General features: G+C 40.3%; 6 protein-coding genes across 7 annotated transcripts; 4 read left to right on the top strand and 2 right to left on the bottom strand.

The window, feature by feature from the left end:
* Window positions 1-22,103: 22,103 nt before the first annotated feature.
* On the top strand, window positions 22,104-80,235 carry CABLES1 (Cdk5 and Abl enzyme substrate 1). The gene is made up of 10 exons (XM_060775167.2): window positions 22,104-24,366; window positions 53,572-53,643; window positions 61,748-61,840; window positions 64,935-65,012; window positions 67,676-67,778; window positions 68,415-68,568; window positions 69,000-69,103; window positions 77,157-77,263; window positions 77,964-78,171; window positions 78,656-80,235. Exons 1-10 carry the CDS (start codon window positions 23,672-23,674, stop codon window positions 78,794-78,796), a joined length of 1,755 nt encoding a protein of 584 aa, XP_060631150.2. The 5' UTR covers window positions 22,104-23,671; the 3' UTR covers window positions 78,797-80,235.
* Window positions 80,236-84,473: 4,238 nt separating this feature from the next.
* LOC137096928 (uncharacterized) lies at window positions 84,474-89,151 on the top strand. The gene has a single exon (XM_067467448.1). The coding sequence runs from the start codon at window positions 85,796-85,798 to the stop codon at window positions 87,293-87,295; it is 1,500 nt and encodes a 499-aa protein (XP_067323549.1). The 5' UTR covers window positions 84,474-85,795; the 3' UTR covers window positions 87,296-89,151.
* A 2,216-nt stretch (window positions 89,152-91,367) lies between these two features.
* TMEM241 (transmembrane protein 241) lies at window positions 91,368-151,487 on the bottom strand. 2 transcript variants are annotated; one of them, XM_060775168.2, is made up of 15 exons: window positions 151,243-151,487; window positions 149,168-149,214; window positions 145,581-145,658; window positions 137,713-137,794; window positions 133,569-133,646; window positions 132,631-132,656; window positions 131,348-131,399; window positions 130,407-130,455; window positions 128,490-128,535; window positions 125,681-125,716; window positions 121,403-121,437; window positions 118,147-118,216; window positions 115,007-115,100; window positions 98,621-98,685; window positions 91,368-93,124 (listed from the first exon to the last, which is right to left on the bottom strand). In XM_060775168.2, the coding sequence occupies exons 1-15, from the start codon at window positions 151,312-151,314 to the stop codon at window positions 93,064-93,066; spliced, it is 891 nt and encodes a 296-aa protein (XP_060631151.2). In that variant the 5' UTR covers window positions 151,315-151,487; the 3' UTR covers window positions 91,368-93,063. The 2 variants fall into 2 exon arrangements, with proteins under 2 accessions (XP_060631151.2, XP_060631152.2); XM_060775169.2 differs by having other exon boundaries at window positions 132,631-132,653.
* Window positions 151,488-159,675: 8,188 nt separating this feature from the next.
* RIOK3 (RIO kinase 3) lies at window positions 159,676-177,980 on the top strand. Its single transcript, XM_060775170.2, has 13 exons — window positions 159,676-159,898; window positions 165,118-165,239; window positions 167,026-167,171; window positions 167,350-167,457; window positions 168,451-168,560; window positions 169,224-169,367; window positions 169,572-169,699; window positions 170,080-170,268; window positions 170,968-171,127; window positions 172,511-172,591; window positions 172,690-172,779; window positions 174,596-174,703; window positions 176,155-177,980. The coding sequence occupies exons 1-13, from the start codon at window positions 159,833-159,835 to the stop codon at window positions 176,260-176,262; spliced, it is 1,560 nt and encodes a 519-aa protein (XP_060631153.2). The 5' UTR covers window positions 159,676-159,832; the 3' UTR covers window positions 176,263-177,980.
* Window positions 177,981-181,465: 3,485 nt separating this feature from the next.
* On the top strand, window positions 181,466-208,097 carry RMC1 (regulator of MON1-CCZ1). Its single transcript, XM_067467446.1, has 20 exons — window positions 181,466-181,702; window positions 187,635-187,711; window positions 188,657-188,741; window positions 189,647-189,703; window positions 190,983-191,069; window positions 192,830-192,970; window positions 193,102-193,205; window positions 194,865-194,954; window positions 195,066-195,171; window positions 196,220-196,331; window positions 197,277-197,321; window positions 198,672-198,725; window positions 199,243-199,371; window positions 199,687-199,793; window positions 200,517-200,636; window positions 200,908-200,985; window positions 202,522-202,626; window positions 203,087-203,155; window positions 204,767-204,992; window positions 207,866-208,097. Exons 1-20 carry the CDS (start codon window positions 181,583-181,585, stop codon window positions 207,943-207,945), a joined length of 1,992 nt encoding a protein of 663 aa, XP_067323547.1. The 5' UTR covers window positions 181,466-181,582; the 3' UTR covers window positions 207,946-208,097.
* On the bottom strand, window positions 207,978-254,514 carry NPC1 (NPC intracellular cholesterol transporter 1). Its single transcript, XM_060775171.2, has 25 exons — window positions 254,340-254,514; window positions 235,743-235,865; window positions 235,128-235,234; window positions 232,641-232,816; window positions 230,156-230,323; window positions 229,032-229,281; window positions 227,746-227,822; window positions 226,912-227,282; window positions 224,457-224,683; window positions 223,748-223,848; window positions 222,322-222,424; window positions 221,461-221,650; window positions 220,598-220,780; window positions 218,959-219,073; window positions 217,974-218,101; window positions 217,599-217,739; window positions 216,545-216,634; window positions 216,181-216,371; window positions 215,010-215,125; window positions 213,967-214,096; window positions 211,979-212,179; window positions 210,783-211,014; window positions 209,658-209,771; window positions 209,306-209,468; window positions 207,978-208,580 (listed from the first exon to the last, which is right to left on the bottom strand). Exons 1-25 carry the CDS (start codon window positions 254,409-254,411, stop codon window positions 208,498-208,500), a joined length of 3,852 nt encoding a protein of 1,283 aa, XP_060631154.2. The 5' UTR covers window positions 254,412-254,514; the 3' UTR covers window positions 207,978-208,497.
* Window positions 254,515-255,393: the final 879 nt, after the last annotated feature.

Genomic DNA, 255,393 nt, shown 5'->3' with positions numbered 1-255,393 from the left:
TTTGAAATTATTTCTGATACAATAAAAGACCAAGATAAAGGAGAAACTGAAATCTATGCATAAATAAGTGACTTTAACATAATAAAAAGCATTGATAATAAATTTAACTCAGTTAGTAGAAGAAAGAATCCGAGCATTTTATAGTGTTCAGAAATATGGAACGCGCTACTTCCATTCTTCTAATGGAAAATTAGAATACTAATAGACAATTCTTGAATCATCACCATTGTTCCTAAAAACTACTCCCTGTCATATTTCCCATTGTATTCCCAAAGGCCATGGGTACTGTAGAATTCAAATTTCAGTCCATACTAGCCAATTATTCTGTATAACTTTGATTCAAGACCTCAGTTCACCTAATTAAAGGCTGTTATAACTTGTATGAAATTGGGTACTTTTGCTGGAATGATAATAAAAAATAACCTCTCAAAATATATTATACTATAGTTAAATGCTTTCACCTAATTGGGTTCCTTAGTTCTGTTGCATGCCTTCAGGTATTTCCTTTCTTCCCTCCCCCCCCCTTTTTTTTTTTTTTTTTTTTGCTTGAGGCTGTTTTCCACCAAGTTTCTTTAAACTCTCCTATTCAGAACTAACACCTGTTATTCCTATTCGCATTACTTGAAGCATTTGGTTAAGATATCTTATCTTTAGGGGGGACATGAGAGAAGCCTTCCCACAGGATTGCAAGACATCTGGGCGTCCCCTGGGCAACGACGCCTTCATAGATGGCTGATTATCTAACTCCAGAAGCAGCCAGAAGCAACAGCTTTGAGATGGTTGAACAGAAGCTCTCCGAAGCTCTATCTTACTGCCTATTACAGGGAAAACCAGCTGATTCCTAATCCATCTATAACATAGATGTGCATTTCATCTTAAGAACAGACAAGCATCTCGAGCTCTGAGGATTACCTGGGAAGAAACCCCATTGGAGCATTGCAACACACCCAGATACCTGGGAGTTACCCTGGACTGTTCTCTGACCTACAAGAAGCACTGCCTGAATATCAAGCAAAAAGTGGGCACTAGAAACAATATCATACAAAAGCTGACTGGCACAAACTTGGGATTCACAACCAGATACAGTGAAGACATCTGCCCTTGCGCTTTGCTACTCTGCTGCGGGGTATGCATGCCCAGTGTGGAACACATCTCATCATGCTGAAACAGTGGATGTGGCTCCACCACCTGACATCTGCCGGGAAGTAGCAACTAATAGTGAAAGGGCCAGAGCAGTGACATCTTGGGCCCACCCCCTGTTCGGATATCAGCCAGCAAGCCAACAACTTAAATCAAGAAATAGTTTTCTAAGATCTACAGAAACACTCACTGGAACACCTCAGCAAGCAAGAGTCCAAAAGTGGCAGGCTAAAACCCAGAACCTTAATCCGTGAGTGATATCAAATGAGAGACTGTCGCTGGGCATGCAGAAAACTGGGCAACTTGGCACTGAACAGACCGCACTCTGGCACTACAAGATGCAGAGCCAGTCTTAAGAAATGGGGCTATAAAGTGGAGTCCACTACATGCGAGTGCGGAGAAGAGCAAACCACCGACCACCTACTACAATGCAACCTGAGCCCTGCCACATGCACTATGGAGGACCTTCTTATAGCAACACCAGAGGCACTCCAAGTGTTCAGCTTGGCATTTTATTAAAGGACATTTAATAGAATGCCAAGTTTTCAAACTTTTTTAAAAAATACAACTGTTTGTTTCGCTCCTGACATGATAAATAAATAAATTTTTAGGTGGGCAACTACATAGAGATACCCCAGATTCTAGAAATGTAATGGAAATAATTTATTTTATAAAAATTATTTTATAAAAATTGTATATAACATCTCATTCATATATATATATATATATATGAATATAACATATATAATAATAATAATAACAACAACAGCTATCAAATACATGTTGGGTGTCTACTTTTGATAGGCTGAGAATTTTGCAGTATAGTCTTTGTGCAGTTAAGTGTAAGACTTTAGCATACTTTTTATTGGAATATTTAATAAAAAGACAAAAATACTTAAACATAGCTAAACATATACATACCCAAGCAAAATGTCCTAACATTATATACCTAAACGAATTATCACACAAACATACATGACTATCATGACTAAACATAAATCGAAAAACAAAAACATACATAACGGTAAGTAAGGAGTTGAAAAAGAAATAATTTCCTGCTTTCCTTTCCTATATTACTGCATGAGGCATTTGTGCATGTCATATAGGGCCAAGATGCCATATATGCTTTAGAATGATGCACTGGGATAATTGTGAAAATGCACGGTATACTTTGGAAATTGTCATTTGGATTTTCCCCTATAATTAATTACTCTTCATTAGTTCTTTCTGAGAAACTAATCCACTCACTCAGCTCTAGCAGGTGCTATAAAAGGTCTTTGCATAGATACAAACCCACAAGTGTGAATGCATTAGTGACTGCTCAGTGGTAAGCAGTGGCAAACCTCCTCTGAAGTCTTGTCAAGGAACCCTAAAGTAAAGTTGCCATTAGCACACAACAACAACAACAAATGAAATAATGCAATAGAATTTATTTGCAGTGGGAAATTAGGAGAAGCATGACAGCATGGGTCAATGCAAAGTAGTGGGGTGGTAAATAAAGCTCTAGATGACCCATGTATTTTGGAAATAGGGGAAAGTATTTCCTGCAACTAATACAGGTGAAAAGTTGCTGAATTGTAACCCCAACGTTCATTGCCATTAGTTTCCCTGCGTGGTCACTGCAATTTACACATATATGGTAATATCCGGCGCTCGCGCCGGCAGCAACGGAAAGTTCACGAGACTAAGAAATCAGTTGGAGCAGCCCCTCCCGCCCCCCTCTCCTCTATAAATAGCCCTCCGAAAGAGGTGAAGTGGCTCCAAATTCTCAAGCAAGGAAGCCTCAAAACCCCTCTAAGGAGGGAGAAATGGCCATGCTAAACCACCAGCCGAATAAAATGGCGACTGTGACGCACAGTGAGGAGAAAAATGAAGGGGCGACCCTTCAATTACCTTCCGAAGCATGTCCAAAACTCCTGACGCCATTGGGTGCTTCGGCATCGGCATCAGCTTTAGCCCAAGGCCCCAGCGATACCGTGGCTTCGGTATCGGAGGCCCTCTCTTCCCCAGCCAGAAGGCTGCAGACGCCTCCTCGACGCGCTCGGGACCGAGCGCCGTCGCGCAGCATGGCGAAAAGCGGAGGACGCCGGCGTCGAAGCCGCTCGGCGCCGAGAGAAGCAAGCTCCTCCTCTGACTCCTCCTCTGGCTCCTCCCCTTTAAGGAAACAGGGCAAGAAAGGGAGGGCTCAGGAAGGCCCAGGAAGTAACTCCCATTCATCCAGATGGATGGATGGGCATTGTCAACCTTCGTCCTCTGCTGTGAACCAGGGAAGTCAAGGCTGGAAGAATAGTATTCCTTGTAGCCAAGGCCAGCCACTGCCTCCATTTATGCCCTATGGAGGTTTTAACCAAGGGGGTCAACCCCAGCCTCTTCTTCCCTTTGTGAGTCAAGGAGGCATGATTCAGGGAAATCAGTGTCAGCCCTCCCAAATGTTTATACAAGGAGGGCAGTTTCAACCCCCACCTCCCTTTATGAATCAAGGAGGTGTTTGGCAGATGGCGCCAAATGGACAAATGTTTTACTGTGGGGCTCCTATGATCACGCAATGGCCCTCATTAAATACCAATGGGACTACTGTGCCCTCTATTGATCAGGCTCGAAAGAGAAAGACGCATTCTACTAGGGCTAAAAAGACTCACGCTTTAGCCTCCGAGCCAGTAGTTCTACAGGACCAGTTGTCACCTCTCACACATGTTCAGGAACCACAAGTAGATGAATGTCCATCCTCTGAGGAGGAGGATACCATTCAAGATAATTATGGTGAAATGGAGCAGGATGCTCTCAATGAGGAATACACAAAATTCACTTCATTGATAAATAGAATGGTCCGTGCACTTGATCTTCCAACTCCAAAGCAACCGGAGTCAGTGGAAGACCCAATGTTCCCTGCAGAACAACAGGAGTCTGTTACTACGACCGCTCTTCCAGCACTACCTTACTTATTAAAACTTACTAAAACAGTTGAAGGTTCTCCTTCATTAACCCCTGCAATCCCAAGGAAAGTGGACAACCTTTATAGGATTGATTTACCATCATCAAGCTGGATAGCTAGACCGCCTATCCCTAATACGGTTATAGCCGAGGTAGTGAATGGTCAAAAGGGCAAGAAGTTAAATCCTACCCCTTCTGATAAAGAAGGAAGAAAGGTGGATGCTATGGGCAAAAAGGCCCACATGGCCGCTGGACTCTTTACTAGGATGGCTCATTATGCCACTTATATGAGCGCCTATCAGACTCATTTATGGAATAAAGTGATCCCATACATAGACCTCATTCCAGAAAACGAACAACGTTTTCCACGAGCATTCCACTCAGAGGCTCTACTTTTGGCGAAGTTCCAAAAGGATTTCGCCAAACATATGGCTGAAACTGCTGGGAAGATCTTCAGTAACGCTACTTCAATAAGAAGGCATGCTTGGCTACGTGCGTCAGCTTTGTCAGAAGAAGGACGTACTCTGGCAGAACACTTACCTTTACATGAAGACGGGCTCTTTCATCCTACGACAGATGACAAATTGAAACATAATCAAGAAATGAAAAAGACGATGCAGATATATGGCTTTCCAAGACAAGGATACTTCCAACAAAAACCTCGATGGCAGTCGTCTACATCATACTTTAGAAGAAATTCTGGTAATTTTTATGGAGGCCAGCAGCGACAACGTGCGCCTCTGAATACTAAGCCTTATGTTCCGCGAAAGCAAACCTTCGGGCAAAGAAACAGATTCCAGCCTTACCAGAATAAGCCCAACCGCCAAGGGGGAAACAAGCAGCGTTTTTGACATTCTCCCCATAGGCAATGGGGAATCCAGTTTGCCTACTTTGAATCCTTCTGTTTCAATGCAGAGTTATAACTTTACTGTTTGTAAAAATCTGAACACTGTTAGTTCAGAGTTACCTTATTTTGGGGCACGTTTAGCCCCTTTTTATGATGCATGGTCAAGTATCACTACTGACTCTTGGGTGCTTCAAATTGTTAAAATTGGCTATTTGATTGAGTTTGAGAGTTTGCCGCCTGTCGGTCTAATTAAGACCACGCCTCCTTCTCCCGCACTTTTAGAAGAGATTAAGATCTTACTATCTAAGGGAGCAATAAGTCCAGTATCACCATCAGCGTATGGACAGTGTTTTTTCTCCCGTTATTTCTTAATATCTAAGAAAGGAGGTGGCTTACGCCCGATATTGGATTTGAGAGGGGTGAATAATTTTATAAATTCTAGAAAGTTTCGTATGGTTTCACTTAAGACAATTCTTCCATTATTAAATAAAGATATTTGGTTTGCATCGATAGACTTAAAAGATGCTTATTTTCATGTTTCCATTGATCAGCAACACCGTAGATACCTAGCCTTTAAGGTCGGTAATCAGGCCTTCCATTTTAACGTTTTGCCTTTCGGATTGGCTACTGCACCAAGGGTGTTTACAAAATGTATGGCCACAGTGGCGGCGTACCTCCGCACATCTGGAATAACGATTTTTCCATACATTGATGATTGGCTGATTGTATCGAATTCGAGAGAGAGACTCCTATCGCATATCGACAAAACGTTGTTTCTCCTCCAGTCCTTAGGTCTAATAGTGAACTGGGAGAAATCCAACCTCGTCCCATCAAGACGAATGCAGTTCATCGGAGCACTCTTGGATTCGGAGACTCAAAAGGCATACTTACCCGACGACCGCTTCAAAAAACTGCAGGGTCTAATATTTCAAATTGTAAAAAGAAACGTCGTGAGGGCCAAACAGATTCAAGTAATATTAGGGCATATGGCGTCGACGACTGCGGTGACTCCACATGCAAGACTACATTTCAGACCTCTTCAGTCCTGGTTCCTGTCGGTTTTCAACCCGTTGTTACACAGTTCCAGTATGCGCCTCTCTTTGCCTGTGCAACAACGCGAACACCTTTTATGGTGGACGGAACGCCACAATGTTTGTGTTGGCCTTCCCTTTCATCAACCCAAACCTTCCAAAATCCTAACAACAGACTCCTCACTCACAGGATGGGGGGCGCATGTAGATGGGTTAACAACCCAGGGGACATGGACTTCTGTAGAAACCTCATGCCACATAAATCTGTTAGAATTATTAGCAGTAGAGAAGGCGCTGAAGGCATTCGAACCAATTCTGAGGCATCAAGTAGTCCAACTGGTAACAGACAATACTACAGTAATGTATTATGTGAACAAACAGGGAGGAACCCATTCAAGGAGTTTACTAGAGATAACACTCAGGGTGTGGAACTGGTGTATAGACAGGGACATTCATCTCTTGGCAATACATCTGCCAGGGGAACAGAATGTGTTAGCGGACTTTTTAAGCAGAAACCCCCTCGCTTGTCACGAGTGGACTCTGAACAAACAGGTTGCAGCTCTACTATTTCGGGCGTGGGGCGAACCGGAGTTAGATCTCTTTGCTTCGGCCCAGAACACACAATGTCATCTGTTTTGCGCCAGGAACTACCGACATTCGATGCCCAATTGCCTGGGCGACGCATTTCTACTGCACTGGGGGGAGTGGAAGGTTTATGCTTTCCCTCCATTTCCCCTCTTACATCGGGTGGTGTCGAAACTAGCCCAAGACCGGGCTCAAGGGATCCTAGTCACCCCATGGTGGCCCAGACAACCTTGGTTCTCCCTAGTAATGGAAATGTCCCAAAGGATTTTCAAACCTCTTCCTCAGAGGGAAGACTTGCTGACAGAGAAGGACGGCCAGGTGCTATACCCGGATGTCCAGAATTTGAAGCTAACAGCTTGGCGTATATTTCCAGCCCAGTAAAATTAATTATGGAAGCAGCCCAAAGACAATCCACGAGAAGGTCATACATCTATAAGTGGTCAAGATTTTCGAAGTTTGCTCAAAATAAAGGGGTAGATCCTGTTAAGGCTCCAACATCGTTGATATTAGATTTTTTAGCCCACTTGGTTGAATTGGGTTTATCCTGGTCATCTTTAAAATGCTATTTAGCAGCATTAGCTTGGTTTAGGAGGAAGGCAGGCTTGCCATCTTGTTTTAGTGACCCGATGGTGTCCCAATTCATGAAGGGCTTAAAGAATCTGAGGCCTCCAGTAGCACCGATTGCTCCTTCATGGAGTTTGGAGATAGTGCTTTCGGCTTTGGTCAAAGCCCCATTTGAACCATTGGCGACAATTAGTATGACATATTTGACATGGAAAACAGCATTTTTAGTTGCCGTAACGTCGGCACGTAGGGCGGGAGAATTGTGTGCCCTTAGGTGCGATGAACCCTATATGAGAATACATAGAGATAAGGTGGTTTTAAGACCTGATATATCCTTTCTACCGAAGGCTACAAGCAGGTTCCATATGTCACAGGAAATTATATTACCAGCCTTCTTTCAAGACCCAACCTCTTCTTTAGAGAAGAATTTGCATATGTTGGATGTACGTAGGGCTCTTGTGTATTATATAGATAGAACCAAAGGTTGCAGAAAGACGACTAGGTTATTTTTGAAGTACAGGGAGGATTCTGTGGGACTTCCCGTTTCCTCACAGAGGTTTTCATCTTGGATTGTCTCGACCATTAAACTTGCTTACCAGTTGTGTAGGAAAGACTTACCTTTACAGGTTAAGGCGCATTCTACAAGGGCGATGGCCACTTCGACAGCGTTTTTGAAGGGCGTTCCACTCGATACCATCTGTAGAGCAGCCACTTGGTCCAGACCAACGACCTTTGTGAAACATTACAAGTTGGATGTGCAGTCGAAAGCGGATGCAGCATTTGGTAGAGCGGTGCTTTTCTCGGCTGTGGCATGACGCCCTCCGTCCGGGTTGCAGGTTAGCAGCTCGCTAGTCTACCATATATGTGTAAATTGCAGTGACCACGCAGGGAAAATATGGGTTGCTTACCTGTAAACATAGTTTCCCTAGTGGTCACCTGCAAATTTACACAACCCGCCCTTCCTCCCCTCCTGTTTGTTTGTCATGCCCCAGCTCTTCTGTGTGCGTTTTTAGCGACGGAAGAACTGACCGCAGCCTCTCAGGAGGGCTATTTATAGAGGAGAGGGGGGCGGGAGGGGCTGCTCCAACTGATTTCTTAGTCTCGTGAACTTTCCGTTGCTGCCGGCGCGAGCGCCGGATATTACCATATATGTGTAAATTTGCAGGTGACCACTAGGGAAACTATGTTTACAGGTAAGCAACCCATATTTATTCTGGTTAGATCTGATGGGGTTGCACTTCAACAATATCTGGAGTCACATTTCCCCCCCACCCCCAATACTTCTCAAGGTAGAATCAGTTTGACATGAACATCATCAATTGCACTTTGGAAAATGGCAGGCTGTTTACTACATGATGCTTTTAAACAATAAAAATTTGGACATATTGTCATAAACACTGAAGTGGCTATAGTTAAAAGATACTTTGTAATCTAAGAACAAGCTGACTGGGAAGTCAGCATGGTCTTATTTGTGCAAATATTGTACTCATGTAATTCTTACGAGTTCATCAGATAGAGTCTGCCGATACCGTGTACTCATCTATAGGAAACTTCTTACTCTCCTGTTGAAGAGCAAGACGTCTGTAACAAAAGCAGCTCAGAGTATTATGTGACCCTCTGTCACAATCCAGCCAACCTACTAAATGATTTACAGAACTGTACAGGTAATCTGAACTAGAGAACTGACACAGAGGATTATATTAGGGTTCTAAGTAAGATGATTGTGGAAAGAAAGGCACAAAAGGAATTCAAGCAACTTTATCTGATCTTGAAGGACTATATTCCAAGAAAACAGTTGATTTGAATGTTTGACTCAGGATATAATGGAGAAAGTGCTGGTGCTTATTAACCATCCCTTTCCTAATGCACCTCTGTATGTAAGGATTCATCGCTATGATACTTGTTGATGGGAAGCTTCCCACCAGAGTGGGAATCATCTAACGGAAGATAGCAACCTATTTAATCTCAGCAGACTGAAAGCCAAAACCAAGATCACAACAATATCTGTTATAGAACTCCGGTATGCCATTGATGTAGTCTGTGCACATTCAAAAGAAGACCTACAAGCCACTCTAAACATCTTTGCAGAAGCATACGAGAAGCTCGACCTCTCATTGAACATCGAGAAAACCAAAGTGCTCTTTCAGCAGCCACCAGCCAATCCTTCTGCAGTGCCAGAAATACAGCTTAATAGTGTAACGTTAGAAAATGTTGACCATTTCTTCTAATTTGGCAGCCAGCTCTCCACAAAAGTCAACATTGACACTGAAATACAACACCACTTGAGCTCTGCAAGTGCAGCATTTTTCCAAATGAAGCAGAAAGTATTTGAGGCCCAGGAAATCTGTAGGGAGACCAAGGTGCTTGTCCTCCCAACTCTGCTATATGCCTGTGAAACTTGGACCATCTTGTCCTCCCAACTCTGCTATATGCCTGTGAAACTTGGACCACTTGGGCAAACCTATCATGGGGACTTTCCTGGCAATATTTGTTTTGGAGGGGTTGCCTTTGCCCTCTTCTGAGGCTGAGGGTTTTCATGGCTGATTAAGGGTTTGAACTCTGGCTCTTTTAGGGCTGTAGTCCAGTGCTCAAACCACTGCAATGGGTTAAACCCTTGTGCCTGCAGGATTGAAAACCAACAGGTCAGAGGTTCGAATCTGAGGAGAGCATGGATGAGCTCCCCCTCTCAGCTCCAGCTCCTCATGCGGGGACATGAGAGAAGCCTCCCACAAGGATGGTAAAACATCAAAACATCCCAGCGTCCCCTCGGCAATGTCCTTGCAGAAGGCCAATTCTCTCATGCCAGAAGCAACTTGCAGTTTCACAAGTTGCTCTTGACACAGAAAAAAAAAGAAACACTGCACAATGCAACCCCACAAAATTGTGCATATATTTTAATAGTTCTGTTTTGATAATAAAATAACTATAATTGCCTCGCACAGAGGAACAAATAGCTCCTTTGGTAATTCAGATGTATACATCGCTATTTATGATGGAGACAGCCATAGGTTTTAATTTGCAGAAAAGTGTTTCACTTTGTGAAATCTGTCTTTGCTGAAGTATAATTGAAATCCAATAGGAAAATTTAAAATGGACTGAAAAAATCGCAACGTCCCAAACCTAAAACTGACAATTAATCCTCAGTGGTCCATTCTAACAAAGAATATGTTACTTTTCTTTCCTCGTTGTAAACTAGCCCTAATATGCAATATAAAAGTGGGGGAAAGTATATCCCAGCTGTTCTGAGATGATGTAGTTAAGGCCATGAGCTAGATAATCCCTTACTCAGATCTCACCTCAGCCATAAATTTGCTAGGTGAAGTTTCACAGGTCACTGTATTTTAGCCTCAAGCTCTTAGATATAACAGAAGATGACAACCATGGCCTGACGTAACAAAGTTGTCAGCATCAGTGAAATAAATTGGCTGAAAGGCTCAGAATGCTTGTGATCCAGCTACAGTAGGGCTAATGCCATTACAATATCTCTGGAACTGTAAACAATTTCAAAGGACTAAGCAATATAATGCTGGCAGAAACAAAAGGGATTGCAAACCAACCATGGATAGACAGTCCCACAACACTGCCAATAGCTGACCAACACTGGTTTTATTACAGTAAGTTCTCTGTCTCCCACAAGTTCTGCCAACATAAGCCTTAGGATTCTATTACTTACAAAAAATGATATCTGTTATGCTTAACACCATGAAACTTCATATTCACAATCTACTGGATGTGATGTACAAAATGTGTTGAATTTCAAACCACTGCAAGGTATCACAGATACAGTGGGTTTTTTTTTTTACTCTTGTGTTTCACCCACCCACTCCCACACACAGATTAGTGAAAAGTAATAATGTTTTTGTTTTTTCATGTCCGGAGCGACTTGGAAAATGCAAGTTGCTTCTGGTATGAGAAAATTGGCTGTCTGCAAGGATGTTGTCCCGGGGATGACCGGATGTTTTTGATATTTTACCATCCTTGTGGGAGGTTTCTGTCATGTCCCCACATGGGGAGCCGGAGCTGACAGCGGAGCTAAACCTGATCTCCCCGGATTCAAACCACTGACCTGTTGGGCAGCAATCCTACCTGCACAAGGGTTTAACCCATTGTGTCGCTGGGGGTTCCTCTAGTTTGGTGAAGCTATAAGAACTATTCATTATAATGCTTAGCTTTTCCATGAAACAAATCACAATCAGAACAATACAAGAAGGCGAGCTCTAACATTAGACAGAGTAAGGCAGCCACATCAGACAGCAGAAATGGGTGTTATAACAAGCGACTAAATGTTAGTGATTCAACTTATTCACACAGGCCTTCCCCATTTATCCAACAGATTAGGGACTAGGGCACTGTCAAAATCTGAAAAAGTGTGAAAAACATAACCCAGCCTTTGTGCAAGACTCAACACTAGATGGCACTGAGCATTAGTAAAGTGTGATGAGACAAAGGGTGGTTGGAAGAGTGGACCAGGGGTTGAAAGTGCAATTCATGGCTATAATTTAGATTTGTTGAAAGAGATGTCAAAATGTGAGATAAGCCTATGCTGTATGTTTACTTCTAAAAGCAGGAACAGATAACTAAGGCACTTGCAGACAGGGGTAAAACCCACAGCGAAACAGGTTTCAAAAGCCCGCTTCGGCGTGCATTTTTGTCCCCACAAGCTGCCAAACCCCAGGCTTTCCTAGTCAGGGTGGCTAGAAATTACATGCCAGGAGACAGGGGGAAGGGGAGGAAAATTGCTCCTCCCCCTCCCCTCGCTTCACCAGGAGGACTCAAGAAATATCTTAATGGTGGCTGGGTATGTTTTCCAAAATGTTAATGGTAGTTTTGGGGGCTTGGGGGGTAGGGAGGGCACCATCTCACACCTTGGGCTCCACCCGCGCATAGTTCTGGGTAGTCCTAGAACTACCCGCAGGTGAGTCCCCACATGCCCAATACCCCATTAGGCCTTTCAGGAAGGCCCTGATCTAATGGGCTATCTAACTAATTCAGAGCAGGTAAATCCTGCTATGTTCTGATTTAATTTGTTCAAAACTCAAAACAGGACCCAGAATATGGGCCTATCTGGATGGGCCCTAAGAGATTTTATGTCACCTGGGACAAAATAACTTGGCTGGCCTGGGATATTGTTCACCTTGACTTGGACAAATGTTAGGTCCACTGTTTTGCTTCAGGAAGCAAAATAAATGGAACATCTTTGGTAATCTCAGAAATTCCATTCTCCCTGACAGGACTGGGGTCTTAATGATCAAGAGTGCATCCTGTGTTATGCTGTTGTTGCCTATCTTCAGGTCCCCATCACAGGGTTTACTGAGGCTGGAAGAGTGTGACTTGCCCAGTGAATTTTTGTGGCTGAAACCCTGGCCTCCAGAGTCATCGTCCAACAATCAAAGCACTATACCATGTTGTGGTGCTGTGGCACATTCATAATCATTGGGCACCAAGCGTATCCTTAATTTTAAACCAGATTTTTAAAAATCCCAGATTATATTTCAGATACTGAATAACAAATCTCTTTTTAAAATCTTGATATTTTCTTTGTTTTCTCCAAAATAGACAAGATGTGAACAGAAACCTTTGTCTAGATACCACATTACCTCAAGTTCAAATTGTGGTATTGTATTATGCAGAGAGCAAATATTTTTGTTCAGGAGATCATCAATTATTTATGTAATATTTGGATGATGTAACTGGGTGTGTGCCTGCATGGCTGCAAGCTTTGAAAGGGTGAGAGCCAACCACCAGGAAATCACTATTTCAGGTTATGTAGGCTATCATTATGTCATTCCTAATTGTGTACTGAAAGTGAGACACCAGCTTACTTAAACAATGTCCACCCATGTATATAGGTTAGATATCCTTGTATAACTCAGAAAAGCACCTCTCCATTAAATTTTACATACATTTTTATAAAAATAAGTTGGCAAAACTTAAAGAGTGGTAGGTTTGTCTCAGTCCCCTTCCACACTTCCCCTATATCTTGGAATCTGATCCCAGATTATCTGCTTATCCCAGATTTTCTGGCAGTGGAGACTCATATAATCCAATTTAAATTTGGTAATCTGGGATCAGATCCTGGGATACAGGGCAGTGTAGAATAGGCCTTAGTTTCAGGCATGCCATTGAAAGTCTTTTCTCACTACATATTAGGCTTGGGCCCAGATCAGTTTGACTAAAAGTGATTTGTAACATTTGGTGGTCCATTTCATGTAATTCCCCAAAAACAGGATGGGGAGGAGGGAACCGAAAAGCTGTGTAAAATGGATCAAGAGAGCTGGATTTATTGAAGAGGATGGAGTTAATCTCCAATATACCTGAGGCAGGGGTTTGCCAAGGGACTCCTGGAGAAGATCCTACAGTATCTTTTCTCCCTCTCCAGCAGCAGAATGTCATTTTTTTTAAAAAGTTCCCTAGGCTCCTCCTCCAGAGTTGGTCCTGCTGGGAACTCCCTTTCCCAAAAGCACTTACATGGGGTGGGAACTGAAAAGTCTCTGAGTTCCTCTTGGAGCATGATAGGAGCTGAATTTTCTCTCTCTCAATTTCTCAGCCAATAAAAGACCTGGTTGTGTCCATGCTCTCATCGGCCGAGAATGGACACAACCGGCAGCTAAATTTCCAGAACTCTCTCTTGCGATTTTTCTTATTTTAAATAATGTTATGGAAAAAACTTAAAATATTTTTTTAAATCAGTAATTGGTGAATTGTTCTGAAACCTGGCAGGCCTACAGTTGTAAATGAAGTCTAAAACTGAGGTAGGTTTCATGCAGATAGGCCTTAAAATGACTGAGGACTGAGGTTTTAAAATTTCCCATTGTAGCCAATGGGCTGAATCTTTGCCGAATTAAAATGGCAACACTCCTCCCGATTCAAGTAACTTCCCAGTAAACAGAATGAGGGGTTAGCTGAAAATGGATCTCTTGGCATGCCTTTTGGCTGAATTGCACAAGCCTAATATCTATAATGCTGATTCAACTTTAACTTAGAACTTAAGATATTTTGGGAGGGCACGACTGGTGGTGGCAAGAGACAGGGCCTTCTCAGTGGTAGCCCCTCGGCTGTGGAATTCCCTCCGTGGGGATATTAGATCACCCCCCCCCTCCTGACCTTCCATAAGAAAGGGAAAATGTGGCTTTTAGATCAAGCCTTTGGAGATCTTGTGCAATAAATCTATTGCAATGACAATTATGTGCAATGACTATTGGAATGGCCCAGATTTAGTGGGGCACCAGAGTTCCCCAAATGTCCTTCCACAAACTGGAAATCCCAGAATTCCATAGAATGGAACCAGAACAATTAAAGTGGAATCATAATACTATAACTGCATAGTTTGAAAGGGCCACCAATGTTTGCTAATTGCTGAGACTGGAAAAGAGAGAGCTAAACATCATTAAATTGGACGTTGATCTGATGCAGCAAAATACTTCTAATGGTTTTTTGTTTTCATCATAAGAAAGGACGCACAATCCGGAGCACTTACCATGAATCCATTATGTCACTGATGATCCTGGAATTTTCCATACACACACACAAAAAAAAAATTATTATTAGGCAATGTATGTCTAATCAGACGTAAAGCCACTTTCTCCCATGTAAGATAGTTTAGCAGGGATGGGAACCTCTGGTCTCTGGGTGCTGTTGTTCCCTCATCCCCATAAGCTTCTTATACTATAATCTCCAATCAGAGATAAGAGGGTATTTAAAAGACTATACATTTAAAATAACCTGCACATTGCTGAAGTATGATTTTCAGGTAGGAACATTGCTGCATAGTCCAAAGATTTTGTTGGCATGAAATCTGTAACAAGGAACTCAGCTGTGTTTCTGAAGGCAAGAAAACTGCTGCCCTCCTGAGTAGGTGTGCAAAAAATCAGGCTGTGATTGGTATGCTTGCTGCATAAATATGCAAATTGGTTGAGAATGACATCTGCCCCTGCCCACTTTGTCCTTTGCCCACTGCTGGAACATGGTCTCAAAGTTCCTTCCAAAGTTGAATTTTGGCTCCTGGGCCAACAAAGGTTACCTTGTATATGAGACTGTAACCTAAAGCAAGTCCCTTCTTGCTCTGTTTCAACAGCAGTTGATCTAACAGTGATCGTTCATCATCAAACTGATTTTTTCCTTTTATTTTTTCACTTTATGTCAGGTTAAAGAATCTTTTCACCTCCTGATAAGACAAATTAGAGAATCCTAGACTTTATTTTATTATTACCCACTTCATTATGCAAAACAGTTGGATGATATGACATATTTTTCTCATTCTCTGGTTATGATTGTAAGTATCACATAATAAATGTGTGTGTGTGTGTGTGTACCATTCTGTTACATATAGCTGCTTAAACTTCAGGATTATAGATTGTTGGTACAAGTGGAATATTTTACAAACATAATTCAGCTCTTTCTAATCATACAGGAAAGTTACATGTCATGCCATCACCAACCATCTGGTCATTTCATTTGAGTGAATCGTCTGTCTCTGCAGAATAGTTACTCAATAAGAAAATGAGTTCCTGCACCTACTTTTTGCAGGCCACATTTGAAAATATTATGTGCAGCTTACTAGTCCATGTAGCAGATAAATTTGAGCAAATTCCTGTGCTGGAACACTGAACTACAGCCACCAAATTCCGGCATCTATGGAGTTATTCCTGTGGTCAGCAGTTTCCATTTAAAGTTAAGCTGTTCTTTACCAATCCCATTCAATCCCATTTGTAATCAAACTGCAGGCCTTCTTGTATGCTAAGATTTTAGAAGCCAGCTCACTGGGTTTCTTTTATTTGGATTCTGATGTTAAATTTTAATCAACTTTCTTTTAAGCTTCTTAGACATTCATGTAATCAAACGATTTTAAGCATGTCAGCTGGCCCAGGGAAAATAATTTGCTTGCTGCTAAAACTATGGGTATAGTAAGGCTACAGTAGATTAAAAACACTAACATCCATATGAGAGCCAGGTTATGACAAGTACTGCACTGCCGGTTGGCTTTCAAATAAATGAGTGTGCCACAGCATCTGACTGTCCTCTTGCATACTCTGGACAAGAGACCACAATCAAGACACATTATAGAAGAACAGATTGTTTCTTACTGGCAAGCAGGTTTGACAAGACTGCATTTTATCACTGAATCTCTTTCATTTATATGCAGAATGCATCACAAAGAAAGCAGGATTAGACTGAGAGGGAAAAGTGGGGTAAGGAACAACAATTTAAGATATGTCGATGACCCCATACCACTTGTATAAAATAGCAAACACTTGGGACACTATTGATGAAAATTAAGGAAGGAAGTGCAACAGCATGGTTTACTGGAATATTTTTTTAAAAATTATCACAGATGAAATTTAAATCAGGTAGTGAACACATATTTAAAAGAGTTTCTAGACCTTAGTTCAGTCAATAATCAAAATGGAGATTGGAGTGAAGAAATCAGAAGACTGAGACCTAGCTTGCGTAGTGCAGTGCAGTGCAGTGTAGTCATTTGGCCATTAGGCAATTAATCCGGAGACCAAGATTTGAATCCTTACTTGGTCATGGAAACCCACTGGGTGATCTTGAGCAAGTAAGACTCTTTCAGCCTCAGAAAAAGACAAAGTCCCCTCTGAACCATCTTGCTAAGAAAACCCAGTGATGGGGTTGCCTTAGGAATTGACTTGAAGGCACACAGCAACAACAAAACTTGGAAGAGAAGCAATGGAGTAACTACGTATGTTCTTCAAGTGTAAGGACATATTGTTAAAGACCGAATCATTCATGCAATTGTGTTCTGAATTTCTATGTATATCTGAGAAAGCTGAGCAGTGAATAAAGCTGATATGAAACAAAGCTCATTTGAAATGAAGTGCTGAAGGAGCATGTTTTAAAAATAAAAGGATTTTAGAGCAAATCACTAGAAAACAAGAACTGTCACTAGAAAACAAGATCACTAAAGTTAGCCTGTCATATTTTGTGCACACCATGAGATGATATGACCCATTGCAAAATATAATGATTACGACTGAGAAAGCAGGAAGCAGTAGGAAAATGGGAGACTACACAAAAAGTGGACTGACTCAAATAAGGAAAGCATAGATGGCCTGCGTCTGCAAGACCTGAGCAGGGCAGATTATGATTAAGGATCTTCAAGGTCACTTGTTCATAAGGTTGCCATAAGTTGAAGTCAACTTGATGGCAAATAACAGCAAGGAATGCTGAATTAACTGACTTAATTTAAAACAGAGCACAATAGTACCATTAAAAGGCTTGAAGTTGCAATAAAAGGGGAGTTTGGAAACGGACTCTTTGGAAACAACTTTCAGAATCTTCCCATGCTATATGAGGGTTGTAGTTCAAAAGTTATATTTTCCAAACTCTGGACTGGAAAGATTTAGCTGTGTAGTCATAAGGTGCCACAATTTCACATTGATAAGTAACTGAATCAACATGTACACCAGTGAATTGTGATGGCAACAAAAAAAGGTTGGAGAAGTGAATAGCTGGTGATCACTGGGTCTGGAGAATGTGGTAATGGTGGCAATTGTTTCAAGCTGCAATTGTTAAGCAGATGGAATAAGGATGAGATAAAGTGCCAATGCCAAAACCTATTAGAGCAAACCACAGAATATTTTTAAGCATCTTTCTTTCCCCTCATGTACTGACATAACTATAGATAGAAAATAGGATTGGAAGTCAATGCAGTGTATTGACCAGTTAAGCTTCAAAACTCGTTTAGCAACCTCAATAGGTGTTTTCATATCTGAATGTTTGTTATCATAGATACCTGGAATATATGATAATAGCACAGTATTATCTTTTGAAAATTGAAGTTAATCCATTAAAATGTATAGTTTTTTTAAAAAGCTATCTGTTGGAGGATGTGGGAGGCTACACAGAAACAGGGAGGAATGTTGGAAATGCGCACTAAGTTACCACACACATGGCAGTTTGCCTGGAGTGCTCAGCAACCTCCCTCATACCGCATTGAACATGGCTGGTTTCAATGTGAGAAGTGTGTGTGTATTTTTGCAGTACTGTAAGGAGCCCAATTTAATTCTTAAAATATTTATTCTCCCACATTACAGCAAAAAATCTCTGGACATGATGCATCAAATCAAACAGCCTGAAAACAATGTATACAATACACATTTCAGTGCAAACAAAATTTGTCTCACAATCCAGTGGATCAATTCTAAGGAAATAAATAGGCATTGCATCATTTATCATTGCTGAGGAATATGTTGCACATATTCCGCAGCAGAATATGTCAACAAGTTTTATAGGTAAGGGACACACATTAAACTAATACCCCCATGCTACTAACAATTTGTCAAGACTTTCCTGTGAGATAGATCATTAGGCCATATAGTTTGCTACATGTTAACACATGTGATGCATTACTCTACTACTACCGAGATCTAGGAAATATTCAACTTATTTTAAGGAGAAATGCCTCTAGAACATGGCCATATAGCCCGAAAAAACCCACAAGAACTGAGTGATTCCGGCCATGAAAGCCTTCGACAATACAACTTATTTTAACTTAGTTTTGTAAGTACGAGGGTTATCCGGAAAGTAACGTTACAATTTTTTTTAAAATACAAAGAATGAATATATTTTAATAAAACTTACAAGGATTGTAGAATAGGTATTACATTATTTTTCCACATCATCATCATTCAGTTCAATACATTTTGTCATCAGTGGGACGAGTTTTTGATGCCTGTGTCATAGTTTTTCCTCCGCCTTTTTCTGCCAATTTGTCACTTTGATTTTCACCTTGTCATCGTTGGAAAAGTGTTTTCCACCAAGGCGTTCCTTCAATTTAGTGAACAGATGATAGTCACAGGGTGCGAGATCAGGGCTGTGAGAGGAGTGGCTTAAAACATCCCAACCAAATGAAGCCAACAACTCTTGTATCGCATGAGAGGCGTGCGGATACGCATTGTCATGAAGAAGACTGACTCCCACCATCAGCATCTCACAAAGTTTGTTTTGGATGGCTCTGCGAAGTTCCTTCATGGTCTCACAATATATTCCATACCCATTTTGTCATATGTTGTCTTGACATAGCATCCTCTCCATAAACTGAAATGATTTTGTGATGAATTGCAGCGGTGTTCATCCCTTAGAATTTAGCAAACTTCACTATGCCAGACGATGCGCTGCTGACAACGGGCACTGCTCGTTCCCCGCTACACGGCAGTGATACCAACTTCTCCAGTAAAAATTCCCCATGAGAGCTACGTGCCTTGTGACCTTATTTTCTGGATAACCCTCGTATTTGCCAAAACTTGCTGTTTTTTTTAATATTCCAGCTGGAAAGAATGTGAGTTTTAAAAGATTGAATGTGGTAGAAACTGAAATTAAGGTATACCCACATGAGCTCTGCCAAGTCTAAGATACTCCTTCTTTCAGATGGCTAGAAAACTTTTTCCTTATATAAACTGAAGAAGACACCTAAATCCCACATTATATGGAAGTGATGAGAGAAACAGATTTATGTAAATCAATCCAATTTTGAGATTATTCAGGTTACTCTGAATATTAATGAGAAGTGTCAATTTATATAAAAGCAGTCCCCAAGTTACTAACAAGATAGGTTCTGTAGGTTGGTTCTTAAGTTGAATTTGTATGTAAGTCAGAACAAATACATTTTAAGTATAACTTCAGCCAGAGAGAGAGACAGAGAGAGAGAGAAAGAGCAAGCAAGCAAGCTTTGAGTGGCATAGGGAAAGGTTAACACCCCTGTGGTGTTTGTTTTGCTGTCTGGGTTTCTGTTCAGTAGATTTCACCTAACTTTCTGTTCTTTATATAATTGAATTTTGAAAAAAATGGCTTGTTGTAGAAACAAGGATTTGTGCTAAAGCTTCTATGGAGAAACATTTTCCCCATGATATCTCTTTCAGCAATGAATTCCCCTTCCAATGGGTAAATTTCTCTCATTTTCTGTTGTCTCAGCCCTGTCTGCAACTATGAGTCATTTGTAAGTCAGATGTTTGTAACTTGGGGACTACCTGTATATCAAACTACAGTGACTATACAATGCACGCCAATACCAAAGGGTGTTGCAGCATGTGTTAAAGAGGTTAAAATGTATTAAGCAAAGTTGAGGGTAAGTCCAAACTAATTCCCTGAATGCACTGCAGCATGAGCGCAATGCAAACTACAATGCATGGCAAAATCGGCTCTGTAGAATGCCAAGCTTCTTGTAGACACCCAACTCGCTGGTGAGCATTGTAGCACTCAACAGAAGGGAACTGACAAAAATGCCCAAAGGGCATAGCTGGGCAGCAAGAGAACAATCATCCCTTTGGGATAAGTAATTGAATACCTTCACTACTGTCACTTTCTGCTTGTTTTTTTCCCCATTTTGTAAGACTCTGGAGCACATGTACATGTACACATTTTGTGTGGAACTTAAATGTGTGTGTGTGTGAGAGAGGGGTGTATTCTCTGGTGACTGTCAAGCAAAGGCTACTGTGCATTATGGAATCAGTTTGAGGCTGCCTTCCACAATTACCATCCTGGTCTCAAACCTGTTCCAGAAATGTCAATCTAATCATCTGCAGTTTCTTCCAAACTGGTGTCACTATGAGCTAAGTGGTCAGTGTAGATGAGCACCAAGACTCTGAAGACCAGGTTCTGATTCCCCACTTGGCCACAGAAGCCCACTGGGTAACCTTAGGTGAGTCACATAATTTCAGCCCCAGAAAACTGTGGGATAGGTTTGCTTTAAGGTAACCATATATTAGAAATGACTTGAAGGCACACAAGAAGTCAGAGTCACTTAGATGCACATAACAAACACATTTCTTCAGAAATGGGGCAGAGAGTTCCACTGCTGAACAGCTCTCACAGTTCGTACACAGAGATGCATGACCACATTTCTGTGTACGAACCCACACGATCCCTTCGATCATCTGGAGAGGCCCTGCTCATGCTCCCACCTCCATCGCAGGTGCGATTGGTGGGGACGAGGGAGAGGGCTTTCTCGGTGGTGGCCCCTCAACTCTGAAACTCACTCCCCAAGGACATCAGGCATTCCCCAACCCTGGCAGTCTTTAGGAGGAGCCTGAAAACATGGTTGCTCCAGTGTGCCTTCCCAGATTAAGGAAACTCCCAGCAATATGTCCTCAACATGCACTTTACTATTGACCTAGGAATGTCTGCACGCCCCATCCCTCTCTGAAAACTCTATCCTAGTTCATATTTCATCTGTCCTTGCTCAGCATTATTCTTAAATTTTATTATTACATTTGGCCCTGCCATAGGTTTTAAACGTCGTTGTGTTATTGCTATTGTTTATTGTTTGTTATGAGTTTTATTTTATTGTCTGTATTGTTGTTTTGCTTTTATCATTGATGTATTGTGAGCTCCGCCGCACCGAGTCGAGTCCCTGAGTCCCTTGGGAGATGGTAGCGGGGTATAAATAAAGTTTTTTATGATTATTATTAGGAACTTCTTCCTCATGTTCAGGTGGAATCTCTTTTCCTGTAGTCCACCAGTCTCCCCTAAAGATTAATTGCCACTCTCCCGCAAAGCCTTTAGTGGAGCTATATACTCTCCAAAACAAAAGGAACTGAATAGCCACCAAGTTCTAGATAGGAGAGGGGATTAACTGCTACCCCAAACTGTAGGATTGTTTTGGTGCAACCTTAACTTGAGCTGAACTTGAGTCCTGAGACCACAAACAGGAAAATCTGCGTGGCAAAGAAGGAGAGGAAAAGGAGGAAGTAGAAGAAGAGGAAGGAGAGGAAGTAGTGGAAAGAAGAACCCTTTCTTAGCACATTGTTGTGGTGAAGGGATCCAAAAACACTCTGAGGCTTCTAGCAATCCTAGTGTTTCTTTTCCTTTTTAAAAACATATATAACCTCCTCAAGAAAACCATGTGCTGTGAGGAGAAGCTCCCCACAGACTCCACCTTCCTCGGCTCCCCTCCCATTGAAACCCATAGGAGGAGAAGGAGGAAGGAGGGAAAAGAAGAAGAAGAAGCGCATGTTTGTGTGTGTGACAAAAAAAGGCGGAACGGGCTTCTTTAAAAACCAAGCTTCCTCCTCTTTCTCCTTCCTCCTCCTCCTCCTCTTCTTGCTGACTGGCTTTGGGAGCTTTTGTTTTTTTTTCTCCCACGTGACCGTGGTGTTGTTGTGGCTGCTGCTGCTGCTGCTACTGCTGCCCCTCGGCGCGAGGGCACCTCTTGAGGAGGAGGAGGAGGAAGAAAAGAAAAAAGAGAGAGGAAGGAAGGAGGGAAGGAAGGAGGAGGAGAAGAAGGAAGAGGAGGAGAAGGAGAAGAGGAAGGGATTGCTGAGGGCGCTGCAGAGAAGCAGCTCTGGGGGAGAGAAAAGGCAGGCAGCTCTGAGGAAGGCAGGCAGGCTGCTCTGAGGGAAAAAGGAGACAATTCTGAGAGGGAGAAGCAGATAGTTTTGAGGTGAAAGGGAGACAAATCTGAAGGGGGAAAGCATAGTTGTGAGGTAAAAAAGGAGGCAGTTCTGGGGAGGGGGGGAAGCGGACAGTTTTGAGGGGGAAAGGAGACAATTCTGAGGGGGAAAGCTTAGTCTTGAGATAAAAAGGAGGCAATTCTGGGGGGGGGACACATAGTTTTGAGGTAAAAAAGAGACAATTCTGAGGGCGAGGGAAAAGCAGATAGTTGTGAGGTTAAAAAAAGACAATTCTGAGGGGGGGAAAGCATAGCTTTAAGGTAAAAAGAAGACAGTTCTGAGAGGAGAAAGCATAGTTTTGAGGTAAAAAAAAGGAGACAATTCTGAGCGGGAGAAAGCAGATAGTTGAGAGGTAAAAAAGGAGACAATTCTGAGGGGGGGGGAAGCTTAGTTTTGATGGAAAAGGAGACAATTCTAAGGGGGGAAAGGCAGGCAGCTCTGATGGGAAAAGGAGACAATTCTGAGGGAGAAAAAGCAGATAGTTTTGAGGGGAAAAGAAGACAATTCTGAGGGGGGGAAACAACGTTTTGAGGTGAAAAGAAGGAAATTCTGAGGGAGGAAGCGTCGCTTTGAGGTAAAAGGCAATTCTGAGGGGGGGGGCAGATACTTTTGAGGAAGAATGAGGCAATTCTGAGGGGAGAAAGCGGATAGTTTTGAGGTGGAAAGGAGACAATTCTGAGGGGAAAACATAGTTCTGAGGGGAAAAGATAGATAGTTTGGAGGTAAAAAAGGAGACAATTCTGAGGCGGGAAAGCAAATCGTTCTGAGGGGAAAAGGTAGATAGTTTGGAGGTTTAAAAGCCAGGCAGTTATGAGAGAAAATGCAGACAGATCTGAGGGGAAAGGTGGACAGTTCTGAGGAGGAAAGGCAGGCACTTCTTCTGAGGGAGAAGGGAAACCATTCTGAGGGGAAAGGTAAACAGTTCTGAGGGAGAAAGGGAGACATTTCTGAGGGGGAAAGGGAGACAGTTATGAGGGGGAAAGGTAGATAATTCTGAGGGAGAAAGGCAACCCTTCTGAAGAGAAAGGCAACCAGCTCTGAGGGGAAAGGCAGCCAGTTTTGGGGGAACCATGTGGCCTGAGCCCCGAGCCCGGTCGACGCTTCGGGGCTTCCAGGCGGGGTTTTAGCATTCCCGGCGCATTCCTTCCTTCCTCCTCCTCAGGACCATGGCAATGGCGGCGGCTCCTCCGGCCTTGGCTCCCCGCAGCAGCCCCGGGAGCAGAAGCAGCGGGAGCGGGAGCAGCCCCGGGACGCTGGGCGCCTCTTGCCCGAGGAGGAAGGCTCCTCCTCCTCCGCCGCCGCCGCGCATGGACCCCCGCCGCAGGCAAGCCGCGCTCTCCTTCCTCACCAACATCTCCCTGGATGGGCGGCCCGCGCTGCAGGACGACGACGAGGGCGGCGGGGAAGGAGGCAGCGGGGACGGCTCCGTGTTGTTGGCCAGCAGGGCCCCCCTGGGCTCCGCCACCAGGACGCGGCTCGGCTCCGGCGCTTTCCAGTCGCCTCAGCAGCATCACGGGGCTCCCAACGCCCCCTCCTCCGCCTGCCTCCGGTTCGCGATGAGTCCCTTCGGGGCCTCCCGGAGCGAGGAAGGCGACGACGAGGAGGAGGAGGACGAGGAGGAGGAAGGCGAGGAAGACGCCTTCGCCAGCCCGCAGGGGGCCTCGGGCAGCAGCAGCACCGGCGTCGTCGGAGGGGCCCCGCGGGGCCGGCTCGGCTCCTTCACTCAGGGAATCCTGCCCCTCTCCGCCTTCGCCCGCGCCGCCGCCCCGCCGCAGGGCTTCCACGCCTGCTGCGCCCTCGAGCAAGCCGGGCCCGTCGCACCCGCCGCCGCCGCCGCCGCCTTCGAGCTGCAGAGGTCCCGGTAAGAAGGCCCTCGCTTCCTCCCCCCTCAGCCAGGCCTGCGCTTCCAGGGGGGCCGTGCCCAGAATCACTCTGCACATGCTCAGGGGGATCGAGGGAAGTGGGAGAGGGTCTGAGGTTTGTACAAGGCAACACTCCTTGTCTTCATATCCCCTGCACTGGCCCAGAATCACTCTGCACATGCTCAGGGGGATTGAGGGAAGTTGAAGAGGGTCTGAGGTTTATACAAGGCAACACCTCTTGCCTTCATAACCCCTGCACTGGCCCAGAACCACTCTGCACATGCTCAGGAGGCTTGAGGGAAGTGGGAGAGGGTCTGAGATTTATACAAGGCAGCACTCCTTATCTTCATAATCCCTGCAAGGTAACACCCCTTGCCTCCATAATTTCTACAGTGGCCCAGAATCATTCTGCACATGCTCAGGAGGCTTGAGGGAACTGGGAGAGGGTCTGAGGTTTATACAAGGCAACACCCATACCTTCATAATTCCTCTACTGGCCCAGAATCACTCTGCACAGGCTCAGGGGGATTGAGGGAAGTTGAAGAGGGTCTGAGGTTTATGCAAGGCAACACCCCTTGCCTTCATAATCCCTGCACTAGCCCAGAATCACTCTGCACATGCTCAGGGGGCTTGAGGGAAGAGGGAGAGGGCCTGGGATTTATACAAGGCAAGACCCCCTTGCCCATAATCACTCCACACATGATCAGGGGACGTGAAGGAAGCACCTGGGTTTTATGCAGGACTTCTCAGGCAGAGACCCCTTGCCACCCGAACCCCTTCACTGGTCCAGAATCACTCTGCACATGCTCAGAGGGCTTGAGCAAAGTGGGAGAGGGTCAAAGGTTTATACAAAGTAACACCCATTGCCTTCATAATCCCTTCACTTGCCCAGAATCACTCTGCACATGCTCAAGGGGATTGAGGGTAGTGGGAGATGGTCTGTGGTTTATACAATAAGCCTTTTGCCTTCATATTCCATACACTAGCCCAGAATCACTCTGCACATGCTCAGGGGATGTGAAGGAAGTGCCCGGGGTTTATGCAGAACTTCTCAGGCAGAGACCCCTTGCCTTCATAATCCCTGCACTGGTCCAGAATCACTCTGCCCATGCACAGGGGCCTTTAGGGAGTGGGGAGGGTCTGGGGTTTTATGCAGGACTTTTCAGGTAGAGACCCCTTGTCTTCCAAATCCTTGCACTGGTCCAGAATAATTCTGCACGTGCTCAGGAAGTCTGAGGCATAGAATAATAGATTCATAAAGTTGGGAGAGACCTCCTGGGCCATCCAGTCCAACCCCCAGCCAAGAGGCAGTGGTAGAGGGTTCAGGACCTTGCACTGGATGGCTGTTGTGATCTCCTCCACTGCTGTGATTTTATGGGGTTTATGCAGACCCTCATAGGCAAAGGGCAATTGCCTTCATTATCCCTGCTCTTGTCTAGAATCACTCTGCATGTGCTCAGGGACCTTTAGGGAGTGGGGGAGGGTCTGGGGTTTATGCAGGACTTCTCAGGCAGAGACCCCTTGCACTCGTCCAGAATCGCTCTGCGCAGACTCAGGGGACTTGAGGAAAGTGGGAGAGCATTTTGAGTTTATACAAGGCAAGATGTCTTGCCTTCATAATCCCTGCACTGGCCCAGAATCACTCTGCACCTGCTCAGGGGACTTGAAAGAAGTGGGAGGAGATCTGGGGTTTATACAAGGCAAGAGCCCCTGAGTCTCTGCACAGACTCAGGGGATTTGAGGGAAGTGGGAGAGGGTTTGGAGTTTGTACAAGGCAAGACCTCTTGCCTTCATAATCCCTGCACTGGTCCAGAATCACTCTGTCCATGCTCAGGGGCCTGTAGGGGAATGGGGAGGGTCTGGGGTTTATGCAGGACTTCTCAGGCAGAGACCCCATGCCTTCCGAATCCTTGCACTGGTCTAGAATCACTCTACCCATGCTCAAGGGCCTTCAGGGAGTGGGGAGGGTCCTGGGGGTTTATGCAGGACTTTGCAGGTAGAGACCCCTTGCCTTCCAAATCCCTGCACCAGTCCAGAATCGCCAGGGGACTTAAGTGAAGTGAGAGAGGGCCTGGGGTTTATACAAGGCAAGAGCCCTTGCCTTCATAATCCCTGCACTGTCTAGAATCATTCTACACAGAGGAAGTGGGGGAAGTTCTGGGGTTTATGCAGGACTTCTCAGACAGAGACCCCCCCTGCCTTCCAATCTCGTTTGTGGCCTAGAATCACTCTGCACATGCTCAAGGGGCTTGGGGAAGTGGGGAAATGTCTGTTGTTTAAGCAGTGGCCCTTTCCTTCAGAATTCCTGCAAGTGGTCCAGATCACTCTGCCTATGAAGACTAGCGGAAGTTGTGTATGTTTAACTTGGAGAAAAGAAGGCTGAGATATTTAGATGAGATAGCTACATTTAAACATCTGAAAGGTTGCAACTTGCTTTGTAGTGTGACAGAGTCTCCTTCTCTTATGGTCTTTAAACACAGGCTGGAGATCCATTTCTCAAGAGTGCTTTGGACTGGATGGCCCCTGTGGCCTCTCCCAACTCTGTGGTTCTGTACACACCCTCAGAAGCGTTTGGGGTCTATTGGGAAGACTCACAGGCCTAGCACCTTTTTCTGTGAGATCTAAATATCTTTTTTTTAAAAAAATTAAGGATGTATGGGCAACTGCATATATCCAGCTGCATGGGTTACCTGAATTCTAAGGCTGGATCTGCACTGCCTTATAATGCAGATTAACTGTATTAAACTGGATTGTATGGCAGTGTAGATCCAGCCTTAGTGTTATAGTCCAATAAGGTAAAGTACTGTACTCCTTTTGTGTCTAATTCCAACATGGGCAGAATCCAACATCCATCATGGGCAGTTTCACCAGTCATACTGGTTAGCCAAGCCTAAACGTTGTGGTTCATTCAGTAAAGTAACTTATTCTACTTTCTGAAGAGAAGACAGAGAGAACAGAATCTGATTTCTTGCAATGTAGATATTATGGCGGTTCCAGCAACTAATACACAATCTGTACTTTGTATATGTCAGGAAAACAATAATCATATCTCAAAATAATCAATAATCATATCTCAAAAAACCAGTTGGAATTTGTTCCTGAGATCTATGTACCTTTCTCTTAATTCAGTAAGAAATAAGTTAGCAGCCTGATGCTATGTAGATATAGGTGTGTCAAATCTATGGACAAAGATATGTACTGACTGAGAGGAGGGGACAGAATAATCACCTCACCAACTGTACAGGATCGGAGATGAGAAACAAATGAGCGCAGGTTGATTCTGTGCCAACACAATGTATTGGTTGTGAAATTATAACAGGATTCAAGACTACATGTGGAAGTTTACAACTCAGCTCAAAGGTGAATGTGTGTTGGGGGGGGGCAAGGGGAGGTCACACTGTACATTTCTTTATGTTACTTAAGAATCAGCAGGGTTTAGCAGAGAGTTACAAATCTAAATTGTACTCAGAAATGATGGATAAAGAGATTAGGAGAGCAAATGCTCAAAATAACAGAGCAGAGGCTAGTAATTATTTATTAACACCATTTAATGAAAAGGCTGTATTTACAGTACAGTTGGTGAGGTGATTTTCTGTCCCCGCCTCTCAGTCACTGCATATCTTTGCCCACAGGTTTGGCACTGAATTAAGAGAAATATACTTCAATCTCAGGGACTCGGCAATGCAAATCTGAACTCGTTTCGTGAGATATTGTTTCCTGGCATGTACAATGTGTAGTACATCAAGTACTACTTGCTGGAAGCTCTATAACATACTGGTATACATTTATTTCTTTTGTTTATAGTTGTCCTTCCTCCCCAAATACAAATAACAATGGAAATAACCAGGTTTTTTTTTTAAAAAAAACTAAATTGTGCTATCTGTATTGAAATGTAACACAAAAGCAAGCAAATTTAAAATGTTAGTAAGCAAAGACAATGAGCACCCAGCCAGTTAGAGTCCTTTCTAGAACTTTATTTCATGAGAACTATCTTCACACAGTGACGTAATAAAGGCTAAGTCATAATATTTCTTTGAACTATAGTACTGTAATGCTTTACACTTTGGGCAAAATTTTGAGGTTGATAGAGACCACTATTTGCATATGTTTGATCTTTTAATCTGCATTTTAATGGGATATATCCAATTTCCATTTTAGTTCTTTGATTATTGTTCTAAATCATTTTCAAATGAATGCTACTTGAATTCTGTACACACTTTGCTGAGAAGAAGTACTCTTGAACACAGCAGTATTTAATTCTGAGGAGGAATAGATTATAGTGCACTGTTAGCCAAATCAAAACTGCTGGAAGGATTGAGGAGGAGATGTAATCATCACTCCTTCAAAGGAAAAAAAGACAGATCTGTTTAGGAAAAGCACCTGGATTTAAATGTTCCTGTTGGAAATATAAAATTTATGATTGGCTTAGTTTTCTTTTTGTTTGGAGGAATAAATATGCACCCACTTTTAAATAAATAATTTGGGAGATATTTTTTCTTCAACCAAGATAGCATCTTTTTGTATGCCTCTATTTTTAAAAAGAACATAGAAGCAGGAAGTAGATGCCCAAGATTACCAGCACCATGTCATAATCTGAATATTAGACTGGGACTCCTGGAAACCAGAGTTTAAATTTCTCCTCACCCATGTAAGCCCATTGGGTGAACAAGGGCAAGTCACACTCTCTCAGTCTCAGAAGGGAGTGGCAAATCTCTGAATAAATCTTGACAGGTAGACCCTAGGATATAACTGCCACAAGTTGGAGTCTCCTCGAAAGCAGGTAACAACAATTGTGAAAGTGCCATCCCATATATCCTACTTCCTGTCAGTTTTTTCTACAATTATTGTACAAAGAAGCAACAAGATGATTCTGTGTCTCAAATGGTCCCTACCTTTCTTTTGTGTTCAAGAATGTGGCTTTTGATGACAGACAGATAACTTTCCATAGGACAAAACAAGAGACCATGCTGTTCAGAATTTGTATGTTCAAAGAGAATCCCAAGATCTTCAGTGTGTTCTCTTCTCTTTGCCATTCTAATATCACTGAACAAACTGTCAGATTGAATTTTAGCATATTAAATCAGCTTCTGTAAATTCCTGTTCTTTCAATGTGCTTCTCATTAAAAAAGATTTTAGAAAAATAATTAGTAGTATCTCTGCCGTGTTCAGGTGGTAAAACTAATAGACTGCCATCCAAAGTAACTTGTATAGTTTTTTGTTTTAATTGTGATCTGCCCCAGAATTCGAGATCTTAATCTCTTAATTTATTATCTGGTGTTGTCATGCATTACTCATGAGCTAAGGCATCACCCCATTGCTCTTGTTCTGCTGTTTTTCTGTGCTGATCTCTGTTTAATGGGAAGCTGCTGCAGCCTGTTTGTTTAAAGTGTGAGCATTGTGTTTACTCATTTAAAAGATCAAAAAATGCTGTCTTGTAGGCAAGGAATTAATGAATAAATAACAACCTTTAAGTGACAATCATCCACAGACAGCTGGTTATTTAAGGGAACTTCTCCCCTGAAATGCTTTGAATGTCATTAGACCCTCACAAATATAATTAACAGAAGAGTGAGCATTTGGCAGCCTCAGGGCCATTTAGCCATTATGGTAGAAATCATATGATTCTTTCTAGGTCTATGATAATTGTCTAGTTGACCAGAGAACCGAGTATTGAAAGGCAAACCAACTTCAGTTGGTTCCAGTTCATTTTGAACTTACACTTACTGATGTAAGGCAGGAGTGAGAATCATCTGGTGCCTAATATATTGTTGGACTGCAACTGCCATCATTCATAACTACATTGACTATGAGAGTTAGGGTTACTGGGACTTACCTTTCAATACTATCTGGAGAGGGGCATATGACTGCAACCCCATATGTGCAGCCAGAGAATGGCAAGTCATTACCTTCTTGCTTTGTAGCATGATGTTCACTGACTCCTGTGAAGGTGAATTAAAAATGCTTTTTTCATACCTGAGAAAACATGTCTCTAGAAATTTCTAGGTCTTCCACCATGACTCTATGGTCAGCTCTTGCTGGAAGCTGAACATAGAATTGCTCTGTAGGACCTGGAGGTTCCTAGAGAAGTGTCCTCTCCAGAAATCTCTAGTTTCTCCAGCATGACCTGGGGAAGTTACTTGAGTCACACTGAAGGACCTAAAGATTCCCAGAGAAACAATTTTAATCATAAGTAACCAAATCCCCAAAAGTCAAAACTGCAAATGTGGAGGGATGACCATAATGTGTTTGTATACAGATACAGTTTTGATGGATTCTGTCATTGACACAGTGGTCATGCTTTTAATTGATTAATCTTTCACAGTAAATGTAAGTCTTCATCATCAAAACAAAAAGTTGTGGCAAACAGCATTGCAATAGGTTCGTCTTTTGTGATAAGAATACGCTTGTCTGTTGCTTGTCTTTTCATGTTCTCAGTGTAGAGTGTGGACTGGGGAACAGGGTAATATGATATGTAGTAGTTCTAATTTCATTAAAATATACAACCTGGTGGCAGGACAAAGCGCCTGCCTGGAAGGGCCCTGAGAAGCTGGATCTACACTGCCCTATATCTCAGGATCTGATCCCAAATTATCTGCTTTGAACTGGATTATATGAGTCTACATTGGCAAATAATCTGGGAGAAGCAGATAATCTGGGATCAGATCCTGAGATATAGGTCAGTGTAGATCCAGCCTGAAATCAGAGAGAATATGTAGTTAACAGTAGCCTTGCAAATGATGTTTGTGAGGTCATACTTCTAAAATGCCTTCCTTAAACTAGCAAACTTGTGGAAATATACATTGCATTGAACAAACTGATTAAGCAGGTTGTTGCTGTGCAATTCCAGACATTCATGGATAATACCAATTATTTCCGCCCCATTTCAAATGTTTCATATCTGGGTTTGGCACTGCTTGTCACCAAATTATTTAGAGAATGCCAGATTAGGGAAGGTTGGATCACATATGATATCAAAGGTGAAAAAGTCTTTATTATTATTTTATTTACTTAATTTCTACCCCGCCTTTCTCGACCCCGGAGGGGACTCAAGGTGGCTTTACAGATCTGGCAAAAAGTTAATGCCACATAAATAAACAATAAAACATATCTCAACAAAATATAAAACAATCTAAACATATAAGCAATTAAAATACATATCAATCAATCAGATTAAAAACCATCTCAAATGCCAAGTCATGATCTATTGTGCCTCCAACCCCAAAGTGTTCACCTATAGGTGCATGCATAAGCAAAATACACACATGCTTCATTTTGGGCCAATCAAATCCTCAAATACAGTTTGACCTTCTGTATCCACAGACTTTTCATGGATTCAACAATATGTGGCTTTAAAATATTCCCTAACTGACGGAAAAAATCAAAAAGCAAACCTTGATTTTGCCATTTTCTATAAGAGACACTATTCATTACACCAGTGTATATAATGAGACTTCAGCAGCCACAGATTTTGATATCCATGGGAGTTCCTAGAAGCAAACTCTAGTGACTACCAAGTCCCACTGTACACCCCAAACACCAAGTAAGTTGTCTTCTATGTACCTTATTTTCTTAATTAAATTGTATTAAGAAAAACAGCATTGGACTTTTTCTATCCCAATCTTGTTGTAAACCAATTTGAGCAGCAGGCCCCACTGTCAATTTACAGAGACAAAAATGTTTAGTCTGTTTATACTATAGTCTCTGATTTACATTAGCTTGTGAAATCCACAGCTTTTCATCTATGTTTTTCAGTAAATTCACAGCCATATTACCTTTCAGTGAGCTGAAAGGAAATAAAAATCACTCTGTTGTGTGCTATACTCGTGCTTGGGAGAACATTTCAGTTTCATGCCAACTTATCTATCATCTCTGTCTGAGATCAGCATGCCATTATTTAGACTTCGAGACATATTCTTGATATAAATGATTTCCTGTTTTGGTGTAGCACTACTATTTTTTCTCTTCACAACAATAATCTTTTCGAATTTTCATTATTGCCACTGGTGTCATTTCATGTCTAAATGTGGTTGAATCAACGTGGATACAGTCTGTTTCTTGGGCCACCATAGAGTCACTGAAGGTGTTTCCAAATGTTGGTAGTAGTAGCATTGGCTGACTGTAGCACCCACTCATTTGTGCACATGAGTCAATGTCACTCCCCTATCTCAATACTACTGAGTCTTCTATCCTTACAGTATGTGTTGCTTTGTTTAGGTTTAACCTCTGCATCCAATCTCGTCTTTATTTCAGTAGTAAAGTAATGATTTATTTAGTTTACTAGTGATTCAGTACCATGGAACCCAATAGGAAAAACTTCTGCTTAAATTTACATAGGATTGCACTATATGTGAGATTTATAAAATCGTTTTTCTACTTTGAAATGCAAAATGAATATTAAAACTAAAATTATCTGCCTTTCTCGTCCTTGTTTTATTATTTATTTATTTATTTACTACATTTGTATCCCGCCTTTCTCAGCCAGAGGCGACTCAAGGCGGTTCACAGTTGGCAGCAATTCAATTCCATAACAAATATCAGGGTACAGTTAAAAACAATTATAAAAACAGTTATAAAAACAGTTCAACATTCAAACTATAAAAAACAATAATATTTATAAAAACAAATCCTCAACGTCTCCTTACAGAAATTGTGATCTAATTGCATCGTCAGACATTCCACGATGACTTAATTATGTTTTGCATTTCAGTTACAAACTAAAGAACAGGATGTAATCTAGGGCAGGGATTGTCTCTTTGAAGCTATGAAATATTTATTTCTTTTAAAGCCATGAGATAAATATAATATAGCAGTATGGAGCAAATGCAGGGCCATTTCACTTTCTGTGAAAAATTATAGTGTATGTATACCACTATCATATAGCTTTTCATATGTTTTTGGACTACAAATTGTATTTATATACATATGAGCTCATAACTCTTGGGAGGGGGGATAGATCTGATGAGAAAAAAAAACATCCATGCCTATTTTATGTTTTTAATTGATTTCAACTGCTTTATTTTAGATCCACCTTTCTCTCAGTATAGGAGTCAAAGTGGTATATATGTTAAGGTAAAACAAAACACAGCATATAATACTGTAATCCAAATAAAATAGAAAAAATATAGCACACTCTATTTAAAAAAGCCATTCTGCCCCACACAATCAAAAAAATGAAGATCTGTTTAAATCAAAATGCTTGCTATGGAAAAGAGATTAGGGGGGGAAATTAGCCTTCCTTCGTAAGGAGTTCAATAATCTGTTGTTGTTCTTCTTGTTGTTGTTATTTATTTATACTCCGCTTTTCTCCCCGTGGGGACAAGGCAGCTAACAAGCGAACACTTTGGCCCCCTTTTAAAACAAAGCAAATACAATTTTTTTTAAAAAAATTGTATTGTGTGGGTTAGCTTAAAATACAATTAAAATATAATAAATTCAATTAAAATGCATTTAAAAACATACAATCCCCCCAAATCCCGCCTGCAACTTCCACAGCAGTGTGTCCCTTATCCTTCTCCAAAGGTCTTTATTGCTTGCAGAAATAAGCAGGAATGGGGCCATCCTGGTTTCTCTTGGGAGGAAACCTAGGAACAGACTGTGTGCACCTATGCTGTAGAATTAACTCAGTGTGACATTGCTTTAATTGCAATTGTTTAATGCTATGGAATCATGGGAATTGTCGTTCTATAAGGTATTTAACCTTCTCTGCCAAATAGTGCTAGTGCATCACCAAACTAAAATCCCAGCATTACATGGCCATGGGCCATGGCAGCTAAAGTGGTATCAAATTGCAGTAATTCTACAACCTAAGATGGCATTTCCCCACTTTTTATTAATCCTTTTATTTATGAATATATTATCCTCATGTATTTTTTTAAAAATAAGGTGCCCAATTAATTGTGGTTTGTGCTAATAGATCCTATTTTCAAACTTATAATTAAATACCAATAGATATTAAACAAAATGAAGTTGCCGCAGAAATAAAAAGAGGTTTCAGCGGAAGGACAGTATATGCGTGTGCACAAATTCAAAATAACTAAATTGCTGCTCCAAAGCAATCTTGGGGAACTTAGGGTAGATCTACACCTTCCTATATCCCAGGATCTGATCCCATTTTATCTGCTTTGAACTGGATTATATGAGTCTACACTGCCAGATATTCTGGGGCCTTTCTACACTGCCATATAATCCAGAATATCAAGGCAGATAATCCACATTATCTGCCTTGAATTTGATTATCTGAGTCTACACTGCCATATAATCCAGTTCAAAGTAGATAATCTGGAGTTTATACAGCTGTGTAGAAGGGGCCCTGGATTAGCAGATGATCTAGGATCAGATACTGGGATATAGGAGAGTGTCGTTGATCCAGCCTTTGTAACCACATAATGTTATTAGCTGGGGAGGAAAAGAAGAAAACGTGGGTGGTTGTTGAATGGAAAATCTATTAAAGCAAGAAATAGTTGAAATTCTGAAAAGGAAGAATCTATTGCTAAAGACACATTGCAGTATTTAGTTGTGCATACTGATTCAAACCAGCAAACTCCTTAGATAAAACAGGATATTTCCAGAAGTTCCCTCTGGTTTCCAAACAGCAGAGATATATATCTCACACAAAGATAATATATATATAATAAGTAACAGAAGATATGGGATATACCTTGTTTTAAAGGAGAATAATACTCCCAAGGGACATAATTCTTTTGAGATGTTCATAGTTCCAGGGGTTTCAAAATGGTATTAAATTATACAATATAATAGTACACCGGTCATTAGACTATTAATTCTGCAAAGTTATTATTGCTGAGGTTTAGTTTTCAGTGTGAGTTAGGTATAAAAAGAATTGGCATATTTTGGACAGAATATTGATTCTGACATTTAGTCCCCTGTTAATGTGGAAGCAGTGACTAAATGCCTTATAGGTAGACATGCCTCATCAATGGGATGAGTAGAAGCAGCACAGGAATTGCTTGATGAAAGACATGAACTCATCCCAAGGGCTCTTATTAGGCGGGCAATATCGAAGAGGAGTCTTGTAAGGATTAGAAGAATTAAAGGAAAAGGGAGATTTTTTTCTTTAGTTATACATTAGTGTTGTGCAGTTTGACTTATAATATTTCTGCAGTTTGAACTGCCAGCTGAAAGAACAACTAGTTTTGGTTAGGTGTGTGCCATTATTATAAATGAAGTTAGACAGTCACTTTCTGTTACAATCTCATACCAGAATACTTCTCATACCAGAATATATCATACTGCATGTTTTCATTTTCACAAAGCTCTCTAAAGCTGCTGTGAACCCATGAGCAATTAGAATTGCTTGGTTTTTCTGTTGTGTTGGCAGTTTTGGTAATTACATATTAGATAATATATAACAAGGTTGTCATTAATATGTTTTTGGTTGTGCATGCATTCGCAAACAAATAAATTGTACAAATTGCAAGCCATGGAACTGCTAGCTCCTTCAATTCTGATGCGTCATTCTGTTTCTTAAGGATAGAGCTATAATTTTTCACCGTGACTTGAGAATGTTTTTAGTCCATGCATAGCCAACACACATCTCTCTTAGTGTTGGACTTTGATGCCTGTCTGTCATCACCACTGGCTGGGCTGATGAGGGTTTGAATGAACAATTTGTAAAGTCACAAGTTGCTCACCTCTGTTTCAGAAGGCGGAAACTGTGCAGATGAGAATTTCACTCCTTTTAATATGTATTTAGGAGTTATAGGTCAGTTCTGGGACTGTGTCCAATTCTGGGAACCTAGCTCTCAGAACTCCAATGTTTGCTCTTAGAATGAAGACAATAGTGCATCAGGCTTTCAACACTGTAGTTTTCCTTTATTACTGAGGACCCATGAGTGTTTGAATTCAAGGGTTTATTAAGAAATGTTTTCAAGGCAATAATTTAATCTTCCATTACATTATTGTGCAGCAATTTACATACACAAACACAAGGTTTTTAAGACTATAAGTTGGAAATTACATGAAGGCTCACAACAACAAGTAATATTTGAATTTAGGCTGAATACTCTTCATAAGTGAAAGACAGGTTGAAAGATTTCTAGAGGTGACTGTTTTCTCTATCATTTAAGATATAAGTTTGATTTTCCCTTCTTTTTTCTTTTCTTACAAGTATATGCAATTAAAATCAAAAGTCAAAGCTTGATTTTCCAGTCTCTTTTTGGGCAAATAACACCCCAGTGCATGGCAAAACCTTAGGTATTATGGGGTTCCTTCTTGAAGTGCTGGGTAGAGCTTATCTTCATACTGCTGGTATTAGGAAACAGGCTTCTTCTCCTTGGTTTTCTTCCACTGAGGGCTGAATGAGCAAAAAGCTATTGATGGGTGCACTTCCAGGAGTGTCTGAAAGCATTTTCTGAGAGCATTGAGTTTTGCTACCCTAATCAACTCAACACATAGGGCAGGAAAATGGTCTGCAGTCATCTGATGTTTATAAGAGATGGCTGTGTCCTGAGATGTGTTAAACTACAATTCCCATCATCCCTTATTGATGTTGGTTTCACTCCTGTACATCTAAGGAATTACACTGAGGAGGGCTGATTGAGTCTGCTAAAACATGCATAGAATTATAGATCATTTAAGTCAGAAAATGTCTCTGAGACTAATCTCACATTATTCATTTCATATTATGTCAGAGTGAAGTTGCCAAATATAGATTTCTTCTGTAGTGGTAATCGTAAGAGTTGATAATACTCTTGAGTCAATGCAATTTGCAATTTGCTGCCAAGGAAAGCAAATTGGCTTGTAGAGAAATTTTTAAAGAAAAATAAAGTATATGAATCTAGGGGCTCCTCTACACTTACTCAAAAATCTGGAAAGAATTCCTCAAAATGAATTCTTATAAACCAATATTGATAACTCAGAGTGCTCTATCATAATATTTATCTCAGTTGATGAGTCAATTCATGGATCCAGAGATATTCACCATTACAAAAATTAAAATAAACAACCCTTAGCAGTCCTTTAGCTAAAGTATGGTATTAAAGAATATCCATATGGGAGTAATATTAATATCAGCCAGCACACCAACGACTTAAATCAAGAAAATAGTTTTCTAAGATCCACAGAGACACTCGCTGGAACACCTCAGCAAGCAAGAGTCCAAAAGTGGCAGGCTAAAACCCAGAACATCAATCCATAGCTGATACCAAATGAGAGACTCCCTCATAGGCACACAAAAAACTGTGCGACTTGAAAGGCGCTGAAAAAGATTGCACTCTGACACCACGAGATGCAGAGCCAACATTAAGAAATTGGGCTACAAAGTGGAGTTCATGAGATGTGAGTGTGAAGAAGAGCAAACCACAGACAGCCTATTACAATGCAGTCTGAGCTCTGCCACATGCACAATAGAGGACCTTCTTATAGCAACACCAGAGTCACTCTAAGTCACCAGCTACTGGTCAAAGGACATTTAATATAATGCCAAGTTTTTAAACTTTGTGTTTCTTTTAAATACAATACAAATGTACCCTTGGTTCGCTCCTGATATGATAAATAAATAAATAATATGGGATAATGCTTTATAATTTAATTTGGCAACTATACACAGACTCTAGATTCTTTATCAGATTTAATTCATATAATACTGAGTGATTTGTTCTAAATAGAGATACAAAAGAAGGATGTCCTGGTTATTCTATTATTTGCTGTTGCACTGGCAGGGAGTATGAGAAGCAATTACAGCATCCTTGAGGTTCACCTTGGAAAAAATAGAACTTTAAATCAACTTGTTTATTGCTGTTTTTTGTTTAAGCCCCAACTGGAAGCGCTGGAAGTGAAAGAAGAATTGAAATCTTAGGGTAAACATTCAAATCTTATACAACTCCTAAATTCATTTGCGGGGTATATTCCTGAACTTCCCATGAAGAAAGTAACCGTGGATAACAACAAACACTATTGAAATGAACAACTTCTGACAGAAGCTATCATAGAGTTGCACTGGAGGATCAAGAAAAGTGTCTTCTCTGAGAATTTGCTAGGTTCTCCAAAGAAACTGTAGTAATTTCCATTAGAAGCATGTCAGCTGGAGGACCTAGAAAATTCCTGGGTATTCATATGGGTATGGGGGCGTTGTACTGTGGGTTCAGTGAGGCACTAGAATTTTAATTACCCCTCTCGAAGCCTGGTTCTGGGCCGTGGTGGTGCAGTGGGTTAAACAGCTGAGCTGCGTAACTTGCTGACTGAAAGAGTCAGTGGTTCGATTCTGTGGAGTGGGATTAGCTCCTGTCATTAGCCCCAACTTTTGCCAAGCTAGCAGTTTGAAAACATGCAGATGTGAATAGATCAGTAGGTACTGCTCCGGCGGGAAGGTAACGGTGCTCCATGCAGTCATGATGGCCACATGACCTAGGAGGTTTCTACGGACAATGCCAACACTTTGTCTTAGAAATGGAGATGAGCACCATCTCCCAGAGTTGGACTCAACTAGACTGAATGTCAAAGGGAAACCTTTACCTTTACTAAGTCTGGTTCTGCATGGCACAAACTGAGGAATGCACCAACATTAAAAATGCTGGTTTGATCCGTATTCTGTGGCCATATGTGTCTGCAAAACCCAGCCTCATTGGTGGGGAAGTGGACATATAGCCCAGATGTTCTGGCAGTGGATCAATACGGCTGGGCGTGGCCATTACCACCCTTCCCTCCCCCCCCCCCCCCACAACTCCATTAAAAGTCTCCTTACTGTTCCTGGAGGGTGTCTGTTTTCTTGTTCCCCACAGTGATGGCATGATGGAGCTTAAAGGAGGAAGCACCCCGTCCCTCTCCAGGTCATCACTGTAGATGAACAAGAAAACAGCTCCAGGAACTGTAAGGAGGCTGTGAGGCACTGTCATCCCAACTCCCAGGCACCATGGGGTGACACTTTGTTAGCCATCCTGAGTCCCTCTGCGGAGGTTGAGAAAGGACGGGATATAAAGCCCTAAATAAATAAATAAATAGGTCGCCACAACAGCGGGGGGGGGGGGGGTGGGGGGTGGGGTGCTGGCTGAATTCAAGGAATTCAGGGTGGCCATGAAAACAGATGCATTTGGTTCTATCTCAGAACCAGCTCAACAGTTAAATAGGCCCAATGTTATAGTTTCCCCCAGCTTCTCAAGAAGAATTTTGAGTAACCTGCTAGTTTGGTTAACATGATTCAAGGCACTGTTCAGCAGCATTCGCCCCCATTAACCCAAATCAGCTCTATGCTTGTTTAGCTGCCACAGAATTGATTTGGCAGCCCTTTTGGCTGATTGGTCAGTGAAGATGTGCTCTTGGGCATATTTGCATATGTAGTGTGCATGCCCTGAAGGTCCATAAGGAATTTGGGAGATTACAAATTAGTTGATACTACTGAACTCCCTAACAGAACGTTTCTAAATATATTTTCAGAATCTCCTAAACTCGAATATCTTAAACCAGAAGCCATTGACCTTCCACTTTCTTGCAGCAAGATTGAAAATTGCTATAATACAGGTGGAGAGTTCTGGTACTCAGCAGCTTAGGTACTCAGCAGCTTAGATGGTTTAAAGAACAAATGGCTACAGACAGTGCTATCAGATGGGTTTAAAGAACAAATGGCTACAGACAGTGCTATCAGATATCTTTTCATTTATTTCACTATTAGCAAGTACAGTGAATAGAGAGAGGCACCTGCTTCATATGGAGATTTGTTTCGTAACCCCTTAGGTTAATGGTTATTTTTCTTGCATATTCTATGTTTATCTGTGGATAATGCTTTGCTTCTTTTTGTACATGAAGTTTAACATGATACTGTATTATAATGACTAGTTGTTCTAATTTGTAGTTTGTATTTTTCCTTTTATAATCATATAAATATAAATAATTTTATATTGGACATTTAAGTGATTAATAATGTTTCAAAAATTCAAAGGTAATGTCAATATTAAAGCTCTTGGTTTCTCCTCCCCTGTTCCAAATATACAAACCCAATATTTAATTAAGACCAGAGACTGTTAATCTCTAGTTAGAGCATGCTTCTATGAAGTTTTAAAAGTTGTATATATTGCTACTGTGTGCTAATGTATTTTTGCTGACTGAATTTAATTCTAGATCTTTTAGTTCTGCCATGCAGCCAGTTCAGTTCTCACATGTGCATAACTGGATGTAGGGTTGTTTTTTAGACGGTCTGTTTCCAATTTAGAAACACAAGCACATCCAGACAATGATGTTCTGTGAGCTCTGTAATTACAATGTCAGTGTAAAAAATTAGGGTGTAATCTTTGGTTCTTCTTCTCTAGGGTTTACTAAAAAGCTGTTTCCACTCTAGCCTTTGAACATATGGCCCAAATCACTACTGTAGTAATGCATGTAAATTAAATTATAATGAGTGGAATTAGTTAGGAGACATGACTATAAGGATTACATCACTCTTATCATGAAATTATATTGCTGTATCTCTTTTCATATCCATTTATATCTATGTTAGGGCCCATAGATAATTGAGAAGAGCAGTTTTGACTTTCCAGCCTCCCTCACAAGCATGTTTGATGGAGATTCATTAGAAGGACTTCTTTTTAGGCCATATAAAATCCAGATTATCTGCTTTTAACTGGATTACATGGCAATGTAGATTTATATAATCCAGTTCAAAACAGATAATCTGGATTATATGGCAGTGTAGATCCAGCTATAGTGGCCGCTCTGTGACTCTGAGGTTCCTTCTACACTTCACTAAAACTGAGGAGGAGGTGGGTTAACATAACCTCCTTATTTCTGGGTTTCAGTCCCCACCCTCAACCCAAACCCTGGGTTTTCCCTCCCTCCAGCCTGCCATTTCCCTCCACCCCCCAAAAGTTAGCCTGCCGGAAACACAGGCTCTTCTGCACAATAACGCTGACACAAGAAAACGAGATCAGATTGTATATTTTTTAAATTGTGAATTTGTTTTTGGGGAAACTGAAAACTTTGAGTTCTGGTCTTGGACAAATACTTGTGTGTGGTATAATTCAAGTGAATGGCTGAATGATTGTGGCTTCTGGGAGCTGAAGTCCAAAATATCTGGGGGCCACTGTTGCAAAGTGAATGCAGGTAGCACTGGCGTTTTGAAGACCACAGATATTTAATAATGTGCTTGTGTATGTATATGTTATAAACAAACAGAAAGTGTAATCATATTTATGCAGTGGATATATAATAAATTATATCAGTGCATAATGGTCCTTGTGCATATACATTATATAAAATTGTTATTTTGAGCTAAGAAACATTAGAAGTAGCTAATGGTACTGTTGCTTCAGAGGACAGAAACGAATTGATAATTCTAAAAGGTGACATTTCCCTCTTTTCTACAGAGATCTCCTTCGAACAGTTCAACTTGCATTCTGGATTATCTTTATTGAAAATTGTTTTGTCTTGACAGGGAAAGTCTTTATAGAATCTTTATAATCTCTTTTAAAACAATGACAAAACATTTTAGAATACATGGTAGGAAAGTTTTTCTTTAGACTTTTAGGATTTAAAGAATGTTGAATTAATTTTATTACATAAGGTCATTACCTTCCTTATAGTAAATACACTATATTTCCCAGAATTTGGAAAATTATTTTTAAAAGCAGTTAGTTCCTACTGTTTCTTGTACTTTTCTAAAGGGTATATTACAGTTTTTGAAAAGGAACCGATTGCATTGCTTATGCCATTACTTTTGTTGATTTTTAAATAGGCTTAGAATTGACAATATAATAATGACTAATTTCTCTTTGAATATCTCTTTAAAATTGTCTTTAATGAATAACTAGAAAACTTTATTTATTTCCAATAAACTAAATATTCTGCACACATTACATTTGAAATTAACTTCATTTTGCCCTTATTTTGCCGTAGATGACATGAATCTGTATCAAAAGTATTACAGGTTGAGCATTTCTCATCTATAATTCCAAAATACTCCAAAATTGTCAACATTGGTGGCTGAGATAACATAATTTAATTTAATGTTTTCATTTGGGTCCCATCTCTATGATACATGCAAATACAGGCTTTCCAAAATTTAAAAAAATCCAAAATATTTCAGTTAAGGAATGCTCAGCCTGTAGATGTCTTTTGTAGTGGGTTTTATGATTATCCTCAGCTAATCCCTGTCAGTTGATTTTTCTGATAATGCATATTATTGGGGCTGAACAGCAGTGATGCAATTCCTTTGCAGTTGTTTAGTGTATTAACTCACACGGTGCAAGGTGGAAGGTTATCTGCAAAACCAGCTGCATCCATTTTTTCTCCCTCTTGATTTTCCCTTTCTCTTCCACCTCTCCTATTCTGTGTTTACCCCCTCTTCCTTCTTTTTACCCAAAGCCTTTTTAATGCAATTAAGATAAGAGAGATACAGAGAAAGAATAGATTTATTTGGTTGTTATTGTTTTCGTTGTGTACCCCCAAGTTGTTTCCAACTTCTGGCAACCCTAAAGCATCCCTATCATGGAATTTTCTTGTCAAGTTTTATTCAGAGGAGTTTACTATTGACACCCTCTGTAGCTGAGACAATATGACCTGACCAAAGTATATGCAGTGCTACTCATCTTTGCAAAGCTTACTTCTTGACAGAGAGTGGTGACACTGAAAGGATGCAGCGATTCAGTTGTGCAGAAAAAATGTTCTGTGTGTGCTCAGGGAAACTTAAAAACTAGGGCTTCTTTACTCTTGACTGTACCTGGGTTAAATCATTGCAATCATAACTGAAAAGCAGTCCTTATTTAAGAGTCAAGGCAGATTTCTTGAGTGGATGAAATATATGTGTTGGTGGGGATGGAAAGAAAAGAGATGCAGAGATGTAAATGGATTTGAATAGGTGATGAGATCCTAAGTGACAGTTCCCAGACATGCTGAACTTTACCATTTCCAGACAAAATTCTGTCAGGTCTTTTTAGTCCATGTGAGGAAGAAAATCCAGGCTTGAGGCAAGCAACTTTAAAGTGAAAAAAAAAGTTAAAGAGTTTATTAAAGGTTAAACAATTTCAATTATTTGTGTTCACTCTACTGAATTATAGTATCTTTCCAATTTCTAATGTTAATTTTTTATACAAGTATTTCCTATACCTAACATTCTAAGCTCCAATCCTATAGCACTGCTTTAGGACAAAGTATAGAAAATCTTGCTCTTTGTATACCAGGATTCAGTTGGCTTCTGTACAACAGGTTATTAAAAACAAAATAAGGATCATTGTTCATATTCTTTCCCCTGTTCTTTCTTTCTTTTATATGTTCCTCCTTCATGTTGCAGCTTGTTTCAGTAATGAACCATAATATGAGCCATATGACAGACTTGAAATAATTTTTCTTTGTTGACATTTCTTGATGCTTAGTTAAGTAAGCTGTCTGAACAAATATGAAACATTTCTTGGATATTGCTGATAGTATTATCGAGAGACTTTTTGAAGAATCAGAACAATGCTTTATAGTCATGCACTTGTCCTGTACAACAAAATAGGGGTATTTTAGTGCTTGAAATAGCTATTGAAGCAAAGTTGAAGCTCAAGGTTTATCGCTTTGTACTTGTCATCATGAATCCTATACAGTGAAGAAGAAGAAAACAACTTTAATTTAGAATTTGAATTGTCTGATTTAACTAAGTCTGTGTTGCCATGTCTGTTGGGACTTATTTAGTTGTCAAAGTATGACAAATAGTTGCAATGATACCTTCTGTGGAACTGGAAGTCTGTCTGTAGGTGACCAAAAATGAACAGTGATGAAAATATTCAGTTATCATTATTCCACAAACATCAATATTACATATTGCTTGATTATTAAGGGGAAATGATAAGATATCATTAGGGCCCATTGGTAGATATCAAGGGCCCTTCTACACATGACTAAATCCTGGGAGGAACTGGGATATTAAATCCCAGATCCAGAATTTATTCCCCACCCCCAACCTAAATCCCATGCTTTTCCAGTGAGGTGTGTGTGTGGCTGCATGTCCTCTCGGGTCAACCAGAGGTTGTCCCAGGAAAACATCCAGCCCCCCAATTTCTCTCCCCCCCCCCAAAAAAAAAATTACCTGAAAGAGAACTTCTGGCATGTGAAAGTGAGGTGTCAGGAGGTATGTGTGGGGGAAGATCTCCCCCACCTCCTATTTATTTACTTTACTCATATACCGCTGTTCTCAGCCCGAAGGCGACTCACAGCGGTTCACAACAAATAAGAACAGCAAAAAATCAATGCTACAGTGTAAAAACAGTTAACAACCTAACATATTACATAATTAATAAACAATTACTACAATAACTATTCACTATCATCTCATCATCCAAAACATGATCCAGATTCGTCATCCATTATTCTGTTCCAATGTTCATTAACCAATCATTGCACTAATTATTCAAGCGCCTGCTGAAACAGCCAGGTCTTCACTTTCCTGCGGAATACCATTAGAGATGGTACTAGTCTAATGTCCGTAAGGAAGGGCGTTCCACAGCCGAGGAGCCACCACCGAGAAGGCCCTATCTCTCGTCCCCGCCAGCTGTGCTTGAGAAGCAGGCAGGATCGAGAGCAGGGCCTCCCCAGAAGATCTCAAAGTCCTGGTGGGTTCATAGGCAGAGATGCGGTCGGATAGGTAGCTTGGGCCGGAACCGTTTAGGGCTTTAAAGGCCAACGCCAGCACTTTGAATTGAGCCCGGTAGCAAATCGGTAGCCAGTGGAGTTGGCGCAACAGGGGTTGTATGCTCCCTGCACTCCACTCCTGTTAAAATCATGGCTGACGAGCGTTGGACTAGTTGGAGCTTCCGAGCCGTCTTCAAAGGCAACCCCACATAGAGAGTGTTGCAGTAGTCTAAACGGGATGTAACCAGAGCGTGGATTACCGTGGCCAAGTCAGACTTCCCAAGGTATGGGCGCAGCTGGCGCACAAGCTTTAGCTGTGCAAATGCTCCCTTGGTCACCGCCGAAACCTGGGGTTCCAGGCTCAGCGATGAGTTCAGGGTCACACCCAAGCTGCGAACCTGCGTCTTCAGGGAGAGTGCGATCCCATCCAACACAGGCTGTAACCCTATGCCCTGTTCGGCCTTGCGACTGACCAGGAGTACCTCCTAATGTGTCATTTTCGCACACCAGGTTAATTCAGTGTGATACATATGTAATTTGGATGTTCTCTGGTAAGACTGATATAGGTCCTACATTTTGGGCCTGTCTGCAAGGGCCCTAAATCACAGTCGGAAACGACTGAACGAATAAACAACAACAACAACTGCAAGGGCCCTAAATCAAATAGATGAATTACTCTGAGAACTTTAGAAAAACATTGGTAGAGAAAACCTTATGTCTTTCATTGTCAGACTGTGTTTTGTTGGCTGATCATGACAAGTTCATGTTACTAATGAATTAGCCATTTGATATTGCAAATACAGTGTTCAAACAATGTTTCTGTGGGCATAGACCTAGTAAACAGTGCTGCTATTATTGAATGAGTCTTTTTTTCTGTGAAACTCTTCAGCATGTGGTAAAATATCCCTTGAACTTTTGCTTTGTGGCACACCTAATGGGCCTCTTGCCCTTTTGTGTAGTTCATGTTAACACATTTAATTTGGCAGCAGAACAACCTCCCTCACCTTACATTTTTTTTCAGTTTGGGGCCAGAGCAAGGGCTATGCTGTCAAGGAGAGCGGTGTCAGATGATCTAAGTGCCTTTGTGGCTAAAAATGACTATTTCACATGAAAAATTAATCTCATTAAAAGTACAGGAAACTTCTTTCATGCAGAAGAATTCCATGACCCTTGATTTGATGCTATGGTGGCTATAACAAAATACTTTCCTAGCCAGAGCCATACAAATCTTGGAAACTTTGCTTTTCAGGCTGAACAACCAGAATTATTCAGTCAGCATTGCCACTGAAAATACTGGATGCGTAATTCTCAGAGCTGTAATACAGGAGCGTAATGTTTTATGCTGCAGATCTAATGCGTTTGAACTGGAAATATGATACTTTATCACAGTTTGCATTGTGAGTGACATGGGGCTTGCATGGCTCTAGATGCAGCATCCTATTGATCAAAACATACTGGCATATTTTTTTAAAATAATAATGAATTCATTAAAATATTTCAGTGTGTCTGTGGAATGCTTTAAGGTTGGATCCATGTGATGGATTAGATTAGAACTAGATTCTGCCTTAGTGTACATTGGATTTTCTTTTTTCTTTTTCTTTTTTAATTAAATGAAGGACTTCTGGCCCGAGTAGTATAGAGTCACTCTGGAAAACCTAGAAAATGCCTAGAGAGGGCATATTTTGTGGAATGCAGATAAATGGTCTTGTGACTACAGGAGATCATTGTGTGTTTTGATTATTCATTTACCTTGTGCCTAGCAAACATGTCAATAGACACCAATCTCAAATTATGTGAGGTGAGCCGACATTATTACTGTTTTTATGAAACCATGGGTAAGGTAATGACATCCAAAATTACTTCCATCTTTTAACCACTTAATTGGAATTTTATTTCTGGGCTGCCCATTCTAATGATGCTTGATTCAGTAAATTGTCGTAGATTGCAAGCAATTTATCAGCTGCTTGTATAAAATACGATCCATGCTGTGATCTGTCAGTGAGTTAGCCAGTTATGTAATAAAAAGCAACATAACAACATTCCTTCAAATAAAAGCAAAGTCCTGATTTATAAAGAGTGTGACAACTCATGACATGAAAAACAGGATTTTTGTGTATGAGAAAAAGGATGCAGGGAGTAATAAGACTAAATGGAAAAAAGGTGAATTTCTCAGTACTTCAACATGTCTACCATTTCAATCATATTTGTAGGTAAGACTGTGGCCCCTTCTACACTGCCATATAATCCAGATGATCAAAGCCGATAATCCACATTATGTGCTTTGAACTGGATTATATGAATCTGCACTGCCATATAATCCAGTTCAAAGCAGATTTTGTGTAAAATCCAGATTATCTGCTTTGAACTGAATTATATGGCAGTGTAGACTCAGACCACTTCTACATTGCCATATAAAATCCAGATTACAGTATCTGCTTTTAACTGGATTATATGGCAGTGTAGACTCATATAATCCAGTTCAAAGCAGATAATGGGGATTATCTGCTCTGAGAGTAACAGAAACAATGCTGTATATAGGAACACATACTTTTGTGGAGAAATACAACATGAATTCTGGCAATTGATATTTTCAGACTGATTCCCAAAGATAGCATAATTGCTTATATTTGTTTCAGGGCATTTGTATCACATCAACTGTATGGGATTTCAACATATCTTCTCTCCCCCTCTCCCCTCCTTTGACCTATTTATTCTAATACTACTAATGCAAAAGATTAGAGATTTTAACCAGAAATCTTGCATCATAGTGAAGTTGGCTATAGATGAAGTTCTTAATATATATTTACATAAATCCCAAACGTACTGTTAGTGTTGCAGCAAAATACAGTTAAATCTAACTCAAAAGGATCCGTTTTGCATTCTTAAAATGCCACCACACTCTCTCATCTTAATATATGTTATGTCAAATAGACATTTATAAATTGCAAAAACTATTGTATAAAAATCAGTATTTTTATTTGCTATATTTCACCAATTCTAAGACACATTTTTCCCTTTCAAAATCAAGGGTAAAGCAGGGGTGCACCTTAGAATCGTGGGCATTCTAGATTTGTTTTGTTTTGTTTAACAGAAGGGAGCCGGAGTAGTGGGTGATTGAGTGACAGAGAACCCAGAAAGCCTCCCCAACTCAACATTTGATGCTGCTGCCACCTCCCCAACCTCACACTTTTCATGCTTGTCCAGCGCAGCTGATACATGCAACTTCTCCTCTCCGGGTTGCTGCCGGCTGTCTTTGTTGTTCCTATCGCTTTCCTGTAACCATGAAGAGGCAGCACGAAAGTTGCAGAGTGGGGAAGCTTCCTGGGCGCTGGCCAGAACAGCTGGGCAGTAAGACAAGTAAAGTTAGGGTGAGGACATCCCCCCCCCCCCCCGAAAATTGAGACACAAAGATAGATGCTCAAATAAAAGGGGTTCATCTTAGAATCAAAAATACTTTTCTGCAAAATTAGAGCTCCAAAATTTGGCTGCATCTTGCAGTTGATGGTGTCTTACAATAGATGGAATACTAATCCAGGGATCCTTCACCATTAATAATAATAACAATAATAACAATAAAGCTTTATTTAGACCCCGCTACCATCTCCCCAGGGGACTCGGTGCGGCTTACATGCGGCCGAGCCCACAACACATCAATAATACAAAACAATAAAATAAAAGTCATAATAGAAAATAACAATAAACATTAACAATAACACAACGATATTTAAAAACCTATGGCTGGGCTAAATGTAATAATTAAAATTTTAAAATATGCTGAGCATGACCAGGTAAAAAGTAATTAGGATAGAATTTTCAGAGAGGGATGGGGCGTGCAGACAATCCTAGATCATTAATAAAGTGCATTTAGGGACCAATTGCTGGGGGTTTCCTTATTCTGGGAAGGCACACTGGAACAACCATGTTTTCCTGCGAAAGTTGATCACATTGACTCCTGTGGTCATTCCACTTCCATTTCTGTTACACTAATAACATCTGATTTCTGTTACCGAGTTTCTCCCCAAAATACTTTGGCTAAGAAAAAAAGGAGGTCTAGTCCTAAATTAATACGTCAATGTCAGATCGAGTAGAGCCATTGTATTAATGTAGATGTAGATTTACTTATCTCGATGTAGATTTATTTATCAATTGATTAGGTGAAAGGATTTATGCCCAAACATTAGTTTATTGGCACAGCTTTTTGCTGTTTATGTTGCAACTGATAACTGGCAAATTTCAGCTGAAATGTGCATTTCATACAGCATCTTTTACATTTTGCTGCTATTTGACATAGCCCTTATTTTGATGAGAGGATGTGATAAGTATTGTTGAAAACTGCAAGGAAGTTGGAAAGGAATTAGATAGATTTTATTTAATTTATGCGAATTCTCTTTAAGATAAACATCCATTGGTAACTGTAAATTTAAGCATAGCGGCTTTAAAAAGAACAGTGTGCTGGTGCACATATTCCCACCTGGGACATAGGAAAACAACTGTTACATGGTAACAAGGTCTCTCTTGGATATAATTAAATTATCTTTGGCAATATTTTGAATCTTCAACATTAATAAGGAGCAATTTATCCTGCCTTTTGTTTCTTTCACTCCCCATGTGGAATATTTTCAACAGTTGTAATATGCAACCTTTCTTTGCATTGTGCTTTATTATTCCTTTATAGCTGTGACTCCACAAGTATAGCTTTAACTATATTGCTTAAATTAAAAATATTTTTGTTGGACTGTTGATTAGAATACTGAAATCAGTTCCTTTCGAAAACAAAAAACCCCATTATTTTTCTGGTTTTCAAAAAAAATCTAGCATTTTAACAATAATACATTACAACTATATTGCAAAAGTATAAACACATGCACATTTGCACAAATTTAGAACGCTAAATAAAGAGGAAAAGTAGACAAAAGTGTAAAGAGCAATACAGTATGACTCCCATTATGTGCAGAGGATATATTTCTGGACTTACATGTAAATCTGAGAAACCACACAGTGGCCTTATCCCTAATATTTCATACTTAAGCCAAAATTTTGCATGTGCATGTAGCTCTGCATATACAATTCTGTGTCCTTCCACTGCTTGGCTGTTGCTTATTAATGGGAAAGGGAGGGAGATGCTGATTGAGACTATAGAAAAGCACTTGGTTGGAATAAGAAAAGAGGGTGCCTCTCCAGTGAAGTGCATCCAGATTTTCCTTCTCCCAGAAGCTCAGAGCTGGTCTTTGTGGTCTGAATTGCTTTCCCTTTCCCTCACCTTTCTCCTCCCAAGGAGTAGTGGTAGACTTTCCCAAGACTTGACAAGACAGATATGGCAGGATTTTTGACAGAGTCCAAGGACAAATAACCCTCTGTGCCCTGTTCAAGAAAGAATTTGGATACTTATCACACTACTAGACAGTTCTTTTGATACATTCCATTAGAAAACTGGCAATTCGCTATTTTACACAATCGCTGCATTTGTATCTTAATAATGTTAGTTTACATGTTCACTTTCTTGCACTTTAAATATGACAACACCACTGACATTGATACATTTAATAATAATTTTTTTTAAACTTTATTTGTATCTCACCCCATCTCGTCGAGGGGACTCGGAGTGACTTACAACACAATAACTGTGCAAACCATAAACAATAATTAATTAAGATAAACAACAAAATTAATTTAAATCAGCAAAAGCAACATAAAAGAATATAAAAATAAAACAACATATTACATTAACACATATGAGAAAATATTACCTAATTAATTTTACTAACTGGGGGTTTGAATGATTTATGATTCCGATTCTATGAAAGAATGTAGATTAGTCAGGCATCATAATACAGCACATTCCAAAGAAGGTCATTTTTTATATTTTTGCTATTATGATCATATCTATGGTGCCTTTCTCCAACGGTTTTGTCAACCTTTTGAAATTTCTCCCAGAGGGCCTCTTTTTCCAGGAATGCCAAATCTCCATTTGTAGGCCTTGATATTTCATTACCTTTTTCCTCTCCTGGTCTTTGAATCTGCGGTTCTCCAGGATTGCCGCATCTATAATTACTCTGTCGTTATCCTTGTTGCTGTGAGCTACTTTTTTGTCTCACTACTGATGAAAAAAGTAAAGTGTTGGTGATGATGACAACAATGGCAATGATATTTGTTGTTGTGTGCTTTCAAGTCAGATTTCTGACTTTGGGCAAATGGAAGGCAAGCCTAGTATGGGGGTTTCTTAGCAAAATCTTTCCAGAGGGGATTTACCATGGCATTCTTCTGAGGCTGAGAAAGTGCGGCTTACCTAAGATACCCAAGTGCATTTCCAAGTATGGAGTAGAAAAGTTGTCTTCTGGACTCCTAGTCCAGTGTTTCAAACCACTAAAACATACTGGTTCTAGTCATTGTTATGTCTTTTGTATTATTGCATTGAATTGTGCGATTTATTACATACAAATTATTGTATGACCAGCTACTTTATATTTTCATATTCTATTGTAGGTACATTGTATTATTAATATTTTATCTATAGTAGTAGGTTTTATTTGCTGTAAAGGTCTTTCATTAATTATTACGCTTTGTATGGAAAACAAAACGTAACATACCTTGAGGATTTAGGACCAGCAAACAAAGCTCCCAGTAAAAATGACTTTCTCTTTTTCATGTAAGCGCACCATCATGCCTTTCTCTTGCTTCTCACACTGTCTATGCTTACCTACCCATCCCCTCCATTTTCTTTCCTGTTTCCTTTCTCTGTAGTTTTAATTCATAGCTCAGAAAGGCAGGGAAGCATGGAGAGCAGAAGAAAGAATGAGGTGTGCTGGAGGTGAGCTCTGGTGGTCATTTAGACATGTGGAAGTTTGCAAGGGGCTGGTAATTGTTCCAAGAGCTGTGAGGTGTTGCTATTATAGTGCTGTCAAAGAGAACGTTTCCTTGGGTGTGGAACCCCCATAGTAGGAGCAGCAGGAAATGTCAGAAGATGGGGGAGGATTGCGAGAAATAGAGGGCTTGAAACAGAATGGCTTTGATTGGTTTCATGTTTGAAGGTACTTTTTGAAGAAACTTGGATTGTACGTGATTGTAACCACTTAGCCCTTTCATACTACACAAATTATAGCTGTATGATTCTACTTCAAAAGCCATGGTTCTATCCTGTGGAGTCCTAGGATGTGCAGTTTAGGAAAGGGTATTTTCAGCCAAGAAACTGCGGTGCCTTTCCACACTACAGAGTACAGACTTTATAATCCCATAATCATAATGCTATAATTTGTGGTGTGAAAGGGCAAATTTTCTTCAGGAACTGTTAAAGAAATGTATATGACACCTTTCTTAGAACAGCCATATTAAACAGAATCTCAGCTTGGAAAGACTATTTATTTGTTTATCATGTCAGAAGCCATTGAGAAAACAATTCTAATGTATTTTAAAAACCACAAACAAAGTTAAAAACTTGGCATTATACTATTGGAAAGATATAATTGCTGCTAGCTGAACAGTAAGCATTTAATCTTTCAAAAATCAATGTGGTGAAGGAATTCCGGGCTACCATCTCCTTTTATTCTCTTGCTCTTCTGGCTGAAGTATTTGTTTTCAGAACTGTATATACATTTTGCGTTATATGACTGGAACCCCCGGTTGGTACAATGGGTTAAACCCTTGTGCTGACAGGACTGAAGACCGACAGGTCGGAGGTTCGAATCCAGGGTACATCGTGGATGTATTCCCTCTGACAGCTCCGATTCCCCGTGCGGAGACATGAGAGAAGCCCCACACAAGGATGGTAAAACAACAAAACATCTGCGTGTCCCCTGGGCAACGTCCTCGCAGATGGCCAATTCTCTCACAGCAGAAGCAACTTGCAGTTTCTCAAGTCGCTCCTGACACAGAAAAAAAATACATGACTGGCTTTTTAATGGTTTTAAGGCAATGTGGGACACCCAAGTTAGCAAACATTACTCTTGGTTGAAGCTGTGCCAGTCCACTGGCAGGAGAGGACCCTTGCCCCTTCCCCTGCATATGCATGACCAAGATTTCTGGCTTGGCTAAGAACAACCATAAAGATCTGTCAGGAAATAGCCTTTTAGATCAGTAATGGGAATTGGATGGGTCTCCAGATGTTGGAGTGTAGCTTCTAGTATCCCATAGCATGGGTTATACTGGTAAGTAGCAGTCCAAAAAGGTCTGGATTCTCATTCCTGTTTGCATCCTCTGGCCTCGGGTTATTCAAGGTTTTAAAGATGAACACCTGCACTTCAATTTGGATCTAAAAATGAGCCAGAGGCCAAGATAACTGACAGCGTGCTAGCAAATGAGATCAGATACACCATTTTCAGCTAGAAATTGTATGAATTTTCCAAACCTGATGTGTCCGAGCTGTTTCAATGATAGCTGCACATATAACACATTGGAGGTTATCAGGGCACTCATTACTTTTACTAGGCTATCTCTTTATAGGGAGGGTTGTGACTAATATCACAGCCTAGATTAAAAGCTTTCCTACTACATGAGGCAATCTGTGCTTCATGATAGATCCAGAAGAGTATACTGTCAGTTGATCTTTCAGAAAAAATATAAACCCTCCAGGACCTTACGTTTTGTTTATTTGAGCTCTCTGTTTTGTTCTGTGTATATTAAGCAGAATTCAATATAATTTATTGTTATTTCCACAGACGCCGGTTGATTTCCCAGAGGTCTTCATTGGAAACTTTGGAAGACATTGAGGAAAATGCTCCCTTACGGAGGTATATATAAATAATGGCTGCATAATAATTCTAAAATATATGTACATGCAGGGTCTGGTTCTACTACTGATGTAAGGGGAATTCAGTCTGCATTGGAAAATTGAAGAATCAAGGTTTTTGGATGGCGACACTGTTGAGCACCCAATGTTTTCTAACACGTACATTCCATGAGTATTCCTTGTCCAAGAAAACACTGTGAAACCCATAAGTGGATAGACTACTTGTAAGCACATATACAGAATACCACACTCTTTAATATTGAACAACTCCCACAATGTTAACAGTTTGAAAGCAATCCATTGAGACAAACAGAATTCAACATTAAAACACTAAATAAGTGGAATATTAAGAAAATAGATATTAAAACCGCATAAAGCCAAGGCATATTTAAAAATTGCATACTTCAAAAGCCTGGAGTTCACCTGATCACAAAGCATTGGCAAAGTCAAGTCTCACAAGACGGGCATTCCAGAAATGAGGTGCCAGCACTAAGGAGGCCTTTTACAACCTACTTCATTATATGGAAGATAAGCAAAATGGGAGGGTTTGTGCAACTTCAAGTATTCCTTATATCAATAGAACGGAGGTTTAAGAAAGTAGTGTTTGAAAACAGTTTGTTATAGGAAAGTTGCAGTGCTCTGCCAAATACATTGTTTGCAGCTAAAATCTCCAGAAGCTATAAACCCATGGTATTTGAGGGAAACACATAATCTCTATGCAACCTCAGAGCTGAGCAAATGGTCTTCATGCAAAATAATGACCATGATTCAGTTGCTTGAGTCATGCCTCACAACCAATAAAATATACAATTTTGTTCCTTTAAGTCTCACAATTCTAGCCAAGGAATACTTGTACCTGTCTCAAAAGCTTTGAATGAGTCTATGAACAAATATGTGCATGCAAGTTCTGTACAAATAATTGGAAATCCTATGCATAGCCTCGTGATTGGTTATTTGAATATATACAGAAGTGCTTAAACATTACACGTGTTCTCAGTGTAATGTTTGAGCAATCCTGTTCATAAAATGTGTACAATACATCGGCTCGGAGGCATTATTGCAATTTATTATTGCAATTTATTTTGGTGCAGAAGTGAAACAAAGTAGATCTCTTTACAAGTATCAGTTCAATTATCAAGATCAATTTAAATCTGCACTGAACTATCTTGTATCAACTGAGTCCCCTTCCACACAGCTGTATAAAATCCGACATTGTCTGCTTTGAACTGGGTTATTTCCCAGTATGGACTCAGATAACCCAGTTCAAAGCAGATATTGTGGATTATCTGCCTTGATATTATGGGTTATATGACTGTGGAAGGGCCCTGAGTTGCCTAAAACATGATACTTGGTCTACTCTTTTGGTTTTTCTTGTATGAATACAATATTAATGACCAAAGTATAACATTGAATTATTTTATTTTTAAAAACTTCTGTTGAATTGGAAGCTTAATAATAAAAAATATAGCGCTAGAAATAAAGGTTTCTAAATTTGTACATTACAATCAGTTTCAATCCTTCAAGGCAGTCTATTCACCAAAACTAACATTCTCATTAGAATCCAAAATCTGAATGAATGAATGTAATCTTTTTACCAATTCAGGATACAAGTGCTCTTTCATCAAGGTACTTACGTTAACTAGGGACAAAGGATTAACTAGGACTAGGGTTTTATAACTCAAACACAAGCATTATAACGTTAAGTAATTTTGTTTACAGATTTTTTAAATTTTATAATCCTTTCCTTTCTTCTTTTTAAACTTCATTAATTTATTGTTACAAACAAGTTAACAACATTCTAATTGGGCTCTTTTGCAAGGGAGAAAACCAAAAGTTGCACATCCATTAAAAACTGTTGAGACATTGAACACATAAAGTAGAAATATTGTTATAATTTCCTAGGTTTTGTGTGCCAAAATTCAATTAATAGAATGCATTGAACTTTCTGATTTCTTATCTCTCTTCTGTGTTGCGTTTACTGTTTATTAACTTAGCTATACTAATGGAGCCCCCGGTGGCGCAGTGGGTTAAACCCTTGTGCCAGCAGGACTGAAGACCAACAGGTCGCAGGTTCGAATCCGGGGAGAGGCAGATGAGCTCCCTCTATCAACTCCAGCTCCTCATGCAGGGACATGAGAGAAGCCTCCCACAAGGATGATAAAAACATCAAATCATCTGGCGTCCCCTGGGCAACGTCCTTGCAGACGGCCAATTCTCTCACACCAGAAGTGACTTGCAGTTTCTCAGTTGCTCCTGACACCACAAAAACAACAACAAACTATACGAATATGTGCTGTTTAGCTATTTGTTCAATTGAAGAGCGATTTTTTTCATGTTGCAATTTTGCAATAAGCTTCTTAATATATCAAAAATGCACACCATATCTCAGGGCTATGTCAGTCCTCTAGAAGTTGCTGGCTTTTATTTCCCATCAGTTCCTGCTGGCCTAACCAGTGGTGATGTATGATGGGAGCGATAGTTCACTAACATTTGAGAAAACACACATTCTCCACTGCTCCCATAACCAGTAATTGCCATCATTGAATAAAAACCATTAAGCTAAAAGGCCCGCTCTGCAATATACAGTCAGCTGCTAATGGCAGAAATTCTCTTAAATCTAATAATATAGCAAAAAGATTTATATCTAGAGTTGAATGTATAAAAACTCCTGCATTAAAAACCCTGACATTTTAGGGTGGCTTGGGGAATCTCTGACCTGATGGTTTTGCTTGTAGCTACTATCAGCATCTTTTAGCATGGCTGATGGTAATCCATTGCAGAAATTGCAGTCTAAAAACATAGCTCATTCTATTTACTTATGGTTGGAGCAATCCTAACTCTGACCAATACTAACTGATTGAGGCAACAATAGGGTACTCTGCCCTAAGGTGCTATGATCACCTTGGAAGCCTTTCCCCATGTGGATTTGGTGAGACCCAAAGTGTGGCTCTGGCAAGCTCTTAAGGCATAGGCATAACTTCTCAGGGCTAGAATGATTTATTCTGAACACAGTCTTGAGTCTGTTAGATATAAAGTTCCTTGCTTCCTCAAAACATCCTTGCATGGCAGCCATTAAATTCTATCCTGAAACTGGTATTTTTGTACTAGTCATTTCTATGAGTGCATGTACAATATATTGTAGAATCAATGCATCTTGGAATCACTTTAACTGCCATGGCTCAATGGTATGGAATTATAGGATTTGTGGTTCTACAAGGCCTTTAACCTTATCTGCCAAAGAGTACTGTTGCCTAACAAAACTACAAATCCCAGAATTCTATAATAGCATTGCAACATGGCAGTTAAAGTTGAGTTAAACCACATTACTTCCACATTGTAGATGTACCCAATTAGAGACACATTGTTTTTAAAGGAACTGCTAGATAAAAATATACATATATGAGAAAACTGGCTGTTTTGTTACCGTTCCTCAACTCATGCCTTGTCCATAGGGATATGGTAAGGCTTGATGAGTAATGGGTCTCCTGCTGCAAAGTCATCACTGTCCCTGAATTACTTTGTTTATCAATGTTTTGTTTACTATCAAAATCTACAAGTTTCCAACTTGTTAATCTGAAGAGAAATTTATCTGCTTTTCTCTGCTTCCTATAGGAGGTGGGGAGCTGCATGATATTATTTAACAGCAGACTTCCTAAAAGAGCATTCATAAGAATATTATGAAGTGCCTTCTAAATTATTTAAATGAGACTATAATTGCCAAAGAAATAAATAATGTTTAATATTTCAGGTTGTTTACTTGGAGCTATCTTTCCAGCAGAGTTCTGTACACAGCGGGGCTGCCTTTAATTGGAACTCACCGTAGCTGCTGATAGAAATAGCAAAATGTTAAAAAGGAACAGGATGTAAGGTAGTAAGGAAGATTTATCTAGGAGATTAAGATCTCTATGAAAGAAGTGCCAGTCTTAAATAACTGTATACAATTTGTGGTCAGTTATCTGACTTCATACATATGGGAGCGGACCAAATAACAGGAGACATGCAAAGTTATCTATCTTTCCCTGACACTTTCTGTTAGTCTGTACCCAACAGAGGACTACGGTTACGTAACTAAGTAGAACAACTTCTAAGAAGAATGCACAAGGGGACCAGTGAACATTGCATTGATCCCAATGTCCATTGGATGCATTTAATGATGTGCTGTTATGCATCTTTGCCATTCACTGACAATATTTCTTAGCACCTTTGCTATGTACCTAAACATATATAAATTTATGTTACGTAAAAAGTCATATAAGATTTTGATGACTCCTTTCATTTTGTAAAAATAAACTGCTCTGCTCAGCATCAAAATCTTTAGTTTATGTCTTAAAAACAATGGACATTTAAGTTCCCTTTTTATTTGTTTAACAAGCATATAACATTTTCTACAACTGCATGTCTTTGCTTTTAACTGATTTTCATAAATTAATTGTATAAATTCTACATGATTTAAATGATTTATGAAATAGCTCATATTTTAGACTAGGGTGGAAAATCTTTGGCCACATGTTTTTGTTTACATCCCTATCAACACCTTTCAACATGGCTGATAGTAATACATTATAATATAAAACATGTGGAGATTAAATGGTTGCCTGCCTCTGTTTTAGATTAAATTGTTTGCATGTATCTTTGAGTGCTTCTACATTGTAGAATTAATATAGTTCAACACCGCTTTAACAGCCATGGCTCAACAATGCAGGACCATCAGAATTGTAGTTTGATGAGGCACCAACACTATTTAGTAGAGAAGGCTAAAAGCCATGTAAAACTAACCTCCCATACAGTTCTTGTGGGTTTTTTCGGGCTATATGGCCATGTTCTAGAGGCATTTCTCCTGACGTTTCGCCTGCATCTATGGCAAGCATCCTCAGAGGTCTGTTGGAATTAGAGAGAGAATCCACACCATCCGCAAAGAACTCGCAAACACAGACAAGGAACTGCTGCATCTCCATATCAATATCAGCCAGAAGATGAATTCCCAGGACTGGGACAAAATAGACAATCTCACTTACAGGAAAATGGAGAAGAACATGGTTGTCCACACCAACAGACAAAAACAAAAATTCCACAAACGACAAAAGCAACAACCGAAACCAGAACTGGATACATCACGGACCATCATCAACCTGACAGACAGACAACTCTCTGAAGACCAAGTATCCATACTAGCGAAAGGAGGAAACTTTGCTGTAACCGCCACCAGGATCCCAGTAGAAAACATCATTGCCAATGTCGAATCAGCAATTTACCGCCTACCAGAGGAAGAAGCAGAAGAAGTACGAGCGGAAGCAGCAAGGATCCTGAAAAAGGCAAAACTCCCCTCCAGTAACATTACTAGGAAGGAAAGAGAAGCCATTCGAGACCTAAATTCAGATCCTGATATCCTCATTCTGCCAGCAGACAAGGGGAATGCCACAGTCATCATGCATATGGAGCAATACAAGGAGAAGATCAAAAAACTCCTGGACCCTACTATATACAAAAAACTCAAGCAAGACCCAACTGCCAAAATAACCAGGAAAACCAACACCCTGATTAAGAACTCCTCAATAAACTTTGACATACGACAGCAGCTATGTAAATCGGAAGCCCATCCACCCAGGCTTTATGGACTCCCAAAAATCCATAAGGACTCCACCCCACTCAGACCCATCGTGAGTGCCATTGGGTCCCCCACATACGACCTAGCAAAATTTCTTGCTGCACAGTTACAAAGCCATATTGGGCTCACTACACACTACATCAAGGACTCAGCCCACTTCATAGAAAAAATCAGCAATCTCAAGCTAAATACAAACGACAAACTGATCAGCTTCGATGTGGTATCTCTATTTACCATGGTCCCGGTAGCAGACACCATGGCACTCATCAACCAGAGGTTCCCAGAAGACATCACGGCTCTGTTTCACCATTGCCTCACCACCAGTTACTTTCAGTGGGACAATGAATTCTACGAACAGAAAGATGGAGTAGCTATGGGGAGCCCTCTCAGCCCGGTCATAGCTAACTTCTACATGGAACACTTTGAAGAACAAGCCCTGGAGACAGCAACCAAAAAGCCCACGATATGGTTCAGATATGTGGATGACACCTTCACCATTTGGAGCCATGGAGATGAAGAACTCAACAGGTTCCTGGACCATCTTAACAGCATCCACCCAAACATCCAGTTCACCATGGAAAAAGAAAATGAAGGAAGACTGCCTTTTCTAGATGTCCTAGTCATCCGCAAACCAGATCAACAATTGGGTCACACCGTCTACAGAAAACCCACACACACAGATAGATATCTACATAAAAACTCCAACCATCACCCAAGTCAAAAAAGAAGCACCATCAAAGCCTTGGCAGACCGTGCAAAAAGAATCTGCGAACCCCACCTCCTCCAAGATGAACTGAACCACCTCAACTGGGCTCTACAGGCCAATGGATACTCCACCTCAGACATCAGAAGAGCTGCAAGACCAAGAACAAACCACGAGAGTAAAGATGATGATCCACCCAGAGGAAAAGTGTTCCTGCCATACATCAAGGGAACCACTGACCGCATAGGGAAGCTGATGAGGAAACACAACATACAAACTATCTACAAACCCACCAAGAAAATCCAACAAATGCTACGTTCAGCAAAGGACAAGAGGGATCCTCTCACCTCTGCAGGAGTCTACCGTATACCATGCAGCTGTGGACAAGTCTACATAGGGACCACCAAACGCAGCGCCCAGACACGCATCAAGGAACATGAAAGGCACTGCAGACTACTTCAACCAGAGAAGTCAGCCATAGCAGAGCACCTGATGAACCAGCCTGGACACAGCATATTATTTGAAAACACAGAAATGCTGGACCACACCAACAACCACCATGTCAGACTACACAGAGAAGCCATTGAAATCCACAAGCATGTGGACAATTTCAACAGAAAGGAAGAGACCATGAAAATGAACAAAATCTGGCTCCCAGTATTAAAAAACTCTAAAATTATAACAGCTAAACAACAGAGAGGAAGAAACCAGGCACAGATTAACACCTCCCAGCAACAGGTTTTCCCAGGTTCAAGCAGGCCTTCAAATGCTAATGAAGGTGATTAGCCAAACACTCACACCTAATTGCAGCAGGGAAGAGCTCCTTGCCCCACCCCAGCCATTCCACAGATATATAAACCCATTTGTCCTAATTCCAACAGACCTCTGAGGATGCTTGCCATAGATGCAGGCGAAACGTCAGGAGAAATGCCTCTAGAACATGGCCATATAGCCCGAAAAAACCCACAAGAACTGAGTGATTCCGGCCATGAAAGCCTTCGACAATACATTAACCTCCCATATTCCCCATAGCATTGAGGCATGCCAGTTAAAGTGGTGTCAAACAACCGTAATTAATCCTTTGTCTAAATAATATGTAGTGTAGTGCTGGATTTGACACAAAAAGGAACTTTGCCACATGAATGAATATCACCCAGCTTACCTACAAAATCATAAAGCATCTTGGGTTTATGAGTGGTTCTGTAGCTTTTCAGTGTGTTGAGACAAAAAAAAAAGTTTGAGTTGCAAACATTATCAGGCTTCTTAGCAATAACTGGCTAGCTTGTTAAAGACAGGAATGACATCTTGAACACAATATTGAGCAAATTACCTACCAGCCTCCATGTTGTCATGTGTTCAATCACCCTGTTCTTTCAGTCCAAAATAACTCTGTCATGCCTATTCCTCTCAATACCTCTTCCTTTCCTCTTAGGAAAATTCTGATTCCATCTGTTGAATATTTTTTATGAGCAAGGAAGTTTTTTCTGGGATGTTTTAAAATAAGGAAAACATAGCAATTGTTTCATAGGAACACTTGTGACAGGGAAATGGAACAATATCATATTCTTTAATAACCACTTTTCTGATGTGAGATATAACAAAAACCAGGAAGTTCTGCTTCAGTTTTTTTAAGTACCTTTATTTCTAGACATTACTGTTTTTGTTCTTGCTGCAGAACTCCTAAATGGAGAAGGCTGACTTAAATAATGTGTCTGGTCTTTCCTTTCTGCCTTTGTGTTGAGGTATTTCAGTCATCCACTAAAGAACTTAAATATTTGAAATTTTATTATTTTTCAGGTGCCGGACTCTGTCAGGCTCACCCAGACCAAAGAACTTTAAGAAGGTTCATTTCATCAAGAACATACGACAGAATGATACACGGAGTGGCAGGTATTTTACAGTCAAATACTTGTTGGTCAATAATAGGGAAAATGTTCAAGGAAAAAATGTACCTTTGTGGGAGCCATTGTATCATTTTTCATTATAAATAGGATTATGTATACAGAACAGCATATTTCCCTTATGCAAGGAACCTGTGTAAGGCAAACACAACACATAATGGAGAATCATTTTTTTATTCTGAAGCCTGAAAACTGGTCTACATGGTTGGGACATGAAAGCAATCTTGCCATAAGGTCCATGTGTTATAGCAAATTCTCCATCATCAAGCTGCAATGGGTACAAATCATTGCTATCTGAAACAAGCAGCCCTACTGATGGAGAATGAGATGAACCTGTTTGCCATGTTGCATAACAGATAACCTACATGGGCATGAAAACCTGATAGATTTTAGTTAAAAAGTTGACCCCAAAAGCTTTGGTTGACTTACTATTTACCAAAAAAGGAACCACCTCTTTCTCTGAATAGATTGCTATAAAACAAGAACTTAGGCTCCTTCCACACAGCTGAATAAAATCCCACATTTTCTGCTTTGAACTGGAATATATGGCAGTGTGGACTCAGATAACCCAGTTCAAAGCAGTTATTGTGGGATTTTCTGCCTTGATATTCTGGGTTATATGGCTGTGTGGAAGGGCCCTGAATCTATCCCATGAGAAAAAAGCATTGACTCCATTCTACTCTCTGGCACCACTTCTGGCTCTTTTGAATGCTTCGTTGATGGGTCTAGCACTCACAACAGTAAATGAATGATACAGAAATGAGGATAATCAATATGTTATAGATAGACAGATAAACACAAGATAATACTCAAGGGGCCTCAGCTACAATAGATAATAGTGAGCCTTTATTTGACTATCCTATGTAAGTTTGTATGAATGGAAAACAGCAGTATCTGTTAGAACCTACTTTGTGTACATAACTGCAGTGTTAAACAAGTGCCTGACAAACAGTTGAATCTGGTCATGCGCAGTAATATGTCACGCAAACTGCATGTGCAGACCAGGCCCCCTCTTGACACTTTCTTATGTTTCCAGAGAGTGTGATTAGTCAAACTAGTTTTTTCTAGTCTGAGAATTCTGTCTAGCAAAACAAGAGGACCAGTGTTAAAGACTGATAGGAAGCATGGCTTTAGACTAAGAGTAAAGCATGCTGCACAACACTGCACCATAGAAATATCAGAAACTTCCTTAAACCAGACAGACCTTTTTTTCCTGTCTAGCCCAGTAGAGCCTGCCCTAACCAGGAGTTTTCCAGGGCCTCAGACAAATGCTTTTTGCATCACTCACTACCTTATCTGACTGAAGATACTGGAAACTGGAAGCAGTGGTCCCGTCCCCTAGAAATAACTGGGAGCTTTCTTTTATGCCTCTCTCATTAATGTGACTGAAAATAGGTTGGAGTATCTTTGCGTATTAGCCTGCTGGTAATAACTACAAGATAATTAAATATTTCTAAATTAAAGAGAATTGAATACCCAGTATCTGCAGTCTGATGTTGTCCTTTTTCCCTTCCTTCTCTTCCAGTAGAATGGAACCATTTTTTAATGCTAGATATGTGTTGCTAATAATAATTTATAATTCTAACAGAAGGCTGGAGATTTCAGTCGAAATGTTTCAGTTCCCATGCATTGCTGTCTGCACTAAAAGGTCACCCACAGTAGATTAGTATCTCACACTAAAGACACTTTGCATAGCATATTTCCCTCAGTTCCACCTGCAGCTCCAGTTGGAAGCCTTGCACATCCCATCCTAGCATACTGAGGTATTAGACTGAGCGTTCTGAAAAGACTAGTATGTCAGATGCTTTTGTAAACTTAATTACTGCTCCCAACTGTAGTAGTTAGTGTAATTTTTGTGTGAAAAAAACAATAGAGTGAAGCCATCTGTTTGATGTTAGATTCTGTTAGTATATAAGTGATTGTATTGTCATCTGCTCAGCAGGCGCCAATTATTGTTGCTTTATGAACTCTGGCCCAGAGGATCCGTTTATTTCTCAACCATCCCTGGCACAGTGCGTTGCTAAAAAGAGAGAGAGAGAGAGAGAGAGAGAGAGAGAGAGAAGAACATCATCTGTCTGGCTCATTAGTAATTTCCTCTGGGCTGCCTTGTCAAAGATATTTAAAAATAATGAAAGACACCAAAAATATTATTTATTTTCTATATCTCTATGGTAAAAGGTAAAATAAAATGTGGAATAAAATGACCATAGTCATACAGGTTGATGTTATCTTTTCTCTTCTTCCCTCTTGTGCCAGCTTTATTGAATACATTAAGACATTGTCATTCAGATAAAATAACTGTGTTATAACTTCTCTTGTATTCTGCGTTGGTTGGTGTCTGACAAAGAACTTGATTACCAGTAAATGCAAAGAACTGGATTATCAGCTTACTCTCTTCATTTGGTGTCTTTGGCCAAATGTAGAAGATTAATTCCATTTTATGTTGGATATTGTTGTTGTTTTTCTTGTTTTCAGTTTGCATATAAGAATGGTATAGACTGCACAAGGCGGTTAGGGTTCAGCATTAGCTCAAGACCAGAGCCCTTCTTGTGTTATACAGCCTTCTCGCTTTCCTTACACTAGAGATGTGATGAGCATTTCAAAGGATTCAAAGCTCTTCTGGTTGGAGAGCAGATGTTCAGCAACCTCTGTACTACACACATTTTTAGTATCTGGTGTGTATGTTTGTGCATTCCTTCAAGTTAACTTTTGGCAACCTCATCAATTCCATGAGTTTTTCATAGGCAAGAAATGCTCAGAAGTGACTAGCCATTGTCTTCCTCTGAAGTGCAGCCTATAGTACCTGATATTCCCCAGCAGACACCCATACTTACCGGAATTTCCGAATCACATGGTATCGTAGCGTCTTCAGGGTATTTAGGCTGTCTTAGACACTGGGTTTACTATCAAATATGAAGAAGTGATACATTTTAATATTTTAAAAATAACCTGTAGTCTACAGCAGAATATCAGAACATTGGAGAGGAGGTGGGTGGGATTTTGGCTAATCGAGCTTATTATTTTGAATGTAATTCACCGGATGGATTTCTTCCCTATATCGTGTCCTTTATTTTGCTTTGTAGAATAGTCCTTATTAGTGGAAGAAGATCTTTCTGCAGCATATTTTCAGTGCTGCCATATCGTGATTGTAGCCATGCTGGGTATGTATGTTTATTTCTTTCACACCATTTAATTGTTATGGGCATGCATTATTGCAGAGATCAAATTTGACATTATTAAAACACTCTCCCACACCATATTTAGTCAAGATCCAGATAGGGAAGGAGGAAATATCTAGCTGTCATAATGGGCAATTCTACCAGGTGACAGCTTGTAGATGAGGATAACTTGTGGATAACAATGACCAGTATCACATTTTGTTTGTGTGCAACCAACCCTCTGAATGAGTTTCAGTTGAATAGCATGGCAAGGAGGACTAAGATGTTTCCTTGTGAAAATTGTGTGAAAAATATAAAGACCTTCTGCTGCTGAGAGATGGGCTAGTATTTTGACATTATTGGTTCTAACACTGGATTTAGTACTACTGGCTGACAACAGAAGTTTTTTGCTGAGGGTTGGGATAATATTGTGACAGCATTGGTTCCAACACTGGATTGAGCACTACTGATTGACAATAAAAGTGTTTGCTTTTGTTTTGGTGGTATGAAACAAGTTTGAGCTCAGAGACGTTGGGTAACATCTGGTCAGTGTTGGTATGACATAACTTTTACATGAGTTAAAACGATTGTTGGGTGGCATTTTTGAAGTCGGCATAATAAAAGGAGAGTTTTTTTAGGCTAAATTTTTAAATTTAGGCTAAATTTACATATTAAATTCATCTCTGTATTAAAAAAATGCCAGTAGGGGCAGCTTGGCGATAAGACCATAGTTTTCAAGGCAGAGTAATGTAGAAGACAAATTTTAAATTATTTTCTGAAGCTGACACTTGCTATGTGAGGTGTGGGATGGAATACTACATCAATCTCAAGATTTTCCCAAATCAAGAGGAGAAAGTTTTTCTCTGGTGTAGGAAGAGTAAAAATATACCTCAATATCTCTCTTGATCACAGTAATTACCAGATCTTCATTGTGATTATGCTATTTCCTTTTTTTAAAACCTTCATGTTCAGTAGTTTGTGTATCCATATACCAGAGCTAGGGAGCATTTTCAGATTCATCCTCTTTTTCTACTTCCTCTAAACAGAGTAACCCCATATTTTGTTTTAAAAATACATATTCTGCACATTGGATGGAATTTTCAAACAGCGCCTTTTTCAAACTTCTGTCATGGTGTGCTATGGCATTTCCATTTTGCTTTCAGGTTTTGAAAAATCTGGTTAATATTTAATTTTCTTGTCAATTATTCATATGCTGAAGTGTTCAGCTAATGCTGTCACTTAAAGAGCAGATGCCCAGTAAACTCTTTAATAGATTTTTATAGATCTGCACCTGTATTCAGATAAGCCAATACTGTACATGTTCTGCTTCTTGAAAAGCAAGACTGCATATCCTTCTCTTTGAAGAAAATTCTCTTGATTGTGTGTTTTATTCTCTTGTCTTGCAGTAAAGGGCCTCTTTATTGAGCCATAGTTGCACATTAACGTTTATTTGTAAAACATTGACCAAAACATTAACTAAGAAATTCCTCATTCCAGGAAAAACAAAATGCAACCATTTAGTAAAAATCAACATATAATACTCTTTAGAGAAGAGCAAGTTTATGTCATACTGTTTATGATGTAGTAAATTCCTCTTCTAACATGTCTGTTTGCTAAAAAACAATCCATGAGGCACCCCAGTTTGGATTGAAATTGCAGAGCTGTGGAGAAAGTGCTAATCTTTTTTCACCAGCACATTGATTTTAAATATGATCATTATCAAACTGCTTTATTCCATGGATATAACTAACAAGGAAAGAGATAGGAAACACCACCAGGAAAAGGAGTAACCAGAACACCCAGTCCTGATCAAAGTGGACCTCACTTGCTGGTCCTATGAGCAATCAAAAATTGCCAGTTAGACAAGAATGTAAGATTGATTCAGGTATAATTACTGCTGGACACCTTAAATCCATTTCATTTGTATCTGTTTAATTGTAGGCTGGCTTAACTTTTAACTATGGGGTAAAGGCAGTCTATAAATTGAGTGGATGAGACAGTCAGTCAGTCATATAGAAGTATATTTCACGGTAACTAGCAGAAAGTGTTAGACTTTGACTGCAATGTTTGTTGCTTTCAGAACAGTTCTGTGAGTTAGTACACTAGGACCTCTTATCTAAAAGTAGACTAAGTACTTCCACCCACATAGCCAAGACTTGTCCAAGATCAAGTAATGAGTTTTCACAGCAGAAATGGGAGGTGAATCTGGTCTCCAGAGTCATAGGTTGGATCTACCCTGTCATATAATGGAGTTTGGAACTGCAGTCCTGTTTCATTATCCGGGCAGAGGCCACTAGGGAGCATTAGAGAAAATATAGTCTATTTTATGAGAGGTGTGGGTGGGTTGAAAGAGTAAAACCATTTCTCCCTGTTTTCCTGTTATTTCCCTTCCCCCCCCCCCCCCCCCCCCATGTCCCTGTCGTGGAAATAACCCTTGTTTATGAAACGGAAAGTCGGGAGGGAAAATAATCAGCAAAAATGAGATAAACCCTTCTCTCTCTAGCTCCCCCTAATGGACTCCACCCAGATAATGGAACAATGTTTAAATTATAATGCAGTTGATGGCAATATGGATTCAGCCATAGTCCAACTTTCAAACTGCTACTGTTTGGATAAAAAAGCTGTATAACTAACTTTCTTACTCATTGCTGCTCTCTCCTCCTCAGAGATGTGAAAACGGAAGGTGGAAGACAGTGTCACACTTCCGCAGGAGTTTGCTTGAAAGATATAGTTGGCCTTGAAGGTGTGGAACTGGGAGCCAATGGGAAGGTAAGAGTGGTTATCAGAAAAGTATAAAATATTAAGCTTCCTAAGCTAAATTTCACATTATATTATCCTAGTGGAAATGTAAAGCCTGTGAATATATTCTCCAGATGTTTTTTAAAACAGTGTGTTTTCATCACTGTTGATATGATTTCAGAATGTTCAACTCATAAAGAACGTATTTAGGCCCAAACCCAGTAAATCTCCTCACTCGCCAACTCGGCCCTGAATGAAAGAACAACGGAGAATCGAAAGTAAATCCCCACCTCCACAGGAAAAGGGGATAAATTCCAGGAAAATGAAGAGAAAGACTTGAGGGTGCCCCATCTTATCACCACTCACACTACCAGTCCCCCCCCCCCTTTCCAAGTGGGAAGGCAATTTACTCTGCACAAATCCATGACTCCCACTATTTCACAGATCAGTCTCTTTCCAATCTCTTTCCATCCTTCACATACAAAACACGAGGCTGGATAGAGACTGAGGATCTGAGAGGTGCTCTCCCAAAGGCAAAAGTGGGCAGCTGGAAACAAAGTTTTCATTTTGTAAGGAGTTTGGATTTCTGGATAAGGGAGGTTAAACTTGCACTTAACCTGTACTAACCTTATATCTCCCTTTCATTCTTTCTTTCTTTCTGTCTAGACTGTTTCTTATACCCAATTTCTTTTTCCAACTAATGCCTTGGGAGCACGGAGAAACACCATAGACTCCACTTCATCCATTCAGTTTCGCAATGCAAGCCATCGTAGCCTATCGTTGGGAAGGGCTAACAGTACCCAAGGGAGCATTGATACAGGTAATATTTTGGAACATCTGAACTCTTGAACCAGTTGGCCATTTGCAAACAGAGTGGCAATGTTTTCTAAAGATAACAACTGTTGCTCTATGTTCCATTCTCCCAGGTCTAGCAAACACATAAAGCACTGGCCTTAATGTAGTTGCTGATGTTTGAAATACAGATTGAATATCCCTTATTCAAAGTGTGTGGGACCAGAAGAGCTTCACATTTCAGATTTTTTTCATTTTATTTTGGATAAACTGTATTTGATTATCCATATAGATCATATCTACAATAATGTCTCAGCCCACTCACAATTTAAGCACATGCTTCATATGCAGAAAGTACATGAATCATATTACATAAATTTGACTATAAGCTTTTGCTCTGTTGTTTTTATGACTCTTGCATTACCTTATGCAATTGCTTGCTTTCTTTAATCTTTGCAGGCAGTGACTTGGGAGAATATATTGAATACAACCCAAATCTTTTAGATGATCCTCAGTGGCCATGTGGAAAGCATAAGCGGGTATTGATATTCCCTTCATATATGGTGAGTCATGTTTAATAATAATATCAAAAGGGTTGGTCTTTGAACTTGATTATAACTTTGGAGTCATGTTTGATCCAACTTAAACTGAACAGGATAAAGTTAATCCTGTGCTTTTCATGGGAGTTAAAGTTAAACTGCATTTATTCTACCGTGTAGATGCATCCTAAGTGACCTGAAAGTCTCTTTTCATAGGGTCACCATAAGTGAAAATCGAGTTGATGGTAGTTGACTACAATAACATTTGAAGTGTGGTAAAGTCTCCTTCTTTGGAGGTTTTTAAACAGAAATTGGATGACCATCTGTTGAGATTCCTTTGACTGTGTATTCTTGCATGGAAGGGGTTGGATTGGATAGCCTTTGTGGTCTCTTTTGAATCTATAGTACTATGATTATATGAAAATAAAGACAAGGGAGAAATAGTCTTTTTTAAAAAATCAAAAGAGCCATAGGTCATGGGAAATGAATCCTTCCCTGCTTAATCTCACACTGTTAAGTCATCCAATCATTTTATCTGACCCCATTAACAGCCTTGTTAGGAGAATAAAGTACAGGAAAATATAGTTGAAAAAGTTTAGGTGCTCCCTACATCACGCAAACACAATCAATTAAACAATAAGACATGTGAAATAAATAATTAAATACATTGGCAGAGGTTTTTTTTTAATCATGTGTGACTTCCTATCTGACAACCCATCACTATGGCTAAGATAGCTTCTGTTAACACACAGTTCACTACTGACTATTTATAGTCAAATGAATAATAAAAGTTCCAAGGAGTTCAGTGATTTTGCTTCTACAACCATTGTTACTTCAAGCAACACCTTCTTAACTTTCTTTTCTCAAGGATATTTACCAAAATTATCTTTTAGCCAAATCCAGTTCCAGAAGATTCTTGAAAGTAGTATTAATGGATGGCATCAAAATAGCAACATATTTTATCATCAGTAATGAAGCCTTACAAGCCTTTTTCTTCTTAGAATGGAGAAGAAAATTTTACAAAAACCAGGAGACCACCAAACCATGATTATGTGCAGAGGCAATACAAGGTTGATTGAGGGCCTTAGGTTTTCTACCTTTGATATACACAGCTCTTCCAAGGGTTCCTCCAAATTGACTAGAAAAGCCTTGAATTACCAGCAGTTTATTCCCCTTGATCGTCTGTACTGTACAATGTCTCAGTATTTTTCTGGGGGTTTCCAGTACAAGCTTTATTAATGTCACATGTCTGTATCCATTGTCTTAAGCCCCATCTAAACTGCCATAAAATCTAGTTTCTGAATCCAGCCTATGTAATTCAGTGTGCATTTTCAGCAAGCATTATTTAGCCAATCCCGCTTTTATCCTGGTTTCTTTTGGATTTTAGGGCCTTTGAAAAAGGGCCCAGAATAATGAGCTGCTAATTATTTCAGTACTATACCCTTCTTGATAATAACATTGTGGGTCTTCTATCTAGGATGGCATAAGGGAATAAAATGAGTGATTCTGGTTTATTGGAGCAGTTTAAAAACAGGATGGTGATCATCTTATTAACAAATGGCACTCCTTTGCTTTTCATGTGGAGCCACTAAATATTTCTTTATTTCTATGGTTCAGCATAGTATAAATTATTTAGGTTGCCTTTTATAGTGATATCCTTCTGGTGGCGATAAAAGGAATCCCCAGGACTGTACTCAAAATAATGTCAGGTACCTTAGGCATATAAACTATTTATTATTTTTGTGAAACAGACAGACACAATGAGTAGACAGCTGGTCAGAGGAACACAGGAGCAGGAGACTCCAACATTGATTCCTTACAGGCAGTCCTCAAATTAGGGAAGGGTGAACACCTTGTGTTTGTTTTGCTGTCTGTGCCCCCACTCAGAAGATTTCACCTCACTTTCTGTCCCTGTGATAATTGAATTTTGAAAATTTTGGATCATTGTGGAAACAAGGATTGGTGGGAAAGCTTCAGTGGAGACTCTTTCTCCCCATGATAACTCTCCCAGAACTCTCCCTTTCAAAGGGTATATTTTTCTCACTTCCTATTGTTTCACCTCTATTCTTAACTATGAGTCATTTGTAAGTTGGATGTTTGTAACTTGGGGACTGCCTGTATATTACTTGAAAATTACACTTAGCATTTTGCTGTTAACAAGCTGTGGCTAGTACCTACCTTTGATGATGATTGAGTTGCAAACCAGGGTTGCGTTATATTGCCTGAGTAGTATGCAGGCTTCACAGAACTATCCATAAATACCAATACATCATTATAATAAAACTAATAATAATAATAATAACTTTATTTATATCCCACACCTATCTCCCCAAGGAGACTCATTCCCGTATCCAATTTTGAAAGGCAGCTGACAGACCTTAGAAAAGTTACTTTATCAGGATCACAACTCCTACATTATCCCAGGTGAATAGCTATGGGGATTTCTGTAAGTTGTAGTCCAAAAAAGTAGCCTGAAGGCTGAGAAGAGCGGTATACAAATGAAGCAAATAAATAAATAAATATGAAATATTGAATGAGCTGGATCTAGAATAAATCAGTTTGTTCAGGTCACATTGAAATTATTTGGACATAGGTTAATTATTAGCAACAAACGTTAAACAGGGACTTCAGTGAGATCTAAACATAATTAGCTTGCTCTGTATTTAAATCACAGTACTAGTTTTTTGAAAAATGAAGGAATAAAGTAGTATTATCTCAAACTGAAACTCAAGTGTCAGAGTCCGCTTGGTTAAAGACACCACATTATAGTGAGATGGTGCAGTGTAGCCCATGTTTGTCCACATAATGTGACTGGTGTGCTGGTATAAACAGTGTTAGAAGATCTGCATTTAGTAATTTGAACTGCTAAATGTTTGATCTTTGTCCTGCTTGGCAATTATTTTAAATGATCTGTGTAGAGATGGATTGTTTCTGCTGGGTTTTGTTTCAGCTTGTTTTCATCACTGCTTGGTTGCTGGAAAACTTCAAAAATTAGTTAGGGTGATGTGGATAGTGAAATAGGTCTCCAGGGTAACTGGTCTTGCTGGTGGTGATGTCAAATGTTTGAACTGGCATACTTGGGGCTGCAGACCTCCTCAGGTTTTGTCCATTCTACCAAAGGAGATGGCAGGTCATGACTTTGCTTGCGGTGTCTGGTTGAATAGTTGACTGCTAGCCAGGATAAATAGCTCCCAGTTCCAGTGGACTGATGCCAGCTCTCCTCAAAGTTTATGAGCTAACAACACATTTCATGTCCTCAAAAATAAACAGTCTACCATGTTGATCTATTCCGCTGATTTTAGGGACTTAATAATATGCAGGAAACTGGGCCAATGTCTTCCATGCTCTCAGCTGGTATAAAAGTAAAAAGTATGCTTCAAAAAAGATATATCAGACAGATATATCTTGCTCTTCATGTGCCTAATACATAGGCAGAAAAGGAATACATGATCTTTTCTATCAAGTGCCAAATTCTAGCTGAACAATTGTTAAGAAGTAACAAGTGATATATAGAGGAGACAGGATGTTCTGGTGGAAAGGGTGAAATACCTATCTGTCTTCCGAATGTGCTGCAATGCTGAGATCCAACGTTGCATCAGGATATATCTGATAATAACAAGACCTTCTTTTTTCCTTCCCTTTACAACTTCCCAGGCTTCCTGAAAGTCTGCTGTGTGTGGAGTGTTTGCCAGCTCTCCAGGGCAGATTTTGGTAGAAGAATTTGATAGCAGATTCCCCTTACCAATTCCACTGGCAATTCTTTTCAGTGGAAAAACATCCTTGTATTTTGCTTTTAGTATTTATAAAGGTATTGAGTGTCAGAGAAAGGAAGAAAGAATATGTATCATGAGTCAACTTTTAAAAAAGCAGTCCTACTTCACTTGTCTGTACATATTTAAGAGATTATATTGTTATGCCCAAAATAATTACTGTAATGAACTGTTTTGAAGTTTTTTTGTGGATTTTCCAGTAGGATTTCTATTGCAATTTGGTGTAGTGCCCCCCCCCACATTTAAGAAATGTTGAATAATACAGCTATATTTGCTGTCCTTAAACAGCCAAAGGAGCTGAAGAGGGCACTCAGCGTTTTTCTAAAAAAAAAATGCAACATTAGTTGTTACTTTGTGCGTGGGGGGGGGGGGGGGGCAGGTGGAACTCTATATTTGGACTTTGAGAGTACATAGAATGAATCAGAAGAACTTAGAATAAACATTTATTGTCCCCCAAAGTATTGTGTCACCCCGTGTTCCTGCTATCGAAAAGCCTAATGTGTACTTTTCACGCAAACCAGTTTAAATATTTTCATCAAAGAGATTACTGAATGGTTCCACAGGTCTACTCCTGGAGATGTAAAAGGAAAATGGTGCACATAATATGTTAAAAGTGTGCCTTAGAAGTTTTAGAAGCCTGCAAATAGCAAAAGTTACAAAGGGCACATGGAGGTCTCCAACGAACCTGCTGAGAGTAAAGCATATTTTGCATATTATGCATTGTTTTTGCACAATACTAGATCATCTGTGAATTCACACGCTGGGTATTCTGCGCCTGTGCAGAGCCTCTTCAGAACCTTCTAGAATCACTAGGCAGAAAATCTTTAGTGGTAACTCTGTCCCCTCCTAAGTGCGTAAGAGGTCTGGTTGCCACCATAACACTTGAATTCCTCTCATCTGTGCTGCAGCCAAATTCAGGAAGTTGTACTCTTTACGAGTCTACAGTTTTGTTTTTGTCTTCTGAGATCTCTTTAGATCAGTAACTTTTTGACTTCATTTTCTTAGCACAATGTTATCCTTGGATCCTGCTAACTTCATTCAGGTCTTTGTGAGTAGATGTTGTGCAACACAGTAGCCATTCGCCAACACGCATTGATATGTCCTTCAAGTCTTTCCTCTGTGGCCAAGGAGGTGATAGGTGATTTCCCATTTGACAAGGCCAGCCTCTTCAAAAAAGGCTAGAGATTTGAAGCTGAAGAACAATCAGGAGATGAGGATTATAACCCGAAAAATGGGTTTATCATTCAGTTGGCAGCATTAACAGTTTTTTCGGAGCCATTCCATCCCTCCACCTCAGATTGAAGAGACGCTCACTCATCCATCAGTACTCGTCTGCACAGTGCAAGCCAGATGGAGCCCAACAGAAGTACAGACCAAGACTGAAGTTTCTCCATATTGCAGCATTGAAATAACTGAGTGATTGTCCCAAGAACACTTTAGGGGATTATCCCTATTTGCTGCCAACCTTGACTCCTCACATAACCGCTTTGTTCAGAGATCACCTCCACAATTACCTTCCTGCCTGGTCAACCATCACTCAAAACCACAGAATACTAAGTATTGTCAATTCAGACTGTATCGTTGAGTTTGATTTTTTTGTCACAAAGAAGCACTGTGTCAACCATCCACATAGACCATTTTGGAGTATTTCAGATTTATGAATTCTAAATCAGGGATGCTTAACCTGTGCTAAGATGGTTTATTTTCATTTTTAAAAGAAGGACCTATACTTCACATAGCACCAACTTGCAGTCCATGTTTGAAAATGAGAATTTTGCTCCCAGAAAATATTGTGGGTTTTCACAGCTAACAGGAGATCATCTAATAAACATACACACCCAGCAACTACACTTTGCAGCAAATTCAAATGTTATCACAATTTTGGTTTAAATAATTGCTCCTATTGCATTCCTGAAGTCTGAGCTGTTGTTTTGAGACAAAATTGGAAGTGATACAGCATGAAATCTCTCCTGGCTTTCTAGGGGAATGTTGCATTCCCGTTTCCGGGGGTTATTTTGCAGCTTGCCAGCTGCCAGAGGTATAGGGCTGCATTTTTTTCTGCAATTTTTCTGTAAAATATCTTGCTTCTCATTCAGTCACAAGTAATCAAAACAAAGTTTGAAAAGATTCAGGCCCACCCTTAGTTTACCTAGTTGTACTAAATCAGATTTTTATTTGAGAAAGTGGGTGAGTGAAGTGGAAGGTACTGCAGGCATAGTTCAGTGAAAGAAAATTAGTGTTGATACCAGCTGTTAAGAAGTATACCCTACAAAAATTAATGTTATTTCAGGTTTAGTCATTTTTTCATAAATATAAACAAAATACATGCTCTTCTCCTTCTGTTACCACAAATATTGCAGTAAAATAATTTTGCATTAATCTTTGAATATGTTTCAGTGTAACATTTAAACTAAATCTTCTAGATCAGATAACATTTATAGCAGTGTTTCCCAACTCAGTGGTTTTGCTGCTGTGAATGCTTTGCTTTTTTCAATTATTTGTGGTACTGTAGAAAATAAAACATATTAATTCCTCATTTTGCTGAACCCTATTCTTAGATAAGGCTGCGTATGTTTTGACTAAACTCTCCTCCTCTTAAATACACTGCAGAGATAGTTAACTGCTGTAAGATTCCTACGGCATTCTTTTGTTGGTGGAGTATGAAAAAGGGCAACATGTATACCTTTTTTTCAATTGTAAGACACCACCAATTGTAACATTCATTTATTTATTTACGATCTTTCTATCCCGCCTTTCTCAGCCTGAAGGCGACTCAAGGCAGCTTACAAATTGGCAGCAATTTGATGCACCCTAATTTCAGTACCACCAACAACAATAACAATAACAAAAATACATAAAATGACAACCTTAGGGCAAGTTTTGAATTGTGCAAATAACTTGGATAGCGAAATGTTTCTGGAACGGTTTCAACAATTCCATCCTCTCCTCAATTCTGATCACACTGTTGCAGAGACTAATGTTAGCCATACCATTAATTCTCCTGAAATACTTCTGACTGCTACCACCACCAAGTTCCTCTTCTATCTGCAAAATATAAATCAATTAGTCTGCACAGAAGAGAATAGATAGATGTAAAGAGATTAGATATTATGAATGACCTCACTGAGAAACAAGTATGAGAACACATTGGTCTACCATGATTTCTTACTCACTACAGTTATAGCACAGCATAGTTGTAAAGAAAACACTGTCAGCAATAAACCTTTTGTAAATAAGATAACAAGGTGACCTATGCATGAACCCTTTGCTATCCCTTTCATTTATGGTCTTTTAGCACTGCTAATTACAAATAAAATCAGATAAATAAAAACTGGATTGTGTGCGTGTGCATGTGCATGATCATGATAGATGGGAATAACATCATGCATCTGACAAGGAGAGCTCTGACCCACAAAACCTTAATGTAGTGCATTATATATATTAATAACATCTTTATTAAATTCATTTAATAATCATTCAACTATACAAGTTTCAGGTTTGTTTGTTTTTTGTCGTGTCAGGAGCAACCGCTCCTGTTGTGAGAGAATTGGCCGTCTGCAAGGACGTTGCCCAAGGGACGCCTGGATGATTTTTGATGTTTTATCATCCTTGTGGGAGGCTTCTCTCATGTCCCCGCATGAGGAGGTGGAGCTAATAGAGGGAGCTCATCCGCCTCTCCCCGGGTTTGAACCTGCGACCTGTCGGTCTTCAGTCCTGCCGGCACAGTGCTTTAACCCACTGCGCCACCGGGGGCTCCACAAGTTTCAGTGAAACCATAAGTAGGTAATTGGTTGAAAATATTTAATTGCCATCATATTTCAGAATGCTAGAATTACAGTAAAGTTAAGCATGCTTCTTTAATATATATCTTTCCGGAGTATGTTAATGTGGTTCCAAAGCATGTTAACGCTGCAATACTATTATGTTAATAAGACAATGCACAGCATTTATATTTACAATCCATAAAATGTTCTGTTGCTATTTATTGCAGGGAACTTACACTCTAGAGCAGGCATCCTCAAACTGCAGCCCTCCAGGTGTTTTGGCCTCCAACTCCCAGAAGCCCTTGCCAGCTTGTTCATTGGCCAGGAATTCTGGGAGTTGGAGGCCCAAACAGCTGGAGGGTGTTTGAGGGTGCCTTCCCTAGAGCTCTGAATGAAATGCCATATAATCTTATTCCTCATAGCAGTTGCCAAAGTGGATTTTAGGTCATTTTCATAGCACAACCACTGCCTATATTCTAATTCAACATGAAAAAGATATAAAAAAAGAATCTTACTGTTTGTTTGTTTTTTACTCTATTACAGACAACAGTCATTGATTATGTGAAGCCGTCTGACCTTAAGAAAGATATGAATGAGACTTTCAAGGAGAAATTCCCTCACATCAAGCTGACACTTAGTAAAATAAGAAGGTAAAAATGCCATGGAATTGCATTTGTTATTCATTACTTACTCATAGTTTTGACACTATTGTTATGAATGCAAATCAAAACCCTCCCTCCCCGAAACTACTCTTTTACCAGGGGTCAGTGCATTGGGATGGAGGGAAATTCTGCTGATCATCAGAAGATAGTTGAATGATTTCACCATCAGGGTTTTGGGGGGTCAAGGTAGGATAAGTTACGTAGGCCCCCTTTCTACACTGCCATTTAATCCAGATTATCAAAGCAGATAAGGCTAGTCTTTCCCCATTCCTACTCCTTATCTTACAAGTCAGAAATCGTAAGATAAGGAGTGAATGAGAGGAAGAGGGGAAGACCTGTTGTTACACTAGAATGTTTCCTTGCTGAGAAATCCTCTTGGCACTCCATTCAACTCCACTCTGTTTTTGTTCCCTGACCTCCAACTCTGTTCCTTGCCTAACACAGTGGGAGGTGGTGATAGGAAGCAGGCAAGGTGAATTGCGCACTTTCGACATGGACTTTAAACATGGACATTTCAGTGTTCAGAACTAGAGGGGGCAGATTACACTCAGAATAACATAATACAGCATTGCGGTTTCAGCTCATTCACTAGCATGTGCATTGTCTGGTTTTTAACATTCACTGCATTAAAGGCATTAGCATTATAGCTCCCAGTTTTCTTTTACACTGTATTTTTGTTTCCTTTCAGCTTGAAGCGAGAGATGCGCAAACTAGCCCAAGAAGAGTGTGGTTTCGAGGAACCCACTGTAGCCATGGCCTTTGTCTATTTTGAGAAGCTTGCTCTCAAGGGAAAACTCAACAAGCAGAACAGGAAGCTGTGTGCAGGGGCCTGTGTGCTACTAGCTGCCAAAATTGGCAGCGATCTCAAAAAGCACGAGGTGAAACATCTCATAGATGTAAGTATTCCTAGACTATCGTACTTTGGCAATAAAAGGTGTGAAGGAAGACAGTTGGGGCCATGACTCTGTTGAAAAAATGGGCTAAACTTGTGATATATTTATTATACTATGTGAAAAATCTGTAGCTGTCCAGTTGTTGGACTCTAGTTCCTATTAGTATCAGACTATGGGGAAGCATAGTAGGAACAGTGATTCTATAGCATCTGGAACATTAAAGAGTCCCTACCTCTGTATTGTGTCATGTAAAAGATGGGGGAAAAACAATGGAAAAGGACTAGGTAGATGTACTTTTAACTTGTAAATATGATTGGGAAAATGTTATATTATGTACACAACCAATTTCCAAATGGGTTTTGGCACAACTGCTATTGAAATGCAATAAGATGTATTTTTAATATACATATGTATGTATATGTATATATGTATATGCATATTAAAATACATCTTATATGTGTGTGTTTTTTTTCTTCCTATATTACAGAAACTGGAAGAGAAGTTTCGGCTGAACAGGCGAGAACTGATTGCCTATGAATTTCCAGCGTTAGTGGCCTTGGAGTTTGCTCTCCATCTACCTGAACATGAAGTCATGCCACATTATAGACGCTTGATCCAAAACTCCTAGCATTGGCTACCCTTCCAAGAAGGGGGAGGGGTTTAAAAACTTACTTTCTGTTGAGCTCAGAAGAGCAGAATTACTACTGGAAATGCAAAAATGGGACACAGATGCCCCAAGACCCATTGTACTCTTTTTCAGTGCAGCTTTTTGACAAGATAATAGGAATAAAGCAGTAAATTCCTTTTTAAGACTCTCAGGCTACAGGAACTGTTTAACTAAGCGCATGAGTTGCATGCAAATGAGCAGTGGATGGATTAGATTCATACCAAATGGACCAAATAAGAACTTCTTTGAGTTATGCTTATCTCTCCTGAAAAGAATGAGGATCTACAGTAGCCTTCATTTCATGCTTCTTTTTCACTGTTCCATTCAGTTACTTGGAATTTTGTCAGCTTTTTTGTAAGCTGGTGGTTTTCAGCTTATTGAAGAATCCTTCAAGTGGTGGCAGGTTGTGGTGTGTTTCTTCACTGTGTCAGTGATGTGCCAATCTATTTTTGTATCTGATACTGGAAGTGCACTTTTCCCGATAGGTGGGTGGATTGTTCATTTGTGAGACACTGAATGTGCCAGCCTTGCATCATTGCTACAATAATGTATATTAAAGAATGGGGAAAAATTGGGACCATCTGGAGAAAACAAAACTACTGAAAAGGAGAAATGTGGTTTCACATTCTTCAGGTGCCAGTCTTCAGGTGGCATTTTCTAACCCCTTGATTCTTTTGATTTCATCCCCTCTGTACAACTTCTTTTCTTTTTCTTAAGATTACACTACTACATATGTACACACACACACACAATGACTCTACCTGCAACTTGTCTTATGCTTTCACTTTTGTACTTGATTCCATTCATATGCTATGTGAGAGAGGTGTCCTTTTTGTGGTTGTCTCAGTTTTAGCCACACACTAGCAGCCTCTGCAGTTTTCCCTCTGTGGAGATAGTTAGACTTGCACTCTGTAGTGTTCGCAATTGGTGCTCTATGTTAGAGTGCATTTGGAGGCACGTTGACGGTGCTGAATGTTTAAACAGTGTTTTCTAAAACCAATATGTCAAACCAAGAAGCAGAATTGTCAGTCCGGGGTCTTGACACCAGGAACACACACCAGTGTGGGTAATTCTCGTTGCAGTTGCATTACTGTTGTTTTTAAACAAAATAGGTTGTACAACACCAACTTTGAATAACGAGGGCACTAAAATTGCTACATTTTTTCATATTCCGGAGATGTTTTACTATTCTGGAATCTTGTAGTACCTTAACTGTTTGTAAATTACCAAATCCAGATGGGAAAAAACTCAGAATGCAAACAGGACCCTCTCTGTGTATTCTGTTTTCTAAATACTTGTATGTATAATTATTATGTATGATAAGATAATTGCAGCTGGATGTGCTTGGTAATATGCTAAAAGACATGCATCAAAGAATTAAACAATTATTTTTATATATAGTGAATGTACATGCCCCACTTTTTCCAGTACTGATTCACTTGACACAGTCTATGACTGGCACAACAATTTCAATAAAATGAAGTAGTTTACTGTTTTAAAGTGTAATACAGATTAATTGACCACCAGTAACATCAACTAGATGTATCCACTATTCTCTTTTTCCATCTGTACCAGTCAGTAGTGACTTGTAGTGGGAGTAGAAGAAAGAATACATATAAAGATCACATGCTTTAAAATTAATAGCTATTTTACCGATGAAGTACATGTTTCCCCCAGAATCTCATCTTTTCTTGACACTAAACATTTTATATCTTTTGGCTATTTACTGTAGTATGATTAAGTGTTTTCCAATATGCAACCTCGGTAGCAACTGTCTGTACATCAGATAGGTTTTTCTTTTGTACAGTGCATTAAAATGTAATTAGTATTTAATAGAAGTATTAAAATTAAATGTGAATGCATGCATCTAGGAACATTCAGCCATAAACCAAGACATACATATTATGTGCAGCATCCACACTAACAAGTATTCTTCAGTGTTTAGTTCCTTAACATAGTCATGAATATTCTTGAAGCTGGTGGGTCTGAAGGCCAACTTTATGATGGGATCTGGTTTAAGCTATATACAGGCATAGGCAAACCTCGGCCTCCCAGGTGTTTTGGACTTCAACTCCCAAAATTCCTACCCAGAGGGCCAAAGTTTTCCCTTGCCTGTGTTGTTTGGAAAGGTAGAGGGGGCAAAGGGATGGAGAAGACCATTTCTTTGTCTATATGTTACAGATCTGTTTTCAGCTTTATCCAATATCTATCTAGATCAGGTGTAAGGATGATGTGATCTCCAGATGTCAATCTGTACCACCACCAGCCCTAGTCAGTTATAGGTACAGGATTGTGAAAACTATACTCCAACAACATCTCAAGGGTTCTGGTTTAATTATTAATATTAAATTAGAATTAATATTGGGAAGGTCTATTTAAATTCACAATTCCTCCATTCTTTAAACTCTGGCCAGACTGATCTGTTAAGTTGTCTAAACAGAAAGTAAATGAATGCAGTGTTAGTATCGCTCTACCTTGGATAGTGCACATTTCTGTTAGAACGATTTCAGTATACAGTATAGGAGCAATTGCATATTAGATCTTGATGTAGCAATTTATCTCTTGTATTTTACTATCTAGTTTTAATACGTAGTTTGAATCAGGATTTATGAATGACTGCTTGATGGTTGGGAAATTCCTTCTTCATTTTTGTTAGTCCAAAACACATTTTAAAAATGAAAATATTGAAACACCTTTTTTGAAGCTTGGTATTACTCAGCCAAAGCAGGCAACCCAATTAGTTAAACCTTAGCACCACTTCCTTCCTTCCTTCCGTCCGTCCGTCCGTCCATCCCAGTTCTATTAAAAGCAACAAGGACAAGGACAGTAAAACAGGATTTGAAGAAAAGACAACCAATTGGGATAAACTTTTAATAAACTGGAAGAAAACCAACGCAAAAATTTACAGGTTACTCCTAGGGTGTAGTACAGAAAAAGAACAGATAAAAGACTGTATGACTAAATGGGCAAGAAATATAGGAAGGACAATAATCCTTGATGAATGGGAATTAATGTGGAACAAAAAATCAAAATATGCCTACACCTACTATTTGAAAGAGAATTGGCTACAAATGATGTACCAATGGTACATGACCCCTAAGAAAATTGCAAATTTGCTAAAGACTACAACCAGAATTGCTGGAAGTGCAAGAAACAGGAAGGAACTTTCCATAACATGTGGTGGTCATGTGAGAAAGCAAGAGGCTTCTGGAAATAAATTCATTAATTATGCCAAAAAATATTGAAGGAAAAGTTCCCAATGCACCCTGAATATTTTTTTACTAGGGATGATGAATACAGAATGGAACACAAAGATAAACTTTTTACATATGTTACCACAGCGGCAAGGTTGTTGTATGCTCGAGTATGGAGACAAAAGGATATACCATCAAAAGAAGACTGGATAGAGAAAATGTTAGAGATGATGAGTATGGACAAATTACCTTCACTAGTTTCTAAATCACAAGGCAGATATATCAAAACAACAGACTGGATTCCTTTCACAGAATGGCTGAAGGAAAATAAAATTAAAATATTAATCTAAAAAGAAGAAAACAGAAGACAGAAGATACCATCACAGGGAAAGAAGGAAGCAGAACCAAAATAATGGACAATACCCAACTTATAATACAACTATAGAGAAAAATGGAAGTACAAATTCCCTCCCCAACCCCATTACCCCCTTTTTTTACCTACCCCTTCCATATTCTAACTCTCCAGACCCCCCTCCCCACCACTTCTTAATCCACCCCCTCCCCTTCTTCCCACAACTCACCTCAAATGTTACTACCCCCATTTTATGTAAATTTGCCCATTTGAAAATTACAATAAAATTATTGGTTAAAAAAAGCAACAAGGACAAGGCAAAAAGAAGAAACTGATTTTTCCCCTTCATGGCCAAGAGATGGAATTCAGATACAGTTTTGGGAAACAATAATTCCATATCACACTTCCAATGAATTTTCTGAGATGAAATACTGTGCACCATGTGGCACAGATTATTATTTTGAGCTTCATTCTCCCCACTCGCACTCCAAATAAGGCTGTTATAAAAGCTCTTGACTGTAGCATTATGCAAACTGCATGGGGATAGATGTGGGATAATGATTGCCATTATTCAAACATATTAGCAAAGTTAAATAGACTCACTATATTGGTACTGTTACACTGCATGAGCATTTGTTACACTGCATGAGCATTTGTAACTCGACGGAATTTTACAGACTCTTTAACCTACTTGTTTTTTGTAATTAGGAAAGAAAAATAGTTTTAATTAGCAAGAGATCTAAGCATTGTTTAATGCCTGTAAACCAGTAGTTCTAAACCTTTTTTGACCAGGGACCACTTTGACCAGAGACCAGTCTCCAACATGAGTACCAAAAGGGTTACGAATTAGTTTTTAGTCATCTTTAGATTCGGTTTGGTTATTTGGGATGCTGATTCAGAAAATTGCATTGGATAGACAACACCAGCTCTAGTTTCTGATACAGAACATATGCCATCCAGTAGTCGCTATCTGCTCTCCCATAGAAAACCATATTTAATAATTTAGAGCTGATATGATAGCAGTAAACTTTCGTGGGTAGTCAGCCTCACAACATCCCTGTCGCCTCGGCACTATAACAGGGTTTCGTGAGACCAGTCACTCCTGTTGCCATGTGGTTTGAAGGCAATGGTGTAGTAATGTTGAGGCCACAGACCATATTTTTGTTCTTGCGCACCACTGGTGGTCCACACACCACAGGTTGGGAACCAATGCTGTAAACCTACATAATTTGCGGACATAAAAGAAAACAAAATCTACATGGTAACAATAGAGTTCGGGTATTAAACTCTCTGGCTGATACCATTGCACTGATCCATGGCAATTAAAGTGGTTTCAAACTGCACAAATTTTACAGTGTGGATGCACCCTGAGATGTATGTTCTAGCATCCATACAATAACATTCTAACATCCCCCACAATAATGACTGGGTGATTACTATTATGCTGCATATCTGCACCTGATATTTGGTACTATTGTACTTTACCAACATGATGCAAACAAGTTACTGTAGGGTGAGGGATATGACTTCATTCTGTTAAATACAAGGCTCTACGATGGGCTTTTCCCCAGTAGAACTGCAGCAAACCTCATGCTGCTAAGTTTTATGTTCTGCAAATATATCATTGTCAGTATTTCAAAGGTGCCTATTCTCATAGCAGCAAGTTCAAGTAATTGTAAAACAGCAATATGACAGCATTTGCTGAGTGATTAAACACACTACCAAGTGCTAAATCTAAGCAAACCTTTTATAGCTTATCCAAGATAATTATGTCTGGAGCTATGAGAGACATTGAAGAAATACAACTTTAATTTAATAGGTTCTTGTATGCATTGATCTAGGACGGCTCAGCCTTCAATGGAATGGGAAATTTCCAAATTCACAGGATCAATTGTGGACTGCTAAGGGAGTTTGAATTTATTTTTAAAAACTGATATATTGAATTAATATCCCATCTTTCTCTTTAATTGGACTTCCGGGCAGCTTACAAAAATGTGAAGAGAGCAAAACTGACGCTGATGTAGAAAAGTTTTTTTTTTTAAAGAATTAAAACATTATAAAAGAGCCCTTGGATATCTTAAAGCTCATACTGGTTTGTAGCAGGAGGTATGGACTTTCAGATAATCTTGACCCAAGCTGTGTAGGGCTTTAAATAATAAAGATATTTCAACAGAAGAGTCTTACGATTCCTGAAACCAGCCCTAATCAACAGCCTGGCAACATTGTTCTGGGTCCAGTGAAACTTCGAAATAACTTCCTAGGGTATGCCCACATAAAACGTGAGACAGGACTCCAAATGAGATGTAACCAAGGCAAGTATATTATAACAGATAGCAAAGAGCTCTAAAAATATTTATTATTTGGAGTGCTTCTACCCCGCCCTTCTCAACCCCCTAGGGGGGACTCAGGGCGGCTTACAAAAGGCACAATTCGATGCCCAACAATTCACAACATACAAAATACAATTTACAATATAACGACGACAGGTATAACTAAAACAGTCAAATTAAAACAACAGCAGCAATAAAATCATCTTGTGGTCAACGTTCGTCAATTCATAAATCCATAATCCATCCATCATACTAATTAAAAATTATAGAACTCCAGGTTAGTTTATCTACAGAACTGGCCATCCCTTCTATGTTGATTTTCCAGTGTCAGTAGAAATTAGTGTGAAATGTCTTGATTGTTGGGTTTCATCCCTGATTGCACAAGTCTCCAGCCCTCAATGAGTAGTTAGCCTAGATAGATTAGAATGAGGAGATGTTCCCTTTGCACGTCTGTCTCAAGAAGGGGCTTAGAAGGGGAGATAGGGTGGTATATAAATAAAGTTTTGTTGCTGTTGTTTTACTCATCCTGCATGCCACTATGTCCACCTCCTTTGAATACTTAGGAATGTGATCTCTTCAGGGAAAACATTACTTCCTCTTTACGGGTACTTTTATTGCCCTGGGTGGGCCATGCAGCCTGTCTCCATTTTCTGGGTCTCTTCTTCTTTTGTTCTGCTACAGCAAGGAGGCATCTTGCCATTCTCCAGGCAAGATGTAGTAGATATGGCTATTTTATTATTTTCCTGTCGTAGTCACTGTGAATCGTACATTTGGTATTTACACGCATGCGTGGAACAGCTTTCGGAACCTTCTAGAAAGAAAACTAACAATTTAGACCCCAGCTAGGCCCGCCCACCCTCCCCCGAGTATAAGTAGCCCGTGGGCGGGGCTAGCCAGCAGTTCTCTTTTCCGCGCTCCTGTTGGCAGCTTGAGAACCTTCTTTCTCCGTGCGAGCTTTCTCTGCTTATTTGACAATATTGGACTTTGATCAGGACTGTTTGACTAAGATTTTTGGATTGTGATTTGGACCCCGTTTGCCGTCGATTGACCCGGACTGTTTGACTTCGAACTTGAGGCTAAGCTTATGGCGACTACCTCGTTCAAACGGTGCTCCGCTTGCCCTAACTTATATCCGAATACGGATGGGCATTCTATGTGCTTAGCCTGCCTGGGAGAGGGGCACCTCACCCAGGCCTGCTCGATCTGCATGGCCTTCACGCCGCAGACTAGAAAAAGCCGCGAGCTTAGACTTAAAGCGGCTTTATACGAGAGGGCCCTGCTCCCGCCCACACCACCGGCACAGCAGGCGTCCCCAGTGCTAAATACCTTGCCGTTTCTGGAAAAGGCTGGAAACCTGGCCAAGAAGAAGGCTAAAAGGCCTAGGGATAAGGCCTCCCAAGATGGCCGCGGCACATCGGCCGGGAAAAAAGCGGCCTCAAAAAGGGCGGGAAGCGCTCTTTCTTCTTCGGCCGCTCTAGCTCCGCCCCCTGTAATGGCGGAGCAGCGAGACCAGCCAGATCGGCCTCTACAAGCACCTACCTTGTGTCTCGAGCCGGTGGAGGTGACTCCGGTCAGGACCTCCTCTTCGAGACCGGAGAGCCAGCTTCCAGAGACCTCGCTGACTCCAGCCATGCCGACCCTGTCCTCCCCCGGGCCCGAGGGAGGACAAGAGGCGGAGCCCAGGCAAGAAAGACCTCCTCCTGTAGCCCCTCCCACAACGCCGCCCATGGAGCCTGTTCCCTCCGGAAGCGGCGCTTTCGGAGGGCTTTTCAACGGCCCGCCCACTCTCCCAATTGATGTGGGCCTGGCTATAGCCTCCCCGAGGCCGGCGATCTCCGAGCTCCCTCGGGCCCGGGAGGAGGAACCAGCTGACTACTCGGCAGGCATGCCGAGCTCCATCGGGCCTTCGGCTGCGGCTGAGCTCCACGATCGGCGGCAAGGGGGCCGGGGGTCTCGCCGCCCCAGTAAGCGGCCCAGGCGTTCCAGGTCTCCATCGCGGAGGAGCAGAGGCTCCCGGCGTCGCCGGTACCGAGCCTCTCCGAGAGGCAGCAGGCGCTCCAGGTCATCCTCCTCCTCCTCCTCTGCAACTTCCTCCTCCTCCTCCTCCTCCTCCTCCTCCTCATCGCCCCCGTCGAGGCGCCGGAGACGTTCCCATCGGTCCCGGAGGGGACAGGAACCGAGAGTCGCGCCCCCGCAGGGCTTCTGGCAAATGGCACCGTCAGGCCAGCTCATCTTTGTACCGGCCCCAGTGCCGTTTTCGGTGGCAGCGGCCCCCTCGGCCCCGGCCTTACCGACCTCGGGGCTAGGAACTGGCCTGCAGGTGGCGCCGTCCCCCGCAAGACCTCAACCTCCACAGGCCTCTTCAGTGGGCCTGCTTTTGGCCGGGGCGGGTGAGGCTGCCCCAACTACTGATAGGCGGCCCATCGCGGACCCCCACCCGCCGGTCTGTTTGTTGTCAAGTCAGCTTCTATTTATGGCAGTGGTTCCCAAGCTTTTTTTTTTTTTTTTTGACCAGGGACCACTCTCAGCATTAGTACCAAAAGGGTTACAAATCAGTTTTTGGTCAACTTTAGATTTGGTTTGATTATTTGGGGTGCCAGTTCAGAAAATTGCATTGGATAGACCAAATCAGCCCTAGTTTCTAATATAGAATATATGCCATCCAGTAGTCGCCTTCTGCCAGCCCACAGAAAACCATATTTAATAAACCTCGGCACTGTAAGAGGGTTTTGCAAAATCAGTCGTTCTCATTGCAACGGTGTAGTAAAGGTGAGGCCACAGATCATATTTTAGTTCTTGTAGACCACTGAATGAAAATGGAAGGAAAAAGGAAGAGGGGCCGACCAAGCGCAAGATGGATGGATGGCATCATGGAAGTGACTGGATTGACCTTGAAGGACCTGGGCGTGGTGATGGCCGACAGGGAGCTCTGGTGTGGACTGGTCCATGAAGTCACAAAGAGTCGGAAACGACTGAATGAATGAACAACAACAAGACCAGTGATAGTCCACGGGTTGGGAACCACTAATTTACGGCAACCCTATGAATCAAACCTCCATGTGTTCTGGTCAACAATAGTCTTGCTCAGGTTAGTAGGGCTGGGGATCCAATGACTTGGTTCAATGTAAGACTGATTTATGCGTATACTAGTATATATAGACCCACCATTATTTGGATGTTGGAGGGGGTACTGCTCTCCCCGCCCCAGCTTTCTTGTACCTTCCCCTCATCCCTTTTCCTTCTTTCTTCATTCCTGTCTTTCCCTTCTTTTTGTCTTTTTCTTTCCATCTCCTTCTCCCCTCTCCTGTTTTGAAGCTCTTTGTGGCTTTTTGCTTCCTCTCTCGGGTCTCCTGAGACATGTCACCTTTCTTTTCCAGGGACATCACAAAGGGCCAATCCTTCACCTAGTACCAGCCTTTGTGGTACAAACAAACAGATTTTGACACACACACATATCAAACACATCTCCAGAGTAGGTATTCACCTGCCATCCTGGAAATACAGCCACCAGGCATGAGAAAAAAAATCAACATGCATATAGTAAACTATTTGCAGAGTTTCAAAAAGTAAGCAAGAGTTGCTGAATCAATACGGATCTAAACTTGTAACTGCATGCACATACATATCCCTTCTCACGTGTCCCAAATATGTGACTAACTGTTGTACTTTGAAAGATTGTGGGACCTGGATTTTGCCTAATCCTACCTTGTTTCCCCCAAAATAAGCCCTAACCAGAAAATAAGCCCTAGCACTATTTTTAGGATGACTGTAATATAAGCCCTACCCCTCAAATAAGCCCCAGTAAAGACTGTCAGCCAGACAGCCACATTTATCAGTAGTACAAGGGTTGCCCAGAAAGTAAGGTTACAAGGCATATAGCTCTCGCAGGGAATTTTCGCAGGGGAAGTTGATATCACTGCTGTGTAGTGGGAAGCCAGCAGAAGCAAACGAGCAGTGCCAGTCATCAGTAGCTCATCAACTGGCATTGTGGTGAAGGTTAGATGAGCGTCTTCATTCAGTTTACCTTCTGTCTGTCTCCTTCATGACAATGCACATCTGCACACTGCTCATGCAACACAAGAGTTGTTGACTTCATTTGGTTGGGATGTTTTAAGCCACCCCTCTCACAGCCCTGATCTTGCACCCAGTGATGATCATCTGTTCACTAAATTGACGGAACACTGGATAAAACACATTTTTCTGATGAAACGAGGTGAAATTTGGAAGTGATGAACTGGCTGGAAAAGATGGCGGGAGACTTCTATGACACAGGCATAAAAAACTTATTGCATAGATGACAAAATGTATTGAACTGAATGGTGATGATGTGGAAAAATAATGTAATGCCTATGCTACAATCTATGTAAGTTTTATTAAATTATATTAATTCTTTGTATTTTTGAAAAAATCTTGTAACCTGACTTTCCGGATAGCCCTCATACATCCGTTTCAATTTCATAATATTTAATTATAAAATAATATTAATATTTAATTAAATATAAATTAAGCTATTGACAGAATATTATAATGATGTTCCAGAAGAAAATGACATGACTGCATTTGAATGAACGTACATTGTTGAACATGGAAAAAATAAGACAAACCCTGAAAAAATAAACCTTTATGCGTCTTTTGGAGCAAAAATTACTATAAGACTTGGTCTTGTTTTTAGGGAGATATGTGAGAAAGAACATTTGGGAGGCAGAGTTCTAGAACAAGAAGAGAGTTGGGATATAGAGTGGCACAGCTCCAAATCCTCAATCCATGCCGCCAACAAGATAGCTGTCAGGTGTGAAACCAAAAGTAGGAGTGAAGACAATTCCCTCAGCATGAAAGATACAGAGGCCACCATAAACCAACTTCTGTTTCTCTCCATTTCAAACTGGCAGATTGCAAGAAGGGTTGCATAACACTTTTCCCCAGTTATTTTTTTCATAGTATCTGCTCAATCATGTGCCAATTGGCATTTAAGCTGTATAAGGGTCCATTTGTTTTCTGCTGTGTGAGACTTCACCTATCTATCTATCTATCTATCTATCTATCTATCTATCTATCTGTCTGTCTGTCTGTCTGTCTGTCTGTCTATCCACATAATAAAAGTGAAAACATGTATGTGTGTGTCTACTTACACAGACAAGTTCCTGCTTCCACAAACAGCTATAGCTCCCACTACTCAGGAGAAAACCAATGGCCCTCCCTCCAATCACATTGCAGGTTATAGTGAGTGCCATGAACATGTACAAGAGATCTGCCAATGTCCTCCACAAACACCATACTACCCACCACCCAAGTTAAGGCTTTCATAAGGGGACGATGTCATCCTGGATTTTATATGTTTCCTTCACCACAGACATCCCAGTGTTTTTCTCCATTGGTGTGGAATTTGCATGACCCCACCCACTGCCTCTCCCTTAAACTTTTCCTATAATTTCCTATAATTTAGCAAACAGGATGTGATCAACAACCGAACACACTAGAGAAGTTTGGGGTGAATTCACCATGTTATAGGTACTGGGAGGCATAGTTCACCTGTAATCTAAGTGCACTCTGAACTCCACCCACGATGGACTTGGAACTAACTTGGCACACAACCCCCATGATCAACAAAAATACTGGAAGTTTTTGGAGGGATTTATAGGAGTTGCAGTTCACCTACATTCAGAGCGGACTATGAACGCAAAAAATGATGGATCTGGACCAAACATCACATGTGTACCGGATATGCCCAAATTTGAATACTGGTGGGTTCTGAGGGGAATTGGCCTGGACATTTTGGAATTGAAGGTACTGAGATTTATAGTTCACCTGCAATCAATTAACACTTTGAACTCCACCAAAGATGGAATTGGACCAAACTTGGAATGGAGAGCCCCCAAGATCAGCAAAAAATATTGGAGGTCTTGGGGGGAAATTCATCTTAATTTGAGGGAATTGTAGTTCACCTACATCCAGAGAACACTGTGAACCCAAACACCAATGGATCTGGATCAAACTTGGCACACATCCCTGATATGCCAAAATTTGAATTCTGGAGGGGTTTGGGGGGAACTGACCTTCCTTTCTGGGAGTTGTAGTTCAACAACATCCAAAGAAACCGTGACCTCCACTGATGATGGACCTGGACCAAACTTGGCACACAGAACCCATATGGCCAACTCAACCTACCAGTGGGGTTTGAGATGACTGACTCACCATAGTGGGAGTTGTAGTTTACTCTACAGCCAGAGAGAACACTGAACCCCACCCATGATGCATCTAGAGCAAACTTGCCCAACATAACAAACTTTAAGTACTGATAGAGTTTTTTGGGGTTAACCTGGCATGATGTGAGTTGTAGTTCACCAGTAAACTTATGCATTTTGCACAATTAAAAATGACTTTTTCAAATAATCTGGGCAATGCTGAGTACTCAAGCTAGTAATTGAATAAAGCAGAAGACTAATGTTTTGAGGGCATGGAGAATAGTAATAACATATTGGAGTTCACCCAGCTGTCTAGAAGCAAAATGGCTGGTAGGGGAAGAAATTCAAAGGCCAATATGTAAACAGCCTGCATTCAGATTAAACCATTGCAGATAAGCTTCAAAACCATAAACAAGGACACTATGGTTGCAGCAACTGTGTAGAGGTCAAAAAATGTAGCAGACATTGCACCTCTTCCAATTCAAGATGAATGTTTATATTTCTTATAATATAACAAAACAAATGCAAGAAAAAGCAACACAGAAGCATGAGTAAGAATGATTTGTTAATGATTTTACATTCAGTGTAGCTTTCATGTAGTAAAAGAATTGTAGCTGGGCTTTCCATGGGTCCCTGGACACGCATCAGATCATGGTTTCATGTTCTCTGATGAGAACATGGTGAGAACAAATGTCTCAAACTTGAACTCAACAAGTCAGACTCTGACCTTTGGCAGCATAACGCAGAGAGTAGAGCTGACGATGGAAGCATTGGAAGACTTCCAATAGCTCCATCTTACTGGTGGATAAATCAAATCCATGCTGGTTACAATTAGATTTACTTGAGATAGCAACAGGGTGTTCACAGTGTTTAAGGTCACTCAGCCCTTGGTCCCTACCACAGTCCCTAAAATATATACATATTCCATAATAAAGACTTTTCTTGTGCTATGAAGCAGTGGTGGATATTTAGTTCCCTTCCTGAGAGCAATGTGCAACTCAATGAAGGGAATATCCTACAGAATGGGCACTTTTTTCCAAGGCATTTCAGAAATTGCTTTTGCTTTCATGGAATATGGTTCATCCATGCCAATTCTCCATGTACTTAAACTCAAGGCAGACAGGAATACCTTCTATTCAAGTCTGCATAGATATAAAACTTAACCACTTAATCTTCAAATAGTCATGACATGAAAGGTGACTTTAGCACAGCGCTTGCTTCTCTCTCTCTCTCCATCGAGGCTCAGGAACCTTTAACTCTTCAGATGTCTCTCAATTCAGTTCCCATCAGCCTCGGCCACCTTGGTCGGTGGTGAAGAGTCATACAGATAATAGAGCATTCATAATAGCATAACACCTTTTAAAAGCCCTGTGATGGCTTCCGTTGTTTCATTGATGAGATGCCACAATTTTCAAATCCAGTCAGATTTTCCGTACCTTCCACTCACTTTACTGAAGTAACTCAGGGTACAGCAAACAATGTGTGAGGGGGACGGGTCTTACAAGATGTCAATATATCAGAAGTATGGGAAGCCAGATATGTATTGTAATTGCAACGTTCTATCCCATGTAATCCACAATTCCTCCATGCTTTTCCTTCTTTAGTTTTTGTTGACGCTGTTGTCAACATTGGATATCACACAGGGAAGGAGTAAACATACTAATAACGTGTGTTGTAAGTTAAAATGAAATACTTTCACCCCAGGAATTTGTAAGAGACTTGCTAATTCTGATCTATAAGGAATAATATAGCTTGACATTACATCTTCTGGTAAAGAGGCTACAATCATTGATCAGAGTAGTATAGGAGCGATCTATACAGTATGGAATGTGTAAATAATTTTGAGGAGGGAAAGATTTGGGCCTAGCTGACTCCTACAATGTAGTTCAGCTGACAAAACAGTTAATCAAACTTCATCACATTGTGCAGAAGAAGTAAGTAGGAGGTATTAAGATTGTAATCCTATACAGCTACCCAGAAGTAAGTCCCATTGTGTTCAACGGGTTTTACCTCTGAGTAGATATGTATAGGACTGCAGTGTGCAAAAATTGCCTGCCTGCGCACTCTCTCCTGTTATTTTTCACAATCACGTTCTCTTTTTAGCCATTGTCAGTGTTACTTCTGATGAAAATTATTTCACTATTTTCTTCATTTTCAACGACCCTTGCATTCACGTGCCATTCCTTTCAGTGTAAAGAAGTAAGACTTCTGCAAATCCTGCAAGCAAAAGGCTGTGAGGAAAACAGAAAAGAAATTTTACAAACAGCAATTTGCATAAATTATGCATTGTTACTAAAAGTCATCAATTTCTATATAGACATATTTCCTCATCATTAAATACATTAGGCCTCTGTAACCATGGATTCTGCATACACAGATTCAACCATCTATGGCTTGAAATATATATATACATACACACACATACACACACACACACACACACACACATATATATTCCCAGCCTTGGAGTACAACAGTCCTTTAGGTTTGCCTTTTGGAATATATATATTCTCCAAAAGGCAAGGCTGGGAATCACCTCTGTACTTAACACACACTTCAATCCAAGGTAAATTAGCAAAGCAGTTTATTGAAGAATATATATAAAAAATTCAGCAAAAATAGTATAAAAAAACCAAAGTCCAAATATCAGGAATAATCCACAGAATTCAAAGTACATGAGTAGCATCAAAAACCAGGAATACAAAGGCAGAATAAATCCAAAACATGAAATTCAGGGAAACATGGAGGATGGAACTAGAAATCCCTTGACATGACAGAAGTTCTATATTCAACCACCAACATTGCCTCGACTGGTGAAACAGTCTGCTGGTCTTGCTAATATAGACAGAAAATTATGCCTTCTCCCCTGGGAAACTGATAAGGACTTCTTGGCTAATAGGCATCTTGACTTTCATAAACCCTCCTGAGAAGCTCTGTGTTGACAAAATGTAAATCTCCTATCTAACTGCTCATTAGTCTCTCCACCTGGACTTTCATTTTCATCCTCTGAGCTCAGTTCCGTTTCTGACCTTGCTTCCCTAGCAAGCTGCCTTTCTGGAATGTAGCCTTCAGACAGAGACCACTCTTTTTCAGGGCTTAAAATCTTTTGCTGGCTCTCCTGCTGGTCTTGCTCTCTTGCAGACCCAGAATCCCTAGTGTCATCAGGCTGACTAACAGGCCCAGAATCCTCAGAGAGATCATGTGCAGGCACATTAAAGGCTGGACTACAACAAGCACACAAATAGAATTTGGGTAGGCCTTGGCATCCACAGAGGATCCTTGAACAAACCCCCAGCAAATACAGCCCACTATAAGTCCCAGAAGATGGAAGTAATGTCAACAAGATGCATTAAGTTTGGGGAATAATGTAGGTGTGACACAGTTTGTTTTCCACTGTAACACAATCACTATTAAAGGTGCCTCTTTGCAGGGAGGGGGTGCAGTGAGTAAATTGTTGTAACTTGCTGTTTGGGAAGGACAAGGAAAAGTGTGATGGTTTGCCTTAAATCATACCAGACCACCGACCATTATTCTCCCCTCCTTTTTCCTTTAAAGCAAAAGCCCTGCACAACACACAATTGCACAGGAATGTCGCTTAGAAGAGTCAAAATCTGATCTCCCAGTGCTCTAAATCACTGCTTCTTAAACTGGGTCCCAACCTCAAATGTTCAATGTTGGGGTCACAAATAATTTGGCAACGCTAAATGATTCCTGAACACTGCCTAGTAGCTGTTGTAGACATTTACACAAATCTGTTGTGCAGTGTTTACATGAACTCGGCAGAAGATGCTTCGGCTGTACTCCACAAAAGGGAAATCAGCCTTGCAAATGATGATTTGTCATCAGTAAATGTTTGATTTTTATGCCTTTTTTCTAGGTCACGTAAAAATGTCTAGTGCCAAAAGGGGTCCCGAGTTGAAAAATTTATGAAGCCCTGCTCTAAATTACATGGAACCCCTCTGCATTTATAGGAAATCTCCGGGAAAATTGCTCTCCAAGTAAGAAAGATGGAAACACATGAGTGAGGGGTGGGGTGTGGGTTTCCTTTCCTTGTATGTTTAGTCTATATTGCCTGAAAGGAAGACTTATAGCAAAGGAGAGATTTGAACCCGTCTCACTCCTGCTTAAATGCAACATTATAGTCTGCGTGCCATGATCTTGTTTTTGGCCATTTTTTCCCTTGCATGTCAAAAGTGGAGGTATTTGGAATCTTAATTTTGAGTCAAAGCAGAACTGTGCAAAGAATAGCAGCTTGGCATTCTTAATATAGCAAGATCACCAAAGGAAAGGGCCTTTACAATGCATTGGGTGGATTTTTTATTATCCCTTTACATAACTGTCTGCCAGGCGGGTGCATCAAACAGCGGCAGCCATCCACTCACCGAGGGCACATCCCCAGCTCTCGGCATCGGTCAAACATCATCGCTCAAGCCGTGACATTTCCTGCAACCCTGCACTAATCTGTGTAACACAGTCTGAACAAAGGAATCCAGAGGTGGCTTGGGTTCAGCAGCAGCACTTTTTGTTTTGAAACACTCCATATATCTTCAGCAAGGACAGGTCGTGTCTTCTAGTCCTTTTCTAACATCACATTCAAAAAGTAATAGCAAGATTCTGGCTGAGTTCCACTTCCCCTACAACAATTCAATATTATGCCCCCACATTTTAGCCCCAAGGCTTAGTTTATGAAACAGCAAAGCCTCTTACCAAACTTTATAAATAAAACAAAATTTTGTACTGTTTGTTCATACAGCCTTCCCCCACATCCCACCCCAACAGGGGAAGTATGCAAAGCTGTCTGGATTTTAATAGCATTATGCTCACTCAAATTCCTAGCTTCCCTGTCGTTTTTGTAAAGTGCGAAGTTCCATTGTTCTTGAAAAAGCAGATTGTTATATAACCACGGTAGAGCACAATCATTTCATAATTACACAATTATTTTTATAAATCCAAAACAAGGAGACAAGAACTCTGAATATTGACACCCTTTTGCTTTCTGCAGAAAGGGACACAGCCATTGAGAGAAACTGGGTTGCTGTAGGTTTTTCAAGCTGTTTAGTCATGTTCTAGAAGCATTCTCTCCTGACGTTTTGCCTGCATCTATGGCAGGTATCCTCAGAGGATGCAGGCAAAACTTCAGGAGAGAATGCTTCTGAAACATGGGCATACAGCCCAAAAAAACCACAACACAGTGATTCCAGCCATGAAAGCCTTTGACAATACATTGAGAGAAACTTTGAGGGGAAAAAATCCTGGGACTTACTTTGCACTTATCCCATTCCCTTGTCCTATTGTTTACAGACTGACCACATTTACATTTACAGTAGCCATTGGTTATTGAGCGCTGTCATACTGAGTCTTAAGTTGTTTATATGCCTATATGTTTTGTTCCACTGCATTTTACATTATGTCTTATTTTATGTTCTGTTTTTAGGGACTTTATGCTGTGTGTAAGCCACCCCGAATCCCTTTAGGGAGGTGGTGGAAGGATGCAACAATAAAGTTGTTATTATTATTTGAAACACAACAATATTAGTGCACAGCAAACAAGGCCACTATGCTAGCTGTTGTATTGGATCACACGTCAGACACTTCCCAAGTGTCTAGGACTGTGTGATGTATCGGTGAATAATGCATGCAGATGCGAGTAGGGCAGCCTTTTGCAGCTGACAGATGGTAATTTTGTCAGCGCCAATTGTGTTTAAGTGTGTTTAGGTACTGCACCCAGCATACCAATCACCACTGGGACCACCTTTACTGACTTGTGCCAAAGTATTTTCAGTTCAATCTTTTTTTTTCAGTTCAATCTTTAAATCCTCATATCATGTCAGCTTTTCCAGTTGTTTTTCTTCAATCCTGCTGTTGCCAGCATCGATGATGCATACTTTGTTTTTTAACACAATTGTGAGGTCATGAGTATTGTGCTCCAAAACTCTGTCAATCTGAATTCGGAAGTCCCAGAGTAGTTTGATGTGCTCATTTTCTATTATTATTATTATTATTATTATTATTATTATTATTAGGAGCCCCTGGTGGCACAGTGGGTTAAACCCTTGTGCCAGCAGGACCGCTGACCAACAGGTTAGAGATCTGAATCTGGGAAGAATGTGGATGAACTCCCTCTGTTAGTTCTAGCTCCCCATGCGGTGACATGAGAGAAGCCTCCCACAAGGATGGTAAAACATCAAAACATCCAGGCGTCCCCTGGGCAACGTCCTTGCAGATGGCCAATTCTCTCACACCAGAAGCAACTTGCAGTTTCTCAAGTCACTCCTGACATAAAAAAAATATTTCTGAATAAACAGGGATAGCATCAAAGTTCAAAGTTTACAACGAATAGTCTGTTTACTTGGATTTAAACAGCAACAACAGCAATATTAGCAACAGCAACAACAGCAGCAGCAGCAGCAGCAACAACAACAACAACATTCCCTTCCCTTCCATCCCCTTTCCTCCTATGGATATTAAGAAATTTCCACAAATTTCAGTGCCTACTACTAATGCTCCACATGAACCTAAGGCTGAACTCTGTTGGATGAGTCCAAAGTCCATCAAGTCTCAGCATACTTATCCCCTGCAGTGACCAAACTGGTACCTTTGGTAAGCTAAAGAATAAGATGGCAAAAAGATGAGTTGTACTTTACTACCTCTGAAAATATTGTGTCCAATTCTGGGCACCACAATTCAAGAGAGATATTGACAAGCTGGAATGTGTCCAGAGGAGGGCAACTAAAATGATCAAGGGTCTGGAGAACAAGCCCTATGAGGAGCGGCTTAAGGAGCTGGGCATGTTTAGCCTGAAGAAGAGAAGGCTGAGAGGAGATATGATGGCCATGTATAAATATGTGAGAGGAAGCCACAGGGAGGAGGGAGCAAGCTTGTTTTCTGCTTCCTTGGAGACTAGGACGCGGAACAATGGCTTCAAACTACAAGAGAGGAGATTCCACCTGAACATGAGGAAGAACTTGAGAGCCGTTCAGCAGTGGACCTCTCTGCCCCGGAGTGTGGTGGAGGCTCCTTCTTTGGAAGCTTTTAAACAGAGGCTGGATGGCCATCTGTCAGGGGTGATTTGAATGCAATATTCCTGCTTCTTGGCAGGGGGTTGGACTGGTTGGCCCATGAGGTCTCTTCCAACTCTTTGATTCTATGATTCTATGATTCTAAAATCAACTTCATAGATACAGCAGCCCCTGAAAATCTCTTCCTTGAATTTTTCAGAGTCTCCTGTAAAGCCATATAATCTTGTAGTGGGTAAAGCGATACTTATGTTGTGAGTCTGCTATTACCATCCATTTTGCTCTCTCATGCTTCAGTCCTTCAGTTTCCTTCTGCTTTGTTTCCCACATGGTACTTCTAGTAGTAGGTCTGTCATTGGGCAGAATGAATTAGCCACTGCGGGCAAGAATTTGAGGCATTACAAATTTGGTTGCATTAATTCATTATCATGGCATTTCTATTATCAAGATTGTGGATGGGATTAGATTTTTCTCCCTCAGGTCTAACTCATCTTCTGGTTATCTTTTTTAGCACTTTGTGCCCTTTAACAGGGAATTAGGTGGGAATTATATCTGCCTTGTCCCTGGCAGCAAAGTATCTTGGACTGGCTTAAACTACAAGGCAACTCAACAACGGTGGTTCAGCATTTAGAAATGAAAAAACAAAGGAACATAGTATGGACATCCAGAGGAAAGGTAGAGTAAGCGAACTATTTTGTGTGATATACTTACCAACAGACTGTAGGTACATTCACTGTAATTTCAAAGAAGAATGGAGACAGGCCAGCTGTGATAACCTGTAAAAATAACAAGATGGGAGTTGGTTGCATCCATTTCTTCATAGTTAGGAACAGCGGTGACACAACAGGAAACGAGAGAAAATTACTCCTTGGAAAGGAAATTCACTCCTGAAAGAGCTATTATGGGGAAAAGGTGTCTCCACTGGTGATTTATCACCAATCCTTGTTTCCATAGCAAGTCAAATTGGTCAAAATCCAATTATCACAGGGGTAGAAAGTGAGGTGAAATCTTCTGATCAGGGGCACATACAGCAAAACAAACATCACAGGGCTGTTCATCCTTCCCTATGCTATCCAAAGCTGTATCTATATAAATAAAAATGTAATGTTCGTTTGTGGGATTAACAGATCTCAAAAACCACTGGACGAATTGACACCAAATTTGGACACAAGACACCTAACAACCCAATGTATGTCCTTCACTCAAAAAAACTGATTTTGTCATTTGGGAGTTGTAGTTGCTGGGATTTATAGTTCACCATATATATATATATATATACAGAGAGAGAGAGTGAGAGAGAGTGTGTATATATATGGCTGGAGTTACACTCTTAAAATGTGCCTGTTCTGACTTACAAATAAATTCAACTTAAGGACAAACCTATGAAACCTACTTTGTTCGTAACTTGGGGACTGCCTGTATAGAGCTGTATTGTTAGGTTGAATCGCTGCCATTCTATACTGTTACCTAAGCCAAAACCTGTATTAAAAGCCTATGATACGAAAGAGGAACAAAACATAGTTGATATCTCATGTACACTAAGAGAAAGCAAAGTAAACAAATAAATCCCGCATGCCAAATTTGTGGTTGTTGTTGTTGTTTTTCAGAAATGCATAGGGATTATAACATTTAGCTATGCAAATGGAAAACAGATTCTTCCTGCATGAGATCTGTTTTTCCTCTTTTCTAAATTTAGCCTGGGACAATTGAATGATTTTATATATAAGCTTAGCTTTATTTTTAATTAATACACTGGGTATATTTTCACAAGGAGCATTAAAAAAGCTGAAACAAGTAATCTGAGTTTTCATGTTAACAAGTTTGTCTAATGGATGTTGAGTTTAGATTAGGGGAACTCAGTACACTGTGAAGTTACTGTTCTTCTCTTTGTCTCGACCTTGGTGTCCCCATGTCATACTGGGAAGATCCCACCACTGGCAGGGCTGTAACCAGTTAAGAAATGGGAGCAGGAGGGAAAGTTGTTGCTGGTAATGAAGGAGGGCAACAAAGGATAAGAGGTAGGAGGGGCTGAAGTCAGTTTTTGGCTCAGATTACTACGATAAGGGATTTTGCTCAATGCTTTGAATGCTGGAGATTCCAGGTTTTGCTTGATAATTAAAATAATTAGGCAGCAAATAAGAGGAAAGCCTTTTGCCAGAGATCATAGATGATGATAATCATATTCTATTCAATTTTACTCTGTTTTTCTTTCCTGATCGAGATACAAAGTGGCTTTCTTAGCCTCAACAGAGCATACTGGGCTAGATGGACCATGGATATATAATATAATATAATATAATATAATATAATATAATATAATATAATATAATATTTATAATGTTATAATGTAATGCAATATAATAATAATAATAATAATAATATGATATTATAATTATATATTTATGTTACATGTAATATCTATATAAATAAAAATGTAATGTCCGTTTGTGGGATTAACAGAACTCAAAATCCATGGGACGAATTGACACCAGATTTGGACACAAGACACCGATCAGGCCAACGAGTGACCATCAATCATAAAAACACAGCAAAAGAGACTTAAAAAGCCAAAACAATAATAATAATGAATTAAAATGTATGAGCAAAACCACACACACACACACATATACACAAACACACATGTATACACATATACACACATATACTCACAAAGCACATATATACAGACTGGGCCACAGCAAGTCCCGACTGGGGACAGCTAGTTCCTAATAATATATAATATATTGTGTGTGTGTCTATCTATCTATCTATCTATCTATCTATCTATCTATCTATCTATCTATATATCTTGTAAGCCGCTCTGAGTCTCCTTCGGGGTGAGAAGGGCGGCATATAAATGTCAAAAATAAATAAATAAATGTATAAGCTGTTGTCCATATTCCTATTAGAGACTGGAGTATCCCAGAGTCTCTTTAAGAAAATATCAAGTCAAAAGCTGCTGATATGAAAAAAATGCCTTCAACAACTACTACCACAGTAGCTCTTGACTAAATAACTATTTCTTACTATCTGACTGGAGATTACAATAGTTGTAAATTAATATCTGGATGGCACTGGGATGAAAAGACTATCCATTCACTATTGTTTTAGACAGAAATATGGATGCTCCAGAGCTCCATATATGTGTGTGTGTGTGTGTATACACATACATATATATCACAGTATTTAAAAACTCTAAAATCAGGAAAGTAAATAAAGAGCAACAGGGGAATTCCAGAGAGGAAACCATCAGGGCCAGCTAACACCTCCCAACAAAGGATTCCCCCCAGGCAGGAAGCAGCCAGGCTTTGAAGCTGCAAGGCCATTCAACGCTAATCAAGCTTGTCAATTGCAACAGTCACACTTGCCTCAAACAGATAAGAGTTCTTTCTCCCACCCTGGACATTCCACAGATATATTAACCTCACTTGCCTAGTTTCCAACAAACCCCACAACCTCTGAGAATGCCTACCATAGATGTGAGTGAAACGTCAGGAGAGAATGCTTGATATACAGCCTGGAAAACTCACAGCAACTGCATATATCTATGTATGCATGCTCGGAAAAAAATGCAGCTGTTTGTTGTTGTTCATTTGTTCAGTCGTCTCCGACTCTTCGTGACCTCATGGACCAGCCCACGCCAGAGCTCCCTGTCGGCCGTCACCACCCCCAGCTCCTTCAAGGTCAGTCCAGTCACTTCAAGGATGCCATCCATCCATCTTGCCCTTGGTCGGCCCCTCTTCCTTTTGCCTTCCACTTTCCCTACCATAATTGTCTTCTCTAGGCTTTCCTGTCTCCTCATGATGTGGCCAAAGTACTTCAACTTTGTCTCTACTATCCTTCCCTCCAATGAGCAGTTGGGCTTTATTTCCTGGAGGATGGACTGGTTGGATCTTCTCGCAGTCCAAGGCACTCTCAGAACTTTCCTCCAACACCACAGCTCAAAAGCATCTATCTTCCTTCGCTCAGCCTTCCCTAAGGTCCAGCTCTCACATCCGTAGGTGACTACAGGGAATACCATGGCTTTGACTATGCGGATCTTTGTTGCCAGTCTGATATCTCTACTCTTTACTATATTATCGAGACTGGACATTGCTCTCCTCCCAAGAAGTAAGCGTCTTCTGATTTCCTGGCCACAGTCTGCGTCTGCAGTAATCTTTGCGCCTAGAAATACAAAGTCTGTCACGGCCTCCACATTTTCTCCCTCTATTTTCCAGTTGTCAATCATTCTTGTTGCCATAATCTTGGGTTTTTTTATGTTTAGCTGCAACCCGGCTTTTGCGTTTTCTTCTTTCACCTTGATTAGAAGGCTCCTCAGCTCCTCCTTGCTTTCGGCCATCAGAGTGGTGTCATCTGCATATCTGAGGTTGTTAATGTTTCTTCCAGCAATTTTCACCCCAGCTTTGCATTCATCAAGCCCCGCACATCGCATGATGTGTTCTGCATACAAGTTAAAAAGGTTGGGTGAGAGGATGCAGCCTTGCCGTACGCCTTTCCCAATCTTGAACCAGTCTGTTGTTCCGTGGTCAGTTCTTACTGTTGCTACTTGGTCCTTGTACAGATTCCTCAGGAGAGAGACAAGGTCTATGTATGCATGCTAGGAAAAAATGCAGCTGTACAATCTAAAATAATCCGATTCAAAGCACATGAGAACATTGTAGAAACACCCTCTCATGCTGATGCATGACTTTCAAGATCAGTTTGAGTTTGGACTAAAACGATGCAGTCAAACCAAGGCAGGATATTGCAAAATGGAATTGGGATATAGCTTTCTTGCAGGTTCAGCCTAAGATTCAAACAGTATGTGTTAATTAAAATGGCCCGAGTATGAACAGTTTCAACAAAATCCTAGAGGAATTGCAAAAATGCAGCTCTATATAGCAATTAAAAAGAAGCCCCACCCCGCCTAGACTTTGATTTTAGCCCTTTGAAACAAGCCATTGTATGATTTCCCTTCTGGGATGTCACTGGCCTTTGTGTTCCTAGTTAAAATTAAGGCACGTCACATTATTTACAACACTTTCAGTGCAGATTTTCTATTTTTAAACCATGCATTGTTGGTAATCTCCATTTCATTTGAATCAGTTACTGGTTCCCTGGCTAACTGAACTACGGCGCTAACTCTTGCTGAAAAGGCCACATATGTTTAATTTCCCTTTCTCCAGCTTGTTTTGATGTGATGCAGAATCACAGGAGTACCAGAGAGAAAGGGCCTTGGAAAGAATGTTCAGAAGCAAGAAACACTCTTATGCTAAAAACGTATTTATTTATTTATTTTTATCGTGTCATCAGCAACCATTGTATTACAGAGCAAAACAAACACAGAGATTAAAAAGAAAAAAGAAAGAAAGTAAAAAAACCACTCAGATTTTGCAAATTTGGTATTTGGTTAAATGTCCTTTGACCAGTATCTGGCCACTTGGAGTGCCTCTGGGGTTGCCGCAAGAAGGTCCTCCATCGTGCACGTGGCAGGGCTCAGGGTGCATTGCAGGTGGTCAGTGGTTTGTTCTTCTCCGCACTCGCAAGCCGAGGATTCCACCCTGTAGCCCCATTTCTTAAGATTGGCTCTGCATCTCGTGGTGCCAGAGCGCAATCTGTTCAGCGCCTTCCAAGTCGCCCAGTCTTCTGAGTGCCCAGGGGGGAGTCTCTCATCTGGTATCACCCATGAATTGAGGTGCTGGGTTTGGGCCTGCCACTTTTGGACTCTCGCTTGCTGGGGTGTTCCAGCGAGTGTCTCTGTAGATCTAAGAAAACTATGTCTTGATTTAAGTCGTTGACGTGCTGGCTGATACCCAAACAGGGGATGAGCTGGAGATGTCTCTGCCTTGGTCCTTTCACTATTGGCTGCTACTTCCCGGCGGATGTCAGGTGGTGCAATACCGGCTAAGCAGTGTAATTTCTCCAGTGGTGTGGGTCGCAGACACCCTGTGATAATGCGGCATGTCTCATTAAGAGCCACATCTACTGTTTTAGTGTGGTGAGATGTGTTCCACACTGGGCATGCATACTCAGCAGCAGAGTAGCATAGCGCAAGGGCAGATGTCTTCACTGTGTCTGGTTGTGATCCCCAGGTTGAGCCAGTCAGCTTTCGTATGATGTTGTTTCTAGCGCCCACTTTTTGTTTGATGTTCAGGCAGTGCTTCTTGTAGGTCAGAGCACGGTCCAAAGTGACTCCCAGGTATTTGGGTGCGCTGCAATGCTCCAGTGGGATTCCTTCCCAGGTAATCCTCAGAGCTCGGGATGCTTGTCTGTTCTTAAGGTGAAAGGCGCATGTCTGTGTTTTAGATGGATTAGGGATCAGTTGGTTTTCCCTGTAATAGGCAGTGCTAAAAACTAATAATAATAATAATAATAATAATAATAATAATAATAATAATAAAGCATTGACTTCTGTTCTTGAAAAGTGTTTGGAAGCTACATCTCGTAATGTAAAATGCAGCAATTATATCAGTGTTGGGTATGCATTTTAGAGACAGTTAACCCTGGTTTTACAAGAACTTCCAATTTATTTCCAAGTTTCGTTCAAGATATGACTTGAAGATACATAACAAGGAGAGTCAAAACACATCTCTCTCTCTCTCTCTCTCTCTCTCTCTCTCTCTCTCTGTGTGTGTGTGTATTCTCCACATTTCTGGAATGGTTGAAGGGTGGACCTTATGCAACTGAGCACTTCATTTATTCTCCAGTTAAGGTGATTTTTCCTATTTCTTAACTAGGGGATTTTGGCCTGCATAAATAGGATCATATTGTCTAGATCCAGGGAAGTCATGCTGCCTTAGTTAAACCACACCTGGAATACTGTGTCCAATTCTGGGCACCTCAATTGAAGGAAGATGTTGACAAACTGGAATGTGTCCAGATGAGGGCAACTAAAATGATAAAGGGTCTGGAGAACAAGACCTATGAGGAGCGGCTTAAAGAGCTGGGCATGTTTAGCCTGCAGAAGAGAAGGCTGAGAGGAGACATGGTGGCCATGTATAAATATGTGAGGGGAAGTCATAGGGAGGAGGGAGCAAGCTTGTTTTCTGTAGCCTGGAGATTAGAACACGGAACAATGGCTTCAAACTACAGGAAAGGAGATTCCACCTGAACATCAGGAAGAACTTCCTAATTGCGAGAGCTGTTCAGCAGTGGAACTCTTGCCCCAGAGCGTGGTGGAGGCGCCTTCTTTGGCTGGATGGCCATCTGTTGGGGGTGTTTTGAATGTGATTTTTCTGCTTCTTAGCAGGGGGTTGGACTGGAAGGCCCATGAGGTCTCTTACAACTCTATGGTTCTAATTATTTCCTCCATTCTCATGGAAACTTAATAACAATGCCTCTTGGTATTTGCTCTGCTGTTTGTTTTGTTGTTGTTGTTTCTTAGCTATTGTGTTTTTAACTACTTTCAATTCTATTGTGAGCTTAATAATATTTTAACTTGAACATGATGTGATTTTTGTTGTATCTCTTTTATGCTTTCTAATCTGACTTACAAAGACTGGGAAAAGGAAAAAATATAAATAATATTATAATAATACCTCAACCACTGTGTGCCTATCTGATCTATATGCATGTATGTGTTATGCTAATATCTTAGCTCTGTCTGGAAGCAAGTATGAATGACCTGCATCGGTGCATTAACTGCATTATTTGCATTTAAATTATCCTACAGAGGAGCATTGGGAAGAGTGAGAAAGGGCAATTTTTATTGATGTGTGGGTGGTCTAGGGCTTGTTCTGCTGCATTGAAAGAAAATCCAATAAAATATTTTTTTAAGAGGGAGAAAGAAGGGAAAAGTCAATGGACAAATGTCCAGCGCATGACAACAGGATAAGCACAGGACATCACAACTGATAAGATGCAAGTCTTGAGTAAATAAAACCAATTTAATATATTTTCATAGCAATTAGCTTTTGACCCAGCCTTCAAAAATCACATAACGCACAGCAAAAATGTCAGTGTTCATTGAACCAAAGTCCCCTTCAAATCCTCCCTCACAAGATATCCTTTGTGTGTTCCAATGGTCAGCAAATTGAATGTTATTTTCATTCACAAATTTCTAGTATTTCTAGTATTAGCTCTTCAAGTGAGCAGTGGTTCCCAACCTTTTTTTTTTTTTACCAGGGGCCACCTTGACCAGGGACCACCCTCCAACATTAGTACCAAAAGAGTTGCGAATCAGTTTTTGGTCAACTTTAGATTCGGTTTGGTTATTTGGGGTGCTGATTCAGAAAACCGTATTGGATAATTCACATAATTTCTAGTTTCTGATACAGAACATATGCCATCCAGTAGTCACCATCAGCTCACAAACAGAAAACCATATTTAATAATCTGGAGCTGATGTGGTAGAAGTAATCTTTCGTGGGTAGTCAACCTCTTCCCCTCCAACATCCCCGTTGCCTCGGCACTATAAGAGGGTTTCGTGAGATAGGTTGCATTGTTGCTGCGTGGTTTCAAGGCAACGGTGTATTAATGGTAAGGTCATGGACCATATTTTCTTTCTTGCGAACCACTGATGGTCCACAGATCATCATATTATATGCTATTGGTCATGAAAATGACAACGGGGAAAAATAAGCTCCTATTTAAGAAGCAGCTAATATAGATATGCACCTTCTGCAGTTGACACAGTGTATGTATATCTTGAACGTGGGTCCCTTTGTCTAGATGCAAAAAATAGTTATGAGGCTCCTTCCTCTCTGACAGAAGAAACCAGAGGGAAATCTGATTTTTTTTCTTGTGTCAGGAGCGACTTAAGAAACTGCAAGTTGCTTCTGGTGTGAGATAATTGGCCATCTGCAAGGACATTGCCCAAGGGGCACCCAGATGTTTTGATGTTTTATCCTTGTGGGAGGCTTCTCTCATATCCCCGCATGGGGAGCTGAAGCTGACAGAGGGAGCTCATCCATGCTCTCCCCGGATTAGAACCTGCAACTTGTCTGTCTTCAGTCCCTGCCAGCACAAGGGTTTAACCCATTGTGCCACCGGGGGCTCCAGAGAAATCTGATGAGCCCAAAGAGACCTTCATGTGAAGTAAATGTGCTTTATACAACTGGGTTCCACCAGTAGCAGCCCCATCACAACCGCACCGCATGCCATTCTTAAATTTTACATTCCACTGTACGGCAATAATTTGCTGTAAAGTCCAGTTTTTGCTCCTCCTCCTGCATCACCAATGGAAAATCTCTCAGACACGCTGAGTATGTGAAGTCAACCACAGCAAAGCCTGATGAAAATTCTAGTCAAAATAGCAACACGATAACAGAACTGCCAACATGTTCTTCGAAACTATCAATAATAGCACACAAGAAATTGTTCTTATCTGGCACTGAACTGCAATCATTTGGAATGGAAACAGCCTTGGAAACAGCACAAGAAAGTGAATAACACTTTGTCTGTTTTAATGCACCAATAAAAAATAGCATGTTTTCTACAAATGACTCTGCTATCTTTAGAAATAACTTCATACATTTGGGAATATTTAGCTATGACAATTTTCCAGTTCTAATTTCATGTCTCAGCTCATGGCTCCGCTGGGATGACATTATTTTAAACAATAACAACAACAACATAGGATTCCCAAGGCCATATGGAAGAGTGTTTTGTTGAGTCCATGTCATATGCCCCTTCCAGCAAAAGCTCGGATTCTGCCACTTTTATGGAGTGTTCCTGCTGCTTCTCAGATGATGTAATGGAAGAGAAATTGGGATCTTGTTTTATTATAACAGAAAGGAGGAAGAGAAACAGTGGTTCTTCAACACTTTAATTTTCCCATTAACAAACAGATTGGCTGAATAACTATAATATGAAATGTATAGTATGCTGGGTGAAAAAACACATTTGCAATCCAGGATTCATGGTGTATCAGAGTAAGGAACATTTGTCCCATCAATTGTTTTGGACTTCAGCTTCAAGAAGATATGGGGTATTACATACTTACTTACTTGGGCGATCCCACGTAACCCAAAAGATGATGGTCGTCCAAGTGTAGTGACTTGGTGGTAGGTCTGTAGGTGGCTGTGGAGACCTATTCTTGATCTGCATGTTCTCCCATAGTGAGGACATCAGTTTCCAAGGGGAAGGCAGTCCTGGTCAGGGTTGGCTTGATGCGCTTTCCTCTTGGCACGTTTCTCCTTTTCAACCTCCATTTGTATCTCTTCAAATTCTGTAGCACTGCTGGTCACAGCAAGGGCCAAGGGTCAGGGCTTCCCAGTTATCGGTGTCTATCTCACAGTTTTAATGTTGGCTTTAAGCCCATCTTTAAATCTCTTTTCCTATCCACCAACATAACATTTTCTGTTCTTGAGTTGGGAGTATAGTAACTGCTTTGGGAGAAGGTGATCGGCCATTTGGACAACATGGCCAGTCCAGTGCAGTTGATGGTGTAGGAGCGTTGCTTCAAAGCTGGTGGTCTCTGCTTCTTCCAGTATGCTGGCATTTGTCTGCCTGTATTCCCAAGAGATTTGCAAGATTTTTCAGAGGCAACTCTGATGGAATTGTTCCAGGAGTTAAGTGTGACGTCTGTAGACAGTCCATGTTTCACAGGCGTATAGCAGGGTTGGAAAGACAATAGCTTTATAAACAAGCACCTTGGTCTCCTTACGGATGCCTCGATCCTCAAACACTCTCTGCTTCATTTGGAAAAATGCTGCACTCGCAGAGCTCAGGCGGTGTATTTCAGGGTCAATGTTGACTTTTGTAGTGAGGTGGCTACCATGTCTTGAGGGTAGCACCAAGGTAGCAGACCTTGAGGGTAGCACCAAGGTAGCAGAAATGGTCAACATTTTCACATGTTTCATCATTAAGCTATAAGTCTGGCATTGCAAGGGAATTGGCTGGTGCCTGCTAGATGAGCCCTTTAGTTTTTTCGATGTTCAATGAGAGGTCGAACTTCTCATGTGTTTCTGCAAAGGTGTTTAGAGTGGCTTGTAGGTCTTCTTCTCAATGTGCACAGACTATGTTATCATCAGCATATTGGAGTTCTATAACAGATGTTGTGACCTTAATTTTGGCTTTCAATCTGCTGAGGTTAAATAGCTTGCCATCTGTCCAATAGATTATTTCCACTCCGGTGGGAAACTTCCCATCGAGATGAAATATCATAGTGATGAAGATGGAAAATAAGGTTGGGGCAATAATACATGAGGAGTGTGGTCCAATGGACAAGAACTATAGAAATAGTAGCTCAAAATATTGGGAAAGTGACTCCCCCCCCCCCCCCGGCATGTATTCTAGATGAGGACATGATCCCATCCAGACATTTTCTTCCCTCCTCATCACAATGGAAGGGTCCAGTCTTCAAATGCAAAGGACTTCATACATCTTAGGCAGCCATTCCCTACTTGGCATTCTCTATGGCCAATGGTTAGGCTGGCGCTGATTAGGTGAAGGGGACTGGCCAAAAATAATGTGGTATTTTACTGTAGCTCTCCAAATTCCACTGAGCACCATGGACACTGGCCATGCTGGCTCAAGTGCCCTCGTCATTTACAGTCCAAAAATAACTTCCCAACACTGAGTCTTAATCTATATATGCTTTCACAGTAGGTTTGAATGCTACCCTCAAGACTTTGAGGACACATTGGGGTACCAGGCATGAAACTGGACACAGCCAAAACAACTTAATCCCATGACTTTCACCCACCTGGGAATTTGGGTAATGCAAACAAAGTCTGAAAGTGATTTTCCAGTTCTGAATTGACAACCAGCTTCTTAAGATCTATTATGTTATTGGCATAGCAACTAAAATAGTCTCTAGTGGGAGGAGGACCTGAAAGAGATAGCACAAGGGTGACCTACCACCCTTCCTTTGTTCAAGCCTGTTGTCCTCACTGCAATTCTCCCTGCCTCATCACCATCTTAATCTCCAACTGCACTAAGAGGCACAGGACAGAAGAATAGCTTTTCAGGTAAGATTTTCAAGCAAGCATAAACACTTGAAAAGCATACAGCTTGAAAAGAAGTCTAGGTTATGGTCCTGAAGACAATTTTCTTTGAAGAATGTTGGTTGCAAATTTATGTACAATTTTAAAATATTCTAAGATAGCATATCCTTTTGTGCTCAGTTCAGTAAACATCTGGAATTTGCACTTGCAAATTTGCAATGGAAATTGTTCCCAGACCAATATTTGTTATTCTTTCCATTCATTCACAGTTATGTCTATGAATCATTGTTCAACTTAAGATATTTATATTTGGGGCGTTTAAGAGCAAGAGACTAAATAAAAATACTGGCGTGCCAAGGTGCGGATGGAAAGGAATCTATTTTGCAGAACATAATTTTCAATGGGACGTTTAAATTTGAGAGATCATGGAATTTACTCCCACTCTTGCCTAGGGAAGTAAAAATGAAATTCATTGGAAGGAATGTAGAAGCAGAAAAAGGAGTTAAACGGATTCATATTCTGGTCACATAAATTGAGATCTGAGATGACCAGAATATTACAGTGGTTTGAGTGCTGGATTAGGATTCTGAGAAAACAGAGTTCAAATCTATGGATGGAAGGAGTTCAACTCCCTCTGAATCTGACCAAGAATACCGCATGATAGCTTTATTTCTAGGCTGTCAAAAGTCAGAAATGACCAGAAGGTCTGGGAGTGTAGGGCCATCGGGACTCTGCCACCACACCTCCTCCATCCGGCGAGTCTGCGCCTGGCCGTGGGGTGCAGTAGATGGGTGCGCCGATGAGCCGCTATCCCCATACCCCCAGAGGACGGACATGTCCCAATCCGAGGTGGCGCAAGGTGGGGCTGTTTTCCTCATGCCTGCCATGTCCGTCGGGTCTTTGCCGGACATGGAGCACGGTGGTCGTGCTTGGGATGCTCCCATCCCATACTCGTGAGGTGCCAAAAACTGCCCCTGGTGGCACAGTGGGTTAAACCCTTGTGCCAGCAGGACTGAAGACCAACAGGTTGCAGGTTCGAATCCGGGGACAGTGCGGATGAGCTCCCTCTGTCAACTCTAGCTCCCCATGCAGGGGCATGAGAGAAACCTCCCACAAGGTTGATAAAACATCAAAATATTTGGGCATTCCCTGGGTAACGTCCTTGCAGACAGCCAATTCTCTCACACCAGAAACAACTTGCAGTTTCTCAAGTTGCTCCTGATACGAAAAAACCAAAACAAAACAGAAGGTACAGAACAACTATAACTATTGTTTGAGCATTGGTCATGAAGGCATCTACTTAATTCATGCCACTCAACCTAGACTTTTCAGTTTCCTTCAACCTGGGCACTGTATTTTCAACACACGAGTGGTCATAATGCTGAGGAAACCTGCATATCACAAATGGTGTCAGTAGGCGGTAGCTGTCACTATATGTTAAGAGAGAATTATTTCTTCATTGTTGCTATAGGTTACATATATATATTCTTAGTATTATTTTTTTAAGTCCTGTCTTTTTCACAGCCCAATGACTGAAGGCAGCTTACAAAATTAAAGAAGAGAGAGATCAGAGTTATAATCAGTAAAAACATGTGCACACATGCCTATTAAAGTAGTCTGATGACTTATGGTGACCCCCATGAATTTCATAGGTCTTCTAAGGCAAGGAATATTCAGAGATTGTTTCGCCAGTTCCTTCTTCTGAAATATAGCCTATAGGACAGGTTTACTCTTTTGCAAGCCCATCAATAAATACATGTGTTGCCCTTCAAGAAATACAACTTGTGCTGCGTGCATATACCTTCAAATTGCTTGTTGAACCCATGAATTTCATCAGCTTTTCTTAAATAAGGAACCATCAGAGGTGGTTCTCCCAGTATCTTCCTTTGAAACATAGCTTATGACACCCAGTATTCATTGACAGTAAAGGTAAAGGTTTCCCCTGACATTAAGTCTAGTCATGTCCAAATGATGCTCATCTCAATTTCTAAGCTGAAGAGCTGGTGTTGTTCATAGACACCTCCTAAGTCATGTCACCGTTGCCTTCCCGCAGAAGCAGTACCTATTGATGTAGTCATATTTGAAGACAACTGAAGATCTGGCTCTGGGGCCAGACATTCGATTAGAGGCCAGCGGCAATAGGAAAAGGAAATTTGGATTTTGTGACATGGATTCTCCCGGTTCAGCTTGGTTTTTACTGGCACGTTATTAATCTATCTATTAATTTATTGTTAAATTTTACTGATGTTGTACAATGTTTTAAAATGAATTTATTGTGAATTGTCATTTTTATGGTATTTATGCTGTTAGCATCCTCTGATGCTCATGTGAGGCCGTGCTGTGTCCCCCCTTGTGGTGAGAAGGGCGGAATATAAATATTTAAAATAATAAAACAATAATAATAATTTGCATGTTTTTGAACTGCTAGGTTGGCAGAAGCTGGATCTAACAGCAGGAGCGCACCCCGCTCCCCAGATTCGAACTGCCAACTTTTGTCAGCAAGTTCAGCAGCTCAGCGGTTTAACCCGCTGTGCCACTAGGAGGCCCTTTATTGATGGTATCCCATGCAAATACTAAATAGGACTGACGCTAAATACTTGACTCAATCCCATGCCTTTGGGGCATTTAGGCCCCCAGCAAAAGAATGTAAAAACAATGAAACTGTTAACAGAATTAAAAACAATTTTAAAGAATCTAATCCACCACATCTCACAAATATTTGGAAAGAAAATCAAAAGAGTACATCTTGATTTTGCCAAATGACAGGCACTAGATTCACTTGTAGGCAAACTCTGCTGTAGCCTCCCATTATTTCATAGACCCTCAGGCTCTCTTTGGCACTCATTTGTATTGCTCACCATTTCATATAAGGGATGCCATGAGCGACAGCCTATAATGATGATGACAAGGGATGCCATCTTACTATGGGATTTGAGAAGCCACAGATTTTTGTACCCATGGGGATCATGGAAACAAATCCCAGTGCATACCAAGTGAACTATAACTGCCTTCTCTGACTTAATTTCTAGGCAGTTTAACTTACACTACAAGTCTTTGTATATAAACTGGTTGTGCTGTATAAAGTAGTGATCGCTACCACTACTTGTGCTGACCGAACATAGCCATACCACATACTTCTACGAGTAGCATGTTAAGATCCAACTTCCAACACCTACACGTTTTCCTGGACATTTTCTTGAGGTAACTGTGGAACTGATCTATTTAAAGCCTTTTTGTAAATAAAATAAAATAAAAATAAAAGAATTTATGTTATGATTAATTTTTTCCCATTTTTCCATTTTCTCTCTGATCTCAGACTCTCAAACTAAGACGACCCTTTTGTGGGAAAGATTCCTACCAATCTTTTATTTTTAAATATCGAAGTGCACACATCAATTTTGTCAATAAACTCAATGATTATATCAGACACCACGGTGTTGTTATGGAGACTGTTTAGAAGACTTTGCAGCAGTTCCAGTGCCAGATAATTAATGCTGGATGCTACAAAGCTATTATCAGGTTGTCTCTATGGAAACAAACCAAAAGCCTACACTTACAGTTGCAACAAGGAACTTGCATCAATCCTTTTCTCCACATCCTCTTCAGATATTGAAATGGAACAACAGCTGTGCTGTCAAATTTTGATTGACTATAATTTACTATGTCTATATCTTGAATTAGAACGGGAATTTAAGACCAGCAGTATCTGAAGAGCCAAAGTTCACCTGCTCAATGTATCTATTTCCTGGTCCCAGCACAGGGCTGAAACAAAATAGTTTTAGGTCTGGTCAGAACCTGGATGGGAAACCAACTGGGAAATCTATAAATTTACCTTGGAGTGAAAATCACTGAATTCAGTGGGTCTTAGTTCAGGTTGGGTATGCATATGAGTGCACCAAGATGAGAAGCTGAATCAAGATAGCAGGATTTCCACTCTCACACCCATTTTGTTGAGTAGGGAACTTGTAGCTTCCGATTCCATGGGGCGGTGAGTTTTAGCACAACATTTAAATGGGCTCTCCCAATTGCTAATGTTGTCTTTAAAATAAGTTCAATATCTTAGATAGATCATTGAACATTAGGGCCAGGGCATACAACGTGTTCATTCTGACATGGAAGCAAGCCACCAGTTGCCACTGAGTCTCAGAATATTGAAAAAGAGAAAAGTAAAGGGATGCTCACAGGCTTCCTATCCTTCTCTCTTTCTTTCCTTCCTTCCTCCTTCCATCCTTCCCTTCCTTCCTTACCTCCCTCTTTCTCCTTCCCTCCTTACTTCCCTTCCACCCCTTTGTCCTTCCTTCCCTCTTTCCTCCCTCCTTCCCTCTCTCCCTCTTTTTCCTTCCTTCCTTTGTTACTTCCCCCTTTTGTCTTTCCTTTCCTCTCTATTTCCACCCTCCCTTCCACCCTCCCTTCCTCCATTCCCTTCCACCCTCCCTTCCTTCCTTCCCTCCCCCCCTTTTGTCTTTCCCTCCCTCTCTCTTTCCATCCTCCCTTCCTCCATTCCCTTCCACCCTTCCACCCTTCCTTCCTTCCTTCCTTCCTTCCTTCCTTCCTTCCTTTTTTCTCTTTTTCCTTCCTCCTTTCCTCCATTACTCTAAGTCCCATCTGCTGCTTTGAGTCCCATCCTTGGAAGAAAAGTAAACAAATAATAATAATAATTCCTCCTGAGGGATGTTCAGCTGGGAAAAGAGACGGTTGAGAGGAAATATGAGAACCAGGTCTCAAGATTTTAAAGGATGTCTCATTGAGAAGAAGGAAGGGGGAAACTGACTTTCTGCTGCTCTAGAGACCAGAGCACAAGGGAGCAATGGCTTCAAATGGCAGGGAAAGAGATTCAACTGAAAAGATTAGGAAGAACTTCCTAAAACTAAGAGCTGTTATAGAGTGGCATAGGCTGGCTTGGAATGTGATGGAGTCTCCTTCTCTGGAGGCTTTCCCTCAGAGACTGTCTATCGGGAGTGCTTTGGTTGTGCCTTTTTGCATGGCAAGGGGTTGGACTGGACGGCCCTTGAGGATCTCTCCCAACTCTAGGATTCTATATCAGGAATAGGCAGTATGGGGTCTAATGGATACACTTTTTCTCTCCCATCCACATCAACACCCTCCCTCCCAGCCTGCCCACCCTGCTCCGGTCTGCCATGTGGCCCCCAAGTTAGAAATGCCTTATCTAGCTGAAAATCAAATTATCACATTTTAAACTTGATTCCAAGATGAAGTGCAATTATCTTACCTTTGCTAGGAAGCTCCAAGCTGCATACTGTCCAGCTGACGTGCTGTTTTTAAGTTTCATGGTGTGATAAGCCAGAAAGAATCCCAATACTCCACTGTAAAGGGTGATAGATAATGCCATTAGTAGGGTTCACATTTTCAATTATATATCCTTCAGGAACAATTGTTTTAATGAGGAGCAGTGAATACATTAGTTTAACCTGTGAACTCCAATGCTTAATTTTGAAAATTCTTAATGTCCTGTGTAGTTTCATAGACAGTAATGGCCTTAGAAATCCTGCTATGGCTTATTTTATGGCTATGTCTTATTTTTGGGAAAACATGGTATATTGCATCAATTCTTACAGACTCCAATCTATTTTGGAATGTTGGTAGTCTATTAAATAAAAGTCCTTCAAAACAGCTAATCCATGCTTTAAAATGCAAGCTATAATATATTGTTAAAAGAGGAACCTGACAAAAGAATTGCAGGGAGATAACAGGTACCGTATTAAAAATACAGCTTTTTAAAAAAGCTAGAAGACCATCAAAAAATCTCTACTTGGTCCCAGAAGTCATCCAACAGTGTTAGTGAGTCTCCTGGTGGGAAAATTGTAGAGCAGAAAATGTTCTTAAATGGTTTCCCACCAGCTTGTACATGAAAAGGTTTAGTAGTCAGGTCAGTTTATGTTTAATCTCTTCAATTTTTGGTCCTTAGTCTTCAGACCTTGATTTGCCTTTGGAAACAGGATAAATGCCAGTGTTTATCAACCAAGACATGTTCTAGTTATTAATTTAACTGTGCTAGCACCTTCTAGTCTATTGCTCTAAAATAGGCATGAGCAAACTTGGACCCTTCAGGTGTTTTGGACTTCAACTCCCACCATTCCTAACAGCCTCGGGCCCCTTTCTTTTCCCCCTCAGCCACTGAGGGGGAAAAGGAAAGGGCCCAAGGCTGTTAGGAATAGTGGGAGTTGAAGTCCAAAACACCTGGGAAGGCCCATGCCTGCTCTAAAAGCTATCTCAGAATTAATCTCCACTGATGTTAGTGGCATAATTTGAAACATTCATAAGGATTGTTGATTATAAGTTGATATGACTTGGTATTATATTTTTAAGAATAACATCCTGGAAGACTGGAATGGCTAAGTGTTTTGGACACACACCAATTTAGAAAGCCTTAAGGGGGGAAAAAACCCTAAACAATTATGTGGCAATTTGAGCAGTGGGAATCAATACTGTAAGTAAATTAGCAAGCGCTTTGGGCAACTTTTAATTCTCCAAGTTAAGGAGATGCTTAGAATAATAAATCCATTCCCATTATTGTGGCCACTTGTATCCCATGAGGTATTTGTTAGAGTTTTTCTCTTTTAAACAACTCCTAAAATCTGCCAAATACCATGATGCACAAGCAAATAAATCCATGCATGTGGAAGCTAATTGAGTACTGTTGTCTAATGCCTCCTAATTACTGCAAACAACACAATTTTAAAGGACTAATTGACTTATGAGTCTTTTCAGAGGTGCCTTCGGTAAATACCCTGCTATGGAAAGGCATAGGTGCTCAACACAGGACCTGCATGCGAATCCTGACACCACTGCACAGATTGATCACGGCTACAAGTCAGATTACTAAAATTGAACCTGATGAAGCAAATGGCATAACCTTAATACTAAAATTCCTAATCACAACAGAGTTGAAAGGGTGTCCCCTTCTGTACTATATAGCTGCCACTAAATTTCAGTGGCAACTGTAGTGTTGGTCTCTGTAGGGAAAGGTTATGGACTGCAGAGGTGGCAGGGCAATTGTTGGAGCCTCTCCCAATCCAAAGATGTTGCCCAACTCTGTGACACACAGAATCACTCAACAGCAGTACGTGTGAAAAAGATCTTGGAGTCCTCGTGGACAACAAGTTAAACATGAGCCAACAATGTGATGCGGCGGCTAAAAAGGCCAATGGGATTTTGGCCTGCATAAATAGGAGTATAGTGTCTAGATCCAAGGAAGTCATGCTCTCCGTCTACTCTGCCTTGGTCAGGCCACACCTGGAATCACACTGTGTCCAATTCTGGGCACTGCAATTTAAGGGAGATGTTGACAAGCTGGAATGTGTCCAGAGGAGGGCGATAAAACGATCAAGGCTCTGGAGGAGTGGCTTAAAGAGCTGGGCACGTTTAGCCTTCAGAATAGAAAGCTGAGAGGAGACATGATGAGGGCCATGGATAAAGATGTGAGGGCAAGTCATAGGAAACAGGGAGCAAGCTTGTTTTCTGCTGCCCTGGAGACTAGGACAAGGAACAATGGCTTCAAACTACAGGAAAGGGGATTCCACCGGAACATGAGGAAGAACTTCCTCACTGTGAGAGCTGTTCAACAGTGGAACTCTCTGCCCCAGAGTGTGGTAGAGGCCCCTTCTGTGGAGGCTTCTAAAAAGAGGCTGGATAGCCATCTGTCAGGGGTGCTTTGAATGCGATTTTCCTGCTTCTTCGCAGGGACTTGGACTGGATGGCCCATGAGGTCTCTTCCAACTCTATGATTTTATGATTTGAGTACCCCATAGACCAGGGGTCCTCGAACTTTTTAAACAGAGGGCCAGGTCACAGTCCCTCAAACTGTTGGAGGGCCGGATTATAATTTGAAAAAAGAATGAATGAATTCCTATGCACACTGCACATACCTTATTTGTAGTGCAAAAACACTTAAAAACAATGCAATAATTAAAATGAAAAACAATTTTAACAAATATAAACTTAGTATTTCAGTGCGAAGTGTGGGCCTGCTTTTGGCTGATGAGATAGGACTGTTGTTGTTGTTGTGTGCTTTCAAGTCATTTCAAACTTAGGCTGACCCTGAGCGAGGGCCGGGTAAATAACCTTGGAGGGCCGTATCCGGCCCTTGGGCCTTAGTTTTAGGACCCCTGCCATAGACGTTAGGAGGTATATTACATACATGTGCTTTGAGAAACCCAGCTCCAGAAGTGGGAGAAGTGGAAAAATTAAAAAATGAATTTTAGAAGCTAACTAGCACCTGTGCACCATTTTTGATTCAATTCAAAAAGCCAGGTTATGTTACAAGATTTGAAAAGGTCTCACAGTTTGAGGTCATGGTTTGTATACGCGGCAAAACATAGAAGCCCTCTGACTCAGAAACGGAAACGTTACCTGGCAAAACAACTGCTGTGAAACCTGTAAAAGTAGAGGAATGGAAATTCCAAGGCACTGAAGAGATCACCTGCGGAAATAAGTGAATAAATGTTTGTTTGGGGGTTTTTGGGGGGGGGGGGTGGCAGAAATACGAACAGTTAAATTTCTATATATGGTTACTGAACTAGCAGCTGCTGGTTTCAACACAAGCATTTAATAGCTAGCCATTAGCTTAGACAGCAACCAGTTCCCAATCCTTTTAAGAAGAACCTGATTCTTAAAATCAGTTCAGAAATTGGTTACAAGGAAGTGTGCATTTAGTGAACACATTTCTAATTGATAAACAATCCTGTTGGATATTGCAGTTTCTAATGGAAAGGCATGAGATCAATCCATCGTGTTTATATTTCTGGTCATGAGGGATTAATTTGCTTCCACTGAATACATTAATTTCTCACTATGCTACAGGAAACACTTGTAGGTATTGGCTGTTTCCCTCGATAAATCTGAATTACGGTAGAAAGAAGAAAAGAAAATAAACTTTCAAAATAAAGAAAGACACATTTAAGCATGTGTAGTAATCTTTAAGTAATCGACTATGGACACGGTTAAGAATAAATCGAATAAAGGGAATCAACTTCAACTACATTTGTTGTGCAAAAGATATTTGTGCTCCTGAGAGCCACTGTGGTCTATTAGCTGGAGCACTGGAATATGAATTTGTAGACCTGGGTTCAAATCCCCTTTCTGTTAAGGAAGCCCACTAGGTGATTTGGGCATTCTCTCTCAGACTCACAGGAAGGGCAAAGGCAAACTATCTCTTAACAAATCAGGCCAAGAAAACCCTATGATAGGATCACAGTAAAGAAATGACTTTAAGATACACAACAAAAAGGGACAATAATATTCTATGTTAAGGGAGTCGCGGTAGTTCAGTGGGTTAAACCCTTGTGCCGGCTGAACTGCTGACTTGAACGTCGGCAGTTCGAATCAGCGAGATGGGGTGAGTTTCTGTGTGTCAGCCCCAGCTTCCCATGCGAGGACATGAGAGAAGCTTCCCATAGGATGGTAACACAACAGGGCATCCCCTGGGCAACGTCTCTGTAGACGGCCAACTTTCTCACATCAGAAGCGACTTGCAGTATTCCCAAATCACTTCTGATTCAATAAAAAATATTATATGTTCTCTGAAACAACCTATATAAATGTCACCTGCAAGGGCATATGCACAATTTCAGCTAATATGGGATCCCTATCCCAGGTTTGCTGAGATCATAAAAAATGAAGGAGTGGAGGATTTAAAAGGAAACAACTGATGGGCAGGAACAAGAAGTGGTTGCCTTTTTAAACTTATTTTTTTATATATTCAATTAATACTCTGTTTTTCTCATTAGATGAGCTCCATGATGGCTGGACACATGTTTCCTTCTCCTGAGCAAAACTCTGTCTCAGGAGGGATTAAAATCAATACATTAACAAAGGGATTATTAGTTGATGAGATTAAGCTATCCCTGCCGACTGATACACTATATTTTTGCCTTGGACACAAGCAAGTAAAAACATAGCTTTGTTTTTTCCAATATGAAATGGCTCAAAGGCCTTTTACACATATATTAAATTGCTATGCTAAGACATCTGTGTTACTTCACAACCATTTCCTCTTTTAAAAAGCCACAATTAAGGCAATCAACTGATGTTTGTGTCTCTTGTACTTCTTTTCCCAACGTCAATGCTAATCAAGGTGGCCAGTTGCTATATCCACACTTGCCTCAAACTGCCAAGAGTTCTTTCTCCCACCCTGGACATTTCACAGACACATAAACCTCACTTGCCTAGTCTCCAACAAACCTCTCAACCTCTGAGGATGCCTGCCATAGATGTGGGTGAAACATCAGGAGAGAATGCTTCTAGAACATGGCCATACATCCTGGAAAACTCACAGCACTCCAATCAACTAATGTTTGTGTCTCTTGTACTTATTTTCCATGTCTTCCTCCGACTCAATCATGGACATACATATTGGCCACCATGTCTCTGGTAAAGTGGGCTACCTCTCCCCAAAACCTCATGCCAAACAAAACATGTTGGCCACTAGATCCTTTAGACCTGTAACATGCGAGTGAATCAGGCATTAAAACTGCATAATACAGTCCCCTCCGGAACCAGCCTGGGTTATGGAGCCTGAATTATATTTCTTCTGTCCTTGGATGTTTCAGCAACATTTTTCATTCTTTTAATTAATTAGCTAAGTCTTTCTTTGGACAAGGGCAGGAAGGAGAGAAATATCTAATGCAGTGGCGCAGTGGGTTAAACCCTTGTGCCGGCAGGACTGAAGACCAACAGGTCAGAGGTTCAAATCTGGGGAGACCATGGATGAGTTCCCTCTGTCAGCTCCAGCTCCAGCTCCCCATGTGGGGACATGAGAGAAGCCTCCCACAAGGATGTTAAACATCAAAATATCCGGGCATCCTCTGGGCAACATCCTTGCAGACGGCCAATTCTTTCACACCAGAAGCGACTTGCAGTTTCTCAAGTTGCTCCTGACACACACAAAAAAGAAAAGAAAATCTAACCCCTCCCCTTAATATTTATATTAGATTGGCAGAAGGGAGAAAGCTGGGCTCTCCTTTTGAAATGATTTATAGCAATCCCAATCCAGTGGCTGGTCTTTCGGCTGGATGTGACTTCAAGCCCACAAATCAATGTGCAGAGGCCATAGAAGGCTGTCAGCACACAAAGCAGGAGAGTAACATATGGTGGGAATTTGGACTTGAAGGACTAAATTGATGATGAAGTAAACACAGTACAGAAAATACCACCCCCACCCCCCTTGCTACCTTATTCTTGAGCAGTGGAAAATAACCATCTCAGGAGGTAGATCAGGGTTGCTATGACATGCCAGCATAGTGAGAATTAATTATTTGTACATATCTTTGCTGACAGGGAGAGATCCTTGGGGACTTTTCTGCTCCATTTTCCAGAACAACTCAGAAAGCATTGGGTATGGTCTGCTTTGATGGGGGATTCACTACTTGTGAAGCTCACAGTACTATTGTTTACATCATAGATTTCCCTAATCTGTCAGTGTTCAAAACGCACCTGTGGTTCTGCATTGGATGCTATTCATTTAGCGAGGTTAGCTATCTATGCATACAGAGTCAGAAAAATATGGATTTCTGCTTCTATTGTTTGCATCATACATAGAGGTGAAAATAAATGTGAAAATAAAAGCACAATGCTAAAAAGAACTGGAATTGTATTTCCTTTTTTTTACCTGTTGGGTGGGATGCAAAAGCCAACATCACCACACTGAAAACAAAAGAGAAAAAGGACATTAGTCTTCTTAATTCCCCATGTGAAACTACATTTTCATTGTCCCGATGGCGCAGTGGGCTAAACCGCTGAGCTGTTGAACTTGCTGACCAAAAGGTTGCCAGTTCAAATCTGGGAAGCGGGTTTGTTAGCCCCAGCTTCTGCCAACCTAGCAGTTTGAAAACATGCAAATGTGAATAGATCAATAGGTACCACTCCGGTGGGAAGGTAACGATGCTCCATGCAGTCATGCCGGCCTCATGACCTTGGAGGTGTCTATGGACAACACCGGCTCTTTGGCTTAGAAATGGAAAAGAGCACCATCCCCCAGAGTCAGACACAACTGGACTTAATGTCAAGGGGAAAACTTTTACCTATCAGATGTGAGGGTGCAGTTTTAATTCTTCCGCTCTTCTGCAACTTGGAACATCCACATGCGATTTTATTTCTAGCCGTCCCAAGCCTGACAAAAACTCTTTAAGATACTATAATCAGAAACACTTTCTGAGGATCTAGGATTTCAGTGTGTACAAGAGCCACAGGCAGTAATATGGATGTGCCATTTGTTTGGTGCGGAAGGCATTGTTTTCTCCTCTGGCAAAACTCTACTTTTTTCTCAAGTTAAAGAGTCTTCAGAGTGCAGCCTGATCGCTTTGGGCAATTACATCATAAACTTTTCAGGATGCACAACTGCTCTATAATTCACTGTTAATGTATATCAAAGTTAAAGTCTTTTGCATTTGATGCCCCTATACTCATGATATTAATAAAAAAATTATGTCGGCTCCCAGGGCTACAAATAATTAATGGGACTATGATGAATCCATTAACGTCCTCCAAGTTGATGTTCATAGAAAAACGAGCAAGACTGTAAAAAGGATGCCTTACAAAATCAAAGCTTATGCCAGAAAAAAGAGATGCCTTGTATATTTAGAATATTTTACATGTTTATTTATTTATTTACTTTACTTTACTTTACTTTACTTCTATACCGCTGTTCTCAGCCCGGAGGCGACTCACGGCGGTTCACAAGACACAGGACACAGCAAAATTCAACACCAATATAAAACAGTTAATAACCTAATCTAATACACAATTAATACACAATTACTATAATAACAATTCACTAAGGTCTCATCCCTAAAACATGATCCAGATTCGTCATCCATTGTTCCACTCCTATGTCATTACCAGTCATTGCACAATTATTCGAACACCTGCTGAAATAACCAGGTCTTTACTTTCTTGCGGAATACCATTAGAGATGGTGCTAACCTAATATCTGTGGGAAGGGTGTTCCACAGTCGGGGAGCCACCACCGAGAAGGCCCTATCTCTCGTCCCCGCCAGCCGTGCTTGTGACGCTGGCGGGATCGAGAGCAGGGCATCCCTGGAAGATCTCAAAGTCCTGGTGGGTTCACAGGCCGAGATGCGGTCAGATAGGTAGCTTGGGCTGGAACCGTTTAGGGCTTTAAAGGTCAACGCCAGCACTTTGAATTGAGCCCGGTAGCAAATCGGTAGCCAGTGGAGTTGGCACAACAGGGGGGTTGTATGCTCCCTGCGTAATGTTGTAATTTGCGTAATGTTGTAATTTGCAACTTCTAATAAGAGAAAGGGGCTCCCTGCTGGCACAGCGGGTTAAACTGCTGGTCTGCTGAACTTGCTGACTGAAAGATTGGCAGTTCGAATCTGGGGAGTGGGGTGAGCTCCCACTGTCAGCACCAGCTTCTGCCAACCTAGCAGTTCGAAAATATGAGAATGTGAGTAGATCAATAAGTACCGTTTCTGCAGGAAGGTAACAGCGCTCCATGTAGTTACGCTGACCATATGACTTTCAAGGTGCCTATGGACAGCACCAGCTCTTCGGCTGGAATCACTAGTTGCTGTGAGTTTTCCAGGCTGTATGGCCATGTTCCAGAAGCATTCTCTCCTGACGTTTTGCCCACATCTATGGCAGGCATCCTCATAGGTTGTGAGATTTGTTGTAAATTAGGCAAGTGAGATTTGTATATCTGTGCAATGTCCAGGGTGCGAGAAGGGATTCTTGTCTGCTTGAGGCAAGTGTGAATGTTGCCAATGCCACCTTGATTAGCATTTAATGGGCTTGCAACTCCAAAGCCTGGTTGGTTGCTGCCTGGGGCAATCCTTTGTTGGAAGGTGTTAGCTAGCCAAGATTGATTCTTGTCTGGAATTCCCCTGGTTTTTTTTTTTTAGTGTTGCTCTTTATTTACTGTTCCGTATTTTAGAGTTTTTAAAAACTTCACTTGCCTAGTTTCCAACAGACCTCACAAACTCCGAGGATGCCTGCCATAGATGTGAGTGAAACATCAGGAGGGATGTTTCTTCTGGAACATGGCCATACAGCCCAGAAAACTCACAACAGACCAGCTCATTGTTTGTCCTGAATATCTTTCTACAGAGATGGCTGTTTAGAATGGAAAAAGCAACCAGACTTTGAGGAAGATCAAACATCTCATTCCTTTCCACTAAGTAGTGTTTTTTTGGGAGACAAGGGGTGCCCAAACAAACAGGACCAGCCCAAGTCATTCTCCTGCCTGAAGGAAAGGAAAAGACAACAATGTCCTCAGTTCTACGTACATTTCTATGTACAGAACCCATCACTTTAGTCCTGCTTTCCCATCTACTGCTGGAGGTGTTTGCCTCAATTTACCCAACAGTGAAATTGCTCCTGCTTATGAAGGAATAAAAGAAGCAGGGCAAAGTAAAGAACAGACGAGAGTGAGCTTTCCCATCTTTGGAGAACAGGTTACTTCTCTTTAGAAATTTGATGCAGGTCTACCGCTCTCTTTACTGATAGGAGACTATATGCTACTTTCTTCAACGTATGACCTGCTTTGAGGATAGGGACTCCAGATGTAGAAGTACACTTCCAGCAAGGCTAGTCTGCAGAGCCCATGATGTTGCAGTTCAACAACATCTAGAGAGCTGCCTTTTCGTCAACCTGCTCTAGTGTATATTTGCAAAGCACACACATACACTATTTATATTCAGCTTTATCTCCCTGGGGGGACTCAGAGCAGATTACATACATATATAAGGCAAACATTCAATACCTTTTACACTAATTGCATACAATACACAGATAAGGTAAAGGCCTTCCCCTTTTCTATTTCCAGCGTCTGGAGGCAATCCTCAACTCTGGCCATGGGGAGGTGCTCTTGTTCCATTTTCCACGCTGAAGAAGCCTGATGTCTGTAGACATCTCCAATCTTTTTGCTGTCATGTCTGCGTGGGGCACCCTTTTACCTTCCCACAGAGGAGGTACCTATTGATATACCGTATATTCTGACGTATAAGACTACTTTTTAACCCAAGAAAATTTTCTCAAAAGTCAGGGGTCGTCTTATACACGGAAGTCATCTTATATGCTGGAGTAGCCTTATGTATGGGAGTCATCTTATATGCGGGAGTAGTCTTATATGCTGGGAGTCGTCTTATAGAGCGGGTGCTGAAACTTCCTAACCGGATTGGCAAATCTGTGGTTGCTGCATATTCTGGGGAGAGCTCAAAAATGGAAGTGGCTGCGTCCCTGCCATATGCAGTGACTGTATGAAAGCATTAAAGGTGACACTGTACAAGTATAGTAGAAGAAAATCAATTCATCAAGATTCGTGGACTTAATGCTGTCTTGATGGTGAGGTGAAGGGGTGCCTCACCGGGAAGATGTAAGTGAAGGGCGGAGCAAGCTGCAGGCGTCCGGGGCGCCCAGAGTATGGAGAAAAGAGATATAGTGGCTCTGGGCCCAGAAAAACAGAACTCTTTTACCTGTCTGACCCGCCCTTGTATCCTATTACCGTACCTCCTCCTCTGCCTCTCAGATCTCGCTCCTGAAGACTGCAGTGAAGTGGTGCAGGAGCGCATGTGCGAGATCTGAGAGGCAGAGAAGGAGGTACAGTAATAGGAAATTTTAACTGGAAAAGTTGGGGGTTGTCTTATACACCCAGTCGTCTTATATGCTGAAATACATGGTACTCACATTGCATGCTTTTGAGCTGGTAGGTTGGCAGAAGCTAGGACTGAACAGTTGAGAGCTCACCCTAACTCGTTGCTTTAAACTGCTGATCTTTCAGTCAGCAGCTTTTCCTGCAGCTAGTGGCTTTAACTGCTAAGCTACCACAGCCCCATATTATCCACACACACCCCACACGAAGCCTCCATCAAAAACTAGATAAGACTCATCTCAAAATATTCATCACATGCAGAAAGGATATAATTTTTACCTGAATGCATAGTTTATATATTGTTGCTCTGAGATACTAGGGAGGAAAACACAATTATTTTAGCATTTTTCTATAAGATTATGGCTAAATGTTCTATGTTACAAATATCAGTTATAAGACGCCAACACTGTGTGTGTGTGTGCGCCTCCAAGTAGCCTCTTAAATTATGGCTCTTCATGCATTTCAAAGGGTTTTCCTAGGCAATGAATACTCAAGAGGCAGTTCTATCTGTTACTTCCACTGAAATATAGCCCAAAGCAGCTGATATTTGTTGCCAGTCCCCCATCCAGGTACTAACTGCTCCTGGCCCTGCTTAACTTTCAATATCAGATGGAATCTGGTGCCTGAATGGTATTTAATCCTGATGTCATTTCTTTTTTATATAAATAATAAACTTTTTTTATGGTGATTCAAGAAAATATCATTTGAATGACCAGGGAAGTCATGCTACCCCTCTATTCTGCCTAGGTCAGACCACACCTGAATACCGTGTCCAATTCTGGGCACAACAATTGAAGAGAGATATTGACAAGCTGGAATGTGTCCAGAGGAGGGCGACTAAAATGTTCAAGGGACTAGAGAACAATCCCTATGAGGAGCGGCTGAAAGAGTTGGGCATGTTTAGCCAGCAGAAGGGAAGGCTGAGAGGAGACATGATGAGGGCCATGTATCAAGATGTGAGGGGAAGTCATAGGGAGGAGGGAACAGGCTTGTTTTCTGCTGCCCTGGAGACTAGGGTGCAATTGAACAATGGCTTCAAACTACAGGAAAGGAGATTCCACCTGGACATTAGGAAGAACTTCCTCACCATGAGAGCTGTTCAACCGTAGTACTCTCTGCCCCAGAGTGTGATGGAGGTTCCCTCTTTGGAGGCTTTTAAACAGAAGCTGGATGGACATCTGTTGGGGGAGCTTTGAATACAATTTTCCTGCTTCTTGGACTGGATGGCCCATGAGGTCTCTTCCAACTTTATGATTCTATGGTTTTTAGTTTACTCTATTATGGCAGCTCATGATTCTAGTATAGAAGCCTACGCATGCTTTAACCAAGAGTATATCCATCTGTTAAATGTCATATCACACTTAGGTTGGACAGCCAACCAAAACAGAATGACTCTAGCCAGCCAGAGGGACCATTAAGATCCAGTTTTAGAGCAAACTTTCCATCATTTCTGCATTGCATTTAAAATAAATGGGTCAAACAGTGTTTCTATTTCTTTAAAAATTATTACAAACCAAGCCTTCTGCTCTTTGCATCTCTCTTAATGTTGCAGTACCCAGATGCCATCAAAATATTCCGAAAGCAATTCAGCTACCTATGGGATCCAGTTTCTCTCTTTCATTACTCCTACCACTAGTTTGCATGACAATTACAAATCAGTGGATTTCAGTAGATAAGTGGCTTGGAAACAGACCTATTTGCATAGCTTTCAGCAGCACTGCCACAACAATGTCCTTCTGCTCATATTGTTCCAACTCTCATGAATGTTTTATAGAATCAACAACACATTTCAGAACAAAAACAGGCTGGCAAAGGAGACATAAACCTTGAAGTGTTGAATTCTTAGATAGGGAATGCAAGTACCAAGCAGCCTCTCACAGTCATTTGTGTAGCTCCGCATAGGAACTCTCTTGCATAGGAAATATGTCAGGATAGAAAGAAAGCAATCATTCTTTTCCTTATCTTCACAAACTGACATTATTTTGTATCTTCCTACCAGTATTTCACCACTGTCAGAATCTCTGTGATAAGGAATGAGGCAATGACTTTTAAGCTGGAATAAATGTTGAGGAGGCAAAAACCACACAACAGACACATTCTCAAAATAGTACATTAGAAGATTTTACAACCCCGTTGTACAGTTGTTATGGCTTGTCCTTCACAGAAATTTTATTCCTTGTATGGTATTTGGGATGCAGCTAGAGATGTTTTAAATCTATAGAGCAGGCAAGAGTAGTTTTAAATTTAATTCATGGAAATATGATGGATAGATGAGGAATATGCAAGCCATTGATAGTTAAGTATTCCAGCTTCGTTGTCTGATTTGTGTTTTGAAGGAGAATCCATATTAGGGCAATACATTCCTTATGCCCAATCATAATGCTACAAAAATGTACAAAATATCAACTTTTCCAGAAATTCTCAAACAACCTTAGGATGGGAGAACAAAAAACCTTCAACAAAATGGGCCCAATGTTGTGATGTCCACAATTAAATCTAGTCTAAAGTGTAGTATCAATCAATCAATCAAAGACCCAATTTGCTCAGCAGGGAAAGTTCATAGCAGATTCATAAACTGCTAAGACCACTTAAAAACAGGATGAGTGTGCTACTAAATGCATATGAACAAGGATAAAAATACTGCAAATATATACAAGGCAAGTTTCAGCCTGGGTCTAACACAGGAAGTTGTCTTATCCTGTCTACCTCAGAGAGACACTTGGCAACAGCTAAGGTCACCTGGGGGAAATTGTCACCTAGTAAAAACTTCACATAGAATTGGACTGATCTACAAGGTAGGTTGCTCAGTAGTGGGTTAATTATATGTAACTGAGCCTGTTTGTAAAATTGCGGGACAATAAGATATGACACATACATCTAACATCTTAGTTATTACATAGGCAGTTTTGTAAGTATCGGGTGACACACATCAATCTTTCCATTATCCTGAGCAAAATGCACAGGTTCCTGGGTTGGCACATTGCAGAAGTAGAGAACAACACAACAGTCTTCACACCAGAAAGTATGGAAATCATATTTAGATCATATTTTCCCACCCTCACCTTAAATACACACAAATATACATTACCTTAGAGAACTAGGGTTCCATGACTTGTGATAACCCTTGTAAGCACCTATGAATGAAATCTGGTCAGTGAATCATATTGTGGTACAGCTGGGAAGAACTCAAATTTGGCCCCAATATAGATCTCAGTATTGTTGTTGCTAAAATCTAGGAAAAGTTCAAATAGAGAGCTAGACAGCAGAGGTGTGTCCTTATTGGTTCTCCTGGATCTCTCAGTGGCTTTTGATACCATTGACCATGGTATCCTTCAGGGTTGTCTCACAGGGATGGGGCTGGGAGCCACTGTCTTACAGTGGTTCCGGTCCTAGTTGGAGAGCCGTACCCAGAAGGTGGTGCTAGGGGACTCCTGCTGGAACCCCTGGTGATTGACCTGTGAGGTTCCTCAGGGTTTCATTCACCCAAGTTGTTTAACATATACCTGGCACCGCTGGAAGAGGCCATATAGAGTTTTGGAGTATGGTGCCACAACTCTACTTCTCCTTTCCACCTAATGCCAAGGAAGCTGTCCTGACCCTAAACCAGTGCCTGCCATCAGTAATGGACTGGATGAGGGCAAACAAATTGAAACTTCATCCAGACAAGACAGTGGTACTCTTGGTCAGTCAGAGGGTAGATCAGAGAATACGGATTCAGGCTGTGCTGGATGGGTTTACACTTCCCCTGAAGACACAAGTCCACTGTTTAGGGGGTTCTTCTGGACTCTGCACGGAACCTGGAGGCCCAGGTATCTGCAATGGCCAGGAGGACCTTTGCACAATTAAAAATTGTGCACCAATAGGATCCATTACTTGAGAAACCAGATCAGGCCATGTGATACATGCTTTAGTTAAATCCCATCTGGATTACTGTAACGCACTCTACGTGGGGCTGCCTCTGAAGAGTGCTTGGAAACTTCAGCTGGTCCAAAGAGCAGCAGCCAGGTTGCTCAGTGGGACTGTCTACAGGGAGCAGACAGCCCACCTGTTAAAGCAGCTCCACTGCCTGCCAGTCTGTTTCCGGGCACAATTCAAACTGCTGGTCATGACCTTTAAAGCCCTGGACAATCCAGGTACAGGCTATTTAGCTGACTGCATCCCCTTGTACGAACTTGCTTGGGCCCTGAGATCTTCAAGAGAGGCCCTTCTCTCAGTCCCACCTCCATCTCAAGCTTGGTTGGTGGGAACAAGAGAGTAGGGCTTCTCAGTGGCTGCTCCACAACTCTGGAACTCCCTGCTCAGGATAGATAGAATGCCCCTCACCTAAAACCTTTTTATCCAGACAGGGCTTTCAAATAAGAAGGCTTTAAGATCAATTCAGGGGGTCCTGTGCATTTAATATATTTGAATGGGTTTTAACTGTTCATTTTTAAATATTGTTTATATTTAATTTTGTTTTAATGTTTGCACATTTGTATGTTTTAAATTGTGTGCTAATGCTTTTATGTTAAGCTGCTTTGAGTCCCTTTCAGGGGAGATAAAGTGGGGCATAAATAAATGTAACAACAACAACCTTCAGCAGCACATAAGCTGTTTTGGTTAGTATTTCATTTTCTACCTAGGTATGCATTTATTTTTCTAAATATTGATAAAACTTTCATTTTCCAGTTTTGCTCTCATTCTTCAGTGATGTTTACTCTCCAAATAATTAAAGAGCACGCATCTGCCTTCATTTGTTTTCAATTCCACTTTCAGTATTTCATACTATTAAGCACAAAGTTGGGTTCATTCTTATACCTTTGGCAATAAAAGAAAATAAGCCTTCTGTTCCACACGAAAGCAATGCAAACAGACTCCGCTTATGCAATATACTGGCTAATGTACCATGGAACAAAAGCCAGAAAACTGGGAACATCAGTCCAAAACCCTACTAAAGTGAATAACAGTTAGCTGCAGAGATGCCTGGAAGCTCAATTTTCTCAGAATCAGTTTATTAAAAACTTACCAACAGATAGCACATGTATAAATGCCCAAAAATAGCCATCTGTATCAAACTGCAAAATAAAACATTAAGATAAACAGGTCATTCATGAGTTTCAAGAATGTATGGTTACAAGAATAAAAATCTGACAGAAAGTACCACTACTTTGGATGCATGCCCTGCCTTGAGCTGCAAGGAGAGGTGGGTAATAAATCATAATTATGATTTTTACTATTATTATCAGCATCATCTACACTTTAGAATTAATTCAACATGACATCACTTTAACTGCCATGGAGTCATACAAGATGTAGTTTCACAAGGTCTTTAACCTTCTCTGCCAAATGGTGCTGATGCCTCAAGAAACTAAAACTTCCATGACAGCATAGTTTTGAGACATAGAAGCTAAAGTGGTTTCAAACCACAATAATTCAAGAGTGTAAGACCATCCTTTGTCTCCATTTCAGTTTTGTTGATTAGTTACTTCCATTTCATTTTCAGACTAGTCAATAGAAATCTAGGGAACCCAATGCAGTTGATGGCATTGCCATTCACCTCCTCCTCTTGCTCCTCTGAGTGAGTCAGTTTGGATGCAGGATAATAGCTTCATGCCTTCTCCATCTATGCTAAGCATGTCCTAAGACTGCAACCTAATTTCATGAAGGGCACATAACAGGGTGTCTTCTGAAGAGTCCAGATATCCAACAGATATATTTGTTGGATATATCCCATGGACATACTCATGAAGTATTAGGACACACAGCAGGGTATCTTTTGAAGAGCTCAAATATCCTACAGATATATCTGACCAACCATTTTTATTAGTCAATTGAAAACATGCAACTATTTAACACCGGCTGGGGGCAAAGCTCATCAACATTTGCTTAGATGGTACAACATGCAAATGAACTAGAGCATTGAACTTTATTTTCACAGTTTGTTCTGAAAAGATCCAAGAAACCTACCTGTGGATCATAAATAGGAAGGCATCCTGCTGCCACCAGAAGAGTCAGCATTCTGTGTTGTAGAAAAATGCCACATGGTTATCATGCACTGACATGTATTCTACACACCCCTTCCACAAAGCTGAATAAAATCCCACATTATCTGCTTTGAACTGGAATATATGGCAGTGTGGACTTAGATAACCCAGTTCAAAGCAGATATTGTGGAATTTTCTACCTTGATATTCTGGGTTATAGGGCTGTGTGGAAGAGACCTGAGATGAGTTTTCAAAGCTATTATTGCTAACATTAGTATTTATCTGTAACACTGCCCGCAAGGAGCTCTTCTACACTCTTGATCTTTACTCATGGAAATACCATGAGCTTTTTGTGATCTGTGCTCCATGGCCCATCTGAGAATGGGCAACTATGGGCCCTTCTACACAGTCATATAACCCAGAATATCAAGGCAGATAATCTACAATATCTGCTTTGAACTAGATTATCTGAGTCCACACTGCCATATAATCCAGTTCAATGTGGATTTTAGATAGCTGTGTGGAAGGGCCTAGCATCCCCAGATGTCTTTGACTTATGACTCCCATTAAGCATAGCTAGGATAGTTATGCTTAATGGTGCTCTCCAAAGCACCATCTAATCACATGGTTCTCAACCTGTGGGTCCCCAGGTGTTTTGGCCAGTTTACCAGCTGTTATAAGTTCTGGGAGTTGAAAGCCAAAATATCTGGGGACCCACAGGTTAAGAACCACTGATCCCATCTAAGACTCATTTTTGAAGTCACTTAAATGGGTAAAGGTGCACCTCAAAATCAATGAAATACTGTATTAAAAAACAAAACATGTATTGGTCCTGGTCCTTAGGAAATTATAGCTAATAGTCTTAAGGAGAGATGGATGTGATTGTGGCATCTGGCAAACCCTAAGGTTCAATCCACATTAAGGCCACTTATCCAAGTTCTCATTTCAAATCATGACTAATTTGACCCACTGCTTGTAATGAGACCCATGTTCCTGCTTCTTGACAGGGGGTTGGACTGGATGGCCCACGAGGTCTCTTCTAACTCTATGATTCTATGAAATGTTGCCTATGGAACAAAATCAATTTTCTATATATCTTGATGTCTGCATTCAAAGTTTCTTTGTGTTGAACTACTGATCATTTATCTTGTGAGGAACAAAAATGTTTTGAATTATTGTTCATATCTGACACAAGAATAAGCTGTTTGGTTAGTCAAGAGATAAACTATATGTGGAAGTCTATGAATCTTAAACATTGAAACTTACCTACATATTTTAATAGAAGATATCTGCTGTGAAGAAAATAATAGGTTATCAAAAGAGTGGAAAGATTACTTAAGGGAAAAAAATATTTCATGTGCTTGGAGATTTTCTTGTATTATTTTTTTTGATCCACTACATTCCTGCATGGCTTTGATGTCTGCACAATGAGTGGTGGGTAAAATGTTTTACTATATAAGTAACATTGTTATGTATATATCTAGATTTTCAGATTTTTGAAAATGAAATTTTTGTTATGGTGACACTAGTAACAAAATCAGGAAACTGACATTGCATGGTTTCTACAATACCTTCTAAAACATAGCCTAGGTATGGATAAAATATATTATTTTATTTATTTGCATAAAATGTATTATTCTCTTCCCCTTTTTGTTGCAGAAGTAGATTATTATCCAAATGATGAAGGTGGTTTTGCCTTAGCAGAAAGAGCTTCCATTGGCATAAATACAGATACTTCATTATTTCTGATCCTGCCTGTTCACTAAAGCCCCAGTTCCGAAAATCAGCATAGGAGGAGACTCCAATGGAGCAATGGATTAAACCCTTCTGCCAGCAGGACTGCTGACCAAAAAGTCAGCAGTTTGAACGTAGGGAGTGGGATGAGCTTCTGTCTGTTAGCTCTAGCTTCTCATGCAGGGACATGAGAGAAGCCTCCCACATGATGATAAAACATCTGGTGTTCCCTGGTCCTTGCAGATGGCCAATTCTCTCACACCAGAAGTGACTTGAAGTTTTTCAAGTTGCTCCTGACATGGAAAAAAAATCAGCACAAAATACAGCTTTTGTTCTGGATCTGCAATTTTAAAAAATCTAAGTTTGTAAAAGGATTATCTAGCACAACTAAGAAAATATGGAGTTGATTTAACAACTTACATACCCTCAAAACAGGTACCTTACTCTAAAATAAATCAATGTTGCCATACCTCTTTCTGCACAAACGTTTCGATTCCATACGTTACAACTTCTGCAGCATTGTGTAAGGTAAGAAAGATAGGAATTGGCTGCCAGGAAATAAAATGTGACCAATGAGATTAGCAACTGTTATTTAATCATCTTTTTGTGAGGTAGTACTAAAAAGCAGGCATTTTCTAATGAACCTGCAGAATTTCAGAACACGACAGAAAGACGCATCACCTCTCCAACATGTGATTAACCTTTCCAGTTGTTGTATATGTAATACACTTCAAACCAAATAGGCCATTTCTATGTCTACATTTTAAAATGTTAAGGTAATGAGAATGTAAGAAGTACAGGGAGCAAGGAAATTAACCTCCTATTCTTATGTTCTAACAACTGTCCCTTTTTGTACACACTGCCATCAGAATAAATGCTAAAGCCCTGGCAAACATAGCATTGAGAACTGGGAGAATAAGAGAAGCACCATAAAATTTTAAGCAAAATGCTATACTTAATAGTTTTTAGAGACTCAAAGGTTTTCTGGGAACCAGTGGAGTTCCCTAACTTTCCAGTTGCTTTCCCTTTTTTGTGACTGAGAGAATGAAAAGGAGGCCAGAATCTAACATAGGTCCCTTGAATCAGAGCACAATCATCGGAAACTTCAGAACTAATGCTTTACTAGGAAAGTTGACCCTAGGCTTTACATTCTTCCTTTTCTGCAGACATGCTAACAAACACACACACACATCCCCTTCCCCTCCCTTTTGCTAGTGGCTCTGCCTTGAGCCAAGAGAAATGTATTCTCCTGCCAACAATGGCTCCGGTTTGCCCAGCTCTGCTAACCTTCACCAGATGTTTATTGTCTTTGATGATATTTTTTGGTAGCGTTATTAGCCTTTCATAATAAAGGAAAGCACAGTATGTTGGGCTTGCCAGTCAGAAGGAGCAGATTCCCATCCCTTCAGATTCACAATCCCACCAAAACATTTTAAGACTTATGATAATCTACGAGATCTGAATTCAGTTCCAGAACTAGACTCTTTTAAAAGAGAGAAAGAGGAAGGGAAGGAAGAAAAAAGAAAAGAAAAAGGAAACAGGCAGGCAAACACACAGAGCCAAACAGGATCCAAGTCTACAGACTGCAGCCTGGTCAGGACATAATGTTTTGCCAGGTTTATGATCCTTCCTGCTCAAAGGTCTATCTAATATTCTATTTCCACAGTGGTCCATCAGTTGCTTATGGGAAGCTTGCCAGCAGTACATGACAAAAACAGCCCCATCTCTCTAAAATCACCAAGCAATTGATTATTTATTTTATTTTATTTTATTTTATTTAAAACTTTTATACCCCAATCTTCTCTACCTCCGTAGATTGATGCAGGCTGAGTATCCCTTACCCAAAATGCTTGGGAATAGGAGTATTTTGGATTTCTGATTTTTTCCAATTTTGGGAAACTTATATTTGCATATTTGTTGTTTATTCGTTCAGTCGCTTCTGACTCTTCGTGGCTTCATGGACCAGCCCACGCCAAAGCACCCTGACGGCTGTGGCCACCCCCATCTCCTTCAAGGTCAAACCAGTCACTTCAAGGATAACATCCATCCATCTTGCCCTTGGCCAGCCCCTCTTCCTTTTTCCTTCCATTTTCCCCAGTATCATTATATTCTCCATGCTTTCCTGTCTTCTCATGATGTGGCCAAAGTACTTCATCTTTGCCTCTAATATCCTTCCCTCCAGTGAGCAGTCGGGCATTATTTCCTGGAGTGTGGACTGGTTTGATCTTCTTGTAGTCTAAGGCACTCTCAGGATTTTCCTCCAGCACCACAGTTCAAAAGCGTCTATTTTCCTTTATTCAGCCTTCAGCTCTCACATTCATAGGTCACTACAGGAAATACCACTGCTTTAACTATGTGGCTCTTCCTTGCCAGTGTGTTGTCTCTACTTTTCACTATTTTGTCAAAATGGGGCATTGCTCCCTCTCACCCCCGCAAAGGAAGGAAATGTCTTCTGATTTCCTGGCTGCAGTCTGTCTTTGAGCCTAGAAATACAAAGTCTGCCACTGCCTCCACGTTTTCTCCCTTTATTTGCCAGTTATCAATTAGTTTGGTTGCCATAATCTTGGTTTTTTAATGTTTAACTGCAACCCAACATTTGCACGTTCTTCTTTCACCTTTCACCTCAGCTCCTCCTTGCTTTCAGAAAAGTGGTATCATCCACATATCTCAGGTTGTTAATGTTTCTTCCAGCAATTTTAACTCCAGCCTTGGATTCATCAAGCCCCACACGTCGCACGATGTGTTCTGCATACAAGTTGAATAGGTCGGGTGAGAGTATACAACCCTGCCGTACTCCTTTCCCAATCTTGAACCAGTCAGTTGTTCCGTGGTCTGTTCTTACTGTTGCTACTTGGTCGTTATACAGATTCCATAGGAGTCAGACAAGGTGACTTGGTATTGCCATACCACCAAGAACTTGCCACAATTTATTATTTGCATATATACATACATAATGAGATATCTTGGAGATGAATTTAAATTCATTTTATCTTTTCTCTATACCATATATGCATAGCCTGAAGGCTCTATCTGTACCAGTAATTTTCTACAGTATTTGGAATGAAATTAAATTTCTGTACATGGAATGCCAGAAAGCAGAGTTATCATTATCTCAAGACACCCATGTGGCTGATTTTGGATTCTGGGATTGCAGATAAAGGGCCCTCAACCTGTACACAAAAATATACCCCTTCTGGTATTACAAATGATATATAGGCAATTTAACTCAGCATTGATCTCAACCCCCTTCAATTTATCCAGAGTTTCTTTAAAACCATGCTTCCAGTTTTAGCTATGTCTTCTGGCAGTGATTTCCACATATTACATAGACAAATTATGAAGATGTTTTGCTTGATTCAATAACATTTTTGTACTTATCCTTTTGTAGTACTGCTCATTAAATCTCAGAGGGAGTCAAGCAGTTGCGAATTCAAATACAACTTTTCCAAACTCTATAAAAAGCAGCAGCTAAAATAGTAATTGTGTCTATTGATCATTCTGTGCAGGCATGAATTTCTAGCTTGTCTTTCCTTTGACAAATGAATACCAGAAGCTATGGGTTTTTTGCTGACACATGATTCTGGTTCATCTAGCATTCTAGCAAGAGACTTCCCACCATTCCTACTTCTCATGTAACAAGAAACAAATGATGGCCTGTGACTCTAACATCATCACCATTTCTCTCCTGTATGATTTTTAACATCTTTGCCTGAAAATGCCAGTGAAGCTTCGGAAAAATTTCATACTGTATTTTATGTTTTGGAGTTGGCCCAGTAAGTGTATTGCTGCTTGTAAATTTTGGACTTTATGGTATTTTGCTGCACGACCAAAAAGGCAATATTAAGTATATTAGCTGGTGATATTAAGTATATTATCATGCACGAAGTATCAAACGGTTTCTTCACAGCTTTCCATTCAAACACACACACAAACTGGGTAGTTGTAGGTTTTTCGGGCTGTATGGCCATGTTCTAGAAGCATTCTCTCCTGACATTTCACCTGCATTTTGTGGCAGGCATCCTCAGAGATTGCGAGACCTCACAACCTTTGAGGATGCCTGTCACAGATGCAGGCAAAACGCCAGGAGAGAATGCTTCTAGAACATGGCCATGCAGCCCTCAAAACCTACAACAACCCAGTGATTCCGGTGATGAAAGCCTTCGACAATACGCACACAAACAATACTGAATGAAAATTAAGACAGAAATGATAGTTAAAGGGGTTGTTTCCATATTACGGAGGAAGGGCTTATTCCTTCTGACTTTCTTTGGAAAGCAGGGTACAGGACATTTAAGTTAGCCTACGTGCTTCTAACCAGCTGAATGCAAAGCAAAGCAGAGGAAGAGCCCTGGAGCCAAAACATTTCAGAGCAAAGGAAAAGGCTAACTAATTCACAGATGTCCAGGAGACTCTTTGCAAGTTGCAGCAACAAATCATTCAAGCATTACAAATTGTAACAAGCACACAGCTGGCAGGAGAACTCAACGCAATCGTCTCCCCAGAGCTAAGACCACCAAACTTTAATATGATTTTTTAAAGTTACGAAGTAACAGTAACAGCATTAACATTGACCATAAAAGGCTACGTCAGACTCAATGTCTACAGATATCTTACCAATCTGGATAATGCCCTGGAACCTGAGTAAATGATGCCCACAAAAAGTGCAGACGCTGGAAGCCACGACAGAACATCTGACCTATAAAAACACATCAAGCATGCCATTACAACTGTTGCATTACCATACAATGAAAACTGTGTGCATGTATGTGCCTCCAAGCTTCCTCTGCTTCCATGAATTTCATATGTATTTTTAGGCAATCCTCAGAGGTGGTTTTGTCTATCCCTTCTTCTGAAATATAACCTACAAGCACTTCATATTTGTTGGCAGTCTTCCATCAATCTACTAAGCAGCGATGACACCATCTAACTTCCAAGATCAGATGGTATCTGCTGCCCTTAGGGCAGGCATCCTCAAACTGTGTCCTTCCAGTTTGGGCCTCCAGTTCCCAGAATTCCTGACCATTGAACAAGCTGGCTAGGTCTTCTGGGAGTTGGAGGCTAAAACAGCGAGAGAGATGCATGTTGAGCAATGGTTCTCAATCTGTGGGTCCCCAGATGTTTTGGACTTCAACTCCCAGAAACAGCTGATAAACTGGCTGGGATTTCTTGGAGTTGTAAGCCAAAACACCTGGGAACCCACAGGTTGAGAACCACTGATGTTGAGGATGCCTGCTTTACTGTATTTAGGCTCCACACTGGGAACTACCAACACCTAAGTTAAAGTATCCAATATCCACTTAGCCAATTACAGATGGCTAGGTGTATATCCTATAATACTTGCTCACCATCCCTATCCGGAATTTCAAAATCCAAAATCCTGTACTCCAAAATCCAAAGCTGTCCACATGGGTAATAGAGACAGTGACGCACATGCTTTCTGATGTTTCGAAGTACACAAACTTTGTTTTATGCACAACATTATTTTAATATATTATGTATAAAATTACTTTCAAGTTATGAGTATGAGATATGTATGCAACCTAAATGAATTTTGTGTTTTAGACTTGGGTCCCATCTCATCATGCATGTACCATAAAGAGAGTAAAATCATAAATGTAATAATAATAATAATAATAATAATAATAGAGTAAAATAATGGAAATGTAATAATAACAGTAATGACAGAGTAGAATAAATGTAATAGTAACAACAATAATAGAATAAAACAATAAATGTAATAATAATAAAAAGGTAATAAATGTAATAATAACAATAATAAATAGAGTAAAATAATAAACATAATAAAAATAATACTATTAGAGTAAGGTAATGGAAATGTAATTATAATTATAATTATAATAAATAGTGTAAAATAATAAATGTAATAAAAATAATAATAACCCAGTAAAATAATAAATAACTTTGACTTGAGTATAAGCCGAGGGGGGGGGGGGCTTTTTCAACCTAAAAAGGGGGCTGAAAAACTTGGCTTATATTTGCGTATGTACAGTATATGCAAATACAGGTTTTCCAAAGTCAGAAACAACTGAAATCCAAAACACTTCTGGTCCAAAGCATTTCAGTTAAAGGATATTTAACCTGTGCCTTTTATGGTCATTGGGCACAGTGGAAACTTATCTGAATCAAACTGGCATCTACTGTAATTCCACTGCTGCTAACTTGAAATCAAATGCCTACTCAGAACGAGGCATGCAATTTCAGCTTCAACAAGAACGGAAAAATAAAGCTCCAAAGCCTGAGAACTAGATCTCTGTATGGAAAACAGAGATCATTGACCACAAGGTGAAGTCTTAGGCATCCCTGAAATGTCTGCATTTCTAACACAGTCATGTAAAAATGTGTTGGAAAAGGCCATTATAACAGTTCCCACGAGGTAATTGCAGGATTTCTGTGCTGCTAATAGGACTCTTAATTTTTTCATTTCAGGGCAGGAAAAGAATGTCTAACAGGACAGGAAATACTTGAATAGCAGTCCTCACTCTTACATGTCAAGCCAAACACAAGTCAGGCTCAGAGACGCCTATAATGACTGTGCAGTTTAGGGTGTTTATTCACAAGTAGAAAGAAATGTATGACTTAAGGATCAGAAACTGCACCATATAACACTTACTTATTTGCAGAGCATTATTATCTATTTGTTGTTACACTTCCAAAGGAGGCAAAAAGTAAATCCCATCTGAACATGTTAAAAAATCCTGTGATAAGAGCCACCAGAAGTAAGAAATGATTCAAAGGCACACAACAACAACAAAATAGTGCACTGTTTATATATGTAGTTTCTCTTTATGGTTTTATACAGGGTTAGTCAAAATGAATAGGCCAATTCGGGTACAATTAATTTTCTTATTGGCCTATTCATTTTGACTAACCCTGTATAATTCTTTGAGAGCGTATAGAGACTTAAATGGCTGATTGTTTATTTGGAGGAAGAAAATGCTAGGAAAATATTCATATGAAACAGCACACTTTCAAATCTTAGCACAGTTATAACTCCAGTTGCAGCCTGACGAGCAGAATATGCATGCCAATTGCCTTTTAATTTTGTTGGGTTTAGGTACAAATGAAGCCCCCCCCCCCCCAAAGGAAACCATGAGTAAACAACTCATTAATCCCAAAGATCACTAAACACAGTGAAAATCTCACAATTTCCACATAAGCTGAATCTTATACCATTAATAAGAATTGAAGAATGGGAAACCCAACCTTGCCACCAAAGTAGGAAAGAAACCAATAGCCAGACAACCAGAGATTGAGAACAATAACCTCCATGAACCTTTTACATCTACTGAATTGGACATGGCTCTCAACAAATGTAAGAATGGCAAAGCAGCTGGCTTGGATGATCTACGGATGGAACAAATCAAGAACTTTGGTCCAAAAGCAAGGCGCTGGCTGCTGGAGCTGATGAACAACTGCACTGCATCCTGTCAGATCCCCAAAATCTGGAGGAAAGCAAGAGTCATCGCCATCTTGAAGCCAGGCAAAGACCGTAATGACCCAAAAAGCTACAGACCAATCTCCCTGTTGTGCCACCTCTACAAAGTTCTGGAGAGACTTATTTTGCATAGAATTATGGAAAATATAGACCCTGTTTGATCCCACAGCAAGCTGGCTTCAGAAAAGGCAAAAGCTGCACATCGCAAGTGCTGAACCTGACTCAGCACATAGAAGATGGCTTTGAAAGGCAGCAGATCACAGGAGCTGTCTTCATAGACTTGTCAGCAGCCTATGATACTGTGAACCACCGCCTCCTCCTGAGAAAAATGTATAATATCACAAAGGATTACCACCTCACCCGCCTCATAGGAAACCTGCTACAAAACAGGAGCTTTTTCGTTGAGTTCCAGGGCCAGAGAAGCAGATGGCGGAAACAGAAGAATGGCCTGCCTCAGGGGAGCGTGCTTGCTCCATCCATGTTCAACATCTACACAAATGACCAGCCACTGCCAGAAGGGACAGAGAGTTTCATCTATGCTGATGATCGTGCCATTACTGCTCAAGCAGGGAGCTTTGAGATGGTAGAACAGAAGCTCTCCGAAGCTCTAGGTGCTCTTACTGCCTATTACAGGGAAAACCAACTGATCCCTAATCCATCTAAAACACAGACATGCGCCTTTCACCTTAAGAACAGACAAGCATCCCGAGCTCTGAGGATTACCTGGGAAGGAATCCCACTGGAGCATTGCAGCACACCCAAATACCTGGGAGTCACTTTGGACCGTGCTCTGACCTACAAGAAGCACTGCCTGAACATCAAACAAAAAGTGGGCGCAAGAAACAACATCATACGAAAGCTGACTGGCACAACCTGGGGATCACAACCAGACACAGTGAAGACATCTGCCCTTGCGCTATGCTACTCTGCTGCTGAGTATGCATGCCCAGTGTGGAACACATCTCACCACACTAAAACAGTAGATGTGGCTCTTAACGAGACATGCCGCATTATCACAGGGTGTCTGCGACCCACACCACTGGAGAAATTACACTGCTTAGCCGGTATTGCACCACCTGACATCCGCCGGGAAGTAGCAGCCAATAGTGAAAGGACCAAGGCAGAGACATCTCCAGCTCATCCCCTGTTTGGGTATCAGCCAGCACGTCAACGACTTAAATCAAGACATAGTTTTCTTAGATCTACAGAGACACTCGCTGGAACACCCCAGCAAGCGAGAGTCCAAAAGTGGCAGGCCCAAACCCAGCACCTCAATTCATGGGTGATACCAGATGAGAGACTCCCCCCTGGGCACTCAGAAGACTGGGCGACTTGGAAGGCGCTGAACAGATTGCGCTCTGGCACCACGAGATGCAGAGCCAATCTTAAGAAATGGGGCTACAGGGTGGAATCCTCGGCATGCGAGTGCGGAGAAGAACAAACCACTGACCACCTGCTGCAATGCACCCTGAGCCCTGCCACATGCACGATGGAGGACCTTCTTGCGGCAACCCCAGAGGCACTCCAAGTGGCCAGATACTGGTCAAAGGACATTTAACCAAATACCAAATTTGCAAAATCTGTATGGTTTTTTTTTTCTTTCTTTCTTCTTTTTCCTTTTCTTTTTAATCTCTGTGTTTGTTTTGCCCTGTTAGAATTGTAATACAATGGTTGCTGATGACACGATAAATAAATAACCATTAATGCTAGTTAAAATTCTTGACATTATAGTATTTATTTTTCTTCAAGATACTAACTCATTTGACTGTACATGAAAATGTAGTTTTGGATACACATATAGTCCTCAGAATATGTCAGTCTTAGAATTAAACATCGCCATCAGTTTCGGCACCTAAATGAAGCTGGCATCAGGACATAACAGGCCTGCAATATTTTACAAATATTGCATGGTAGAATGGCTATGCCTCTTCTTTTCAGGTAAAGGTCTAACTTTCACACAGGAGAAACATATTGGTTGAAGACATCTAAGAGGGGCTTCTTTGCTTTGTTGTAAAACACCTTCCCTTGGAGACCAGATTTGTGCTGATGCTGGCTGTCACTCCTCTAAATGTTCCTCCAGCAACAGCAAGAATATCCCTGTGAGCAGCAAAATCAGGCAATTCCAACTGAGTGGTCCACACGAGGGTCTTCCTCCAGGGGCAAACCAAGAATGGGCAACTTGGAAGTCCCTGAACAGACTCAGAAGCAGAGTTGGCAGATCAAAAGACAACCTGGCAAAATGGCACTACCTAGAAGAACCATCCACCTTGTGCAACTGTGGAGAAGAACAAACAATTCAGCATATGTATGCTTGCCCACTATGCCCAGAATCATGCACAGAGGAAGAACTGTTTAAAGCTACAGACAATGCAGTTGCTGTTGCCCGTTTTTGGTCTAAAACTATCTAGCAGCTTGTGGTCCCTTTATTTTATCAGTTCTAGACTTATCTATTTAGGCAATGCTTTTGTCAAGAAATAATAATAATAAAGCTGTATTATCTGAGCAGGAGTCAGAAACAAACAGAAAAACTATTGATGTGGAACTTTAAAAACATTACAGTAAAAAACACGAAACAGTCCTTTGAGGACAAGGTTATTATTTCTGTGACTTGCAGTGCTTGGATTGCCATCTTTTACACATCAGTACAGGAATGGAGCTGGCAATTCTACCTTATATTTGCCTTGCTTAGACTGACATCTAGTGGAGTGCTAGACGACTCCAAAAACAGATTTAAAAACTATCAAAATTGTTATGTGCTGCTGCTTCTCTGAACAGGGTATATATAGCGATGCAAGTAAGAAGTAAAATTATTTGTTAGTTTGTTTATGTCAGTTTACTTCTTGCACATTTCCTGTTGTCTCCCCAGTGTGGTGTAGCGGTTGAATATAGGATTATGAACTCTGGAGACCAGGGTTAAAATATCTGCTCCAAGGGACAGCAACAATGACTAGAAAACTCAGAAGACGTTTTACACTGAAGTGAAGATGATTGGAAGCCAAAACCTCAACCCCCTTTTACCTAAGCCCACTCTCCCTATTCAAACCTACCCCACACCCCCAAATCCTTTACCATGGTCCTTGTCCTCACCTCCCCTTCTTTTTCCTTTTATCTTATTTTTGTGACAAAAACTTTAATAAAAATTTATATGAAAAAAAATTCTGCTCCACCGTGGAAACCCACTGGGTGACCTTGGGCAAGACACACTCGCTCAAGTTTCAGAGGAAAGTGAAGGCAAAGCTTTTCTGAAAAAAAAAATTCTATTCTTGTTTAGACGTCAGAGTACATTTTTAGCACAAGCACTCAAAATATTCCCTTAAAAGATTTTTTTAAAATACTGTTCATTGTTGTGCAGCATTATTAGGTAAAACAAATAGGAAGGCTGAATATGTAAGTCAGGGGTCCTCAAACTAAGGTCCGAGGGCCAGATACAGCCCTCGAAGGTCATTTACCCGGCCCTTGCTCAGGGTCAACCTAAGTTTGAAAAGACTTAAAAGCACACAACAACAACAACAATCCTATCTCTTCAGCCAAAAGCAGGCCCACACTTCCCATTGAAATACCAATAAGTTTATATTTGTTAAAATTGTTATTCATTTTAATTATTGTATTATTTTAAAGTGTTTTTTGCACTACAAATAAGACATGTGCAGTGTCCATAGGAATTCATTCATGTTTTCTTCAAATTATAATCCAGCTCTCCAACAGTGTGAGGGACTGTGACCTGGCCCTCTGTTTAAAATATTTGAGGACCCCTGATGTAAGTGATCTTACATAGTCCTAAAAATTAAAAATAAAACTTCTAGTTGGAGATTTCATCTGCTATCTAATGTTGGGATGTCTGCTTTAAGTACTTGTGCTTAATTAAAACTTGTATGCCAGCTGCGCCTGTACCTTGGGAAGTCGGATCTGGCCACGGTGGTCCACGCTCTTGTTACATCCCGATTAGATTACTGCAACGCACTCTACGTGGGGTTGCCTTTGAAGGCTGTTCGGAAACTCCAACTAGTCCAGCGAGAGGCAGCCAGACTGCTCACCAGAGCGTCATACAGGGAGCATACCACCCCACTGTCGTGTCAGCTCCACTGGCTGCCGATCCAGTTCCGAGCACAATTCAAAGTGTTGGTTTTGACCTATAAAACCCTATACGGCTCCGGCCTAGTGTATCTGTCTGAACGGATCTCCCTCTACGTCCCACCCCGGAGTCTAAGATCGTCTGGGGAGGCCCTGCTCTCGACCCCGCCTCTATCACAAGTGAGGCTGGCGGGGACGAGGAGCAGGGACTTCTCAGTGGTGGCCCCCCGCCTGTGGAATTCGCTCCCCGGGGAAATCAGATCAGCGACATCACTCCTTTCCTTCAGGAAAAAACTGAAAACTTGGATTTGGGATCAGGCATTCGGATAACCGGGCAGATAAAGAAAGGACTTTGACAATGGCCAGGAAATGACTAATGGAATGGAATTTGGAACTCTGAAAGACTTACGCTGAGCATGTGAATAGTTTTATATGATGCTTTGTATATTGATGTTTTGATTGTTTTTAATTTGAGATAATTGTTTTAACTATGGTGGTTTGTACATTATGTGTAATTTGTATAGGCATCGAATCGTGCCTTTTCTGTAAGCCGCGCTGAGTCCCCCCTCGGGGGTTAAGAAGAGCGGGGTAAAAGTACCCAAAATAAATAAATAAAACTTGCTAATCCGAATAATCTGCAATGTTGATATACAACAGTGTGGGAATGGAAAGAAAAAAAATGCATATACTCATGATCCTGGGACACAATGCATACATTGTAAAAGCATTAAGGAAACATCTCAGTTACAATGGGTATTTAGAAAATTAGTGTGGGTTCAAATAATTACCCATGTCAAAGTTTTTACTACATTATGAGAAACACAAATGCATACACCGACAAAATCAAGTAAGGTGATAAGGTGGCAGTGGATATTAGAATAATGTGACATTCTGATTACTATACTATATACTACTATATTACTATATACTATTATACTACGTAATTTCATTGCACCTTGAGCTGATGGAGATTTCTACCCAGCCGATCTTCCAGGAAATGTGTAGGAGAAATCCACCAACTAGTGTCTGCCATCTGAAATTGAAACATGCAATAATCACTTTCCCCCTCCAAAACAATCAACCTAGGTCAATCATTAGTCATACTGTAGCCTTCTTCCATAAGTAACAGCTTGGGAATTCAGTAGAAACATCAATAAAATCTAGTTGATGGTGGGAATTTGTGTAAAACAGGCCACATGTTTTGCATATAGTGTAGTTGCCATTGAGCTAGGGAGAAGTGTGGCCTGACAAAGTCAATTTCTATAATTATCCAAGCTTCCTAATTTCCACCAATAATTTTCATCTTGTCATTGGGCCGCAATCAACAATTAATGTGGAAAATTTGATATGAAATTTGATGTACATTTTTTAAAAAGTAGCACACACTTGCTGAGTGGCCCTACACAAGCCATTGCTGTGACTCAAGGTTAATCCTCTCATACAATCCTTTTATTAACTGTGTTTCCTTTCATCAGCTATGTTGAGAGGCCAAATGGATCCAGCTACTTCTCCCTATGAACGGTGCCATAACTCTAACCAATGAGTTTTTTTCCCTAGCTTAAACACACACATATATCTCCTCCAACAAAAGGAGATTATAAATCTACTGCCAAGGACTGTCTTCCTTATTATGTAACCAGTCTTAACCTTTTCAGCTGAAAAACAAAAATGGACAAAACAAATATATAAGACAATACAGTATAGTACAGGTTGAGTCTCCCTTATCTGAAATGCATGGGACCCAACGTTTTTTTGGATTGTAGATATTTGGGGTTTTGCTGAATACCTGTATTTACATATACATTGTAAATGAGGGGTTGTAGGAAAGAGTCACACATCCAACACCCATGGTTTTTTGCATTACTTGTGTGGACAGGGTTATGATAAAGCTGCTAATATGAGTGGTCATATTAGTGGTCTACAGGCAATTATATTGCAGAACTATCAAATGGCTATACATCCACTGCATGTGATAGACAGTTTTTTCCGAATGTGAAGAAATTTCTTCAGATTTCTGCAATATTGCCAGTACCAACAGCTACAAACGTAAGGTCGTTTTCAACTCTTAAACATTTGAGAACATACATAAAAAGCACAATGGGGCAAGAAACACTGTTTGGACTTGCACTCTTGAGTGTCCACTAAAATTTATCCATGGAGACTGATTTCTGTCAAAGTGTATTGACATAGTTTTCAAGTATTTCTAGCAGATACTGAGGTATTCTTTTGTAACCACTAAATTACCAATTTATGGTTATTTTCAGTTTTTCTTTAGACCTGAAACTTTGTAGCTAAAATAGAAATTTAATTTGATTAAATCTATATAAAAATATAGAATGAGTCATAGAATAGAAATTACGTTGTGGTATGGACCTACTGTTCACGATTGGCTAAAAAAATCTAAATTGTTTCAACTCCAACTCTCCCCCCCCCCCCCATTTCTTTTTCTGGATGCAGGCCTGCCACCATCTGCTTTTGACAGGAGTTTTGTATAAGGCAAGCCAGAGGAACTGGTCTTCTCAGTCCTGCGCCTCTAACTCTAACAGTTATGAAGGACTGATTGTAGATTGTAGAACAGGTATGGGCAAACTTCGGCTCTCCGGGTGTTTTGGACTTCCACAATTCCTAACAGCCTAACAGCCGGAGCTGAAGTCCAAAACACCTGGAGGGCCGACGTTTGACCATGCCTGTTGTAGAGTATAGTATAATATCGCATAGTATTGTAAACTTAATATAATGTAATGGCGATAATAAGGTTGCAATGGTAACACTAGCCACTGCTGATGACCCTGCTTAGCTTCCAAGATCTGTTACCTTCAAGGTATTTAGATAACCATATTTAATACTGCTACAGTTGACTGACAGAGATGAGATTAGCCTGACTTGATTATGACAACTAATTTACAATCTTGAGATCACAATGACTCAATGAGTTTTGTTTGTTATTGGTGTGATAATGATTTTGAACAGCTGATGAATGTTCATTCAACAGGAGCTAACAGACTTCATTGGAGTCCTTGGCCAAAATCCAACTGTCAGTCTTGATAAAAGCAGTGCCATTTAACCAATAAGATTTACATAAATGTTGACGTACCATTCAGCTGATGATTCAGTGAATCTAGTATCTACTCTATACTGAACTAGTAATTACATTGAGGTTCTTGGCTTACTGAGGCTATCAGAAAATGATACACCCTTTTATCCTAGAACAGTGGTTCCCAACCTTTGGGCCTCCAGATGTTTTGGATTTCAGCTCCCACAGTTCCTAACAGCTGGTAAACTGGCTGGAATTTATGGGAGTTGAAGTCCGAAACATCTGGAAGTTGTTCCACTGCCCCTGTGGAAGATGTGTGCCTATGGCATAGCAGCTTTAGACACACGGGAAGATAATGCTGAAAGCAGAATTGGGAACTTTCAGCGATACAAAATATACGAGGGTTGAATGAAAAGTAATGCCTCCACCTTCGTTACTTGGGTTTGGATGGGCATATTTTAATAAATCAAACGCAGAAATAATCCTTAGAATGTGCTCTTTGACTACCACTATTCACTTTTCCACATAATCACCAATTGGATACATTTCTGCTAACAATGAACAAGTTTTCTGAAGCCATCACAGAGGAAGTTGACACGCTGTTTCCACAACCAGCGTCTCACAGTTCTCTCATCCTGGGTACTCATCGTGCACAGATCTTCCGATAGCCAAGCAAAGCAATAATGTGACACACACGCGTTCTTGTGAAATGCTGATTATGCTTGAAATTTCTCTCTGGGTGATACGATGATTGTCCTGAATCAATCTGTCAACCTTCTGCTTGTGAAACTCAGTGGTTGCTGTCACAAGACGTCCAACTCTCTGTTTGTCACGCAAGTCAGATGTTCCCACCTCAACATCTTTAAACTTACTCGCTCAACAATGCACATTACTCACATCAACACATTCACCATAAACGGCTTGCATTCTCTGATGAATCTCCTTTGGGGTGACACCTTCTGCTGTCAAGAATTTAATGACTGCATGTTGCTTAAGTTGCATTGACCAACCGTCTGCGTAGGGTTCCATACTTCGCACTTTAACAACAAAACCGTTCAATGCTAAGGCTTCCCGCTAAAATGGAACTGTAGAGGAGAGTCTACTGAACAACCCAGTACCTGATGCATACCAGTACTGCCATCTGTTGAGGAGTTACGAAGGTGGAGGCATTACTTTTCATTCAACCCTTGTACAATTGTATCTAGGTGAGGAACAATGGAGGTTACATGTAATGCTTACAGCAACTTATTGATTTAGGGTGTATCTCCACTGTAGACGTAATGCAGTTTGACACCACTTCCATGGCTCAATGCTATGGAATTCTGGGATTTGTAGTTTGGTGAGGCATCAACATTCTTTGGTAGAGAAAGCTGAAAACCTTGTAAAACCATAAATCCTATAATGCCACAACATTAAGTCATGTCAGTTAAAGTGGCATTAAGCTAAAATAATTTTACAGTGTAGATGCACCATAAGACTCGTTCAAATTGTTTTAAAATTGTACTTACCCTTGGAAAAGAGTAGGGTAGGTGAATTTCAAGACAGACAAGACATACTGGAAAACAAATACCAAATCAGAGGACATTACTTACTCAAAATACATATAAACAGGCGACAGGGAAAAAGTAATTCCTGCACGAATATTAATCAATGTTAACAGAATATCATTCTGTTATGATCCCCCTCAGAGGTGGACAAATGTGAGCTATGGGCTGCATGTGACCCCTGAAACTCCACAGGGATCAAACATGTTTCTTGCTCTCAAATGATCCAAAATGAGTACTGAAGTGTGTGGGAGGTGTTTCCACCTGAGCTCCCAGGGTTAAATATCAATTAATCTTAAAATCAGGATTGTCCATGCCATCAAATCACCAATTTCATTTTGGCCCTTTTCACACAGTTGAATAAAATCCCACATCTGCTTTGAACTGGGATAATTGGCAGTGTGGACTCAGATATCCCAGTTTAAAGAAGATATTGTGGGAATGTTCTGCCTTGATATTCTGGGTTACATGGCTGTGTGGAAGGGTCCGTAGGTGCTCTTCACACTCTTTTTTAGTTCAACCACCCTATATTTAATATCATCCCTAAATGTGGCCTTTCGATCACATATTTCTAAATGTATTGGTTGTGCTGTGATCTGCCATTGAGTCAACATTGTTGTACAACAACCCTAAAGATGAGACAACTCAAGTCAACATTCTCATTAGCTACTGGGGGCCCTTCCACATGGCCATAAAGCCCAGAATATCAAGGCAGAAAATCCCACAATATCTGCTTTGAACTGGGTTATCTGAGTCCACACTGCCATATTACCCAGTTCAAAGAAGATAATGTGGGATTTTATTCAGTTGTGTGGAAGGGGACTGAGATCTGGGTTTCTTTGGTTGCATGACCATCAAAGTGTTGTGCTTTCAAGTGATTGGCAACATGAAACAGAAGATACAAACAGAAGGCATCTAACACTTTTGCTATTGGTAGGATTACTATTTCGGTGAGTTTGTTCAAACGTCAATCTTGTATACACTTATGTGCAAGAAAATCCCAATAACTCCAGAGTATACATGCATAGGACGGTATTGTTAGCACATGAATTAGCATCTGCAGGCACCACTGCAGCTTCCCAAACAGGTATGCTTCAACAGTTAAATAAAATTATAGAAGTAATTGTACAACAGTTAAAAGGTTAGCATTTATGTATGTATTTGTATTGATACATAACGAGAAAGGAAATGCAGCTGTTAACATATAACCACATCTAGCAAGTGATATAGCTAGCTGTCCCCAGCCATGCGTTGCTGTGGCCCAGTCTGTGTTTGTGTTTTGTGTGTGTATATGTGTTGTGTGTGTGTATGGTTTTGCGCATATATTGTAAATTTTGTGGTTTTTTGGCTTTTTAAGTTTCTTCTGCTGTGTTTTTCAGTGTTTTTATGAGTGATGGTCACTTGTTGGCCTGATAGGTGTATTGTGTCCAAATTTGGTGACAATTTGTCCAGTGGTTTTTGAGTTATGTTAATCCCATAAACGAATATTACATTTTTATTTATATAGATAAATATAATTCTGGGACATCATCATCATAATAATAAACTTTATTTATATACTGTCTTATCTCCCCAAAGGGACTCATGTATGTATGTATGTATGTATGTATGTATATATGTATACACACATTTGCACACACACCTTTTAGAAATGTAATTGTAATTGTTGCTATAGTGGACATGTTTGTTTGCATATTGTTTTATCTACAGGTTGTTTGTTTTGTTTGCATATTGTTGTACCTTATTTTGGAATATTAATTGGACTTCAATAAGTAGTATTTTAAAGAGAAAGCAATGCAATTCCTTTCGTTATATCACTACCACTCTGGTATCAATGCGTGCATCTGCACTGTAGAGCTAATTCGTTTTGACACCACTTTAATTGCAGAGGCTCAACACCATGGAAACCCGGGAATTGTAGTTTTGCAAGGTCTTGAGCCTCCTCTGCCAAAGAGGGCTGATGCCTCATAGAACTACAACTGTATGGCCCTTCAGTCACACTGCCAAAGTGCAGAGCAGGAGAAGTTCGCTGTCCTCACCTTGTTGGTGAAATAAGAGGCCAAGAAGAACAAGCAGAAGGCGAGACCGGCTGCGGGTCTCTTTAAAGGCATCAGTCAAAGCATTTCGTCGGTCCACGAAGAGGAAGTAAGGCACTGCCTGCCTATGGCCATCTGCTCAAGCTGCCATGACAGGGACACGTTGCCGGTGCGTCTCCTCCAATGGGCGCAGAGGAAAACTCCCAGGAACCGCCTACTTAAAGGGACAGCGCTCCTTTCTGGGTCTCAGGACAAGATGCCACATAGCCCAACTCCTCTTAAAAGGATCACAGCTTTTGTAGCTTATAATTATAGCCAATCTTCCCTGTTTGCAAGGTTTAGGGGTATAGGACTCCCGTGAAAGTGAAAAACAGCAAATAAAAGAAATTGATATTTTTTTAAACCTGAGAGAACACCTTTCTAGGGATTTTGAGGATTTCCAGCAGGAGTTTATTGTCAATAGAAACCCCCAAGTCCTCCAGCACATGACTACACAAAAGTCAAAATTAACAAACTCATGTATTATATTATATAGATTTATTTATATATATATATATATATATATATATATATATATATGTATGTATGTATGTAAATATTTTGTAAACATTTACCTACAATTTCCCACCTTCCCACGTATGGTGACTTTTGGGACACCCTGTAAAGTGGAGAATTTAGATTCCTTGAGAGAACATTTTAAATCAAACCTGGACAAGTCATGTGGCCCTTTCTACACTACCATATAAAATCCAGATTAACCACTTTAAACTGGATTATATGACAATGTCGACTCGTATTAACCACTTCAAAGCAGATCATGTGGATTAGCTGCTTTGATAATCTGGATTATATGGTAGTGTGAAAGGGGCCTGTACCATCCCTTGTCAAGAAATGTAAAATTGGTAGCTGAGAGAGTGTCACCATTGCTTTCTGGAGGTTCAATATATGCAAACTTTTGTTTCCCGAACAAAATTATTAAAAGTACCGCATCAATTAAAGAGTGTTTGTGAAACATAAATTAAATTCTTAGTGTTGGATCCCATCACCAAGATCCCTTGTATGTGTGAACATGCAAATACAGGAACTCCAAAATCTGAAAGAATCTGAAATCCTTTTGGTCCCAAGTACTTCGGATAGGGATGCTCAATCTGTACCACCAATTCAGTGGTTTGCAATGGTATATTGGTATATTGTCACTTCTTAGTTAACCCAATAAAGGCATTATGCTAAAACATTTGAGGGGAAGGTACTATACATCATTTAGAACTTTTAAACAGGAATCCAGGCTGTGTAATGGTGAAGAGGAACTAAGAAATGTTTGTTGTTGTTGTTGTGTGCCTTCAAGTAGTTTCTTCAGCACAGTCCTATATCCCAGAATATCAAGGCAGAAAATCCCACATTATCTGAGTGTGGGCTCAGATAACCAGTTCAAAGCAGATATTGTGGGATTTTCTGTCTTGATATTCTGGGATATAGGGCTGTGTGGAAGGGCCCTCAGAGGCAGAGAGTTCCACTACTGAACAGTTCTCGCGGTTAGGAAGTTCTTCCTAATGTTCAGGTGGAATCTCCTTTCTTGTAGTTTGAAGCCATTGCTCTGAGTAGTTTCCAGGGCAGACATCCTTTCACATATTTATACATGGCAATCATGACTCCTCTCAGTCTTCGCTTGTGCAGGCTAAACATACCCAGCTCTTTAAGATGCTCTTCATAGGGAATGGTTTCCAGACTTTCAACCATTTCAGACACCCTCCTCTGGACATGTCAACAGCTTATCAATATCTCTCTTAAATTGAGGTGCCCAGAACTGGACATAGTGTTCCAGGTGAAGTCTGACCAAGGCAGAATAGAGAGGCACCATGGCACGGAACAATGGCTTCAAACTACAAGAAAGGAGATTCCATCTGAACATGAGGAAGAACTTCTTGACTGTGAGAGCTGTTCAGCAGTGGAACTCTCTGCCCTGGAGTGTGGTGGAGGCTCCTTCTTTGGAAGCTTTTAAACAGAGGCTGGATGGCCATCTGTCAGGGGTGCTTTGAATGCAATATTCCTGCTTCTTGGCAGGGGTTGGATTGGATGGCCCATGAGGTCTCTTCCGACTCTATGATTCCCTCGATCTAGACACTATACTGTTTTGATGCATCCCAGAATCACATTGTCTTTTTAGCTACTGCATCACATTGGCCCCTTCCACACAGCTGAATAAAATCCCACATTATCTGCTTGGAACTGGGATATATGGCAGTGTGGATCCTTCGAGACAGCCCAATATCCCAAATATTGTGGGATTTTCTCCCTTGATATTCTGGGATATAGGGCTGTGTGGGAGGGCCAAGTCCACACTGCCACATACTCCAGTTCAAAGCAGATAATGTAGGATTTTATTCATCTGTGTGGAAGGGGCCCTAGTTCAAAGCAGATATTGTGGGTTATTCTGCCTTGATATTGTGGGTTATATGGCTATGTGGAATGGACCAAAGTTGGCTCATGGTTAACTTGTTGTCCACAAAGACCCCAATATCTTTTTCACATGGACTGTTATCGAGATAGCTATAACTCATTTTGTTTCTTTGCATTTCATTTGATTGGCCTAAGGGCCCTTCCACACAGCCATATAATCCACAATATCAAGGTGGATAATCCACAGTATTGTTGGAGCATGTAAGAAATCAGTTAATGTGTGTGCGTCCACTGTAAAATAAGATGCATGAAACTGACTGGCTGTGCTATGCCTGGGGAGCTGGCTGAGCCTGGGACTTTTGGATACTGTTACATTTTCCAGGCTTGAGCCATGCAGGTGCTCAGAGAGGAGAAAGAAGCAGAGAAAGACAAGAGTTTGGAGTGTGCTCTTGGGCCCTTCCACACAGCGCTATATCCCAGAATATCAAGGCGGAAAATCCCACATTATCTGCTTTGAACTGGAATAAATTGCAGTGTGGATTCAGCTAAGAGGGCCCGTCCACACAGTCCTATATCCCAGAACAGAAAATGAACTGCAAAGACTCTGGCACAAGCTAGTCAAGGTGGTCCCAGTGGTGACCAGGACACTGGGTCATGCAAGTAGAAAATCCCACATTATCTGCTTTGCACTGGATTATCTGAGTCTACACTCAGATGTACGATTTCCTGCCTTGATATTCTGGAACATAGGGACAAATCTGGGATAAATCCATCTGAGTGTTGACTCAGATAATCCAGTTCAAAGCAGATAATGTGAGATTTTCTACCTTGATATTCTGTGATATAGGGCTGTGTGGAAGGGCCCTTTGTTAGCTGAATCCACACTGCAATATATTCCAGTCCAAAGCAGATAATGTAGGATTTTATTAAGCTGTGTGAAAGTGTTTACCTGGAAAGCGAGGGAAAATACTATTTGAACTGCATAAAAGCCCAACAGCAAATTGAGAAGCAGCTAACACAGGCATGGGCCAACCTGGACCCTCCAGGTGTTTTGGACTGCAACTCCCACCATTCCTAACAGCCAATAGCCATGACAAGAGACGCTGGGCTTCCTTTCAGTCCTTTAATGGCAGAGGAGAGCCTGCCCTGGGCCCCAGTTCTTCCTTCCAGTCCTTCAAAGGCAGGTGGGCTTCCTAGCAGTCCTTTCAATGGCAGGTGGGCTTCCTTTCAGTCCTCCAACGGCACAGAGCCCCTCCTTCCAGCGTCCCAGTCAGGTGCTCAGTACCAGTTGGTACAAGAGATGAGATAGCGGACGTCGTCCAGCACGTCCAGGAGCCAAGCCTGGCAGCTCTGGGCCAGGGGCTCGGCTTGGGCGGCCTGGGGAGGAGGAGGCGGCGCCATGGCGGGCTCTGGAGGGGAAGGGGCGCCTTCTCCCGAGGGAGCGGCCTCCCTGGAAGCTTCCCCGGGGTCTCCCTTCTCCTCTGCTTCCTCCTCGGCCTTCTCCAGGGTCGGGACGGCGGCGCTCATCCTGCCCTTCGCCTCCTGCCAAGGGAAAGGTCTCTTGCTCTTCCTGCTGCTGCTCCTCCTCCTCCTTTGTGATGCAGGGAGAAGGAGGAGCCAGGGTGGGAGGCGACGCAAGCACCCGGCGCAGGGCATGCCTAGGCTGGAGAAACAACGTTGCCCTTTGGCACAGCTTTAAAAGCCATGCTATGGGATCCAGGGAGTTGTAGCAGAGGCCCCTATGAAATCCATATTATCTGGACCACTCTGAACAACCACCTTGTCAGGCTGCACAGAGAAGCCACTGAAATCCACAAGCGTGTGGTCAGTTTCAACAGAAAGGAGGAAACCATGAAAATGTACAAAATCTGGCTACCAGTATTTTTTTTAAAACCCTCTATAATAAAGAGGAACACTGGAAAAAACAAAGAAACAGGGAACTCCAGACAATAAACAATCAGGGCCAGCTAACACCTCCCAACAAAGTATGGTGATAGTATGATAGCTGGGTCCTGAAGCTCCGAATTTTATGGAGATGCCACAAAGGCGGCTGTGAATAAGGGAAGAGAGGGGGCGGAGTGAGAGTGCGGGAGAGAAGGATGGATAGAAAGGAGGGGACACTTAGGGTAAGGGTTTGGGTTTGGGTAAAGGATTAGGCTTAGGCTTACGGTACGGTTCAGGGTTAGGGTTTCACCATTAAAGTACTCTTAATGTATTATCTGTCTCCGGCCTGGCTTACATTAGCTAAGCATCTCTTGGACAAACAGCACTCCCGAAGGAGCGATGCAGCACCTCCATAATGCTCGGAGCTTCCGAAACCAGCTATCATACTATTACCCCTAACCCAAACCCTAAACCTTACCCTAACCGTAACCGCTAACCCTAATCGTAACCCTAGCCCTTACCCTACCCCAAACCCTAACCATAAAACTTACTATAACCCTAACCATAACCCTAGCCCTAACCCTTACCCTACCGCTAAACCTAACCATAAACCTTACCCTAACCGCTAACCCTAATCGTAACCCTAGCCCTAACCCTTTCCTTACTCCAAACCCTAACCATAAAACTTACACTAACCCTAACCACTAACCCTAATCATAACCCTAACCCTAATCATACACTAACCGCTAACATTAATTGTAACCCTTACCCTACCCCAAACCTTAACCATAAACCTTACCCTAACCGCTAACCCTAATCATAACCCTAATCGTAACCCTAACCCTCACCATAAACCTTACCCTAACCGCTAACCCTAATTGTAACCCTAACCCTTACCCTACCCCAAACCCTCACCATAAACCTTACCCTAACCGCTAACCCTAATTGTAACCCTAACCCTTACCCTACCCCAAACCCTAACCATAAACCTAACCGCTAACCCTAATTGTAACCCTTACCCTACCCCAAACCCTAACCATAAACCTTACCCTAACCGCTAACCCTAATTGTAACCCTTACCCTAACCCTCACCATAAACCTTATCCTAACCACTAACCCTAATTGTAACCCTAACCCTTACCCTACCCCAAACCCTAACCATAAACCTTACCATAACCGCTAACCCTAATTGTAATCCTAACCCTTACCCTACCCCAAACCCTAACCATAAACCTAACCGCTAACCCTAATTGTAACCCTACCCCTAACCCAAACCCTAAACTTAACCGCTAACCCTAAGGGTAACCCTAGCCTTAACCCTTACCCTACCCCAAACCCTAACCATAAATCTTATCCTAGCCCTCCCCTCTTTTCTCTCTGGACCACATGGTCCCTTCCCTTATTCACAACCGCCATTGTGGAATGTGCGTAACACTCGGAACTTCCGGACCCAGCAACCATACTATCACCTTCTTAATAACTACCATGTCAGACTACACCGAAAAGCCATTCAAATCCACAAGCATGTGGACAATTTCAACAGAAAGGAGGAAGCCATGAAAATGAGCAAAATCTGGCTACCAGTATTTTTTTTAAAAACCCCTCTAAAATTAGAACAGTAAATAAAGAGAAACACTAAAAAAAAAAAAACAAAAAAAAAACGGGAATGCCAGACAAGAAACAATCAGGGCCAGCTAACACCTCCCAACAAAGGATTCCCCCAGGCAGCAACCAGCCAGGATTTGAAGGTGCAAGGCTATTCAGTTCTAATAAAGGTGATCAATTGCAAGATTCACACTTACCTCAAACAGACAAGAGTTCTTTCTTTCTTCCACCCTGGACATTCCACAGATAGATAAACCCCACTTGCCTTGTTTCTTCTGAGGATGCCTGCTGTAGATGTGGGTGAAACGTCAGGAGAGAATGCTTTTGGAACATGGCCATACAGCCCGGAAAACTTAGCAACCATAGAGTCATATAGTTGGAGATCTCGTTGGCCAACCAGTCCAACCTTCTGCCAAGAAGCAGGAAAATCACATTCAAAGCACCTCCAACAGATGGCCATCCAGCCTCTGCTTAAAAGCCTCTAAAGCAGGAGCCTCCAACACACAGAAGCTTCCACGACTGAACAGCTCTCACAGTCAGGAAGTTCTTCCTAATGTTCAGGTGGAATCTCCTTTCCTGTAGTTTGAAGCCATTGTTCCGCGTTCTAATCTCCAGGGCAGCAGAAAACAAGCTTGTTCCCTCCTCTCTATGACTTCCTCTCACATATTTATACATGGTCATCATGTCTCCTCTCAGCCTTCTCTTCTTCAGGCTAAACATGCCCAGCTCTTTAAGCCATAGTGTCTGATCTGAACTGGATTATATGGCAGTGCAGACTCAGGAAGAAGGCGACAAGGGACAAGGAGCTGATTTAATTTGATTAATAAATAGCAAGAGTATGAAGAATGCGTTTGATTAAATAAATAGTCTCAGTCTTTTCATGTAGAAGAGATCGATAGAAGAGTTTGTCAAGACAAACATACAGGAAAAAGACTCACATTTTATTATTTTGTATTATTTTATTGTTTTGTATTATTTGTTGTTATTGCTTTTATTATTGATGTATTGTGGGCTCGGCCTCATGTAAGCCGCACCGAGTCCCTTGGGAGATGGTAGCGGGGTATAAATAAAGTATTATTATTATTATTATTATTATTATTATTATTATCATTGTCAAAGGCTTTCATGGCCGGAATCACTGGGTTGTTGTAGGGTTTTCCGGGCTATATGGCCATGTTCTAGAGGCATTTTCTCCTGACGTTTCGCCTGCATCTATGGCAAGCATCCTCAGAGTCTGTTGGAAGTGGGAAAATGGGTTTATATATCTGTGGAATGACCAGGGTGGGACAAAGGACTGCAAGGCACTTGCAAAGGCACTGCAGACTACTTCAACCAGAGAAGTCAGCCATAGCAAACTATGAAAATGAACAAAATCTGGCTACCAGTATTAAAAAACTCAAAAATTACAACAGCAAAACAACAGAGAGTAAACAATCAGGCACATCAAATCACTCTCAACAAAAGATTCCCCCCAGACACTTCCAAGCCATTAAATACTAATCAAGGTGGTCAGTTGAAACATTCACACCTAGCTCCAGCAGACAAAAGTCCTTTGTCCTTCCAGAGATATATAAACCCATTTTCCTACTTCCAACAGACCTCACTATCTCTGAGGATGCTTGCCATAGATGCAGGTGAAACGTCAGGAGAAAATGCCTCTAGAACATGGCCATATAGCCCGGAAAAACCTACAACAACCCATTATTATTATTATAGCACAATAAAAAAAAAACACCACCGAATGGAAGTTGTACGGAAGGAAGGACCCAACAATAAATAACTCGTAGCCTTTCTTAGTTATGCAAAAGAAATCAATTGAAGGGTCTGCATGGGAAATGCCAAATCAGGAAGCTTAGACAGGCAGGGCTATAAACATTAGCTGGAAGCAGTTGTCTCAGGCCTCTTCCACACAGCTGAATAAAAACCCACTTTTTCTGCTTTGAACTGGGATATATGGCAGTGTGGATTCAGATAACCCAGTTTAAAGCAGATATTGTGGCATTTTCTGCCTTGATATTCTGGGTTAGATGGCAGTGTGGAAGGGCCTACAGGGCACTTCCACACAGCCCTATATCCCAGAATATCAAGGCAGAAAATCCCACATTATCTGAGTGTGGACTCAGATAACCCAGTTCAAAGCAGATTTTGTTGGATTTTCTGCCTTGATATTCTGGGATATAGGGCTGTGTGGAAGGGCCCAATATCTACTTTGAACTGGGTTATCTGAGGCCACGCTGCCATATACTCCAGTTCAAAGTAGGTAATGTGGGATTTTCTGCCTTGATATTCTGGGATATGGGGCTGTGTGGAAGGGTCCTCTGAATATTATGATTTTATTCTATATAGGGCATACATTAAGGGTCAAAAGATGGGAAGTGTAGAGTCAGTAAAAGAGCCAAGGTGGTGTAATAGAATGGCAGGTGGTATGGCTTTAAAAAAGGGGGGGGGGAGCGGAAGCGCGAGGCTGTCAAGGGAAAGGGGGATTCCAAAGGAAGTGACGCACAGCCCAACGCAATTGCTACGGACCAATGGGCGCCTGGTATTGGGAATCAGGGGGCGGGAAGAGTGAAAGACAGGCCTAGAAGAAGCCGGAAGAGGTTTTTATTCTTCTGCCATTCCTTGCCGGTCTCCTTGTGGTCTTCCTTGTTGTTGTTGCCAGCTGGCCTCGCTTTCCCTTCGCTCTCTCGCCTCTGCTTCTCCGTCAGCCATGGATCCCGTTGGCGTCGTCCCCGCCGCCGAAGTCAGCCCGGGCCCCGCTTGGCCTCAGAGCAAGGTATGTGGAGCCTGGTCCCTCAGCGCCACCATGACTTTGGAAAGGGGAAGGGCTGGGGGAATTGAAGTTCAGTCACCCGAAAGGCCAAACGCTCGATACCTCTGACTTAAGCCTCTTCCACACAGCTGAATAAAACCCCACATGGCCTGCTCTGATCTGGGATACAGGGCAGTGTGGACTCAGATAACTCAGGGCCCTTCCACGCAGCCACATAACCCAGAATATCAAGGCTGAAAATCCCAAAATAACTACTTTGAACTGGGCTTTCTGACTCCACACTGCCATATATTCCAGTTCAAAGCAGATATCTCAGCAGGTGTTGCTGATCAGGTGAAAAACAACATAGAATAGCGTTGTTTCTTATTGTATTGTCCAACAGAATTACATGCCTTCTCCTACACACACCACAAAACAACACATCCATCCCATCACACCCCCATCACCGCCACACAGCCCCCAATGCCACATCAATGAGATGCCATAGAGTTCAACAAAACCGCAGTTCTAGGACAAAAACAATCCTTCAGTCTGTCTGTCCATGTCTTTGTCACCCAGTATTATCTGTCAGAAAAAAATACTAACAATATGTGGTGGGTTTCCCTCCTTTCGACAAGAATCAAAAGTGTAGGAGCTGTCACTCATTTCCAGTGAGGCAGTGGAAAGGGTGGCACCATTTCAGATGGCAAGTGAAGGGAGGTGACAGGTTGAAAGCTTTCCAATCTAAACAAATAATGAATGGATAGGGGAAGAATGAAGACGGATTACTCAGAAGGATCCTTTCACATTAGGGACTTTCAAGAATGGCATTTGTCACTCCTCTTGCTTTCCTTTAGAAATATTTATATAAATAAAAATGTAATGTTCATTTGTGGGATTAACATAACTAAAAAACCACTGAGCGAATTGACACCAAATTTGAACACTATACACCAGTCAGGCCAACGAGTGACCACTTATAAAAACATTGTAAAACACAGCGGAAGAGACTTAAGAAACCATACATTGAGTATACATATACTCAAATATGTACACACACATATATGCACACAAAACACATATACACAGACTAGGCCACAGCAACACATGGCAGGGGACAGCTAATTTTATAACAATTTTATATATATATATATATATATATATATATATATATAGTTTTACAGCAGAGACCTAATATTCAGGACAATCTACAGTACATTAACTTTTTGCATTTACTGTTATTTTCAAGCTTATACATATTTTCTTACCCTCCCCACCATGTTTCCTCTTGCTTTCCAAAGCAGGACAGCTCACCAGTCTCAAACTAAGGGTGCTGTAGAATTAATGCAGTTTGATGCCACTTTAACTACTATGGTGCGATGCTATGGGATTTTGGGAATTGTAGTTTTACAAGATCTTTACCTTTTTTTTAGGTCAGAGTGCTTGTGCCTCAGCAAACTTCAAATTCTAGATTTCCACAGCATTGAGCCAAAGTGGTGTCAAACTATATTCATTCTGCAGTGGAGATGTATCTTTGATCCTCACAGCTTGAGAGGAAGAATTTAGAGCAGACATGGGCAAACTTGAGCCCTCCAGAAGGCTGTTAGGAATTGTGGTTGTTAGTCCAAAACACCTGGAGAGCCCAAGTTTCCTCATGCCTGATTTAAAGCCTGAATTGATAAACCTGGCCACCTAACTTCCTCCTTATGTTCACAGAGGTGCCATCTTTGTTTTTTCCTGTTAACAGTTCCTGTGCCGATATCAGTTGTGTTGTAAATAACTATTTAATAGGTACAGATTAATAATTGTGATGCGGTGTTGAGTAAAACTCTCTCTCTCTCTCTCTCTCTCTCTCTCTATATATATATATATATATATATCATACATATATTACTGATTAAGATATTTTCCCCCCTACTGTATGCTGCCTCAAGAGGCTCTGGCAGGTTGAGATAGTAAATAAATGTTTTAAACATTACATAAAAAATAAGAAAAGGTTGAAATCCTTTATTCTCTGCTCCAAGATGAGGGAAAACTTTCTAAAAATGGGAAGAATGCATTATGCATGCACTGCTTTGGGGTCCTGGTAGGTTGAGAAGCAACTAATAAGTATCTTAAATATTATATAACAATAGAGGCAACAAATGAATATCTTCAATATATTATATGAAATAGAAAGAGATTGTAGTACTTTATTCTCTTTCCCAAGAGAAAGGAATACTTTTTTTAATAATGGGAAGGACACATTATGCCCTCCTGAAGGGCTATGAATGCCAGCTAATCACTTACGTTGTATTGACAAGATAGTGTCCTGTAATTCCTAGCTAACAGGATTAGGGGTGAGGTGGTACCATCTGGGATAATAGCCAGTTTGTTGTAATGGTTAAAGTACAACCCTCAGCCATGAAGATCATCAGGTGACCTTTTCCAGTCACTCAGCAACCAAACTCACGTCACAGGCTTGTGTAAAGATGAAAAGGAGGGATAAAACATATGTCATCCTGAGGTTTTTATTAAGGAAGTATGGGATCCCTTGATACATTATCTGCCTCCTCCCCAATGTATAATGGGATGGTCCATTAACCTGCTTGTAAATTGTTAATGTGTTGGTGATGTAATACAGTAAAATTAAACCATTTCAAGTCTAAAGTCTACATCCAGATAAGCCTCCCCAGTGTGTCATTACCTGATAAGAGGTTGCAGGTGAAGATGGCTCTAAGGCAGGCAATGAGCAAACAGTAGGCTGTTAGGAATTGTGGGGGTTAAAGTACAAAACACTTGGAGGGCTGAAATTTGCCCATGCCTGCTCTAGAACCCTGGTTCCTAATGTGGGGCATATGCCCCATGGGCGGCGGTGGGGGGGGGGGGATTTGATTTTTAAATGTGGCAATTCGAGAATGAGTTATTATCAGTGAATGTTTTGCATTTCTTTTGATTCTAGGGGCCTTATATACAGTCTGTAAATAATTATTGTGACATACACATTTTAAAAATTAAAATCGGAATGTACATGGTGTTCAGCTGGTGACAATGGAGAGGGGGAAAGCCCACTAATAGAGAGGAGTGGTGAGAACATGTATATAATTAGAGTGTGTATGAGCATGGAAGAGTGAAACAACTTCAATTCCAAGCACCCCACTTCTCTCAATGTTTGTTAAGATTACAAGCTATACAAAATACATAAAAATGTCCCCAGGCGCCGCGTATGAATGTAGCAAGAAATCTGTGAAAAAGTCCAAAGCATAATTTGGGAACTACAGCTACAGTCAAATGGCTCTGTTCTGGATTTCATTATCTATGCCATAAATTTAAAAATAGATTTTATGGATTTGCTCAGCCTAAGAACTGGAAGAATGAGATATTATACCTTTTAGACATTATTTTGATTAATAAGTTCCAACTTGTTCCCTACTTATATTGATCTTTCTCCAATGTGGCCCATCAGTAAAACAGATAGACCACAACCCAGTTCAGAACATCTAGTTCATTTGCCAGGCCTCTTAGCTATTGACATTATTAATTCATGTTAGGAAAAAGCATTTCCAACTCTGATCTCTAGACTCTTATCAATAAAGTTGGCTCTTAAAAAATATTATGTTCCTTGTTATTTTGGGGATCTTAGTTCAGGGTGGATACCAAACCTATAGCTATTAAGGTTCTTTGGATTTTAACCAGCAAACATTTTGTAAACAGATGACTGGATAATGATCTCATCTGGTTTTGCCTGGTGACAAAATACATGGGGATAACTTGTATTCTCATATTTCACCTTCAGCTTGATTTCACAATAACAAAAAATTGTTTTATGTAACTGGAGGAAGAACTCTAATTTATGAATCAATTACATAGGCAAATATTTATACAGCTCCTTTTCATGGTAGGCAATAAATAGGACCAAGGGCACTGTTAACTTAGCAAAATTTGTGTTTGTCTATTTTTAAGCTGAAAGAGCATAACTTGTTTAGGGTCACCCAGGGCATTTCTGTGGCTGAGTGAAGATTCACCCATTGTACAAAACACTACATAATCCTATCAAGCACTGTTAACTTTCCATCTAAAATAGTAGAAAATTAACTAATCCTGATTGAAAGCAGTGTTCATTCTGGGACTGTGTTGAGTTTCCAGAAAAGAAAGAGCTGTAACAGGTCCTGGTCCCTGGCACATTGAAGAGAAAACTCTGCTCCCCCTCCCTTCCACCTCAATTAGCATAGAAAGTACTGCATTAGGCAAATGGGTGAGATCTAGCTGTTAAAATGTATTTAAATCTGATTCTCAAACCTGCTTCACTTATGATAAGTGAAATGTGACAGTACCGAGCTTTCTCATTTTCTCTTAGTAAAAGGCATGCCCAGACATGTGACAGCATCAGTCTCCCTGGGACTCAGTCTTGTGTTAAATAAAGTGCTGAGAAACACCTGACAGCGTCATCCAAAATGAATCATTGGTCAATCAAAGTTCCCTTCCCTGGGAGTTGCCCTGTTCTGAGGATTATCTCTGTTTGTGAAGACAATATCCTTGGTCTTTGTCTAGGTAGCCAGGAAGCAGTTAAACAAAGTTAATCTGGGAAAACAGAGGATTATATTTCCCCTAAAATGGGGTTGGACAATTGGGGCAGGTCTGGGCATTCAATGTTGCCCCTGGAACTCTCCCAAGCCACCCAGACTGATGCAAATGCCCAAAACAAACGTCCACTTCTGATTTTCAAAAGGGACTGTTTTGTTATGCTAAACAGGACAGGAAAGAGGTACATTTAAGATGGCAGGTTGCCTCTTTCAGAAGAGGCAAGTCATCCCTTTTATTGTCTTGAAAATCTGGATGTATTGAGGGCTACAAAAAAAGCTTTTGTCCACCCCTGCCCTAAAAATTACTTTGCTAGATTTTTCTTAGGATCCTGATAAGTTAGTTGGAAAATAATTGGTTTGTTCATCTTCTTTTAAATGCAAATGCATCCAAGCTCTTTGCTTGGGTCCTTAATAAATATATAGAATTACAAATTGAATTTAGGTGCTTGCACCTGTCTTGGAATTTGACTTCATTCACACCTCAGTCAGCAAGTTCAGCAGCGCAGCGGTTTAACCCACTGCGCCACCAATTTCTTATTAATACTTGCATTTGTACTTTGTTTTACAGTTCTATTTTCAATCTGGAGAAGGGATTCTATGTACCAACAAAATAAATTGCATATGAAGAAAACTTTCTTATTTTACCTTTATTCAACACAAAATATCTGTTTATTATTCTAGTGTCCATGGGGAACCCCTAAAAATACGACCATATCATGTTCCTTTGCTGATGTGATGAGTGAACAACTAGCAAAAGAGTTGCAGCTAAAAGAAGAAAGTGAAGCTTTTCCAGAAGTTGTCCCGTAAGTTGAATACCTTTCTACATAGATTCTTGATTGCAGTTTTAAATGGTGGGGCATCTTACTATCTATATCATTGTTTCTCAAACTGTGCTCCTCCAGATGTTTTGGACTTCAGCTCCCACAATTCCTAACAGCTAGTAAGCTGGCTGGGATTTCTGGGAGTTGAAGCCCAAAATACCTGGAGTAGCACAGTTTGAGAAACACTGCCTACATGTATAATTGTGTATCTTCTTACTTGCAAGTAAAATGTTGATCAGTTTCTATAAACACTAGCTATTTGTCTATTGTCTGCAGTTGGAAGGCATTTTACATGATTAAGTACTCCTTGAAAGTGGAGAAATGGCATAGCTTTCTCCCTGTCACCAGAAGAAGTGGTAGAATGCAGTTCTTTTTTCAGAAACATGCAACAGATGGATGCAGAAGGCAGTAGTCCTAATAATTAAAGTGAAGAGGCCGATATTTGGCTCTGCACAGGGTACAAGTTTCACTTAATGGACTCTGGTCTTTAGTCTTGCCATCCAGATCAGTAGTGAGGAGTTGCAAAAAGGCAGGAAGCCTCTATTGCAACTTATATTTTTAGAGTGGGAGAATTGTGGCCTCTCTTGCTTCATTGTGCCTATGAAAAGAATGAAGTGAAAAGAGGTAGAGGTTCCTCTTTCAATAGTTATTGTGTTGGCCCGCTCTCGGGGGGGGGGGGCACTGCAGGTTTATCTACTGACTGCTGTTTATGATGAGAATTTTGCTTTCTGGGTTGGTGATAGGAGGAATTCACACAACATAGGTAATTTCAGTCAGTGCCTAGAGGCAGGCAGGAAGTATGTAAATGACTCATATAAGAGAAAGTGGAGAAATGGCCTTTGTTAGACCACACCTGGAATATTGTATCTAATTCTGGGCACCACAACTGAACGGAGATATTGACAAGCTGGAAAGTGTCCAGAGGAGGGTGACTAAAATGATCAAGGGTCTGGAGAACAAGCCCTATGAGGAGCGGCTTAAAGAGCTGGGCATGTTTAGCCTGAAGAAGAGAAGGCTGAGAGGAGACATGTTAGCCATGTATAAATATGTGAGATGAAGTCATAGGGAGGAGGGAGCAAGTTTGTTTTCTGCTGCCCTGGAGACTAGGACGCAGAACAAAAATTTGCATTCTCCACTTTAAAAAATAAAATTTATTATTATTTAAACACAAAAGAAAAACAGTGATATACATTTACAAACAGAACATGCAACTTACAGAGACAGTAACAAACATAGTAGACAGTACATTCATACATTCCCTCCATCCCCACATCCATGACCCGATTACCGTGGACTTCCATCTCTGCTCACTATGATACTTACATCTTATAATACCTATTCCTATAAGTTCCTTAAATAATTCTCCTTGCGGTATCCTTAAAGTCAGCTTTTGCCTTCTTTCCAAGACATATGAGGGCTAGTCGCCATTTGTTTACCATTTTTTCATTATTTCTACCTTGAAGTCCATAGACAGCTTGGCTATTTGTATGGAATCTTATTTTTCTCTCCAATCTCTCCTGAGTAGTTCTCTTTCTCTCTTCTATGATTTTGCTATAACCATTCTTGCTGCTACAAAGCTATACTGACATATTTCTTATATTCCTGGTTAATACCCTCCACATTTGTTAATAACAGAAATGTGATGCTTTGATTTTTGTCTTCACTTATCTTTGTGTTTGTTTAAATCATCTCTTCAATAGGCATAGAAGAACTGAACTGTAGTTTTATGTCCTACTAATATATTTTTATCCCTGTATGTTATATCCAGGGCTGTTGAGGGACCATTTATCAGTGGGGAGAATACAGACACTTCCAGTGATTTGATGCTTGCTCAGATGCTGCAAATGGAATTTGATAGAGAGTATGATGCACAACTTCTGCGTGAAGAGAAAAAGTTCAATGGGGACAGCAAAGGTCACTATCATAGGTCTTCATTGCTTTGTTACAATAACACTGTTTATATGTACCTGCTTGAGAACCGATGTTTTTTGGGGGTGAAATATTTCAATATAGAACTATTTCTCAGCAGAGGTGACCGTTGGTGGGAAATACTTGAAAAATAATACTTCTCCATGTGCCTTTTCTTTTTAAGTGTCCATATCATTTGAGAATTACCGAAAAGTGCATCCATTTGAAGACAGTGACAGCTCTGAGGATGAGGTTGATTGGCAGGATACTCGTCATGATCCCTATCGAGCAGGTATCTTTTGAATTAGAATCTTATAAAATATGTCTTGCCAACAAAGTTCTAAAGACTGTATGGTCATGAAATAAGTATTAACTAGGTCTGTAGCATTTGCTTGACTTTTGAATAAAAATAAATGAATTATATATTATACTCTGTAATTAAGATTACTTAGTGTACGTCATGACACTTTTGGGAGATAGGGTGGTATAGAAATAAAGATGATGATGAAGATTATTATGATTATTGCTCACTCTATGGAGCTTGAAGTTTACAATTGGAGAGGAGATAATGACTGAGCATATACAATTCTGTATGCTTAGACATAGCTTTAGTTGGCTGTGGAAATTACAGGACCAAGTTGCAAACTTAGCAGAAGATATTGATTTAGAGCTTCGATTATGAAAGGAGGGGGGATGTTTGTAAATGTCTGGAAATTTTCATGGCAGTCAATGGACAATGGAAAAGTTCCTGTTATATGCTAATATGCTATGAAGTTTTGTCAAGTTTTGTACGGTTTACGAATGTCAGATTCTGGAAGATCTTGGAGTTAAAATCAAGCTCACAACAGCAAAACGCTGGAGACAAGTGGTTTATTCCTTTTTCCATAATCCTAAAAAGACAGTTCTAAAGTTTTTCCACTCAAACCTCTGGTATCTATCAGCCTCAACTCCTGTCCATCCCCTAGTAGCCAGACACGGTGCTCACAGTTTAGTAACTTCAGTTTCAGTTTCCCTCATAAAACAGATGTCTTATTTACATTACCTTCCCCAACTGTACCCAGTCTCCCTCCCTCACCTCCCTTTTTTATGGCAGAGAACCAAAGCAGCCAGTCCCAGACTGATGCGATGATCCTGACAATGAACGACCCATTACTTAGATAGCCCTGTAATATTTGGCAGATGATAATGTAATTGTGTGTGTCTGAGAAAGCTTTTAAAATGAATAAAATGTTAGCCTACAGGTCTTGTGGTTGTAATCTGATAATGCTACTCTCATTATCCATAGATAAGCCTACCACTACTCCCAAAAAGGGCTTTACAGGAAAAGGAAAAGATATTACCACTAAGCATGATGAGGTTGTATGTGGACGAAAGAATACTGCAAGGATGGAAAATGTAAGTTCAGTCCAAATTTCTCATAGATATTCCAAGGGTTTATGTAACTATCATTAAGAAAAGAGCCTCTGCTAGTGTTGGCCTTGATACACTTGTGTCTATGCTGGCATTTCTTCTTTACTTTCAAACCTATGGGTCTGATCCATACATCATTGTCAAGCTTCCAGAACAGCCTTGAGCAATTCACTCTTACTATAACTTTTCTCTTTAGCTTATTCTCATGAGGTGTTAGTAGGAAACATACAATATACAAATAAAGTGATAGGTCTAGATTTAGCTGTATTTGGAGTATAATAATTGAAATCAATAGTATTTAGGTTGGTAATGACTGAGTGAAGTCTTTATTTCAGTGGACTATTTTAACTGCCGTGGCTCGGTGCAGTGGAATCGTGGGAGTTATAGTTTTACAAAGTTTTGGGCCCTCTCTGCCAAAGAATCAAACTACATCAAACTACAGCTCCCATGTTTCCATGGCATTGAACCATGGCAGTTAAAATAGTGCCAAACTGCATTAGTTCTCCAGTGTAGATGCATCCTTTTTCTGATCCACTTAGACAAATAATATAGTTAAAATAGCACTATTAGTGTAGGATTTCCCTCTTCTTTGTGAAGAAAACGTGTGAAAGCCTAATATCATGTGTTGCATTTTGAATGTGTTTACAGTTTGCACCAGAATTTCAGGTTGGTGATGGAATTGGTATGGATCTGAAACTGTCCAATCACGTCTTCAATGCTTTAAAGCAGCATGCATACTCTGAGGAACGCCGAAGTGCCAGGCTCCATGAGAAGAAGGAACATTCTACTGCTGTAAGTCCTGATGGCCTAAAAATGAGAATTGCTTGTGGGTTGTTGTTTTTTTTTTTTTTTAGAGGGGGACATAGTATTTTGGACAAAGGTAATACTGTCTTTATGGCAGAACTAATTTCTGCACACGAAACTGAACTGACTGACAAATGTAATGAGAAGTTCAAATATAACAGCAGACTTAACCTTCTTTTGTTTCTTCTGTAGGAGAAAGCAGTAGATCCTAAAACACGTTTACTTTTGTATAAAATGGTAAACTCTGGAATGCTGGAGACTATTACTGGCTGCATAAGTACAGGGAAAGAGTCTGTGGTGTTCCATGCACATGGAGGAAGGTACTTCATACATTTATGATGCCTAGCATACTGTTTGGGATTATAAAATGGAAGGGATGTACTATACTGGAAGTGTCCAGTACAGTACATCCCTCTGCCCTCATTCATATCTTATTATACACTTGTACATTATTTGTAAACTTCCTTAGACATGGAAGATTAATCCATTTGAAATCAAGAGATGTAATATATACTGTGTTATAATAAGAGCTTAAACTAAAGTTGAATTAGTTGTATGTTTAAAATATATATTGAGGTATCATGTGGTGAAATAATACAAATCTATCTCATATTTTACTTTACTTTTTTGTATATTTTCATATCTCCAACTTCCTTAAATTCCTTACATCTAAATTGTGTTTTTTATATTCTTCCTAAAGCTTGGGTGAAGATGCTCCACCAGTACCTTCAGAATGTGCCATAAAGGTGTTCAAAACAACTCTGAATGAATTTAAGAATCGTGATAAGTACATCAAGGATGACTACAGGTTTATAGATCGCTTCAGCAAACTAAATCCACGAAAGATAATACGTATGTGGGCAGAGAAAGAAATGCACAATTTAACAAGGTGTGTGAATATAGATGTAGATATAAAAATGTGGAAATATCGCCTGCATAATAAGAGGTGTTTTATAGATCTCTGATATCAGTGGGTTTTTTTTTGTTTAAATTGATTATTTTAACTTCAGAGCTGTGCAGCATTGACTTCTTTTTCTTTACACTGTTTTGGAAACCCTGTATTGCCATATCATTCTATCTCTCAGTCTTATGGTTGGCCACTTGCAAAAGAGTCTCCTAGATTAAAAACAGAAGCTGACAAGCACAAAAAAATGGGAATACAGTACCTATCCTCTTTGAATTTGCTTTTTCTCCCTGTAACATCAGTGACATAAAAATGTACTATTTTTTACGCTTGGTGATGTGGTTCTTGTTTGACTGTCTCTCGTGTATTGAGCCATGCTGCTTTCTATTAGTTTCAAGTTAATATAATGACTCATCACTGAATGTATATTCTTTTCATCAGATTCGTTTTCATCATACTTTTTAAACATTTGAATTCAAGACTGGGGCTGAATAACCCTAAAAACATAACATGCCATGACTGACTGATTGGTTTTAGTTTGGGTCTTGAAATGTTATATGCCCTTGTAAAGAGCCAATACCTATGTTTATTTCTCTAATCATATAATTGGCTTGTAAAAAATTCTTGATTTACTGAGAGTTCTTAAACGTGTTAATGCTTTCTTCTTCTTTTTCTTCTGTATAGAATGCAGAAGGCAGGCATTCCTTGTCCAAAAGTGGTTAGCCTGAAAAAGCATGTCTTAGTTATGTCCTTCATTGGTCAGGATCAAGTCCCAGCTCCTAAATTAAAAGAAGTAAAACTCAGTAGCGAAGATATGAAAAAGGCCTACTATCAAGTTCTTAATGTAAGCGGAATATTCTTGCCTTGTCTCACAATTATTGGTGCATGTTCCTGTTGAGAATATTCCATGGTGATCCATGCTCTTGTTACATCTTGAATAGACTACTGCAATGCACTCTACATGGGGCTGCCTCTGAAGACTGTCCGGAAGCTCCAAGTAGTCCAACGGACTGTAGACAGATTTCCTGACTGGAGTGGTATACAACCCCCTTGTTATGTGAACTCCACTGTCTGTTAGTATGCTACTGGGCTCAATTCAAAGTCCTGGCTTTGGCCTATAAAACCCTAAACATTTCTAGTTCAACTTACTGTCTGAAATGGGCCCCATCCCTCATGGTCTTTAGGAAAAAGTTAAAGTAGTGGCTTTGCACACGGGCGTTCGGGGAGTAATCTAATGTGGTATCCAACTGGAATGTAGCAGCTTGAATAATGACTATGGGACTCTGCATAATGTATGTTTTTAAATCTGTTCTAATGCATTTATATGTTTTAACTGTTTATAATTTGACATGTTATATTTATTATTGTTTGCATAATGCAGCATTGAATTTTGTCATAGTTTATAAGCTGCTCTGGGCCCCCCTCGGGGTGAGAAGGGCGAGGTATAAATCTAGTAAATAAATAAATAAAGTAGAGTCAGGGCATCTGCATGATGAAAGGAAATTAAAATTAGGTTTTAAAATGTGACCTGATCTTTTCACCTTGAACTCGATTCCATGAGTGCTGTGAACAAACAAATGAAGTTTTTCATCATTTCACTTTTTGAAATAAAATATTTTGACATTTTTCTTAGGAACAACATGGTTAACTTGTAGTCTCCTTTTCTAAGAGAATATATAATAGATCCAAACAATTTTGCATGTAGGCTCCATTCATGAAAAGTACTTTGATTACTGCATACTATGAAATGAACGAATGAAAGCAACTGGAATTTATGTCCTGGGGACAAGGTTTTATAGAACAAGCTATAACTAAAAATATAAGCGGGATGGGAGGGAAGAGACATTAAACATTAAAGATGCATATTATTTTGGCCCATTATTTATATTTTTTCTTGAGACTATATTTATTATAGAACTTCTAAAATATTTGGATTGTAATTAGCATTCTTTAGAGTTATAGGCTTTCTTAGTGTAGTGAAACAGTGATGGTTGAGAAATTGTTTAAATTTGCCTATCAGTCACACACAGATGTACTAGTTTTCAATTAAGATAAGCCAACTAGAGTGAACATGCTATACCTATTTGGTGGTATATACATTCAAGTAGAATAAGCAAAAGTGCCGTTAATGCTTCTTCTGTATTAATGTTTACTTATCGGTACATACCTTTAGTGACTTTAGTATTCTAGAGCACACTTTGAATAACAATGTATTGCTTTCTTTTAGATGATGCAAAAATTGTACAAAGAATGTAATTTAGTTCATGCGGACCTGAGTGAATACAACATGCTATGGCACGGGGGACAGGTAAGCAGATTAATAACGGGAATAAATGACTGTCAGTTGACATGGACCCATATGCAAATATCTCAGAAAAACCAAAACCCTAATTTTATTTCTTCTAGGTCTGGCTAATTGATGTCAGCCAGTCTGTAGAACCAACTCATCCTCATGGACTGGAGTTCTTGTTCAGAGATTGCAGGAATGTTTCACAGGTAAGACATTTGGCAATGCTTACAGTGTTCGGGAATCTTTAGCATTGCGCCATTTAGCATCCTAACTTAGAGGAGAGAGTTTTTTCTTCTAAAAGAGTGAGTTAGCACTTGCTCCAGATAATCTAAATCTTTATCTTGTTGGTACAAATATTAGTTAAAATGGGGAAGTGGAAGAACTGCTCTGTGTGAGGTCCAGCATCAGGCTTTTATTCATGCAATCGAACTTCTGTGAAACAAAATGAAAGCCTTCGAAAATACATTAAAACTGAAGAGGATGCTAAAGTTAATCTGTTTGACCAGATATGGTCAATAATGAGTAACACAGTCAGATACAACTCACTTTGACCCCCTTTTGCATACAAACTCCCTTTTAAATAGACATCTGCTTCAATAAAAGAGGTTCCAGGACAGGGAGGCAGTTCTACATCTATCTATACACATAAAAAAGTGAAAATATGTGTGTGGGGGGGGGAGGGGGGCTGGGGTGTCCACTTACACAGACAAGCTCTTGCCTCCACAAACAGCTATAGTCCCCACTATCAATGACATTGCAGGTTATATGAGTGCCATGAACATGTCCAAGAGCCCTGCCAGTGTCCTCCACAAACATAATACTCCCCCTACCCAAGTGAAGACTTTAATATAGGGATAATTTCATCCTAGATTTTATGTGTTTCCTCCATCACAGACATCCCAGTGTTTCTTACTCTTTCCATTGGTGTAGGATTTGTATGACACTGCCCACTGCCTCTCCCATAACCCTTTTCGATGGCACACAGCAAACAGAGGAATTGATCAGCACTGAGCATAGTAGAGAGGTTTGGGGAGAATTCACCAGGTTTTATAGGAGTTGTAGGTACTGGGATGTATAGTTCACCTGCAGTCTAAGAACACTCTGAACTCAACCAATGACAGACCTGGACCAAACTTGGCACACAGAACCCCCTTGGCTAACTCAAATAAAGTTTTAATAATAAAACTTTATTTATACCCTGCCACCATCTCCCCCAAGGGACTCGGGGCGGCTAACATGAGGCCAAGCCCAAGTAATTACAATAAAGCAAAATAAAATGCATATGAAACAAATGATAACATCAAATAAAAATGCTTAATAAATAACATAATGAAATAAAATATTGACAATAACATAATAAAACAAAGTATAAAATGATAGAAGAATTAAACAAGGATGGGGTTTGAGGGGACTCACTCACTATAGTGGGAATTGTAGTTTACCCTGAAGCCAGAAAGCACACTAAACCCCACCGATGATGCATCTAGAGCAAACATGCCCAACATAACATACTTCAAGTACTGATGAAGTTTTTCAGGGCTAATCTGGCATGATGTGAGTTGTAGTTCACCCACAACCTTATGCATTTTGTACAATTAAAACACTGACTTTTTTCAAATAACCTGGGCAATGCCGGGTACCCAAACTAGTTAGAAATAATCTGGAGTCTGCTTTAAAGAATTTCTAGACCAAAGCCTTGTGGACAACTGTTGGAATCTAAGATACAATTGAAGATCTATTTCTTCTGGCAGACCTACCACTCAGTTGTTAACTATGAATTTTAAATTCATGTCCTGGGTTTGCTGTATTTTAATCTTTGTATTGTGTATTTATATGTATCTATATATCATATAAATATATTTTAATATATGTGTTTTACATAATGTTTTGTGATGATGTGTTTTGTGATGATGTTGTGCCCACTTCAAGGAGAAGCGGGTAAGAGATAATAACAAGAAGAAAAATATTTAAGTGTTCTATAAATGAGGGCCAATAAAAGTTTCTTTTTCCTTTTAACAAAAGTTTTTCCAGAAGTGCGGTGTATCAGAAGCACTTGGTGAGCGTGAGCTCTTCAACGCTGTCTCGGATTTACAATTTTCATCTGACAATGAGGCGGACTTCTTAGTTGAGGTAAAGTCTTGGTGGGGAAAGCGGGGTTTGGGGTTGAATTTGATCTCATTCATTATGATGTATTTCCAAGAAATGCTGTATAAGTGCAGGGAGATACAGATCTTGTAACCAAATCATTCAGTCATATTTTTGCTACATTTGCCCAACAACCGAAGACAAAACAATTTTCACAAGTAACTTTTTATTCTTAAATGTCAGAGTATATACGTAAGGAAAGCTGAAGATACATTGAATTGTTTTGAAACATGAAACATTAAGTTTCTGTCAAGAGCTTACTATTTTTACTGTAACTCAGATTTTTTTAATGTTTGATAATGAAAATTTTATTGATTACTAAAATATCAAAAATGTTTTCTATGATTTTTAGTTAAAGATAGTTAACTGTTAACATGGCAGCTTGTTTTTCTTGATCCATGGGTCTTCTAGCTGTCCTGAGTCCCCATAGGGAGATGGGGCAGGATATAAAGTTGGTGGTTGTTGTTCTGTGGCAAAAATCCCCAAGAAACTAACTTCTGGCTGTATGTAGTTTTTCCTTGATCCTATATTGCTAGCATTTATCTCTATCTAGCTGGCATTCTTGTGAGGTATCTTCTTTGCAGGAATATGTTTTGACCATTCCAGTTTTAGTATTAAGTATGTTACCTATTAATTTATGGTTAGTAAAGTGGATGAGGATAGGATCTTCAGAAAACAGTCCTAGGAATCATTTTGACTTATGAAACAGATGGCTGCTCTGAGTCGCCTCCGGGCTGATATGAGCAGGGTAGAAATAATACAAATAAATAAATAAATAGCAGAAACGTTCAAAACCAACATTTTAATAGAACTTCATTTGTCAATCTGCTTGAAAGGGAAAAGGCAGATGTCCAGAGGAACTAACAAAGGGAGAGATTCACCTTATAAATAATTAGCACCACTATTCTTCAAGAAATATTTTGTGGCAATTGAAATTAGTGTTGATATGGACGTCATGGAGTTGTAAAAACACATTTTGCATGGCTTTTTTGTATCAGGAGCAACTTGAGAAACTGCAAGTCACTTCTGGTGTGAGAGAATTGGCCACCTGCAAGGACATTGACCAGGGGAGGCCCATATGTTTTACCATTCTATGGAAGGCTTCTCTCATGTCCCCACATGGGAAGCTAGAGCTGACAGAGGGAGCTCACCCTGCTCCCTGGATTCGAACCACCAACCTTTCGGTACAAGGGTTTAATATGAAGAGAAATGTTTCAGTTTCATGGATTTTCATTGAGAAAGCTGAGACATTTTCATGTGAAATAATAATAGAAATGATTTGGATTTGGGGATTACAAATATTACTGGTCAAACAGGAAGAATCCATGCCAAAAAAAATCCTCAGGAATAGGTTTTTATTATGTATTTTGTACTGGCCCCCCATACTCAGTGAGGTTATATGGATCTTGATGTGCCCATGTTTTTCGTTTTTATAGATTGAAGCTGTGGAGAAGATGAATGAAGATCATGTACAGAATCATGGCAAGAAAGTGTCTTTGTATTCAGAAGTTGATGAGAGCCCACCTTCGTGTCCCAACGAATAGCACTGAGTTGAATCTTTTTTGCATCTAAGTTCGAGTGCAGTGATGATCTGTCAGCTGCCAAAGAGGACAGAAACTGTGGTCAGCACAGACTGTTGTAAATGAAACTTCAGGGAGGAACACGCATTGGTGCTTTTGGTGTTTTTAAAGCAAAGTTCACCTGTTAGTCCACAGGATCCAACCACATAGTTTTCTGAACAAGTTACTTTCACTTGTCAGTCTGGCAGGCTTTTTTCCCCCAGTTTTGTCACAACTGAGTTAAATAACATTTTAATGATTTGAAATTTCCATAAAATGTCACATTTCAAATTAAACAATACACCTAAGTGGGTAGGAGTGTTAGATACTCCTTCCTTTCCCTTTCCAAAAGTAACTTTTTATTCTTGAATGTCAAAGTTTATGCTTAAAGAAAGCAGAAGATACGTTGAGTTGTTTTGAAACAGGAAACATACTGAGTTTCTATCAAAGTCTTACTATTTTTACAGAAACTGAGATGAAAGAGATTCTTAATGTTTGATAATGAATTTTTATTAATCACTAAAATTATAAAAAATGTTTTGTATGATTTTTACACAACTGTTGCCCTATCATTAGAACATTACTTTTGAAAGACTTTAATATAGTTTTCAAGAGAAAAGAAATTATTAGATTACCAATCAGAAGAAACTGTCTTTTATTTCTTAGAACAATTTGTTAAACTATAAGTTAGACCATTTGACATAAGCAGTTTTGGAAAAAATGAATAAAGTCTAAATTATGTGAAGTAGATGGGAAATACACAAGAAAAGGTACTCCCTTACAGATGCATATTAACTGCCTGGAACTGATTGTTGATTTCCACGTTTGAAGATGGCTTCTTTTTTTTAGGTGTGGTTTGAAAAACATCACTTGTGCTTAAGAATGTGCATGCAGTATAGCCTATAATGTGATGGAAATCCTGCAGCTGCTTAATCAAATTCAGCACAACTGGGGATGTGTCTAGACCAGGCATGGGCAAACGTCGGCTCTCCGGGTGTTTTGGACTTCAACTCCCACAATTCCTATCAGCCACCTGATAGGAATTGTGGGAGATGAAGTCCAAAACACCTGGAGGGCCAAAGTTTGTCCATGCCTGGTCTAGACTGTTGAAATGATGTATATTGACATCTCTTCAGTTGCCATGGCTCAATGCTATGAAATCCTGCAAGTTGTAGTTTCAGAAGGACTTCAGCCTTCTGTGCAAAAGAGTGCTGCTGCCTCAACAAGCTACAACTCCCAGGATTCTATTGCACTGAACTGTGGCAGTTAAAGTGGTGTTAAACTGCACTCATTCTACAGTCTACATGCACCCTGAGACTCTGTTTTTGATAGATATGTGTAGATTCTAGCCATGACATAATAATGCACATGTCTGTATATAAGTGATAGCAAATCCATTAAATCTGCATTTTTACATAGTTCATTTCATTCCTGGAGTGTAACTGTGTAACTACAAAATACGAATGTCGATAAGACCAAATAAAAAGCTAATCCAAATGTCAGAGGACTAGCATTTGAATGGATTTAGTAGAGTGTTAAAACATTTGTGCATATTTCCTTTTCCAGTTTCTTTTGCATTTATCTCCCATATGATGCTGTAAGGAATGGTAAATGCTGTGTGATGCTCTCTCAGTGGCCCATGAAAATGCCTGTCCCATCCAAAAATGGGAGAGGAAATAAACATCTCAGATTATGTGGCTGTATTTGATATTGTGTGGCTTTTTTTTGTTCATAAGTTACATGTTAGTTCAAAATCACCAGTTTTGCAGCATTTCTGACTCCCATAAAACAGTTGCCATATTCAGCTGCTAAAAAGTGTGAATTAGATGGTTCAGTTGTCTGTTGTTGTTGTTCATTCATTCAGTCGTCTCCAACTCTTCGTGACCTCATGGACCAGCCCACGCCAGAGCTCCCTGTCGGCCGTTACCACCCTCAGCTCCCTCAAGGTCAGTCCAGTCACTTCAAGGATGCCATCCATCCATCTTGCCCTTGGTCGGCCCCTCTTCCTTTTGCCTTCCACTTTCCCCAGCATAATTGTCTTCTCTAGGCTTTCCTGTCTCCTCATGATGTGGCCAAAGTACTTCAACTTTGTCTCTAGTATCTTTCCCTCCAGTGAGCAGTCGGGCTTTATTTCCTGGAGGATGGACTGGTTGGATCTTCTTGCAGTCCAAGGCACTCTCAGAACTTTCCTCCAACACCACAGCTCAAAAGCATCAATCTTCCTTCGCTCAGCCTTCCCTAAGGTCCAGCTCTCACATCCGTAGGTCACTACAGGGAATACCATGGCTTTGACTAGGCGGATCTTTGTTGCCAGTCTGATGTCTCTACTCTTCACTATTTTATCGAGACTGGACATTGCTCTCCTCCCGAGAAGTAAGCGTCTTCTGATTTCCTGGCTACAGTCTGCATCTGCAGTAATCTTTGCACCTAGAAAGACAAAGTCTGTCACGGCCTCCACGGTTTCTCCCTCTATTTTCCAGTTGTCAATCATTCTTGTTGCCATAATCTTGGTTGTCTGTAGTTATAAGAAATAGATGGTCAGCAGTGAAATTAATAAAGGCTACAACAGTGTTTCTTCTACTGGAATTTTTGCAAACATTGCCCAGTTTGTTTTAGACAGAAATAAACATGAGACCAAAATGGAAATTCTCAGGAAAACAACTTTATACAGTAGTTGGTCTGTATTAACCTGCAGCATAAGAAAAGAAAGGTCTATAGTACCTTAAAGAGAATTTTCATATACTAAACCACCTCATCAGGTGCACGAGATAATATTAGTTAATATTTTACCATGGTTAGTTAATAAGTACATGGCAAATATAAAATGTTAGGTTGGACTAAAATGTAAAAGGTAGGGATGTTGAATGAAACCAAATGTCTTAATAATGTCAGTGGGATTGTCCCTTGTATTTCTTTTATAGAAGAATGGTGTCATATTATATGTATTAGAAAAGAACAAGCAGCCTCACCAAAGGAACAGAGAATTTCCTATTTGAGAAATATGCTCCCCCTCCCCCACCTCCATTTAAACAAATAGTCAATTATGCATAATGGCTGGGGGTGTTAGCAACGATACAGGACCTATTACTTGTGAAGAACCTTTGCATAGTGATGGTGATTTTATGGCCTTGCTGAGATCTTGTGCCAGACCTGAAACGTTTCAAACCCTTCTTAATCTTTTTTTCTGGCTACAGGCCTGTTGAAAAGTGATGGAAAGTAGATTCCTTGTGGACAAAAGAAAACAAAATAATTGTGGTGTTGTAGTTTGCGTGTTGGACTACAACTCTGGAGAAGAAGGTTCAAAACCCAATTCAGTCTTGGAAATCCACTTGGACATATCACTCTCTCTCAGTCTCAGAGGAAGGCAAAAAAGTTGCCAAGAAGACTCTGTGATAGACTTGCTTTTAAGGTTGCTGGAGACAACACAAGCAAAGCCATGCCATATTCCTGGCATGAGGATTATTGTTGTGTGCCCAAGTTGTTTCAGACTCAGGGTGACCCTAAGTCTAAAGTTTAGGGCGAGGACTGTGTAAATTTCCTTGGAGGGCTTTGATTTGGCCCCATCCTTCCCCTCTTTTCGTAAGAGTTTGAAGACTTGGTGATTTCAACAAATCTTTGAGAGTGACCAGTGCTAGCTCAGCCCAGACTCTGTCCGGACACGACCTTGCCCCTATATATTACCCTGGTCATTCTCCTAACAGACCCCTGGAAATAGCCCGTTCCTGCTTTGGTCGCTTACCTATTACAGTACTGTACCTAAATGCCGGTCCCATCTTATTTCAATTTATATCAGTCTTGACCCAGCCTTTTTAATTGTCCTGACCCATTCCTTTTCTGTGCCCTAAAAATAGACATGAAGAGCAGGCAGGATTTTTTCTTTTAATATTTATGTGTTGTTGGGTAATTTCATGCTTATGTTGCTGTTATTTGTTATTTTCTGTTCATGCTGTGACTCTGTATATTTTGATGTTGTTGCTTGGAAACCGCCCTGAGTCCCCCTGGGGAGATAGAGCGGTATATAAATAAAGTTTTATTATTATTTGAAACACAACAAGATGAGTCCACATCTTGTATTGGATCACACATAGGACACTTCCCAAGTGTCTAGGACTGTGTGATGTATCAGCGAATAATGCGTGCAGACCCCAGTAAGGTGGCCTTTTGCAGCTGGCAGATGGTAATTTAGTCAGTGCCAATTGTGTTTAAGTGCAGGCCAAGGTCTTTAGGCACTGCACCCAGTGTGCCAATCACCACTGGGACCACCTTTACTGGTTTGTGCCTGTCTTTGCAGTTCGATCTTTAAATCCTCATATCGTGTCAGCTTTTCTAGTTGTTTCTCTTCAATCCTGCTGTCACTCGGGATGGCAACATCGAAGATCCATACCTTGTTTTTTAACATGATCATGAGATCAGGAGTACTGTGCTCCAAAACTCTGTCTGTCTGAATTCGGAAGTCCCAGAATAGTTTGACATATTCATTCTCTAATAATAATAATAATAATAATAATAATAATAATAAGTATTATTATTGGGCTGTTGTAGGTTTTTTTGGGCTATATGGCCATGTTCTAGAGGCATTTTCTCCTGACGTTTTGCCTGCATCTACGGCAAGCATCCTCAGGGGTAGTGACTATCCTCACTACCTCTGAGGATACTTGCCGTAGATGCATGCTAAACCTCAGGAGAAAATGCCTCTAGAACATAGCCATATAGCCCAAAAAAAACCTACAACAACCCAGAAATTCCGGCCATGAAAGCCTTCGACAATAGTATTATTATTATCCCTGTTGTAGCCTTTCTGGGAATCTAGATTTAAAGAGATTTAAAGATGGGCTTAAAGCCAACCTTAAAAACTGTGTCATAGACACCGAGAACTGGGAAGCCCTGGCCCTTGAGCGTTTTAAATGGAGATCAGCTGTGACCAGCAGTGCTGCAGAATTCGAAGAGGTACGAATGGAGAAACATGCCAAGAGGAAGGCGCGTCAAGCCATCCCACTCACCGGCAAGACACTGAACTTGGAGGACCATCATCCTCGGGCTACGAGATATCGCCGAAGTAAGTACCGTAAGTAAGGGATCCTAGACTTCAGGAGGTAGGGAACAAAACAAAACATGTCCTGTGCCTTTAAGGCCCGGTAGCTGCTTGCGCATGCGCAATGGGAGTATAACCAGGAAGCGGTTGTGTTGCTGCTCCCAAGCAGAGGAGGAAGCCCCAGCGAACGCACGCACGCAGACCGGTTTCTGAGAGAGGAGAGGGCGCGCGACTAGGCTCGGAATCCCCCCTCCCTCTCTGCCTCCCGTTGCCATGGCGACGGCCAGCAGCAGCAGCAGCCAGGACTACTACTTGGCCCTGTGCGCGCGGCCCGTGCAGTTCGAGAAGGCGAGCCCTGTCAACTGCGTCTTCTTCGACGAGGCCAATAAGCAGGTGAGGGGGCTTCCGGTCGCGCGAGGGGGGCGTGGCCTTCCCTTTGATGCCCAAGCCCCGCCCACATTTCATCCCCAGGCTGTTATGCAGGCAAGGGCCAACTTGGGCCCTCCGGGTGTTTTGGACTTCAAAAAACTAAGTATGGATTGTTGATGTCGCAATCCCAGGTGACTGCAGGATTGCAGAGAAATAACTGGAAAAGCTGACACGATATGAGGATTTAAAGATCGACTGCAAAGACTCTGGCACAAGTCAGTAAAGGTGGTCTCTGTGGTGATTGGCACACTGGGTGAAGTGCCTAAAGACCTTGGCCTGCACTTAAACACAATTGGCACTGACAAAATTACCATCTGCCAGTTGCAGAAGGCCACCTTACTGGGATCTGCTCTCATTATTCGTCAATACATCACACAGTCCTAGACACTTGGGAAGTGTCCGACATGTGATCCAATTCAACAGCCAGCAGAGTGTCTGCTGTGGACTCATCTTGTTGTGTTTCAAATAATAATAATAAAACTTTATTTATACCCCGCCACCATCTCCTCAAGGGGACTCGGGGCGGCTTACATGAAGCCAAGCTCAGCAATACAATACATCAGTATAAACAAAACACAACAATAAAATGTACTAAAATAAAATAGAATGCAAATACCATTATAAATAACACATCAACAATATAGAATCACAACATTGAAAACGCAGAGATCAAACACTGTGGGTGAGCCAATTCTAAAGGAATTAAAAAATTGAAAACCCTGGGTGAGACCACAATGTCAAATATCTGGATAGGGATCCGGAAGATAAAGTGGAGTTGATTGCACTAACAGATGAAATAAAGTGCTTCTGAGCGCATTATGCAAGGATTGGTCATTGTACATTCAATCAGGGAAGGCACACTGGAACAGCCAAGTTTTCAAGCTCTTTCTAAAGACTGCCAGGATGGGGGCTTGCCTAAGACCTTGTCAAACTACAGCTCCCAGGATTGCATAGAGCTGTGGCAAGTAAAGTGGCTGTCAATTGCATTAATTCTACAGTGAAGACCAGGTATGGAGCCCCCAGTGGCGCAGCGGGTTAAACCACTGGACTTCTGAACTCGGTCAGCAGTTCAAATTTGAGGAGCGGGGTGAGCTCCTGCTGTTAGCCCCAGCTTCTACCAACCTAGCCATTCGAAAACATGCAAATGGGAGTAGATCAATAGGTACCGCTTTGATGAGAAGGTAACAGCAATCATGCAGGCCACTTGATCTTGGAGGTGTCTGTGGACAATGCTGACTCTTTGGCTTAGAAATGGAAATGAGCACCCCCCCCACCCAAGGTGAAACTTTTACCTTGACCTTAGACAAGGTATGGGCAAACTTTGTCCCTCCAGGTGTTGTGGATTTCAACTCCTACAATTCCTAACAATCATCGGAATTGTGGGAGTTGAAGTCCAAAACACCCAGAGGGCCCAAGTTTGACCTTGCCTTGTGTTGTCACACCCTGAGAGAGTTATTTTCCTGTATCAAAAATAAATGTTTGTGATTATATTTAGCATGTTTTATCTTTGTTTTCATCCTATTACATTATGCAAAACACTCAGGCAAGAGGAGTAGATGTTTAGGGACAGAGTTAGATTCTCTGAGGAACAAGTCTTATTGAAGTGTCCCATGACTGGAAAAGTTTGGAAACCATTACTTTCAGAAGAAGAGACTGCCAAAACCGTCTCTATTTTTTGCCTGAGGAAACATTGTGTAATTCATGATATTGCCATAGATCTATTAATGACTTGAAGGCAGGCAAAATTTCTATCTACAGCAAAACAATCACTATCAGCACTGCCTTTCTTCCATTAGGTCCCCTGGACGAGAAAAGAGGAGACAAGGATAGCAAATGCTAAGTGGTCCCTGCAATAGAGATTGGGTTTGGAATTGGGAAAAATTGGAAGACTGAAACATTGTACACTTTTTTTTTTTTTGCCCCATTTTGCTGTTGTGTTCCTTCATGTCACGGAGTTTTCCTGGCAAGGTTTGTTCAGAAGAGGTTTGATCCCTCTTGAGGATGAGAGTGTGTGACTTGCCCAAGATCACCCATTGGGTTTCCGTGACATCTGCACTATAGAATCAATGTAATTTGACCCCACTTTAACTGCCATAAATCTGCGCTATGGGATTCTAGGATTTGTAGTTTATCCTTCTCTGCCCATCACTCTTGGGCAGAGAAGGATAAAGGCACTTTTAAAACTACAACTTCCATGATTCTATAGCAATGAGCATTCCATTGAATTGAGCCGTTTACATATTATTAGTATTGGTATTTCAGTCTTTGTTCTATGATTTTTAATATATGGATTTAATGGTCTTGTGTTTTATCTCAGTGTTTTAATCGTGTTGTTGTACCCCACCTCAAGCCATGAGGAGATGCCTTGTTGATATCTTTGGTTGCAGAGATAAACATTTGCTCTATCTTCCCCCCAAAACGGTTGTCTGAGGCCTGCATTTTTTCTAGCATTTTAAATGCAGTGGTAAAATAACAATCTTTGGTGGCTTTTTTAAAAGCTGTAACTCTTGTGATAAATTCTCTGTTTTGGTGTATTCTTAATGTAAAACTCCAAACTGATATCATTTGGGTTTTCCTCAATTTCCTATATGAAATCGTACACAATTGACTGCATAATTTTTAGTAGCAGTCACATGCCTGCATCCTGAGTTTAATTTGTGAATGATTTCCTGTAATCTCTTTTCATTATGCATTCCCCCATGTGACTGCTTCAAATGGCTTCATATAAAAAAGCAACTGAGAAGCTTGTCACTGAAGTTTTGGATCAAAGCTTGTATTTATTTATCCCTTGTCTCTTTGAACCATCATTTTTGCTTTTCTAAAATGAAGACAGGTCATCAAGCCTAGAGCCACTTTGGGTCTTGAGCAAGAAAGAAAAGTGGGGCAATAATAATAATAATGTCCACGCAGCATTCAGCCTAATTTTATACACCATCTTCAGGCAATCATTTCCCATTTCGATAAGAGCAGAGAGAAAGGTGGAAAGAAGTGGAGAGAAGGATAGAAAAGGAGGTATCTGGTCCCATATATGAACACCTTTGATTTTAGTTCTGACTGCTGGTGACATGCAGCCTTGACAGATTTCTACAGAGTTTTATGGGATCTTTAGCAGAGAAATTTTCTGTTTTTCTGCTTCCCTGGAGACTAGGACACGAAACAATGGCTTCAAACTACAAGAAAAGAGATTCCATCTGAACATGAGGAAGAACCTCCTGACTGTGAGAGCTGTTCAGCAGTGGAACTCTCTGCCCCGGAGTGTGGTGGAGGCTCCTTCTTTGGAAGCTTTTAAACAGAGGCTGGATGGCCATCTGTCAGGGGTGATTTGAATGCAATATTCCTGCTTCTTGGCAGGGGGTTGGACTGGATGGCCCATGAGGCCTCTTCCAACTCTTTGATTCTATGATTCTATGATTCTATGAAATGACTCCCAACTCTGGTTTTAAAAGATAATTCAGTATGGCTTTCCTGTGTTAGTAATGCTCAATAACCATTTAATTTTTTTTTAAAAAAGCACAGGTTTTGCATCACATACTGTAGTTATTTATATGTACCAGGAGTTTGGCGGAAACTGGAATAGTTCATGGGACGGGGAGAGAATGCCTCCAAACATTTTTCAGAAGGTGTTGTTGAAGGCTTTCATGGCTGGAATCACTGAGTTGCTGTGAGTTTTCCGGGCTGTATGACCATGTTCCAGAAGCATTCTCTCCTGACATTTTGCTCACATCTATAGCAGGCATCCTCAGAGGTTGTAAGGTCTATTGGAAACAAGGCGAGTGAGATTTATATATCTCTGGAATGATGTCCAGGGTGGGAGAAAGAACTCATGTCTGTTTGAGGCAAGTGTGAATGTTGCAATTGGCCAACTTAATTAGCATTGAATAACCTTGCAGCTTCAAAGCCTGGCTGCTTCCTTCCTGGGGGAATCTTTTGTTGGGAGGTGTTAGCTGGCCCTGATTGTTTCCTATCTGGAATTCCCCTGTTTTATGGGTGTTGTTCTTTATTTACTGTCCTGATTTTAGGTTTTTTAAATACTAGTAGCCACATTTTGTTTATTTTCATGGTTTCCTTCTTTCTGTTGAAATTGTCCATATGCTTGTGGATTTCAATGGCCTCTCTGTGTAGTCTGATATGGTAGTTTTTAGAGTGATCCAGCATTTTCTGTATTCTCAAATAATATGCTGTGTTCGGGTTGGTTCACCAAGTGCTCTACTATAGCTGGCTTCTCTGGTTAAGTTAGTTTGCAGTTCCTTTCAAGTTCCTTGATTTGTGTCTGGGTATTGCTGCGTTTGATGGTTCCTATGTAAACTTGTCCACAGCTGCATGGTATATGGTAGACGCCTGTAGAGGTGAGATGGTCCCTCTTGTGCTTTGCTGATTGTAGCATTTGTTGGATTTTCTTAGTAGGTCTATAGATAATTTGTAGGTTGTGTTTCTTCATCAGCTTCCCTATGCGGTCAGTGGTTCCCTTGATGTATGGTAAGAACACTTTTCCTCTGGGTGGATCTGTGTCCTGTCTCTAGTGGCTTGTTCTTTGCCTTGCTGAAATTCTGATATCTGTGGTGGAGTATCCATTGACTGGTAGATCCCAATTTAGGTGGTTCAATTCACCTTGGAGGAGGTGTGGTTCACAGATTTTTTGCACAGTCTGCCAGGGCTTTAATTGTGCTACCTTTTTGACCTGGGTGATGGTCGGAGTTTATTATTTTTCAGACTGTTCACAGTTGGTGTGTTTTTATATCTGTGTGGCCCATTTTCACTCTTTATTTACTTATTGTTTAAATCATTTATTCTCCTCTTTTACAAATGGGCCCAGCAGCTAACTTCTGCATCAAATGCATAATGCAGTATGCAAGAATAAAGAAAATAACATAAAGGAAGTCATTCTATGTGTAACCAGAATCACCTCCTTCCTTCCACTTCCATGAACCGAAGGCAAAAGAAGCTGTAATAAGATTCCTGCAGGAGGCTGTTTCATCAAACTGGGGCAACTGCTTGAAATGGCTTTGCTCCATAATCCATGCAGCTTTACCTAAACAGGGACCTTGTTTGAGTCTCTGACCTTGGTGGATAGAGAGGCTTATTAGAAGAGGGCTGCTTGCAAGGGCCCATTTTTAAAATACATACAAAGAAACATCTTGAATCTTGCTGAAGTTCTCACTAAAAGCCAGTGTGGTTGTATCTGCTTTTGTCTGCTTATCTTCACCAGTGGTTGAGTTGTGATTTTCAGCAACCTTTATGGGCAGTATTAAATAAAAAAAAAATATTTCAGTCAGCCCTTCACATTTGCTGGAAAACCACAAACAAGGGAAGTGCTGTTTTTTACCTAGGAGAAAACCTCTCTAGGAATGTTTAGGTCTTCCGACATGACTCTGTGGCAAACTTTCACTTGAAGCTGATTACAGAACTGCATTGGAAGATGAGACTCCGAAAGAAGTTTTTTTTCCTAGAAATCTCTAGGTTCTCTGTCATGACTGGAGGAAGGTGACTATATAGTTATACTGGAGAATCTAGAAATTGCTAGAGGGAAAATTTTAAATCTGTAAATAATAAAATCTACAAAAGTAAAGACCGCAAATGTGAAGGGAGTTCTGTAGTTAGTATTTAATATTTACTGCCAACATATGTCTTCCAGCGCCAAGTTCAGTAGGGAGGAGATGTTGGTAACAGTCCACCTCTGTGCAAATATGGTTAAAGAAGGATTTAGGGGTAGCAAAATAGGCCTTAAATCATGGAATACAATATCTGTTCTTTAAGTAGTAGTGTATCAAATTAAACTGCATTGCTAAATACAATAAGAAGTTTTAATGAAACTAAATAAACCCCAATGACATGGATGCTAATGTCATTTTAAGTATGACCTGAAAGTGAATCTAGTTTTTTCCTCCCAACCATTTAGGTTTTTGCTGTTCGATCTGGAGGAGCTACTGGGGTGGTTGTTAAAGGCCTGGAAGATCGCAATCCCATCTCATTCAGGTAAAGTAAGAACTCTGAAGTCACAGTTACCTCCTTATCCAGGAGTACGCTCCATTGAATTCAGCAGTACTTTCTTTTGAAGTGATTGCTACTTTCTGTCTTAATAGCTTGCCCTTTCTTCCTTTATGCTTTGGTAACTATAGTTACAGGTGTATACCCTTATCTGGAAAATTCAAAATTGTTTACATGAGTGGTTGAGGTAGTGACACCTAGCTTTCTGATGACTCCGTGCACACAAACATTGCATTGTGCCCAATATTATTTTTAAAAGTATTATTTTTAAAAATAGCATCTCTAAAATTATCTTCAGGCTATTTATGTAAAATGTGTATGAAAAATAAATGATCATGTATATGTCCAATATAGCTCTTTAAGTATATGTAAATATTCCCAAATAAAAAAATTCTGAAATTCAAAACACTTTTAATACCAAGTACAGTTTTATTCCTGATCTATATGTAATCTATATTTAATATAAGGGAACAGGCACAAGCTCTGCCCAATTGTTCCTAGGGGCGCACAATTTCCAGAATATCCTTTTGGCACAAGACAATTCTATTATGTTTGTTTATGTGATACTGAGGTTCTCCAATTGTATTTTTGTGGAGTAGTAGTCTAGGATGACATATGTTGAATTTTAAAGCTGCAGTGTGGTGTCTACTATTCTAACTTCATATATGAAACATTACTTCTGTAATATCAGTGGTCTTCCTCAAAATTTGCACCTTGTTTTTCCCTACTTTGCAATAATTGCAGTCATATTACTGTTATTGTATGAACTGTTCAGTATTTCAGCCTTCTGGAATAATTGATTATGGCTGCAGTGCTGTATCTGTTTAAGAGTAAGTGCTGTTAAAATGAACGAATTCACATCCAAATAAATATATGTCAGAGTGCCCTGCAAAGAACAGGAGCAAAATCCTACAGTTAAGTCTCTGTTTTTAGAATGGAAGACAAAGGAGAGGTGAAATGCATCAAGTTTTCTTTGGGGAACAAAATACTGGCTGTCCAGAGAACTTCAAAGAATGTGGTAAGATCTCTTTCAGTCTTAAAATAAAAAGTTAAGCCATTAAAAAAGAAGCTCCAAGCAGTTGTACAAGGCATTAAAAAACAGCCATGTATTTGCATGTAGCAGCTGGTAGTGGTCTCTGTGTTAGAAATAGTTAAGAAAAGGTAGATGAAACTTCATTTTCTTTATTATTCAGTACTCTGTTTTAGCTGAGATTAGCTGCTGTTTTGAAATCCAGGGAAAAGTTGGGGGTTTTTTTCATGTCAGGAGTGACTTGAGAAACTGTAAGTCACTTCTGGTGTGAGAGAATTAGCCATCTGCAAGGATGTTGCACAGGGGATGCCATTCTGGATGTTTTACCATTCTGTGGGAGGCTTCTCTCATGTCCCCGCATGAGAAGCTGGAGCTGACACATGGGACCTCACCCCACCTGGATTCAAGCCGCCAACTTTTTGATCAGCAGTCCTTCTGGCACAAGGGTTTAACCCATTGCACCGCCTGGAGTTAAACCACTGGGGAAAGGTTACAGATCGATATAGTAGAAATGATAAAGACAATAAACAAAAGCCTGAATTTTTCATTCCAGAATTTATTACATTTTAAAGATTTAGAATGGTACGATACTGCATCCATGTCATCACTTCCTTTTGGCTCATCACTTTTCCTATAATGCTTGCTCAGCATTTTATTCTAGGATTAGTAAAAGACTGGGGAGGACAGGTGAAAATGGTGGTGGTTAAAGTTGAAAGGAACGTATAGATTGATATACAAAACTCTCTTTTCCAAATAGGTGGCAGTCTCATCCTTTGCAGAATAAGATGTGTCTAAGCTGATTAAAATGGGTGGGCTTAGATGTGCCCAAGACTGCATTGAATCAGCATACAAATGGCTCTTCTTATTTGCTGCTCTTCTTTCTGTCATTCCAGGACTTCCTAAACTTCATTCCAGACAGCCCACAAATAGAATACACTCAGGAATGCAAGGTACGTTTGAATGTATATTATATTATAACCTTCTTTGATATAATAATAATACTTTATTTATTTGTTTGTTTCCAAATACCCTTTTTAACTTTAATGTCACAAGTCAGTTTTTGGGACATATGGGGTAAAATTATTGAATATAGTTTCATAGAAGGAAAGGGGAACCAAACTGCAACAAAAACTATGAAATGTTGGGAAAATTAATGAAGACTAATTGGTTCAGGTGAAGGTGGCACAAAAATTGGGGAGTATGGGAATAATAAAAAAATAGAATATGCATAAATGGATAGAAAATTGTAATAGAGCTATAAGCATAATATGTTTAAAGAAGCTGAAAACTAGATGGGTAGCAGTTTATTGTTAAGCTCATTGTTGTGTTAGATTAGTGTATGCAAAATGTAAATATACTTAATGATGGTATGTGTAAGTTGTATTAAGATGTTAAATATATGTATATATGTATTTTTAATATACCACGTACTTTCACGTCATAGATATTGGCTCTTTATTTTCACATTTTTGGAAAAAATTGTTAATTGTATATTCTGATAATAAAAATAACATTAAAAATACTCTATTTATTACCTGCCATATCTCCCCGAGGGGAATCAGGGCAGTTTCCAGCAAAGTAACAAAGTGGCAAACATTCAATTCTCAAAAACAAATAAACAACAAATGAAAACAGTAGATAAAACAATCTCGATCTAAAATTATAAAACTACACTGAAGAATTAACAGAAAATTAAACTTAAATAGACATAATATAACACATAACACACATTTACCACATGATAAATTCATGCTGATTAGGCTAAAAAGGCATTACACAAAGATGATAATAGTCTGATTCAGAACATTTCAAAATGTGCAATGTAGTCATCTCTCTTTTCTCCTAAAAATATATAATCGGAAGCCTTCAAAATGCTTTGGGTTCTAGAAGTCGTTCTCTCTAATTAGTATACTAGCCTTTGGAAACCTTATCAGGGTGGAAAGTGATTATTATAATTCTACGAACATGAATAGAAAGGAGAAAGAGAAAATCTTGTTGATTTAAATTGCAGGAAAGTACCTTCTCTTTTGCATTAAAGCATCCAACTCAATTCCAACCACTAGAGAGCAATAATGATCTACCTGTAAATGGTAAAGCAAAAAACAAAACCAAAAAAGTCCTCCCTCTGAATACAGTGAAACCAGGGCCACTGACTGATTACTTGTAATAAAATGATAAACTATTTATGTATCTTGGCCTATTTCAACTGAATGTTGTTTGCTGTTAAAGACCAAGAATGCCAACATTTTAGGATTCTGCTGGACAGGCTCTGCAGAGATTGTCTTCATAACTGATCAAGGAATTGAGTTTTACCAGGTAGGAAAAATCTTTGATATTTTTTTTTTAAAGTTATGAAATAGTATTGTGATGCTGAATCCTCTTTAAAAGGTTAGGCTACATTTCAGTATTTGGTGATCATAAATGGGTAACTTTTTCAGTCAGATGATGAAACCCAATTTGGGAAGGATCTTGAGTTATCATTCCAGATATAATACATACCAGATTGGACACTTATCCTATCAAATAAAGCATAGATATTTCTATGCATGTATACTCAGAGACAAAAACTTTCCAAGCTGCAAAGCAGAGCTGAGTTGAATAGAACAACTCATTGCATTTTAAAACATATCTTACTACCATTTAGTGATCAGATCACTTTAAGCAGTGGTTCCCAATATTTTTTCGACCAGGGACCTCTCTCCATCATTAGTACCAAAAGGGTTATGAATCGTGTTTTTGGTCAACTTTAGATTTGATTTGGGTATTTGGGGTGCTGATTCAGAAAATTGCATTTGATAGAGCACATCAACTCTAGTTTCTAATACAGAACATATGCCATCCAGTAGTTGCCATCTGCTTGCCCACAGAAAACCATATTTAATAATCTAGAACTGATGTGGTATTATCCAGTGCAATTTTCTGAATCAGCACTCTAAATAACCCCAGGAACAGGCCTAAAAACAAAGACACCATTTTTTTTAAAAAAAAGTTGGGCTGTGTTATTATCCATGGATTTTGTTAATGCTTGGGTAAAAAAAAAAAAAAAAACAAGGGGAGTGGTCTGACATTGAAAGAAATACAAAAAGTGACGCGTAAGACCCAAGAAACGGTCCCTAATGGCTTTCTCTCACCTCCTCGCCATGGGTACATGACCATGAGAAAGGAGGCATAGTCCATGGGATGTTGCAATGGTGTAGTAATGATGAGGCCGTAGCCCATATTTTAGTTTTTGCGGACCAGTGGTGGTCCGCGGATCACAGGTTGGGAACCTCTGACTTAAAGAAACACCACAGAAAACCGCTGGGTATTTACACCCATCTCAAGGCCCATCCCTGAATGGGATACTATAATTTTGTGTTTGTCTTATGAAATTTTAGTCAAAATTTAACTTAGATTAACTTTTCATTTCTAAATAAAGGAAACATAAGGTCAGGACACATTTTTTTTCACCTAAGGAATGTTTAAGAAAGAACTAACAACATTCAGGAATTACAACTTTTATTTGCTCATACAAAATGTACATCTGATACCTGTAAATTATAATACAATCAGCTTAATATCTGCTTGAGTTCCATACTTACATTGTTTTAATTGAGCATCCTGAAATTGTAATCAATATTCATAGCTCTTGTTCTAAGTGTATTTGATTTGCATTTTACTTTATGTTGTATTGTGATTTATGATGCAGGGGTTCCAATCAATAACTGCTTAAATATTGTGGGGGATTTTTAAATAACATTTTAGCTAATTTTTATTTTTAATTATTGTAAACCCTCTTGAGTCCCATGGAAAGAGAAAGGTGAGATATAAATTAAATATATACATTTTGAATGTATCATAGTCCATTTGGGTTTCCTTTCTCCTTCATTTTTCCTGCCTTGCCTTAAATAGACTCACGCAGGTATCTTAGGGGCAAGTAGAATTCATACTTTCAGTCTTCAACTTGGATTGCATTACTTCTGAAACTGTCAATCTTTTTTATGACTTATTATAAGAAGTATCAACAATAAAATACGTAGTATATTTGAAGTTTTTGCATATTGGAATTAATGTAGAGCTTCACCATGTATCTGCAGGTATTATCGGAGAAACGGACTTTAAAACTTTTGAAGAGTCAGAATATTAATGTAAACTGGTATATGTACTGTCCTGAGAGCTCTGTCATTCTGTTGTCAACAACCGTTCTAGGAAATGTTCTGCAACCGTTCTATTTCAAGGTAAGAGACAAAGAGGTCCTCACGCATCCTGTGCTCTCCTCCCAAATATTAGGCTGAGTTGCCTAAAGGCTCTTCAAATATTTATCTCCCCTTCTCTCTATTGTTACTCTTGTTTTTCACTTCCTTTCTAGGGTGGAGGCATGTCAAAGTTATCCAAGTTCGAAATTGAATTACCTGCAGCCCCAAAGTCATCCAAACTTAGCCTTTCCGAAAGGGATATTGCTATGGCTACTATGTAAGTGTTTATTGCAGTGCGGTTTCTCGCTTCAGATGACTTTTGTCCTCAATTGCAGACAGATGAATACTTGGTTGTTAAGCTTTTATTTTTCTTACTGGACAGTTGGTGTGTGCTGTTAAGAACTATAAGCTTTGAGGCATAAGTGCCTTCTTGGGTGAGGAGATTAGGGAACAGGAAACCTCTTTGTTCCCAATTTTTCACACAGTCGTTCTATTGTATCTAGTAAAGGTCATGACAACAGTCTTATCCAGTACGCCGTTTGCCTACTTACTATCACTCTAAAGGCTATATTTCAGTGATCAAAGAAGAGAGGAAGCCTTAACAGTGCTAGGAAATGAAGCAGTTTGCTGAAATCAAAGCAGTTTATTAAAAATACTCCTTCTGGCAACTACTCGAGACTGAAGCCACATCTTAAAAGAAATTCCTTTTGACAGCCTGTGTTAAAAAAGTATATAAGATAAACAAGAAAAGCAACATGTCTTTGAACTGAATAGATTAAAGGTGTTCCTGCCTTACTAGTACCTTCATCATTTTCTTTTTTTACCCCTTAAGGGCGGAGAGAAATGCAGTTCAGTTCTAAGGCATTATTTTTTTCTGGGCTCCATTTGAGTTTCTTTAGCAAAAGAGAATATACTACCACCTCCTGCAGTTCTTTGTATCATGGAACTATTTTCTTTCAGTATATTATGCCTCAAGCTACTTTATTTCATGTGTCCTTTTGAAGATTTTCATTTCCTTAGTTCTGTGGATTAGTGTCCCTTCCCACATTGTTATTTTTTATTGGTTTCAGTGCAAGAGTGAAGCAGCTTTAATGTTCTCATGTTGCAGTCAGTGAATGTTAAAAAATTGCTTCACTTTTACTGGATTGTGCCTTAGCACCAAAGTCTGGCAAAAAACCCACCTCTTTCTACATTTTATCCTTCATTTTAGGGGGTTGTTTTTTTGGGTTTTTTTGCATATGTGTACACAAAATGTGTAATATACAAGACACAAGACTAAAAAGGGTGAGCTAGCTAAAAGAAATGAATATCATTGAAATGTCATTGGCAATAAACAGTTACCAAGGGATCTACGGTATATACTCAAGTATAAGCAAACCCAAATATAAGCCACAAAAAACTGGGAAAACATATTGACTCGAGTAAAAGCCAAGGGTGGGAAATGCAGCAGCTACTGGTAAATTTCAAAATAAAAATAGATACCAATCAAATTACATTAATTGAAGCACCAGTAGGTTAATGTTTAAAGATAAGACTGTCCATCTCTGATTAAATCATTATTCTAACCTTCTTCAATGTAAATGTGCTTACGTATCCTTCCAATAATAATAAAGAGAGTAAAATAATGCATGTAATAATAAGATTGAAAGGCTACAATAATCTAAGTATAATAATAATAAATAGAATAAAATAAAAATGTAATAATAATAGTAATAACAATAACAATAATAACAGTAAAATAATAAATAAATTTGACTAGAGCATAATCCGAGGGGGGCTTTTTCAGCCTAAAAAAACCCGGAAAAACTTGGCTTATACTTTAGTATATATGGTGGTGGAATTTTCGTCGTTCCCTATAGGATGTTGTGCAATTTGAAGTCAAACCATGTTATTTGTAAACGAATGCCAGCCCCTCTCTATTTATATTCCTTGTCAGATATGGACAGCTTTATATTCTTTACTTGAGGCACCACTCGAGATCATCAAACAGCACAGGAGCTGAAGTAGTTCTTTATCATTTACCAAGGCAAGTTTATATCTTAAATTACATTTATTTTTCACAGGAAGCATACTAAAATGTTAATTGTATTGCTGATAAGCATATCCTCTCTATTTCTTTCATTAATAACATTAACAGGGAGGGCTCCTGTAAAAAACTTCATGTACTGAAGTTGTATAGGACTGGCAAATTTGCACTGAACGTTGTGGATAACTTGGTGGTAGTTCATCATCAGGATACGGAGGTACTTCCTTTTTACTGCGTTATATTTCTGTTGATATACATTTACCCTTCTATGTCAGCTTTGGTTAGATCATTTAGTAAATGTATGATTGAGGTTCATGAATTACACCAAAATTGATCTGTATGGGGATTGAAACTCAGCTTGAACCGTCCGTATGTGTCTGGATACTATTGTTTACTATAGGCAGTCTGAGTATTATTTTTATAAGGCCTGCATTTCCAATCAACATAGAAGATTGGGAGCAGTGGTTATAGTTCAAAAACATAGCCATGATAATATGGAATATTAGTGTGCAAAGGGATCTTGTAGCACACTAGAGATTAACTGAGAAGAATAGGCTTGTAGCATAAGCTTTTGTAGATTTTGTCTGCTTCCTCAGAAGACATCTGTTAAAGCTTGTGGCACCAACTTTTTCTCTCTCAGTCTTTGAGGTGCTAGAGGATCCCTTTGCAAAGTGGTTATAGTTCTTAACAAAAGCAGATCATTATGATACAGATTCATGAAAAGTGTTGTTGTGTGCCTTGAAGTCATCTCTGACCTTTGATGACCTTAAAATGAACCCATCGTGGGCTTTTGTGGGCAAGAACTATTTAGCAGGCGTTTACCTTTGCCTTCTGAGACTGAGTGAGACCTATCCAAGTCACCCAGTGGGTTTACAGGACTTCTGATCTCCAGCATTGTAGTGCAATGCCCACAATGTTGCAAAACCATTCTTTCAAGTGAAAAGTTAGCAATTTCTTTATTCATAGTTATTTTTCACTTTCGTGGGAATCCTGTGCCCCTAACACCTGCAAACATTGAGGATTGTAAATGGAACTTGGTGTAATGTCAGAGAAACTGATTAGAGTATGGTTTAACCCAGACATGGACAAACGTTGCCCTCCAGGTGTTTTGGACATCAACTCACAATTCCTAACAGCCTACTGACTGTTAGGAATTGTGGAAGTCCAAGACACCTGGAGGGACAAAGTTTGCCCATGCTTAGGTTAACCCATCTAAATTATTTTTGATGAGTGTCACAAAGAAAATATTTTGTTTTCTACTTTAGACTTCTATTATATTTGATATCAAACTAAAAGGAGAATTTGATGGCACAGTTACCCTTCATCAGCTTGTACTCCCAGCAAGATCCATACAACCCTATCAGATTGCTGTGCCAGGTATGTGGGTTTTACTAGCTTCAAATATAGTCGATATCTGGCTCTTTGCTTTTGAGAATAGACAGGATAGGGATTTTTTTGTCATGTGAATGTAAAATAGGAAGAACTGTAAGATTTAATTTGTTGACTGTAAGGTTAGCTTGCTTGGCCTAGGTTGATCTGGATCTGATATTTTACCTTGTCTAGTGCCTTTTCTTCTCCCCATGGTTACTTTGATGGTTGTAATTGTGACTTCTGTCACTTCCCTTACACTGGAAAAGGCTCTGTATAATAATAATAATAATAATAATAATAATAATAATAATAATAATAATGAAACAATAGATCACAATAGATCACATCCTCAGCTGCTGCAAGAAGATTGCGCAGATAGACTACAAGCAGAGGCATAACACCGTAGCTCAGATGATTCATTGGAACTTGTGCCACAAATACCATCTGCCTGCGACAAAGAACTGGTGGGATCACAAGCCGGAAAAAGTTACAGAGAATGAACACGTCAAGATACTCTGGGACTTCCAGATTCAGACAGACAGAGTCTTGGAGCACAATACTCCTGACCTCACGATCGTGTTAAAAAACAAAGTATGGATTGTCGATGTTGCAATCCCAGGCGACAGCAGGATTAACGAGAAACAAGAGGAAAAACTAACACGATATGAGAATTTAAAAATCGAACTGCAAAGACTCTGGCACAAGCCAGTAAAGGTGGTCCCAGTGCTGATCGGCACACTGGGTGCAGTGCCTAAAGACCTTGGCCTGTACTTAAACACAATCAAAAGGGATGGTTTGGTTCTGGTCTTCCGATTTTTATTATTCGAATACAGCCTGTACCTAATCTCTTTTCCAATTGCTTTAGCTTTCTAGGGAAAAACTTACTGTTGATAAAACTTTAAAAAAAATCTTTCAGTTCATGGATAATACAATATATTTCTCCACTTTCAGGTCCAGCTGCTGTAACCAATCAGTTTCCTGTTCCATGTAAACTTTGTATCCTTAAACGATTTGTGCTTTGTTATGGGGAGGGGCAGGGGAGGACTGCTGTAGCAAATGATAAAGTCAAAAGTTAGACATGCTTTAGGTTTCTGCGCCCTTTCCACACACGCTGTCCTTTTTGTTCCCACTCACATGGTCCTGCACTCAGAAGAACGGTTTACTCAGAGAGTCTTGGTAAACAAACAGACAGTTGCCAGAGATACTCTCTCCTCTCATAAAAGTGTATCCTGTGCCTCTGAAGGCAAGAGGACTCTCTTCAGGAAGAAAAATAGTTATCTATGCATTTGCCTGCCCTTAGCAGCCCAGTCGTTGGTGGCCTGCTAGAAGCAGAAAGAAAAGTTTAAATCATCTGTCCACAAAATTCTTCATATACCCAATATACTAATATTACTTCCTTTTCTCTAGTTTATGGAATGTTCATTCTGGTTTGAGAGGAGCTTGAATTAAAGTCTGCTGTACCATTTGTCCATTTGTTCTTAATTTTAATGTTCTTTAGTCCAAGTACAGTCTTCTTGGAAGTAATGCTGCTTTTCATATGAAGGCTGACTATAACACACATCTGCATCAGTGTCCCCAAATTTCTAATTTTGAGGGTTTCCTTTCACTCTCTTAAGGTTCTAAATGTGGCATGTGATTAAGCAATAAAGCAGTTCCACAATTAATTTCACAATCACTATACATTTTCGCATTACATTTAAAGAAATGCCTGGTCCTTTCACTTTGGTCTCAAACTGCTTCTCGGAACAAGATCTTCAGTACTTGGTAAACTGACTTCTGTTTTGAACACGCTCAGTGCATAGTCAACTGTATTTAAAAATATTTTTGAGGCTACAGATTTGTTCCAGGATTTGTTGTTGTTACAACAACATCTGTTATAGATCTCCAGTATGCCAATGATAATGTAGTCTGTGCACATTCAGAAGACCTGCAAGACACTCTAAACACCTTTGCAGGAGTATACGAAAAGCTCAGTCTCTCATTGAACATCGAGAAAACAAGTGCTCTTCCAGCAGTCACCAGCCAATCCCTCTGCAATTCCAGAAATACAGCTGAATGTAATGTTAGAAAATGTTGACCATTTCTGCTATCTTGGCAGCCACTTCTCCCCAAAAGTCAACACTGACACTGAAATACAACACTGCCTGAGCTCTGCAAATGCAGCATTTTTCCGAATGAAGCACAGAGTGTTTGAGGACTGGGACATCCAGATTTCCCTTTTGGGGTGTGAAATTTATCATATGTATATAACTTTTTTGAAAGTTCAATCCAAAGATTTTTGTAGACTGGTGAGATTCAAAAAACAAAGGCCAATAGATTTTTGCAAATGTTTTTCTTGACGTTTAGATTCCTCCTCCTGGATTGTCTTTCAGCCTGATATTATCATCAGCGCAAGTGAAGGTAAGTCTGGGAGTTACACAGCATCCCTCTCCCTTTTCATTTCTAGAAATGCTTATTTGTGACATTGTGATTCATAGAGTGCTTGACCCTCCTGCTTGTTGTGGTCTAATATCAGATAATAATTGCATTCAGCTTTACACATTTGCAGATTTGACTTTTGTGGACTTGCATATTATTTTATGTATATGTTCTCTCTAAAGGCCCTTCCACACAGCCATATAACCCAGAATATCAAGGTAGACAATTCACAATATTTGCTTTGGACTGGATTATCTGAGTCCACACTGCCATATAATCCAGTTCAATGTGGATTTTATACAGCTGTGTGGAAGGGGCCTAAGAATCTAGGCATCTCTCTGGTCAGCTTCAGGTGGACGTTGACCACAGATTCTTATTATTGACAAAGCTCTTTGCCCTGATACTTCAGTCTAATATGGTTCTATATGGATGCTGAAGACAAATGTGCATCAAGATCTTACTAGCTTCTCTGAGGGAGTTTGTTTTTGAAAAAACACAGGTTATCTCTGGAATCTGCAGGTGAAACTTGAGCCAATAGTAAATCTCTTGCCAGACAAAGGGAAATTAATGGATTTTCTGCTGCAGAGGAAAGAATGCAAGATGGTTATTCTCTCTGTCTGTTCTCAAAGTAAGTTTTCATTGCATGGTTGTAAAAATGGTTCTTGTGAAAAGCAAAGTTATGAAGAAGGCACTTCTAAAAGCTGTTCACTTCTGTACTATTCCATTTTGTTTATTACATATGAGACATATCATTTAATTTCCATTATAATATTTGATATGAGTAACTGTATTAAGGCATATATTATTTATTATTATGTTTATTTATACCCCGTTTGTTCTCTCAAGGAAACTATCTCTAATAATTTTTCTCCAAGTAAATTTCATAAAATTTTATATAATTTGATAATTAATTTTAGCTGTTTTTGTGCAATTTCTATTGCAGTGTTAAGCGAACTAGACAGAGGATCACTGGGTGTGATTGCCACTGTTTTTGACAAACTCAATCATGAATATAAAAAATACCTGGAAGCAGAGCAGACCTATAATATGGCAAGTTATTACTGTTGTTTCTTTATCTATGTGTTTTGTTTATGCTGTTTGAGCAACTAGTCACCAATTTGTCATAGATCCAGCTTATAGGGTTGCACTGAGTTTTCTGGGCTGTATGGCCATATTCTTCAAACAGACAGGAGTTCTTTCTGCCATCCTGGACATCCCACAGATATATAAACACCACTTGCCTAGTTTCCAACTGGCCTTACAATCTCTGAGGATTCCTGCCATAGATGTGGGTGAAATGTCAGGAGAGAATGGTTATGAAACATGGCCATACAGCCCAGAAAACTCACAGCAACCCACTGATTCTGGCCATGAAAGTATTCGACAACACATCCAGCTTATAGTTAACACAACTGAATGTAGCATCCGTATTTTGCATGTAGTAGTAAAATACTCAGGATCTCAGTATAAAAGGTACTTTCCAGCTAGAGTCCCCCCAAAATAGGCAATAATCAACATCCACTGAATTGCATTCCATATTGGTTGAAGTTAGTAGAATGAGAATAGTGTCTATCTTGTCAATATTAATATTAAGATGGTATTGTTAGTCTGAATTAGCCCATAGTTTGTGCATACATTTGATTCAGTTCCGAGGATCCCATGTGAACAATTGCATCTTGAGTTGGTTGCTAAAATAGTTTATCTTAGCTATGTTTTCACAGTGCCCTTCTATATGCTTTATTTTAATAAAAAGTGTTACTTGGTTGTTTACAGGCCTTAGAAACTGGCCAGAGCAGAAGCAATCCACCCCCGAAACGACCGGTCCGTACGCAAGCTGTTATTGACCAGTCAGACATGTACACCCATGTTTTATCTATCTTTACAGAAAAAAAGGTTGGTCTGTTTACTCACCAGAATTCAAGTATTTCATTGTATTGGCTGTTATATGCTCATTCAAAAGAGAGACAACTACTAGTAGTATATTTATAGGTGATATGAATACCTAATGGTTATATGAAAAATAATTTATCAGAAACACTCTGAAGCAAAAAGTCTGAAGAACAGCAAATTATTTACTTTAATATAGCAGAACTATTATATAAGTTGATTTTGAAAGTATCTTCTTTTTTCTTTTCTTTTTTTGGTGATTTTTCTTTTCCTGTAGAAAGCACCTCACAAGTTTACTATAGCTGTCTTAATGGAGTATATTCGTTCCCTCAATCAAGTCCAAATAGCTGTTCAGGTAAAAAAATGTGATTTTCCACTATTTGGAGAAATTTGCTTTTGATTTCCTGCATCTTCATGCACAGACCTTCTCTCCCTGCCAGTCCTTCCCAAGTTCTTGTTGGGCGAGTGGGCTTATTAACAAAACACCCTCCTCATAAATGCACAGCAGAGTAACTTAGCAGTAGCAGCATGACCCAGCACCAGTAGCCCAAAGTGATAAAAAGAACAAAAAAAGAACAAAAATACACAGACCAATGTTTTCTCTTCCATATGAGGCTTTTCTTTGTAGTAAAATAATATGGTTTCAAAATTTACAAAAGCTAGGTTTCTATAACACAAAAAATAAATACATAGTAGCTTTACGTAAATCAGCCTTCACACTGGAGCTTTCTCACACAAGGCTTCTCTCACTCTCTGGCCTACTAACACTAATGCCTTTTTCCCACAGTGAGACCTACTACCAGTAAGGCCTATCCTTCCACTGAGACATTCTCTCACACAGAGGCTTCCCTCACACTGAGAGCTCTCTCAGACTGAGGAGTTACCAAGCAACAGGCACACTGTCTTATATTGAACCACAGCTTTTGCTGAGTCGCTGCATCCATTCAACCCTTTCAGTGCTTGATTTAATTTTTTTTTAATGATGCGGGAAATAGTTTATTTTGAATTTTTTTAGTTTCCATTTTGGATTTTTTAATTATATAATACATAGAAACATACCATCTTTGAAATTAACATTCAAAATACCAGTATTTTCTCCAATCCCACCACCACCACACCCACCCACCCACCCCCGCCCAGGAACAGTTAAGTACTTTTTCTGTGTTTATTACAATTGTTCAATCATGAGAATAGTCTTATTTAACACTGTATATTTATTCTGTAAATGAGAACCTTCCATTTTGCTTCCCATGTCCTTCTGCTTTGACCCGTCATATAGTAACTTTTCCTTTCGCTAATATAATCTTGGAGAAGGTAATCGGCTAGATATTTATACCAAGTTTTTGTGGTCCTTCCAGCCCAGGGCCACTGAGGCTTTGATTGCCTCTATCATGTGTTTTATTATTTCCTCACTTTCTTTATATTCCCCTTTACTTTCCGATTTCTGTGTGAAAAATTGATTCTTGTTCCATTCTATATTTATTCCTAATTGCTCCTCCATTTCCTTCCTGATTATTTCATGGAACTTTTGGATTTTTTTGCATTCCCACCACATATGGGTGTATGTTCCTATTTTTCCACAGTTGTGCCAACATAATTTTGGGCATGTTTTCATAATATGTGCCAATTGCACGGGAGTTCTGTACCATTTGGTCAGTATTTTCCATTGCATTTCTTTAATCTTTAGATGTTTTATTTTATTTATTTACATGTTTGTAATTAAAATACCTAGTTAATTTTTAATATTTCTGACAGTTCTTCTCTTCTTTATTTAATCTATATCCCATCTTTCTCCCAGCAACAGAACTCAAGATGTATAATTGGTTTTGTATAATCTGATCTAATGACACTCTAGGAAATAAATGAAATTTCTGTTTTCTTACCTCCCTAGCATTACCTGTATGAGCTGGTAATCAAAACTCTTGTTCAACACAACTTATTCTATATGCTCCACCAGTTCCTGCAGTATCACGTCCTCAGTGATTCAAAGCCTTTGGTAAGTTGAAGTAAGCTTTCCTCACTACTTTTTGGCTGCTTTTCATTTCTAGCATGTTCTTATTCCAAGGTTCTTAGCAATACACACACACACAGGCAGTGCCCAAGTTATGAACACAATAGATCCTTTAGGTTTGTTTATAAATTGAATTTGTATATAAACTTTTAAAGTGTAACTCCAGCCAAAAGTATATATCCTTTAGCTTTGGATACCATAAGGAAGAGTTAACACCTCTGTGGAGTTTGTATTGCTGTCTGTTCAAAAGATTTCACCTCACTTGAGTTGTTTGTAAGTCGGATGTTTGTAACTCAGGGACTGCCTGCACATAAAATTATCCTAGCTTTCTCAGATGGTGGCTGTGCAAACCATGTGAACTGATGATCTGGTTACTCATCCTGCTGGGATGGCTTGCCATGGTGTAACAGGAATGTTAAATGTATTGCTGTTCATCTTGTTTCAGGCTTGCTTGTTGTTGTCTCTGGAGAGTATTTACCCTCCTGCACATCAACTGTCACTGGACATGTTAAAGGTACAGAAAGTTTGTTACATGCTATTTCCTTGGCGATTTTGGCGCTTCTTTAACTCTTCTACTGATGACCTTGTTTCCTCCTGAAAAACTTTTACGTGTCGTAAAATATATAAAATTGGTTATCAGTGAATGTTTAATTTTTTATCAGTAAGTGTGTCAAACAAGCTGAATTTCCATTTTGTGGAGTACAGCTGAAGCATTTTCTGCAGAGTTCACTATAAACACTGCATGTTCTGGCTAACAGATTTGTACAAATGCCTAAGTGGCATTCAGAAAGCTTTTAACTTGGTCAAATTTTTCATGACCCCCCCAACATTGAGCTAATTTGACTCCATTTGGAGTCAGGGCCCACTGTTTAAGAAAGAGTGGACTATTGTGTTTGCTACTAGGTGACATACTTATTCATAAAATGTTGCTCTTATTCTATGTGGTAGGAAGTATTCACATTTAAGCTGTTAACTGAACAGCTCTCCAACAAATGCAAGTCAGCAAATCACTTTTTTAAGTATCAGGAGCGACTTGAGAAGCTGCAAGTCCCTTCTGGTGTGAGAAAATTGCCCATCTGCAAGGATGTAGCTCAGGAGATGCCCAGATGTTTTATCATCCTGTGGGAGGCTTCTCTCATGTCCCCACGAGAAGCTGGAGCTGACAGACGGGAGCTCACCCCACTCCCCAGATTCAAACCATCAACCTTTTGGTCCGCAGACCTGCTGGCACAAGAGTTTAACCTACCGGGGGCTCCTAGCAAATAGCTAACTAGGCTGTTTCTCTTTATGTTGATGCTTGCTGTCTTTTCCCCAAACACAACATAAAACACTATTTTAAGTTTGTCTTTGTCGCACTGAAATGTTGAGTGCATGATTAGCATTATTCAAAAGGATGTGAAGAAAACATTTTTCATTCTGCATGACAAAGGGGGTATATGAGTGCATTTCTCAAAAATTATGATGGGCGCACTCTGTCCTACATAGAAGTGTTATCTGTGTACAGAAAATCTTATTTTCCTTTAAAGTGTAGAAGGAAAATGATGTTTGTGCATGCAGAGAAACGTATGTTCATTCTGGAATTACACTGGAAAAGACCAGTAATGTGGCAACTTACTTGAAGCTGAGTAATTCCTGTGAACTTATCCCCAAAGTCCACTTTCATTGTTGTTTTGCAACCCAAACATTGAGATGAGGGGACCCCATTTGGAGTTGGGACCCACAATTTAAGAAGCACTGTTCTATTTGATGGTTATTCAAATATGAAAGCAGTCGCACATAGAATTAAACAAGGGAATACAAAAAAAGAAAAAGACAACCTAAAACCCAGGACCCTTCCACACAGCCCTATATCCCAGAATATCAAGGCAGAAAATCCCACAATATCTGTTTTGAACTTGGTTATCGGAGTCCACACTACCATATATTCCAGTTCAAAGCAAATAATGTGAGATTTTCTGCCTTGCTATTCTGGGATATAGGGCTGTGTGGAAGGGCTCTCAGAAACTTTAAATAAGGTAAAAAGATACTACTTTAAAGTTGGAATATCATTTTCCTTTGAGCCTTAGAATTAGAAATCATGGCTTTTAGGTCAGCAATCACTCACAGCATTAATTTGCATTTTCAGAGACTTTCTACAGCAAATGATGAAATAGTGGAAGTCTTGTTATCCAAGCACCAGGTCCTCGCAGCCTTGAGATTCATCAGGGGCATTGGAGGACATGACAGCATTTCCGCTCGCAAGTTCCTTGATGCAGCAAAGCAAACGGAAGATGAGATGCTCTTCTATACCATATTCAGGTTCTTTGAGCAGAGAAATCAGCGATTACGGGGAAATCCCAGCTTCACGCCAGGTGAGCAGCAAATTGAAAACGGAAAACAGAAACTTTGCAAGCAAGCCAGGAGAATCCCATGTAGCTTTTTAGCTTTCCTTAAAGCTTGTTAAAAACAATGAAACTTAAAAAATGAAACTTAAAAATACCTTACAACTGCGTTCCTGCCTTTTGGGCTACTTCCAGCCTAAAAATAAAGGTAAAGGTTTCCCCTGATACTAAGTCTAGTTGTGTCCAACTCTGGGGGATGGTGCTCATCTCTGTTTCTAAGCTGAAGAGCCAACGTTGTCCATAGACACCTCCAAGGTCATGCGGCCAGCATGACTGCAAGGAGTGTTGTTACATTCTGCCAAAAGCAGTACCTATTGGTCTACTCATACTTGCATGTTTTAGAAGTGCTAGGTTGGCAGAAGCTGGGCCTAACAGCAGGAGCTCACCCTGTTCCCCAGATTCGAACCAACCTTTCAGTCAGCAAGTTCAGCAACTCAGTGGTTTAACCCACTGTACCACCAGAGGACCCAGCTTAAAAGTCTCTAAATCAGGGGTCCTCAAACTTTTTAAACAGAGGGCCAGGTCACAGTCCCTCAAACTGTTGGAGGGCTGGATTATAATTTGAAAAAAACATGAATGAATTCCTATGCACACTGCACATATCTTATTTGTAGTGCAAAAAGCACTTAAAAACAATACAATAATTAAAATGAAGAACAATTTTAGCAAATATAAATTTGTTAGTATTTCAGTGGGAAGTGTGGGCCTGCTTTTGGCTGATGAGATAGGGTTGTTGTTGTGTGCTTTCAAGTCGCTTCAGACTTAGGTTGACCTTGAGTGAGAGCCAGGTAAATGACCTTGGGGGGCCGCATCCGGCCCCTGGGCCTTAGTTTGAGGACCCCTGCTCTAAATAATGCATTAAGGTCACATGACCCTTGTGAAATTGTTATTGCTATTATAATATAAAATTAGCCATGCTATTATAATCAATGAATTAAGCAACAAGGGTGAGCCATTGAAATGCAGACCAAAAATATCTACTTGAATATCAGTTTGTGTTTATTAGCATAACCGAAACAGTTGAGGTATTCTTGTACAATATCCTTTTAACATGTTCTCCTATAAACCATCTTAATAGACCGTGTGTGTTGAAGTCCTTTCCTAACATTGATCAGAGAATATTGCCATTGCAAGTTACTGCTGTTAACATTTCAAGGAGTTCAGAAAAGAGATAACCTCTCTCTCTCAAAAAAAGGGGGAAGAAACCACATCTGTAGCCCAGTATTTTTGTTCCTAAGCATAGTTTTTGCAGTAAAGGCACTATATCTACAGTATATCTATATATGGCAGGCATGGGCAAACTTCGGCCCTCCAGGTATTTTGGACTTCAATTCCCACAATTCCTAACAGCCAATAGGAATTGTGGGAGTTGAAATCAAAAACACCTGGAGGGCTGAAGTTTGCCCATCCCTGGTCTATGGAATAGTTGTAATTTCAGAGATAGTGGTGAAACTAAAAGTCCTGGAAGAGTTGACATGGAGAATTGACTTTAAAAAGTCTGTATGAACAACAGCAGTGAAGAAAAACACTACTTTCATTAAAAAAACATGTATAACTGTTTGGTGGTGGGAATACACTGATAGCCTGCTGTAATTTGGAGAGGTGTGTACTAATACTGCCTTTTTTAGCATACCCTCCATGGGCTGCATCACACACCCCTTAGACCTGAGAAGGCCACATACCCCCATTTTTTGGGGGCCCAGATATCATGGAGGGATTGCAAGAGCATTTTGCAAACATTCTTGCACCTCCCATAAGCTATTTTTAAGCCTAGGAGACTTTTTACCAACAAGAAGTGACCTGGGAAAAAAATACCTGTTTGGACACAAGATGCTCCTCCAAGGAGAAGTGCCAAATCCCCTTGCCAAACTCCAGAAGATACGTTTCCAAGTAAAAGTGTGAGACAGATAGCCACACTTTAGCATCCTTGCTGTAGCCCTTGTGGTTTAGTTTTAAAATGGCTTTCTCTCTCTAATCATGATAAAATAACAATCTAATAATCCTTCGTGCAGGTATGGCAAACTTCAGCCTTCCAGGTGTTTTGGACTCCAACTCCCACCATTCCTAACAGCCTCAGGCCCTTTCCTTTTCCCTCTCAGCCACTTAAGGCCTAAGGCTGTTAGGAATGGTGGGAGTTGGAGTCCAAAACACCTGGAGGGAGGGCCCAAGTTTGCCCAGGCCTGACTTAGTGGATTAAACAAGTGTCAAAGAGGTGCCCTTACCTGCAGCTGCCTACGATCAGTGCCCCTACCTTTGGAAAATAAATTAGCTACGTATAAACATGTTTCCCTTGTGTTTCCCTTGGATCATTATTCCAATCCATTGACTGTAAACATTAATTTGTGCATGTTAATCACAATTAATTAATTAACAACATTAATTTGGTAATAATAGTTCTTGTGTTAATGTTAGACATAATCCTGGGGAAGCAGCTGGTTCGGACAGAACTCGAAAGTTGTCGGAACAAATCGCTCAGGAAAACGATTCCCACAGAAGAATAGTAAACTGCTTCCTTTATCCCAAAATGTGATTATGCATAAAATCTACTCTGGCCCTACAAGACTCACCACAGATACTGTTATGAGCATATAAGTACCCTAAACTTCTCCCAATTTATTAACCTGTTTTTTTTTCCGGCTAGGTCTTAACTGGGCTTTTAGTCCAGCTTTGCTGTTTGATGAGTGCAGAGCTCAAGCAAACAACATGTAGCGATTTAAAAAAAAGAAAATAAATGCAGTTCAAAGAAAATAATATATATATATTAGGAAGACAGTTAAAACTTTTAATTCTGCATTATACTAAAGTGTTTTGTAACCTTGCGCTATTCTGTTTTTATCTTGCAGGAGAGCACTGTGAAGAGCATGTCACGTTTTTTAAGCAAGTTTTTGGAGACCAATCGTTAATGAAGCCTACCACTTTTTAGGAATTAGTAAAAGCGGTTGCGATACAAAAAAATATGTATAAATTTAATTTATTGCATTTATGTACCAAGACTTTTTGACCTACAAAAAAATCCTATTTTATAATAAAGTATATATACAGATCCTTTGGCAGATATTAAAAAATATTACAACATTTTGAGTCATGTTTTGCTTTTCTCCTAAAAAATAGAGCCAGAAATTGCATTGAGTTGCATTAAAAAAATAGTGTCAGTGGTGCAGCAATTTATCCTCATACTTGTCACTTCAAATTTCCTCAGGAAGGTATTTTCAGGGTGGAACCATCACAGTGAAAACCAGAATTTATTAAATCGAAACCATTTCTGACTGTGTTAATACTCCCTAGTTTTAGTAATACTGACAAATCTGTAGTTGGATGTACAACGTCCTGAGTTGAAATTGTCCAAAACTACTGGTCTTCAATCCAGTAATATTTTCCAGTTGCGAGACAGTAGTCACAGAAACTTGCTACATTTCAGCATAAAGGGCTTCTTCACCCAGAATTCAGAGTCCACTGACCACATGGTTTAAAACAGCTAGAAGAACAGGAGTTTTTCTCTTTCTGTACCTTTACTCCTTTCTTGTGCTGCACGTACTTTAGCTTTATTCACTGAGGGGCCTGTGACAGAAAAAGGAAAAGTTACTCATAAGTTTTACTTTCATTATTTGTTGAAAACTGGTGCGCTATTAAATTTGCTTGCAATAAATTTATTCAAAGCAGTATGAAGTTCAATCATGTGCAAAATAATCTGAAAACAACCCCACTTGGTATTAGATAAAAAAAATACTGTAGTAGAGTACAGCAATGTGAATAGTAAAAGTAAAGGTTTCCCCTGACATTAAGTCTAGTTGTGCCCGACTTTGGGGGTTGGTGTACATCTCAATTTCTAAGCCAAAGAGCCGGCGTTGTCCATAGACACCTCCAAGGTCATATGGCCAGCATGACTGCATGGAGCGCCATTACTTTCCCGCAGAAGCGGTACCTGTTGATCTACTCACATTTGTATGTTTTCAAACTGCTAGGTTGGCAGAAACTGAGCCTAACTGGGAATTCACCTCGCTCCCCAGATTTGAACCACCAACCTTTCAGTCAGCAAGTTCAGCAGTTTCACCGCTGCGCCACCAAGGGGCCCAGGGCAATGTGAATGTTATCAATTAAAGTACAAGCTCCTTAATTTTGACAACTGCATGTTTCCACTCTACAAAACGTAGTTAACTCAATAAAATCAAAAGCTTTTGAAACCTGTATTGCAGTGGGAGAAGTGCAGCAAGCCAGGCTAAAACAACAAATGAAGCCAAATTACAAGTTGGTTTGGTCACCCGTAGCAAATAGGAGAGCCTTACCTATGTAGCTTAGCAGGACAGGAAGAAATATTAGTCCATGTGTTGCTCCAAGAAGTACCATAGCTAAGTACATCCTGAAGTAGAAGATCTGGAAAATTTGGGATTTTGAGAAAGCGAGCACCACTATTCCTCCAAATTTCGTGAGTGTAATTCCACTGAAAACCTGTTTGGGAATTAATAAGGGTTTGTTATGTGCAACACAGCAAATGAAAGGCACATTGTTATTCAAATTACAACTTGGTGGCCATGCATGCATCTGCAAAGAGTCAAAAAGGTCCTTCTGGCGTTTTGACAGGAGAACAGCCCATTTCTGAAATTGCCCAACAAGAACAGACTGCAAAGCGATACTTACAGAGCTCCCCATGTGAGACAGGGCATCCTGAGCGCGCTCAGTTCGGGTGGCTTTCGTGCTGATTGTGAAGGCTCTCACCACGTGGCTGCAGAACTCGACAGAGATGCCGCAACTCTGGAAAGAAGGCAGCACAGGGAATTGTCATGGATCACCACAACTTTTATCAAGGCCAAGGCATTCAAAGATCAAATTAATTGCACAAGCTAGTCCTATGCAGTTTTATGCAGAAATGGGATCTATTGTAATTAAAGATGGTTTCAAAAAGAAATATTTATGATCTAAGGTTGATCAAAAGTATCAAATGTGGCTTTCCAGATGTTTCAACTCCCAGAAGCCTTAGCCAGTTGTCCAATGGTCAAGAAGTCTGGGAGCTGAAGTCCAAAACACCTGACGGCCACATGTTTGATATCACTGCACCAAATCAGCTGAGTAATTCTCAGTGAAGAGTTTATCTCTCAGTAAGTTTGGGTTTATGTCTTGAGTAACCGCTGGAAGACAACAAAACCGTGTTTTCAATATATGGAGAGATGCTTTTTCTGCAATATTGGGGAAAGTCCTGAGCAGGTTTTATTCCACATGTGAGAAGTTATATTTAAAATATATACTCAAGGAAGATAGAAATCAGTAGACAAACACACTTGTTCAAATCTACACCTGGACTTCAAAAAACCAAGAGATCAGGGACTGGGAACTTCTTGCATCTTTCTGTTGTTTTACATATTCCAATTTAACCCATCTAAGCTTACTGATAATTTTTCATTCTAGGGCAAAGGAACCCCCAGTGACGCAATGAGTTAAACCCTTGTGTCAGCAGGATTGCTGACTAAAAAATTGGCAGTTTGAATTTGGGGAGAGTACAGGTGACCTCTCATCTGTCAGCTCCAGCTTCTCATGCGGGGACATGAGAGAAGCCTCCACAGGATGGTTAAACATCAGGGTGTCCCCAGGGCAACACCCATGCAGACAGTCAATTTTCTCACTCCAGAAGCAACTAACAGTTTATCAAGTTTCTCCTGACACACACACACACACACACACACACACACAATCCCAGAGTGAAATAATTCTGGGAAGGGATTTTTTGAGGACATCTTAAAAGTGAAAGAAAGGTGTAGGCAAACCTACCATGACGAGGTTGACCAAGGAAACGGCATTCAAGCTGATGCCCCAGAGCCACATCACTCCAAACATGTTGACCAAAATCATCGCAATCGTGGCAGAGACGACAACGGCAGCCCACATTTCAAAGCCAAGGAGTACCATTGTTACCAAAAATATCGATCCAAGAGAAACAGTAAGGTTGAAGACGGTATCGCCGACAATGGTCATATATTGTTCATAAAAAACATAGAACACACTATAAAGGGGAAGGGGAGAAAAGATCTTGTTTAAGATGCGTTAACAGAAAAAATTGAAGCAGCACAGTTCAACAGAAGCCGTTTCATTTCTAAGTGCTAAAATACAACAACAACAAAAACAGTATGACATAGCAGAGGAAGAGTTGTGTGTAATGTTTTGCTTGTTACATTTACAAACTATGCTTACTGTCATTTGACAGCACAGGAAAAAAATTGATGGTTCCAGGGCCCAGCTTTCTACTCCGTGAAACAAACCTACATCTAAGTTTTGAAAGATAAGGATTATTTTTAATTATAAGTGCACCCCCCCCAGTTCCAGAAACCTACGGTATTTACAATGAAGATGATTCACCCATTTTTGAAACTAGAGAAAAAAACTGCTGGGTTGCTTCAAGGGCTGCAAAAATACATTGAGATGCAAGGATGGCATTTTTTTGTACAGTATTTCTACAGTAGCATGTTCTGTTCCAGTACTTCGAATTGCCTTGCCAGTATGCTTTGAAGTTCTTTTGACATGTATATTACTGGTCCTACTATAAATTACACTGCAGGATAATTTAACAATTGATGCCACCTTTAAGCATGTGACCATTTTGTTAATAGGACAATCATTGTTATAAAACAGGGTTGGAAGAGACTGCATGGGTCATCCAGCCCAAGCCCCTTCTGCCATGTAGGAAAAGCACAAGCAAAGCACTCTTGACAGGTGGCCATCCAGCCTCTGCTTAAAAGCCTCCAAAGGAGCTTCCACCACACTCTGAGGGAGGAAAACCTCTAGACCTTGTTACAACACAACAATTAAGTCCATTCCCAATTGGAATTCAGGCTCTGGAGTAGAAAAGTTTCCCCAAATTTATAGGTTGGAATCAGGCTCCTACACTCATCTGCATATACATAGTGCAAAATGAAAAGAATCCCCTTCTAAACATTAGGGGAAATTACTGAAAGAGGACATCCCTATACCTGTAAGGGAATACTCGATAGTTTTTCTCCTTGAGGCTCATGGATTCAGTAATATTGTTTGCGATCATCCGCGCTTTCTTCATGGCATCAATGAAGTCTGCGGACGTTTTCAGCACTGTATGATAAGAACTGAAGTAAGTAGCTCCAACTTCCGTATTGTTGTTTATGAAGTTAACTGCAGAGCCATAGGCAGCATGTCCTCTGTAAAGAAAGGTGCAGTTAAAAACACAACTGGATGGTGGGCAACTCTTTCAAATTCAAACAAGTAACACAAGACATGCTTGAGTCCTCACAAACTTCCAGTACAATATGATATCCTACTCTATAGGACAAAATATGACAGATCCTTTTTAATCTGGACACATTTTGACAAGGAATGAAAACAACCCCCACTTTTGAAGGTTAAAAGGAAAGAAGCGTGAAAGAATAAAATCAGGACAAGTCAATGGAAGACAATGAAGGAGCCATGGTGGCGCAATGGGTTAAACCCTTGTGCTGCTGAACTACAAGATGGCATGAGCTCCCGTCTGTCAGCTCCAGTTCCTGCCAACCTAGCAGTTCAAAAACATGCAAATGTGAGTAGATAAATAGGTATTGCTTCAGCGGCAAAAGGCAAAGCGACTCTCCCAAGCAATCTTGCCAGCCACAAAAATAGGAGGTGATAATGCAAACTCCTCAGCTTGAAAATGGAGAAAAGCACCTCCCCACAGCATGGCCTCCAGAAGCCAGAAATGAAAGGAGAAGCCTCTGCCTTTGTTTGTATTTGTGTGTCTCATTGTATATGATTGTAAAGGCACTGATTGTTTGCCTATATATGTAAATGCTGTAATCTGATCTGAGTCCCTTAGGGGAGAAGGGCGGAATATAAATAAAGTGTATTATTATTATTATTATTATTATTATTATTATTATTATTATCGGACACACAACAAGATTAGTATACAGCAAACAAGATCACTATGCTGGCTTTTGTATTTGATCACACGTCAGACACTTCCCAAGTTGTGTCATGTATCAGCAAATAATGTGTATACAACAGTAGGTGAAAAATGATGAATTCTCAGGAGCTGAGCAGCCATGTTTTCTCTTTAGAACAAGTATAGCACTGAGAGAAAAGGGAGGAGCTATTACATCACATCTAGAGGTACAGAAAGCCAAGAGCGTCAAACTACAAAGGCAAACACAATATCACAGGTGCATTCTGGGGCATGACAATGTGTGCGGCTGACAGGTAGTATTATGGTCAGTGCTGATTGTTTTTAAGTGCATGCCAAGGTCTTTAGGCACTGCACCCAGTGTGCCGATCACCAGAGGGACCACCTTTACTAGCTTGTGCCAGAGTCTTTGCAGTTCTATCTTTAAATCCTCATATCATGTAAGCTTGTCCAGTTGCTTCTCGTCAATTCTGCTGTCACCTGGGATTGCAACATCGACAATCTATACTTGGTTTTTTCCACGATCGTGAGGTCAGGAGGATTGTGCCAAAACTCTTTCAGTTTGAATTTGGAAGTCACAGCGTAGTTTGACATGTTTATTTTCCGTAACTTTTTCTGGCTTGGGGATGCCTGGAAGTTTTACCATCCTATGGGAGGCTTCTCTCATGTCCTCACATAAGAAGCTGAAGCTGACAGATGGGAGCCCACCCTGCTCCCCGGATTTAAACTGTCAACCTTTCAGTCAGCAGTGCTGCCAGCAAAAAGTTTTAACCCATTGCGCCACTGGAGGCTCCAGCTCTCCAGTTAAAGTTGCATTAAACTGCTGAATTAATGCAGTTTGATACCACTTTAAATGATACTTCCTCAGATGCATGAAGTGAAGTGCCGTAATCAGAAATGTATGTGGACGGTGATGTTTGCAGTAGCTCAAAAAAAATAAATCGCGAATTAATTTTAATTGTTTTAAAAAGAAACATTATTTCAAATAACTATTTCATGACTGTAAACTTTGTCCAGAAAATATATCTATTTAAATGCTATAGCAATACATACCCTTTACCACATTTTGGGTTAGGATTATCGGAGAGGAACATTGGGAGAAATTTCATGAATTCTTCACCCTGCGGCCTCTGCTTCCCTTCTGGAGTTAGTGGACGGCAACGGACACAGGAGGGATTGACAACTGCAAGCCAATATGGAAAAAAACAAGGAATTACCTCTGTGCCACCCACACATTCCATTTTCACAATCCAGAAGAAAACATTTTTGGGGGGCAAACATCAAGATGCTTACTGAAGAGTCCCAGAATTTTGCACCAAAGACACCCAAAAAGCTATTCAATTACAGACACACCTTAGCTTGACTTATTACCTCACCACACTAGAGAATGAATCCACTTTAAATCTGGTTTCTGCCTCCTGCAGAATTCTGGGGTTTGTAGTTTAGTAAGGCTGTTAAAGGCTCCTCCTCCTTGAACTACAAACCCGAGAATTCTGCGGGAGGCAGAAACCAGATTTAAAGTGGATTCATTCTCTAGTGGGATGAAGTAGTTATTAGACTTTTTAATCTGCTTAACTACTGAATTTTACTGGAACTCTTATTTTTGTGTGTGTCAGGAGCAACTTGAGAAACTGCAAGTCGCTTCTGGTGTGAGAGAATTGGCAGCCTGCAAGGACGTTGTCTAGGGGGCGCCTGGATGTTTGATGTTTTACCATCCTTGTGGGAGGGTTCCCTCATATCCCTGCATGTGGAACTGGAGCTGACAGACGGGAGCTCACTCCGCTCCCCAGATTCGAACCGCCAACCTTTCGGTCAGCAGTCCTGCTGGCACAAGGGTTTAACCTTTTGAGTGCAATGCTAATTATTTCTGCTCAGATGTTTCCTAGAGGTTAGTCCAAAATATTTCAAAGAGAAATGATGCCTGAAATTGAGTAGGAGTAGGAATATTCAAAATAGTACACGGTCCAATTCATGATATATGAACTTGGGCAAGGAGGCATGGCTGGCAACAAAAATGTTCAATATCTCCGTTTGAAAGCAGGTTTCTGACTTTGCATAAGATTTCTGGTAAAAACACTAAGGCAAACGCACTGTACCTGAAGCATTGCAGAATTGTTCAGTGGCATTATAGACTCTGCAACAGGACGACTGGGGTTTGACCCAATCAAAGTAGTCATCAAGCCAAGAAGAAGGAGGATAGCCAATTCTTGTACTGTGAAGTGAAAACAAAGAGCCAAGTATTTTCCATATGCATTTAAAACAGGGCATTTTTCTGTGAGTTTTACAAAAAACAAAAGGTTAGTCTTACTATAAACATCATTCTGAGATGGACTGGATGGATAATGCACTCACTAACAAGTTAAACAGGGCAGGAGTCTACACAAGTCTTTCAGTTTCCTACCCCAACCATGTTATTATCAAGTCCTCTCCAATTAAACCTATGTCATCTGTTGTATCTTACAATTGTTTTTATTATGTTCCGTTATTTTTAACCAATACTGTATACATAGGAGAAGTGTGGATTGCTCCTTCTGGCTATTCCAGAATGAGCCTTCACAGGAAGTACAGCCTCTAATTCTCAGGATGACACAGAAGGATAAATCCACTCACTAATGGAATTTACTCAAGCCCTTTTAACATGGAGGGAGAAAAGCCTTCTAAGACACTGCTACCTGAAAAACAGACTGCCTGAATGCTGCTTAGGCAGACCTGTACCTATCCCATTCACAGTGCCATACAAAGGTTGATAGTTCAATCCAACTGAAGGTGGGTGACTAAAATGATCAAGGGTCTGGAGAATAAGCCCTGTGAGAAGCGGCTTGAAGAGCTGGGCATGTTTAGCCTGAAGAAGAGAAGGCAGAGAAGAGACATGATAGCCACGTATAAGTATTTGAGAGGAGGAGGGAGCAAGCTTGTTTTCTACTGTCCTGGAGACTAGGATGCGGAACAAAGGCTTCAAACTACAAGAAAGGAGATTCCATCTGAACATTAGGAAGAACTGCAAGAGCTGTTCAGCAGTGGAACTCTTTGCCCCATAGTGAGGTGGAGGCTCCTTCTTTGGAAGCTTTTAAACAGAGGCTGGATGGCCATCTGTTGAGGGTGTTTTGAATGCAATTTTCCTGCTTCTTGGCAGGGGGGTGGACTGGATGGCCCACGAGGTCTCTTCCAACTCTATGATTCAAAATTCTCAATCAGAGTTTGGTTCAATTAAAATACAAGTTATTAGTTTTTGAGTCGTAGGATTTTATGAAAAAGGGGAGCACTTACTAGCTGTTGATTTCTGCTGCGTCAAATAGCTGCTGTACCAGGGAGTTGTTGTCACATCCCATCCCACCACACACCATGTTTTGTCCCTCCAGAGTGGTGTAGTTATGCCCTTCTTCCAGCACAAAGTAGACCGGAGGGCCAGAGTGGACGAACCGACCGAGAGAGTTGAAATATTCCAACACATAGGAGTCCTTGTTCACCAAAGGGGGAAAAAAATTAAAATGTCTCAATATATAAACACTCATTTTCAAAAATACAAACATTACTGCTTTTTCTCAGGGGAGAATGATAGTACTTTTCAATAGGTTTTCTTTTTCTAAATGAAAGAAAATGGAAGGGGAGGGGAGACATAAAAGCCACTTACATCTGGCATTGATAACCTCTGATCCAGACCAATCTCTACTTTGTTGATAACTGCTATGCTGAATGATAGCACTCCAACAAATATGGATATCTGAAAAACAAAGAAATAGTGATTTAACTCTTGAAAATGGTTTTCATTTCCATCTTTCCAAGAACTATACTCATACACAACATAGTTAGAAATGTAACTTTTTCTTATTAAAATACATATTAAAATGACTGGACTACAAAACCAGATCAAGCTGGAACAACTACACAAAGTACCGTATATACTCAAATATAAGCTGAGTTTTTCAGTCCTTTTTTTAGGCAGAAAAAGTCCCCCTCAGTTTATATTTGAATCAAAGATATTTATCATTTTACTCTGTTATTATTTGAAACACAACAATATTAGTAAACACCAAACAAGGTCACTATGCTGGCTGTTGTACTGGATCATATTTCGGACACTTCCCAAGTGTCTAGGGACTGTCTTATGTATCGGCGAATAATGCGTGTCAGCTGCAAAAGGGTAGCCTTTTGCAGCTGACAGATGGTAATTTTGTCAGCACTGATTGTGTTTAAGTGCAGGCCAAGGTCTTTAGGCACTGCACCCAGTGTGCTGATCACCACTGGGAGCACCTTTACTGGCTTGTGCCAGAGTCTTTGCAGTTCGATCTTTAAATCCTCATATCGTGTCAGCTTTTTCAGTTGTTTCTCATCAATCCTGCTGTCACCTGGGATTGCAGCATCGACAATCCATACTTAGTTTTTTAACATGATTGTCAAGTCAGGAATATTGTGCTCCAAAACTCTGTCAGTCTGAATTCGGGAGTCCCAGAGTAATTAGATGTGTTTATTTTCCATAACTTTGTCAGGCTTGTGATCCCACCAGTTCTTTGTCACAGGCAGATGGTATTTGTGGCACAAGTTCCAATGAATCATCTCAGCAATGGTGTTATGCCTCTGCTTAATATTTTTGCATTTACATTAAGATATAAATATCTAGCCTCAGTTTCAAATATCTTGTCTTTGGAGTAATTACTTAAAACAAGAGAGGGGGGAGGTATACATACCACTATTGGCCTCATCCAGTCCTTTAGGAGAAATGGAGAATATACGTTTTTGAAGAATAAAAACAACATGCTTTCAGAATGCTGAACATTACTGATTTCCTCACTGCCTTTGACACAACACAGGATATCATATCGATTTTTCTGAAATATAAAAGGACTAAAATGAATATAATAATAATAATAATAATAATAATAATAATAATAATAATAATGGCAATAAAACTTTATTTGTAGACCACCCTATCTCCCCAAAGGAACTCAGCGTGGTTTCCAACATATATGGCAAACATTCAATGCCAACGAGAAGACATAGAAACCAATTACATAAAATCAGAACACACTCAAAACAGATGCAAGAGGTGATCATAAACCTACCTCCTGACGCTTAATGTCCAGGCCCAAGAGGCTTACAAAGCATGTAATCTGAAGAAGAAAGTCAATGAGTACAGCCATTGCAGCAAAGAGGGAGAAAGTACGGACAGCGGGCATAGTGGACAAACTCCCTAGAAGATATAAATAAACAGAAGTACATAATGCCTTATGCTTACACAGACAGTATGACTTCACACCAAATCATGGAAGCTTAATAGAACAATACATTCAAGACAACTTTCAATGACAGCAGTTGGCACTGTAATGATCTCAAGACTTGAGATACTGAAGTTTAAGTTACTACAGAGACAAGGAAACACAATGGAAGACCACAAGCCTACTATTCTCTATCATTTCCACACTAACAGTATATCTAGTAATTAGATACAGCAGTGGTTAAAAATACATCTGTATCTATAACCTTGAATGCTTTGTAAGATAAGCAGGAAATCATTTCATTCCAAAAGACCCTCTTTTTTACCCTTATCAACCTGTGACATTTTTGAAGAAAGGTAAATGGTATAGTGCAATATAATAATATATAATACTGATATTGTACTATGCTAATAATATAATATATTGTATGAAAATATATCTTGTAAGCCGCTCTGAGTCCCCTTCGGGGTGAGAAGGGTGACATATAAATGCTGCAAATAAATAAATAATAAACATTGCATGCACATTGTGAGCATTTAATAAAAGGCTGTGATTAGAAAAAAAAATTATCCACCAGATTAAGGTTTTGGCACCCAACTAACTTGCATTGAGTCTGTAATAGCGAAATGTTCAAATAAATTGTCTGTACGTGCACTCAGGTCTCAACTGGATGAGTACTATCGTAAATGCCTTCGTAAATGGAATCAATGTGCTAATTAAGCAGAAAATTCATGTGCAACATGATGAAATACCTTTTCCTAACACTAGACAGGATCAAAAGTTCTGTCAGACTAGAGTAAACCACAAATGTAGAAAGATAAGGAATTCTTACCCAGGAAAAAAGCCACCGTTTCTGAAAACGATGAAAGCAACATGCTAGGAGCCACGTCTCCAAGAATGCGGCCAATCTGCTTATCTAGAGTTTCACCTTGAAGACGCTCATCTCTCTGAAATTGGAATTTTCTTGTTAGGAATTAACTCAAGTAAATATTGTTCGAAGATCTACATAGTAAATACAGGCATACCATTAAAAAGGTCTCTAACAGTAAGGCTCCTTTTTACAAAACTTTTTTACAGTTGTTCAATCCCCTCATTTCTTTCTAATTGGAGGTTTGTTTCAGCAACATTGGCACTTGGAGGCAGAGGACTCAGAATACAAACTTTCAGTGCCGAATAACACTGCAATAACACTGGAGCTGGAAAAGAATGGGATGGTATGCAAACTGATCCTATTGTAGCTACATATGCCTTCCTAAAAACGGAAAAGGCAGGCAGCAGCCACTTTCAAAATTCTTTACAAGCAAGAATAGCAATAATAAATAAATAAATAAATAAATAAATAAATAAATAAATGAGAGAGAGAGAGAGAGAGAGAGAGAGAGAAGGGGAAAGCAGATCCATCTCCCTCACCACCTACTTCTACATGTTAAAAAACATAGATTGATAAGTACATTAAGCCTTCAAGTAGTTTCTAACAAATTCATAATGTCTTAACCATGCAACACTGACACGGGCAATCTATTGGTTTTGAATTAAACATTTGCTGAAACACGTTGAATTGTTTTCTTTTGTATGTGTGTGTACACATGGTGCAGGAACCTATCTGTTCTGCCCCCATGATATCTAACTGCTTGGAAGATGAACTGGTTGCACAGGGAACAGATGGAGGATGCTTAGACAAAGTCAACAAGGATAAAAGCTTCAACCCCTTTCTCCTCCCGTGTCTAACTGGAACAGACATCAGAAGATAGTTAAAGTCCTTGAGAGAGGGGCTCTGAAGTGCTTAACTTCTCTTACTGTTTCTTCTCTTGTTGGTGTCTCGTCTGTCTTTGGACTAATGTTTGGCTTGAACTAACTTTAACTTAAAATGTCTCTGACATGACTCCAACATCTATTTTGTGGACCTTTCTGGCTTTCCTCTCTTTTCACCTTCCACTTCTAAAATGGGTAGTTCTTTAAGAAACAAGAAGGATGTTGCCTGAGGCTCCGCCCTTGGGAGGATTCTTAAAGGGGCAGGAAGGGGGGCGCCTTAAAGGGAAAGAGGCTATCTAGACTGACCCCACACAAAACAGTATATGAAATGCTAATTCCCTCTAACAAAAAAGAGCTAAAATAGGAGTAAACAATGAGAGTATTTACGGAGGCATGACACTATATGTGTCCCTCCATGTTATAAAGTCTGTCTTTGGGACCAAATGATCTGTTAAAGAATCAGTGTCCAAGGACTTCATTAATTGAGGTATACCTGTGTGTTTATTTGAAAGGATTTCAAAGACATATTGCTTGTGCTGCCAAGAAGACACTGCACTAAGGATTCTAAATCTCCACTTCCGAAATAATATCAGATTGGGCTACTGATCTCCTTCAATACGCTATACAATACAAGTTACATCTGAAGCCAATTTGTTATATATTTCAACTCTGAATTACTTATAAGACAATAACAACAAATAAACAAATAAATAAAATACCTGATATGTTTGAACAATAATGAAAATATTATCCACTCCAACAGCCAGGACCAAAAATGGAATGACTTCAATAACAATCAGTGTTAAGCTCACTCCAAAATAGCTGAAGATACCGATTGAACATGCCACTGAACTCAGTACAATCAGGATCCCTGCAATGCCCAAGGAAATTTTTGAATCCACCTAATAAATGAAGACACAAATCATACAATTATTTATATATTCATCATTTTGAATTCACAGCGTAACACTACAGTTGTTCCAATATAGTTCTAGTTATTTTTTGCTAGACAGGGGAAAGATTTCGTCCCTTCCACACAGCCATATAATCCAGAATATCAAGGCAGAAAATTCCACATTTTCTGCTCTGAACTGAGTCTACACTGTCATATATTCCTGTTCAAAGCAGAAAATGTGGGATTTTATTCAGCTGTGTGGAAGGGGTCTCAGTGAAATATTGCCCCACAAGTAACTTAAAGAGAGAAAGTCCAAGAGCAGCCATTTTAAAAAGAAATATTAGGTTAACTTTGTAGTATCTGATAATATAATTAACTAGCAACAGAGGCATTTCAGAAAGGTTTTATTTTTCAGTGTGGAGACTACAACTTCCATGTGCCAATATAGCCAATGGAGAGGGATTATGGGAGCTGCAATTAAAGAACATCCAGAGCCACAAATACTGGAAAGAAAAGAGATAAAATAATGGCTAATACATTTCTACCTCAACTTTTTTTAAAAGGTGAAACACGTAAGACAAGGGAAAACATTACACATTTGAGCTAAAATATCAGCAGACGCTGTAAACATTATTTCAGGTTTTATTTGCTATAAAATTGCTTTTCAACAATTATAAACATACATACCAAGAATCGGGAAGCACTCCTGATGTGTCCTAGAGCTAAGGAGATGTACACAAACATGACCACATAACTGATGGCGACGGTTCTAGCATCACTGCTGCTTTCTCGGTTTATTTCATCTTCAATACTGCGCTCAGTGGTAAAGGAAATGGTTAAATTTGGGTTGCTGTAGTTTTTCACAAACTTGATGAACCTGAAGAAGACACATGATTTATGAGAAAACCAGATAAATATTATCATGTGAATCTTTGGGGAAAAATATTCCTTAAAATCAATATTTAAGTTTTTTATTGTGTTAGAAGTGAACTGAGAAACTGCAAGTTGCTTCTGGTGTGTGAGAATTGGCTGTCTGCAAGGACGTTGCCCAGGGGATGTCCCCGCATGAGAAGCTGGAGCTGACAGGCAGGAGATGACCCCATTTCGCGGATTCGAACCACCGACCATCAGGTCAGCAGTTCAGCTGGCATAAAGGTTTAACCCATTGCACCATTGCAGGGAAAAACGTGCTGTGGACATGCATTCTTTTACTATAAAATGCGATTTTCCAAGTTCTATACTGAATTGATTTGATACATTTCGATAGCTTTGATCTGTACATAATATTCAACTCCTAGCCAACAATGTGCCTCCATCTATAACAGATTTTCCTATTCTTAAACTCCACATTTATTTAGGGCAGTTCTCATGATGGAAGAACTAAAAGAAATCCAAGGCAAATGACTCCCAATGGTCTAAGTCATTACATGATCCAGTGCGTGGTATTAAACACTGTCAGCAGTAACACTATTTTAGACTTTCTTGAGCAGAAAGCCAATTCATTTCCATTATAAAGAGTTTACATCCATGGTTTAAGTCAAGACTTACTCTGCCTCCCAAGCAAGAGCTTTATTCAGCTTTTCTGTGTCATTGTAGTAATTCTGGACAGGAAATGTGATGACAAGGGCTGTTGCATTGTTGTAATTGTCACCTATGTGGAAAAAATACACGGGGAACTATTTTAAAGTACATACAAGTCACTTTTTTGTATAATTCAAAAGGCACATTCTAGGATATGCAAGTTCCTTCTCAAAAGTACTGTTGTAAAGCACTTCCTCCTATTGGCGCTAGGCTTGTGCTATCCGGGTAAACCGCGACCCATTTCAATGTCCTGATCAGTTTTTCTAGAGCCTCCCAAATTTGGGAGGACAGAAATTTGTTTTCGATCAGGGAAGCCAACAGATTGTTATTAATAATAATAATAATAATAATAATAATAATAATACTTTCTTTATATTCCGGAATCTCCTCTCTTGTAGTTTGAAGCCATTGTTCCGCGTCCTAGTCTCCAAGGAAGCAGAAAACAAGCTTGCTCCCTCCTCCCTGTGGCTTCCTCTCACATATTTATACATGGCTATCATATCTCCTCTCAGCCTTCTCTTCTTCAGGCTAAACATGCCCAGTTCCCTAAGCCGCTCCTCATAGGGCTTGTTCTCCAGACCCTTGATCATTTTAGTCGCCCTCCTTTGGACACATTCCAGCTTGTCAATATCTCTCTTGAATTGTGGTGCCCAGAATTGGACACAATATTCCAGATGTGGTCTAACCAAAGCAGAATAGAGGGGTAGCATTACTTCCTTAGATCTAGACACTATGCTCCTATTGATGCAGGCCAATATCTATATCCTGCCACTATCTCCCTGAAGGGATTTGGAGCCGCTCACAAAAGAACTCAAGAACTCCAAAGTGCAGCACACAAAAAATACACATAAATGAAAACAATTTAAATTTACAGGATTTTACATAAAACAACACACAAACCCATATTACTAAGGTTTAAAATTCCATAAAATGCAGCAGTGCCTGCAGATATAAAATAAACTATATACAGGTGTCAGACCAAAGTGTCGGAGTGAAACAAATCACTAAGTCCTTGAGTAACCATTAAAACTCTAACCAGCCGCGCTTGGTACAGAGGTGAGACCAAGAGAAGGGCCTCCTCAGAAGTTCTCAGAACTATTCTAGAATAGTATTAACTACTAGTATTTCCTGTGTAGTTGCACAACTAACAAGTCTTGCCAATTCCTGGTTTGTTTGTTTTTTAAAGGAAGGTTTGTTTCTTTCCAATCACCTTATTACATTAAATCCTCCCACAATGCAGCATCATAAGCATGTAAACAGTGCATGATCAGGTGTGGGCCAAAAGCTAGATGCTGAGTGGTGTATTAGTCTGAAAATTGCAGAAAAGGGCTCTCTAAGACATGTACTCATATCATTTCAGAAGTACAGGTCTGCTTTAGGACATCACACCTACCATCATATCCTCCCATCACCAGCCATGGAAAAACAGGACCGCCAAATGTTCCTAAGCATGGATCATGAAGAAGAGTGGTGTCGTTCAAAGATGCTGGAGCTCTGTCAAGTTCAAAAATAAAAGTTTGGAGTTATCTGAGAAGAACTTTTCATGCACATTATGACAACATTGGGGCAGCTCATGTTTTGTCACTCTTAACAAACATATCTGCCAGTAGTCAGCAGTTTCAACATAACAGCAAACTCTGGCATGATACAAGCCAGAAATTCCAGCTCCAAAATGCATGGTGAGACAGATAGCTAGGAAAGAGAACACACCCAAACCCTAGTTCTGGGATTTATTTATTTACTCTATTTGTATCCCGCCTTTCTCTACCCTGAAGGGGACTCAAGGCAGCTTTGGACAACAAACAGTTAGAATACACTTAAGTTAAAGTTAAAATTAAATGCACATTAAAACATATAAAACATTGCATTCAGTATTAAAATCACCTGATAGCCTATTGCATAGGACACTTTTAAACCATTATTTGGGCCACCCTAACGTCTATTAATAAATATTTAAATGCTAAATTCTTCTGGTTTTAAGCAAATTATTCAAATCTCCAAAAAATTAAATGAAAATCAACTTATTGAACAGATATGTAGAGAAGCAATTTTAAAACAACACAAGTAGTTCACTGAGGAGAAGGGGTTGTCACTGTACTTACTGGACACAGTATAAGAAGTGAGAGTGGTAGTCAGCATAAACAAAAAAATCATCACCAATGGTATGATCTAGGACAGAATGGCTGTTCTGGAAATAGTTGAGTACGCTCAGAATAGTACAGTTGTTATTGTAGGGAGAAAGAGGGATCAAGCAGACGTCCTTCAGCATTATGGTCTCATTATTGTAGGAAGCAGCTATATTTTCAACAGCATCCTGCAAGTCTAGCACCTGAAAAATATCCCAAAGCAAGAGTTCTATTTTGTATAGCAACAGATTAAGTCCCTTCCCCACCCACCTCTCATTAAGCAAAAGGATCTGCTGTAAGTAACTGCCTATAACGCTAGATTTAAAAATGAAAAAAATCTGTTCCTGGTTTGAAAATGTTATTTCCTGTTTAATTGTGTGGTACTTACTTTGAAAGTAGTTGTTATACTCCAGAAACTTTGTTTTTGTGGCTGCCAAAAATATGTTGCATTTGTTGAGACTCTATGAGATATTCATTGAAAAACTATAGCAAAATGTGCTGCAGGATGTCCCACAAAACAAAGTTCTTGCAGTTTAATAAACTTTTCCATGCTTTTAATGATGCAACCAATTAGGAAATGACATTTATAACTCAGGAACAAAAATTATGTTACATAGTGTAATGTGCCTTTTGACAGAAAGGCACATTATGGCCAAACACAAATATCAGCCATACCCTTTCAACTTCCAAGATATGAAAAAAGCATATTGTATTTTAGATGCAAAGTTTGAAATAGACTGTAAGACAAGCGCCATAATATCAAGTATGGAAAAGAAAGCCAGAATAAGAGCAAGCCATGGTGTTATTACCACAAGAAGTTCCTGTCCTGCCACCATTTTGCTACTTTAAGGCACACCAATTTTGCATTAATTGCTATCATATCTAACTTTGATTTGTACTTCAGTGCTGCTTTGGTGATTTATGGTTGCGTGACCTGTTTTCTGCATCATCATCATAATAATAAACTTTATTTATATCCTGCCCCCTCTCCAAAAGGACTCAGGGCAGCATACAACAACTCTGGGGTGGCTTACAACATCACTGCCATAGTACTGCCTTCTGACTCCTGCAAGCCCTACTTTGCATATGCATTCCTTTCTCCCACCAAGGAAGGACCGTCTGCTCCTCTGGCATGTGGGGGAGCTGGGTATGCCCTTCTGTGCCCCACCATCAAAGCAATAAGAATCCTTCCTCTCAAGGAGAACTCCCATGTGAGGAAGGGCTATCATCACTTTTTTGGTGAGGTGTGTCCCTCTGTGCCCCCAAAACAAATGACAATCCTTCCTTGTTGGAAGGAGGATTGAATATCCTATAAAATCTGGCCCAGTCACATCTCATGGCTGCCCGAGAAGCAGAATTGTGGCAGGATAATATTTTCCATACATAAATCTATTATGGAAAACCAGTTCCATTGAGGGGAACACCAGAAACGAGTGGGATATGAAGCAGCTACAGGAGAGACACGCCACTGCGCACTGAGTAACAAGAATGTGAGCGTTCAATGGAAAATTTGTTTTATCAAATGTGTGTGATAATCCTTTGTACAGGCATGGACAAACTTTCTAACTTGGGGGCCACATGCTAGCGTTCCCTGCTAGGACTGGCTGCCCCGTGATGGAAGGAAGGAAGGGAAGGAGGAAGGAAAGAGAGAAGGAAGGAAGGATGAAAAGGAGGAAGAGAAGGATGGAAGGTGAAAGAAGGAGAAAGGGAAGGAGGGAGGAAAAAGGGAACGAAGGAAAGACAAAAGGGAGGAAAGAGGGAAGGATGAAATGGTGAAAGAGAATGATGGATGGATGGATGGATGGATGGAAGGAAGGAAGGAAGGAAGGAAGGAAGGAAGGAAGGAGGAAAGGAAGGGAAGAAGGAGAGAAGAAAGGAAGGATGAAAGGGTGGAAAGGAAGGATGGAATGATGGAAGAAAGGGAATGAGGAAAGAAAGAGAAAAGGAAGAAAGAATGAAAGGGTGCAAGGAAATGGAGGGAGGGAGAAAGAAAGAGGGGAGAGAGGGAGGAAAGGGAGAAGGAAGGAAAAACAAAAAGGAAGGAAGGAAGGAAGGAAGGAAGGAAGGAAGGAAGGAAGGAAAGAAGGGTGAAAGAGGGAAGGAAGGAAGGATGAAAGGCTGGAAGGGAAGGAGAAAGAGGAAAGGAAGGGAAGGAAGAAGGAAAGAGAGATGGAAGGAAGGACAGGATCGTGAAGGAGAGGAGGGCCTGAGAAAAGAGCCCAAGGGGCTGTATCTAGCCCCCGGGCCTGAGTTTGCCCATACCTGCCTTAGTGGAAAGCATATTTGATAAGTTCATGTTTGAAACACTTTTCAAGGAGGGTTTTTTTTTTTGTGAACATGTAGAAAAGCTGTTACTTAATATACCTTTTTTTCTAAGACTGTTAAAAGCTGTTGTTATTTGTACACCGCAAAGAACTAATTACCGTATTACCTGGTGCAAAATATCTTTGGTAAGTGGAGGACCAAAAGGAACATCATCTCCTGATGGGTATGGAGAGTAGATTTCTGGCTTGGCACGAGGGGCCTGAATAATAAGTTGTTCAACGCGGAAGAAAGGTCCAAAGTGAACATCAAAATATTCCTTTTCTTTGCGAGCCTGGCTACTTGGGGCTGACCAGAGGTCTATAGGATTTGTAGTTAATTTCATAAACGAGAGGCCTGAGCAGCACATAACAACAACAACCAAGGAGAAGAGAATAACAGGCCGTGGGTTTCGAACACAGAATGCTCCCCAAGACGTGAATGTGACTCTTAATGCATTCTCAAACTTTTCACCGAATCTTTCACACCAAGTAGCTTCTCCTGCAAGCAGAGACATGAAAAAAGAATAAGACTACCACTAGCCACAATTCTTTAACTATTTTGTCTGGCTGAAACATGCAAATAAAAGGTACAAAACTACCATAATGAGCAAAAGAGTTCTATGATGTTAACCACAGAAAATAATATACAACCCAGACAATTTAGGTAGCATTCAAGCAGAAAAGATCACTTTGATGAAGTAATGATGGGGAAGAGAGGGAAGGAAGGGAATTTCTAAGGCATCTGGGATCTCTATAGTTAAGGGTAGGTATTTAAAAAATAATGTATATGATTAGGCTACATTTCTATCACTGAAAACAGAAAACAGTATAAGAATGATGTACAGAATGTACTTTAAGACTTATTTCACAACAAAATCAAGGTATTACTATGTAAACTCATATGACTTTTGTTCAAAGAGTATTTAAAAATGCATACTATATGATGTTAAACTCACACTTACCAGTATCCTGGCGTAAACTAACAGAATAAGCAATGTTGCTGTCAATAGGTGTGTACTCGGAAACGAAGTGTCTCTTCCTATAAATGAGACAAACATGCACAAAATCATTTAAATGATTCTCAAGCATTGTAAGACAAAGTAGGATACTGATTACAAGATCCATACTTGGTCATATTCAAGTTGCAAAACCAGGCATATGCTTGGTGTTCAAATCTTTCCTGAGAATTACATTTGGGGGGGGGGGGGAGGGATTCCTTTAGATAAACAAAAACACCTCCCTAAATTCGTCAGGTCTTCACAGAATACAAATATATAGGCTATCCACATATACAAACATGTGTACTAGGTTTCATGAACCTGAAAACTATACACAGTGCAATTTGCACAGAAGGCAGTATATAATCATCACTATTACACATGCTTGTCCAATTCATCCCTCTTCCTATGGATTATAAACAAAGGTCAGGGAACGTATGACTTTCCAATTGTTGCTAGATAACAACTGCCACCCCCCTTGATCACTGGTCATCATGCTTAGAACTGATGGAACAGGAGCAGATTTGTAATTGCAACCTCCACTGAACTTCCTATTTTAATACAACTTTCATTTTGCCCCAACAGTCAGCCAATGAGACATCAATTTATAAACAAAAATTTAATAACAAGCCTTAGATACATAATAGAGGACTTTATATTTGTCTTCGGTTCCTAGTTAAAGTAAGCACTTAAAAAATGAAAATGCCTGTGACTACTAACAATGATTCACAAGAGTGTTGTTTACTTTGTCTCATGTTCTGCTGGCCTGGTACTTTCAAATCCCCATGCAATTCAGCTAAAGGTGCAGAGTGCATTGTCCACACTAGGCAATGTCTTATTTTTGCCTAAGTCAATATCAGCAGAAGAAATGACCTTGACATAAGCCATCTGACAAAATGCAAGGACCCTCATCTCATACCAGACCTGTCACCAGATCAATGCCCGGCCTTGTCTTAACAGTACTCTGGGCAAGTAAGAATGCCATTACTACAATAGCCTGGCTGCTTACTTTAAATCTCTTACTTGTAAGTATAAACACAAACACAGATTTAACAGATACTTTGCACAGGGATGCTAACTATCTACCAGAAAGCAGATACTCCCCACTGGACCATACAAAGCCCTCATCCTCATCCAATGTTATTTTAGTGACAATGTCCTTGTGCACACTCTGGGAATATGGGCATATTAGCCATGTACTACCTAATTTTGTGTTAAGTGCTTTAAAAAGAAGAAAGAAGGCTATTTACCTGTAACACCACACTCCAAAAACCACTCCAAAAAATACTAGCAGAAATCCTGTGTAGGAAATCCACATGATGACATACATAGCATCTAAGCCGAGCAAAAGCCACGGAGCAGGGGGTGAAGGGGGCTCTGGTTTGGGGCCGCAGACGATGGAGCAGTCTTGACAACTGCACGGCCCTGTGGCATCATCCATAGACTCATTGCAGCCTTTGGTAGCATTGTTCATAGGAGTCATCCCATGGATAGGGACATCTGGCAATAAAAATGTTCATGCGTTACAGAAACTTAAAGATACAAAAAATATTTATCACCATTTAGTCCTCTAAGGCTCCCAAAACAATATACAACAGACAAAACATTATTTTAAAACAGATTAAAATATGTTTGTCACACATTTCCTGTCATATTTATTTTTTGTTTTGATATAATAATAATAATAATAATAATAATAATAATAATAATAATAATAATACACTTTATTTATATTCCACTTTATCTCCCCGGAGGGACTCAGAACAGATTACAATTTTTACATATATAAAGCAAACATTAATGCCTTTTTACACAGTAAACAATGACACAAAATATACAGACAGAGGTAAAGGCCTTCCCCTTTCACCTCTGGCACCTGGAGGCAATGCTCAACTCTGGCCATGAGGAGGTGTTCTTGTTCCATTTTTCCATGTCGAGGAGCCTATTGTCCATAGACTTCTCCCAATTGTGTTGCTGGAGTAACTGCATGGGGCACCCTTTTAACTCCCTGCCGAGATGGTACCTATTGATCTACTCACAATACATACTTTCAAACTGCTAGGTAAGCAAAAGCTAGGGCTGACAGCCCAGGGTGTCACCCTGACACCCTCTGGTCAGCAGATTTCCTGCAGCTAGTGGTTTAACCCGCTGCGCTACCACAGTCCCTTTACTTCTCTTTCTCTGTCAAAATTTATAAGAATATATATATTGAAATTACAAACAATTAAACAGTCATATGAAACTAAGAGAGTAGTTTTTTACTTTTAACATTTACAGAATTCAACAAGAAAGGTTTTGTGTTTGCAGCGTCAACTTTATCACACATAAGTAGGAGCTAATCTAAGTAGGAGCACAAAGGCCAAAGCTCACCTACCTGAAAATATTGGAATCATGTTGAAAGGAGCCTGACCATTATCCTTACTAAACATATACTGAATCCAGTTGGTTGCGTTGCAGTCTTTAGGATCTTTTCCACACAGCAGCCCCAGTGCTTTCACATTGCTTGATGGAGCCTCTACATCTTTACAGGCGTTATACATGGCTGTAAACACAATTTGGAAAATAAGAGAGCAATACCCAAAGATACAAAGAGAAATTCCAAAGGTTGATTCATCAAACACAATAAAACAACCTTAAGACAATTAGTATTGTAGATACACTTTCGATGCAGTTAAAAGTTAAGAATTGCTTCACATATGTTCCCACTTGACCCCTAATCTCCAGCTATTGTCCTTCCAGTTATTCATTAAATGTTAAAAAATGCAGAATTGAATTGTTTTGCTCTCAACTGGTTGTTACACAAGATAGAGAGCCACCCTCAACTTCATGAAAGGATTGAGCTATGGGTTGCTGTAAGTGTTTTGGGCTGTATGGCCATGTTCCAGAAACATTCTCTCCTGACATTTCGCCTGCATCTATTTGTTTTGAGTTACGTTTAAAGAAAATACAGCATGAGAGATAGAAAGCACAGCAAAGTAACTCAACCAAATCTGTTGAAGAAGACCAGATAGACTTCAACTGCAAGGGAACCCTATATACTATCTGTTACAGAAAAAGACCAGCTCTTGTGGAGCCACAAACTCAGACAGGGAGGAATAAATGACACCTGGACTGCCAAGACGTGTTCCATCCAGTTTCTGCCAAAGGTTGATAAAATAGAAAGCTTTAAAATACTAAGTGCATTCTATTGAAGAACCATCTGGACAGCACTATTAGCTGTTAACTTTTTATAGTAATTAATTACAACTATCAGTTATATTACGTCAAAGGACACATTTCTAAAATATAGGTAAAGGTTTCCCCTGACATTAAGTCTAGTCGTGTCCAACTCTGGGGGGTAGTGCTCATCTCCATTTCTAAGCTGAAGAGCCAGAGTTGCCCATAGACGTCTCCAAGGTCATGTGGCCAGCATGACTGCATGGAGCACCATTACCTTCCAGCAGGAGAGGTGTCTATTGATCTACTCACATTTGCATCTTTTCGAACTGGTAGATTGACAGAAGCTGGGCTTAACAGCAGGAGCTCAACCGCTTCCTGGATTCGAACTGCCAACCTTTCGGTCAGAAAGTTCAGCAGCTCAGCAGTTTAACCTGCTGCACTGCCTTTGTAATCAAATAACCAATCTAATGACCTAATGATTTTGATAATACATGTGTACTCTCCTTATTCAAAAACATGTATTTAATTTTGTCACAGGAGAATGAATAACCAATGTTCCTAGTAACTATCAGACTTAATTTTGTTTGCTTGCAACATTAAAAAAAAAAAAACCAAAGCATCCTGAAATAGAAAAGAGTAAGACTGGATGATAATGATATTAGTACTATTACTATTATAATGATAATTATTGCTATTATTATTTCCTGCTTTTTCCCCAGTTCAGCACTGAAAGTGGCACATAACAATTAAATCAATCATAGCTAAAAACACATAACATACAATAGTTTAAAAAGTAGTTAAACTATCAAAAAATAAATCACTACTAGGCAGACAGCAAATAGAAAATCCTATATATGATGCAAGGCCCTTTATCCTTGAGTCGCTAGTCTTCCAAGGTCTGCTAAAACCACAAAGTGTTTTCCTGTCTGTAGAAAGAGAGCAAATAAGAGGATCCTGGCCTAACTTCTTTGGGAAGGGAGCTTCAGAGTCTGGGGAAAGCCACAGAGAAGGCTCTCACCTATTTACCCAACCAGATATATGAAGGTGGTGGAAGAGAGAGAAGAACCTCCCTATAAAATCTCAAAATTCAGGCAAATTTGTATCAGAGAAAACAGTTTTCAAATACCCTACACTTGAGCTGTATTGGGCTTTATACAGTACACCAGGACCTTGAATTGTGCCCAGAAACTGATATATAGCCATTGGAGATGTTGCAAAAAAGTAGCTGTGTGCTCTGTACTGCCGGCCCGATAATGATCTGGTTGTAGCCATTTGGACAAGTTTCTGAACCATATCCAAGGACAGCCCCCAGCACGACATATTACAATAATCCAATAGGATGCAACTAAGGCTTGTGCCATCATAGCCAGACCTGAAATCTCAAGGAATGGATGAAAAAGCATGCTTGGCCACTAACAAAATCTGAGCCTGAATCTAGGACTGCAACCAAACTGTGGACCTGAAGCTTCAAGAAGAGTGTAAACTCATCCAGCACAAGCTTAATTCCTATTCCCAGATCTGTCTTTCAACCAACTAGGTCCACAGTGGTGTCAGAATTGGGCATCTGCAAGGACGTTGCCCAGGGAACACTCCACTCTCTCTGCCTTTACCTAACCTTCTTTTCCATGCGATTCATAAACATCTAACCTACAGATGAATGCAAGTAAAAATTGGCTTTTTATAAAAACTGCATTGCTTACCATTAGAAAATGTTTCTCCAATGTAATACTGCAGTTCTGTGATGCTGGTTTTATTCTGTTTTGTAACTGGATCAATGTATGGCTCTGTTTGTGTAACATTCAAAAATTCTGATTGATGAGGACTGCAGGTTAGCTCACAGAACAGGTTGATTAAATTATAAAAACATGATGGGCACCTGGAGAGAAAATGAGCACCAGAAGTTTCACATTTTTTTCTTAATTTGTGCATAATATACAAGTAATTCATAAGAGGCAATACAGTATTTTTTTCTAGAATACAAAAGAGATGCAAATGTCAAATTTAAATTAATAGTATTTCTATGGAATTTGTATGTGACCAGCAAATCCTCCAACTACCTTCAGTACAGGAAAGGCCAAGCTTAACTGAATCGTTCAGCACAATACAATCATAACTGCAGAATAAATGCACTTTCAGTTATTCACTTAGCCCTAATGAAATAAATGAAACTTAGAGCCTCTTATATAAGCTACACCTTCTACTCAATATCTCTGTCATTCTTCCCATGTATCCATGCCACTCTGTTTAGTGATGAAGTCAAACAAGCTTTGCAGCTCAATCTTACACATGCATTCCCAGTTCTGCTATGTCACACTGATATTGTTAGAAAATGGAAATAGCAACCTTCTCAAGCCTCCACTAGTTATTTGTTTATATATAATTGCTTATTGTGTTGTATATGTGTGTATTGGTTTGCAATTTTCTTTAACCTCTTTGTTGTGGGAGGGGTTGCAGACCATGTGATCAGAACTGGGCTTGTTCAGGACTCAGACTCCATTTTACATCTCAGTGTGCCTTTAGAAGACTGCAGGAACAGTACAGTTTAGACTTCAATGTAGGAACTGTATGCTTTAGAAGACTCTGTTAGACTCTCAAAACAGAGAGATGCTTTGGACTACTGATTCCAAGAAAGATGCCCTGTGTTACCTACACAGAGAAACTACTTGAAATCCTATCTGTAAGTGGACTGATAAGCAAATGCTGAATACATTATGTTTGTAAGCAAACCAACTATGGCATTTTTAAAGAAGTCTGCTTATTTTTGTCTCTTGAGAGCATGAATTAAAGGCAAATATATTTTAAGGGAGAGAAGATGTTTTGGGGCAACTAAAAGAACACTTCTGAAACTCTGCTGTCGTGATATTCATATATATATATATATATATATATATATATATATATATATATATATATATAAAATGCTGGTGAATGCCATTTTCCCAAAAGGTTATGATTCTAACAGGTCATGCTTTTGCAAAGAGATTATGGCATTATGTTTCAAAAAGTTGTGACTTCTAACAAGATCATTCCTTTCCAAACATCACAAACCTTCAAAAAGGTTATGGAGATTTCCATTTTCCAAAAGAGATTACTCTTATATTTAAACTGCACATCCTTACAATTTATTTATTTATTTATTTATTTCCTATATTTATACCCCGCCCTTCTCCCCCCGAAGGTGGACTCAGGCGACCTAACAAAAGCATCATATGATGCTAGCATCATAAAAATTTGCCATTTGCATGCTCTTTCTGCCTCCCTCTTCAAAAAAAGAAAATCAGAAAACACGGAAAGTACCGTATACCGTACAACACGACTGGGGCTATAAGACGACCCCCCAACTTTAACAAACAAAATAGAAAGTTGGGGATATACTCGCCATTTAAGATGACTCCCCAAACCAGGCGTGTCTCGCGAGGCCTGGACAGGAAGAAGAAAAGCTGCCTGATCAGAGGGCCTCTGGCACTCCTCAGGCCGCTCTCCTTCTTCCTGGCCAGGCCTCGCATGAAGCGCCTCTTCTCCCGCGAGACAACATTGTCTCGTGGGAGAAAAGGCGCTTCTCGCGAAGCCTGGACAGAAAGGAGAGTGGCCTGAGCAGCGCGGGAAGCAGCCCAGGGGCCCGGCTGCCAACAAAGGAGAGGCCTGGGTCTGAGCAAGGAAGGCAGCCAGGAAGGGAGGAAGGACGGGGAGCCTGCCCAGGAGGCCACCATGAGCCAAGGCAGAGGAGGAGGAGGAGGAGGAGGAGAGCCCGAGGCCAAGGCAGCCATAATATGTAATTTTATTATTATTTTATTTTTATACCCGGCGTACTCAATGACCCCCAAAATTTTATAAGGTTTTACATGCCTACAAAGTCGTCTAGTACCCTGGAATATACGGTAATTTAGAGAAAGTCATTAAGCAAAATAAAAAAGCACTAAATAGCAAATATTACAAACATCTTACTAAGGAAATATTTAGAGAATGTTGTCTGCTAAAAAAACACCTTTGTGGTAACAGTAACCATCTGGTGAGCAAAACAGTATCTGTAACATTAGCTGACTTCAGGTATACATGCTTTGCAAACACATGTTTTCCTTCCTCTGTCCTAGAAAACTAAATACTGACCAAATATCATTTAGTTTTCTAGGAAGAGAAGACTATAACCTTATGTACAAGGTACAAGCTGCAATAATAGCTTTACCTACCTGGAAAGAAACTGCAGAGGGAGCTCCAAGTTGTTTTTCAAAGTCTGAAGCTGATGCACATCACAACAAAGGCTAACATTCCCAAAGAAAAGGCCTGGGCAAAGTTCCTGGAGAGAAAAGTAGATAACAATAAAGCAGCCCCACTTTTTTCTATTTCTCATTCTAAAAAACTAATTTGCAAAATGTTTTACATTAATTTCCAGATCAAATTTCTGGATTATATTCAAGGCAGAGTTTGGAATTGGTCAAAGGCCATGCTAGCTGGGGATTTTTGGAGTTGAAGTCCATAAAAGTACTATTTCCAAAATCTACCCTTCACCCTTACAAGGAGTCAAATCAGGAATCACGTATAAAACTGGACATGGTGTGTTGTTTAAGGCTTTCATGGCTGGAATCACTGGGTTGCTGTGGGTTTTCCAGGCTGTACGGCCATACAGCCCAGAAAACTCACAGTAACCCAATGACATAGTGTGCTGCCATGCTTAAATATGTTATCATTTTAAATACTGATGCTATTATATGGACTAAATCTTTTAAATATGCTACACAGTGCTTAAAAATATGCATAGTCACCTAAATAAACATTCCATAACATTTTAATCATTAGATACATACCTGAACCAGGTCATAGCCATCCTTCGGCAATGGCAGTGCTGGACCATTATATTCACAATTATATCGTTTATCTCCAGAAGCAATTCCACACTCACCATACCAAATACAAGAGTCTGAAAATACCTACAGAATATAAAAATGAATTAAGATATTAACAAATGAATCTAAACATGTTGACATGCCATAAATAAATAATTTTTAATGTCAAACATATTAACAGGTCACAGTTAATATGTGATTATCAAAGGATATGAGGAATCTCAGCTCCTATCACATTACATAACTATGAAACATTTTAAAAGGAATGGTATCCAAATTATAGCCCGATAACAGAAAGCTCATATCTACAACTGATATTCAGGGTATCAGAACTTTTGAGTTCTACTCAAAATTCAAACCAAATAAACCTTGGCCATGTAAATTTACTCAACATCAACTGTGTGAATGTCTAATTAATTAATTACACTATGTAACGACATCTGAATTTTTTTTTTCTGTTCCTGGTTTGAAAGTGCTAATTCCTGTTTAATTGTGTGGTACTTACTTTGAAAGGAGCTGTAATACTCCAGAAACTTCATTTTTGTGGTTGCCACGAACTATGTTGAATTAGCCAAGATTCTATGAAATATTCATTGAAAACTATAGCAAAATATGCTGCAAAATGTCCCACAAAAACAATTTTTTTGCAGTTTAATAAGCTCTACCCATGTTTTTATGATAAAACCAATTAGGAAATGCCATTTATACCCCAGGAACAAAAATAGTGTTATGAGACACTACTGTTTTCCCTTAACTACTTGCAAAGTGCTTCCCTTTAAAATAATACTGGTTTAATCAGAAGACTCTGCTAAACACTTGAATAAGCTGACTTCAAATTCTGTGATAAAGCTGTACAAGTAAACACTGAAGTTTCACAAGGCTGGAGGTGGCAACAGAGAAGAATCTGCAGTGCAAAGATTTCTGACAATACTTCTCAGAGGGCTCATGTGATCATGATCTATGCAACAGTGAGCTGGTAATAACACGTCATGAAAAACCTATCATCAGCATCTTTAGCTTGCTTCAGCATGACAGAGTGGTGTTTCCTTCAATCTAAGCAAAAACCACAGACTATAATAGCAAGGAAATATTGCATAAAGTATACCAAGCGAAGGCAATGATTACATCTGCAGTTCAGATCTTACTTTATTATTACGCAGACACAGGCCAGTGTAGAGGCAAGCAGTCTCATAGCAACCAAATGTTGTACAAGGCTGAGCCGGGGTAACATAGGACAGAGCCACTTTAATGCTGCTTTGCCCTGCATTAGCCAAAATCAAAAGGAAGTTGCGATTCTGCCACAAAATCCAGACTTTCTTCTGACTTAAGGTCTGTCCCATTGACTGGTTGACATCACAGCATGTGAGAGTACAGGCAAGACCTGTGTCACCATCAGAAACTACTGCATTATGGAGCAGGGGGGGGGGGCACTTAGGGTGGCCACCCAGTGGCACTGAACCACATTTGGTGCCAGTGGATGCTGAGGATTCTCTCCCATCCCTGCAGTAGCTAAGAAGAGTCCCTGCTTGGACCATATTTGGGGCACATTGGGTTGACCACAGATGGTTGAGTGTATATCCACCACATGAGGAACCAGATTCCCCACTCGACTGCTGTCCAGTGTTGTGGATCATAGAATCATAGACTTAGAAGAGGCTTCGTGGGCCATCCAGTCCAACCCCCTTCCAAGTCCAACCCCTTTCCAAGAAGCAGGAAAATCAAATTAGTTAAAGAAGCATGGCTACACACCCTAATGTCACTAAAATCCATGCCCAAACTGCCAAGTTTCCATACAATGCTTCAACTGGGCATCTTGCTTCACTCCTTCTCCCCAACAGAAGAAAGAGGTAAAAGAGGTGCACTCTTAGTCTCCTTTTCAAACATCTGCCGAGCCCCAAATTGGATTCAGACAGCATTTGCAAATGCCTCCTGAAAGTTGATGGATTCTCAATCTGCCCTCCTGAATGGCGGAAAAAACACACACACAGTGAGCCCACCCTGATTATCTATCTCCAGTCATTCAGTGATCAGAGATAACTAGGAGATTGTTCCCATATCAGGAAGCAACCTAGAGTTTCTGGTAAATCAAATGAATACCTTCTTTGTGACATATTAGGTTCATGAGCCACAGATTTAACCTTGTCTATTTTAATAAATGACAGATTGCACAGCAAATAATTGCTGTTTAAGCATTACATAAATGTTATCATATTAGTAAACTATTTCGGTGAGTTCTTATGCTGCCCTATTCATAAACTACAAGAATATTTATAAGTAATAGCGATGCACACATCATTTTTACATTTTACATTTGGCCATGAGTTATACAGAACACCTCATATTTTAAATTTAGTCAAGTATAAAGCAATTTTTTCTGTGCAAGAATATCAGTGTCACCCAAGTAATATAATTTTAAAATCATGTTATTTTCTGGGTTGCTATGAGTTTTCTGGGCTGTATGGTAATGTTCCAGAAGTATTTTCTCCTACGTTTTCTTTCTAGAAGGACTCTAAATGCATCATTCGAAAGACAACATGTTAGTCTTATCTCAAGAATAGCCTTCAGTAGGTTTATTTCATGTGCCTTGTTTACAAGGACAGATTTCTACAGTTAACCTTGATTAGTTCTCTGACAGAAAAGGAAACATTTCTAATTGTACCACACAGTACTACATCCTTCCTTTATTGCTTCATATTTTTTACTCATCATGGTCAGAACGTATACGGAGAGGAGAGACTGGATTCTGCAAGGCAAGATATTATGCAACGAGCCTAGTCTGAGTTAATCCATGTGCATTCTTTTGATTTCCCCACTGGAAAATGTGATTGTGCTGCCTAAGTTTCTGACATCTCAGTTCTGTGATCAAATAGATAAACTCCACGTTGCGCACTTTCTCAGGCCTATTCCCAACAGCTCTTTACTATGCTGTTACAAACAGCAATCAGTTCCCACGCCCAAGATCACTCCAACCATGGTCTGATAGTCTATCATGATTCTTTCATTGCAATAGCCTGCATAACAAGTTAATTTTTATCTTGTTATAACTCCCATGAATGGCTTGCATTCAAGGTAAGTGGTTCTGAAGTATTGCAAAACTACCCAAAGCCAAATGCTCACATTCGGGTGGAATTCGTGAAAATGTTTACTGGGAAGCTTCCCTAGTGCTCACTTTTATTTGTTTGCCTTTTTATGTCTTGTATCAGCTTCTAATTCCTGCTGCTCCCTTTCCTTAACACAGATGTGAGTCATCCACATTCACTGGAAACCCATTAAAATAATAATAATAATAATAATAATAATAATAACAGTGAATGAAAAGAATTTTTTTTAAACTGAGGGAGCACATTTCTAGGCATGACTCTATGGTCAATTTGCATCAGAGGTTGAGCACAGAATCTCACAAGAGGGCCTAGAGATTCATAAAAGCATATTCACTCTAGTAATCTCTTGGTCCTCCAATACGATCATGTAGAAGTTGACTATAGAGTTACACTGGAGGACCAAGAGGCTACTAGAGAGAACAATTTAATCAGATTCACAAAAGTCAAATTTGGAAACGTGGAGGGCTGATTACTTAGTGGCCTAGTCCTGGTGACCACTTACTATGGAAATCCACCAGAAGATCTTCAGCAAGTCACTTTTAGTCTTAGGACCCTTCAACACTGCTCTTCATCTCATGATCTATTCCCAGATTATCTACCTTAAATTGGAATATATGAGTCCTCACTGTCAGATAACCTGGGATGAACAGATAATCTGGGATCAGATCCTGGGATATAGAGGCAGTGTGGAAGGGCTCTAAGACAAAGGCAAGGTAATCTCTTCTGAAGAAATCTCACCACAAAAAGCCTGTGATAGGTACACTTTAGAGAATGTGTAATTTGAGAACAAGTTAAAAGCACACTGTCATCAAACAGATCTACATGCCATGTACTATCTAAAGCTAGCCAGTTTGCAAGCTCGAATATTTATCAAAGAATATGCTCCAAGATTGCATAACTGAAAGGACAACAAAATATATGAATAGTCATCCAAAGGAGATCTGGGAGCTGAAGCGGAAAGAGCTTATAGCCCAAGTGAAAGAGAAAGGAAAATATAAGGAACTGAATAAAAAAATCTTAATGATTGAATAAATAATATAAACCAATGTATAGAGTCATAATTTGTCCCAGAGAAAGGGGAGCGGCAGGAAGAGGGAGCGGGGAAATTGGACAGGTATAAGTAATAGAGTTATAGAACTATAAAGGTTAAAATGTAATCAATAGAATGTTTATAAGAGGTAAAATAATAATAATACAGCACTGTGTATATGCAGTTGTGCCAATGTGTTGTCGAAGACTTTCATGGTCGGAATCACTGTTGCTGTGAGTTTTCTGGGCTGTATGGCCATGTTCCAGAAGCATTCTCTCCTGACGTTTCACTCACATCTATGGCCGGCATCCTCAGAGGTTGTAAGGCCTGTTGGAAACTAGGCAAGTGGGGTTTATATATCTGTGGAATGTCCAGGATGCGAGAAAGAACTCTTGTCTGTTGGAGGCAAGTGTGAATGTTGCAATTGACCATCTTGATTAGCATTGAATAGCTGTAGCCAAAACGTCAGGAGAGCATGATTCTGAAACATGGCCACACAGCTCGGAAAACTCACAGCAATCCAATGGTGACATATACACACACTATCTAAAGCAAAAGTAAACTCAGGAAGAGTTTCAGTGAGCATTTTCTCCTAAATTTACTTGAGTCCCAACTCAGAGGCTATTACTATACAATTATTGTACATTGAATTGTGTGCTGCATACCACCATGCACACAATATCTATGTGGATTTACAAACAATATCTATATTACCTCTTTTTAAAAGTGCAAAAAGAAAATTAAAAATCTTACATTTCATCTTCATCTAGCATTGACTCCTTGGGAAAGTAGCACATGGCACATGCATAAATAAACATGCCCACAGAAATATCTCATATCTACCAGGAAAACGCCAGTCTGGTTTTACAGATCACTTGCCTTTTCAAGAAGAACTGAGGCACTATTGTGAGTATTACAATGTTTCTCTTTGCAAGTGTTCCCAACATCTTGGAACAGTTTCAACCTTTTAGCCAGTGCCTACTTGAACTAATGGCAAAGGCTGGGCGGTATTCTCTAGTCTTTGCTGCTGGGATTTAAATATTATCCAGCAAACAAAAATATTTCTGGATGGAGCTACATATAGAAATAATTACAGTGAATTTTGAGATGTTCTCTGCTGAACTTATACAGTACTAAGGTTCATGCAGGAAAACTAGAAATACTGGGTGGATTGGAGAGTGGGCAAGAAGAGACTTCTTTGATCCTCTTTTTTTCCTTTGTAGTCCCAACAGTTTGCTTAGCATAAAGACTTCAGCGCACAGAGCATACGTTGTTACAAGTTTGCGTGTGAATGTGTGGCTTCGAATCGCCTGTCGACTTACCCTGCTAAAAATGGGACACATGAAACATATAACATAATGAAGCTACCCACGTGGCATACTTGTGATTCTCAGCTGCAGCCTCACTGCTTCAATTATTTCTTCTCTGCAAAGTTTGGCAAGATTCAATGGAGCTCCCATGGCTCCCATCTGTACCTTTTGCTTACAAAGTCTTCCTCTAGAAGTATTTTAATATACGTTTTAGTCTTCATCTCTAGATAAATACTCCAAAAATAGCAATGTAAAATATATTAGTATTCTTCCCATTAAGCTAAAACATTAATTCAGATATTGTACCAAACAATGGTTTAAGATAGGCCTGCACAACCTGTGGCCCTCCAGGTGTTTTAGGCTTTGGCTCCCAGAATTCCTGGCCATGGAAACAGCTGGCTAGAGCTTCTGAGTTGGAGGTGTTGGAAATAGCAACCTTCTACAAGCCTCGTACACTATGTATTTGTTATGTATATAATTCAGATTGCTTACTGTATTATATACTAGCTTGGGGACCCAGCAATGCCCATTTGTTTTGGGATGTTAGGTAATATCACTTAAGTTTGGTCCAAATCCATTGTTGGCTGGGTTCAGTGATCTCTGGATAAGGATGAAATACAACTCCAAGATTGCCAGGGCAATCACCCCCCAACCCTGCCAGTATTCACAAGTCACCATGTTGGATCTGTGTGCCAAATTTGGTCCAGATACGACGTCGGCTGGGTCCAGTCCTCTCTGGATGAGGTGAACTACAACTCCCAAAATCAAGGTCAATTTTCCCCAACTTCTCCAGTATGTTATGTTGGTCATGGGGAGTCAGTCTGCCAAGTTTGTTCCAGGTCCATCATTCATGTGGGTTGCAGTGATATGTTGAAGCTGATGCTGAATCAGGTGAAGGTATCCCATCACCCATGCTCCATCCTCCTCCAAACTGCACCAGGACATAAAGTGAGTCATTGGGGGGGGGGGGGGATATTTGTGTGCCAAGTTTGGTCCAGATCATTTGTGAGGGTTGCAGTGGTCTGTGGAAGTGGCCGCAGCGCAGCATACATACACAACCACATACATACATAGAAACACTAAAGAGGAGATTTTACTCAAATGGGTTTTTTAGCTCTTCTCTGCAAGATTTTCAAATGGTTGTGAATGCCATTTTTTTCTCCAAAAGGCTTTGGAGATTCTGGTTTTCCAAAAGGTTATGATTTTAGAAAACCAGCCGTACAACCCAGAATATCAAGGCAGAAAATCCTACAGTATCTGCTTTGAATTGGATTATCTGAGTCCAATATATTGCCATATATTGCAGTTCAAAGCAGATAATGTGGGATTTTATTCAGCTATGTGGAAGGGGCCTCAATATTCTCCAGATTTATTATCCCACTTTTACAGTTGCTGTCACAAATCAAGCAATGTTCTACAGAGGGGAACATACTTAGAAGTAAAAGGATCAGATATTGACGAGTGATCAAGGAAACATCACGAGGCATTATGATGGAAAGAGAGGACGAAAGGGAAATAAATTCTAAAGCTAGCTCCAATATCTACAATAGGACATCCTCCTGTTATGTCTGAGATACTCAGGTTGAGAGAGATGCATACCAGCTGCTTCTTTTAGGAGTTTCCAGCTAGGATACCAACCTGGGAATTTGTGTATCAAGCCTCTACTACTCCACATATAACCCTTTCATTCCTGAGCAGTACATCTCTCAGAAATCTGGCTAGAGGGAAGGTGGCAACTTCTCTGGGAGACTACAATGGCTACAATAAAGGTATTTCGGTCTATTCTAAAGGAATGATAGGTTTTGGAACTCAAGAAAGACCTTGGTTTTAAGGAATGCCACCTTTTCTTGTTTTTATTTAAAACAACTGCCAATAATAGGACACCCAACTATGTTATTTGTAGGACTGTGGCTAGTAAAAGTAAAGGTAAAGGTTTCCCCTGACATTAAGTCTAGTTGTGTCCAACTCTGAGGGTGGTGCTCATCTCCATTATTAAGCCGAAGAGCCAGTGCTGTCTGTAGACAACTCCAAGGTCATGTGGGCAGCATGACTGCATGGAGTGCCGTTACCTTCCCACAGAAGCGGTACCTAATCATCTACTCACATTTGCATGTTTTCAAACTGCTAGGTTGGCAGAAGGTGGGCCTGACAGCGCAAGCTCATCCCACACCCTGGATTCGAACCACCAACCTTTCAGTGAGCAAGTTCAGTAGCTCAGTGGTTTAACCTGCTGTGTCACCAAGGGCCTCAAAAGCACCCAAAAATGGAGGTCACTCATAAAACTTCCAGAAGTTGGTTTTGAATCCATTCCTAGTTTCTCAGTACATGACTCTTTGCTACTAGGTAGCTCATGCTTTTGCAACTATGACCTGCTGTTGGTATAAGCATATCTTCTGCAAGGTACTTGCCACGGCAACACAAGTCTGCCATGTGCAGTTACATGCACATTATTTTTTTAACCATTAGTTTTCAAAGATGTATCTGACTCTTTTGATTTATGTACAGACCTCCGAACAGTGGAGACTGGACTTTGGGGTAGGTAGAAAAGCATTCTTTCCTTTTTTGTTCAGCACTGCCATGTCAAAAGTTTTTTGTAAGCCAATACAGTATTAGGGTACTGGGGTTACTAGAGAACTAGGAGCTATCTGGAAGAAAAACTGAAAGTGATGGTTACTGGCATGAGTTGCTGTCTTCTTGCCTGCTTCTTATGGGTGCTTTCGACAGGAAAGTTTAGGTGCACAACTGCAAACAGAGTGGAGTGAATTTCACATTTCCTCAATTTTGAAATTCAGAGATGAGTGCTGCCATATGCAGAAGAGACATAAGAACAGGTGGGGGAAACTCTAAAAGCCATCTAAGGAAAAATGAAATTGCTCGTTGTGTTCTGCAAGAAAAAAAAAGGAATGGAAAGGGGAACAGAAAGGAGAATCACTGAAAGGACATGGCAGGTTGTAACAGCAAGAAGCGTTATATATGTTAACGCTTTGTTGCTGGCCTCAATGAATTACAATGCAACTCCACCAGCCTTCCATGACCAATACCTTCTGTGCATGAATCATAGGTTTGGAAGAGACCTTGTGGGCCATCCAGTCCAACCCACTGCCAAGAAGCAGGAAAATCACATTCAAAGCATCCCCGACAGATGACCATCCAGCCTCTGTTTAAAAGCCTCCAAAGAAAGGGCCTCCACCACTCTTCAGGGCAGAGAGTTCCACTGCTCAACACATTTAGGAAGTTCTTCCTCATGTTCAGGGGGCATTTCCTTTCCTGTAGTTTAAAGCCATTGTTCCACATCCTAGTCTCCAGAGCAGCAAAAAACAAGCTTGCTCCCTCCTTCCTATGACTTCCCCTCACATATTTATACATGGCCCTCATCATGTCTCCTCTCAGACTTCTCTTCTATAGGCTAAACATGCCCAGCTCTTTAAGCCGCTCCTCACAAGGCTTATTTTCCAGACTTCCCTGGATCTAGACACTATACTCTTGTTTTTGCAGGCCAAAATCCCATTCACTTTTTTAGCTGCCGCTTGACATTGTTGGCTCATGTTTAACTTGTTGTCCATGAGGATTCCAAAATCTTTTTCACATGTACTGCTATCAAACCAGGCATTCATTCTGTGTCACCATATACCATGGTGTGTGTGTTGTAATACTATAACTACACATTTACCCAGTGTTGATTATGGAGTTTAAAGTTGCAACAAAGCAAGGAGCTAATATGCACCTGATAGTTAGAAAATATGAAAAAAATGTTTTGAAATAGACTCCATCAGCACTGTGGCAAAAACACTGCTGGTGGATTCTAGCACTGTGAACCACAGTGAACTTGTGAACTCAAATATAAATGTGTGTTTTTGAGCCCAGCACTAGCATAACACACATCAGAGGAAAAAAGTAAGAGTCCTGTAATGATAAAGGTCTGTAAGTATGTCTTTGTGGGGAAAAGAGAGAAAAGCTTCCTTCCCTCTCCTGTAATAATAGAAAGCGATTTAGCGACTGAAACAGAATGGTAGGAGACTAAAGTTAGATAAAACGCAAAACTTCTTCACATAGTAAAGTTAAAGGTTTCCTCTCGACATTAAGTCTAGTCGATTCCGATTCTGGGGGATGGTGCTCATCTCCATTTCTAAGCTGGCGTTGTCCACAGACACCTCCTAGGTTATGTGGCCAGCATAACTGCATGAAGCTGCATTACCTTCCCGCCGGAGCGGTACTTATTGATCTAATCACATTTGCATGTTTTCAAACTGCTAGGTTTGTAGAAGCTGGGGTAGCAATGGAAGCTCACCCCGTCCCGCGGATTCAAACAGCCAACCTTTCAGTAAACATGTTTAGCAACTCAGTGGTTTAACCCGCTGCATCACTGCGGTCCCTCTTCTTTCACATTGTATACAGTTAAACTGTAGAATTTACTAACAGAAGTAATGGCTGCCAACACAGAACAGCATCAAAAGAACATTAACTAAATTCCTCAAGTATAGGCCATTAATGAGTAGTTACTAGTCAGGCTGCCTATACATTAAATCCAGTATCACATGGGAGATGTCCCTGTGTATCAGTTGCTGGGGAATGTGAGAAGGAAGGGACCACTGTACTCATGTCCTACATGTAAGCATTCTACATATAGGCAAGCATGTAGCCAAGCCACTGTACAAACATACTGCTAATCTTTCTGTCTGATCAACACGGGCCTTTCTTATGCGATTGATCAAATACCAAATTTAGGAGAAACATGAAATATATTGTATCCACAATAGTTTCAACATAAAAATCCATACACAGATAACAGAACTAAGCCCGATGAACTACCAAATGCTATGCTGCAAAGCTTCTGAACAGATCCAAAAACATATTATTATAGGCATTACAAATGTTTCTCATATCATCTGAAAATAAACACTGGAATGCAACTTACAGAAAGTCACGCACAATGCCAAAACACAGTCCAAAAAGTTTGCAACAGGTAAGTTCCCTTCTTCTATTCCTGTGAACTAAAGGGTTTGCCAAACAAGAAGCTCACAAATAAGTTTCCACTATTTTGTTGAACTTTGTATCACTGCTCATCTGCCCTAGGTAGCCTCTCAATCTTAGTTGTAGCAGGAACACTAGTATTCAGGCGATTTGACCTTTATTTTAGATTCACCATTATTATTTATCGTATCAGAAGCGAATGAAGGGTACAGTTGTTATGTATTTAAAAACACAAAATTTAAATAAACTTGGCATTATATTAAAAGTCCTTTGACCAGTAGCTGGCCACTTGGAGTGCCTATGGTGCTGTATAAGGAGGTCCTCCATTGTGCATGCGGCAGGGCTCAGGCTGCATTGTAATAGGTGGTCTGTGGTTTACTCTCCCACACATTCACATGTAGTGGACTCCACTTTGTAGTCCAATTTCTTAAGGTTAGCTCTGCATCTTGTGGTGCCAGAGCGTAGTCTGTTCAGTGCCTTCCAAGTAAGTCTTCTGTCTGCCCAGGAGGTAGTCCCTCATTTGGTAACAGTCATGGATTGAGGTTCCAGATTTTAGCCTGCCACTTTTGGACTCTCACTTGCTGAGGTGTTCCTGCGAATATCTCTGAAGATCTTAGGAAGCTATTTCTTGATTTAAGGCATTGACGTGTTGGCTGATATCCGAACGGCGATGGGCCGGAGATGTCACTGTCTTGGTCCTTTCATTACAGGCTGCTACTTCTCGGTGGATGTCAGGTGGTGCAATACTGGTTAAACAGTGTAATTTCTCCAGTGGTGTAGGGCGCAGGCATCCTGTGATAATGTGGCATGTCTCATTAAGATCCACATCCACTTTTTAAGCATGGTGAGATATGTTCCACACTGGGCATTCACCACTGAAATACATCTTTTCAATGCGCTTACATGGAAAATTAAATCACTCAACAATGAGCAATTCAACTTTTTAAAAAGTGAAGTGGAAACAAACAGCTGGGCTGAATTGTTTAAAAATATTCTTTCATGAACCAGCAATCAAACTAATCACTGTGAGATACTTATTCCGTCTTGTCTGAAATGTTTTGACTTCGTCTCCTGGAGCAGCCCTTCTCAGGCCCCTTCTACACAGCTGAATAAAATCCCACATTATCTACTTTGAACTTGAATATATGGCAATGTGGACTCGTATAACCCAGTTCAAAGCAGATATTGTGGGATTTTCTGCCTTGATATTCTGGGTTATACAGCTATGTGGAAGGATCCTCAATCTCTCACCCTCTATTTTGGACTCCTAATTCTCAGAATCAGGCACTGGACAAACAGTTAGAGAATCAAAGTCTAAAATTCCTAGGAGACTAAAGGCAAGGAAGCACTGTCCTAGAACTACATGGAATCACTTATTTCACTTGAATCGCTTTTTAAAACATACATTTTCCATATTACCTTGGGTACTGCAACTAGGCATGTACCTAAGGAGGATTGCCAGGTGGCTGTTATCCCTTCCATGGTTGTTTTCTATGCAACCACTTAAAGGGACAGGAGCTGGTTGCTATGTACTTCAAGTTATTGCTAACTCTTCTTCTTGGGGTTTTCCTGAGGAGAATGTTTTCAAATAGAGTTTGCCTTTGCCTTCCTCTGCGGCTGAAAGAACGTAACTTCCTCAAAGTTGGCCAGTGGGTTTCCATGGCTGAGTCTCATGCTCAAAGAATACACTGCTCTGGAAACAGGAGGTATGAGGAAAATAGCATGGGCAGTTACAGGTGTACTTATTATAAGTACACCTGATGTTGTTTATTTTATTGATTTGTTTGTTATGTTATGCTGGCATTGAATGTTTGCCAATTTTCTGTTGTAAACTGCCCTGAGTCCCCTCGGGGAGATAGAAATAAAGATTATTATTATTATTATTATTACATATAGGATTGCCAGATAAAACAGGGAAACTTATGGGTAAATCCTCCCATATTGTTTTCTGCATACCATCTGCTTCTATTTTGCCCAATTCTCAAAAATATAATATTCCTGGGGCGGAAGACTGACACCGTCTACATTGCACATTAGTAAAGGTTTCCCTTGACATTAAGTCTAGTCGTGTCCAACTCTGAAAGGTGGTGCTCATCTCCATTACTAAACTGAAGAGCCGGCATTGTCCGTAGACACCTCCAAGGTCATGTGGCCGGCATGACTGCATGGAGCACTGTTACCTTCCCATCAGAGTGGTACCTATTGATGTACTCACATTTGCATGTTTTCGAACTGCTAGGTTGGAAGAAGCTGGGGCTAACAGCAGGAGCTCATCCCACTCCCCGGATTTGAATCGTGACCTTTCAGTCAGCAAGTTCAACAGCTCAGCACTTTAACCCACTGCGGTACCAGGGGCTCTGCATACTGATATCAATATTAATAAAACACACACTCACATTTCCTGCTATTGTGAACCATCAAGTCGTTTCAGACTTATGGCAACCCAAAAGCAAACCTGCTCATGAGTTTTCCTGGCAAGATTTGTAGAGAAAAGATTTGCCATCCAAAAGATGTGTCTAATTGAAACAAGCCTAGAATACAGCTTATATAGCAATGTTTATAACATGAAACAGGTATTTTTCATATACAACGGCATGGTAAAATGGTTGTGTTATCTAAAAATGACAAAAAAAGATTTGCTTTCTGAAACTTTTAAAAATATTTTCAAGTCAATCTGTGTATAAGGAGGGTCAACCATATTGTTTATCTTGGAGACGGGTTAAATCCTTTTGCTGGCAGGACTGCTGATCGAAAGGTCAGCAGTTCATATCCAGGGAGCGGGGTGAGCTCCCATCTGTCAGCTCCAGTTTCTACTACAGGGACATGAGAGAAGCCTCCCACAGGATGGTAAAACATCTGGGCATCCCCTGAGTAAAGTCCTTGCAGACAGCCAGTTCTCTCACACCAGAAGCAACTTGTAGTTTCTCAAGTCGCTCCTGACACACAAAAAGAAAAAAATCTTGGAGACTATCACTGCTTGATGATTATGACGTATGATAAAGCTTTGTAAACCTTTTCCACCTGCAACCCCTTTCTCACCAAGACGTTTTTATATGACCCAGGTATTTAGGTATATAAAATGGGTACAAAAATCAAACATTAACAAGAAATCAGCATTTGCAAGGCTTGCTTAACCAACAGATGCTCTTTTTTGTTGAGTGCAACTAAAGCATTTTCTGCAGAGTAAATACAGCACATTGTTGCTTTGTGTAATTGGGTGGCATTCAGAAACCTTTTAATGTTGCCAACATTTAAGCCAAGCAGAAATCCATTTGGGGTCGGGACCCTCAGTTTAATAAAAATAATAAAAAAATTATTTCTACTCCGACACCATCTCCTCAAAGGAACTCGGGGTGGCTCACAGAAACATTTCAAAGTGCTGCACATAAAACAAGCAATACATAAGCATATACACCAACACATTAGTCTGTATACAACTAACACGTATAAAAGCTCATCTAATAAAATCACAAAATCCATAAAATATAGTAAAACCTGTGAATAAGACTGGCTGTCTACCATTAAGAAACTACAGTGCCAGAGTGTGGCCATCGCTAAGTCCTCAAATCTGACTATAAATTACAAAGGATCCAAGGCATGTGTTTCTCAACCTGGGGGTCGGGACCTCTGGGAGGGTCATGAGGGGGTGTCAGAGGGGCCGCCAAAGACCATCAGAAAACACAGTCTTTTCTGTTGGTCTTGGGGTTATGTGTGGGAAGTTTGGCCCAATTATACCGTTGGATATAGGTGAACTACAACTCCTAAGCTCAAGGTCAATGCCCACCAAACCCTTCCAGTATTTTCTGTTGGTCATGGGAGTTCTGTGTGCCAAGTTTGGTTCAATTCCATCGTCGGTGGCGTTCAGAATGGTCTTTGATTGTAGATGAACTATAAATCCCAGCAACTCCAACTCCCAAATGGCAAAATCAACCTCCCCCCAGACCCACCAGTATTCAAATTTGGGTGTATTGGGTATTTGTGCCAAATTTGGTCCAGTGAATGAAAATACATCTTGCATATCACATATTTACATTACGATTCATAACAACAGCAAAATTGCAGTTGTGAAGTAGCAACAAAAATGTTATAGTTGGGGGTCACCTCAACATGAGGAACTGTATTAAGGGGTCAGGCATTAGGAAGGTTGAGAACCACTGATCTAAGGCCTGTCTAAAAAGCCATGTTTTCAAACTGGCCTGAAAGGCTTGGAGAATGGGGGCTACCCTAATCTCTCTAAGGAGGGTATTCCAGAGCCAGGAAGCCACCACTGAGAAGGCCCTCTCTTTCATCCCCACCAACCGCGCTTGAGACTGTGGTGGGGCAGTGAGAAGGGCCTCCCCAGCAGATCTCAGAGCCCACACTGGTTCACAGGAGGAGACGTGGTCTCAAAGATAGGCTGGGCCTGAAGAAGTGATATATGATAAAAGTCATAAACCTAGGGTGGGGTGTAGAAGAAGCCTTTCGGCTTTAAGTCATTAAGTTTTCAACTGAAGTCCAATTTGCAGTTTTGCACAAATAAGGAACTGGGAACAAACTTTCATGTCCCTCGGGTGCCACAGATGTTCGCTCCTTCTCAACCAAAGAGCTGGGGAGGAAGCAACCAAAGCCAATGTTCCCTAGAAGTTCTGCTTACCTGTTCTGTCTGTGGCTTTGAGAGCAAAACAGAAACAGAGGCCGGGAGTCCTGGAGTGCGTAGGCAGTATATCAATGAATGCTTCTCAACCTGGGGGTTGAGACTGCTGGGGGGGGGGGTCACCAGGGGGTGTCAGAGGGGTCACCAAAGACCATCAGAAAACACAGTATTTTCTGTTGATCATGGGGGTTCTGTGTGGGAAGCTTGGACTAAATCTATCATTGGTGGGGTTCAGAATGCTCTTTGGTTGTAGGTGAACTATAAATCCCACTACTACAACTCCCAAATGACAAGGTCTATTTTCCCCCACACTCCACAAATGTTCACATTTGGGCATATTGAGTATTTGTGCCAAGTTTGGTCCAGATCCATCAATTTTTGTGTCCACAATGCTCTCTGGATGTAGGTGAACTACAACTCCAAAACTCAAGGTCAATGCCCACCAAACTCTTCCAGTATTTTCTGTTGGTCATGGGAGTTCTGTATGCCAAGTTTGATTCAATTCCATCGTTGGTGGAGTTCAGAATGCTCCATGATAGTAGGTGAACTATAAATCCCAGCAACTACACCTCCCAAATGTTAAGGTCTATTTCCCCCAAACTCCACCAGTGTTCACATTTGGGCATATTGAGTATTTGTGCCAATTTTTCGTCCAGTGAATGAAAATACATCCTGCATATCAGATAGAGTTCTGCGTGCCAAGTTTGGTTCGATTCCATCATTGGTGGAGTACAGAATGCTCTTTGATTGTAGGTGAACTATAAATCCCAGCAACTACAACTCCCAAATGACAAAATTAATCCCCCCCAACCCCACTATATTCAAATTTGGGCATATTGGGTATTTATGCCAAATTTGGTCCAGTGAATGAAAATACACCCTGCATGTTAACGGGGGCCCATTACAGAGAGAGGTCAACCCTCCTGTTTAAGGAGCTCCACTGGCTGCCGTTCATTTTCTGAGCCCAATTTAAGGTGCAGGTGCTTACCTACAAAGCCCTGAACGGTTTGGGACCACCCTACCTGCGTGACCGCATCGCTGTCTACGAACCCACACGCTCACTCCAGTCATCAGGAGAGGCCCTGCTCGTGATCCCGCCCGCGTCACAGCCGCGTTTGGTGGGGACGCGAGACAGGGCCTTCTCTGTGGTGGCCCCCCGCCTCTGGAATGCCCTCCCGAAAGATCTCAGACAGGCCCCTACTTTGGCGGTTTTCAGAAAGAATCTGAAAACCTGGCTGTTCCAACGTGCCTTTTCAGATTAGGAACCCCACTACCAAACCCCAGAAGCACTTTAGTAGAGCCAAGATCACTGCTCATTGCACACTGCACTTGATTTTAATCCCATATCCCTCCGACACTTCAGCACTTTTTAATCCTGTACCCCTACTCCGGCCGGCTCAGTTTTTAATAATTGTCCTGTTGCATTGCTATTGTTTATTGTTTTCTGCTTTAACTGTTTTATTTGCTATGTACTGTATTGTTGTATTGTGTTGGGCTCTGGCCTGCTGTAAGCCGCATCGAATCCCTTGGGAGATGCTAGCGGGGTACAAATAAAGTTATAATAATATAATAATAATATAATAATATCATATATTTACATGATGATTCAGAACAGTAGCAAAATTACAGTTATGAATTAACAATGAAAATAATTTTATGATTTGGTGGCCACCACAACATGAGGAACTGTATTAAGGGGTCATGGGATTAGGAAGGTTGAGAACCACTGACCTATGATAACTCTGTCAGGAGTGAATTATCCCCTTCCTAGGATAATAATTTCTCTCTCACTTCCTATTGTCTCACCCCGTTCTTAATATGAGTTGTTTCTAAGTCAGATATTTGTAACTCAGGGACTGCCTGTACCTTGGAGAAAGGTAAACATTGGACGGGGAGACACTTGGGGTTGTTTTCCTCTCCTGCAGCCCTGAATCATCTCTCTTGCACTCACTCATCCTGCTGCTGAATGCCACCACCACACAACCCACAAAGCACTCCATTCCCAGTCTCTTTGGGTGTATCATAGAGTTGGAACACATGGGACATCTAGTCCAACCCCTTGCCATGTAGTATCTACACCAGGTATGGGCCAAGTTGGATCCTCTAGGTGTTTTGGACTTCAACTCCTACCATTCCTAACAGCCTCAGGCCCTTCCTTGGGAATAGGAAAGGGCCCGAGGCTGTTAGGAATGGTGGGAGTTGAAGTCCAAAATACCTGGAGGGCCCAAGTTGGCCCATGTCTGGTTTAAACAGTCCTAATAAGCACATTTCTGGGGTATTTTCTTGACCTTTTGCCCCCTTTGAGGAGGGCTTCTTTGTAAACCCACTAATGCTGCATCACACTAGAGAGAAAAAAATCACTTAAATCCGGTTTCTGCCTCCTGCAGAATTCTGGGGTTTGTAGCTGAGGAAGAAGCCTTTCATAGCCTCCCTAAACTACAAACCCCAGAATTGAATAGCCTCCCAAAACATCAAACCCCAGTATTTAATAGCCTCCCTAAACTACAAACCTCAGAATTTAATAGCCTCCCAAAACTACAAACCCCAGAATTTAATAGCCTCCCAAAACTTCAAACCACAGAATGTCATAGCCTCCCTAAACTACAAACCCCGGAAAAGAATACCCTCCCTAAACGAGAAACCCCAGAATTTAATAGCCTCCCTAAATGAGAAACCCCATAATTGAATATTCCTCTAAACAACGAACCACAGAATTGAATAGCCTCCCTAAACTACAAATCCCAGAATTTAATAGCCTCCCTAAACTAAAACCCAAGAATTTAATAGCCTCCCAAAACTACAAGCCCAAGTATTTGATAGCCTCCCTAATCTACAAACCCCAGTATTTGATAGCCTCCCTAAACTATAAACCCCAGAATTTAATAACCTCCCTAAACGAGAAATCCCAGAATTGAATAGCTTCTCTAAACGACTAACCCTAGAATTTCATAGCCTCCCTAGACTACAAACCTCAGAATTGCACAGCCTGCCTAAACTAAAAAAACCCTAGAATTGAATAGCCTCCCTAAACTACAAATCCCAGGATTTCATAGTCTCCCTAAACTACAAACCCCTGAATTGCATAGTCTTCTTAAACTACAAAACCTAGAATTGAATATCCTCCCTAAACTACAAACCCCAAAATATAATAGCCTACCTAAACTACAAACCCCAGAATTTGATATCCTCCCTAAACTACAAACCCCAAAATATCTAATAAACTACAAACCCCAAAATATCTAATAAACTACAAACCCCAGAATTCTGCGGGAGGCAGAAACCGGATTTCAAGTGGATTTTTTTCCTCTAGTGTGATGAGGCAAGCGGATTTTAAGTGGATTTTTTCTCCCCTGGCCCAGTGCGGACCCAGCAGAGCGCTTGAAAGGCTTAATGCTGGGACTTGCGGGCTTTCTTTCGAGCTGCCTCTCCTTCTACCCCCAGGAACCCCACAACTGTCAACCCGCGACCAAGGTGCGGTGTGGCTGAGCCCTGCCTGCTGGTGGACTCACTCACCTTGTCGGGAAGAAGCAGCGCCAGGAAAGAGGCCACGGCGAGGAGGCTCAGGCCGCGGGCCCGGTTCGCCATCTCGGAGGGGAGCTGAGAAAGCAACGCCGGGAGTCAGGAGGACAAGCCTGGGAGCGGAAAGGCCTGGCCAGGCTAGAGAGTGAGCCCGCCCCCAAAGAGGAGGAGGAGGAGGAGGAGGAGGAGGCCGCCCCTTTCCTGTGGGGTGACTTGAAGAGCTCCTCCCCCGAGGACGGCTCCAGGAACCGGTTCCTCCGCCCTTGAGCCTCGCCTTGCAAATAAGACTCGTCTGCCGGCATGGGCCAACTTGGGCCCTCCTTCCAGGTGTTTTGGACTTCAACTCCCACAATTCCTAACAGCCGGTAGGGAGTTGAAGTCCAAAACACCTGGAAAGAGGGCCCAAGTTGGCCCATGCCTGCACTATGGAATGAATCCACTTTCAATCCGGTTTCTGCCTCCAGCAGAATTCTGGGCTTTGTAGTTTAGGGGGGGGGGCTGTTAAAGGCTATCTTAACTAGTTTTGCATATTGGCCCACTCTCCCTTCCCCCAAATATGAGTCTGTTGCTGCTTAGAATGCTTGTTTATTATTGTTTATGTTGTTTTTATGCTATTTTAATATATTATTTTTAATTGTATGTTGCCTTCTTCCTCCCTAGTCCCATCCTTTCGCAATCCCACCCTTCCAGAGAAAGGACCATTTCAACTTCTGAGCTGCTGTAAATTTTCCAGGCTGTATGGCCGTGTTCCAAAAGCATTCTCTCCTGACATTTCGCCTGCATCTATGGTTGAGGTTGTGAGGTCTGTTAGAAACTAGGAAAATTGGGTTTATAATATCCTGCCGTCAGCCCCGGCTTCTGCCAACCTAATAGTTCAAAAACATGCAAATGTGAGTAGATCGGTAGGTACCACTCAGGCGGGAAGGTAACAGCGCTTTTTGCAGTCATGCCGGCCACATGACCTTGGAGGTGTCTATGGACAACACTGGCTCTTCAGCTTAGAAATGGAGATGAGCACCAACCCCCAGAGTGAGACATGACTAGACTT

The sequence above is a fragment of the Anolis sagrei genome, chromosome 4, assembly GCF_037176765.1.
Source record: "Anolis sagrei isolate rAnoSag1 chromosome 4, rAnoSag1.mat, whole genome shotgun sequence".
In the NCBI taxonomy this organism is placed as follows: Eukaryota; Metazoa; Chordata; class Lepidosauria; order Squamata; family Dactyloidae; genus Anolis; species Anolis sagrei.
The sequence above is the reverse complement of the archived record's forward strand: the minus strand, read 5'-3'. Positions and strand labels throughout refer to the sequence as shown.

What these genes read in the sequence shown, in the direction of transcription:
- RMC1 (XM_067467446.1), top strand. Translation starts at nt 181,583, where the DNA reads ATGGCGACGGCCAGCAGCAGCAGCAGCCAGGACTACTACTTGGCCCTG. An exon ending in TCCTGTTCCATGTAAACTTT is followed by an intron (nt 197,322 to 198,671) that starts GTATCCTTAAAC and finishes CTTGACGTTTAG; the next exon opens with ATTCCTCCTCCTGGATTGTC. An exon ending in CAGAGCAGACCTATAATATG is followed by an intron (nt 199,794 to 200,516) that starts GCAAGTTATTAC and finishes GGTTGTTTACAG; the next exon opens with GCCTTAGAAACTGGCCAGAG.
- TMEM241 (XM_060775168.2), bottom strand. Translation starts at nt 151,314, where the DNA reads ATGCCTTTAAAGAGACCCGCAGCCGGTCTCGCCTTCTGCTTGTTCTTC. An exon ending in TTTTGCATCCCACCCAACAG is followed by an intron (nt 118,217 to 121,402) that starts GTAAAAAAAAGG and finishes TTATTTCCGCAG; the next exon opens with GTGATCTCTTCAGTGCCTTG. An exon ending in CACAGCAGTTGTTTTGCCAG is followed by an intron (nt 115,101 to 118,146) that starts GTAACGTTTCCG and finishes CACCCTTTACAG; the next exon opens with TGGAGTATTGGGATTCTTTC.
- LOC137096928 (XM_067467448.1), top strand. Translation starts at nt 85,796, where the DNA reads ATGGCGACTACCTCGTTCAAACGGTGCTCCGCTTGCCCTAACTTATAT.
- RIOK3 (XM_060775170.2), top strand. Translation starts at nt 159,833, where the DNA reads ATGGATCCCGTTGGCGTCGTCCCCGCCGCCGAAGTCAGCCCGGGCCCC. An exon ending in ATTGCAGGAATGTTTCACAG is followed by an intron (nt 172,780 to 174,595) that starts GTAAGACATTTG and finishes TTTTAACAAAAG; the next exon opens with TTTTTCCAGAAGTGCGGTGT. An exon ending in AGGCGGACTTCTTAGTTGAG is followed by an intron (nt 174,704 to 176,154) that starts GTAAAGTCTTGG and finishes TCGTTTTTATAG; the next exon opens with ATTGAAGCTGTGGAGAAGAT.
- CABLES1 (XM_060775167.2), top strand. Translation starts at nt 23,672, where the DNA reads ATGGCAATGGCGGCGGCTCCTCCGGCCTTGGCTCCCCGCAGCAGCCCC. An exon ending in CGTGATTGTAGCCATGCTGG is followed by an intron (nt 65,013 to 67,675) that starts GTATGTATGTTT and finishes TCTCCTCCTCAG; the next exon opens with AGATGTGAAAACGGAAGGTG. An exon ending in CCAAGGGAGCATTGATACAG is followed by an intron (nt 68,569 to 68,999) that starts GTAATATTTTGG and finishes TAATCTTTGCAG; the next exon opens with GCAGTGACTTGGGAGAATAT.
- NPC1 (XM_060775171.2), bottom strand. Translation starts at nt 254,411, where the DNA reads ATGGCGAACCGGGCCCGCGGCCTGAGCCTCCTCGCCGTGGCCTCTTTC. An exon ending in CGCTGCTTCTTCCCGACAAG is followed by an intron (nt 235,866 to 254,339) that starts GTGAGTGAGTCC and finishes TATATTCTGTAG; the next exon opens with GTATTTTCAGACTCTTGTAT. An exon ending in GCAGCAGAAATCAACAGCTA is followed by an intron (nt 215,126 to 216,180) that starts GTAAGTGCTCCC and finishes TTCACTTCACAG; the next exon opens with TACAAGAATTGGCTATCCTC.